Source organism: Tyto alba, unplaced genomic scaffold, assembly GCF_018691265.1.
Source record: "Tyto alba isolate M040663 unplaced genomic scaffold, T.alba_DEE_v4.0 Super-Scaffold_1000006, whole genome shotgun sequence".
NCBI lineage: Eukaryota > Metazoa > Chordata > Aves > Strigiformes > Tytonidae > Tyto > Tyto alba.
The window spans coordinates 9,050,989-9,339,346 of NW_024881272.1; the positions used below are offsets into that span (position 1 = coordinate 9,050,989).

Sequence of the window (288,358 nt, forward strand, 5' to 3'; positions counted from 1 at the left end):
ATATATGGTATTTTAAAATGAAATCTCATTAGAACTAACAGCTCCTGTTACTCCTACGGTGTACTGTATTCCTCAGAGGCTTGTCCACAGATGTGAAACTAACCTCTCAACTGCTTACTGTGTATGAATTAGAGTATTTGTCTGAAATAAATACACTGCAAATGAAGAATAATTCCATAATACATGGAAGAAATTGTCCTCACTTCTCCTGTAGCCAAAGCAAGCAGAAGATAATCAATACAGTGGGCATTAGTTATTCAGTGCATATTGGTATAAGACATGGCAGGGAATGATTTCCTTCGAGATAATTTTTGTTCTTTCCATTCCTCCTTGTAATTTATCTATGACTCCGATGGTTCCTGATACGTTCAAGTGTATCCCAGAGAGTTGATCTAAGTCATCTTGTCCCCTGATTTCTTTCTACATTCCAAACTTGCCGGGAATGTTGTCTCAGTCTTCGAATAACAGTTTTTGTTGGAAAGCTACCAAAAAAACCAAACTTATTTAAAACAAAGAGATTACATAAACAACTTGATTAAAAAAAAAAAAAAAAAAATCCACCATGACTAAACACTAGTTTTCTGTTAGCCATAAAATAAATTCACCATTCCAGAACTTGAACTGCAGCTCACGTCATACCTCAGAGCAACACGTATCAGAAAAAGTACTTAAGGTTCCTATTTCAAAGTGTATGTTTAGAAACTGCCACACAGTCAGTTTAATTTTTAAGAGTTCGGTGTTAAGAAAAGCTTACTGAAAGGATCAGGTAAAAACACAGAGCATGCACCTCATCTGCAGTAGCTGCTCACCTCTGAAAAGAAGCTACCAACCAGAAGAGAAATGCTGATCTGCAAGGTCACAGCCAAGGAAAGCAAAACAAGAGGCCACAGTCAGGCTCCGGCAACATTTGGCCACTCACATCCAACTGGGGAGACACGTTCTGGTTCTGCCTCCCTTCTCCTCTAGATGCATGCTGGAAGATCACTCTCTTCTCAGGACTTTATTAGTGTCTTTTATTCTAGCTTGGGGATAGTAGCAGTCAAGATTTATGGTGTCTTTTGAGGTTCCAAATGAGCCACCCAACATCCTTGGGTGGCTCCACAGCTTGCCAGCCTTTCTAGATCTTTACCAGAATTACAGATATGAGTCTGTTCCCAGGCATATTCAGCTCTCCTCTTTGACACCTCTGATTAACCTATACCATTTTTTAAGAACTGTCAAGACTTACTTTTTTGATTTTAAATTATTTATTTTGTACATTTTAGTTTTTATGATCAGTGAAGAAATGTTAAATTTTTGTTGATTCTTTTGTTAATTAAGGTTCCTTGCTCTTACTTCTCAGTGATGCTTCAAGCAATCCTTGAGGAGCATCTTCTTGCAAACAGAAAAATACTGAGCACACTGATGTAGAGATCTCATCACAGCTCCTAACAGAAGGCTGTGGCACAGTGTGGAACCAACTACTGTCAATTTAAAATAGAGCTTGCAAAAACCTAGTCAACGAGTTATATGCAGTCTCTTAGACTTCTAAGTACAAGCCACGGTAATGTACCGTTCCCCACTGCCATTTCCTAGCACTGTAAATATCCCATAAAATGTTTCTTTAATGCAAAATTACCCATCACCATTGTCTGCCATGACAGTAACTGCTCAGAGTAAGTCTAATGCTGAAGTAACAGCAGAGCGTATCTCTGCTAATTTCTGTGGCATTTTATCTGTTTAATATACATTCAAATAAAAGAAGTGACACTATCATTCTACCCACATTTCAGAAGTTTGGACCATTATTTTCCACAGGGAATGATTCACCTAAAGTCAGCTATGAATTGCTTTGCTCTGAAGTCTTATTTGAACACTGAACTAATACCGATGAGAACAATGGTCTAGGTGAACAATGTACCTGCCTACAACTAATGCATTTGGAGGACTGAGACATCATTTTGCAACTCTCGGCGTTATGGGAAGGACTAACCTATCAAGCTGCTTGGCTACCTGCAAGTCAGTCTGCACCCTCAGTCCAATCCTGACTACAGTCTGACCTCTTCAGTGTGTTCTTTAACCAACCAGAAAAGAATTTCTGCAGTTTGATGAAGCCAGACAAATATCACCCTATCCTTTATTTATCTCCCATCTTTCATTCTGGGAGTAGATGAGGGTGCCACTGGCTAAATGTGGGATTACTAATATTGCACAGGAAACCTTCGTTCTGGCCTTTTCTAACTCCAGAGAGCTTAACTTTACAAACTTTGGAATAGCTTTCGTCAATATGATAAGTAGAAGGGGTATAAGGCTGCCCTTACTCAGATGAAATGTCCTCTGACTTTAATAAGTGGATTTGCTCAGAGACTGCTTTCTCTCCACCCCATTACCATGCATCCTTTACCACACCTGAGAGACATTCATTACCTTTCTACTTTTCACAGAAAAGCCTATACTGCTACACTGAAAGTGATAAAATATCACCCTAAAATGGTTATAAGAAAATGAAAACGTTTCCACTGACAAATCTGACATTTTGCTAGCCTTTTTATTTTCCACTAAGAAAGTCTAATTAATCCTCTGCTAGTTCCATCCAGTGTGGAGATCAGGTTGTTCCAATAAATGGTTTTGTTTGAACTTTTCTGCCCATTGTGAGATAGGAAAGACTGACATTTTATCTCCATTTCAAAGGAAAGGCTTATTTTCAAAAAAATTTTGGGTGGTGCAAAAATTTTTATACTCCTCTCAAATCTTCAGCTTTCTCACTGTTGTGCTCCTGACAGTATTCCCTTGTAGGAGTTGTAAAAGGGATTGATTTTGTCAGCCACAAAGACTTTCTAGATCAATATCTGACTAATACCATTTAGGCATTTACAGAGAGTTTCATTAACATGGATTAAATAGTCATCAAAAGGACTGTGTGTTGACTGTGTTAATATGATAAAGACGGTGCCCACATCCAGATTTAACAAACATATTTGATTGTTTAATGTCCCTCTGCACACCCGGTTTAACAAATACAGGCTTTGGGGGTGGAAACAAAATAGACTGCAATTTGAACAGAACACGGAGCCAGTGTTCTGCATCACCTAGTTAACCTCAAACAAGATTAATCAGATCTCTTTACCTGAGATGGTGTAACCCAGCTTGTATCTGCTAAGAAAATTTCATTGTTCAAAATATACTGCTTCTTGCTAAGCTGTTTGCTTTCTGTATTGACAAAAGATGTAAGGAATATGAGAATGTCCTGTCCTTTAAAATGCAGACTATATTAACAGCTCTCCTTTCAGCTTGTCTTTGCAGAAGGGATAAAGCAGATCTTACAGGAGCAGGACAGCCATCCCAGGGCCCTCAGGGAACTCACTGTTCTGACTCCTGCCTGCCATTATTGAGTATCTCCCCTTTAAAAACTAACATTTCCAAATGTCTGCGGGCAGAGGTGGAATCACAGTCAACTGCTCAATGCCTAAGTTCATATTCTTTTTAGTGTCACAATAACAGACATGGACGCATCTGCGTAACAGCAACAGTGCAAGTAGACATATAGTCCCAGTCTATCCACTTTTTGATAAATTTCATCTCTATTTTTAGAACTTTTATAAACTGATGAGGCTGTTTATATAAAACAAGGTGGCTGAGGGCTGGGAATGATGAGTTCTCAGATTACTCTGTCTGGTTTATACATTACTCAGACAGAGGATTTTGCTGTTAAGCGAAACGAGATCCATTTGTAATGAGATCTATTTTATTTTCTATTTAGGAAGGACTGAACATTTAATTGTTCCAGTCTTAGCGTTAACCCACAGTAGTGCTAAATTTAGATCCAGAAACAGTTTCTTAAGATTTGCATATTTTCAGCCTTATGACTGGAAAGTAGTATTGAGGGAAGCACACCAGCCAGTCAGGCACAGCCTGCAGGGCTGAAGTCAGAGAATGCAACAACTTGACCTCTGCAAGCTTCAGGCAATTAAAAAAAAAAAAAACAAAACCACAACCCAAACCCCCATAAAAACAACACCCACACACAATACATGCCATTGAAATTGTAACGGGGACTAGAAAGGCAGGCTGCAGTGAACAGAATTAGAACCAGACTAGGGGCTTGAATAAACATCTTACACAAAAAATGTCAGAAAGAACGGCAATTATAATATCTAGAAAATAGTGCCCTACCATACATACCACGCCCGCCTGCTACTACTTAACAATGCACAGCACAGTCTCATCGCTTCCACCCATAGCCCGGCACCTCTGTGCTCCTTTGTACAAATACACATCAGTCCCCTGTGCCTCAGGGAAGGCGCAGTCTAAAGAGAGATAAGAACAGAGGCTTAGTCGACACTATCGTAAGCAGCGGCGTCCTTCACTGATCTCCTGTTGCGATGCTTACACAAACCATCTCACAGACACAGCACCAGGACTGTACAGCTGTAAATTAAAAAAGGACACTGTAAAAATACAAGAAAGTGCACCTGTGTAATTTATAATTTGTATTGCAAAACGAAAAGACATAGCTCAACATCTTATTTCTTCTTTTAAATATGATTTTTCAGCTAGTCAAAGACACAAAGGATTCAGTAAGGTGTCCCTCAAATAACTCTAAAGCATGGTTTTAACTACCATGCAAAAGCATATTCTCCCCTCTTGGATTTATGAAATTCAGCTCTAAAGTCTCTGGACCATTTTTCATATGTTCTTTCCTATCATCCAAGTCTTCTCTATAAAAAGAAGAAACTAGGACTGTCATTTCACAAAATGCAGACACAGATTTAAGTATTATGCAGTGAGAACAACTACTCATTGGGGAATTGGAAAAGATCAGCATAGCTATTGCGACATATAACGTAACTGAGATGGAAAAAGCCTCATCTTCCATCCTGGATGTTTATTGCATATGTTACAGTCCTCTGTACATCCAGCCATCACTGATGCTCCTAGGAACCGTATAAGCAGAAAAAGAACAGAACATTCTCAAGAAAGCCTCTGCAAAAAGAACTCTGATCTCCAGGGTGAGAGCTTGTGTCATTAAATGTCTGACATCAGATTTCATTGCAGGCGATAGCGAAATTCTCTCCGACTTCAACAGCAGTTTGGGCCATAGGCTCCCCCCCGCCATCACTTTCCACTGGCCTTGCTCCTTGACAATGAGATTAGCATTACAGAAATAGACTGAAGTTTTAAGAAGCACATAAAATAAAAGATTTGGTGTTATGTTTGCATTTGTCCTCAGCTACCAAGAGCTTCACTGTTTTGAAAGAGCGGAGCTCAGTGCACACACGGACAGATCTGGAGTGCTGGTCTGGACGCTGGTTTGAGTCACAGGGGCAGAGCTGCACCCCCCACGGCCCCGTTCCCCACGAGAGGCATCATGAGATGGAGGCTCTTACACATCAGCAGCGTTATGCACTGTGCTACACTAACACACCTGAACCTGTGCCACAATTGCCATCCAGGGCTCTTCCGAAAGCAGAAATACCAAATTTTCCTGAAATATTCCAAATCCTGGTGCAAGAGACAATGTAGGACAGGGCTGAGACGCCAAATCTCACTTTGCCAAGTCAGTGTGTGGCACCGTTGGTCTGAAACCAGACCCACCTTCAGGAAGGCGGGCTAGCGAACTGAGCCATTTTGCCATCCTCGCTTTGAAAAGCTCGAAATTGGTAAAACAAAGCAATACTTAAGGCTCGGTGTATCCAAAACTGCTCGGCGAGCCTGAACACCCTTGTGTGGCTACACACGCACAGATCCGGGGGGAGGTGGCTCCAGGGGAGCCAGCCGCCCCCCACCCAGTACATCCCCCCTGCCATCCCCGGCCTGACTGGGTCGTTGTGCAGCACACTGCTGACACTGGTTGAGGCCAGACGCTTTTTTGTTGTTTTTCAAACATAAATGAAAAATATGTTTTATCACGTAGATGTGTAATTGACCTCCTGGCAAAGGTTAGCATCCTAGCCAGAAAACAGACTGCACACCATGATGAAGCCAGAAAGTATTTTGTAAAGTTTCTCTTTTACTGGAAAAAACATTATATCCATGCTTTAAAAGTATAATAAAAATGTGAACTAAAAATATACCTTAATGCAGCCAATAAAATTCAATTTTAATCTAAATAGTTTTTAAACCAAATGTTACAGCAACTACGTTTTATAAGGCCATCTAACCCCACAAGTCCATGTTTGGTTTATTTTTTTACCCGGAACACTATTTATTTTTTCCACTCTTTAAAGATATTACAAGTGTTATAACTGCCTTCCTTAACTGGCACTTCCATTTTTATGGGTCTGAAAGAAGTAATTAAAAAGTTTAAAATAAAAAATATCAGACACGCACATGGTTCGTGCTGCAATTTTCCATATGCTGACTACTGCCAACTTTACAACTTGACAGATGCTGGGAATATCCCAACTCTACCCTCGCAAGTCTCCTCCAGGACCACCACGAAAACACTTTGTCAGACTTCAAACATCAGCACCATCTCTGGTGTGCTATGGATTAGCCCCCAAAATACAAATGCTTAACCCAAACTTACTGGAGCTTACTAAATTTTGAAGTTTTCCAAATTCCCATTATTCTTGGGCACATTTCCCCCCCAGTTAATTTTGATAATCGGGTGAAAGAAACCCGAAACCAGAGTCAAAAATGGGGAAATCTCCTACAAGTCAGGTGGAAGGTGAGGACGAACCGTTCTCCCTGCTGAGCATTTGCTGCTTTACAGAGGCTCTACTTTTTGGGGTAAGGCCCAGGGCTGTTTCGATCTGTAATTCGAAGGGAGGGCAGGTTGCCCCCCCAGCCAGGAGGCAGCGTGTTCCCGTCCCGGCGCGCGTTACAGGCTGCGCAGCAGCTCCTGCCCAAACCCCTCGTGGCTGCACAGCTCGGCCGGCCCCGGCACCCCAGCGAGGGACGACGGAACCGCCTGGAAGCGAGTCAGCACAGCTCCATCCATCACACAGGAGGCACCGCCTGCCCTGCTCTTTTCTTTGGCAAGTTCCCCCTGTAACGTTTCTGGAACTGATGCTTTTACAGCACTTACAGCCGTACCTCCATTAGTGTTTCCACATTTCCTCCCTCCCATGGTAATAATTTCCCATTAAAAAAATGTACGTACTGCATCTGAGACTAAGAGCTACCTGTTGCAAAAATCATTTAAAGTGACTTGGTAAAACTTAGAGGATTAAACTTCATTTTCCTATCAGACCATCAATATATACCGCAAAGGACTTACAACAGGCAACACTGAAAAGCATCCTTGTTCAAATGCTTTCGCAAATCAAATGGCATTCATTTTCTCCATACATCTCATGTAAAGCAAAATGCCTTTGCACAGCTTTGTGTGTGTTCGGCAAGCAGAGAGGCTGTACAACGGCGGTGATTACCTAAACGGAGCAGAGCAGACTTTTGATGCTATATGGTTGCATTGAAGTCAGCCAGTGTTTTGGAAAACAAACTCTCTGAACACTGCTTTTTATGGCAGAAAAACACATGCTGTAGAGTACTGTAGAAAGAAAACCACATGCACAGAAAAGAGCAGAAAAGCAGAGTAGGTCAAAGAGAAACTCAAATGATTCCTAAATTCAGATTTTTTGGACTCCTTCAGCTGGAGACTGCAAAGAAGGACCATGTGGCCTTTTCAACGAGCTTGGAGTAAGTCAGTGCAATTTCAGCTTCGTGGGCTGGGAGTAATTTACACAATTCACTGGTAGGTGGCAACACTGTACAGAGATAAAACACATGTGCAGACAGCTTATTAAAGTGATAAATAGCCTGGGTTAGCAGAGAGGTGGACCCCCAAAATACCATATACTCAAACTTATGGTTACTTAATTTTTTGAAGAAACATGGCTAAGTGCTTCCTTATCCTTTTTTTTTTTTTTTTTTTTTTTTTTATGTATGGGCCCCACTCAAAAGTCTGTCTTTCTGAAAAAAAAAAAAAAAACAAAACCCAAAACAACAAAAACCACGACAAAAAAAAAACAAGCAACCAACCAAAACTAAAACCCAAAACAACAAACCTGCAGAAATGCAGGCTGCATTTCTGATGGTCAGAACAGAAAGCAACAGCCACCCTTCTGCCAGCACCGCGGGGCCTGGCACCCTTCCCGAGGGGTGTCAGGGCGGCTGGCCAAGGGCTTTCCAACTAGGTGCTAGCAAGGGCTAGTTGGGAGTGGGGAAAAAAGGAAAAAATGGAAAAATAGAGGAAAGAATAATAATAATTAAAAAAGGAAAGGAAAGAATAATAATAAAAAAAGAAAGGAAAAAGAGGAAAAATAGAGGAAAAAATAATAATTTAAATAAGGCAAAAAAATAGCAGAAAGAATAATAATTTAAAAAAGGAAAAAATAGAGGAAAAATAGAGGAAAGAATAATAATTCAAAAAAAAAAAAAGGAAAAAATAGAGAAAAGAAGAATAATAATAAAAACATAAAGGAAAAAAATAGAGGAAAAAATAATAGTTAAGAAAAAATAAAGGAAAAAAAGAGACGTAATCCTGGGGGGAAGGCAAAACTCTGCCCTGGGGGCTTCCCAAGCAAAGCAGAGCAGCCTCCCGCCAGCAGCGCAGCCCGCGGGCCCGGCCCGGCGGGGCGGGGCCGGTGTGGGCGGGGCGGGGCCGTTGTGGGCGGGGCCGGGGCCGGTGTGGGGCCGGGCCCTCCCGGCGGCGGGGCGGTATAAGGGCGGGCGGGCGGCGGCGGCGGCCGAGGCGGCGCGATGCAGAGCGGCCCGGTGGCGGTGCCGGTGCCGGTGGCGGGGCTGGCGGCGCGGCGCGGAGGCGGGCGCATGGAGCGCGTGGAGCGCGTGGAGCGCGGCGGGCGGCGGCGCAGCGAGGCGGAGGAGGCGGAGAAGGGCCGCATGAAGAGAACGATGTGAGTCCCGTCCCGGGGAGCGGGCTGCGGGGCCGTGGCTGGCGTTAGCCACTGCTGGCGGGCCAGCCGCTCGGCTTCGGTGTGTGTGTGTCTGTTGGGGGGGGGAGATAGTTTTCTTGCCCCCAGACAGATGCTCTGGGTGACTCGCTAAGTGCGGAACTGGCAAAGCAGCGCCAGGAAAACATCTGCAGCTTTTGCCCGTAAAGGGGCTGGTGTCCAAAGCTTTTCGAGTTGGCATTTTTAACAGGCATATTCCTCTTCGCTCTTCCAGCATTAAAGATTGGAAGACGAGACTGAGCTACTTCCTGCAGAACTCTTCCAATGCCACTAAAATGAAATCCAAGCAAGTGGGGAAACACCGCACCTACTTCAGGTAAATGATGAGAAAGAAGCTTTGCTTCAGTAACTCAAGTGTTCTGCAAAAACAGTGAAGCTTGAGCAACGGAGTCTAATGTTCTCCATCTCTTTCTGCAGACCTTCCCCTGAAGAAGCCCAGCTGTGGTCAGAAGCCTTTGATGAACTTCTTGCTAATAAATGTAAGTTTGTCATCAGAAAGTAACCTTTAAGAGCAAAGGGATGGTGAAGTTTATGTCTGTAAGAAATGGCTTTCTTGCATGTCAGCATTTTACCTTTCTAATGTAAACAGCTTTGATTCTGGTCTTGAAATGTAAATGCTTTAAACTGTTTAAAGACAAAATTCATAGAAGCATTCTTTCAAAAAATTGTAGACTAGTATTAAAGCATCAAGAATACTTTATTGTAGTGGAATATTTTCTGCAACCCTTGTAGTTAAAACTGTACTTACCAGCTTGGCTTTGCCACATGTGAAAAGAGCATTTGCTCACTGAGCTCACTACTTAACCAAGACAAATGCATTCACATGACTTGGGAAGGATTCTGCAACACAAGTTCAGTGATCTCGGGGTTTTACTGTAGCTGTACAAAGAAAAGCACTCAACAGCAGAGTAAAAAGACCAAGTAGTAATATTACTATTTGCACTTTGAACTTCAGTTATCCTTTCGATTGCAAAGAGTATTCTAGAGCTTTGTAGCAGTCATAAATATTTACTCCAGTGTAAAGGTTAACACAGGAGAGCCCATCTAGAGAAAGGAGGTTTTTTTAAATATATATGCAGGCATCACAAAAGGGAACATACCAACTAGAAATGGCTTTCATTTTGTGTGCTTTCCTAAAAAATGACAAACTCAAACCGAAGCCTGCTGAGCTGTTAGAGTGTTAATTCATTTACATACACAAATGTGGATATTTTTTTATTTTTTTTTTTTACTGCTAAGATATCCCTGAAAGAACCAGAAGTACAGCAAAATGTTTTGGTAGAAACAGATGTGACCAGTGGGTAAATTCAAGATTCCTGAAATAGTTACTTGATGTTGTTGGGTTTTTTTTCTTTCCCTAGATGGTCTTGCTGCTTTCCGAGCTTTTCTGAAGTCTGAGTTCTGCGAAGAGAACATCGAGTTCTGGTTGGCCTGTGAGGACTTCAAGAAAACCAAGTCACCCCAGAAGCTGACATCGAAAGCAAAAAAAATCTACAATGACTTCATTGAGAAGGAAGCTCCCAAAGAGGTAAAGAAAGCCTATTTAAACATAAGTACCCTGTTCTAGAAGTTCTTACAGCCTTTCTTTATTTCTCTGAACTCACTTTAAGAAACAGATGCCAAGCTGCATTGTACGTACCTCGCTGTTAATAACTGTCTGAATGTAATTCTCTCCCTAACTGCCTCTTCACTAAGCTGGAAAATTGCACAAGCAGGAGTTCAAAGAGTTTCCATTTTAACTGAGAAAAGCCAACAGCTACATTTAACACCTGTAACATATTTGAGTTTAGCACTGAAAGATCTTATATCTGAGTTACTTTGGGTTTTGTATAAAAGGATTTTCTTAAAGCAAACTTCATTAACTTGACCCTGTAGTAATAGGGTCTTGCTTTTTTTAAGTCTTCAGAAATTTTATGGTGTATTATACTTACTTGAATTCTGTTCTCAGAAGTGAATGTGGGGGTTTTTGTTTTTTTTTTTTTAGATAAACATAGACTTCCAAACCAAGAACATGATTGCACAGAATATTCAAGAAGCCACACATACCTGCTTCAGTGCAGCACAGAAGAGAGTTTACAGCTTAATGGAGAATAACTCATACCCACGGTTTTTGGAATCTGAATTCTATCAGGAGCTGTGCAAGAAGACACCGATCACCAGAGCAGCCCAGGGGACATGAGCAATGCAGAAGAGCAAGACGAAGGCTCTTGGCTAGTGAGGAAGCAAGCTGCAGCCCATGGCAGCATCCTGACCTGAAAGACTGAGATAGAGAGCGCTCAGTCTGTTTGCCACAGTGCAAGGACAATTACTGACTTTGGTGTGAAGCTGAGGGCAAAGAGGGATGCTGCTGGAGGGCATATCGGAGGTGATGGCAGAAACGTGCCAGGCAGCTGCTGGCGCTGTGCTTCTGGGTGCTGCAGTGAAAGGTGACCCTGTGCCTGAGACCAAACCACACAGTATACGAGTCCTCCTGTCACGGCTGCGGTGGCGATGCAGCAGGTCAGAACAGAGCTTGCTTCTTATAAACAGAAGCTGCTCTGTACAGCTGCACAGTGCTGGGAACTTGAATAATTGGTTGTGTATTTATTTTTCCTAAACATCAGCCAGTGTTGCTGTCATCAGTCACTCTGTTCACAGTGGGTCTGTAAACTGCCTCTAGCTGCAAAGAGGTGTGTTAGGTTTCTGTGCAACCTCCAAGGAGGGAGGGATGGAGCTCTGCTCCCAGAAGAGCAGGTTCTGCAGCTAAAGCAGGCGGAGCTGGGCTGTGACAGCAGGGCTGCACCAGGCCAGACCAAGGGCAGAACTTGGCCAAGGCGAACAGAAGTTTATAGTATTATATTTATATGTGGATTATGATGGTGTTGAATGTCGCTATAATGTCATAATTCTGTCTTGAGGACAGCAAGCTTCAGTGAAGTCTCTTATTGTTTTTAATAAACTGTTTTGATACAAAGCTTCTTTTGTTGCTTAACTTGTTTTGCACCCACAGCTACGCTATCTGGCACCAAACTCCAGCGTATTGGGACCGCATGTCCTGGGTGTAATCTTAATAGGGCTGATTTTGAAGCAGTTAATTCTTAATCTACCCAGCCAGTGTTTTGTTTGGGGGTTTAAGAGACTAAAAAGCTTAACAGTGGAGATACATTCCATTGCATCTTCCACCTCCCCAGGAAGCCCCTCTCTAAGATGGTGCAAGGCACCTCCGTGCCTGCACTCGCCAGGTCGCCCGAAAGCAGCCGCGGGCCCCGGGGCCACCCCGGTGCTGCTGGAGGTCTCGGGCTTCTGTTGGGAACGCAGCACCAGCACTACACTTGCTCCTGCTCCAGATCTCGGCTTCAAACAAGGCTTGGGGGGGCTTTAATATCAGGCTGTAAAACCCATGCAGAGGTGATATTACAGTAATAAGCGTTTGACTCCCTGCTAGGTGCGCGCTGCTTAGGGGAAAAGTTACTGGTCACCATCATTCCATGTCAGTGTTCCTAACTGACAACATCTAAAACCAATAGTTCTAAAACACTCCCAAATTTATTAGTTTTGTGACTTGCCTGAACTCTAGCTCTGTTTAGGTTTTTATTCCACTCCTCAGGTTACAGCTTTAATTGCTCAGTTCACATATATCCACAGCAGTCACTCCAAGCATCAGGAAAATTCTAACTAGAGGATTTCCCACTTCAATCACATATCCAAAGACTGTTCAAAAGGAGCTACTTTCAGTATATGGATACTGTAGGGTATATAGCAGTGTGTGTATATATGTACACACAAATATGTGTATCTATTATACTGCCTCTATACATAGAAAGAAGCAAATGAAGCACAGCCCTCAATTATAGCCCTATTTCTGGGGCTGGGAGCATTAGCTCTCATACAGCTAAACTTGCTGATCATTAAAGTCCACCTAAATCAAGCACAAGGAAAAACTCATCCCAATAATTTACTGCAACAGAGAAAGGCTTTTTTTTTCCAACCAGGAAAAAAAATTAGGCTGATAATTGCTTTTGTAATCTAATAACATAATTTGAAAAGCATAAAAATAGCCAGAACTATACCTATTAATGACTCAGAGTTAGGGCAGGAAGAATTCCATGAAGCTTTATTAGCTTCAGTGAAGCTGCGTTAATCTCTGCCAATTTGGGATGTGGTAATTAACCACTGCTGGTGTCTGGTTTCAGGGAAAGAAACCTTTCTAGTTTCAGCAGGTGTCAGAACTACTTATAGCAGAGTATGTAGTTCAGAGGGGAGATTAGGTGGGGCCGTTAGGCAGGGCACCACTGCCTGAGGGCTGTTCTTGTATATTTTTAAGATTTGAATCATGAACACTGATTTTTTAGGAAGTATGTGCAGGCAGCTCTGTAGCTTCCACCGAGCTTGCCACCAGGGTAGTAAGCCAGCCAAGCCCTGCTAAGTCCCCAAAACGGTCTGCCCGCAGCCTCCAAGAGCCCTGGTTTCAGGGCTAAGCTTAGCAGCAACACGGTTTGGTGTATCAACAGAGGAAAAAAAAAAAAACCACAAACTTATTTTTAGTAAAATGCAACACATCTGTGCACACAACATTCCTTCCAGTTACTGCTTTTCTAGATTTTGATACTCTCCCTGTTTTCCCAACTCCCAGAGGGAAGCTCCACCAGAAAAAGAGAGCACTACTGGTACGCTGGGAGTGCCACAACCCCTGAAAGATGGCTATGAACATTTCCTGGAGAAGTCCAAACCCACCGATCAATTTAAGAGATGCTCCTTCCGTACTCTGGGCAGCCTTACAGCTGCAGTTAAACTCCGTACTCTGGTATCGGTACCCAATGGCAACCAGTAACGAACTGCTGGTCCCTGCACACCCAGCTGAGCCGCCCGCCCCACTCCCACTGGGCCACACGCAGCCAAAATCCCCACCGTGGTGGGGAAAAGTCCGGTCTGGGAATGACAACGGGAGGACAGCAGAGCTGGGGTCCCGCAGCCCAAGGGAAGGGTGCTGCTAGGCACCTGGCCAGAGCACCATCCTTCTTTTGGCTTCCATCAGGTTATAAAACTGCTCCATCCCGTACCCCTATTGAAAGCCACCCGGGCAGGAAAATAAGGAGAAGGGATCCCGACAGGTAACTGTGTTCCAGGAACCGCAGCCAGAAAGGATCACGGGTCCTGAACAAGTCTGTAAACAAGCTTAGCGTTTTTAAAGAAAGGACTTGCCTCAAAAATCTGAGGACAGAGAGAAGTGGATCTCTCCAGCGGGCAGGAAGGGACCCCAGCTCTGCTGGCACAGCCTTCGCCTGCACCGCGAGCCCTGGCTGAGCCCAAGGAAGCCAGTGCCAGTTCGTGCACTGCTAACATGGCTGGTGTTGGCTTGTAGAGTCTGAGGATCTAGAGGTGCTGAAAAACACCAGCAAATCTGGAATAAAGGTAACTTCTAACTAGGCATGTATCAGTTTTTAAACCAAACACAATATCTGGTGCTTTTCTTAGCTTCTAGAGGCAAGAGATATCCCTACTTTTGTAGGACAAAAAAATTACATTTCTCACCCTTATGATCATGAAAAAAAATTTGAAGTTGCAACTGGAGTAACTCTAGTAATTCCCCAAACCAGAACTTAATGTAAAGACTATGCATTCATTAAAAAAAAAAAACCAAAAAAACCAAAACAAACACCTAATTCTCTAAACCAATCTCATAATTTTGGGAAACTAGGTCATGAGTTTCAACTGTCTGGATCCAGCAACAGCTTGGGGTTTTTTAAGGGCTTCTGCTGACATTGCAGCATAGAGTAGTCTGATGGAGAATCCTCTATGCTATCAAGAAGACTACATGTAAAGTTATCTCCTAAAATACAAAACCAAAGCAGCTGACCCTCAGCAAGTGCCCTCTGGCCCAAAGGCTGGAGAGGACCTCTGAGAACAGGGCGAGCTCGACATCGATGCTGACTCACCACCCCAGCGGAATGGGAAAGCAATGCCACTCAGTAAACAGACGGCAACACAGTGCTCTTGCTCCATGTATTTATGTATTGCAGCTGCAAAATGTACCAGAACTATAAATAAAATCTGCATTTCCAGTTGAAATTCCAACTCTCCATTTGGAGAAGGGGACACTAATGACAATTTAAAGGGCTTTATAGGCATGCGTATATGTGTGTGGAAGGGTTTCTTGGATGGGACTTCATAACTTGGCAACTTGCATGGAGCAGAAAACTGACCTTTAGAAGTAGTTTTATGATTATTTCTTTTTTTTTTTTTTTTTTTTTTTTGACACATTTGACTTACTGTGATTCAAGCAGGAAAAACTGATCAGAACCTGGGACAGAATCCCAAATTAATCTTCCTTCAGGTGGCAAAATATTACCAAAGGCTCCTCCTCATCCGACTAGCACACCAATACCTTGTGCCACTACTGACTCCAGCATGCCAGGAACAATCAGGAGATGGGGACAGAACTGGCAGCAAGGCTACGAAACCAACCCAAGGTCCATCCCAGAGATGGGCCAGAAACAGGGCTAGTGACAGACCTACCTGCAATATAGGTCCTTGATCCATCCAGCAAGGCTCAGGAGAAGCCTAGGGCCCTCAAGGGTGAGCTTAAATGGAAACCACCCCCCCCCCCAGCAGATGGGCAGCAGGTGTGGGTGGGGGGCCCAGTGGGTCTGCTCAGGGCCATTAAAGCCATTAGTGCCCCCGAGGCCTTGACACAAATACAAAGGAGCCTTTTCTTGAGGGTTACTGTGCTGTCCATATGGGCCTGTCAGCTCGTGACCCCACAAGCTGTCTGAATTTTTGAGGAGGGTCTGCAGTCAGGCTTGTGGTAAACACCCTCAGCAATCAGCCTTGGGCAGTTCTGTAGATGTGCTAATTGGCATTACCCTGAGCACCCTAACTGGGAAATGATGGCTGGCCAGCACAGAAACCTGGGGAAAATACTCCCACTGTTATCCTATGTAGGAGTTTAAAACGCGAGTCCTTTGGCAAACTTTCATTAAAATAATCATCTAGATCAGACTTTCCAACAGCTACAAAGTACCCATGAGCAGCAATTAAATTATGTTCCATTAAAAACATTACGTATTCCATTCAAGATAATCTAATAGACAGAAATTAGTACTTATGTTCTCCAGACAGTTTTCCCACTTGGGATCTCATGGAATAAGTTGTGTTTCTGCATTACAGATTTAGACCAGAGAGCAGCTCCATTGGTTCTTGGATGGGAGCCTGAGTTAGGGCTTTCAGGGGATGTGGTATTAATCTAGTATTTATAGGGCTTGGAAAATCAGCTGTCCGGTATGGAAAAGGCACTCGGGAGCAGAGTGGGCTGTTTATTGCACTGGTGTGTTCCTTTGCCTTCGGGGATGTCCAAGGGAAATCAAAATAACAGGAGCGTGGCAGGGCACATGTACTGCAGAGGGGCAGCGAGGAGCTGTGCTAGCACCCTCCCGTTTCACCTATTGCTTTTAAAGGCCGACAGGATTAATTCTTTCACTGGGACCAGCCAGAGCTGATGGGGCTGAGCTTGGGATGAAAAGGGATGCTGGGGGGGGGGAGCCATCCCCACCATCCTGGTGCCGTCACAGCTGTGGCACATGCAGATGTTGGAGGCTTCCCCTGCTCTCAGCAGGCTTCGTACTGCGTCAGAGAGATTATCTGTCGTGTGTGGCTGCCCTCCCTGGCGTCCGCCCAGGCTGAGTACGTCTGTTTGCAAAGCTGAGCTGTCTCCTGACTTGGCTGCGGTTGGTTCCTGCTGTTTACTTTCCCTGATACCCTCTGGGGGCTGGGACCAGGTGTCCCAGCAAGGGGAGGACTGACAGCCAGGTAGGCCAGGACTCTCCCAGCCACCTTCCATGCCACTGGCAGACCGAAACCTCGGTTCTGCCACTCACCCTCCCTGCAGGCTGCTGGGTTTCGGAGCAGGGTCCTTTTGTTTTCAAAAGCAGAGGCCCTCTGAGGTGAAAATGCCAGATAAATATGCAGTGTAAATGGGTCACAGTTGAAAGCTGAGGAAAAGATCAGCCATGACCTTAGGATCAGATAGTCACAGAGCTTTACGGAGGGCAGGGTGGAGTGACATAGTTACATGATCCCACTGGTTGCATTTTTATGATGCTATGGAGATCACACTTGTTTTAACAGGCTAATGCCTGTATGAACACATACGTAGCTACTGAAAATGTAAAGAATTTAAAGCCTCTTTGCTTCGTGTTTTTAGAGGAAAAGCCAAGGTACTCTACAGAGCTGGCTGTGGGAAGGGGTTGGGTTAGCCTAACACAAAGGGACCAAATTAATTTTCATCTGGAATTCTGACAACTAGGCTATGTCTCTAGAGACACACTTACAAATTAGGGCCAAATCTGTCCTTTTGAGGAACTTACTAAACCAGGAGTCAGCTCAGCATCCATATAGCTGTTTCCATAAGTCAGCAAGGAAGGACCAGTGGATGTGTCTTTTTCTAGCACTATATCAACAATATACTACATTGTCCTCTCAAGTCACCTACAACTAAAATTTGCTAACTATTCACTGGGCCTGGACTCCTAATGCTGATAGAAGCTATCACACCTGCAGGGTGCTGTGAAAATGTTTCGGTTACCCCCTAGACTCACTGTTGTATGTATGCTTTATTAATAATGAGAAACTCAAATCCTTGGCAGCCACTTGCCATAATCTGGCAAGTGAAATATTCCCAACACCTGGAAGAGTTCATGTGGTGGACCTTTATTTCAGAGCAATTTCCCTAAGGTCCAGAGCCTCTGTGGGTCTCTCACTTAGTTAAGTGTGCTCTGTGCCTCGGAGCTGACTGGGGGGACTGCTGCTGCTGTAAAACACCACCATGGACTGAGATAATTAAGCTCTGGAGCAGCAGTCTGCCAGCAGGAGGATCTGGAAAGAGGTGGATAGAAGGGTGAGAGCAGTACTTGGCATGAGCCTTCATATCTCCTTTGAAAATTGGATCCTAGGACAGTTCCCAGATAAACTGAGCTTCACTTTGCCACAGAGACCGTTCTGACACCGGCAGTGGTCACCTAGGACTGGCCTTCACACTGTGCCTTAGAAAGTTCATGTCCACAATGGAGCAGTGGCATTTGGACATTTAATACCTAGGAAACAAACAGATCATCTTCCTGGAGATCAGTATTTAAGCTACGTGCTTAGATACAAAAGCTGAAAAGGCTTGAAGAGCATCAGTCCTCCCTTCTGGCCAACCTCTCTTCTGCTTTTCACTCCCCCCATCCACGTGTTTCTTCCCCACAGTCTAAAATGTTACACTTGCATAATAATATCTTGAAGCGGTTTGGCTCTGAGGACATATGAGAGTACACAAGTTTTATGAAGTGTGGTGTTCTGAAACACATACACACTTGTAAACCACTTCTCCTTTTGTATGTTCTCTTACAAAAACAAAAAGTTACATTGGCACAAAACCCACTGTGCTGTGGAACAAGCAGACTTTGCACACTGAAAGGTCACTTGTCTCTTGGTGTGCTCACGCACTACAACTTCTGGAGGAGTGAGCACATACAAGAACTTTAGTAAATCTCTTTGCATTTTTTTTGTCAAGGCTGATAATTATGAGGGAAGCTCCTGAAAGTGGCCCCTAACGGCCTTTGCTTTTCATGGCTAGAATCAGAAGAAATATGTTTCTTAATCCGCTCTACTGGCCACCATAAAACAGTTATTAGTTATTTCCTTCCAGTAATTTCACTTCTGTGAGAAAATCAAACATTTATCAGGGCAACAAACTAATGAGAGTGTCTAGTATCAAAAGGAGCACCAAGCAGCAATTATGCAGGCTCTACCCCACATCCCAGCTAACGCGCCTGCCGTGCAACGTTCCTGTCATATTTAACCCAAAGTGATCATTGCATACAGCCTAGCTGAGCAAAGTCCGTTTTTTACAGTGCCCATCAAGGGTTTGAGCAAGGTGTTGGGTCTGGTGTCAAATAATCCCAGCACACCACTGAGCTTGTGCCCTCTGCAGTGCTGTGAGTTTGCAGCGAGCTCACCAGCTGAGCGCAGCGCCAGCACTGCGGGGCTCAGCACCGGCACTGCAGCCGGGGACGCCTGCAGCCCTCCCCTGGCGTCTTCCGAGCAAAGAGCTTTACATCCAGCAGCAGGATAATCACCGCTGCTTCACTCTGTGACAGAGATGGGGAAAACAAATCACTCCCGAGTTAAGTGCCATATAGAAGAGGCAGAACGATATATTAGGAAATATTAAATAGAGATCCTCAGCTTTGTGCAGAGCAATTATACCAACCTAGAGCATCCAGAAGACCTCGGGTAATGTGGTGTAAATGGAACAGCAAAGCAGGGAGAGTGCCTATAATCTGGCTGTAATAGCCACCTCCCAAAAGTAGCTGCTAGAAACATAGCAACCTCAGACTAAGGTGAGTCTGTCTGAAACACCGTGCTAGCAGTCACCAGTATGCTTTTAGAATAGAAGTCTGACTCCAGCCCAGCAGTCCAGCGTAACGACAGGAGTACTGGGATTGAAGAGAAGTGCCCTTGGCACGGGAAGCGGCTTCCCTAGAGAAGAGAGAGCATTCCTGTCAGGGCAGACACGTGGCAGGCAGCATGCTCAAAGCAAGGTAGGGTGTTGTAGAGGGGCTGGCTGGCCACTAGTGTGGGGAACAAACCTGCCAGACATCTTCTTCAGCCCCAGGAATCACCATTAAGCAAAGGCTTCAGCGGCAGCCTCAGGAGAGGAGAGTCACCCCCTGTTCTCACTTGAGCAGGTAGAATCAGCACAGGCTCGGAGAGGCCTCCGTGTTGAACATATTTTCCACTAGGAAGTAGTAAGTGACTAACAGTGTTGACAGTCATTAACAAGGCAACAAGTTAGGAAATAACTGAAAGATAGCAGCAGCTCCTCTGAGTAAGGGTGGGCTGGTGGAGCATCGCCCTGCAGCTGCCCTGGGGGAAGGCTGGGCTTGACAACAGGTGTACCAGGAATCAATGACACCAGAAACAAACAAAGAAAAGGGGGACAAAATACTGTTTACAGGCAAAGGACATGTCAGCTTCAGGGTTTGCATGAGGTTTTAGTGCCATGAACAATAGAGGAGCGTGGATGAAATGTCACTAAGGAAGTGTGGGTGTAGTTGATAGCAGATTGCCAGCAGATAGGAAATATTCCCCCCCCTCAGATCAAGAGGAGCTGGCGGAAGCATCACTGCTTGCACTCCCCAAGGATAGAAATAATGCAGCTGCTTTGCTGCTTTACTGACAACACAGTGTAGCTTGTCTATGGGAGTTAATATGGCCCAAAATGACTTTTTCCTGGAACAAGCCACTTGTAGAACTGATACAACCACAAATGGATACACAGGGTTATCTTAATAGCAGTTTACCAAAGCCAGCCACATTTGGATAGCTTTTTTTAAATCTCAACATGCTGTTAACATGCATATCGAAGGACATTGAGCAACATTGCCAGCTGGGTGACAGCTGCTTGGTCACATCCTTCCCAGTCCCTGCCACATTGGGTGGCTGACAGGGCACAGGATATGCCTACGCTGGGACAGCATCAGCATTCCCCACTGAGCTTTCCATCGGGTGTTGCTAGCAGCACGGATTCAGGGAATTTTGCTCAAACGAAGGATATGATCTTCATGTTACACTTCAGCATGACGTACCAGCAGCAGCTGCTTTACCGGGAAGCAGGACAGTCGTGCTCCCCCGCTCGTCCCCCCCTCCCCAGTCCCTGCACGTCCCTCGCTGCCCTTGCATCTGATTTAGCAGCTGTGCAGCTGCTGGGGAGCTGGACAAGCAAGCTGATCGGGCAGGAAATTTTTCTTTTTTTGGTGGATTTATTTTCCATGGGACCAGATCGCTGATCCAACTTACTCTGCAGCCATCCAGATGCTAAATGAGTGTGATGGGGAAGAGAGGAACATGCTGGTGGGGGCTGATGGCCTGAGATACAGGAAACTAGAGCTGATCAACCTCAGGATTCAAGTCCCTCGTCACTGTTTTGTCATATTTTCCCCTTTGCACTCCTTCTCCATCTTCGTCTGGTGCATCACCAGCCTCTTCGCAAGGAATGCCATTCATCTGGAAACGTCACTGCTGATTTTCTGCCCCTCCTTCCTCGATAACCCAGCCAGGCTGACCAGAGAGCAGCACCTCAGGAGACGTACACAGACTGTGGGAGCAGTTCAAAGGGTCGATATCACCAGCAAAGCCGTGAACGTGGCGATGCCCAAGTAGGGAAGGGGCATCTCGGGTGAATCACTAGGAAAGAGAAGACCCCGCTGGCTGGTTTAATATCCAATAAATGGTTTCACGTTACAGATCACCTGAATACATACTGACGCTTAACTGCCTTGTTGGGAGGTCCAAGGTTCAATTATGGCCTGAAAATAATTTTAGCACATTGGCAACGTGACCTGATCTGAGTCACTGGCATAATTCAAATGGGCAAAAGGGTAAATGGACAAAGCTGCTCAGCACCATCTTTTTCCAAAAACAGCCTACCTGATTTCCAACCAGAGCTAGAAAAGCAGTGATGCAAATTCATATCTTCCAGCAGTACCTCTTCATGTATTTAGTGGCTTTTCAGTGACGAGTGCAGTTTCCAGAATAAATAAAACCCATGCTGTCACGGAATAGGGAACACTGTCTACAGTGTATCAATTTTTATAAGGCAAATATCAGACTGAATAATTCTTTACTACAAATCCACTGCCAGGAGCCAGTTTTACCAGTGATTAAGGTAGCCTGCTTAATTTGCTGCTCCCTACAGTATTTCAATACTGCCAAGCAGGGATATCTTCCCAAACTAGTTAGGACCATACTGACTTAATCAAGAATCCAGTATATTTGAGATGAGGGTTAGTTTTAACATAGTTTGTTGCTGCATCTTTTTTGCTGTGTAGTTTATAAATAATGTCCTCCTCTCATGCGCTACCTGAAACAGAGAAAATGTTTTACTGGAAACAGGCACAACTCAGCAGCAGCACCTGAAGCCGTTGTTACCGACTGCATGGCCTCTTCTGCAATTACCAAACTTACACTTTGGCTAAGACCAAGCAAACTAATTCCGATTAAAGCAAAGACTTTAACAGTTCTTGCTTGAACAGCTTCAACTTTCACCTAAGATTTGCTGAAGTTTCGCTGAAAATGTATTTAGAATACATATATGTTTCTAAATAACCCATACCTCCTAGTTTAAACTCTCCCAAAGAGGCAGGGGGTACATTACTCGCCAATAGGGATCAAGCGAGGAAGCGCTGTGATTGACCCCTGCTGCAGTTTCATAAATGTCAAAAGACTTGGATAAGTTGATATAGCAGGTTATTTCCCTTTCCCAGATCTTGATGTCTGATGCTAATTATTTCTATTCTTGCAATCTTCTCTGATTCCCCAACTACTGTTTCTATTTATTGCCATAGCTACAGTATTGCAAAACTCAGGGAATCCTTTTCACCCACATTTCCTCCTTGGCAGATATAAATGAAGTCAGCTATGTCAGAAAATAACTGAGAGGACCTTGGAGCCAGGTTTCTGATTTGAAATGCCTTCAAAATGTACCTTTACCATGTCACTGAATGATTGCCAGCTACTGATGGGCACCTCTTGAGCTGCATGCCACCAGCCCAACTTTCCTTCCATTGACCTCCGCAGCAGCCTCTCTCCTCCCGGGGGGAGTGTCTGATCTGTGTTTTCTAAAAAGATTCCTCACGCGGTCTGCATTCACATTTCCGATTAACCTTTCACAGGATGTGGGGTTTGTCTGAAACCAAGCTGGTGTTGGAAGCTCAGCCAACATCACTTCAGTCAAGTCACACCTGCAGGAACACCATCTTGCTTTCCTTCTGGGTGAGGATCAAGCCCCCCAAGGCCTACCGCTCTGCTTGAAAGTCTCAGCTTCAGAAATTGCCCTTATTTCTGCTGATACAAAAGGCTAACTGGTACAACTCTTGTTTTAGACCTCAAATAAAGCACAGTGAGTTACATTACAAGATACCTGTGCACTCTGTAGACTCTGTAGGCGGTGAAAAGCATTTTTCTTTCTGACTGGTGTTAGGCAATATATCCAAATTATTGATTAATAGACAGATCTGGTGTAAAGGGAGATCATCCCATTTACTTCAAGGACTGATCATACAGTTCTACTGATCAGTTAGTGCTAAGACAGGAGTTACCGTCTTCAAAGACTGTGTTTAAAATACAAACACTTGCTAATATTAAAAGAAGACATATATGAATAGCAACTGTTTTGAATAAATAGATATTCCCCTCGAGTCCAGCCTTCCAGAATAGCCTGAAATTGAAACCAAGTAATCAGCCACAGAAGGTTTAACTTCATCCTTTCTCATTGCTCCATCTGAGGCCTCATCTATACATGGATTTGGTAAGATTGCAGGAAAATAGGAGGGCTTTATTTATTTATTTTTTAAACTAAAACTGTTAGGACATGAAAATTGAAGAAATACAATATTGGATGTCAGGGAGGTCACAACAATAGGCACAAGAAACAAAAGCAAAAGAAAAATATACATTAAACTTGCTTACAATTGCTTGATCTTCAAGACTAACCAACACTGTTTTAGGAAAAATGTATTATCCTGAACATAAAAGGGAAGGGGTTTCTGTATCGAGCACCTTGGAGATAAGAAACCTCATTTTGTGAAATAGCCTAGATTTTTGAGGACACATTTAAAGAAATGTGGAAATACACCCTGGCTTAGACTTGGCTCTGTCATACAAGGCTGGCACACATCTGTTACGAAAACGGAAGTTATTGGTATATCTGTCTTGCTATATCTCAAAATAAAACGAGGCCTGTCACTCTAAAGATGATTCTGATCTAAACAGAATACAAGATTTTGCAAAAAAGAGATGGTTGGTATAAAGACTGATATGTATAAATGTCAACATAACAGAAATTTTGACTTTTCTGCCCAAAATATCCTTCTTGGTTCTTTAGTCTGGGAAATTATGAAGCAATTCAATGAGGTTAGCGATGCTTCAGTTTACTGGAAGAAAAAACCCACGTTTTTTTAATTCTTTCCACAGTTCCATTAAACACTTTCTTCACAGGAGAATTTGCTGGAATAGTTAATGTGAAATAAAATATTCCACAGTACCCTGCCGAGGACAGATGCTGGTACCCACTTGACTTTCCTTACTTAGTTATGCCCATTCAGGGAATTACATTAAGCTAAAATGGTCTTTCATTTGGAGTAAGGTTCCAGGAACAGAGACGTTCAGGAATCGCTTTAAATTTTAAACAAACCTGAGCTAACTCCAGAGCAATTTCCGAACACCAGATCTTATTTTATTGCCGTAAGTTACTGGGAGGAGATGGAAAATAGAGACGTACAAAATCCCCAGGCAACTTCAGAACAGCCTTCAAAAGCAATTTTGGCTCCCCGGGCTGCTGCTGCCTTCAGTAGCGAGTGCTTAAGAGAAATCCTGTTACTGCATTGGACAACTTTCCCTTTCAGAGATTCACTTCCCATGGAAAAACCCATGGGAACAAGACGACAAGCAGAAAGACCCGGATTGTGAAATCGGATCCACGTTCATCTCTTCTCCGGGCCGGGAGCTGGTGGAGGGTCAGTCCTCGGGAAGGACTTCACACCTTCTTCCCCGACAGCCAGTTCTGAGGGGGTTTAATACTTTAAGATGGGAAAATATGGTGGCAAAGGGGCCTGTTTATAATTTTGCAAATAGTGCAGGGAAGTTAAAAAAAAACAGAACAAAACAAAACAAACCCTCCTTGCTTCACACGATACGGGAAGCGTCTGGCACCCAACTGCATCTGCTAGGAGGCAGATCTAAAACAAACAAGTGGGAGCATGTCCTTGCACACTCTGTAATTACACTCTGCATCATTCAGAGGCCGAAAGTATCAACAGCTTTAATATATGCTTAGCTAGATTAAAACAGAACAAAACAAAACAGGGTTGAGTGATTATTAGAGCTGATGGTCTGCTTGCAAGAAATCTCCAAGAGGTGGTTTGCAGCCAGGGCACAAAAGGAGAGGGACCATCTCGTATTTGCCCCCTTCGACATGCTGAATGAGGCAACGAGCAGCGATTCGTACTGTTGTGCAGAGCACCCTCAAAAGTTTGGGGTTTCAGCCAATGTGCAGATGTAGGAATGGGAATGGGTTAAAGCAAAGCTGAAAAGCTTCCTGAGTCTTCCGCTGAGGTTGTAATTAGGACTTAGGAGCTGCATATTTTATTTATTCCTCCTGTATGCTCCTGTAAGCACACACTGCCAGTGCTGCCAGTTGCTGGATTGCGCAGCTAAGGAAGGGGCAAAAATGTAGCTGTTCACAAATGGTAAAAATCTGCCTGATTAAAAGTTCTCTTTCTGCACACTCACAGCAAAATCCCAGGACAAACTTCTTTAACATCACAGACAAGCACGTACAATCCAACATGAATGTACTTGCCTAGCTTTGTTAGGGAGGTGTTTCTATATTATGCCAAATTCGCTAGCACTCACAGGGCTTGAATAGCATAGTTCAAGGCCCTTGAGAAAGAGGTAAAACCAGCATTATGCTGCAAAAATGTGGTCTGAAAATCATGTGCTATTGTCAGTGCCTGGAATGTAGTCCCACAGCAGCGTAGCTGGGGACTTCCCATCTATATTTAGGGTGTTTCAATCCTACTCTCTCACCCACAGTCTCACCCTCAGCGGGATGCCAGCACTGGCATTTCTGGAGCAGAAAGTAAGCCGGCTCCCTCCGTCCCCTTCCATGTTGGTGTCGCAAGTATCTGCTCTTGGGTTGGGATCAGAGCGTGTGGCGAGGCAGGGTTTGGTGGCAAAACTCTTCATCACCTCCGACTACTGAGGTGACTGAGAGAAAGGTTAAGAAGTGACTCAGAGCTCTTAAATACTTGACAGCACATGGCATTAAACCTACGTGCGTAGTTCTCAGCAGACCTGTTTGCACTGCACCCGGCGTCTGGCCCGCAGAGTGGGCTTTGATAACCCCTCATGCTGCGAGCCACAACAGGGTTATTAACAACCCTGCAGCCAGTTATGCTTTTACGTGCACGTCCCAGGGAGCACGAAGGTGGTATTTACACTGCGGTGCCTGTGCGTGTTCCCACGCTTCCAGCCAACAGGAGTGGGGACTCACATCAACTCCCCATCATCCCACCTGCACTATAGGAAGGCGCACCCTTCACTGCTCACACATTATTCTCCACAAAACCAAAAGAAATGTTCAGTTTAAAAATAGAAACCCGATGCTCTCTGCCCCCTTGATTTGCTGTTGGCATAAGCCAGCCCAGAAAGCTTAGGTGCGCTCTTTTTGTTCTCACTCAGTAGATTTATTCGAAGAATTTCAGAGGGCGTGAGGCTTATTTTAGTGAAGCCCCACATGCACCCTGCTCTCCCGCATATGCTACTCATTATGTCGCTTCTTAATATTTTCCATATCAATCACTGCTGCACACCAGGATACACATCTTGAAATCTGCCCTTCCCTTTTGATTCATTCGGGGATGTCATCGTGCACAGCTGCGGATGTCAGTGCGGTGGCACTTGCGCGTCCTGGTGACACAGCTTCCTGAGCGGAGCAGTAAAAGTTGGGCGGTGAGGAAATAACCCCTCGCTGCTACCAGGGCAGTGGCAGAAAACAACCTTGGCACGTTAACTAAGTGGGTATTTAGTAACGCAGTACAGTGAGTTTATTTGGCAAAGATTGGGCAAGGGAAAACGGGAAGTGAAAGTTTAAGACTTAGAACCAGATGTAGATTAAAAGCACGTTGAGCTTGGGCAGCATTTCTAGCTTCTGGGATCTTTTCTGCCTTTATGAGAGCCCTCAGTTCTCAGAGTTGTGGTTTAACATGACAAATGCAATTTTCTCTTAAAAACATGTTTATAGCATTTGTGGTTGCAGAGCAAAGGCTGAAATATGACTTCCAAAAGCACAAAAGACTACAAAGCTAATAACCTCCTTAATCCACCCCCTCCGCCCCCAAATCCTTTTTTCCTTATTATTTAAAAGGTCTATACTTTTTAATTCTTATTATTTTGAGTGTTTAGGGCTAACATAAAACAGTGCAATGTCATTGCTTTTGCTTGAAGCCCCTACTGCTGCAGCACAGGGGGACTACTGGAAGGTGACAGACTCTTACCACTGTGGAACATTTAAAAATTATTATTTAGATGTTGTTGCAGAGGATCAGAGCCAGACTTTCAGCAGCAGCTTCTTAAAATAGCAACTGTTTTACTCAGTTTATAAATCTAAATACCATTTATGGACACAACCCCACAGATGGGGGTGGGACCCCCTTTTGATGCACGAACCTCGTGTTTCAGCCCGAGCGAATCAAACGAAACTGCCGAAATAGAGGCACATCATGGAAAAACCTGCAGACAGAGAGGAGAGGTGATGTACCAGCGCGGAGCTGCGTGCGCAGCCGGAGACGGGCAGCGCCCCGGCGTCCGTTTAACACGGACCAGTGCGGGAGCGCAAGGGGGAGGCAGCCCCCGGGTTTTGCTGCGGTCCCTGGGGGACGCCGGGCCCCAGCCCCTGCCGGCAGCGGCGGGGGCACGGGAGCCCACGGCAGCCTGCGGTCACAGCAGCGTCACGCACAAACCGCGAGGGGACTCGCACGGGGCACTGCAGGCGTAGGTAAGAGTTGCCTGCGTGAGGAGAAAGGAGGGGTTTCGCAATGAGTGCAGAAGCGAACGAGGCCGCCGTGCTCACCGCCTCCCCCGGCACCGGCCCCTCGCCCCCCCCGCAACACCTCCTGCTCCGCCCAGTGCAGCTAGCGGGAGGTGTCGCCGACCAGGGCTTCTTTTGTGCCATCCTAAAAATAATCAGCAGTGGTAGGAAAGGGCCTGAATATTTTTGGCGTTTTGCGGATGGTTTTTTTTTGTTGTTGTTGTTGTCACCACAAGCAGGATACAAACGGCATTAGTCACCTTTAGCAGCACGTTGCTCTGGCTTCCAGGGACAACCTGTGGAGTCGGGCAGGGAGCTGTTACAGATGCGGAGCCAAACCCGGGATAAAGGCAGGTTTATCCTCAAGAGCACTGTTCAGACCTCACACCTGTATCGGCATGGATTTGGGATCTGAGCACTTAGATGCAACTGGCCTAGATATGTTGGGTTTATGTCACTTTTTAATCACACAAAAGCTCTCCTCCATGTATATGACATTAAGAAGAAAAATTTAGAGAAAAAGAATACAAAGTGGAAGCAGAACCCACACCTCAAACATTTTACACAAAAGTCCCTGAAACTGCACATTTTTAAACAAGCGCTGTAATTTAGCTCTAAACTTTGTTGCATCTTTGTGCAAGACGCAGAAAATAAGTAAGCACAGTAAGATAAATTTGCATTTTCTACCTAAACATTTCAAGAGCCAGAAAGAGGATGGGGTAGGACTGAGTGCAGAAGAAGCTAATGTAAGACAACATTATTTACAAATAAATTCCCTGAGGAATGATACAAACAACTTTTCTAACACAAGACTTAAATTCTTGCCATACTTTCCTTAAAGAATTTGAGGGATTTTGATTGCTCTGTCAGAGAAACTGCTGGCGTCACATACAAATCCCTGAGATAGTTTAGCAAGGCGCTAGGAATTGAAGGTCTCCAATGCCAGTTTGTTCTTTGCTGCTGTCCTTGGGCTCTGCAGGAGAACTGGCTCACGGATAAATTTCAAAGAGAGCGAAGAGTTTGGCAAACCCCAGTATGGGAAAGTAGGAAGACATTTCCATTACTGGCCATCCCCTGCTGCAGGGAAACCCGGGTTTTCTTCTGGGTACTCAGGCTCTGACACCACCCTGCAACCACAGAACATTTCTCTGTGTGTTCAGTGAATATCTGAGTCCCACTGATCTGAGCCAAGTTTTGCGCATTTGCTTTCAAATACAAGGCAGAGCCCCGCACCTCCTCCTACCAGCAAGCCCGGATCGCTGACAGAGGTTGAGACTTCTTTCCTGCATCACTGGAGATAGATTGCTTGTACATCTGAGATTACTGCAAAGTCCAGACCAGACCATTCTTGTTTGGGGAGAAAATGAGAAAGCACAAAAGGTGACTGCGGGTTATGTTTATAGACGTACTGTGCACGGCAAAGCAGCACAGAAACTAGAGAATGCAGAAGGGCACCAAAAAATACCAGTTCCATGCAGATTTCGTATGTCACCTACCTGTGAATGACCTGCACAGAGATGGGGGTACGAGCTGGCTGCAGCCGTGTCCAAACTAGGACACCACTACCTCTTTAAAGTGTGCTTAGAAATCAAAGCAGTACTTGAATTCTAGATTTAAAGACCACGTCTTGATGCATATGCTCAGGGAAGACTAAGCAAAATTTTACAAGCAACCATAATTCAAGCATTTCTTTTGCATGTCCAATTTTTCACCCATGATGATGTTCTTTTGACACCGATATAGATGTATAATTTCTGCACTGATGCCATATCTGTTTGTGTAACACGGAGTGTAACACAGTGTTCTGTGACATTCACCAGAAATTCTCAGGGAGGAAATCCTGACTGCTTGGTGTTGCCTTCACGCAACCAACCTTCCCTTCCTTCCCCTCTCAGTACAGTGCAGAAAGTACAGGGAATGTCCTCTGCCATCAGCTGTACATCTAACAGCGCAAATGCCTTCTTATTTACTTTCCCATATGATGCACGTTCATTTACACTATTCGCATAAAATAGAAGTTACCTTATCTGTCTCTCTCTCTCTCCCTCTTGTTACGCTGTACCCCCTTCTTTTTCTGCTTAGCACACAAACAGTAAATATGTGCATTTAACATGGCATTTTGTTTCTGGTTTTGAGATAGCCTGCTCCTTCTAGCTAAGTAACTCTGAATGTTTGTGCCGGTTCTCTTGGAATAATTCATCTTGCATTAGGGTCAGTAGATTCTCACTATGAACTTCAAAGGAGTTTAACCCTAGCCAACAATTTTGAATCAAATACTTCTTATTTTTCTGATAGAAACAGTATATCTTGATATTCTTGCTAATGCTTAAATCACTCGTTGTGACTCTTGATACAGTCTGTGATTGGGATTACAAAGGCTTGGAAAATGCAGGGGAGGGAATGGAAAATTCCCTCCAAGGGTTCCTGGTTTGGGATCTATCCGAAATACATTGATGGATGCTGATAGCATGTAAGCTCTCAGTTGCAACAAAACACCCACTGCCACCGAGATGTCTATAAATAAAAGAATACTGAACTTTGCTCTTCCACATCAAGCTCATTTCAAAGGGGGCAAATTATAGTTTCATATAATATACTGGAGTTTCTACACTGAGTGTTATTCTCAAATAGTTTTTAAGATGAAAAGACAATTTTTTCTGTAGATGGAAGTGCCAATAACTTTGAAAGCAGGCTTCATTATCTACCTATCATCAGTTTTTCAAATACTATATGTTTGTATGGAGAGGTTTCCCTTTGCCAACATAAGCTAGCAGTGAGCCATTTGCAATCAATACCATCTGATTCTGAGCTATAACCCACATGCCATCGAGCATCTGCTGTCTGCCCACTTCTGCTGCATTTTGTAAACATTTAGTGGCTTCTGCAGCTGCTCTGTGTAGCTGGAAGATAACCTCATCAATACATATTCTGTAGAGATTTACACCTTCCCACCTGTCTATTAGTTTTTCTGACCTGTGCTGTACATTTCCCAAGTACTGGTGCAACTTGCTTCTTACTGAATGCAAGCATCTCTGACAAAATATAAAGTCTCTTCCTGACTGGAGGTCACATTGTTGTACAGCAAAAGCCTTGCGAATGCCAGGAGTGATTTATTATTGGCTGGAGATTTTGCTCTGATAACGTTATTTGTGTTGGTAGATTGCTCACATGTCAGGATTAGTGCAAGACACCGAACAAGGAACACAGTGTTCTGTTCCTATTTATGTTTCTTGCTATAGTTCCCTCAAAGACTAACGTTATTAACTTCCCCTGTCAGACAAATGACACTCAATTTATACCTGCCTCTTACACCTCAGGAGTTCTTAGATGAGTTTAAAATCTGATGAAAAGCTGAAGTATAAATGTAGCAATCTTCAATACACTTATTTACGTCAAAATAGACATCTGTGGATGGTTCATGCCACGATTTAGGACCTCAAGCCATCAGCAAAACACTAAGAGAAGCTACATGGATTTTGGTGGCATTAGTCACGTGCTTCAAGATGTAGGGTCTCAGTGCTTCCTTTCTGGAAGTTTTGGAGTGACACGCAGGACAGACCTGATCCTTGCCCGTGAGACTCTCTGGTAAAGGGACACCTACATTTCACAGGGCAGGGTGGCCTCTCGCACGCTCAGCAGCTCTGCAGTGCAGAGCCCCAGCTTCCAGCAAATGCCTGCGACAGGGACTCTGCTGGGACCAGTGGCACTGCAAGCAGCTGGAAGGATGAAGGAAGAGGAAATCTGCAGAGAAAAGTCTGCAAAGCAAGTGCTCCTCTGTACCTAAATTTTTGGGTTGTATACATAACATCTCCATCTATGCTTCCTTCTTTGAATTCAGGAACTGCAGCCTTCCCTTCACAGAGCAGTTCCACTTAGGGCCAGGGCTGGGGTAGCATCTACTTCATTCGCTGTTGGCTGTGAAGCGCCGAGCGACTGAAACACTGACGCCTGTCTATTGACTGCAGTGATTGCAACAACCTGCACGTGGGACATGAAACAGGGAGCAAGCTGAGGCTGATTATACACATAGAAAACAGACCTATTTAGTCAGAGGCTGACGTTTTTACATAGCTACTTTCCAGCACCCGAGCGCGCTCCAAACACAGAATAGTTTCCACTGTTTCCCTTTTCACACACGCTCAGAGTTTTCCAAACCATTCACCTTTGGCGAAAAGCTTCATGCCTGGCCCCTGCTAGAAGGTCAGCTTGTTTTGAAACATGAACAAAACTCCTTCAGTTGTAAAGACGTGGGGCAGCAAATGAATTCGCTTTTAGAGCTGGGGGTTTTTTACTTCATGTCACAAAATTTGCACATTTCCTTAAAAATTGATAGTTCATTTCTTGAATGAGACTTTTTCAGACTAGCAAACAGAATTATCCCCTAGTAATTTAAATATGTAACAGGGAAATTAGGTCTTCCATTGCTACATAAGATGATTTTTTTTTTTTTTAAGCAAACCCTATTTTAGTCCTGTACTTTTTGTGCTGTTGTCAGATTTTTTTTTACGTGCGCACGCTGACATTTGCATAATTTCCATGAGGGAGACTGAAAGGTTTCAGGGAAACACAATGCAAAATCCCAGGAAAGAAAACTTCTCCTACAGGGAGAAAGGAAATGACAGTGCTAAGGTTAACTGGGGAAGTATTTTCCATTGTGCCACGCAGGGATTGCTCCCCAGCTCTGGCTGCATTCATTCCGACATGTACACTCTGAACAATATATTTTCACCAAACTGGTGTGTTTTGGCCAAGTGTTTCTTCACAGATCTACAACTCCTTTGTATTCTGTCAGCAGAACAAGTACACACAGATGCGATGCCAGTAAGGCTTAACTCTCAGAAAATTACTGAAAAATCCCTCTGCACAGACCATTATGTTCCAGCCACCCCCTGTTCTCGGCCAGCTTGCCCAGGATCTGCTCCAGCACTTATCAGGCCCTTCCATTTTAACTCACTGAAATGGCAGAAAATGATCCAGAAAAAAAGTTTAATATGTTTTATATTATGTTAGAAGGATAAATTAGCTCAATTCTGGTTCAGAACTAGTTCAAGGATGGGGCAGGACTGCACAGCCAAGAGTGAGCAGAGGAAAGGGCAGAGGAAGGAAGAGGTAGGGCAGGGAAGAAGAAAAAGCAGCAAAACAAAGCTGTTGCATTAGCTAGACTGCCACGGTAAACAGCAATGAATACCTAAAAAATTTCATCCTGGCCATCAAAATATACCTTGGCTAGAACATGAAGAATAAGAAGTAGTGAGACTTGGTAGAATAACAAGAGTAATCTTAAAAGCCTGCAGATGTCTAATGATAAGGTACATAAGTTATCACGTTAACAAATGGAAAACAAAAAAAGTCTTCAGAGAGCCAGTGTCAGTTTTAAACTGCACTGGACTTATCTTCTACTTCCAACTTTCTTCTATTTCTGTGATTATACTTTGTTAGCTCTGATAATTTATTGCATGGCCTCTATAAACGTTATATATGTTAGATCATTTTGTCATGCAGCTTCCATTTCCCACAGAGACTCCATTTGCTATTTCTTACCAAATATTCTTTTCTAGAAGATTATTTGAATAATGACTGCAATGACAATGATATTTCATTGAGAGGAACCTCCACAGTTCACACCATTATGGTATTTCCAGTTGTCCCAGTTATACACAAATTCAAAGACAAGAGAGAAAAAAATAAGAAGGCTGAGTATTTTTAAATACAGTATCTTCATATGTGCAACCTGTGCCTCAGATAGCCTCCACTCATCTAAAGACAAACTTTCTTTACTCACATTATCAAGTTACCCACCATATCCAGTAGCTCAGAAATTTAGAGTTGGAGAAAGATCAGAAGCAGGGAGGCTGCCAGGAAAGATGTTTAGGGCAATGCTTTCTCTCGTATTACCGGCACAGCTGGTGAATTGCAGTTTGTTTTACAGTTATCTTACAGTTAAAAGTCACATGGAAATGTAGTACACAACAGAAAATGTTCATCTCCATATTGGGAAAAAAGTATTAGTAGAAATAGATAAAATAATTCTGACAAAATACGTAAGAGAAAGAATTATATTCATTACACACTTCAGAAAAATAACTAAGATAACATACATTGATGACACAAGAAGGCAAGGTCAGAGTTTAGAGCTGAACCTTTAACCCCTAGTGCCTAGCTGGTTATTGCCTGCTGTCCTTTCTCCACACTTCTGGTACAGAACACCAGAATTATGCAATGTTACTGTTTTTACCACTCCTTCCTTACAGCTATTCAACATGACTTAGGTGAGAAAGGTGACCAAGGACTCAAATACTTCAGTTCTGTTCTGTATGAAACTTTGGGATTTTAGACAACTCAGTGTTTCTATACCTTTTTATTTTCTCATTAGTGAATCATTCTTTTTTTTTTTTTTTTTTTTTTTTTTAACTTTTCTGGCCTGGTTTCTTGATTTCAGTTATAACCTCTGTATGGCAGGCGGGAGCTCAAATGAATCTCAGATGCAACAAAGCATTCAATCTCACTGCATTACAGTAGGAAAAAAAGTCCTTATGACCTTCCCAGGGACAGAGTCACTTCACATTTATTAGACTACTGTACAGTCTTAATTTACTTTTCATAGTTATTCCAGCTTTATTGCACATCTTGTAGATGAAAGCCTCATTTATTTTGTTTTAGAATGAACGATGCTTTTTTCACTATTACATTCCAAATGAATTCCCCATATGTAACCTTATCCCTTCATCTTTTGGTACAGGACAAAGACTTTCCTCATCTCAGGAATCGGGATTTGTTAAAAATAAAGAGCAATAGTGAAAAAAGAGGCAGAGAATAAAAAACTATACAAAACCACAGCCAGTCTAAAATTCTGATACTCACAGGAGAATATAGACTGCGCTTGCACCGTTGACTAAAATTAATGGGTATTGCACATTTCAGCCACCCAGCTCAGACAGCTGGCAAGTCCTTAGATGAACAGAATTTTGCTTCTCCACAAATTCTAACTCTAAGCAAAATCCTGAAATGTTTGTCTTCTTGCTTACAACAATGTTATTTCTTTTAAAAGAATAGCCTTCACCCTATAAACAAGGAACTCGAGCATTTATAATAATATAATTTAAATAGAACAGGAATGGATTAAAATTGGGTTAAAGAAGTCTGGCTTGTAGTACTTAATGGAAGATGGAAAATAACGCAGTCAACAGAGAAGCATTATACTTCACAAGAGAAATGTTCTAATCTATTCTTAACTCACTTTTATCAATAATCCCCATAGCTGGCTTCTGGCCATCCCAGATGAATAATTTAGAGCCAGGAAGAAAAAGCAATTTGGGCAGACATTATCCACATCTGTAATTCATCTGCCTTGCTATATTAAGTCATTCACCTATTAAAAACTAATTTACTAGTATATAGATGAATATGCTTAAAGGTTAAACTGCTAAAAATAATACTGCCTCCAGGATTTTCTATACTGTGAAATACATAAATTATCCTTGTCAGTATGCTGCTATAAAAAGGCATTGGCTTATGTTTCTAGAAGCAGACATTTCAAAGTTCAGTCAGGGGTTATGTTTTGCAAATACAGCTTAAATAGCTTTGCAGCATATATAAAGGTGTGCATTTTGTTTTTAAACACACTTTATTATTGTTGCTATTCAGCAGAAGAACTATCAGGCTCACCATATGTAAGTAGTAGTACACGCCTAAAACTAACAAAATTACGAGCTGGGCAGGATTTTTTCTTTTTCCTTTCTCCTTATATTAAGTTTTTCTGGGGGTAAATGTTCTATGGCTGATCTTACTTAAACCTGCAAATGTTCTTTCTGCAAAGTCACTGCCTAAACGTGTAACTTTCTTCCTCAAGAGGGGCGACTGGGCAGCTGCAGCTCCTCCTTCCCTCGCACCGCTGCTGACCCCCAGCTGGACCCCTCGCTCCTGACCAGGCTCCCGATCACTTGCAGGGAGTGCAACAGGAGGGAGCTGTTGCCATAGCCAGCCAGTGTCCTTCCCCACAACGAGTTTCCACTCCAAGCTCTCCTGGGCTAGAGGGGACGTGGCTTTATTCCATCTTGAGCATCATGAATAAAACCATTTGCAAAGCTCCACTTGTGCATCACAGCCTCTGTGTTGCTGTTGCTACAGCCCCAGTAGCGGCTAATAGAATATTTATTGTTTGTTCTTATAGACATGATGGAAAAAATTGCTCTTTGACTCTTAGGAGCCTGAGATGACTTTCACTGGCCTGACAGGGAGAAAAAAGAGTTTCCATCTCCAAACTGGATCTGGAAATCACTGAGATTTAGAGTTAACTCTACAGCTTACATCTCCAGTGGCCGGGACACCACCTTTTGGTGCCACTCAGCAAGGCCTTACTAGAAATGAGTGAAGTCGTCTACATACAGCCTCTGTCTTGCAGTTTCCTTCTGCTAACGAAAATGCAGCAGAAAAGCTGATGTGGCAGAATGCCAGTTACATTAAATAGAAAATATGCGGCTAGTAAGCTTTTGTCCATAAAAAGTTATCCGAGGGTCAAAACAACAATGGAAAATTGTAGTTCTAGTGTCAACACTGTGCCAAGTATTGTCAGAAATAGAAAGGGTTTCTGCTCCAACCAAACAGATGGAAATTATTCTATTGCATCGAGATAAAGCAGGGCTCCCACCTGGGAGCTGACTGCACTATATATCTCTGCCTCAGCCGAGCCTTTCAACCATCCCCCATGCGAAGCAGCTTTCAGGAAGAAGGTTTGATACTGCAGCTATTTTTACTGTGGTCCCTATTTCTTTTGTCCAGAGATGTAGACACAAAGATGACTCGTTCCATGGAAAAACAAGAGACTTCCTTTGATAAGCGGGATGCTGGGTTTTCTTTGGAGTCACACTCACACCTGTTCTCTTTACGGCTGCGTAAACATCCTCAATGCCCCACAGATCCTTTCACATACTGTACACATAACGCATCTTCCTCTTGCTATATTCATCCCTGGCCTTCAGTGGGAGCAATTGGCGTGTCACTCCCCAAGTGCTCGTGTTGTTAGCAGGGTACATTAATCACTCATCTCGTTTACGGCACTGCAGCAGAAAAGTGCAAGGACAAATACATGAATCCATTCACAAACATTACAAAGAAATACACAAGTTTTCCTTTTGGCAGAACAAATATTGAAAAGTGACCTGTCAGATCACAAGATCAGCTGGCATCCTGGACTACAGTATTACTTATATTTACTTTCACTTGACTTATCTAACTTGATTAACTTGCATTCAGGATATAAGCATACATTCATGTTTATCTTTCTGAATATAGTACCATGACTAGAGTAAACGTCTGCTAGAGTGAAATTCCACTCAAGTCAGTGCTATCCAGCCACGTTCCAACACGTGGGCTGGGTTATCTTTTGTTGTGTCTATTTAGATCACGTCCTTAAGCAGTGCCATAGCTACATTCAAGTCCAGCACTTTGGACGCAGGGTCTGGGCGCTCCAGCCTCTGCCAGGATGCTTTGGGACACCAACCTCCAGGTTTTTCTGAACAAACAAGCAGGGAGCAGCATTCACCTCTCCATTCTCACCTTTCCCCACTCTTGTGGGTCTGTGCCTTTCATCCACTTTTCTTCTTCATAGCTCCTTTCCTTTCTGTCTCCCCAGATTCGTATAGGCTTTCAGTTGCTCATATGACCCTTTTTCTCTTCCTTTGCACCCGAGTACTCTTCAGTTCTGCAGGATGAGCCTTGGCTGGCTTTCTCCAGAGAAATCTAACTGCAGCTCATCAGCAGAAGCAGACAGACATGAGACAGCGAGTTCTGATTTAAATACGAGGTTTATTGGTAGCAGTGAGGGCACTGCAACCTGAGGCGGGAGATGGCCCCAGCAGCAAAGGTATGCGAGTTCACACTAAGACTTGGCTCTAAACAAGCAAAAGTGCAAAACTATCAGAGGCAACATTCACTTTTAAATCAAAATGTTTAACAGTTTATCAGATTGAAGAAACCTAGGCTGGCTTAGGGTTCCAAGTAGGAAAACAAAACTTTGGTTTCATAAATTTACAGCTTTTAAACCCAAAGCAGCAGCAGCTCATGAACTGCAGTCAACTTCTGGCTTTGGATCTTTGAATTCTGAAGCTTGAATGGCCAAGAAATAGCATATTTACGGACCTGAAACTTTTAGGCTTTGCACGTATCAAATTTATGTGCTAAAGAAAATGAAAGAAGATTAACATCTTTATTTCTTTAGTTACAGCAACATCTTTTTAGAAGCATTTTGTCTGACATGTTTAGTGGGAGTTAGTTTCAGAGATGCAAATGCAAACCATCATATCATTGTTCCTGGAAAACAAATAGTCCTTTGTCACCAGCAACCTGGAAATGAAGTAATGAAACAAAGAACACAGAGGTGTTTGATGGCTCTTCTAGAGTTACTACACTTGTGTTTCAGCTCTTAAACGTGGAGCAGCAATTTTCTTTTAAGATCAATAAGAGATCCAATATATGTAATAAATGACAGACTTTATCTTAAAACATTTGTCTTCTTAATAAACAAAAGACAGGGAGAGAGACAGGAAATCAATACATTCATTTTAGAAATAACATCAAGAACAATGATCTGAGGAAGAATAATAAGAGGAAATGGAGAAGATAAAGCACACTAGAGTAATTTTAGACAGAAAGACAACAATAACATTATCCTAAACTACCAGGGGAGCTACAGTGAGGGCGACCTGGGTAGCTAAAGGTTATAAATAGTATGGAACAATAGAGAATAAGAAATATCAGAACTTTTCAAGCTGAGGAAGAGGAAAGAAATGCAACTTCACAGGCCCATAAAGTTTTTTGTGCAGTAACTAATACTCATGTGAGTGGGACACTACTTCTTCCCTCATCAGTGTTTATGAGTGTCCTTCTCACTACAGGTCAGAGTTAGAAAAATCAGGGCTGAAGAAAATCTTTAGCTAATACCAAGGCTATTGGCACAAAGCCACAGGGTAATATCAGAGAACTTGTAATTCAGCATTTCTAGTGAGACTGATGAGATAAAGATGCTGAAGAACTAACTCTGAGACAGTTTTCAAAATGACTGTACAATAGAGGGAGATCTCAAATATAACATTTGGAAAAAAAAAAATTAAAAATAACTTTAACTTCAATCCTAAGCAAAAGAAGAAGAAATCTCTATAACCATTACTCTCCGCAACTCTGGTTGCCCCGATGTTGTTAGAAATGACTGATGAGCTCCATGACTAGGTCATCTTTCAGAAGAACCAGTCCAGAGCCTAATCAGCTGTTGACCATTTAGGAACAAAGTTCATTTTATAGGGATTACTTTTTCTCTTCTTGAGAATATTTTACCAGATTATGAAAGCATTCCTCTGACTGCGCAGATTTCTCCCCCTCCATCTCACCCCACTCCTTTCTCATTTACTTCAATCAAGCATCAAGGTATAATAGTTGCAGGCATTTGCTACCACCCTGCAATGCACAAGGAAAGGCTACAAACAAGGCAACGTGAGAAAGGAGAGAGATGTTGGAGGGGCAATGGTAACGAAAGGACCACACTGTAATACTTGTGACTTAAGAATTCTTCTTTATTCCACTAGATCAAACTCAGGCAACCCCACCTCTTACCACATTTAATGACTTGCCCAAGTCAGCACCTGGATATTTCACTGAAATCCCCTATTTAGCTTATGGAAATCTCTTTATAGTAGTTACTGTAATCATCCGGTTTTCAGACCTTTCATGGACATTTCATGAAATTCTCTGTTTTCCAAAATGAGTCATTATTGCTTTAGTAATTTTTGAAGATGACAATACAATATGCAGAGATAATGTACTATTTTATCCCCTCCAGAAGTTTTCTCAATAATTTTCTTACTCCATTTCAGAGGGCATTATAAACATGTATAATGATATTTCTACTGTTCTTGGGTCATCAGCTGCTTTTAATCAGGTTAATTCCAGTTCAGTTACCAGTTCTAATGAATTCTTTCTCACTGAAATTAGTAGAATGATACAGATATACATTTGATTAAGATTTGGCCCAATTACATAAATAAGCTAAAGCCTGTAGCAATAAATTATTTATTTTTAAACAATTGAAGAAACAACAGGTCATTTAAATTTTTTAAAAAGTTTAAGGATAGTATAAATAGAACTGAAAAATAATTACATATGGAAATTTAATTTAAAGAGGTAAGCAGAAATCTTTTTGATCATCTAGAAAGTCTTATAAATGCTTGTGAATCACTAGGCAGTTTTCTCCCCCAAATCTCTGTTTTCCCACAGAGCAGTGGAGGACAGGACATACACCTTTTAGACCAGCATGGTCTAAATCTGAGAGTTTGGTAAAAATCAGTTTGAAATATTTTAATAAAGCAAGGTGTATATATTCTGGTAATTCCCCTTATATTAGACATAAAAGGGTAGAGAGGAGGTAAAGGGAGTAGATGCCAGTTTGCACTTCGGCCTTCTGTCCCCACTGAGTGCAGGACACCCCCAAGAAGCACTTGGGGTGGGACAATTTGATTTACTTGCCATTACAGCAGCTCTTCCAGCAGGTCCCCAGAGGACATAAATCAAGAGCCAAAAAGAGACCCTAAGTGCTGCAAAATTAACATTCCTACCTGGGCTCTGATGGACACAATAAGCGGAAAGGAGGCTCTATCAACAGACTCTTGAGTGGGAGGGGGTTTTGCTCAATTTCATACTCCCGAATAAAGAATTCTATGTTTGGACACCCTGTCTAGCTTTCTTTTAACATTAGTGAAGAAAAATAGACATTTCAAAGTTGTTTACACTGTTTTAAATGGAAAGATGTTTAAAATAGAGCAGGCAAATGACAGTCCAGATGAACTTACTTCCCTGCACTAAGTTAGTGCAGTGCTAGGTAAGCAGCTCAGTAACAGCACCTATAATCTAAAAGTGGGCAAGATAAATCCCACCCCTTTATTCTTCACTGTCAGGAGCTGTCTGAAGGCAAAGGACATAGCCCAACTTTAAGTTCTGTCACTACCACAACTGGCATTCATTTATATGCCCAAAAGAATGGTGGCCTCCTAGCTGTCCAGGAGGCATTCAGGAAAATTCATAAATCTGTCCCCACTGTGACCACCCAGACAGCACAGACCTGCAGGATGCTCAACACAGGTCACTGCCAGATCATAGTTTGCAAGTCTTGATTAAAGAGTGTTTGCAGCTATTTTTGAATCCTAGAAAACAGGCCTAACAAGGAAAGACAATTAAACTAGGATATATTTGGAGACATACTTCCTGACAATGCATTTGGCTTCCCTTGCATTTGCTCTTTTCCGACCCCAGTGATTCAATATTTTATCTTGATCTTCAAACTAAAAGACCAGGACCAGATGCATTGGATACAAATGTGATGTCTTCGACTATTTAAATATACTGACAAACCCTTGTCTTAGTTCTCCTTTGCTTTTCCTCCTCCCTCCACTCTCCCCCAGGCAAGAAATGAGAATATCTCAACCAGCTGAAATGTCTATTTGATCTCATCATATCAAGTCCAGTCAGAAACAATGTTTTGTCTGAGTAAAGATTTTGTAATACAGTCGTTTCTGCTGTGCTAGAGGATTAACTTTCACACTGATTTAATATAAATAATATGAGATCTGAAAACTGTAGAGGTTTGGGGTTTTTTCCTACTTTCTTTATCATCAGCTGGTATGTTATGTGACCAAGAGAAACAAAAAAACTGCGTTTTGTACAAACCCATGACATTTATGTTAGTTTCAGTGAAAAACAAACAGTCCCTGTTTTGTCCCCCAGAAATATATACAGGGTTTAGTTATTAGCTTTTAAGAGAACCCAGAGCTTCAATTTCTAAAGTAGTAACTTCAAAAGTGCTAAAACTATTGTAGGTCAAGAGGAGCTGATAGTCTCAGCAGCACCATCTTAAAATATCTGCTGACCAATAATCTGCAATAAACAAGTTAATAAATATCTTGCAATGTAGCAGAGAAATTTAGCAAAGAGATCATCAATAATCCTTCAGACTTATGTAGGAGATAGCATTGAGAAACTGTTGGTCATTTAACATCTGCTAGTTTTAGACCTGACAATTCAAGATTTCAGTATGTCCCACCACTGCATATATTTTTTATTTGCATAGCATTCATATGAACTTAATAGGTAAATATAAAAATTCTTACTTTCCCCTAATGGATCACAGAAGATTGTTCTGCATAGATACTGCAGATGAAAGAAATGTTAACTTTTTTCAGGTTTTCTGCACAAACCTAAGGATCTGGTTGGTCTAAAGCATAAGAACACAAGTTACCAGTTGGACATGAATAAAGAGGCCAAAATCAGCCCTTTGAGGGAAAAACTTGCTTGTTTAATATGAAAAGCCAATCAAGAAACAAAAATTAGGCACATTAACATTAGAAATGAGGTACATGTTTTCAATAATGAGTGCTAAGTCCCACTGGACAAAATATCGAGAAGAAACTGTGAGTGCTTTCTGCACAGATTCCTCCAAGTTAGGACCAAAAGAACATCTGTGGGCTGGGAACAGGCTGCACTTGGAGTCAGAAGAAAAGTGTCTGACTGGTACAGTGGTGAGACCCTGAAAGAACGTCTCAGAAGGAGAGGATTAGGACAAAAAGAAACTCCTAAAAAATTCCAAGAGGGAATTTGATTCATTTAAGCTGGTTACCTTCAGAGCTGTAAGGTATGTCTGTCCAACTGAGACTATCGGGAAGAGTTTTGGTAACAAGGCTGAAAACGCAGAAGTTTGCAAAGCTGTGCAGATCCGCTCTCCTAACAAGCAGAACAGAATAGAGTCCTAGACTCACAGACCAGTGGTATAGTCATGAGATCCAGCTTCCTCTACCTAATTATTCTTATTGAAGCTAAATTTGCACTGGATACACTGGGACACTAGCTAGGGAAAATTCAGTGGGAGCTGATCCACAGGGATCAGGTTGGTGTAACTCAAGGCATGATAATATTTACATTCATCTCCTGAGGTTAATCCGAATTTTCACAGCGGTTCCCAAAGAGCTGTGTTGGTCCCTTAGAGAAGGACAGATACAGAAAACTGACTCTCGTTACTTCATTTTGTCCTTAAGTAGCATCTCTGTGTTTGCTCTCAGCTACTCCAACCTGTTTTTTTTCAGGCTGAACCTGAAATGGTTTGGTTTGGATGAATGCCTGTGAAAGATATACAAAGTCAGCCTTTGTTTACTTGTTCTAGCATTGTTTTTAGTTGCTGTTTGTATCTTCTACCATGCAATAATAAAAAGCCTTGGATTTCTTGATGGTGGAAAATCATGATCCCTTGCATGGAAATGCTATTAGTACCCCATAACATAGTGAAAGCCCCCTATAAATATTGACATTTGTGTGTTAGGTGAGATACCAAGGAAGCAGTCACTTAAACAAGTAAACAAGATGAACATTGGAGAGGTCCATGCTTGAGTATCTTGCCGTTTCATGGAATTGACAGTACAGTTAAACAGAAAACCACCAACCCTAAAAGCAAATTTCCCATGCAGTCAAGTGTTTCCCTATAGTTTATTTGATATGCATTTATTTGATGTAGATATATATCAAGTACTTAAAGACAGTAAGAAGAATGTCACGGACAGATACTTCAAAAAGTTCTACAAAAGATGTTGCAAATTCTGTGAACGGGTCAGCAGAGGGGGAGAGGGTGCAAGAGCTGCTCCCTGTGGGCACAGAGGTGACAGCCCAGCACTCGGGGCTGGCTGCTGCGTGCAAACCACTGAACCCCACGCTGACCCTAACCTGCTACCCACGCAGCCCAGGGCAATATGACAACTCAATAAGAAAATTCTACAATAACTGAATCAATGCAAACGTTTCTTACCTCTAACCATGTGCAGGATTTATAAAAATTGCGTCTTCACATAAGCCAAAATGTCCTGTAGTAGAATGTAATTTGCAACCTGAAAAACTGCAGTTACTATCATTTACAGCAATTTATTCTCACACAGCATTTACTGTGTTTGACAGTTACTAGAAGATTGGTAGCTATGATCCCTCATCTCGGTGCTCTCATCTAGAAATCTCACCTTTCCTTATTGAATGTATCATATAGGAACAATTATTAGTTTTATAGGAGTCACCCCATGCCATAAAAATCAGATTAAAAATAAATCTTAAAAAATACTCCACAGCAATATAACATCATTTTCTCCAGTCACCAAACTGAAAAGAATGAGAGATTATCACGTTAGCAAAGCAGAAAATGGAAGCATAGAGGGGAGAAGAGACTTCTGCTCCAAAGTAGGGGACACATCAACAAACCCAAGTGTTTCCAAGAGAACCTCATTCTTGAAAGGCTGAAAAAAATTAAACTCAGAGTTTCATTTCAGCCTTCTGAGTTTGGGCAAAGCGTTTGAGGCAATCTGAATGCAATCTCTGCTGATACAAAGTTCATAGACGTGACTGTCTGCAGAAATGTATTACAAGTTCAGTTATATTTGGTTTTGCACACAAATGGAAATGATTCCCACGTGCATTTACTGGGCTCTTTGACAATGTTATGGAATAGATTTGGTCAGTCAGAAGATCATTCAGTGTGTTTCAGTGTATCATTAGCTTTCCTCAGTTCCATTGCAAAATAGATATTTCTGGATGAAATATCTGAAGACGCAGTGAATTTCTTCAAAGAACCTTACTCAATCACTTCCAGCAGCCCCTGGTGATCCCATTCTCACTGCAGCTCTGATGGCTTCTCTTTCCTGTCAGATAGCTATTGAAGATAAAACTGCGTCAAATCATGGAGTGTGGTTTATTATTTCAGCTGTTCAGACAAAATAAAAAACAGTGCCACTAACCTTCAGGCTAAGCAAGACCTGATTAAACCCCTAGATGCATCTACTGAACTTCACATTTTTTGCTGCTTACACAGGACAGTGCCTGCAGCACTGGAAGGATCAAGTGCTGCTTCTGGTTACTCAGAAAGGTACTTACCTGGAGAAGATATTCACATAGGCAAGGAATTTCACACCAAAAGCATTGTCTTTTCAGGTTTTGTTTTCATCATTTTACAAAAGATACAGTCTAACTGGAATTTCCACATTCAGTAATTCTCATACAAGAAGAACATTAAAATCTGTGACCAAAATGGCATGGAGCATCTTATCTTGTAATCTGCCTCAAAGTTTTCAATTATAACTAAGGCTGAATTCTTCTCTTTGTTGCCATGGTCTTCAACAGGATTAGAGAGGTGTAACAGAACAGAATTTGTGCCACTCACAATAAATTATGGCCAAGTGTTACTTTTGAGCAGGTTTAATTTCAAGTAAATAATTAAAAAAACCCAAACCCAAAACCAAACAAGCAACAAATTATCTTGGCAGTTACACATTAAAGCATTCAGTAAACATCTTTCCTCCAATGCACTGACTGATGACACCAAGCAAACTCGAGAAATTTCTGGATGAAGATTTTTCTTCATCTGACCCATAATGAGGTTTTCTATATAGTTCCTTTCCTCTGCTCAGATCTGAGAGCAACTTAGTTACCAAGGTGTTTCTTAAAGTAGGATAAGCTATTCACGTCAAAGTATTCTAAGAATCTCTCTTTAATTTACTGTTGGAAGAAGCAAGACTGTTGAACATTAAGGCTTTTGCATGTTGTGGGAACATGTAAGGCCTTGAAAGCTTTGCCCACAGACCCCACAGTAAGTATGACTCATGAAATGCTATTCTTTTCTCAGTATGCAATTAAAAAAAAAATAATTATTTATAGCATCATACAAACTATTAAGAAACTGTTTTTCTTTGAAGTTTAGGCATAGCAAGGGAATAATAATTTGGGTAAATTGTGGTATTTAGAGTTTGTTTGAAATGGGGCCACACATCATATCTTGGCAAAATATGTGGTTATCATGAAGGATCCCAATTCCCCAAAATAATTCTGACATCCGCAAGTTTTCTGATGTCTAATAACTGATTGCTTTTGGCTCAGAAGTGACTTGAGCAAAGTAATTTTAAGAACATGATTAATGGAACAGCTAACTTGCCTTAGGGCTCTTACTCCCATGTCTCATGCTGGGTCTTTACATATATCCTTAAAAAGGTCCTACAGTTCTCCAAAAATGCTCTGGCTACAGTTTGTGATAAGATTTCAGCACAGACTCAGCTGTTCCCAGTAAAGTTTGTTGCAAGAGCTTGGTAAAACTCTCTACAGCAGAGAGGGTTATCACAAGTTGTATGTTACATGACTGTTACTGCTGTTATCAGTTGTGCTCTGACAACTTCAGTTACACAAGAAATAGCTCATCAGCGTTCATTTTGACCCAGACTAAAGAGATAAAAAAAGTCTTTCAAAAGATGACATTTGAGGAACAATCAGTTGTAACAAAATGTTCTAGAATGACACTAGGTTTAAGACAGACAGTTTTTCTCTGTACAAAACACCCTTTTTCTGAAGCTGATTACAAGGAAGACTAGGAAGCAACATCTTACTGAAAATGAGAGGGAATTGCTTGTTTCACATGCAGCAATCAGAGAAGGAATGTTTGTACAGTTCCAAATAACATGGCACCTTGTAACTTGGGCTATAATATGCAGCCAAAAATTTGTCTGTGTTTAAAGCCAGGCTCAAACCTTTTAGTTTAAAACCTACACTAGGTTTAACCTACTTTAGGTTGAAGTCTGTTTCTCATGCCTGCAGCCCAGTAACATTTTCAAGTCTAGTAATAGTTACGTAAGACTCAGATAAGACAAAATGCTCAGTATGTGCAAAAAAACCCACCCGGTGTGAATTGGAACATGGTAAAGATCTATTCAGGAACAGACATGAGAAAATGGATGAGACATGACAACACAGAAGCGAAGAAGCTTGTACACCCTCTTTAGCACTGTCATCATCTCCCAAGCTCTTGTAGTTGGCATAAGGAGGCCCTCAACAGCAGTCCTGTTATACAAATAACACTAGTTACTGGTGCAGAAGTGTTGTGCAGCTGTTAATTCTGCAACACAACTTAAAGTAGTAAAAGAGTTTGGATGAAAGATTTAAAAATATGAGTAATTTCATTTTGTCTTCCTTGCCTTCCTGGCACCATGTGAATCCATACGACATTCATAGACCCTGACAACAGGTTACCTTCCCCCTTATAAACAGAATTTTGCCATAAGATTTCGTATTCCTGTGTTTTCATTCAGAACAACAATACAGGAATCAAATGCAATAAAAAGCTGTTGCTAAAACATACACTGAAACAAGATCTGGGCTGAAGGAACAACTGTCACCCTCTGCACACAATTCAGAAGGGCATTTGGGTTCCTGCTGTCACCAGAAATTGTATTTTAATCACTACAGAACATGATATGCCTGAGATAAGCATGCAAGAGCTGCACAACAGCCAGTATTTTTCCTCAGGTCATGTCAGGCAAAAAGTACCATAGTTTCTTTTCTCTCTATCTGATTTTATGCCAACACGTACTCGGAAAGCTGTCGTCTGGTCTTGCTGTCCCTGTGATGTATTGCATCAATCTCCCCATTCCCACAAATTCATTTTTAAAGAGCTTCTGTTCATTTATGTCTGCCTCATAAAAGATCTCTTGTGTTGTTTTTCTCCCCACCCCCTTCAAGATTAATAAACATTCTGCTAAGAAAAAGCTTTAGCATTCATCAGATTTCATAACTGATTAGACGGGAGATACTCTGGCTGCATTTGCAATGGGCCTCTTTCAACTGTTTTTGCTTCTAAAATTAGCTTAGCTATTTCCTGAGAGAAGTCTCAGGATAGAAGTAGAGACACCCACAACGCAGCACATGTGAGCTGTGTCAGAAAGCACTCTGAAAAGACGCTCAGACTGTCCAAAAAAACTGAGAAACTGCTCACTTTCCTCGCCATCAGCAGGGGCCACGGAAGCCCCGTGCCACAAAACCCAGCCTGGAGGTCTGTATTTGAAAGACAGTGTGTCTGAGGCAACCAGGAAAAGCCAGAAACCGATGTCGAGGACAAAACACCGGCCGTTATATAGGGGATGAAGTTAATCAGAGCTGCTGTTACTACTTATGCCAGGACTCGTTCTCACCGGGTTTGCTGCAGAGCAGCCAACACAGCCCCTCTGCCAGCAGCAAACCCTGTGTTTCCCGGAGATGCCCTAGGTGCAATACTGCAGCCACCTGAAAGAAAAAGGTAGCAATTAATAAAAATGTTTTCTGCCCTCATGCATAGAGAGATGCTCTGCCCAATTCTTCAGGAGTTGTTGAATTCAGCCAACTTATTCGGTTTTGTAAAATTCAGTAAACAGTGGAGCAAGGGACAAAAGTTCCGATATCCATGTTGTAAGTAATGTATCTATGTCAGAATCTATGCAGGCCCTATTTATACAGGTTTACATCCTTCTTACAGTAGGAAAAAGATTGGACCATGATAAAAATAGGTTACAGTTATTTTTGCAAGACACATACATCTTCTCCCTTTGCTCAGGTTTACTTTCTCCCACCAACCAGCCCATATTATGAAATACGAGACAAACATTTGCTTCAGGTCATGGTGTGGTGAGTCTCATGCAAGAGATTTAACAGGAGACATTTCCTTTTAAAATGAGGAACAGAACCATGTCCTGTTACAGACAGCTTGGAAAGGGCAGGCTGAGGACAGATATTTTTGAGTTAGATGCTAACAACAACTCATTAGAAAAACAAGAATAAGACACTGACGGTTTTTGAAGTTCTGTACTGAAAAAGAAAAGGTAATCAAGTTATAACAGAATGGGAGGTATGCCTAATATAAGCATATAGTTTCTTTATCTAACATGTACAGTATAAATAGAAAAGCTCCTCAGCAAATTAATGAAGTCGGCATAAAACAAAAAGAAAAAAAAAAATCAGGCACAGCCTACCTTCCTAGGGAACTAATACTATAAATCCTGAGCATCCCTTTGAAGTAGGATACCTTGGCAATAGTGCGAGTAGCACCTTCAGGTTTTTAGACAAGGTTTGAGATGAAAGGAAGAGGCATAAGGAGATCCCTTGTTCTTTTGTTTGTTTCTTCTTTCTGGACATCTTTATACCATCATTCAAAGATTTGAGTTTTAATTTCCAAGATTTTGGGGTTTTTTAAAGATCAAAACTAAGAATAGAAAAAGAAAAGAGCATCTCTTTGCAGTAGCCATCACTGTCTTTATGCATCTGGGGTTTAATTTATGCAAACTAACATTGATATGCAAGCACACGTAACAATCAAAACTGGTTAAAAAAAAAAGTTAAAAAAAAAAAAAAGAAATTACTCACTTATGCATATACATGTAGGAATATGCAATACTCCTGTTCATACCAGAACTGCTTCTGCTCTTCATCTGTCTGAATTTGCTGACCCAAAATGGCAGGGGCGGAAACAAAAACCAAAACCAAATACTAAAACGTTTTGCTTCCAGGAGCTTCATTAGACTTTATTTCCATAATTATATAAATACATGGGAACTAGCACTGCTGCAAACTGATTTTGCGTCACTGATTGCAGAGGCAATAAGCTAGCTAGTGCCATCTGAGATTCTTGCACTCTCTTGTCAACTTTTTTTGTTTTATACTGTATCTTTTTTACCATATCTATTATGCCATAACTGAAGCCTTTCAGAGGCTCCACTGCACTATCAGCTAGAGTCTAAGGTTTCCTTTTGAATGTACCTATCCAGATTAAACTTTAAAAATAATGCTTTTCCAGAATCTTCTTTTCAGAAAGGAGCTAACCGATACTTCCAAATCAAAATGTTTTATAAATCCATGACTCTAATAAAATTTTTTAGTGAAATTGAATAAAAATCACAAGTCATCACGACAGTTTTTTGGTAGATGCATTTAGGATAAAGTAGGCAAGAATCTCTATTTCAGCAACGACATCCGTACCTCAGGCTCTCATGGCTAAACTTTGCTTCCTATTAGTCAACAGCTCTAGGGTACATGTTAGTGTGAACTCCATGAATCACATCTGAAGATGTTCATCTCCAGAGCCATACTTTAAAAAAAGAATGTTATTTTGCACAGGAAACTGTAACAAAATATCCTGTGCGCTATGCGTACCAATACAAATAGGATATTACACACAATAGGAAATTTCACCAAAAGATGTTGTTCAGTTCAAAAGAGCTACGAAATAATGAAAGTTCTTCATGTTCGTTGGACATATATGTGGCCCAAAACTAGAAAGGATGTTGGGAAACTTAACGCAGTGACTAACAAGCAAGAATGTTTTTCTGTGACAGTGGTTATCTTAACTTCTTAGGAGACTACACACAATTCTTATTTTGTTCTTTTTTTTTTTTTTTTTTTTGGTGGGGAGAACAACTTTTCATAAGTGATAACTTATAAAAATCATGTCATTATTCATGTAGAATTTTGAACTCAAATAACAGGTTGTTGAGGAAAAAAATTACTTTGTCAAAGCGCTCACTAAGATACTGATTGACAACTTTAGGCCAGCTTCCTTCTATCTATGCAAAGACTAACATGATTACTTAAGAACGTAAAGTGCAACATGCCTGCTCATGAAGGTCATACATAATCCTACAAATAAAAAAAAAAAACAAAAACAAAACCACACAGTGAAAATGGCATTAAAAACCCAGACAAAACCAGGAAGTAATTAGTTGCAAGTCTTGAGGCAAAATAGGATGCTGCTATAGTTTTTTTCAGTTCTGTTCACTATTTAGTCAGTGTTTTAATTATAGGCATGACTGCTCTCTCTAGTAATTAGTAAGTGCCAAGTACTTGAAGAAAGATAAAGATGCAAACAAAATGGATTGTAAGAGAAATGACGCAACTGAACATAAGCACAAACTTCCTTATTTAATGAATTTCCAAAATACAGTACAATGGTGATTTCAGTCTAATTGAGTTAATATTAACTTCTAGGAGCTTGTGAATAATTTAATGTACACTCTTAGTCAGTTAAGATAAGAGTTAAGACTTCTCTACACCAGAAGGACTATTGCCAGCAACTACCTTATTATTTGCTTGAATTGTATTAAAAAGCTAACTTCTCTTTGTATGCTTAAAGCCGAATCATGTTAGACTCTGTAAATTATAATCCAATTATAAACACTGTTCAGCCTCATCTAGCCTACTCAGACCTCTTGCTAAAGGAGTCAGCCCAGAACAGGCAAATCCAACATGCTACAGCATGCTTTCTAGCAACTGGGTATGAAAACGTCAAGCCAAGAAGCCAGCAGAGACTGAGCAGTAATCGAGGGCAGTCCCTGTGTTACACACATCCAGTCATTTGTTGGCATGCTGTGCACGTTGGTTCTTCTATACAGAGATGCAGTTCCAAAAGTAGCATATCATGTAAAATATATATTGCCAGACGAGATATCCTAAGTGGCTGAGGGCTATGATTTTCACAGAAACTCTTGGCAAGAATCTGAGGATTTAAGTCTGTATTTTTCAGTCAGATGGTCTCTAAACTCCAGTAAAGTGCTGTTCACTACTACAACAATGCAGGGGAACTCAGTGTCCAAAACAGCAAGGAAGGTGGAGACTCCTACAAGTGACCTATAGCAAAGACCTGATGTAATTCCACTGTAAACCCTTACCCCCTGCTCCCCGCCAGCACAGGACAATAAGCTCTGGAGAACGTGAGGGTGATGTTGCATGCAGAGTCCAGCATGCACCTGATGAACATGTTCCCACAACTTTGCTTTCCAAAGAACAGGAACCACAATTTTCTTTTAAAGGCACGCCGAGGAAAAGAGCAGTGAGAGTACTTACCTCTTCTATAACCCCCTTGTGGTTAAGGCATTCCCCAAGGAAGAAAGGGGAAAACCTCTTCTTTTCCCACACTGAGGCCACTGGGTGTAGCATAACAGTAAGGGCAGATGTGCCTTAGTCTAGGTAATGTCAGAAAATAAGAATACAAGGAAAACCCAGGAACACTGTCCACTCTCCAATTAGCAAAAAGTTTTCTACACCAGTCTCTACTGGCTGCATTTTCACTCTAATTAACCATAGTAAATTACAGTCACATTGTAACCAACATAGGCTATGTAGATACAGCCTGAAAACAGGAAGAGCAAACAGCTAGAGAGGATTCCATGCTATCAGCTCTGTTCTCTCAGCATTTAGGACAAAATATTCATTGAGGACAGGGTATTTTGAAGGCACTTATAAACCAGAAGGGACTCCACTGCAGGAGGATATCCAGACTTGGTGCTCCCCCTGTCTGGCTTAGGCAGAAAGGAGAATCTCATCTTTACAGCAAGCTCATCCTCCCGAGTTCCTCCCCCATCAGTGCCACAACAAAATTAGAACTGTATTAATTAGCACTTCATGTAAAGCAGACTAGTTTAATATGCTGTAATTTTGAAGTAGTCTTTCCATCTATAAGTATTACTCAACTTTCTGTTTTTCTTCAACCTCCTTCTATCATGAACCTGTGAAATTTATATATTTTGCTTGACCATGTTGTAAAAGAAAAGGTCAGGAAAGCAATTACAAGAATAATAAAGAATAATAAGTTTAGGTAAAAATGAAGAACAGGAACAGTATGTAAAAGATTTTTTACTTTGATTGTTCAGTACATGGTTTAGCAGAAAGAAGTGGTGACCTCAAACACTGAGGACTTACCAAGTTTGTAAATACACAAGGGAACAGTAAAGCATAAAACCTCTTATAAATAATGGACTAAGAACAATATGGACTAAAGCCCAATCTAAATTAAACATCTCATTTTTAATTCATCACTCTCTCAGAGCTGTTCTGAACTTAGTTTTACTTACGCAGTAAAAAAAAAACCCAAAACATTGGAGATATTTCTTATCTGCTGCAGTTAGGCACTAGGTTCTCATATCTGAAAACTGTTTGGAAATACAGCAAGCAGTTACTCAAAGACAGTGGCGAATCAAGTAGATAAATTATATATGCAGGCATGAGCCTTCCTACATGTCTATAGGAATCATTTATGTAAGAAATATGACTTGAATAGGACACTTCATACATGCATAAACATTTGCAGAACTGGGAATCAGTCAAATGCTGTGAAAAAAAGTTCTCACCCACTTAAAAAGTTTCAGTAGGTTAACAGCACCTAAAAAACTTGTGAGGCACTTAAGCTCCGCTCTTGATCTAGACATCATCAGAAGGAAAAGAAGGATCGTTAAAAACTTCCTCGTGTGTGTAGGAGACGTAAATCCAAAATTAACTGAAACATATAAACAGTAACCTGTTAACATGGCTTATCTTTAAAAAAACGTTAGTTCACATGAGTTTTTCTCACCAGAGAAATGGCTGATGCGTTTGACATACTGTCTCATTTTTCTATGAAATATTTTTATATTTTGGGGTGTGGTATATGAATGTATGATTTCAAAATGAAGGATTTTATACAGACAAAGCAAGTCTTTATGCCAGAACAAAGATCTGGACTTTGGCTTCATCACAGTGAAGACTACTATCTTTAGAACTAGCCTTTTGCCATATAGCAAGGGATTATATTTAACAAGATAAGAGGACTGTAAATTCAGGCTATCTAAAATAGAACCTGAAGCATACAATGTACCCACTGTGTCTGCTGTGAGCACAGTCATTAAGATTTTACAGCAGCTGAAAACAATAAACTGGATATCCTGTACAGTGTGTTTGTGTATGCAATAAACCATGCGATAGATAGAAGTCACTGAATTTAGCTCTGCAGAGAAAGAGAAGCAATTGTCAACAGAAAGGCTGCATGAATGGCTTTGCATGCCCATGTATATCTCCAGCTGCCACCTACAGTAACGTATGTATACAGATAGAAGAGAAAGTTCAAGAACTCTGTATTCATAGCAGAATGCCAAAATGTATTTTCAAGTGTTTCTTCCATCTTCACTACAAATTTGACAATTCCTGCCCCACATTTCTGAGAACAAAAGTCTCAGGACATTTTCTCTGATGGTAATGTCTAACTTGCTTATTTCTTGTATCTCTTGTATATCTAGTTGTACTCGTTTGTTTTGGAAAGAACTATGGCAGAACATATTATGCAATTATCTTGATGCAAATACTGCATGAATATTACTACAATACAGCTCCATCTAGCATGAAAAACAGGTAGCTCTAGCATTATGTAAAGTCTTGCCCTTCTTATTATTTCTTTCTGAGTCCCTTCCACTTCTGCAGAAGATGCCAAACAGTTGTCTGTGTGACAGGAAAGGCCACTTTGCTTGTTTTTCCAGTCTGAGTACTTCTTCTTGGTATGGAGCTCCAATATTCAGGTCTGTTTTCAGTTTTCCATAAACTCTGAGTAGTTCCAATTCCAGCATCTCATATACAAGCATTGCTAACTTTTCCTCAAAACAGGACAGCATCCAATTTCTGCAGTGCACTAAGCCCTTCCAATTACACCTGGCTTCCTCTCGAGTGGTCACAACTTTTGCCATTTTCGGTATCCTGAGTCTACGTCAAGCTCTCGGCACATTTAGTCAGACATTTGTTAAGTAACTCAGACAATACTGTAATGGAGTTTTGGTGGCTTCAAACTGTTAGCAGATGGCACAGCATGCAGCTTTGAGTGACTCATGAAATATAAAGGATAACAATCTACTGGAAGTGTCTCATTCCACTTCAAAGAACTGAACCAAAATTCCAGCTGCACAGAATTTGGATACTGCTGCATCATTTCCAGGGAAAAAACCAAAATTTCCTCTTTTCTTGTCCTTGCCCTCACACAAACACTGTTAGGGGCCAGGCCTCCAAAACCAACCAAAGATTACAGTGTCCTATACTGAGTAAATCAAAAAATATTTCTAAAACTATCAGCCAAATATTCTCTTCTGGCTTTAACTTTTTTATTTCTATTTTAATGTAAAACTACATGTTCATAAACTATTTTATAAATATAACATCATTGGCAGTTCATATCCCATTTAGTAACTGACAAAGTAAGAAAGAAAACCATGGAATTAGACTTTCCCACATATTGAAGGGATTTGAGCATGTAAAGGAGATACACAAAGAAGGGACATCTATGTAACATACTACTACCATGGATTTATTAGAAATTTGACTTCAATATTTTGTTATTGGCACAGTTCCTTTATAAAAGGTACTGAGGATTGTTTTCACATTAAGAATATGTTACAGCATCTTGGGATTGCTAGCTAGGAAGAAGGCAGAAGCTAGAAAAAGCAGCATCTGCAGTACAGTGTGAGCACTGAACTGTCTCTGTAGGGTCACTGAATCTGAGTTGAAGCACAAGAAATATGGCACAAAGTGAAGGAAGAAGAGAAAAATCAAAATCTAGAAGCACATTAAGCTCCAGAGAGCCAGAATGACTATGGACTGATATGAAAAACAGCTAACACAGAAGCAGGAATCAAAATATGAAGCTAACAATCAGAGGACAGCGCTGTCAGAAGACAAAGCTAATATAATTATGCCTATACACCCCATAAACACATGACGATTCTTGGAGACCTTATTTGACAAGCACAGATTCGGGTTTTTTAAAAATATGATTTAAAGCCCACCAAATTCCAGACACAGCTGTGATTTTGATGGTATTCAGTATGTTTCAGCTTGATCCAGAACAATGCAGTAGGCTGTTGCGATCTGATCAATGCCCAGTCCAGAGCAGTGCACAGTCCAGTGAGGAGCAGTGGGGAGCAAACTGCTCCAGCTGGGAGGGCGAGCTGTGAACTGGGCTCACAGGGAGGCAGGCAGGGCAGTGCCTCACCGACAGCAGTGCAGTCCCACCGTACCTGGCAAAGGTGAGCAGAGCAGGTCCACGATGGGGGCCAGGCTCAGGCCCAGTCCAGGTCTTCAGACAGGGTATGAGGAAGGTTCAAGGTCAAGCCCATTAGTTGAACTCGCAGGTAAGGGTCAGGATCAGATCTGCAGGCAGTAACCAGGGTCAGGCACAAGCAGTGATCACCGGGGAAGTCCACAGCAGTAAGGCAGGTCTGAAGTCAAGCCAGAAAGTTAAGTCTGTGTGTCAGAGCCAGGACCCAGATTAACGGGGTGCACAGCCAGGCACCGGCACGGCTGCAATGCAGGGATCTTAAAGGTAGCAATCAGAGGGGGACAGAAAGGGAGGGTGCACTTAGATCTCTGGCAAGGTGTTTTTTCAAGCCAAAACCAGCCAGAGGCTTTATTCTGGATCATGCATTAAGTGCAAGAGGTTCAGGAATCTTCAAAACTTCAAGGCTACCATTAAAACAGAAATACAGGGGTGGGGTAGGAGAAAGGGAGGAATGTTTCCTTCAAGTATGGAACATAGACACAGTATTTTTCGTCTTCATTCGTCATGTTATTTTTCATGTTTGTTGCACAACAACAGCAAGTCAAATGCATTAATTTAAATGTATGTGGTGAAATGAACTCAAAGCAAAAACATATCCTTCTTAAGTTGAAGCATAAAGCAAGGGCTAAAATTCTACACTCAAACTTCATTACTTCGACTTTCTCCCTTGTAAGACTGCATTTTCAAATAACTTTGGTTATAAAGTTTGCATGTGCAGAACACATTCTTACCCAGAATGCTTCCTGTAATAATAAAAATTTTGAGAGGGAAAAGGAAGAATTTGTCACACAAGTAAATTAAACTTCAGTTGCATTCTTTATATCTTTCTTTTAAACTGCTTTCAACTATTTGCTTCAGTACTTTTCATTGCTTTAACTGATCATACTTGTGGATGACATTTCTGGTATCTGAAATATTAAACATTCATTCTCACCAGGAATTTATAATGACATTCTTATGGGAACTTTTGTGAACAACTGGAATACCTTCAGTTAAGCAACTGATGAACAGATACCCAGGCAGAACCAAATCTCCTGGTCATTTTGACTGGACATCTCTATGCTTTTTGCAATGGGAGAAAGATCATTTCATGTTTAATCAATGATTTATTATGAGTCACAAGAAGTGAATCAGGTTTAGCAGAACATGAATCACATACCACAGCATTATCTTCTGCTACTTCCTCAGGCTAAATTTCTTGATGCTTATGGAACTGATGTTTTTATTGTTGTGTCTGACTCTCACATGTTTCAAACATATTAAGAGGTTTAGATTCTTCATTACCTAACATCATGAACTTAACAGAAACAACTGCAGCAAATGCCAAGAGAACGAACTTCCTCAAACAAACTGCAAGTCATTCACGTAACAGCATACTTCAGAGAGGGAACAGTTTGACGTAAAACTAAAGAATGAATTTTTAAGAGTCAAAGTTAAAGGCCAGGTTCAACATTCCTTACACTCAAATCCATGTTATAAGGTGCTCAACATTGCAGAAAAAAAGCAAAGTAAGGTACTAAGAAGAGACCATATACATTGAAAAGCTACTCAAAGAAACAGGATAGTGGAATGTGAATAGGTCTAATTACATCCAAAAGACACGCTCAGGATTCTGTCCTCCTTAAGAAAAATGACCAAGTATCTCAAGGATTTGTAAATATTATTACAAATTAGTCAAATTTATTGCATAGATCTTCAATACTATGAACAAAAAGATTGTCTAAGCCAAATATTTGCCTCAAAAATATGTAAGGAAATTCAGACACAAGATCTCACATAAATGTATACACACGTGAAAAGGCTACATGGTTATTTCAATGTGCCATGTATTGAATTGAAGGGTCACCCCAGCAGCTCTAAAGAGCGGCCAACCTCCTTCGACCCAAACCACCCTACACACAGACCTCACTTGCAACTTCACACTTAAATTGCCACACAATTACTAATCATCTCCTGATCACTCAAGGAAGTACCTTTCATACAACTTTTTTGCATTCTTCCAGGAAAAAAAAGCCAAAAGAAGAAACAACTAATGATCTCTATATCTATTATTTCTTAGGCTTTCCCATTATTATCCCCAATTTTATTTTACCACCTTATTCCACATATCCCTCACTCTCCTTTGTCAGAGTCAAGAAATGCTATACAACTTTTTCATGTTTCTTCCTTCTATTCAAGGCAAACTGAGGTACAGAGAGTGAGATACATATTTCAAGATTCTTTGGCCAAGATACCACGTTATGAAGCTGGAGATTATGAGATCTAGCAAGACTACGCCACAGCCCAAGTACATGCTGAAGTCTGCTGTACTGGCATCTGGTGTACCAGCTGTTTCCACAAAGGGGAAATAGTTTCAGTGAGAATAATTCAACTTTCCAGAAACAGGAATTTCTCTGTTTTCATATGGGGGCATTTAAGTGCCCATACTCATCACTGCATGAACACTAATTCTGATTTATTTTCTCTTAGAAGTATTAAGCAACTTCATGCTTCAAGATATGACTGTTGAACTTCAAAAAGCTTTAATTACTGAACAGAATCCAAATTGTCTTAAAGGGACTAAAATCAGTCCTGTGCTTATTGTAAAATGAGTTCTTACAAAGTATGGATTATAAGCACACACGACAGCTTCAAGATCTTAACAATAAATACTTGAGCCTTCAAGGTGTGCAGAGAGTGGGAGAGATCTTTTCTTTAGCACGTAATGAAAATTTTCAAGCATCTCACGACATCCTTAGGTAACCACTACCTGCCTTCTGAAGACTAGCACTACAGAGAACTAATCCCTGGTCAGTAAGGCCACATTGGCAAAACCAGCCTTTTTTCTGACTTGTGAATACACAGAAAAGAACCTGGACAAGCGAAGTCAGTGTATTCGGTTGTTAGGTTTGTTTGCTTTCACAGGCTAAGCTGGATGATGCATCAGGGAAGAAGCTGCACAAATCTCCTTTCCCTCAGTGTTTTTTCCATGGCACATGTAATAGTGTACAGAGATATACAGATGAGTTCTGGATAATGAGTCTCAGGTAGCTGGGACAGCCTAATCCAACTGTCCTTATCTCTCCATTTCTCAGCATAGTGTGAAAACTCTCCTAAGACAAGCCCTCTCACTTTATCATGTCAGGCAGGCAGGCAGGAAGTTTTCTCGCTAGTATGTAGACAATGTTAAGTAATAGTCTCTACCAGTTCCTGTCGAGTGGGACACTAATGTCTGTCTTGCTTCCATGTATCAACACTTAATTCTAATGATTTTTTTTCCTTCCTGTAATCAAGCAGGTAAGGCAGTGAGACATATAAAAAACACAGTACATCCCTCACTCTCCTTTTACTTTTTCCCAGAGAATTGGAAATGAGTTTACGGGGAGGGGGTGGGAAGTCAAAGGCAGAACTGATACATCATTTTATGCTGGTAATTTCCAACAGTATAAATATTCTCTGAACTGAGAAAACAATGGATTGGAGGGAGACAGAAGTCACCGTAAAGGTATCACTTCTTCCCATACCACAGCTTCAATTTAAAGCATGAGACAAATGAACATAAATGCTTTTATCATCTTCAGGGCTATCGTAACAACCTACATTTCTCTTTTCCCTCTATCACAAGAGCATTTCCACGATGAAAGTCACAGTCTATTTGGCTAGTTATGCCTTTCTAGTAAAATAAATATCACTCACAGACATATACAGTTCCTAAAACACACAAACCCAATGATGCTTCATCACTTTAGACAGCAAATCCCTGCGCTCATATAATATGAGTGGGGATATGGAGCTGGAGGTCAGGGTGACATTTAAAAGATGGAACAGGGGAAAAATAAATGAAAGCAGCTGAAGAAGCTTCATTTCTAAGTCTTTTTCCCCTTAAAACCAAACTGCGTCTTCAACAGTAATCTAGGAATCCATAGTCATGTTTAGATCGCCTCTTAGTGCTACCACACTTAGACATCAAGCCAAATATTGAGTGCAAAACTTCCTCGAATGCTCTATAGATTTTTAAATGATTGAGAAATGAACAAAGGATTACTGGAAAAAGAAAAAGTGGAATGAGAAAGATGTGGTAGAAGGAAAAGCTCATAATATTCTCTTCTACTGCTGGAAAACAATTTTTCTGCTGAGAAACAAAATTTGTAAGCTATTTTAATTTTTGAAGAATACCACATAGTAACCACAATGAATCAGGTCAAACATGTCTGGACTGTTCAGAAAGTTACTTTAAATACTATCAGCAGAATTATGCATGTGTTTTATTTCCTCAAGACTTACTCTTTGCTTTTCCATCAACTGTAAAGTCACAATAGCTTAATAATATCTTAATAGACTCAACAGGGTACATTGAACCACAACCTGTTTGGTCTTGCATAGTACAATATTGTCCATTAAGGACAAGATAATCTGACTTGTTACTATAAAAAACATTTTTCAGCATTTGCTGTGAAGAAATGCTAATTCACATATACACTTGTGCACACATTCGCAGAAACTATTTAAAGAGGTGCCACTGAATGTTCAAGTCAGAAATTATGAGAAATACCTTAGTTATTTCATGTGTTCTTGTTTAAATTGGGATACAACAATTATCTTGGCACCAGACTGCCATCAATAGCATTAGCAGAAATTAATAAAAATATTTGCTTAAAAGCACACTTTATTTTTCATTCACTGAACTGTAAATATCAGATACTGATAAAGTGGCAGATGATTGCTTAGTTATTGTCAGAGACGTAACCCTAGTAATTAGCAATGTGTACAGTCAAAAAATTAAGTCAAATATTAACATAATCTCCAATTGAAGTAACTAAAGCATAAACAAACTTTACGAAATATGGAAAATACTTATCTTGGCAAAACATTTAACTAGACTTGCAAAGTGCCTTCAATATAACAAACTCTATTAGATCTCATTAATAGAGGGAAATGAGGTTATCCAGAACAGACAAAAAGGCTCCATAGCTAAATTGTTTTTCATAATATTTGTGGCTATTACACATAACAATGAAACCTACCTCAATTTCACATAACCTTGTAATTGTAACTCTGTGGGAACAACTCTGCATTATCACTACTTTCATCAGGTAAGGCATTTCTTGAACACGTAAGCTTGACAATGATAGCAGAACTTACTACGAGCTATGTTGCTATTTTTGATTTTAAGGGATAACACATTAAATGAAAAAAGCCAACTTCACTGCATACAGATGACTGACTTAAATATCCCTATTAAGTTTTCATCAAAAAAAGAGAACTATAACATATAAGCTTAACTATTTTCTCCATAGTCATTCTCCTAAGGACACATTTCTATTTATATTTTATTTCATAAAAATGCTCAGGGAGCTCAGAGAAAAATCTGTGTTTTATAATTTTGCATAGTTCCTATCTCAAAACCACATAAATTTTAAGAAAAAAATGTTTCATTAGCAAGGTACAGAAGGATGTATGGGCTTGATCCCTAACCATCTAATTTTGACTGACTTTTTTTAACATAAATAACTTTTTTGCTCCTCCTCTACAAAAAACTAATATCTGTAACATACTTCCACCATTAATAAAACTTTTGTTGCTACAATTATTCAAACTTTTCTGAGTTCTCTGTAAGGACTTACATTGGATACAGCATCTTAAGAGTAGCAAATCATATTAAAATGCTTTTGTGGGAACACCAGCATTCTTTCACAAATGTATTTAGTGAACACAGGCTATAAACTTGGCACTTCTTCACTGAACTTTCCTGTTGCGCTTCCGAGGTTGAAAACAAATAAAGATGATGAAGGAACCTCGATCAAGTACTCTTTGATGGGCACACTTATTTTACTCTACGAGTATTGTCAGTTTGATGCAGTTTAGCCATCCTACTGAAAGCCACTAATTTTGAAGGGACTTCTTCATATACAAGATTCAAGAGCAGTCTGACAGTATATGCTTCAGCATCAACTCTAACTCTTCCAGGGATCTCCTTGCCTTCAAGCTATTCAGGCTAATTATGCAAGCACTATTTTCACTGAGTAATGAAATGAAGACTTTCAGCTTTCTCAGGCTGAAGACAGGATTGAGGAAGTACTTCCAACTCTGAAGATGAACAAAATATTGTATGTGATGTTCAGAAGCCAGAACGTTCCATGTAGCTGCCTTACAAATCCAGTAAGGTTGGAAGCTACCACTGCCATACTAAAACATGCTTTAACTTTCAAAGAGGTTGATCAGCCACTTACTAGTAGAAATATACAACATGACTGAGTTTAAAATGAAACAAAGTCCACAAGACTTTTGCAACACCTAAACTGTAGAATTGTTTCCCTTCAAATCCAGTAGTAAGCCAACTTAAGGAAGCTGCAGGATAAACAACTGAAAAGATTACTTCTGTGATGGCAGAAATCTGAGGGATACATAAGGATTATTTAATTTCTTTATGTTCATCATGTCTAATCACTAAAACCACATAAGAGTTAACACAAAACTTTGATTTCCAGATATGATGTTGGGATAAAGGACAGAAAACTCAGCCCACATGGTAAGATCACACCTGAAGTCTGACAAATGTGACATGCACACTAACACACATGTGTCCTGAATTGGACAGGCAAATACTGTTATTCATCACACCAGGAAGTCCTATACCACTGGCTAAAAAGACAGGATTTTTGTTGTCTGGAAAGTGAGAACCACCTGTAAACAATATGTGATTCGGTATTCTGAAGTTTTTGTGCTAATGCTATCACTTGGTCAGGGAACAAGAGAGAATATCTCAAAGTTCACGGCCAGTGCTGCTGAGAACTGCTTCTTCTCAGCCAGTCATCTAGAAATAAATACAGGTCTGCAGTTTCTCTGGATGCACCACACAAACCACGGTAAATACTCTTAAAAGCTCAGGTTCATAGTCTAACTACTATGAACAACATGAGCTAACATTTTTTCATGTGTATTTTCCTTAACCTGTAACAAATGCAAAGCAACACACTTTTACAACTTTCCTTCACAACAAAGGCAACTATACCTAAAGATTTCATCACTGGCTGCAGGTAAAATACTGACTTGAATTTATCATCACATTGACAGTTGCACAAAACTTTTTACAACATTCCAAACAGCTTCTTCACTTGCTGATAATCATCTACTTAACGTAGTGCTATGACAAAACTGGCAAAGGCAAGAGAAGTTATTAAAAGAGAAATACTTTTACAAATCTTAAGGATAAAAAAAGTACTTCGATAAGTCCCATAGGGTTGAAATAAATACACACTATCTAGTCACCCTTTCTTTAGTGTTTTCCTACTTTTAGTCTCAATTTATGTAGCTTTCATAATGTCACAGCCTAACGGCCATATCTTTGGAATATGCACCACTATTGCAAGTAACCAATAACTCACTTTATCTGCTGCTCATTCACTCTTAAGAGTATACCAACACTGCAGATTTAACTAAGTCACCAGGACCAAGAGTCTTGCAAAGATAAGGACTTCTAGCACGTTAATCCTTGAAACTCAAGGATAAATCCACTATTAAATAAACAGTGACCTTCAATATTACCCTGCAAGGTAATAAGGTAACACACATCCAGCATAAGCTGTGGAAGGGAAAGATAGCTTCCTATAGGAACAGTTTTGAGGAAGTATAAAGATTATTTACATACGTTATCTTAAAATGTAGCTTAAAAAGAAGAATTTGTCAGTGAAATGTACAAATTTCAAATATAATTAAAGATATGTTGAAATTTTCTAAGTTAATATCACAAAGAACTCCAGAAGACATTCAAAAGGAGAATTTTGTGCAAATAAGTGAATACAACAGAAAAAATTTTCCATCTCCAAGGGTTTTGTTTTGTTTGGTTGTTGTGGTTTTTTTTTGTTTTGTTTTGTGTTTTTTTTTTGTTTTTTTTTTTTTTTTACACAGTTCTCTTTTGTATTTGTGTGTGTGAAGGGAATTATTTTTGTCTACCTCTTCATGGTTAAATAAAAATTTCTCTATTATAACAGTCAAGTCATATTTCTCTTTCATCTCTAAGAGATGGAAGTCATTAAGCATTCACTTTCTGGAGTGACCCTGTTTTTATTGATTACATTCAGATAACTTGTACAAAAGTACCCGTAAACTTCATGTCCTCCATTTATCTACCTCGACAGCATCATGAGAAAAATAAATCTGCAATTCAATCCAATATTTAAGAAGCTGATATGCATATGCACAGATAGCATGACCATTTTCCCTGCAGTATCTGTTTATTAAAAGTGATGTCATGAACTTTAAAGAAAATCCAGATAAGTCCATTTGCACTACTAAATGAAACAGCCTGTAAAGAATTATTCCTGTAGAAGTTTTAGAGGTTGCAGTTCAAATGGAAGAACTGCCAGTAACAGGTCATTGTCATGAGCAGATGTAAGCAAGTATAAACACAAACCACTGGGCCCTGTATATGCCTGCCAATTTATATATTTCAAAACTTCCCTGTGTCCTTTCACAGAGCAAAAGATTTTGTCACCAGTACCACAACCATCTGGATCCAATCCTTCCTCTAATACTCTGCCCTGTTCAGGGGTAACAAACTCTTTTGGTGCAAGTTCATTCTGTCTGACTTTTCTGCAATAAAAATAAATTTTATTTGGAGTAATATACTGGGGGAAAAAAAGAATACATTATCTGAAACAAGCACTTAATGAGTCTAGTGGTATGTCTTACTTCTTTCTTCTGACCTTCTTAGACAAAAACCAGAGTACTGCATTTTCATGTGTCTTTGGTCAGATATTCTCTCATAAATCGAAACACCTTTGAACATGAGAACTTGTATTTTACATTTGTATCTGCATACCAAATTTGTATTTTAAAATAGTTCATGTACAAAATATGTTACTCTGTGAAGGAAGAAATCAGGCTACAGCAAGATTCTTAAATTTTTATGTACTATGTTAAGACTGGCAGCTAAAGAACAACAGTGTGAGATCACATGGTTTCGCATCGGTATTTTATGATGACAAACTCTCAGCAAACTGGAGACACACTGACCTCTTTTGGGCTAGAGGAAACGGCAGCTGTACGGCAGAATTCTTCACAGGAATGGAACTTATTGTTCATTTTCATTATACCCAAAATTCATTTCTGACAGCTACATCACACCCTATGTTTTATACCAGCAGAAAGCAGTAGCCCTTGAAATAAATCAGAAAACAAGCCTTTCACCATTCTGTATATAGCAAAATACAGTACCTTAAAACTGTAAGATGCATTAAGGTCCAAATGTCTATTTTGATTTTTCAGCACCTTTAGTTTGGTAATTCATCAACTTCATATACAGCATTACATTCATGTGACAGTCCTAAAAGTAGGCAACATACAAATAAATTGCCTTTAAAACCAAGTTACACATCATGAAAAATGGTTTTACAAACTTGGTGAAAATGGTAAAAAATTACCATAAGGGTTTTGATCAGGAAAAAAAAAAAGAAGATTCTATTATATAACAAATTACACTAGTTCTGAGTGGTTCTACCTCTGCATTAAACGTCATTTTTTTAAAAAAAAAAAAACAACAAACCACATTTTTCATTTTAAATTTATCAGTCCAATATGTAAGTTTGATCTTCACATCCGTCTTCTTTTCATTCCACAAATCCAGAAAGTTTTCTTGCAATGTTATTCTAATTTCTAAAAAGATTACTATTAGAAGTTGTTGACAATTGCAAAAATAATTTACTGCTCTAGCAAAATTCATTTTCTTCTTGTACGTGTGCAAGCATGCAAATAAAAGGAGAATGGAACTACAGTAGAATTTAAGTTGACATCCATTATGGAACAGCAAAATTTCACTGCAGATAATATCAAAATTCTCCAAGAATGTCAGGGTGCAACAGGAATCATCAAGCTGCCACTTAGAAAGACAAACAAACCTTTTCAACAGGTTGAAATGGAATTTAGAGAACAATTTTAAGATCAGAAACGCCTCTTACAGAGGAAGTCTTCCCCTTTCCCTAAACAATACTGCTGCAATGAACTACTCCCGTAGGGAACTCACACACACAGTTTACGTTCTCATCAACCTGATCGATTTTGTACAAAACACAGGCATGGATCTCACCTTTTCTGAAACAGATCTTACCCTTCCAGCCACAGCAACGACTCAAGTGAATCCTTTCAGTAGTAGGAGAACACAGTATATGTGCTGCTTCTTTGGCCAAAGTTTTATCCTGTTGATATCTGTGCAACATATATGAAGCGCCAACAGATAGCAGAACTTGTTTCATATCAGGGCTTCAAAAAGTATCTAAATATAGTATATTATCATACAAGCCTACAAGACCAAAGGACCTCTCAGTTCACTGAAGTATGCCTATAGGCAAAGTAAGCAAATCAAACATCTTTTACTGTTTTTTAAAACGTCTTCCAAACAATCCAGGTTCTTTTACTTGTTTCTCTTCCTATTTCTTGTCTGAGTCTTTTAGGAATAAATTAGAAGTTTTCACAACAAACTTATATACAATATACACTAACAGTGTTTCAGCAATTCAAGTATTACATATTACTGCAATGGCCTGCAACTACCCTTACCAGAACAACTTGCCTTATTCGTAGTTCACACACAAGTGGCACTAAGAAGGTAGGACACCCTGTGAGCTCCATTCGCCAGACAGTCCCTTTGGTCCATGGAAGACAGTTCAAGCACGTTGTTATCAACAAGAATCTTCCATACATGTTACTCCCTGTATTAAATTACCTCTCAAGATCAATTAAAAGCATTGTTTTAAAGACTTCAACATACTCTAGAACATTACCTCGTATCCAAAAATATTAACTCCCCAAAAGAAGTGTGACTTCTTTCTAACCCAAATGTAGAACACAAATACTCAAAGTCACAAGGCCGATGACCTCCAGTACATATCTTAATCATATTATCCAGTAATAAAACACCACAGAAGAAAGTTTGCCAAAATAAAAATGGGAATATTTATTATCTCTTCTACTAAAGCAATGCAGATCTTTTGAGATTATACATTGGTCTTTGCAAATGTTTCTACAGCTAAATTCATAGTTTCAATTTTGTAAAAAAATTAGACACATACTTCATAGAAACAAAGACACAAGGTATGTCACTGAACAACTGGATAGTATTGTGATTGTTAGTAGGGATGAGCAAAGAAAGCTCATGCTTATACTTAAAACTCTGGCATCTGTATCATTATCATATATTCAAGTGGGACAAAATGGGTACATTTTCCTTGCACATTTTTAGGTCCACTTCTGAAGTTTTCAGAAATCAGACACACTGTTAAATACTGAATTTGACCAAGAGAACCTAAACATACTTAGCAGTACTACATGCACAAGATGCAGGGGAAGGAAGAAAATTAGACCCGTGCATACAGTACGAGACAAACTGTTACAATTGTCAAACGTGCGCTGGACAAAATTTAAAGTTTATGAAAAGTTTTATTTGTTGTCATGAAAATAGTTTCAGAAGCACATAATAGTATGTATTTTGCAAAGTCATCTTCACTTGGCCTCCTGAACTTTCTTGGCATTCTGTTTTTCTTTTGCCTAGAAAACAAAGGGAGATGATGTTAAGCTCTGATGAGACAAAGATCTTCTATCTGGAGCTTTGAATGACTACTTATTACTTTTTTGCACATTCAATGAAATATGCTGTACAAAGAGACATTTTAAATGTAAATTTAGACCCTTCGGAAGAATCCTACTACTATTTTACTCGGTTCATAAATAAAGCCTGGTAAGAATACATATAGGCTTTAATGTACAATACAAAATAAACTATAAGCTTAAATAACTTCCATAGGGGAAAAAGAGAGGTGGAAAAAAAAGCACTATTTTTAAAACATAATTTAACCTTCAGTTTTCATACCTCCATATTCATTTAATTTAACATAGAAGTAACTCTTCCTAATGAAAACATTTTATGTCACAAGAAAACACTGCACTCGGATATACTTTTTATCATAAATTAAACTCTAAAGCAACCAAGATCTTAGGTTTTTAGACCTTTCAAAAGAGCAAAGTGGAAAAAAAAAAAAAAGCCACAAGGGTTTCTATCAAGATATTTGCGAACAGATTCAATATAACTCGTATCAACTGATAGATGGCTCAAACGGACTGGGAACTAGCATTTTCTTTTTTATCAATTTAGTGAAAAGAGATTAGGCAAGAAGCGGGAACAACTCAGATGCAATATTAGCCATCTTTCTGTCAAAACATTTGCTAATTCTGTGTCAGACTGCTGCTTGTTACCACTTATTATTGAACAGAACTGGATCTAATTCATGGATTTAGAATTAAGATCTGTTATCACCAGTCACTCAGGTCCACTGGAAATTTACTTGTAAGAGAATCTTGATGATGTCATAACTCCTATTAACATGAAACTAGATTAAAACTCCACAAGCCACTCAAAGAACTGAAAGATTAAAAACTGAATCCAAAAGTTACTGTATTATATACTACTGGCCTGCAAACATACTTTCCTAAATAAATTCAGATAATGAATGTACTCTAAATAACATTCAGCTCTTTTTTCATTATAATGAGATCCTTTTTCCATGCGAGTTCAAAATTAGGGATACTGTCTATGGCACACGAGTAGATATGCAAGCCAGTGCTGGTCTTATTACAATTCAAGTATTGGACTAGTCATACAATTTAATAACCTTGCCAAAGTGACAGACACTTTAATAAACAATCCTTAATACAAACTTTAATAGTAAACCAATGTTAATAGCTAGACACCTTAAAAAGGGGAAAACAGTGAGCCAATACAAGTTTAAGAACAGAGAAAATGAAAACAAATGTCGAGCTACCCAAATTACCAGAACCTCTGTGTAAAGGTTGCCATCTAGTGTTAACAACTAGATAAATCAACAAAACTGAGTATTAAGAGTCTAGGTTGGCAAAGGGGATCAATCTTGTCTATACGTGTCTGTGATAGTATACATTTAAATAATCTGCAGTTCAAAGAGGGATATCAAGATAGTACGAGGAACTCTACCACATACTAACTGGAGCTACAAATCACAATTTTAACAGAACTTTTAATTCTCTGTGTAGAAAAGCCCAAATCATGTGCTTCTTATAGCATCTTAGGCCCTGCAATGTGATCATTTAGCTGATATTGAATTGCCTCTTCCTATATCACCATTAGAAAAATTTGTTCAGGTTATCAAAGGAGAGATACAGTTTGCCTTTGCATAATACTGCAAAGTTGGTTGGTCTCACAGTCTTGAATCTTCATTGGAATTGTGCCCCATAAGAACTGCAAGAGACTATCAGGTAAACTAGCAATATATCTGAATGTAGTGGTTTAAATACACCCAGGCCATTTAGGCTTCCAAGATATTTGACTGCTTTTTAATTTTAAGTAAAAGGTATGAAGAATTATAATAACATACTGTTTCTTAGAAGCATGATAGGAAATACTCACTTTTTCTACTAATGGTATTAACTGTTGGTGCTCTGCTAGAGTCTTTAATAATTCCATAATGAAAGGCAGGTAGTTATGTTTTCTTCTAATATTTTCAATCTAAAAATAAATTAAAAGCATTAACAGAATTATTATATGGCTAAACAGAGAATTTTCCCACCCCCGTCATTGTCTACCCCACCCCCCATTAAGAGAGATTTCTTTTTTTAAGTTTCAGCCATCTAAAAATCAAGTCAAAGCAATAAAATTCTAAGCACATGGATAGAAAGCATATGCCAGATGAATTTACTGCTTAATGCACAAATTCTCCTTATGGTCTCTTGTCATACTAGCTGAGAAACCCTCAACGATTAAGTAGGCTATATGGTTCAGCCACTGTTGTAACACGGACAAGTACTCTTGTCCAAACTACTCTTCCCCCCTGCCCCCCCTCAAATTAAATTGCAGTTCAACCAATGTATTTTTCCAGTCCCTTGTGTAGTTGTGGTCTCAGCCTAGGCTGAGGACCTAAACATTTCTGTAATGCAAAAGCAGAACTATTTTTGTTATACTGAAACACTTTACAGCTTCTACAATGGTTCAATCCTTCAGAAAGGTAAGAGATTGTTTGGGGGTTATTCGTCTCAGCTGAAAAAGCACAGACCCCAAGTAGATGCCCTAACATAAAAAAAAAAGTGGACTTTTAAGCAGTTTCCAGAGTATTTCCACATACAATTAGGAACCTAAAGGTTTTTTGATCCCAGTTTCATTTGTTTGCTTACTCTCATGCTCGGTAAAGCACATACTTTGTTTTTGTTTTGAATACTTTTCTGAATTGCATCCTGATGCCATGGAACAGAATGTAGTGACACTGCTTTAGAGACAGGTAACAATAACATTTTACAGCTTAATATATGTACTGTAGAAATAAATTTGAAATTATCATTAGAACTATTGAATTTTTAGTCTGAACCATCTAGAAACTAGTGAAAACATTACATTTATTTTTAGCGAAACCCCACAAAATCTAGTGAAAATATTTCTTTATTCTTCGATATATACAACTTTTATTTTAAAACTTAATTTAATCTAGCCACTTTCAATACCCCACCAAAAATAGGTTGATGGACTAAAAAAAAATAAAATCTGGTTAGCCAGCTTTCCCCCCCCACCCTCAAAACATTTCTTTAAAAGCATTAGGGAATTATCAAAAAAGTTGCAAGTGGTGATCTCAGAGAAACTTGACAATATCTCATTTTCATTAATACCATGTCATTTCAAAGAATAATACGCTTTCAGTGCACACACACGAAGTACTTATTTTGGAAAATGCAGAACATGACAACTGTGACTTCACTGCTTCCCATGGAGGAAAAGAGAGCAGGTAAACTATAATAAAAGAACAATTCAAGTACCTTAGGAGAATTTCTTCACTAAAAGCTGTGCAAGTACCTATATGTCAGATTAGGAGATATATGTGCAAACACTGAATGAACCTAACAAAGTTCACAGAATCTCCTGATTGGCCTTCATCATCATCAACTGATGCATCAAGATTCCTTGTTACGGACCATGAGAGCTGGCAAAGCTTATCTGAACGCACTCTGTAGAAAGACTTACAGCTAACACATAGGCCTTCTAGTAAAAACAAACAAAAATACCATATTTTGTAAGAGACCAACATAATTAGCAACTCCAGCAAAAAAAGAATGATCAGCCTTTTAGTGCACACAGAGCAAATTCTCTGTAGGAGTTCTAGAGGTCACTGCTTCAGAAAATATTTTCAGGTGAGAAAGATATAAACAAGTGGCAAAACAAAGGGAGCTACAGAGACCATTACAAACTGACTTGTAAGCCTTATGCTAAGAGGAAGCAAACTGGTAATTAACCTGTAAATTTAGGAATACAACATGAATTTACATAACATTGTCCTTCTAGTACCCATCCAATTCCTTCAGATTAATTGTAACAGCCTCCCAAAGATATAAAAGTTGGCTTTTTCTTACAACTTCTCCAATAGTTTCATAAGAATAGAAAAGACTACATACCTTATATCTTTTTAGTTTTTGGTTCTCTTCTTCAATTAACATCTGGTATTTTGCAACTTCTGATTGTATAGAACTTAACATATTACTACTTTGATCTGTATCCATAGGCTCCTCCTTCCACAAAACAGAAAAAGTTAAACGGATGACATCACTGCTTTCAAAAAAACCAAACTTCTCATAAAAAAATTAAATCAAGTCTTAAGAGTATTTCTATCACAGAAAGATTCAGTTTTGCTTACAATTACTGGAACATTCAAGGAATTTCCACAGTTATTTATATAAGCAGATTAGCTCAGGTATTAGGAAAATAATAATTCCACTCCCACAGCAAATTAGTCAAGAAGGAGCCACAATGACATGGTCAGCCTGTACCAAGTACACAAATCAGCTCACTCAGAACTAACTAGAGCTGAATCAGCACACTCACACAGCACTGCACTGTACTGGACAGGTATGTCATAATACTTCCCTGCTTTTTTTAGTGATACTTCTTTTGGAGTGAGGAAAGACAGAGGTGAACAATAAAATGAGGACACAGATCTATCATCAGAGAACTACTCCAGTAACTTAAACACTATGGCCTACCTCTGCAAGCTGCTGCTGTAATTCTGCAATCCTCTGCTCATATATCATCTTTCTGTCAGATACAATAGCCATCAAGTTGAACCTTATCTCACCTTCACTGTATCTAAATGAGGAACAGAAAAAAAACAAAATACACACCAGAAAGATCCACTTTCAAAATTAATCATTAACATGACAACTCAAAAACCTCCTCCAGGATTTCATTATAAGGGAATAAATTTTGTGGAAAAAAAATAATTTAAATGGATCTATTAATTTCAGTTGTGCTACAGATCCAATCTTGCCACAAAATAAAGTCAGACCTCAGATGAACACTATCCAGTAACAGTAACTCCTTCCTCTCCCAAGATATTACTATTCCTGTCTGTGGTCACAAAAAATAAATATTGAAACTGCCCAGAAAATAAAACAAACTTGTACAAGGCTGCTGCATGCCATAGTTTTTACTTTCTCATTACTGCTACTAGTTAGAAAATGCTGGGAGTCTTCTTCATACAATGTGAAAAGTACATTCAACAATTAGGCTAGCTGGCCTTTCAGTTTAAATTCTCCAAAGGTGATTTGGTAGTAATGTTTCACTTAGCAAAAAAAAAAAAAAAAGAAGTCTTAAAGACTTTGAGAATTATTTAAAAAAAATGGCATAAAATCAACTATTTAACACATCTGGGGCTGCAGTTTGGCATTAGAACTAAGTAGGAAAACCTCTATTGCGTTTTTCTAGCTTAAATTTCTAAAACAAGCCACATACCTAACTACACCTCGTTCTCTGTAAATACCAGCTGTATGGATATAGTTATTATCTGGTATTTTTAATTCTAAGTGCACACCCAAACTTTATCCATAGTAATGGGATTCTTAGTTTTCACTTGCAAAGACCCACAGCTGTCTAACAAAGTTAATAATCTTGCTCTTCATTTTTCAGAGTACTAGTAGGATCTCTCTTCACTACACAGATACCTACTTTGATCAATCATACAGGAACACAGCGTATTTGAGACTTATCTATCATCACATTTGGTTCATGTTGGGCAATAGGTTCTGAAGTCACAGTGATATGCACATAAAAATGATGCATAAGCGTCATTCCTTAGAAATTCAGTTGAAAGCCTTTAATTGAAGGAAATTAAGAATAAGGAATTTTTAAACATATATAAGGTGCTGTATTTTAAAACCATCATGACCATTTACTTTTGTATACGTTTCTCTATGACAGGCCGTACAGCACTTATCCAGTCATCTTGATTGCATGCACCTAGAAAAAATAAAAAATAAATTAATCTTCTTTGCAAAACTTATTGCAAATTAAAGACTTGTGTAATTCAGATTTATGCAGCAACTTCAGAGTATGTAACAAGTTTTTCCTTGGCAACTGCAGTCTCAAATTACTCAGGTGATTTATGTTTTTTTTAGAAGGTGGAAGACATTTTTAAATAATATTTAGGAAACAGTGGCCAAAGCAATGCACCAAAACTAAATTTTAAGGGCATAAGCATCTAGTGTTTATTTTGTTGATAACAAGAAACGGGGAAAAAAAAAAAGTATGTTATGTAAAAGTTTTATGACAAAATAAATTAAAACTTCATTTTAAGATAAGTGAGAAAATAACTAAAGGTGATTTCATAAATTGATAATGCTGCTTTAATAATTTCAAGTAAATGAAGAGACTCAATTTTGTCACCAAAGAAGTTATGTTACTGGTAGGTCTGCAGACTGTATAGTCTCTCTAGCCAGACTAAAGAGGAGATTTAGCAGCAAGCCATTACTCAGCCTAAAAATAAATACAACTGTCAAGAAAATTGTGGAAACACTATGGAAATGGAGTGTGGAATGTATTTAGATTATATCACACTCAAAAGAAGACATGATAGGCACTGTAGAGCTTTTCAAGACATTGGATGACACACATACAGCAAGTCAAGAAAGATTACAAGATACAAAACAGGAACAAGTCTTACAAAGAATAAAACTTATCCTAGAAGTAGCTACTGTTTTTTAAACCATTGGGAAAATATTTGCTATCTAAGAAGAAAGAGGGCAGTGTGTAAACACCAGCCCTATCATGTACAAAAAGTGTATGGAGTCTGCTGTATACATGCTTCCACAGAAGAAACAAACGTTAACGTAAATGGACTGTTTATAACCAACCTGGAAAACAAACAAAAGCTTTGAAAACATGACATAGGAATTGTCTTGAGTGACAATATCACAAAAAGGAAGATAAGGGGAAAAATAGTAGCAAAAGGAATTACACCCTATAGGTAAGGAAAGACTGAAAGATTACATAGTTTTACCAGGTTTTGTTAGACAGCTCAGACAATAACATATTTCCTCAAGTAAGGAAAGCAAACATCCACAAGCAGGTCATGTAAACTCCTCTCTTGAAACAAAACTATTATGGTCTTAGAAGCCCACTGGATTGCATGGCCTGTTCATTTGATTACTGAGTGAAAGGAGAGATAAACAGAAGTGCGGAGGAAGCAGGAAGAAAATTGCATGTTCAGACCAACAACAATAAAACAATATAAATGACTGCAAAGAAGCACAAGCCTGAACAGCACATTAAGAAAACTTTAAAGCTATGCTTTATTTTAATAAAATAACTTGGTTTGATCCTGTAACATACAACCAATTTGTCACAGTAAGCTTTTGTTAAAGTGAAAAAAGTTCAGGAAAAAAAATATAAACTCTTACCCAAATCAATTGGCCCTTCCCTTAAGCCATCTAGTTCATATAGCCGTCCATTAACAGGAACATAGCTTACAAAGTGAAATGCATCTTCTTCTTTTGCTGAAGACTTAGCATCAAATTCAAACATCTGTTGTCTGCAAAGAAAATCACAAATAAAAGAAAAAAAAAAAATCTGAGATTAAAAAGAACTTGCTCAAATTTTGCCTAGATTTAAAACATATGTTACCTGGCAAAACTGTTGTGAACTTGTCGAATTACTTCTGAGTTGCTTAGTGCCAAACCTTTCATCTGAAAGTAAGTAACAAAATTAAATTGTAAGCCAGCATAGATATAACACTATAACAACTAAAAATACAGAAAATAGTAGGCACTCACCGCAGCATCAAAACTTTGTGAAAATTCTTTAAATTCTGACAAAGTCTCTCCTAGATGGATATCCTGATGAGCACAATTTAATAGCACACTTACTATGGCTTGAGTAGCACAAGCATTGTTAATTACCTAGAAAGAAAGTGTTGAGAATTTGTTCAGTACTGGTGATAAAAATTTAATTAAAGTTGGACAACATTTTTCATAACAAACAGATTCACTTTAGAGCTTCACAGATTCATAACAAACTGATTCACTTTAGAGCTTCACTCAAACAGGCAGCAAATCTAGTCTGAGTAGCTACAGAAAAGCCTTTTCTGTAGGAGACTAATGAAATGAACCCTGGATGGCCGTTGTGTATAATTCATTGATAAACTGGTATCTCACACCTCTGCTTAGAAAGTCTGTCATTCTACTGCCTTACCACCTCCTTAAAGTGATCAATAAAGGACACAGAAGAAATACAGAAACCCTCTGATCTCAGCAGAAAAACAAATAAGGTACTATTCAAAGCAAGCTGCCTAAATTATGTTATTGTATCTATGGTTTTGAAAAACCCTCGGTTCTCCCAAAGAGAATGACCTTCAAATAATCAGAATTCCTACCAGGAGTAGCAGCTCAAAAACCCATTGATTAGGGCAATAAAACACATTGTGGAACCTAGAGTTTTTATAAAAAGGTTGCATTGCACAAAAAAATTTCAAATATCCTAGGGCTAAACCAATAGAATTAAGGTGTTCTAAAATGTACAGATTTTTTTAAAAGATGGTTTGCTGAATAATAAGCCATATAAAACTTCAGATTTTTCACTTGCTTCTTAATTTACAATACACCTATCCTCTTCAACCTAGCCTTTAAGTTACTAGTTTGTGTGACGCTTCCTTAGACTTAAGCATTAAATATTCCATGTTTTAGAAAATACAAACTCTTTCATATAACAGCCATGTCTTTAATGTTGCTTAGTAATACCCAAACTAAAATATAGTATTTAAAGAGAGACTGCAAGTATTATTAAATATAATCTGAGATTTAATTAAAAACACAGTATTCAAATGGTGTAAGGCCACAATACTAAAAAGACTTCATATTGGCTGGTTTTTTTAAGGTGAGCTATAGGAAAAAATAATGTATCTTCAGTCTATAAGAGTATTTGGCAATTGAAAATGCTACTTAAACCTTAGAACTGGGAGAGAAGCTATTGATTTTGTATTAAAAAAAACTAGTTCAGTGCTGTGAATGCGAAACCACTTCCAACAAGAAGAAAAAAAGGAGAAAAACCAAGCAACCTGGTTTATAGGTTAAAGCTAGTCCTTAAAAAAGAAAAACCTACTACATTAATACTATAAGCTGCATGATGTATTCATTTGTTATTGGTACTGTCAATTCAGATTACGTCTGTATAGTACATATGATAAAGAAATAATAAAGCACTTAATGTAAGCAAAATACAGCCTGGTTGGCTTAAATGGTAATTGAGGGAGTCAACTATACATGCAGAACAGATTACAGCAACTGAAACTCAAACAAACTGCAGGTACACAAGCTAAAAGCTAGAGTTCACACAACTACAAAATAAAGGACATAGAAGGAAAATCCATCAAGGGCAATAAAATAATGAACAGCAGCAGAAATATTAAAACCCACAGACTCCTAGAACGACATAATTCAAGAGAATACCATAACACAGAAAAAGGAACCTGAGATATGACTAGAGAATGCTGTCAGAGACAGCTGTAAAAGTAGTACTAGGATGAAAGCAGGAAGATCCTAAGTGGATTAGAGTGGGCTAACCTGAAGCAGTGGATACAAACATTGTAATTAAGCTGATAGGGAAAGCAGAAAGAAGGTATAGACACACCTGTGGTGAAGAACTATTAGAGCCATGCTATTACAATGAAGGGAGGGTCACTACAGCAAACTGCACTTGTTAAATGATAACTATTATAGGACATTATAGGGAGAGACAGCACTACGTGGTAACTATTTTTACTCAAAAATCAAGATGGAACAATCAGTTGCTCTGGCAGACTGCAAACCCAGTAATGGCTTCAAAAAAGGGAAGGGAAATGAAGATAGATTTTGTGCCCAGAGGCAAGATCAACACAGCAACTGTGTTGGACCAGCTGGATACAGGAACTTTAAACAACAGCAAAAATAGAAGGAAAAATCAAACTCAGCAGGGAATTTGTGGTCTCATTACATATGTGCCTTTCAGCATAAATATATTTTTGTATTCCAACTACAGTATGAGGGGAGTCTGTTTAAGTATATAAGGACCAAGCTAAACAATGTTGTTTTACTGCTAGAAAAAAAATAAGCAACAGATGCAGATCTTCGACCAGTGGCCCCCAGTTGCTGAAATGGATGTATGTTATAGAACTACAAATACCATTCAGAAAGCGAGAGGCAGGAAGTAAGGAAAAGGCAGCAAGAATAAACCTGTAGCAGAGGAGCAGAAGCAAGTATAGGTGATATGCTTAAAAAGACAGTGCGTTCCCGGATTTAGATGACATGAAAGAACTACCAGGACAGAAGGAGGGGGTAACCTAGCTAGTGGTAGCTAGTTCATGGGTAGGGTGAAGAGCACAGAGCGAGGAGGAGGTGATTGCAGTACCAAACATAGACGAGTGCAAGGTCTATTTGTCACACAGGCACAGCATCCTCTCAATGCACACAGCCAGTCCAGCACTGCTATACACACAAGCTAGTAAGTCCTTCAAGAGCGAAACTGGTCAGGACACCCATCCACCCTAATTTCCAATATATCTCTTACTTAAGGTGTTTCAGTGTTGGCAGAAAACATTTTCTGCTTTTAGATAGCATGACAATATATGCAGGTTGTCCTAGAAAGATTTTTATTTTTACCTGAGGAAACTCAAGAGAATTTTCTGCATTTGTCCAGAAACCCCAACATCTATCCAGAAAGTCCTGGTGAGATATGTGATTTATCAATATTCAGGACTCCAACTTCAAGCAGATACCCATATTTGAAAGATTTTGCTAGCAAAGCTGCAAAGTGTATTTAATAATATTTGAAATAAAAATATATATATACACATGCACATTAGCGAGATTATCTCAAAAAAACTGAGAAGACTGCCATATCACCAAGTGAAGCATAGCTTAAAACAAAGGAACCACTTCAATAAGCTACTCTGGCACACTCTTCAATTAAGGTGTGTAAGCTCATAAGCACGCACCCTTCCTTAAGAATTCAAGTTGAGTTTCTGGATCAACATAAGGCCTGCAGCACATTAAGTTTTTGACTAACATGCTCCATCTGATGGATTATGTATTTTGTTTTTTTAAAAAGCTGTGGACAGCCCTGTGCTGCAATTGGTAGTATAACCAGCAAATCCGTGGGGTTCACTTACTGTGCATCCCAATGCTACAAAACAGTTGGCTTTATAAAGCTCAGTGTGAAAAAAATCAGCACTGGGACAAAGCTCCGAAACTTATTATTGTTTAGAAACCCCATCTGATTTTATTTATTTGTTTTTATTCCTTTGGATAAAAAGCTACGATCTTCCTATAGTTACATTAATTTACTGAAAATCTCTTTCTGACTTTTATTAGAAGTGTTGGGAGTTCATTTTTCTTCTTATAAGGTTATCTGTTATCCCAAGTTTAGCTTTAACACAGATAACTGGTCTATCTTAAGATTACCAAACCTGAAAATGTCAAAAATTTTGAGTTGGAAGTCAACTGAAGCATTGGAGATGTTAAAAAAACATACATAATGCTTCCATTAGTGGCATAAAGATAAGACCTATGTTTTGCTATTAACAGCACCATTTAGAAGACCCTCCTTCTGAAGGTATATAGATTTTATTCCCAATTAATAAAGTTAATGTTTTATTATCACAATTGTAATGTTCTATCATCACAATGCAGCATAAAATAAATACATGGCACAAAACAAAGGCATGATACCAATGCTTCAGTAATTAAACTCTGAAGAGATTATCAAAATAAAAAATTTTAGTACGTAACTCTGCAACAACAGCATTATTTTTTGTCAGGAGACACTTCCACTTCTGCAGTGATCAGCACAGAATACAGCTATTCAAAACAGTGCTTAAGATAGCCAAATACATTGAGTGGTACAATCATGTAGCCACTTTGTATAAAAATAACAGCAAGGGCCTACTTAAGCAAGACAGAAATCAGGAAATTCAGAGTTAAGGCTGAAATTGTATCCTTAACTCACCTCATTGTGCCTAGGTATCCTAGCTCAAAGGGTATGTAAGATCATCCAGAGTTCTGTGGCCTCAAATAGAGGACCAAATCATACCTAGGCATAACAGGGAGGCCAAATTTAACATGAGTGCACATAAAAGTGACCATTTAAAAAAAAAAAAAATCCTTTAATATGCATGCATATTAGACACACTTTAAAATTCAACCCCCCCCAACATACTCAGGATTAAACTTTGAATAAGAGCTGTCATTTTGAACTCAACTACAACATTGCTACGAAAGTGGTTATGAGTAGAATGTGAGCATGCATAAGATTCTTATCAAACTTGTTTCCTAATGCAATTTTAAAGACATTTTGCTAGACACAGCTTGAGAGCTGTAGCCTTTTACATCTAACTAAACTTTCCCCCCCCAAAGAAACAATTTTTAAGATGGAACATTTAATTAAAATTGAACAGAAATGGAGCCATACTGTAACAGCATCACTTATTTCCCACACTAAACTGTTGTTACATATTAACAGTTAGTCTTGCTCACACAGGATTCAGAATTAAACTTTAAAACTTCCCTATAGTGAAACGGATTGTACTGGATCTCTTTAGATGGTAATATTTAAAAGAATAAAATGTATGGGAAAGGAAAGAGAGACAAACACTTGTTGAGATTTTTAGGGCTCCAGCGTCATATCAGTTTTGAAGATACAGAGCAAGAGACCAATAATCTTAAACGTCATAAAAATTTTTCTAACCCAGAAAACAAATCTATTTGTTCTGGGGTTCCGACCTACAAATGAACATACAGTTATTTTACTCATCCCTTTTGTAATTAAGAAAATAAAAAGTCTTGACATCTGAAAAAGATTCTTGAAAGATAACAAACCCCATTCTCAAAGCCACAACAGAATTGGACTTAAACTGTGCATAAATAAAAAAGGCACATAAGCCCAGCTGCATGATAGCTGGGAGGAGCTGCTATTTTACAATAGAAATATTTAATATTAATGCTTGTCTTCTCTTGTGCTCTTGGGTGACTTGGAAGGATTCAGACTGCAGTTTCAAGAAATGCAATAACCTCAGCACTACAATAAAGGAACTCCTGTTCTCTCTCACTTACCTTTTACCAGCTTTGGCCTGTACAGACTCACTGAACAAATATCTCTCGTCATGTGGCAGGAGACCAGCCCAGAGATAATGCACAGAGAATCTACAGAAAACTGCTGGCTGATGAGCTACACTGGCTCATGGAAGTTCAATGAGAAGCTAAGCCATTGGAGGAGAGGAACAGAACCATGAAGTCAAAAGGAGACCGGTTGGGAGGACCGAGACATTCTGCTCTCATCACCACCAAGTCATCAGATCAGCCATTTGCTTGAGCAAATGCTATCAGTCCTCAAAACATAGCTTGTCAAGTTGGATCTTTAAGGCTAACTTCCTCCAAAGTGAAAGCCACCAGAGCTAAATTGGTGTTACAAATCCTCTCAAAATACCACAACCAGTTTCTTTCATTTATCTGTTGACCTTTAACTTTAATTTCTTTGTGGCTATTTCACTAGTTCCTCAGTCAAAATACCTCAGTCCAGGCAAAACTGAACTGACATAAACCAAGCATATATGTGTCTACAAGACACGTTTGGATTTTGCTAAGCCACAGCACTTGAGTAACAGACAATACTAAAACATTAAAAAGATATTCTAATTTTAAACTATTTGCAGGTTACTTCTGAAACATATATCCCACACCATCAAGTGGCGTAACTAGGTACTACTATTTGAAAAGAGTGAATACTTCTGGAAATTGCTTTCCATGCTGAAATGAATTAAATCTTAGAGTGACTCCAGTACATCCTCCTTAAAGGCAGCAGGTGAAGGAGGAGGAAGATGAAAAAGTTCCTACACATCCACAGAGGTTTCAGGCTTAAGAAAACAATAAAATATGAATGCTTCAAAACAAGCTACAAAATAAAGACTTTTCATCAGTAGCCTTTAATTTTCTGTTTTCGTTACCAAGTCTAACACTATCCAAATTTTCTGATGTATATTCTGCAATCTCAACATAAAGCTCAATGAAGCTCCACTTGGTTTTTAAACAGTGTCATGCTTCAAAAAGGGAAATGGAGAATACAGAGAAGAAAAGGCAAAAGTAGAGCAAGCAGACAAATGCTTTGAAACTTTTCAGAATCCACAAGAACAATTCTGTGAAAACCTCATCTACTTGAAACAAGAAAGATGAAATCCTTTGAATGAGGGTAAACCTGCCTCCATCTTATAAAAACATCTTATCAGTAATTTACTCCTGCCACGTAACTACCCTCTGAGAGTTATATCAGGGCTTTTCCCTGAAATTCTTTGCATGGAGCCTATTCTGTAGCCACAGCCTACTGATCACTAACAGTGTGTTTGATCAGGCAGAAATCACAACCTAAACCAGTGTCTATCGACCTAGGAAGACATTTGATAAAAACTACTGTTGATCATTGTATCACAAGAACGGTGGGTGCTGCTTGGCAGGGCTTAAGAGCTGCAGCAGATGAAGAATTAATAAAACAGTATCAAAAAAGACCAAGGAATAAAGTCATCCACAACAGTATGGAACAACAAGGTGATTGTAAAAGAAACAAACTGAATATGATTATCTGCACAAAGAAGCACACGTACAAAGTAGCCATGAGAGCTACAGATACACCTAATGTTTCCATTATTTTCCCTATTTCTACACTTTTAGCTGAAAGTGTGTGGAGACTTCTTTATGTCCTGAAATTTACATAGAAAACACTTCTGCATTTGGGGGGAAAAAAAAAAAAAAAAACAACAAACCACCAACAAAAACAACACACAAAAAACACAACAAAACCAAACCATAAAACAAACAAACAAAAAACCAAATTAACAAGCAGTCTGTGTGTCGGTATCCATAGGAAGCCTAATAATTTGCCCATTGTTATAAATGCTTTGTAATTAACACATGCAGGGTTACACTTCTTTTCTGCACTGTTACATTTATCATTGTTTGAGAAGCAGGTCTTGGAAAAGAGCTTAAAACATTTATTAAACACTTCTACTTCCATTCTGTTTACTTTCTCTTGCATTTCTTGCTTGCAAACAATACTCCCAGCAGCCTGTCAAAGCTAACACAAGCTTTCAGTACTACCTGATATTTAATAAAACACAATTGATTACATTAGTAAAACCAATTTTTCCTATAATTTCTAATTTAAACTCATGTTTCTGATTTAAGTACTTGAAACTTCCATGCCAAAATGGTCTGCAAACTCTTAAAGGGAAGTATTATCCTAAAGTTATACTGCCCTGGCTGCAGAGCATTTGAGACACTCAAGAAACAAAAACTGGACCAAAATTAACATTTCTTCCTATAATTTGTTGAAAGTGGTTTCAAAAAAATAATTGCTCATTCCACTGAAGCATTTAACAAGTAATTATTTATTGAACAGAAGACTGAGTTACTTTTATAGGAGAGGGCTGACAAATAACTAAGAGCTTTACTCTTCCATACCTGGTGATGTTTTTGTCTGACTTGACAGATCAATCTGATTGGCTTTGTTAATCATCTTTTAATACACGGTTCTTACTCACACATAATTTGTTAAAATTATTTCAACTTGTAAAACATTAATTTTTGTGTACAAAAAGATAGCTTCTCATAACAAGAAATAGATATGTCATGAAACATAGATTAAGAAAAATACTGAACTTGTTGTACCTGTTTAGCAAAAAATATTGTATCCAGTCTGGAATCCTGAACAACAGAACCTGCTGGTTCCTCCCCAGGCTGCCACTTGAAGAGGAAAATCAGCCCGTGTACTGGCCTAAAAAATAAAATTGATAGGGGGAAAAAAAAAAAAAAAAAAAAAAAAATCACATTTACAGATGAAAAATATCAAAGCCAGAAATCTCTACTATAGTTTCACTGTATGCTGGTACAGTAATTATGTTAATTCTGTCTTTCTAAACAAAGGGAAGTTGCACTAAAATTTTCAGATGTGGCTTTTTAATCAGACAGAACATACCTCAGGTTTCTTTCCATACATGCTAAACAATCCCAATCTGAATTAGCATGCAGTCAGTAATTTTCCTAATTCAGGACCAGTTTTCCTGGTTCATGTAACTATTACAGTTGTACAACACTCATGTGAATTTGTCAGTCATAAATCGGTATCAAAACATTTGTCAATCATATACAAGAGCTAGAACTAAAGTTTTAGTAATCTTTTAAGGCACAAATAAAATATACAAAGAGAAGCCCTTGTGAAACTTCATGACGTTAACTCTCAGATAACAGAAATCCATTTTTCTTTTCTACTAAAACTGTGTTTCGCTTTTGAGACTGCATGTCTTGCATAGTAAATAGTTTTTTCTTCATGTCACACTGTATTTAGTATTCCTGTAACCCAAAAATTTATTAAAGGAAACAAGCCTTACAAAATCTACAGCTACGTTAATACGAAAACTTATTCATCATATTGAAGAGGTAAGACATATGGAGAAACCTGAATTTAAGGTCACTGCCAGAAAGATGCCATAAAAGGTTTATCTACAGAAGGTAAACACAGTACCGTAATACTGCATAACAAACTCTTCCTAAGCTCTGACCAGAAAAGTCAGAGATGTCTTTTTAAACAATGGGTCCACTGGGGGAACTTGAAAAATGCTACATGTTATTATATACTTTAATTTTTAGTGTTCAAGTTGAAATACTACACCTGTGCGTGGGAAGGAAGCTGGTCATCACTCAAGACTAGAAAGATATACATCTGACACTTCAAGCAAGCAAAGCTGTTACTTTATGAACAAAATAGGTAACGTTCTGATGAAGTATCATATGAATTACATAGTGCAAACAGTAAATAAACCACTTCTCAAGTAACATTTCTACCATTTAGGTGTCACTTGTCAAATATCTTCACTCAGACAAAAATTCTAAAATTGTATCTTCTGTATTAACCCCTACATCTTCTGAAGGATTAATTATACAAGCATAGTATATCCACACAGGAATAGAGTAAAGTCTAGGATAGATGACATTTTCCTCTTAAAATTTTGTATGTGAGCACAGATAACAGCAGATCATGAGCAAAATGGTAAAAGAATCAATATTGCCTAATGAGGGCAGAACTGTTCCCTATGATATCAGTCATTGTCAAGACCATTTGCCTTCACATACATATGGAAGTGGTTCTGCAGGAAAAACAAGTTACAAAAGTATGTAAGTACAGTACATTAACTTATTCAAGGCAACAGATGCAGTATCAGGTATGTGAGAAAGAAGGGAGATAAAACAAGGAACAGAAGTTTGTCAAAGTATTCGTCAAAGGATGTAATATAAACCAATGACAAAATAATTAAAAATCAATTTTCACACTCTAGCTGCTATTAGCATCTCTTTCCAAAACCAGAAAAGCGGGATTAAGTATGAAGGTGTTAATAGAAAGTAGTTTAATTGCTAGATATTCGATGAAATCCAAATACTAATCAGCTTCTGCAGAAACTGAAGGGGAAAAAAAAAAAGCAAACAAAATAATGCCACCAAAAAAACACCTGAGTTTAGTTCATATTCTTTCAGCGACTTCAGACAAATGTGACTAGAACCCATGTAGATTAGAAAAGTGCCTTACTTCAATTTTTCAAAGTTCTCCGGTTCCAAACTCCATATCTCTTCAACTTGTGCTCCTCTACAGCCTGAAACAAGAAGAGATACAGGCTTCTTCAACTATCCCATTTAAAAGGGATGCAGTCAGTAAAGACAAACACATGAAAGAACTATGGTAACATTATGACTTGTACGTCCAAATTATGGAAAAGTCTATTTACAGGCTTTAATACCTATTCATTTAAAAAACCCAAACAAGACAGGTCAAGAGACATTATTTCAGGAATCTCTCCTGTACGGTGATGTTATCTTTATAACACAGCTGCATTTAAAAAATAAGCAGATAAGATAAACGTATCTTGGGTCACCTTATGCCCTTTGCTCAACTGAAAATGCTACTGTTTTAAAAGTCATTGTCAGCTAGTCCACATAGGAGCTTAAAATATCTCCAGAGAAAGACCCGTAGTAGCAGGCTGAAAATACTGTAAATGAGACACTCCGCAAGATGCTTGCTTAAGAGAAAGCCCCAAAAGTTCAAATACTTAGTATATGGAATATTAATCTATTAACTAAATAGGAACACAAACAGAGAAGCAAGCCTGGATTTCACTTATGAGGAAACAACATGACAACATACATCAATATAACCTAGCATAAAGTAATTTTGCTTCTTTAGCCAAAACCCTGCGTAGACTTCTATGTCGCTATAACCGTAGAGCCGCAGTATTGCCAACAATATTAAAAGCGGTTCAACATAAAACTTAGCACTCGGCGAGCCAAAGCAGCCCCTCGCAGGCTACGCAGCCCCCTGCCAAGCACCCAGCCCGGCTCGGCCGCAGCCCCTGCCCGTACGGCCCCTTCCCCGGGAAGCTCCGCAGCCGCGGCAGCCAGCAAACGCCCCCACCGCGCCCCCGGCAGACCCGGGCCTCCCGCCCCGCGCCGCGGCTGCTCCCGAGCTCTCCGGCAGACGCGGACAGACGCCCGGGGCGGCCGGCCGGGCCCCGCCGCTCCCGGTCGCCGGGCAGGGGCTGCGCGGCTGCCCCCGGCCGATGGCGGACCGCTGCCCGCGGGGAACGGGCGGCGCGGGCCGCCGGGGGAAGCTCCGGGCGCTGCGAGCGCGGCCCGGGCCCGGGCGAGCCGCGTTGGCGCCGTCCCGCACTCGCGCGGGGAGAGCTGCGGCTACCGGCGGGGCCGCGGCCTCAGAGAACACACACCCCCCCCCCCCCCCCGCCTGCCCTGCGGCGCCGCTCCCGCTTCTCCCTGACCGAAGCCCTTGATGAGCTCCGTGAAGACGCCCGGGTCGCTCTCCATGAGGCACCACTCGCCGGCGCTGCTGCCCCCCGACATGGCGGCGGCCGGGCCGCTCCCTCAGGCTGGGCGCCGCCGCCGGCCGGCTGAGAGGCGAGGCCGAGGCCGAGGCCGAGGCGCGCCGCTCCCTTCCCGGCAGGCCCCGCGCCCCGCGCCGCGCCTGTCATCGCTGCGGTGAGGCGGGGCGGGGGCAGGAAGCGGCGGCGTGGACTGGATCCGGGGCAGACACCGGCACCGCCGCGGAGGGGCCGCCCGCGGCTGCGCGCCCGTGGCGGCAGGCGGAAAAAGAGAAAAAAGAAAAAACACACACACACACAAAAAAAAAAACCCAAACAAAAAAAACCAACCAAAAGAAAGCAAACCCCGCGCCGCGGCTGAAAAGCGGTTGCGGCTCCACTGCGGGGCTCCATCCGGGCACTGGGGGTGCGGCCGCGGGGGGCGGTGGGCGCGGCCCCATCCGGGTCCCGGGGATGCTGTCAGGGCGCCGGCGGGGCGGGGCGGGGCGGGGCGGGGCTGCGGGAGACGCGGAGCCGCCGGAGCGGCACCGGGAGCGGCACCGGGGCCCGCCCTGCCTTGTCCCGCCCGCCCTCGCGCCCGGAGCCGGCTCCGCCACCGCTCCGCCGTTCCAGGTGCTCTGCCCGCCCCGTCGCTCGGCCGCCGCCGCCGCTCCTTGGGGCTGCGCCACTGCTCGGCGTCGGAGGCCGGGCGGGCCCCTCCCCGGCCGCGGCCTCGCAGGCAAGTCGCGGTTCCCGGGGGGCTGCTGAGGGCGGGGGGAGCGGGCCGGCCCCGGCCGGGCAGCGGCGCGGCGGGGTGTGCGGGGGGGTGGGCCGCCCCCCACCCGTGTCAGCCGCGGCGGGGAGCGGGCGGCCTCGCCGGCGGGGCTGGCACGGGCGGTGAGGGGAGCCGGCGAGGCCAGCTGTGTCCGTGAGCACCTCCCGCTTGGCACCTGGGCGCGGGCACCCCCGCGAGAGGGGCAATGGCGGGTCTGGCGCTCCCCGTCTGCTTCGCCGGCGCCTCTGCCAGCGGTGTGCAAACCGCCGAACTCGCAGGTTTTCGCGTAGCAACTGGACGTGCTTTTTCCTCGTAATTTTCTTCTACGTCAGCTAAGCTACCTTTTCTCTCCAGACGACGACATTTTTAAGCAAATTCTGTAGTAAATTTTTCTTGAGCTAGTATGTGGTTCGTACAGTCCGGTATCTCCTGTACAGTGTCACCGTACCATTTGTGATTTGGGAAACGTTCTCCTAGCGTTCCCGTTTGCATCGAGATGCTTATTTTCTGAAGTACGAGGACTCGCGTTGTGTTCAGAACTCTGCTGTATTGCAGGTGTGCTTCGCTACAGTTTTAGCTCAGTGTGGTGGTTATAGTCTCTGCTCAATAAACTAGAGGACATTTATAAGCTTCAGTTTGGTGCTTATACAAAATTTTGAGAGCGGAGTGGGAGAATGCAGTTTTTTATAGAATTACATGTGTATAGTGTTGAAGTATTTGAAGTGTTGTCTGTAAAATATTAATGCATTTTTTTTTTTCATAAAAGAACTTAGTCAAACCTGTAGTTCTACCTAAAGCTTTGTGGTTTGGTTTGTTTGGGTTTTTTTGTTGTTGTTTTGAGGTTTTTGTTTTGTTTCGTTTTGTTTTGGTTTTTTAATATGTACCTGAAACTTGTACTGCTAGACATTTTATTTCTTAGGAAAAGTAGGGGTCAATTATGAAAGTCATTGAACATAAACAGAGGTTAACTTTGCAAAACTCAATCATGTTATGGTACAGCAACATAAATATATTGACTTACACCAATCAAGATGTAAGTGCTGAGCAGGCTCTTTCAGACCAGAAAAAGACATATTTTACTTACAGATTAATTGATATGGTGTTTGGAATATAAAAAAATTTCCCTCAATGTTTTTCTCTTTGATTAGTAATGGTGAACAACCATGACTTTTAGTTCACTTTGCTTTATAAAGTATCTAGTCTATGACTTTCAAGGCTTTTCGCATTGCTTTTTGCATTCAGGTAGCTCAGAAGTTGGAAATGTTTATGGAACCAGAATATCATTGATAAATCCTCTGTGACTGTTTGAAAGTCAAGTTCACTGCTGCACCTCAGCAGACTTAAGAGTAGGCTTATGATAGAGCATACATGAAATGCGTATTTGCATTTATCCATCTGAGAGGGTGGAAGTTGTCTGTGTTGTACAGGTGTTAAAGGAGGAAATAAGCTTGAGGTCTGGGCGGAGGAGAGGGACTGGTTAGAGGGAGGGTATAGTTTTGGAAATTTTGATGTTGAAATATAAAACGGAAGCTAGAATTGGCCAGTATGATTTAAATAGTTCAACACTAAGTGCTTTTCCAGTAGTTTAAAATGATGAAGTTTAAAATTGATACTTCTTGTGCGGCTGTTCAGTAGTGAAACTACTGGTTTGCATCAGCTATTGAGGACTTCAAGGGTAATTTTTAAAACATATATTTGTGTTAAAGAATTTACAATTCATATTAGGATCCAAAAGACTCCGTTGGTTTGAAGCTCTTTTTAAATCCCTGGGAAAGCAACAAGCCATTTGAGATAAGTCTGGTTTGTGTCCTAGATTGCTTATCAGAAGGCATGAAAAACTTTATTAAAGGTTTCAGAAGACTTGTAGGCATTTTTATTAGGGTAAGTACTGCAGGTGATTAATTCCACTGTGAAATACTGTTTTTCGTCTGAGAGGACTTTGAGGGCTGACTGAAAATGAAGCTTTACAAAAGGTGGAAATCGTAACAGCATCAGTTTCTGTAGCACATAGTATATTCCTAAGAAGGCAAAGTAAAGAGCTAACTTTCAGAAAAAACTCAAAGCGTACATTTGCAACTATCTTAAAATATGGGTGTTTGTGTCAGAAGCCTATGATGCTAGCACATACCTCTTTTCAGTGCTGTGAGTCCATACAAGAGTAAACATAAAAATTATCCATTTTGCACGTGTGTAAGTTAGATTCGTTATATGGTGTAATACAGAAGTGAAGCAGGAGAATTTTTTTTCCTCTGGTGGTTGGCTCTAAAGTTCTTCAATACAATACAGTTAACAGCACATTGCATATTCTCAGCTACCAACGAAGTAGTGAACTGTTTGGCTTTCAGGATGATACCTTTGGTGGAAATACTGATCTTGTGTTACAGTATTTTATAGATAAATCTCGATTGCAAGGCAGATAAATTTTACTTGTAATTTTAGAAATGTTATAATTATTTCATTTAGGTTTTGTTCTCATTCTTAAGGTGGTGATGACAATGATAGCTAATTCGTATTACTGACTATAATAATGAGCATGTGAGGACAGGTGAGGATCTCCAAGTGAGAATTAAAATAAAATAGAGATATCGGATGGAACCTGTGCAAATGGAAAAATATAGGAAAAAAATCTCTAAAATATTAAAAGTAGGCCTGGTATTTCTTAATATAATTAGCAAAGCATGATCATAAAATGTTTTGTTAAGCAAAGCCATGGTCCTCCCAATTCAGTTCATGTCTTGGCAATGCATAGGTGGCTGAAAAGAGTTTTCCCATTACTCATTTCAGTGTAGTAATATTTATTATAGCAGGGTTATGAAAGATGCATCAAGAAATTATTCTCAAGATTTTACATATATAAAGATCTCGTTACTCATGCATGTTCCTTTATGCTTTCCATTCTTATTTTTGCTTCAAGATAATGGTGTTTCTCAGTATCTCTTCGTGTACCTTTTTTTTCTGGTAAATATACTAATGGTTGCTGACTGTGATTTCAGATTTTTTTGTTTGGGTGTTGTATGGTTATTATGAAACATAACCTACTCTTTAATGAAACCAGCTAATTGAAATGTATTGAAATAAAATGTATTTAGATATTGAAAAACACCGATATGGTATTCATGCATTGTGAATTACCACCCTTGTCATTTTCAGTGTATTTGCATGCTTCAGATGTCAGTGAAAAAGTCGGTTCAACCATGATGTGTATTTAAATTGGTTTGGCGGGAAACATGATTAGAATATTTAAGCACTAAGGAAAATAGCTGAGCATTGGTGCTCTGAATAATAAAATGGAAGATACTTCTTAGTTAATTTTTAACAGAAACCTGAATTTTTAAACTAGGTATCAGTATATGGCTTTTATTTTTATGATTTTAGCAGCATATAGAATATAATGGGAACACTGATGCTTATTTGTTATTTAATTCAGGATTCAGACAACACATCACTACAAATCGGCAAGAATGAAGGGTACATTTCTAATCGCTTGCAGAGAAATGAAAATTCTGAGTCAACTAGAAACTAGGGAAGTTGTTTATAAATTAGTATGCTGCTTAACTAAACTAGGAAAAAAAATCTGTGTCTACATTGGTGACATTTATTTGTGCTAGTTTATCCTGGTAGATGAAGCAAAATGGCTTGTATCTTGAGTATCCAAACAAGCATGTCAAAAGTAGATATCCCCAATACTTAAAAACAGTCAGGTGGATTTCTCTGAAATGTCATTTGTGTGTGCTCAGACTTCAGTGTATACATATTTTAAGATCTAGATGCAATTTGATGGAATGGATTATTGGTCCTTTTTTTTTTAATAGGACCTCTTGGTGCTATTTATTGTCTTTTTGTTGTTTGGTAAGAAGTAAGAAAAACTGAATTTATCATTGTTACATAAGTGTTTTGAAGACAGTGACAATGATGAGTTTTCTTCCCCTTACCCTGGTGATTTCATTTCACCTACATGTCTTTCAGTTTAAGTGTTATGGCTTGATTTTTAACATGCTAGGTGTTCTCCAAGTAAGAGCAATGTTGTCGCTTACAAATATAACAGCTGAACTCTCTTGCAACTCAAGAATGTATAAAGACCTGAAGGATTGTGAATTATTTTGCTGTTTTTTGCTTCTTAACCTCAAATGTAAAGCAGTACAGAATTAGTTATGTGTGCATGTTTTCTTGGATCTCACTTGAAACAGCAGACTATTTGAGCCTGTAGTAAAGATAATATTTTCTTGAACTACTGTTGGTTGTTAAAAAGCTGTTGTCTAAGCCTCACTGAAACCCACTAAACAGTTTTTCAGTATTTTAGTTCTTTATTTTAAGAACGTGCTGCTTCAGTTGGTCAGTATTACCAGTTCTTCAGCAAAATAGCGTAGGGCAAGACCTGAGTTTTGCGCAATGTAGTATGCAATCCAAAAATGCACCTAAGGAAGTGGTATAGCGTATTAGTGGCAAAAGGGCATAACACCAACCACTTTTTCTGTGTGCCGCTTACTGGTTGCTAAGTTCATTTAAAGGAAATAAATTTGTCACCATTGTAACTCAAAGAGGTTTTTTGTTTATTTCCGCTTAACTGGTATGTATCATGGCACACAGTGTATACTATTATCTATACCCTTGTAATTTTTCCTTCATAAATTTAATAAGATGTATGTACTTTGCTAAGAGTAGAGTCATCACGTTTTCACAATAGTCTGTAATAAACTTTATTATTCTTTCAACAGACCTCTTGGAAGCGTAAATAATGGAGGACGAGGAAAACCAAGTGCAGCTCCTGAATGAAAAGCAGGTGCCGAACTCTGAAAGTGGTTATGTGTGGCACATCACTGATATGAATCGACTGCAACGTTTCTTGTGTTTTGGTTCAGAAGGTGGTACTTATTACATCAAGGAGCAGAAGCTGGGCTTTGAAAATGCAGAAGCTTTAATGAGACTGATTGAAGAGGGTAGAGGTTGTGAAGTTGTTCAAGAAATAAAGACTTTTAGTCAAGAAGGCAGAGCAGCAAAACAGGAGCCCCTGCTTTTTGCTCTTGCAGTTTGTTCACAGTGTTCTGATGCAAAAACGAAACAAGCAGCATTTAAAGCTGTTGCTGAGGTGTGTTGCATACCAACCCATCTCTTTACTTTCATCCAATTTAAAAAAGATCTGAAGGAGGGCATGAAATGTGGCATGTGGGGCCGTGCACTGAGGAAAGCTGTTGCAGATTGGTACAATGGAAAGAATGGCATGGCTGTTGCTTTAGCAGTTACAAAATATAAGCAAAGAAGTGGTTGGTCTCATAAAGATCTTCTGAGGTTATCCCACCTAAAACCTGCCAGTGAAGGTAATAAATTTTTATTTACCTGAAAATACTGTGTTTTAAACCTTCTATATTTACTGTGGAACTATTTTGGAAACCCAGGTACCACTGTGGACTGATGATTTTGCAGTGATGGTATCCTGAGAACTGCACCTTAAAAACATGAGTGGTCCGATCAGAAATTGACATGTTTATCTTTAGGGTAGACAGTTTGTTCCTTCTTTTTCTTCCTTACCTCAAGAGAAGATAAAATAATACAATTCCCTCAATTTGTTCCTATTTGTTTATCAATGATGAAAGAATACTTATTTGGGAAGATCAGTTGGTTTCAAATGCGTTAGGCTCCTTACTTCTAAGGAGAGTAATACAGCAATTAAAGCTACTGCTCTCAGTTGTGTGTGGCTGACCTTTTTTTATAGCTGGTTGGCAGGTCTGAGAATGAAACCTGCTAACTCATTTGCTTGCTAGAATGATAAATGCCAGTATAAAGACAGTAATCCTGCTGGGAAAATATTTTCTTTTCAATAGGAATTGCTGTGGTCACTAAATATATTACCAAAGGGTGGAAAGATGTCCAGGAGGCTTATAAAGACAAAGCAGTTTCTGATGACACTGAAAAGCTCTTAAAGTATCTGGAGGCTGTGGAGAAAGTAAAACACACAAAAGATGAATTGGAAGTTACTCATTTAATAGAGGAGTATGGTCTAGTTAGAGAGCATCTCCTGACAAACCACCTGAAATCTAAAGAGGTAGGTAAACTTCATTAACTTTGTATTTTCTTTAGAGTTGCACTTTTCAGAGTCTGAACACTAGATTTCAATAAAAAATAGCCCTTTTGCTGTTTTTCAAGTTATTTACCCAAGTAGTTAATTTTAAATAATGAAGATCTTCATATAACTTGTACGTTTATTTTAAAATACACTAATATATGGATGTCAATTCTTGTAGTTTGGGAATCTTTTTTTTTTTTTAACCTCCTCTGGTCATAGGTTTGGAAGGCATTGCTGAAGGAGATGTCCATTTCTGTATTGCTGAGAAATTTAGGAAAGCTGACAGCAAACTCAGTGCTTGAACCACGTGGTTCAGAAGTGGCAGTAGTATGTGAAAGACTGAGAAATGAGAAACTGCTGAAAAAGGTACAAACTTTTTCGTAATCAGTGCCAGCTTTTGTGTTTTTTAGTCTCTTCCTAAATTGTATTTCTTCAGGCAACCTCTTTACAGCGTAGAAGGGGGATGTACTTTGGAGGAAAACTGTAGTTTATTCCTTTAAAAAAACAGCAGTGCAATAACTACACCTTTATTTAAAACTTGTATTTATCATTACTCATTTGATTTTTTTTTTTTTTTTTTTTCTTTTTCTCCCATCTATTTCTGAAACTTTTCTACAAATTAAGTATACTGACAGTTAGGATCTTTTCTTATATTAGGGCTATAGCAAGCTTCGCTTGTTGGGTTCATCCATTGCTCCTGAGTCTTGTAATCTAGAATCAGCGATGCAAGCTTAAAAAGTGAGTGGAAGTCACTTGTCTAGGATCCTAGTAAGTGAATGAAGAAACTAGCGTAACAGCTGAGGGGAAAAAGACAGAACAAGGAGATTTTCTCCTTTCAGGTTGCTTTACTATCCATCAAAGAGGTAAGAAGACAATAGGGAAGAGAGGGTTCCCCAAAGGGAGAACAACATTTTCAGGAATTTAATGGGAGATAGAGGGCTTTTTTCTAATGGTTTTCTGAGTTGGGGAGATTAAAATCAAGACACTTAACTTCTTCAAGACCATAGCTGAATTGAGAAGAAATACAGTAGGTCTTGGTTTTCCCATCCTGCTGCTCTTCTCTTTCTCTGGTTTATTCTTCAATCATACGTAGTTACTGAAGCACTGGAGAAGGGAGAACAAAGGTGGTGGTGCAGTACCTTGATGGAAGAAAGACAGTGGACAGGCATTCAGATTTGCTAAGGTTTGCTGCTCGTAGTTGTTAATGACTGAAACTCCCCTTGAGGAAAAAGATAACAAAACATTGATAAATCAATAAAGCAAAGATATGGTTTAGAGTACTTAGCATGCAGTAGGAAAGCAAAACCAAAGAAAATGTTTGGACCGTCCTCTCACAGTAAGAGGAAAATGAATGCTGTATTCTGAAAATAGTTTCTTTGTCCAGGTTTACTGTATCTGATACTAAAACTAGATCTAAAAGTGTTCTCTTCCTAGCTCAACTCCTTTTCCCTCATCAGGACAGGGACTTTCTCTTATCTGTGATAGAAAATAAGACTGGACAATCGTAGACAGAACTGTGAAATTTCACCAAAATTCCAGTGAGGGCATAAGATGACATTTGGAATTCACCGGAGGATTCTGGAAAGGGAATGAGGTCCATTATCAGTAACTGACAACTTTCAGTTCACACAACAGCTGTGTAAAGACTGCATGAACTCTTCAAATTTAACAAGTTTGAAGTAACAACATACTAAGCCAGAGATTTTTGTAGTATGATCTTAGTTTTAGTTTGAACTCCTTAAAAAACAAATAACAGATTTTCAAAAACTTAGTATTGATTTCTTTTGCATGTAGGGTAGAATACATCCATTCCATATTTTGGTTGCAGTAGAAACGTATAAAGCTGGACATGGAAGCAAAGGGAAGCTTTGGTGGCATCCTGATGAAGACATTTTAGAAGCTTTAGATGCCTCATTTTATAAAACTTTCAAGGTAATACAGTTCTTTAATTTGTTAAGCTTTTTAAGAATTCTCTCTTTTGTGAAAGCTTATCAAATGATTGAGAAAAGTTTGTTGGGTGGATGACAATTTTGAAACTCTATAACAAAAATCTTGGGAACTGGGATTTCATTAAACAAAGAATCAAAACTTCATGATATATTAATCTTTTGGCAAAATTCTTATCCTAACATTACTCCAGAAAGAATGAAAAAAGCCCCACTTCTAGGGTTGAAAGCAGAAGAAGGAAGAAGAAATTAATATATTAATTATGTATACCTATTTTCGTTTTTTTCTTTTTTCCTTTTAGACAATTGAACCAACAGGAAAACGTTTCTTACTTGCAGTTGATGTCAGTGCATCAATGACACAAAAAGTTTTGGGCAGCGTGCTCAATGCTAGCACAGTTGCAGCAGCAATGTGTATGGTGAGGCATTAAATTTATTTATAACTATTTGCAGCTTGAGCTGTTCTTTTGATACAAAGGTGCTCTAAAGCTGGTTAGAAATCAGAAGGAAACATATATAATATTTTTGGGGTATAGAAGATGTGACCTTGTGCCTTACTAGGAGACCAGATACTTAAAGCTACTTGCAACCAAATTCAGAAAGATCAATTCAAAGAAATTGGTTTCCAGTATAAATCAATGTGGTCAAGGCTGCTTTGTCACTTAGCTGCAAATATTTTTTTTTTTTTTTTTCAGAAAATAGAATAATACGGATTGGATTAAGAAATTTGGGGATAATTCTTGTGTGCATTTGAGTTATCAATATGGTCTTTTTATCACGATTACTTTCCCCTCAATTTGATATTCTAAAGCTTCTTGTATATTTATATAGAGAGGAGTCAAACGTGTGTTGTTGTTTAAGAATGTTTAGTGTTTTATATCAGAGGGGAGAGAAGAAATGCGGAAGTATCTGTAGTTACAGTAATTAGAGCAGTTCTTTAGCTCTGATTTTTGCCATGTTTATTTGCAGTAATATTACAGAACATTTAAAGTGAAGAGTGAAGTGTTAGTGCATAGGAAGAGACATCCTGACTTAAATACGAAAGGATATGTCATGTTGTCCGTTGGGTAGGGAATGTCTTGATTCAGACATGAGAAATTCTGACCACATTATTTTTTTTTCTTTATTCTGACTGAATTATTTTTGTCTTCTTTTTCAGGTTGTAGCACGTACTGAGAAGGATTCCCATATTGTTGCCTTTTCACATGAAATCATCCCTTGCCCACTGACAGCTGATATGACTTTACCTCAAGTATTAGTGAAAATGTATGAAGTATGTAAAAAAAAAAAAAAAAAAAAAAAAAAAAAATTACATTTAAGAAATAGGTGTTGATAGCATCAGAGCTTAGAAGTCTCAGCAGTTATGCTATACTTCCTTTGTAATCAGTTCTAGTACTATGTTTAGTCTGTATCTGTATAGTAAAATACTGTTTTTTTTTTTTTTTTCCTTTTTTTCAGAGGAAGTCCATCAAATGTCATTATTTCAACTGCCAGATATTAAACATTGCGATTTAGAATGGCAGTGTTAGGTTACCATGAGTTAGTTTGAAAAGAATATTTAAAAAATCAAACAAAAAAACCCCTGGACAAAACTGAAATTAGATTTATAAGTGAACTGTTGTTTAACAAAGAAGCCTCTCTGTGTGGTAAAGCATGAAGCTTACATAAAAAGTAATTTTTCCATGGACTACTAATTTCTGGATTAATGTGTTTTCATGTATACTTTTTTTTTTAAGATTCCAATGGGAACCACTGATTGTTCCCTTCCAATGATATGGGCTCAAAAAACTCAAACAGCTGCTGATGTCTTCATTGTATTTACTGATAATGAGACCTTCGCTGGAAATACTCATCCTGCAGCAGCTCTTAGAGAGTACAGAGAGGTAAATGTACTTCTGACTGTTTATAATTGATGAATGCAGTAAAAAATAAATACCATTTCTAAAAATGTTTTAGACACTGAACTAGATGTGACTTTTTTCAGTAAATAATTGTATATTGTTAAAAACTGATATGTTCTGCAGTTAGGCAGAATTAGTGCACAGATTGCACTAACTGTCCTTATTTAAAACCACTGAATTGCTAAAAGGATCTGTGATTATCTTACTCTGCTCAGTGTACTGCAGTATCAATGAAAATTTGTTTGGTATTCAGGGAATATATGAATTGTTGCATTCTACATATAATTGCTTGAATACAGAATAAAATTCAGGTCACAGAATTAAATTTAACTTTGATGTCTGTAGTAGATACCACAGTTCAAATGAAGTAATGAAGATAAGCCTGTAGGGAAGGTGTCAATAGGATGAGGTAACAGTATCTGGTGAAGAAAGCTCATTATGTTTAAAGGAGGTACTCAGAGCTGTGCAGCTTCATAATTTTAAAATAGAAAAATACCTTCTGGAAGCACATTGCTATTAGAAGCTCTTTTTTAATCAGCAAACAATCTTTTATGCTTTAAAGGAACTATTTTTTAAACTGCAAAAAGTACTTTTTGGCAAGCACATACGTATGGAAATGAATCTTCAGAACGTGTCCACCGTGTTGAAATTAGTACCAAAATATCTTTAAGTTGCCCAGTGCATTTTAGTTTTCTTAGTTGAGATTAGCTCTTGTTCCTAGATTTGTTCTTTAAACAAAGTGTTCCTGTACTCTGGCTTTCAAGCCACTTGCTTTCTTTTACCTTACAGCTTGCTAACCTTCACATTCAGTTCATTCATCAGAATTGTCCAGGCCGCAGTAGTTGTATTTGCTGGGCTGACATTTGGAAATACTTGCCTTAGACAAGAATACACTCTTGGACTCCTATTAGATGATTTGATAATTATTATTGAAAGTTTTCTTCCAGAATGAACTGCAGAATAGGAAATGCAATGTTTGCATTTGAAATAATCTATGAATCTTAGTATTGCAAGAAAGTGGTGTTAATATACCTCACTGTAATTATTTCCATTTATTTAAATATATCTACTGCAATTTAAGTACCATGTTAACAGGCAGATTGCAATTCTGGTTATGGCATATCTAGTTTCTGTCAGTATGCCAATTCAGACAGTGGTTTATGCAGGCAAGATAGCAAGATTTGGCCTTTTGGCATGTTTAAGTTACTGTGTATGTGTGTTCTGATTTTTATTTTTTTTTTTTGTCTTTTCTCTAGAAAATGGGTATTCCTGCTAAACTGATTGTTTGCGGAATGACCTCAAATGGTTTTACGATCGCAGATCCGGATGACAGAGGCATGTTGGATATATGTGGCTTTGATACAGGAGCTTTGGATGTTATTCGAAACTTCAGTTTGGATTTGATTTAATTTTCTACGCATCTGCTCTTCCCAGTGGGTCCTTTGCTGGCAACAGACTTCACCATGGGAACTCCCAGCCAAATACACTTTATTAGAATATGGCACATTATATACATATCAGAATGTTACCTTTTTGTGAAGGGAAAACAAGAAAAGCAGATGAGAAATCTCTTTTCTATTTTTTTCCTGATGCACACAATTTAAAATAACAGTGGGAAGTTTGCTAAAAGTAACTACAGGGTTACATAATACGTAATTTAATTTCATTTATAATAGATTATAAATACTGAGAGATTTTTAATTTCCCCCTCCAAGTCCTCCACCCCACTCCATTGCTGTGGAGTGCTTGTTTGCAAGAATAAATTGATGAATGACTCTTAGAATGGGGGAGGAAGAAAAAGTGGGTTTAATATTTTTAATAATGTCAGCTTTTAACAGCAACTTTGTTGAGAGGGATTTTTCTTTGGGCCTTTTTTAATCTTTGTATTTAAAAAAAATTACTAAGGTTCAACAGTTTCCATTGTTACAGTTCAAATCTACAAAAGAAGTATTTTCTGGCACATATAGGACCATGTGACTGTGATGCAGTACAAAAGTTACCCAGTGAAATTTTATACTGATAAAACTGAAAGTGGAAGAGCTCATCATAATCTTCTTCTATTTAGATTTTTGTCTGCATTTTCAGGAGTAAAGTGTAATTCTCTTTAGATAAATTAGGGGGCAGTTTCTGTACAAGGCAGTTTTGGAAACACTGTTTTCAAATTAACGTGTTTTATAGGAAGTTCTAAAACTGTTTTTAGTAGAAAAAGACCTTGGAAGTGTCTGGGAAGGCACATTCAGTCCATGCTATAACTTCAGGAAGCATCAACACACTTGGTGAGGACGATCAACACGTGCATGTGTCTTGGCCTGTTCTTGAAAGCTGAGTGATAACAACCAGAAACAAAAAGCTACATTTTCTTCAAAAGAATGTATTCAGTGATACAGAAACAATCTTCCTAACAGAAGTATTTAATTTTAAAATATTTTTTGTAGATTGACGTTACTTCTGATTTCATAAATTAATTCAAGCTAACATTTTTCAAAACTACCTCCAGTTTATAGTGACCAATTCTTAAAAAGTTTTATGAAATGTACAGTTGCCTCCTTCATGTTATCAAAATCTTGTTTAGGAAGTGATTGAAACTGGATTTTTTTTTTTTCTTTTTTTTTTTAGTCCGAAACTAAGAGTGTGAGTAAATAAGGAGAAAGCTAGTGAATCTCTTACCACTTTGGGACAGGAATTGATAGCAATTGATGTGTATATGTATTTAATTCTGTGTGTGTGTTTTTATATATGTGTGTATAGGGGGAAGTTAAAAGATCTCTTTAGTAGATCACAATCTTAGAAGATGGGAAAGGTCTTGTTTTGGGGTTTTTTTTTGTGATGTTTTTACAACTTGCCCCAAGACGTAGGTATGTCAGCCTCTTATGCTAATTCTGGCTGTTTGAAACAGTGAATTTGATGTTAATTTGAAAAGAATTACCATTTATAAAAATAACCCAGTTGTGGTAAATGACATGTAAGACTGTATTTTTCTGCCTAAAACTCAAGCTTTTAAATGTAAAATTCAAGTTCATATTATACTTTTGATATTTGTAACACTTTTCATTATGGCTCGTACGTATTGGTGAGAAATTCAAAGCTCGCATACTGTAGGCTGGATATCTCTTTTGGTGCTAAAATGTGAGATTCCATGTTACTAAAGGTATTCTGCTACACGCTTATACTCTACCTTAATGAATAAATCAAAACAGCGAGGGAAGCCTTTTCTGACATTAAAACCGTGGCTTAAAGAACTGATAGTAGGAATGATACCTTTCAGTGGACATGAATGTATTTACTTCTGAATTATCACTGCTTTTACGACACAGCTCTGGAATGCTTGAAGAACACAGGACTGCCACCAGCTTGTCAGGTGATGTGTAGAAAAAACAAGTGTTCCTACAAAAGCTCAGACATAGCACTTGGAGTTTGAAAAAGAAAATTATCCATGAAAAATTATCCTATGAAAAATTTCTTACCACTTTTAGTCTCCTTTCTAAATAAACACCATGAATATGGGGAGTAAACTCATTTGCTCAATACATGTTAGTATTTCAAGTAAATGCACTGATGTTTTGGGGTTGGTTTTGGTAGTAACGTGTTTTAAATTACACAGTAGTCAAACATCTGATTAGGTGTTTCCTGCTAAGCTAGAGATGTTGAAAATAACTGATAGATAAGTATCTTTTGCAAGTACTTTTTCTTATTTGGAGTAGTATTTGTGGAGTTCATAGGAAATACTTTGGACTAAATATAAAATGAAAAACAAGTATTTCAAGTAACTTTGTGCAGTTAATTGCATAAATTTACTGCAAATAAAAGATTAGACTAGTTACTAACAGATTGAATGAACAGTTAGAGTAGTGTTGTATCTTTGAAAGCAGTCCAGTTTAAAATACGGTTGCTTGAACTAGAGTATAAGTGAAGATGAACTTTTCAGTAGAACTTACAGAAAATGTAGCGCCCTGTATCTGTTGACACTGGATAGCTATGCACCATGTTAAAGATAATCATCCATGCTGGAGTATGTAATATGCTCCTAAATATTTACCGTATCTCTGTAGTAAAAAATCTTGTTAGAAATTGAATATTCTGAGTAGTTGGTTATCTGATGTAAAACCAGGACCAATGAGATCATGTTGTCATCTGTTCCTCCTTTAAGATTTTCGGAGAGGGGAAACTGAAGCAAATGCTGACAGCTGGAACTTTACAGTGTGTTGACCTTTGTTTCTACCGTTTTCTGTTTTTTTTTTTTTTTTTTTTTTTATTATTATCTTGCAGTAAGGGACATAGAAGAATGGTGCGGCTTATTCCTTTTCCATAGACTTGATCTTTTTTGTCTGCCCATATACAGAATTTTAGGGGACAGTATGACTCATTTGCTATAACAGAAATTTTCCTGACTTTAGTTTTTAGTTATTAAATTGATAATTTCCAAAATGATATCTGGACATGTAAAGAGGGAATAATTGATGTAATGTTTTTAAAAAATTAGTGAGCTAAGACAAAGTTGCTAAGCTTAAGCATTAGTTCAGTATACAATAAATAACCTACCCTTTCACCAAAGAGGACACGCTGACTCTTTCAAGTTAACAGTGGTGTTTGCATTGGAGGAACACTTTGACTAACAAAACAAAAATGGGGCTATCATTGTGCACTGCAGTTTACCAGTAAAAATTGAACAGGGACGCATTTAAAGATAATGAATGGTTTGGATAAAATTAACTGAAAAAAAAAAAAAGTCTAAATGCAGAGTGCAACTGTGGACTGGGTGAATGCAGGTTTCGTGATATCTAACAGAATTAATAGGCTTTTGGTTTGACTGCCATTTCACTGTGAACCCCTTAACAATTCTTAAATATTAGACTTACATCTAAGACGATAATGTTCAGGCACTTTAAGAAAGAAGGGAAGGATGTAATGGTTGGAAGCACAGCAGCGGTAAAACATTCTTCTGTAATGAAGGGCTGTAAGGAGCAAACATCAGAAGCCAGGTTTCTTCATGGAAGGGATACAGTCAAGAATGTGGAGAGAGCAGAAGGCACTCAAGATTTCTGAAAAAACATGCAACGCATACATTAGCTTTGTGTAATAAATTCAATAAAGACGGTAATAATTTTGCCAAGAAACAGAATTTTGTGTCAGGAATTTTAGACCTGTAGCAAGGAGGAGGAGGGTTTGGGATGCTTGTAGAATTACATTGCAGGCAAAATATATGGATCTTTACCTACAATGCTGTGTGTCTAAAAAGGAGAAGCCTAAAAATAGGTGTAGATCTGAAGTCAGCAGGGCCAGTCTAAGTGCCCACTATGTAAGTGCCACTAATAACTGGCCCTAAAATATTTTGCTGCTTAAAACCACTGTTAAACCTGTCTGTTACGCAAATCATTAAGGGGGTTGTGTTGTTCTTTGTTGTTTAATTGAGTAAGGCATTCAAAGGCTATTCAACAAAGTATATGTTCTTGGCTTAAAAAATACACCAGCAGTTTTGGAAATGTATTTTAATAATGGCTCTATCTGTAAAAACACTAGGAAGATATTTTTCTCCATTGCAAAATGCCGTGCTGCTTAATCCCTTTTCTAACGCGTAGCCACCCTACCAGAAGCATTAGTATTGGTTCCACTTAGTTTCTTTCTTGTATTACCTTTTTGCTTTGCCCTTCCTTTTTGACGTTAATGCTTTTTCTCTGTTCCCATCTCCTTGTCACCTCAGACCTTGTACTTGAATCTCTTTTCACGTAAAAGCTCTCATCCGTTCCTTTTTTTTTGCCTCTCCTGCCTTCTTGCTGTCATTGAGCCTGCTAGCTTAGCTAAATAACTAGTATCAGAACTGATGTCATAGTATCTCTTAATTTTAAAAACTGGACACATTTTTTTTTTAATTTGATTATATAAATCTCTTATAAAACATTTAATTTGCTCTGTCTATTAGATTTTTGGTAAAACTTTGCTTTTATCACTGATCTTAACACATACTTTGTTTAATTACAAAAATCAAACATCTGCCTGTGAATAAAACTTAAAATAGGCTTTTCAAATATAAAGCTTTTCTCTGGAATGAGTTCAGTGGGTTGGAGCTTTCCATTCTTTAAATATTACCAAGATCCTGGTACATGCAGAATTAGAGAAACATTTAAATTAATATTCTGGATAAATGGGCAGTTGCTTTGCAGTATTGATTAGAGAAAATACTCAAAGAATAGGATGTACAAGTAAACCTAAGTGAAGAATCATTTGTCTTGCTTGTGCTTTGAATTTTCCTTTTTTTTTTTTTTTTTTTGAGCTTTTAAGTAGTTTATAGGTTTATTGTGCTATTTGCAGTGGGTCACAGTGGACAAATGCTGTGAGTAAGCTGTTTTAATAACTTGATTGCTGGCATGGTAGAGATACCATCTTACCGTGATACAGTACAGTGTACGACATTGCTGAGTAAGAGTTATGGGGGGAGGATTAAAGCACTAGGACAGTGTATTATGTATGTGCTGCTCTGAGAGCTAAGATTTTAAATTAGCTAATTTCAGCAGAAGGTATGGTGTCTTTAAATATGTGTGCTTTCACTTGGAATTAAAATTTTCATACTGTAAAGTGTGGTTTCTTTAGGTATTTCTGCATTCTGATTTTAAGGTTAAATATATATATATTTGCATATATATATATGTGGTATGTTCAGAACTTTTACAAATGCTTCATTAACAAATAATGAACATAAATAGCTGTTTTCCTATTGTTACCAGCTTCTTAGACTTAAGCACAACTAGTTACAAAGAAAATGTAGTTTCTATTACATTCTCCTATAAAAGTGCAGTTCTACTCTTTAGAAATAATTCTGTATATGGAAGCAAGAGATGGGTGCATTCTCAGCTCTACCTACTTACTTAAATAACTTGACATTTGTTTCCAGCTTCTCATGCTTCTTAGGGGCATGGTATTTAAGTGGAGTGAGCAGGTTTGTCTTAAGTACAGACTCTAGTAGATATTTTTCAACATTAAGGTCCCAGGGCAAGCATTATTTTAAGATAACCAGCTTTGTCCTGGAGACAATACCAAGCAAAAACTACAGAAATTTTTAATGACTGTTTCTGAGTCCCTCTACTTTAATTTTCTAGAGTAGAACCACACTTTACTGCCATATCATGTTTAAATAACTTAAACATAACATGGCTTTGTGCCGTCCAGTGATTAAAGGCACCGTCTTGCTGCTACTTTCTATGAAATGATACAAAATTAACGAGAAACTATTTGGATAGGGAGCCTTAATATGGTTAAAAAGAAACACAATTAACCCTTTGGGTGCCTTAAGACATATCTTCTTTAATAAATGGGCATTCACTTGGATCTGAAGGCATACAGCATATTTTCTCAACAGCTGGAATAGAATATTGCCTTAAGTGACAATGCCCTGGGATTTCTGAAACTTAGAACTCAAAGGGTTATTTTAGACTACTATTTTTTTTTTTAAAAAAAGGGGAACAAAATGAAAAGGTCTTTGAAAAATTTCTTTGCATACTATTAGTTATTTTTACATGATGGATGCAAAATTGCTGTTAACCTTGTGAGAAAATGTAACTGGCCTAAGAGTTCTACACAGAAAAAGAATACTTGATTAACACTGTATGTGCAAAATAAACTGCTTTATTAAGTATAAATTTAGGGAGTAATGCACATTTATGTGTGTTTACCATGATGAGTGTGTCCTTGTAAACAAAATTTTAATAAGGCAGTGATGAAACTAGCAAAATACACTAAATGGCAATAATAAAAAATGTAACGAGGTCAGTGTGTTTAATTAGCTCATTACACATTAAAGATGCACAGTGCAGGCAACTGTATACTAAAAACTTTCCAGAAACTTATTTCAAACCCACATCACAAAAATGAAGCAGTCAAATTTAAATGATACTCTTACAGTCCTTGTTATCTGGAGTTGGAAGATAAATGTGATGCTTTTTTCCCTTGAAGGGGGGAAAAAGTAATTTAGGTGCACGCAGCGCTGAAAGCAATGGAAATAACAGGAGTCTTATTCACAAGTGAGTAAAAAATCAGTGACTTAATGTTTTTTTTTCCTAAACTGTGCACCTTCAGTAGTGTAATGGTCTCTTTTACTGAAGAATGGGATATAATTTTCTACTTGCATATGATCGGTCTTGAAATAACCAAGAGTTCTGGCATTGTCTGGTCTGACTTTGGGTGTACATTGTACTGAAACTATTGAGTTTTAGACATTTTTTCTGACATTTAACTGCAAGTTAAAATTGCTAGTAAACTGCATTCCAACTGTAGAATTTAAGTACTAAATAAACTCTATGCATATTAGATTCATTTTACTTTGTCTTAAGTTTCATAATAGTGTTCGATTGATCATAACGTAATTTGCAGTTGCACAGTTCAGTGACAGGACATTCCTGAACGACACTATATAGACTGATACTTCATAGTGCAGCATAAAGATGAAAGCTGCAAGAATCTTTATTCCCTTTTTGGTAGCAACTTGGATGTGCAGTTCGGTAGCTAGGTGATCAGACACCAAGATGCAAGAGAGGCAGACATGCAGACAGCAATATCGCTACAGACGCGTTGTGCTTCACGTTTTCTTCATGATTACAATTTGACATTCAGAAAATAATTAAAGGAATCATTACATTAAACTGACCATTTACTGTAACTATTGGAACAAAGCGAGCAAGCAAACTAATTTGCAGCAGAAAAACAGACAGGATTCTTGTACAGTCTTACTTCTCTGAAGTGTAGGATCAGGATGTAGTAGCAATACAATGACATCACTATCGCACACTTTGAGCCGCAAGTTACATGTGTTTTATCACCATTTTGGTTGTAAAGCTGAGGCAGGGACTCAAGATCATTTGCTGAGTCCTAGAGTCTGTGTCAGTGAACAATCTCTGATTCAGGAATCCGTGGCTTGAAGCTGTCGAGTCCTGCTGATGCAGTGTATCTCCGTGATGATCTAACTTGTCTGAAATTCCATTTATAGAAAGGAAGACTAAGCTAAGCTAGATAGCTGTTCAGGATTTTCTTTTCACTTGACATTGATGAACTAATGGAAGCAGTTTGCCTTCCTCATGAAGCCTTTGAGTATCTGTAGCACCTCCAACAAAAGTCCCATTGACAAACACTCTTGGGACCTATCAGGAAATGAAAATTGCGTTAGTTACTTATTCGAAAAAAGATAAAAATTTAAGCCAGCCTACGTGGTCTTGAGTATGCACACAATAATGATGTCCTTACATAAGCATATTTAATAGTACTGTACAACTCATGTTTTCACAGTATTTACAGAGATGGGAAACTTCATGTGCCCCTCAAAAGTGGGTAAAGATCATTGTATGGGAGATTGTAATGAATTCAAATAATTAAGTGAATATATAAATCAAGAAATCACAAGTGTTAAACATAATGGATCAAATATACCTACACAAATTAAAACTTTCAATACTTAAGTTATCTTAGTGTCTGTATGGAAAAGATCACCTCAGAGAGACAGGCAGAAGGACTCAAGATGAAGAGATGGTACAGAACTTAGGACCTTCTATCCTGAGTTTACTTATCTCAAAAAAAAAAATGAACTTGATATGGTCATAACCCATGAGGAACGTACATGGTTTAAGTTCTTGCTTTGATTGTTACATACAAGAAAATATACTTACTGTTCTGCCGCCAGTCATCTGTTCAAGAATGTCTTGGAACTGACTTCCATTTGCATTCATGTCCAGTTCTACAGCTGTATAATTTACATTCATACCCTCAAAAAGATTTTTTGCCATTTTGCAGTAGCCACATGTTGTTTTAGAGAAAATCACCACACAGTTGTCTGAAATAATCTCCTGTACATTCAAAAGAATGTTCAAGTCAGCCTGCTTTGTTTTTAAGCTGGTGCATTTCAGCAGTATCAAAAGTCACGAAAACAAATACAGAAATTAAAAATTGCTATTATAGTAATAAATAGAGGAAAATCACTCTGTAAAAGGCTTTCTGAGGTATTTTTAACAGGAATAACAATGGAGTTGCCAGCCATGCTACAGCGCTGGCTGGCTACTTCTGAAGAATCTTCTGAAACACTGTACGTTATTCTTGGTTTTAAAGGTAAAGTGAAAAGCTAATTTAGCTTTTAAATTTTCTCCACTTCTAACCTAGAGCCACAAGAATCTTAAGGGGAAGAACGAGCTACTGTTTTTTTAAAAACAAGGAGCAGAACAGTGACTTCTATGCAGGCACCTGTCAAGAAGGTATCATGACCTGTATGGTGGGTGCAAAACATATCCACCCCACATTTGTCCTGAAGACCTCTATGGTGACCTAGCACCTCCTGTAGGGATGCGTCCCATACATCAGAATAAAAACTGCTTGCTACCTGCCTGCTAAGGAAGTCACTCTCGTCCTCAAAAAGTGCAGCTGCACTTGGCCAGATCCCAAAGAACATCTGCGCATGAGTGCAGTAGGCAGTGAGGCACAGCTTCAGCAGTTTGCAGACCTCCGTGAAGATAAAGTGACTTCTGCTCCGCTTAAGCTTTTTGGTAAGAGGTGTGCTCTATACTTTGAGTAGAATACCTGGAATCAGGTAAAACTGAGCAGTATCTAACTTTCAGGAATGCTGTGATCTTCTCATGGGAGTGGAGAAATAGAGTTGGCATTAAGGATCTCTGCCAGAAGCACTGCTGGCACTTCTGAAGCTGTGTAGGACCTGCACTTGACTCTGAAATGGAGAAGGATTGTGGAGCACATGGTATGACTGCCCTGGAATGGTGCCAACCTTCAACCCTCTTCTGCTCTGCAGTCACACACCTACAGTCTGCCAAACAAGCTGCATCTCCTTGAATTATTTAGTGCAGCTCTCCCTGTTTGTAAGGCAAACAGTATACGCTGGTGGCAAGCAGAGTGACAAAACGGGTTCTGAATGGGAGAAGGAAATACCCCTATTACTTTACTGTAAAGTGAAGGTGATTTCAGGCTTTGATTTAGTATCAGCAAGTCAACTTCAAAAAACAACTTTTTAAATATTTACATCAGTCTTTTTACAAGGTTTAATCCCCAGTGTTGATAGCAGTACTGAATTTGAGTATAAGTCTGAAAAAACGTAAAATGGCTACAGCCTAGGAAGATCAGGATCCAGGGCTGTGGATAAACAGCGCTGTCAGTATTACTTAATAAACATAAGAATTGGGTTCAACATGGAAAAATAATTACATAATGTATCTGTATAAATCAGAAGAGCTTTGAAGTAACTATGGCTTTTACAAATGTTGCAAATAACAATCGCATAAATAATGTTACCTGTATTTGATTCACAGCAGCATCATTAGACAATCTTACAGAAGTAGGCAGACTGTTCCCCATTCTAAAACTAAAAAAGAAATCGAAGTCAGATACTTGAGCTTTCAAACAAACGATACATTTTATAGTTCACAAATTAAAGGCTAATGTCATAGTGTTTTCTTTAAACATGCAACCCGGTTTCTCCATTACACGTAAGTTTACTTTAGCTGCAACACCTTGCAGCCACGCTGATTCTTACGTGCCTGCAGGAAGATGCGAATAAAGATACGGACGGCGCAGACTATAAGACTAATCAAACCGGCTGCCTCTACAAAACGGATTTCCCCCCCCCCCCCCCCCCCCCCCCCACCTTCACGCTAACACAGATACAAGGGTCTAATCTCACGCCGCGGCCCGACTCCCACAGCAGCGACCCCGCTCGGCCCGGGCCCCGGCCAGCCGGCCTGCCCCCAACGAGCAGCAAGCAGCCCCGGCGCCACCCGAGCGCACCCACCCCTCCGTGGGGTTCCCACCCGCGGGCCCCGGACCCCCCCGCGGGGCTCCCACCCACCCCCGGGCCGCCGCCGCCGCCCGGCGCAGCGCCCCCTGCAGGGCCATGGCCGCCAAGAGGAAGGGGCGGGGCTCCCCCGCAGTCCTCCCGGCGGTCCGATCCCCCGCTCCCAGGCCGGCCCCCGCCCCTCGGCTGAGCGCGGGGCTGCCCGCCGCGTGCCGGTGCCCCGAGCCCGCGGCGCGCCGCCCCGCCCCGCCATGGCGGGGGGTCCCCTCAGCTCTGAGTCTTGTTTTGTCAGTCCCGGTACGTGCTACTTACAGGTAGAAAGGTGGTGCAGTTTCGCCTTTTGTAGATTTAAAGCGGGATAATGTTTTTTGACAGAGGTGAGAAGTGTTGAGAAAATTCCGAGCATCAAAGATTAGGTCAGGCCGTCACGAGAGCTTCCTTCCAGGCCTAAAATCCCCGAATCGGTGCCCCCCGGGGGGTGCTGGTCGGGCTCTGCTGGGCAGCGCCACGCAGCCCCTTTCTGTGGGCTGGAGCCGAGGAAGTGACGGCGGAAGGCTGAGGGGCAGCGCCGGGCCTGGCTCCGGGGAGCAGAGACGCTGCCGGGGCTCCCCCGCCACCCCGGCTCCGCGCCGCCAAGCAGCGCTCGCTCCTGGCGTTACCGGGTTTCCTTCTTCAGGTACACAGGCCGTAAATGTTTTCATAACTCCTTTTTTTTGCGATAGTCTTTCGACGGCTTATTCTTGTCAGAATTAAATCACGTTTTTGTGGGGGTAAAGAAGAGATTTTTCTTTTATTTTTCTTTTATTTTCTTTCTTTTTTCTTTTTTTTTCTTTTTTTTTTTTTTTTTCCGCCTCCATACCGCCACGGGACACGACCCCGACCGGCGTGCCTTCCCGCCGCCCGGCGCGATTGGCTGCGCTGCCCGTGGCCCCGCCCCCCCACCGCTGCCGTCAGTCACGTCCCGCCCGGCCGGGGGGAGGTGCCTTCGAAGTGGCGGGGGCGGGGCCGCGTCGCTCCCATGGCAACGGGTTCGGCGTCGCGCTCCCTGCCTGCGCTTGCAGGAGGCCGTGGCAGCAGCGTGGCGCAGGCGTTCGCGACGGGCAGCCCCGGGCCTGGCGGCGGGGTCCTCGCGCGGCTGGCAGAGGGGCCGGGCCGGAGCGCGGCGGCGGCGGCCGGCGGCTCCTGAGGGAAGATGGCGGACGTGCTGAGCGTGCTGCGGCAGTACAACACGCAGAAGAAGGAGATCGTGGTGAAGGGCGACGAGGTGATCTTCGGCGAGTTCTCCTGGCCCAAAAACGTCAAGACCAACTATGTCATCTGGGGGTGAGCGGCAGGGCCGGTGCGGGCGGCCGCTCGCACGGGGAAGGGACGGGACGGGACGGGCGGGGGGAAGAAGTTGCCCCGAAGTTGCGGGGGGAGCGCCCGGGCTGCGGGGCTCCCGCCGCGCGTCGCCTCCCGCCGCGCTGCGGGCGGCCTGGCTGGCGCCTCCCGGCCCGGCCCGGCCCCTCGGGAGCGCCCCGGGGCCGGCCGCGCTGTCCCGGCGGAGGCGCTGCCCGGGCGCCCGCGCCCCTTGGCCGGCGGGCGGGGGGGCGATACCCGCCTCCCCTGCGCTGCCGGCAGCCCGGGCGGGCAGGGAGCTCTCGCCGCTCCCTTCGGGAAGGTTCCCAGGGTCCCGCCCGGCGCCCCTGCCCTGGGCTGGGAGGGCAGCGTGGTTCCCGGCGAGGCCCTGCCCGGCTCTCGGCCTGTCCGTGCGGCCCGGAGCGGTCGGAGGGTCGCAGCGGCGCCGGGGGTTGCAGTCTCATGCGATGAGATCGCGTGGGACGAGATCCTGGGTGGAAGACGGGCGTTACGTACTTGCTGTCTTAGTTTATTCGGCCAGCTTTGCTTCTCCCGGAGCCTTGTCCGGGTGTAGGAAAGTCAGTGAAGCCCAAATCGACGCACTCTGGGGCCATCTGCGAGCCCTGCTGATCTCTGCCGGCACCTCGCTCTTAGCTGGGGCCTCTTCCTGGGCTGGACCGAGCACAGACTGTTGCCTGCTTGATCTTACCATAATAAACAAGTAGAGAGAGTTTTTCTGTTGCTTAGATGATTCCATTAGATAAGAGGCTTATTTTTAGAGAACCTTGCAAAAATGAGGTTTTGTACCTATTGAATTTTCTAGTGTGGTATGTATTGTGTACAATGCAAGGGAATTCTTCATTCCTCTTTCCTCAGAATCTAGCAGCTGCTTGCTCTTAATGTCTTAACTAGAAGGATTTCAATGAATCTCTTTTAAACTTGAAAGAAAAAAATGCTTATTTTTAAACATTGGATAACAAATATTTCAGGTACTGATCAAAGAGAGTACGTTATCCCGTGAAGCTTGATGGAAAGACAGAAGAACTTGCAGATTTCTCAAGAAAACCCTTGTAGTTCAGTCCTTGTGACCAGGGATTATTTTTTTTTCAGTTCTCATGATCATGATATGAATGGTAGTATTGATCCAATATCCTGACTTTTAGTTTGAGAGAGAAAGGAAAGAAATGTCTGTATGTTAATTTGAAGACAGAAGGCTTAAAACAGATTTTACTTTGCACTCTATTTAAAACTAGAAATACGCTGTTTCATTACGTATTTCAAGCTTTCAGAAACTCATTTGAAATTTATTTGTACTTCCTGGGTGGCTGGGGAGGATACTGACAGCTAGACTGAAGAGGAAGAAAAATATTTGCATAAGGAGTTAAGCTTTAAAATTCTTGAAAAGTCTTAGTTCTGTTTTTGTTGAGCGCCTGTATAGACCATTGTGGTGGTTTCCTTACTACAAGTTGCTTTTCCCAAGCAGTAACAAGTAATGTTTAACTAGACAGACAAGTTTCATTGCTCTTCTGTAGGGAGCAGAGAAACTGATATGCCAGCCTAACTCTACTACTGCTAAGGAGAGCTTGAATTAGGCCCAGAAATTCTTTACAAAAGACAGAAAGACAGCAGCTGGAGAGAAAAACTTTATTATGTACATTCAGGCAGCTTTGCCTTCACGGTCAGGAAGGAACTGTGGGTGAACAGAGGGTAGTATGAGCAGAACAGCAGTAACCTCGTAGTAGCTGTTTGTGTCCTTGCCTCTTGTGATAGACACGTTGTGGAGTTTGGAGCTTTTTTGTTGGTTTATTCGTCTGAAGTTCGTAAGGAAGTCTTGGTTTAGATCACTGGTTTCTGAACTTTTGGTAGGATCAGACTGCTACGAATTTGCAACATTTCTTGTGAACCACCATGGAATTATGTGTGTCTAATCTTTAAATTGAAGACACTGTAAAAATGAGACCAGTTCTGCAAGCCATACTCGACAGCTTTGACACCACAGTTTAGGAGCTGTTAATTTACGTAATTGCCAGACTTATGCAGGGACTTATGAGGAACACTTTCAAAAACTTTTAAGATTCAAAACTTCTTATATTCAGGTCACTTGACAGGATCCAAACTATGCTTGCATTGAGCAGTTGTTAGTGGCTTAGTTTTTTGTGAAGCAGATCTTGATTTCTGTTTTCGGTGTCAACAGCACATTTGCTGTAATTGCATCTCTGCTGCCAATCTGGAGAGAGTAATACAAGTCCCAGCAGTGGTGGTGGCATACTGTCCCTGCTAGAATTAGAAGTAGTCCCACTAGACATTTAACACTGTGGCTCCTTGAGCAGCCAAGCTGGCAGAAGTTGGCAGTGCTGCCCTGTGCTGCTTCCTCTCTGTGCTAGTGCAAGTGTCAGCCAAACAGTGAATTGGTCTGAAGAACTAAGCCAAGTTAAAACTAACCCGGGGTGGGGGGGAACAAGGCAGAAATTTATTTTAATCCAGGTTAGTTTCCAGATAATAATTATATGAATACTCCTGCTGAGATATGTAGTAGGCTAGATGGTCTAAGATAAGTGGTTTGTGTGTTTTGATCTAATGGCTAATCTGTGGCCCCTGAAGAATGATTATAGAATCTGCTTTAAAACCAAAGGAAGGAATCAATCTAGTGGAGAAACTTGTTTGCTTTGTTTACGTACCAGAGGGGCTTGTATGTACAGCTGAGTTTTTAAACAGTGAGCAGCTGGTCATGGGTATTGTAATGTGTGTGATACTCTGCATGCCTAGTCTTGTATTCTTAAAGATTGATGCTTTCTTTAGTGAATGAGACACAGGCCTTTAGTATCTCTGTAAAAATTCATGCTTTGAAACATGGAAGAGGAAATAAAGCAGTTAAATGAATTAACTCCTGCTGCCCACAGTTTGAGGGTGAATGGATGAGCAGGAAATAAGTTTCTGGTGTTAAAAACAAGCAGGTGAAACTTTGTCTCTTGCATTATGTAAACACTTTCTGCGTGGGTTTTTTTTTTTTTTTTTTAAGCTGGAGTGTTTTTTTTTTTTTTTTTTTAAGAGGTGCAATTCTTAATAGCCATTAAAGCAAAAATATAAGTACTGGACCTTTTGAGGTCTGAATGTTAAGTTTTAACTGTTAAGTAACTGATGCCATTACTAAATATGGGAAATAAGAGAATTAATTTATTTTGCTACTTTGGATGTTTGTAAATTGTCTTAAATAAGCTACTTTCAGATAAGCTTGCTTTTAGTTCTCAGTTTATTGGGCAGGTTCCTTCTGTCTGGAAAATTTGAAAGGAACGCAAACTGATGCTGAAATGTCAGTTTAGACTTGTATTTTCTCCTTGTGTACAACTGTTTGTCTTTCTGCTTTCCCTTTAATGTGTGATATCTTGTCCTCCTACTAAAATATCCTCTTAGAACCATAATGAGCATAGGGATTTCTTGTGTGTGTAGTTCAAGTGATGAAGTACCAGCTGTGCCCTGCTGAGCTTTGACAATGCCTGGGGCTTTTTAATACTGTATTTTCAAATTAATAGATAACTGTTCAGTACTTGTTTTATAAATTATGCTGTTTATTGCTAAATATTGTTAAGAACTTGAGTAGATAACCAGCTGGACTTTATATATCGTGTTCCGTGGATGTGTCACACTTCAAATAATGAGTTGTTCTGAAGTGAGATAATCTAAAATGTTTGTTTTAAAATTAAGTGACAATTGCATCAGGTGACATACACTTCAGATCCAAGTCTGTGTGGAGAAAGCTTTTGTTTCTGCCAGTGCTATCAAAGATAGCAGTGAAAGAGTAAAATACTCAAATGATTCCTTGCGGAGGAATCCAGTTCTGTTGACTGTAATTGTAAAGCTGACTTTTAGCTTCTTAGCAGTTGAAAGATACTGTGTCTCCTCCCTTTCTTCTTCAACAATAAAATGTAGGTGCACACTCGTGCCCCTCCCTGCCCTTCTCTCTCCCCCAACCCACCCCCCACCCCCTCCCCCCAGCAAATTAAGTTTTTGGAAGGAAGGAACAGTGATAGAAATATCCTCTACTCTGCTATTCACATGGTATTTCAAATCACTTATATCTCCATGTTATTTATTTATTGGTTTTCTCAGGCATGGTTATGAAAGTTTCTGCTAGTGAGTCTGGAATGGGTTATTGGACACTTTCAATCTAGATAATTAAGGGAAAGTAATTGCTTTCTTGCAGTAGTGGAATTTTATCTACAGTATGGAGAAAACAGACTTACACTTCTGTTGCATTTAGTAGATGCTTGTGTAGCTCTTTCAGGTTCAGTAAAGTTATAGTTGAATATTTTTAATTGCTTCCCCTTTCCCTCAGTGAGGTTGGCACTTCTGTGGTGAGTGTTTCGATGCTGATGGTGAGCCACCAGTAAAGCCACTCTACTTGGAGGGAAAACTCCTCCTTATGGTTTCAACAGAAATCTCTGGTTTCATCCAAATTCTGTGCCAGTCTTAAATTTTACAGTTTTGGCTTGGTATTCTGGTGGGTCCATCTTCATCGGGCATTGAGGTGAGCCAGCTAGTTGGGGATGGGGACTGGGCAGTGTGGAGGAGCCCTGTCCTGCTTGAAGCTGGGGTCTGGCAGGTCCCAGGTCTGGGCGGGAGAATCCTGAGTCGTACTGGGGGCTGTGAAACTGAAGGAAAGGTCCATTCCTCAGAGCACTGCAAGTATTTAGGGAGCAGGTTTTGTTTTGAAACTGGAAGAGACATTGCTTCCCCAACAAAATCTTCTAGTAACAGCATAAAGGGGTGAACATGTGTGTGAGGAGGGAATTATGTTTGATGCTCATGAAGCCAAGCTGAAACTATGATTTTTGTTTAGCCTTGCTTCAGGGATTTTTTTTTTTTTCCCCAAATTGTTACATAGAACAGCTTCATTTTCAGATTTAAAAGGCATCTCTTTCAAACAAGCTTTTTTGAAGCTGAGGTTAAACTTGATGCTTTTATGTTGCTCTGGAGTGGTCTGACTTCACTGTGGGAGTTCATTGTGACTTCTCTAGTGGTGAAAATTCTGTCCCATTGTAGCTGAAGAGCATGTAATACTATTTTTTTTTTTTTTTTTTTTCATTTGCAGTTCAGTTACATTCCTCTAGCTGTCCCAAATAAGCCAGACTGTTTCTTTGATAATCAGAATAAATAAGTTTGAGATGTGGGTGAATGTGTTCTTACGGTTTCCCAAGTCTTGCTGCTAGTATATTTTACAACTCATCCAGCTCAAATTTGGGATTATTTTGGACAGTTTTTATAACTGGTTTAGCAAAGAGGCTGCAAGAACATGTGTTCCTTGCTCGTATTTATTAACACAATTGGTAGTTTACTAGTTGGGCAAACCTTGCTCTTTGAAGTGTCATCTGGAAAAAAGAGAACTTGGCTAAAAAATTGTGTGTATGAGACAGTGATGGAGATGTTAAGCGTTAAAATCTTTGTTTTATGATTTCACAGGACAGGGAAAGAGGGCCAACCCAGGGAATACTACACTTTGGATTCTATCTTGTTCCTGCTCAATAATGTGCACCTTTCACATCCTGTTTATGTCCGCCGTGCTGCAGTAAGTAAACCACAGAAAATTTCATTTTGTCTTGTTTGTGATAAGTAATAAGGGCACAGTGATTTTCAGGGAATGATAGTAGCATTTAAGTGTATCACTTTGGCTGGGGAAATCAAAGAAGGTACACAACAAAATGTGTGTTTAAAAAAGAGCCCCTCTACACAGGGATCAAACTAAAGTCTGTATCAAGGTGGAGTATTTTCTTGATAATTCACTTCCCAACAGATCATCCCTTCAAGCTACCAAGCTGCATTTACAACAAGCGTCTATCACCCAAGTATTAACAGTAATTGCAGCATTTCTCTTGATATTCTACAGTCACTGTTGTCTCCGGCATGAACTACTTCAAAAGTACTTTTGTCCATCTGCTCTCTGTTGTGCAGTCCCAATCTAGATAATATTTTAGTGCCTGAGATTGTAAAGATCTACAAAACAGAAAAGAGTATAGTTAAATAGCTTTGAAGTGGACTCGGAAGTATGCAATCTAATTAAAGAAATTATTGGATAAGCTCTACAATTAAAGATAGGGGAACTCTGAAAGAGAAATTCCTTTTGATTTCCATTTGACTGCTTTCTATGAGCTCATGCTTCATCTTCCCCTGTGCCATGTGGTTACCTGATGCAACAGTGCTGTGTGTACAAAATTGAAATACTTGATTTCTGCCTACCAACATTGATTCCTGGCAGAGAAGAGAGAGAGAGAGTGTGAGTGTGTGTGTGTGTGTGTGTGTGTGTTAAAAGCCAGTTCCAAATCTTAGTTTCTAGTTTGAAGTGAGGGAGGAAAAAAAGGGGTCCTCTCTTTCAGTTTTATGGCAGACAGCACATTTCATTTAGTGTAACTGAACATCCTCTAGGAAGTAGTTGTGTTTTTAAGCTTGATAGTTATGCTTTCTTGGGAGGCAGGACACTTATTTCTTTCTTCATGTGAATGAGTAGTTTTTCAATAAAAGTGAAAAATCTTCAGCCAAGGCTTTGTGAGGAAATAACAGTTTAATATCAAGTCTGCTGTCTTTTCAGACTGAAAACATTCCTGTGGTGAGAAGACCTGATAGGAAAGACTTGCTTGCATACCTAAATGGTGAAACATGTGAGTGATGCTTTCTTTTTGCTTAGACACAACTGTGTGCTTTACAGCTCCATAGTTATGGCACAAGTGAGGGGTGGGAAGGGAAGGATGATTAACGATGGTCAGTTTGCAGCTTAACTGAACATGTTCAAACTTCTAAAAATAAGTTAGGTTTTCCTTTGTGTTTTGTTCTGAATTTATTTTTTATGGTGCTTAGATAGGAGCTGCATTCCTATGTGCACGTTTAGAAGTGAGCTACTTTTTCATTATTAATAACATTCTTTGGTTAATAGTTACATGTTGGAATGCTTAGTGTTTATACTTTTTCCTTCTGTAGACTGGGAAACTTTCAGTAGTGCATTGATTTTGATACAATAAGTGTGTGGGATAAAATCTTCAGTATAGTAAAAAAAATACCAAAACACTGCTTTGCCAGTCTAGCAGATTTGCCTAGTATTCCATCATCTTAATGATTATTAGCAATAGTAAGAGAAAAGAGGTTTTTTTGGAGAGAAGGATAAATATGGTTTGCTTTTGTAAGTTGCTCTGTTTTGTAGGTGGTCTTAGAATTGTAAGTATACTGGAATATGATATGACTGTAGTATGAGAAGTGAACTATTTTTTGTATAAATTTTTAAAGGGACCAGCAGGTTGTCTCTATTCCAAAAACCTAGATGAACTAGTAGATCTTAACTCTAGGTTATAAAGTGATTACCTTTGTGACTGTTTAATTTTATGTGGCATGTACAGGCCATAGACTCGCTGACTAATTTATGTTGGAAGGGACCACATGAGGTCATCTGGTTCGATCCCCTTCTCAAAGAAGGGCTAAATGAGCAACCTGCTTTAACTTCATATTCAGTCAGGTTCTGAATATTTCCAGTTCCAGTGTTTGACCATCTTTGCTACCTAATACGTAGTTAGAATTTCTGTTGTTGAAATTTATCTGTTATCCTTCTTCCTTCTGTGCTTTTGCAAATATTTTGTACTTAAATGAAATGTTGTGTTTGGTTACAGCAACCTCATCAAGCATAGACAGAAGTGCTCCACTTGAAATTGGTCTTCAACGGTCCACTCAAGGTACAGCTTAACTGAAAAATAACTTTGAGGTTTATTTTATGGAAGTGTACTACAACCTTGCATTTTTAATGTCCTCTTTTTCTTGTAGTTAAAAGAGCAGCAGATGAAATATTAGCAGAAGCAAAGAAACCAAGAATAGAGGTAATGACAGTAACTGTCATCAGTACAAATTGGGGGTGGTGGTAAATTACAGTACTTGTCTTTTTTTTGTAGCAGTTCATTTGGGCTACATGTCCTCTATGTGCACACTGTACTTCTATTAGTGTGAACATGAACTGAAAGGAGTTAGTATTCAAGTATCTGATTTAAACTTGGAATTTTGGTTGCTGGGTATTTGTTGTAGTATGGAGGGAGAAAGCTTGGCCACATATCTGTAAGGACCTGTTGCGTTATAACCTGTTTGCTAAGAGCTGTGGGATTGGAATAAAAGTGATATTTAATGACTGATTATGGTTATTTGCCATCCGTGAATTGGCTTTATAACTTAAATGCCAATCTTACCCTCTCTCAATGGATACTTATTTGTTTTACTTGCTATTTTAGTCCCTTTATAGCAGTACATGAAACTAGCCCTGTGATTACTATTCTCGGAAGCTGTGTCTTAGGTAATTAATTTAACAGTGTATTTTTGCAAGTGCCTCTTGAATAGAAGCAATGTGTTTAGTAGTTACACCCATTGTATTACTTAACTCTGCCTGGTTTTGAAAACTGACTTGCTGTTTTGTTTTTTTTTTTTTTTTTTTTTTTTTAAAAGATGTTCATGCAGCTGTCTACTCTGTGAGCTATTATAAATCTGGCTGTATATATTTTCAGAGTACTGAGGCTTTAGTTTTCTTCTTAAAAGAAGAGTTATAGAAATATATAAATTCCCTTATTCAAGAACTGGATTTGAACACTGGTTGTGCTTACCTATAACTGCATAAGAACCATAAAAACTTATTCATTCTTAATGGCACATGAGCGGATTATTGCTGTGAGATGACCTATTGGTGATCTATAGAATTTTATTCTACGTTCCCCTCTGTGGCTATATGCTTTGAAACTGTAGATCTCTACCATAATAATTTGGAGAATCAGGAGTTCTGCATATGAGCCTAATGAGTTTATGTCCATTTTCTTTTTGTTTGTTTTTTTCCTGCTCCGGCAACTCTGAGTCTGTAAAGTCTGTTTTAAATTATTTGGAGATCATTTCTGTGTAGAGATTCCACTTCTCGCCTGATACATGGGCATGACTGATGTTACTGTGCTTCAGTCTTTCCAGTTAGCCTTTTAGAATAGGACAGACTTGCTGATGATTTAAGTTTTGTGGGGAAATAAGACATATTGAACACAAGCTATCAAATACTACCAGCATTTAATAGCTGAAAAAATGGCATAAAATTACATCTCTCTGTTGCTTTTTGAAATTGTACATCTGTCTCAAACCTGGCTTGAGTAAGCAAAGGCTCCGTTACTCTGGACTTGTTTTTTGTATTTACTAGGAATGCCATTTGTTGAAGTTCTGTGTCAAGATGTAACAGTTCTGAGCAACTTTTTTTTTCCTTTAAAAATGTAACTGATTAAATACCTGGGCAAATTTTAGTGTCTGATAAATTTACCTTAAATATATACGTGTGTGTATGTATTGTCCTACTTGGATGCCAGCTTTAATTTCTCTGACTGATTTTTCTATTGCTTTCAATTGCTGTCTAAGCAAGACTCTTTGAGGGAATCATAATTTCCTTTTCATTATTCTAATTATACTTTGTAGTTCTTGAGAGGAAATTTCCAGTAGCTGTACAGTTAATGCTAGTACACAGATGAAGAATAATTAGAAATAACGATTGTCTTTGGAAATGTGAAAAAAAAAATCTGAATAGCTTTAATTCTAGTTGTATTTATTTTTTTAAGGAGAATGTACAAAAAATTAAATACTACAATTAAACCTTACTGCTAGGATGAAGAGTGTGTGCGCCTTGACAAGGAGCGGTTGGCAGCTCGGTTGGAAGGACATAAAGAAGGTATCGTGCAAACGGAGCAGATCAGGTAGGAATACTTTTTCGTATGGATAATGCTTAAAGGACTGATAACCATTCTTGTGCTTTTTAAAGCAGCCAGTTTTACTGCTGTCCAACAGCTGTCAGTGGAAGTCTCCCTCCCTTAGGTGCTATCATTAATAATGTCTGAGGAGGCAGAATTTCATGCCTGGTCACACTGCTGTTCTTGAGTGGATGTTCAGATGTCATGGCATGAGATTTGGTTTGTCTTCAGAAGTGAGCAAACAGTTGTCTCTCCTTCCTACCGAATCTGACATTTCTGCTTTTTTCTGCCATGGTGTCTATCTAAGCAGTCGAATACAATGAGCAAAACTGCAAGGGGTAGCTTATTATCTCTCTATTTCAAAGAAGAACGTCCTGTATTGATCAGTGTCTTGTAATGGAGGAAGACATTGTGAGAACAGATTAAAGGGAAACACAACCTCTGTTTGATTGCCTATAGAGGTGAGTTTCTTGCCTCTGGAGAGGCAGCAGGCTACCAGAGGATAATGCACGCTCATTGTCATAAGCAGTAACCACTGTTCAACTGCTAAAAAACTTGCCCATCACCTTTCCTCTTCTGTTGTATCAATACAGAATTTAGCAAAGAATGACAGCTAGTTTTGAGTCTTACACCATATCTTCCCAAAGCCAAGCAGAGAGGAAGTGAAATTTTTGCAAGATCTTGTTGATGCTAAGAATCTTGGGCTTAGCAGGATACCGGACTCTAGTAGTTAATTTTCAGATATCTGAGTTCAGAAGTCTTAAAGCAAACGTAGTGGCTTATTTTTTTTTTTTTGTTTATGAGCTCCAGTAATGTGAAATGGGAGTCATTCTTCCCACAGTTAAAGTGTATGAGTATGAATTAATGTACTGCTTTGTCTGCACCCAATTTTGCAGATAAGTAGTTTCACTTGGTAAGCCAACTGCAATCTCGAGAATTTTATCTCTTGAGCATAAACAATACTGGGAATTCTTGTCTGTCTTTTTCTGGGATGAAATTTAACAGCCTTGCAACAATTAATATAGCAGAGTTGAGGTATTTATAGAATCTGTTACACCTAAACATATACCTATTTTGAATGTAGTCTTTCTCTGTCTCTTTTATAGATATATTTAAAAGGAAACTGTAGGGAAAAAAAAAATACCTGATTGTTATACCAGACTTAAAATCAGAAAGTACACACATTGCTTTATATAAACTAATAATTTGAATACTAGCTTGAGTGTATCACAACTTTTGTTCTGGAGTTGTGAGACAGTGCTGCAGTGAGGATTACTGAGTATTATTCATAATTACTTTGTATTTACAGATTTTTTTTTAATGCTGAATGTAAAAGACTGCCCCTTTTAAAAAAGTGCGAATAACATTTCCTGGCAGTGAGTTGCAACTCTGTGCTTGTCACTGTTGTTACTTTAACACCAACACATAAATGATCCCTTTCCAATAGCTTAGTTGTAGAAGGAGAATACATAAATAGTTATAGAAGGAAAATCACATAAATTTGAATTGGCTATGGGCAGGTAGGATTGTGCAATTCAGTCCTTGTCTGTTCTTCAGTTCACCTGCAAACAGTGGGGCTTGCTGTCTGGCAACCGAATTCTGTGTTCACAATTAAAAGCAAATAGATAGACGTTGCATTCCTGGACTGAACTGAGCTACCTCAAACACAAATTAATGTGGACAAAGTTCCTACCATCTGTTGTTTGTTTGGCCTACATGCTCTGAAAGGTTAACACACCTTCCAAGTGTCCAAGTCCATGTAACAGCACCTCAGCTGAAATTTAGATAAATCCTTTGAAAGCCTCAGATCAGCCAGGGATTGATTGACTCATGCAAAATTGTAATCCACTAAAAATCATGTGGAGCTGAAATTCAGATGACATTGTAAATGGAAGTGTTAGTCTTGGTGCTTTATGTAGCAATCTTTGCTTCTGCTTGTTACAGTTGAGATTATTTCATGGGTTTTGTGGTATTACCAGAATGGAGTCTTTTGTGTAAAGTTTGATTCTCATCCCTAGAACAGGAATGCCAAGCTCTGTAGTCTTCAAGTATATGTAAGGTGACTATTTTATGATTTATAGCACATTCATAAACTTTAAGCACATCAGGTTCCCAAATTCTTTCAGAAGAATTGTTTGTGCGATTATTCAGTCTTTTCTGTTATTTCTGCTCATTTAGGTCCTTGTCTGAAGCCATGTCAGTGGAAAAAATTGCTGCTATCAAAGCAAAAATCATGGCAAAGAAAAGATCCACTATCAAAACTGATCTGGATGATGACATAACTGCTCTTAAACAGAGAAGTTTTGTTGATGCTGAAGTGGATGTAACCAGAGATATTGTCAGCAGGGAGAGAGTATGGAGGACAAGAACTACAATCCTGCAAAGCACAGGCAAGGTAATGCTCTGGATACCAAGCTATTTTTACGATCCAAATGACAAACTGCATTTTCTGTTTTCTGTATCTCTAGCTTCTTGGCTATAGATGACCAGGGGGATTATGCTTAGTGTTCTAGGTAAAGATAGGCATGAAGGGCTGTTGGCGCAGTGACGGAAATATCCATTCTTACGCCTAAAATGTATCTCAGAATACTTGCTTCAGCCATTTAAAAAGATACCAAGTAATCGCCTAATTCCTCTTAAACAAAGCTGGCTTGAGCCATAGCATTGAGAGGGCTGTATGGAAGTACCTGCGGGTTTGAAGCTGGCAGAAGTGGCAACCACTGGTGGAAGTAGCAACGTGTACTTTGAAAATCCAGAGACTGCTAAGCTGTGGAATGCGCCAATGAAGTAAGGAGAAAATATGCTAAAATGAACATGACTGGAAAGTGTTACAGTGAGGAGGCTTTTCTGTATATTTGTTCCTTCGTGCTTTTTTAATCAGTGTTGTTAGCTGCACTTGGTTATATGCTGTCTCAAACATGCATGCAAGCTTGACAGCTTGCTCTCTTTGGACAGCTAGGCTTTCTTTATTGCAGTTATACTTGGCATAGAATTTCTTAAGGAAGCATTAAATCAGTTTCTAAAAGATTGCAAATGTCTGTTTTCCTGATGTGGTTGTCATTGAATTGCATCCTTTGCCTTCACTTCTTCTTTAAATACTGTCACAGGAAAATAATGTTTAGAAGTAAATGAGGTCCCAGTTTTCATTTCTGTTATCTTTAACAGTGTTTTACACAGTGTTCATTTTCACAACCTGGTCTTGTGGCATTAGCAGTAGAATATTTCCATTCATGAGTTACAGGGTAATCACTGGGTATGTGGCAAGCACCTGCATGCTACATACAGAGTGAGTGTTGCTTCCTTAAGTCTGAGATTTGTAGCAATCTCACTGCTGAACAGTTGATAAATGGATAAAAGCCTTTAATGTTTTAGTCATCAGCAATGTTTATACTGAAGGCATCTGCGTAGCTTTTCTTCCTTTATCAAATATTTCATGGCATTCATGTTTTTACATGTCTTCCAAGGGAAGCTTGCAAAGATACTAGGGAAAGAGTTGAATGTTTTATTTTAGTATCCTTATAACAATAGTGAGGTGAGGTAGTGATTTTAAGCAAAACCTAACACAGGGAGAAAGACAAGAAACAAGAGATTGTTTGTTCTTGGACCTCCAGCCTGCAGTTAGTTTGGCTAGCCTGATGAATATAACCGGCATAATAGCAAGTCTTTATTTCTATTTGTGCAGGATTGCAGGAGCATTCCTGATAGTATGGACAGAAATCATCGCATGTTAATGTTTATATTTTTGTACAAGTAACGGTGAGAGTAAGTAGATGGGGCAACATCACTTGTTATACAGGGCTGTGATTTATCAGCTCAGGGGTTTTTGTTTGTAGGTTGGTTGGGAGGGTTGTGGGCTTATATTGTTTTGCTTGGGGCTTTTTTTGGTGTGTGTGGGTTTGTTTTTTGTTTTTTGTTTTTTTTTGGGGGGGAGGGTGTATGTCGTGTTTTTTTTTTTTATTTTTTTTTTTTTTTTAAAGAGCCATTGTGAAGGCCTTCTCAAAAGTTGTTATGAAACTCAGATATGTTCTCTCAGGCACATTGTTCCTTATCTACTTGCCTGTTTATTTAAAGAATTTTGATGAGGGAAGCATGATACCCCTCTGCAAATACCGTTTTGACTTTTCTGTATGATACTTAAATTGCTAATATGCCTGATAATTCCTTTTATTATAAACTTTCACTATCTGCTTGGCATAGATTTATCTGCAGTCCTTTGAAACCTTCTAGAATGTTTAAAAGTAAAATTGTTCAACAGCAGTTCACATACCATATAGTGTCTGACTTGGTAATATCTGGTTCACTTTAGAACTCCTGGGTGAAGAGTAAGCATCCCAAAATGTCAATTTTATTGTTTGTTTCCAAAAATGGCTTCAGTCTGAGGCAGCTCTTTAAGCTCACTTCTCCACAGAGGAAAAACACCTGTGTGTGAACTTTCCCAGTGTTCTCTGTAGTTAAACAAAGATGCAGAGATAGCTTAAGGTGCAGAAAGAAAACACCAGGAAGATCAGGCCATAGCAAAAAGAAAAAATCTATTGTCCTTACCAGCTCTCACAGTTTTCCTCTGTTTCTCATGTGCTTGAAAAAAGTACTGATTCCTCCAGCAAGATGCTTCTCAAAATTCTATGTAGATGGCAATAATCTTAATTACATTTATGGAATATTTACTGTTTTTCCTTTTGGACACATGTTCCGATTCTGGTTTGCTTTTTACTTGAAACAGCCTTTTTTGCTTTATAGAACTGTTGCAGGATTTTTTTTTAAAGCCTCCAGTGAGGTAGTACTCTTTTTTTAACATCTTAAAAAGTTGTCATGATAGCTGCATTCTGCCCTTTTAGATGCTGCTTTTAATTATCTTTTGATAGCATATTCATTGTTACATAGCCCCCCTTCCTGAGGTTAGTGGTGGATATTTTTCCTGGCTGTAGGGTTTTTTTTCCATTTACAAGAATGTTGAACTTGAGTGCATTGCTGCTTCTGTTGTAGAATATTATTGAGCAGCTACTTCTCTAAAGTAGGTACTATGGACTAAATCAAGAGATGCTTTTCCTTTTGTGATTGCTTTGGCCAATTGCTCCAAGAAGCAATTATTTATGATAGCATCACTTCCCTTCTTGACTGTTATCCAACCTACGAAGTAGCTGCAATCTCACATAATTACTATTTCCTTCATTGGCAGTTTCTGTACTGCCCCATGCATACTGGCAGTGCAGCCCAAATGCTCTCTTGATTCAGGAGAGGTTCTCATTCATTGGCTGTTGTTCATAGTTTATTTGACTCTAAGCTTTCTAGAATGCATCACACAGGTCCTTTGTCTGTATGACCTGCCTCTGTTACCCTCTTTTGATCAGATGTTGCATTGATCCCTGTCTGTCTTTCTGTTGATTTTTGTGAGGTTCCTATCACTTGTAAAATTGGACGTTTTAGTTCATCTGTCCTCTTATGTGTTAAAGATTTCTAGAATTTGCGTTTCTCTGCTTGCTTATATTAACATTTTGCTTAGAGCCTTTTGCTGAGGTATTTTCCCATAGTCTTCTGCCTGACTATTATGCAGTTCTACTTTCTTTTGGAAAGATTAATTCCTAGTGGATGAGTCACCCGGCACTGTCTGTTTTAAATATCTGTTGGCCTTCCCAAGTCTGTAGTGTAGTCTTGTAGATTTTATGAATAATGTGACATTTTTATGTAATCACTTCTCAGAGCCAAACTGCATCTGTTTGGTCTGAGTTTTTTTTCCTCTCATAGTATCTTAATTTTAGAACTATTTGAGAGGATACATTGCTTAAAGCAATTTAATTTCAGGTTTGGCTAAAGGTGGGCAACAACATTGCTGTTCTGGTGAGTCAACTGACAGTCTAACCAACTGAAAATTTAGTCAAATGTCAAAAACAATAGAAGTAATTGATGCTGGAGCTGAACTCATTTACCATTCTTTTCACAGCCACAATTGTTGGGGGCTTTAAGAAATTAAACTCTTCTATTTGTCCTCACTCTTCATGCAGTCTAATTATCAATCTTCACAAACACACACAAAAATCAGGGTAAGGGAATTGCTATCTTCAGACCTGATGCAGCTGGATATGCTGGGGGATAGAAACAGTACAGATACAGGGCAAGAAGTTTAAAGAAGAAAAAGTGAACTTTCTTTTAATTTGTCAATGGATATTTGGACAAGGTGTGGTGTTGCTGTGTGTCACTTCTTTGTTTTCTGGTGTATTTTTTTTTTGGTGGTCTCTTTCATATAAAGCAGACACAGTAATTTCAGATGCTTGCTTACATCATATTAGAAAGGTATGAGTACGCTTTTGATAATGTGGTCATGCCACTGACTATGGAACCTGTTTCAGGAGAACAGCTTAAATTTGTTAAATTTTTATACATGTTACATCAGTTTGAAATATTGTCTGGTGAAGATATGCTAGAATTAATATTGACACTTTCAAAACTGCAAATCTTAAGGCAAAATAGTGACGATACTACTTTTGTAACCTCTTTGAGAGAACCTTTGTATATAGAACTGGGTATGTTCTCTGGTAGCTAAATTTTTGAACCCATACATAGAACATTAACTATCATACGTGTTTGGAGTGTTAAGTTGTGAATTACTGCTTCGCAGAGGTTTCAGTTCTGTTGTGTACGTGTTTTTAGATCAATGGTTTATTTTACAAAACAGGCAGACATACAACATCTAGAAAAAACTGTTTAAACTGAAATTGATTCCTTCATGTCCTTCCTCGATCTTTCCTTCCTGAATAATCATTTGATTTTTATAATCTCCTGTAGCAGGCTTCAGTGATCTTTTCTGAAGGAAAAACCTCCTCATTCCATCTCCACTCTAAATGTGTTTGTGGCACATGAATTCTTCCTATAGGAACAGATTAAAGTAGCCTAAGCAGGAGTTATCATTCACGGGTGTATTTGGAGGGTGTATTTTCGTTGGTGACTGCTGATGTACTTGATTTTTAGTAAAAAATTGTTTTTTCTAATCTCACAGATTGCTCAGAAATATTTCTTAGATAAGCAACATGGTAACTGGGTGGGCTGGCTTGAACATCCTCTGCTTGTATGTAGAGAAATCTTAAAACTGGAATCTTGGAAATGCACTAACACTGGCCTTGTGAATTTTATAACTTCTTAAAATGAACTGGTGTTCTTAAAGGAATAGTGAGCTCTAAGCATTTCTGATGTTTAAAAAAAAAAAAAAAATCTTTCATCCTTTTCTTTGTAGGGAGTGGTGGGTTGACCTTGGCTGGACACCAGGTGCCCACCAAGCTGCTCTGTCACTCCCTTCCTCAGCAGGACCTGGGTCAGGGGGAAGAAAATAAAACGGAAATAAACTTATGGGTCAAGATAATGACAGTTTAATAAAGGCAAAGGTTGCGCATGGAAGCAAAGGAAAGCAAAAGATTTGCTACTGTGTACTTGCCATCAGCAGGTGATGTCGAGCCACTTCCCAGGGAGGAGGGCTTCAGTATGCATAGTGGTTGCTCCGGAAGACAAACATTGGAATAATGAATGCCCCCCCCCTTCTCTCCTCCTTTCTCTTGGCTTGTAATGCTGAGCAGACATGATATGGTATGGAATATCCCTTTGGCCAGTTTGGGCCAGCTGTCTTGGCTGTGTCCCCTCCCAAGATCTTGCCCACCGCCAGCCTGGTGATGAGGGGGGAGTGTTGGGGAGACAGCCCTGATGCTGGGGAGCACTGCTCAGCAGCAGCCAAAACATGGATCTCTCATCAACAGCCTTGTAGCTGCCAATACAGAGCACAGTGCTGTGAGGGATGCTGTAGGAAAAATAACTCCATCTCAGCCAGACCCAGTATATAGGGATATGCTAGAGATTATTGCTAAAACTTTTAAATTTTGGGTAGCACTCTTCAGTCATAGTTTATTAAAGTTACGAGTATATTAGAATTACCTTTTCTCACGTGAACTCTAGGCCTTAGTACAGGAGAAATAACATAATACATCCTATCAAACACGCGGGAGGTCTTAAAGCTTATGCCATGTAGCCTTTCTAAATCTCCAAGTAAAAAGCTGAAACAGTGGTTATACACGCTTCATGTAGGTGCATCCATACACAGGCACACATTTATGTATCTGGGTGCAACAACTGCATGGGACTTGTCCAGCAGGTGGTTTTGTGGATTTCTCAGCCTTTTTTAATGGATCTCCAAACCCCTTCTTTACTGTCTTCCTTGAACCTTGTGTAAGTCTCCTGAAGGCATTGCAAGGCACTAGGAGTCTCGAGTGACCTGTATGGCGTATTTGTGTTACTGTGTGCCTGGATACGTTCCAGGGAAAAGCACCGAAGTAGAATCATATAAGTTTGACATTAGAAAAATGTTTACCCCAAATTCAGATTTCTTATGGAATTAGCTGTCTGTAAAATCAAAGAATGATCAGATGTGGGCTCCTTACGCAGGATTCCATTAATAACATAAAAACTATCTAGAAGGTTAAAACTTGGTATGGGATCAGTTATGTGAAATTCAGTCCCTCTAGCTTCATAACTTCTGTATCTTGAAATTGTATCTTTCTGTCAATATAAGATTATTTATTTATGTGCCTATTACTTGCTAGTTCTAGGTTGAAATGTTGAAGCACAGGTCTTATTACTTGCTGTGGCCCCACTGCTGCAGACTGATCAGTTTGAGGTAGTTAATCTCTGCTTAGTATTTACCAAAAAAATAAGATAATATTCTGAATCATGGCTTTTTTTATATATAAACAAACATTCTTGGTTTTCCTTTCTAATACATTAGGAAGTAAGACTGATTCAAATAAGATGTTGTTCTGCCTTGTATAACAAGTGATTTGTTAAAATAAAAAACTTTTTTAAAAAAACCTTCATAGTTTTAAAGATTTTATACCTTCAGTTATTGTAGTCCTGTTGTAATGTATGAGTTATCTGTGCTTTGAAAAAAAGGTTGGTGATGCCCAGTGTATTGTACATCCATAAAAAAATACAGTAATACAGAATGGAATGGACTCAGCTCTAACTTCATTTATAGAGCATGACTGAGTTGTATGTATTAAATAGAATAATCTTGATTATATTTCCCTACCACTCTGCCCCCAGCTTCTGGATGTTTGTGTGCATGGTGATGAGAAGTCCAGAACTAAGTAAGATGATAGGAGTTTATAGCTGACCTAGCTAGAAGGATTAGCACTTTCCTGCTATGTGGCATTTGCCCTGGATATAACCCACAATTGCAAATTTATCTAATACGTCTTGCTCTGAACTATTTCAGAATGTTATTCCTTCGTGGTTTTCAGTATTCCTGTACATAAATATTAAGTAGCGGGACTTTTGATTTTCCCAAAATGAATTTCATTTTTATGATGGTCAATATTTTTAGTTGTGTTATTATCTGCAAAATATTACCTCTGCAGTTAGTATTTGCATACTTGTTAACATTAATGTCTTTTAATCACAGGGTTGATGCTTTTAACAGTAACTATCATATTTGAAGTAAATGCAGTGAGAACTCTTTTTCCAGTTATTTGCAGTTTTCATATTTTTGTTCTGCTATCTGTTAGGCATTATTATTGGTAAAGTCACCTGTGAGGGGATTAATAGTACAGTTATAATCACAATTTCAATAAATTCTTTTATGTGAACTTGTAACTGGAAAATATATAATATAAATACTTTATAGCAAGATTTATGTAGTGTTTTAATGACTTGACAGCTAAAAGGTCTGAATAAAATTTTTGCATATTTTAAAAGATAGGGTTTGATTGTAAAAGCAACTTTATGTGTGGGCTCTAGGTGGCAGAATTGTTCTATGTTCCTGAAATTCACAGTAGTGGTGAATTTAATAGCAACATCGAAAAGGCGAAGGTGTGCCAGGTTAATAGCAACTGGTATCCTCATTAGTGCTTTCAAATGGAGCGAGCGTATGGTTTTAGAATGGCTGTGCACAAGTGTAATGGCATGCTATAGCTTCAGTTCCCAGACTTCACTTTATCCTCTATTAGCTTACTTAGTAAAACTAGGAAGACCATTATGTTGCTGCTAGGCTGTAGTGCAGATGTTCTGAATACAGCACTTAAAGGAAAAAGGGGACAGTTTATAAGAATTGTATTTCTGTTGAGCGATAATGGATCTTGTTTTGAAAGTAGGTACCTCGAATTTGTCAGAAAAATCTGCTGAATAAAGCATTCTGTTTCCTGAAAGAAAATGTAGGTCAGTTATAAAGTAACTTTACCATTCTTAAACACTACTTCTATAACTATTAAAAAAATGTATTTTCATATACTACATTCATAAGAAAATAAACTCAGATTATGTATGAGGGGGATTTTTGAGCAGATTTTATGCTGTGTGGTATCTTCAGGACATAATAGTGTTGCTGCTCTTTCATACTTCTGAAATAATCTTCGTGCTATTTCAAATTAAATGTTTCAGTTGTCTTTCATATAATACTCCTGGTATAGAAATTTAGTGAAGATAATACAGGAAAAGTGAGGAGTAGAACTCTACTGAAAACGTAGTCCACAAATATGCAGGGCTAATAGCTATGTTTTCAATTCAGTGCAGTAGCCTATAGTAATACTTAAATGAACCTTTTGACTGGAACATAACGAAATGTTGTTTGATTACCAGAGTAACTTTTTGTGAAAGGCAGTGTATGTGTGGGTTTTTTTTTTTTAAGTCCAGTAATAAGTAACAAGTTCTGGTTTATGACTAGTTTTTTTTTTATAGGTTCCCTAATCTGACAGTTTAAAAAAAATTAAGTCATGTACTCTGTTTCAGTTGGTTAGCTACATAATTTCCAGTACTTCATTGTGAATTTCTTAAACTACTATTGTCCTGAAAGCACAACTAAGGTGACCTATTTATATAGGTGGTTCTATTTAAAATTGTCTGCGTGGTAGTATACTTGTCATATGACTTACTGTAGTATGATGGGTACAGTTAATAGTTTGAAAGGTACTGTGAGCTCTTTGTGAACATGCTTGTTAGTGCAGTTGAGCATCTTATGCATTTTACCTATTATTTAAATGAAAGCAAATAAGGAAAATGGAGAGGTGTATGTTTGCAATTCAAAAAGGAGAATTTACTTCATCACAACTATGTAATTCAAGATTATGTTTCTAGATGTGGCCTTTATCTGATGGGTTCTTGTGTGAGGAGAGGACAGATGCTGGGTCAGAAATGATGGAAATTTTTATGGTCTGAGTAAGCACAGTGCAGAGAATACCAACAGCTTGCGTAGTCGTTCTACCAATATATTTGCATGCTTGCAGTTGCTTGCAACTGTCCCGGAATATCAATCTTGCATATGTCTAACCTTTGATTCTGAGGTCAACCTAGCACACAATATAAAGTGCTTTAGGACTATTTTGAAATTAGAAGAGCAAGGATCTAAGATCAACTTCAAAGTTGGTGAGCAGTTTACAAGTTGAAGATACAGATTCTTAGGCACAGGAGAGTGATGCCTCAAATGAAGGACTCCAGATTTAAATATGTGCTTTAAATGTAAATATGTAAAATATTTTCTTTTAAACATGATGTTCATCAGTCATGTACCATATGAACTTTTTTCAAATTTCTGCTGTACTTTAACAAGACTACCTGCGTACTGTATACATTTTTCATGTCATCCAGTACATAGGAATTGCTGAAAATGTGTGATGGGAGTATTGCATTTCTGGTACTGCATCATGCCTTTCAGTCTGTCAGTGGCTGCAAAAGGCTTAGCAGTTTGTCTGAGCGTATCAAGCAAATGTGTAAAGAAGGGTGCAACGGGCTTGATTCTTCCTTCTCCAGCCCTACTATAAGTTTGAAGAACATTTATAGCATTCTGCAGCTCTTGATCATCCTGGGACGCAAGTCCAACAATAAATCCTTATTGTCAGTTCAGATAAGAGTTTATTTTAATTTATAAGGTTGTTCGTAGCGTTTTCTCTCTCTGCAGTGAAATGCCAGAATGTAAAGTGATTAAAAATTGGTTACAGCTTAGCTATAGGAAGGTTTTGAAGCCTTATAAGCCATGCTGTGTAACAGTGTATATGCTTCTAGTTTTATATTAGGTTTAATCTTTCATTTTTGTTCAGATGATTGAGATGAAGTGTACTTTGCCTTAATTTTTTTTGCCTCCAGTTGTTTTCTGTGAAGTTGAAATCAATATTTCTCCTTCATCATTAATTTGCTTTTTTCTTGATAGCATGATAAAGCTGCTATTGTGACTAGAAGTCTTTGTTAATAAGTGTTAGTTATGGCTAGTTACAGAAGTTAAAGGTAGGTTGCAGAATGAAGGTTATAATTTTTTAGAATAAATTGTGATATGTTTAAATGGAAGTATTTTTATTATGAAAGGAGTATTGTTAGTGATGTAACTTCATTAAGTTTTGCCCAGCAGAGCAGGCTGATCTTACTTGCTCTGGTATTTCTCCTCAAACAGCCTGGTGTTAAATGAACGCTGGTGATAGTAACTTGACTTGGTGTATGTTAGTCACTATGTTGGCAAGGTATAGAGCATCTGTGCCAGTATATTTTGAGAATTTACATACTGTTACAGTCTTTCCTAAAGAACCTATGTGACACTCTCTCTGTAAGTTGAACTATGTTTATCTGACCACAGCTGCTGTTATTGATTGTCTTTTGATTAGCATTGTTTTCCCTTCCAGTTTACATCTAGTGCATGGATCTTCTTAGAGGCATAAGTGAGGATGGGTGGAAAAATCTATTACGATAGGGTTTTATTAAGACAACATCAGAAGCCTGATTTGGTAGTTGCTGAAACATTTTGCCTCTTTTTTTTCCCCTCCACCGGTGTGATGAATTATTACTAGGTGTAGACATGGTTGGAATGAACAAAGAGAGCTTCCATGGGAGTAGCAGTGCTCTAGGCAGTTAACAACAAGGATCGAAGGAATGGTCCTTTTACATACTAAGGGTTTTCTTAAGTATTAGTTTTAAAGCTTGTTCAGATCTTTTTTTAAGGTGTATTTCTTTTTTTTTTTTTTTTTTTATCTTTCCTTGCTCTGTCCCCCAGATCAGAAGTTTTTGGTAATAAAAATGTTGCCCTTGGTATTAGGTTTAACGAAATCTGGGGCAGAAGCTAGGGGATTTTCATATTCTGATCTCTGAAGGGATGAACAATGAAAATTTAGCAGTCTTGCAACTCTGCAGGGCTTTGCAAATCAGTTGGTACCTGCAGTGGACTTCCTGCTTGATCGTTTTTCTGTCACAGTAATGTAATCCCACATTCCCAGCCAAGCCAATGAACAGCAAGATGATGATATTAGTTTGAGTGCTTGTGAAAACACTGCTGTTTTTTCCCCTTCCAAGCAGGTATTAGTTGTGGCCTTGGGAGACATGCATTTTCATGCTGTGGAAAAAAGACATCAGGAAGAACACTTTGTAATTCCATGCTTATTAGTGACTTCTTTTCAGCAGATGGGAGAAAATCCTGTGGCTTTTTTTTACATGACAGAATTGAAAATTTTGTCCAGGACATGCAGTTTCAGGCTATTAAAATCTGAGATGTTAAAATGCCACTGAAAAATTCGTAATTTGCAGTTTAAGCTCGCTTTAAGACTATGCTAACTGTAGGTTTTATGAATGAAATATGGATGTGAAAGCTAATCCTATCTTCCTTGTGACTGAAAGAAGACTTGACTTCTACAGGGGCAAGCACAAAATTTCTCCTCTGGTTATTTAATTAGTTCTCCTCCTGAATTTCAGAAGACTGAGCAGCTTGTTGTTTCCAAGAGAGTATGTGATAAAGCACAGCAATGACTAGAACTGTGATTGATACATTGCCCAGTCCACAGTTTGGGAGAAATCTCTGAATATCCAGTAAAAGCATGTAGTTTAGACTTATTTTCTGAACAGAGCTGATTTTGAGTATCCTTACATAATTGATATGTGCATGATTCACAGCTCTTCAAAGGTTTTTTTGTTGTGTGTTTCTTTTTTTTTTTCTTGTTTGGTTTTGTTTCTTTCCCCAGGATTTTTCTGACTGAAAAGAACTTCAAATACAGTTTTATGAGAGTTCTTTCAGTCTTTGTGAGAAGAAATAGGTTTGCTCGAGGAATGGCTTTGCCTTCATGAGTGGTTTCTGGTGGTCTTCCAGTTCCTGCACCTCTGGCTTGGAGCAGACTGCCAACATGCTGACTGAGGTCAAGTGAACAAGCTTAGAGAAGCTTTGCATTACAGCTCTCTCTAAATGATTTCTACAAAATTCACCGCAGAAGTCTCTTGTGTAATTCGTGCATTAGTTTTGTAATGCCAGTGGCGTTAATTAACACTTCAGTGTTAGTATACAATGCTCTAGAAGAATCTAAGCGTTTTGTGTTTACTTTATACTGTTCTGAACCACTAAAAAATTGATCCTTAATTGATAAAAGGTTCCTTTCACTGATGAACCATTACTGAAAATTGACAGTAACAGCAGGCATTGTGTACATGTATCTCCAAAGCTTAAAATGTCTATTGGGTGGTAACATAATAAGCACATGCCTTTCAAAAGCTTAATTAGCTTTTACGTTTTTGTTTAGAATAAAGCAGTCCTACTAATATTACCAGGAGGAATGTGTTCTAAAAACCTTGATTGATATAATTAATTCCGTTGTGCCTCTCACTTGGTTATCTGACAAAACACTGCATGAAGTTATTAGAATTATCCTGGATCACCCTTGAATCAAGGATTAGTGAATGTGATTTCTATACTTGCTTCCTCCAATTTAAAATGAAAGGTTTTACTGCTTAAATTACTTGCTGCCAAATGGAGTGAAGTTGTAATTCAAGATAAATATTAAAAGAACTGCACCACAACGTGATGGGGCTGTGCCTGTGAACCATTAACAACCAGTTGAAGCGTGTTCTGCTCTGCTCTGCTCAGAAGCCTTGCTGGAAAGCGCAGGAGGTGGCTGCCTGTCTGCCTTGCCTCAGCTGTTCCATGTGGGATGAGGGAAAGCCTCCCAAGGGTTCATAACGGCTCTTCCCTAAGAGCAGCGGAGCATGCTTGGGTGGAGGAAGGCTTCTTGTAGCACAGGGTTAGGCAGACAGGGGCTGTGCCTGAGACATCATGTCAGGAGGGCAGAAGTGAGCAAGCAGGCTCTCATTGGATACGTACCTGGGCCTCTGAGATAAGACTTACCTTGGAAACCTTGAGTAAAAGTTTTTCCTTCTTACTACAGCCCGAAGAGTGACAAAGAGACTGTAAAGACATGGTAGGCAAGAGGGGAGAAGGAGATTATGGTGGTTTTGTGAAGAGTTTAGTTTACCTTGCGGTATAATGAAGCCACTTGGATTTTACAAGTTTGGGCCTTAAAGAATAATGAGTAACAATGATGCCTTAAAACTGTTTATATTTGGATCTCGTCACAGCAAAGTAATCAGAAAACATATATTTAGGAAACTGGCGCACTAGTTTTGTTTTTCTGTGAAGCACAGGTTAACCAAATGGTGTCTTCTACCTGTGGTGTTGTTGCATGAAATGCAGATAGTCAGCAAGGTTCACAGGTATCTGATATTTTTTTCAGAACTTTGCCAAGAATATTTTTGCAATTCTTCAATCAGTAAAAGCCAGAGAAGAAGGCCGAGCACCTGAGCAAAGACCTGCACCAAATACAGCACCAACGGTAAGAGCAGCACTTTGTGTGAAGGCTGTGACACCAAAAGTAAGAATAGTGTGTCTTGTCATTATTAAATATGAAATTTGTTTTCACTTCGTTCCAATGAATGCACAACTTTCAAGCATAACTTCACAGATATTCTTTGACTTAAATTACATTTATTGGTATTTAGAGAGTTGAATATATTAGTTTAATTTGTTCAGTATGTTCTTGTTACATAGCAATTAAACTGCTAGTGCCAGCTTCTGCATCTATCAAACACTAGCAACATCCTGCATCTATTTGCAAAAAATGGATTAGATGAGACTACTGCCATTTCAAACAAAATGTTTTGCTACTTTTCTGACAGATAGGGTAGCAAATGCTTAAGAATCTGGAACATGACTCATGAGTGAGAACAGCTTGAACCAGCTTTCTTTTGCCTTTAATAAATCAGGAGGGCACACTCAGAGCTTTATTGTTTAAGTCTATCTAGGTATTAGAGAGGCTTTGTTTTGTATTGCAGTGTTTACTATTGAGTTTTATTAAACCTAATATGTTCTTGAACTCAGTGGCAGTCTACTATAAAAGCTATTTAATTATACTTGGATTTGTTTTTGCTGCTACTGCATTTAAGAAATAACTAAATTTAAATAGCAAGATGAATTCCAACATTTAAATATTTGCTTTATGTTGAATTTAGTAAATATGTGCATGGGACTACTCAGATGTCCCATTCAGAGTAGTTGTGAATACGTAACTAAGCCATCCACGAAGTGATTGAGTTGGTATTTAGTAGGCCAGTAGATTGGTGCTTTTTAAAACTTCTTTCTCAGAAGGTCTTTTTTCCCTCCTGTTTTATTCTGTAAGTTGAGCAGAATTTTAGCTTCATCAGGCTGGCAAGGAACATTTTGTGTGTGTGGCTGAAGGCTTAATCATGAGCTGTCAGTTGACAGGTTTTTTCCCCCGCTAATTCTTGAGATATTACAAAAACTCAGTGATTTCATAAAATTTAGAGATTTTAGCTCACGTAGTTTGTTACTGCTATTTTAGTTTTTGCCTCAGGTTGTCATTGCTTTCAGTACATACTTCTAAACTCCGTTTCTGTAAGACAGTAAGTGGATGTTGAAGGGAAACATATCAGAAGTTTTCAAATGCATTGAAACTCCTACAAAAGTGAACTAATTTTATTCTCTTGAGCAGTTTTATGTAGTATTTTATAAAGTTCAAAAACCATCAAATACCTTTTCACATGTTTTACAAATCATATTTAACCTTTTTCAGGATCCGACTTTACGAAATAAGCAACCTATTCCAGCTGCCTACAACAGATATGATCAGGAAAGATTCAAAGGCAAAGAGGGTAAGTTGATTGTAATGCTTCTTTTAAAAGAAAAAAAAAAAAAAGGGAAATGAAACTGAGTTCTAAAGTTTCGGTTAAGAGATTCTCTGCGTTAGTACTTTTCAAACCTAAGAAAAGGCAAAAAAAAAAGCTGTAACTACGCCTAAAGATAGCTTTTCGAAGTAATAAAATCTAAAAATATTATTTAATAAAAATGATTTCTACATGTCAGGAAACAAATTTGAAAGCTTAAAACCAGAACTTCATTAGAGTGAAAAACAATTATTTGTTTGGGGAATGTCATATGCAAGTAATAGAAAAAACAGAGTTGCAAATATGATGTCAGGTGCATAAAATTAAAAAAGATTGCCTGTCCTCCCAACAACCACAATTACTTCACAGGTTGCTTCCAGAAATTGTAAGTAAATATTATTAGCTTGTTATGTCTCTGCACATTACAAAAGCAAGCAGTAACACCAGTGGAAAATACTAGCTCCCTTCTGGAGAGAAGATTAAAATAATTACAATATTTAAGATTTCTCTTACTTTAAAATGGGGTAGAAGGTTGAGCTGGGTGAATTTTTCTTCTGTCCCCCTTGCTTTTTTTTTATCTTCTGTTTTAATACAAGTTCTAGGTATTTCATGTTCATGTCTTGCTCTGCTTTTACTTTGCAAATCTTGTGTTTGTTGTGGTTGAAAGTTTTTGTGTTTCTTGCAGAGGGCAAGGCAATTTTGTACAGTTTTTAGTTGCCTCTTCCTTCTAGTTCTGAAACAAAATCATTCTGTTCTTTAATTAAACTTCCTATGCATGGAGGACTTCCGTTCCTGGCTGCAAGAACTTACATCCTGCTAAATGCCATTTTAAACTTTATGAGCAATTTGGCTTGCATCTTTCAAAGTATTTGGCTTTGTCCAAGTTAGTACCTTTTTTTGTTCAGGGAAACTGAATGATGTTCAAATGCTGTTGACGTGAATGCTCAGATATTGTGGAAATGCTGTACTGTAGCTCATGGTGTTTAACTTTTATATTGAAACAACATGATCATTTTTACTATCTAAGTAAATGAAAAGCAAGAGCGTATTACAGTACTCCTTGGATATTCAGTTTTGATTGTAACTAAACAAAGAAAGCATAAAATACAACATCAGGGGAATTTTATGCCTTAAACTTGTGAAGGTTGTATTTTCCATGTACCTGATACTGGATATAATATACAAGGATTTCAGAATATGACTGCAGCCATCTCTGAATTTATTTAAAAAAAAAAAACTTTTCAGAAATATGCAGTTAGACGTGAATACATCCTTTAGGTTTGTGAGGGGTTTTTTGTGTGTGAAACTTGTTTGAAATTTGGTCAGATACTCTGTTATATACTCTTGAAGTCTATTCCCTGTTGGCCTCAATATACTTCTGTTTCAGTGCCGTGGTTTTTATTACTTATTGACAATTGCGTGGGGGGCAGGGGGTGGGAGAAAAAAAGCTGAAGCAGGATATTTGCTAGCTTTTTCAGTATTGAAAAATAATCTACAAATAGCATCCACAAAGAATTAATTATTATAATAAGAGCCAAGGGAATTTGGGAATGAAAGGAAGAAAAATAAACCCCAACAAAACCCATCCATGAGTATTTTTACGAATACTTATTCAGTTTGCTTCTGATAATATTTTAAATCTTAAAGGCTCACTGCTGTTCGTTGTTTAAGCCCAGCCAGCAGCCAAGCACCGAGCAGCCGCTTGCTCACCCTCCCCCACGCCCAGGGGGTGGGGGAGAGAACGGGGTGGGTAAGGGTAGAGACGTGTAAGTTGAGATAAAAAAAGTTTAATAATTGAAATAAAGTAATAATAACAATAGAAAATACAAACGGATAACACGCAGTGTTATTGCTCGGCACTTGCTGACCAATGCCCAGCACGTTCCCGCTAGCGATCCCAGACAAGAGAAGATCCTGAAACCACAGTCCTAGAAGTGAGAGCCCCAGCTGCCCAGCTGACAATCCTCTATATACTAAGCATGACGTTATATGAAATGCAGTACTTCATTGGCCAGTTCGGGTCTGGTGCTCTGGCTCTGCTCCCTCCCAGCTTCTTGTACACCTGCGCAAGGGCAGGACATGGGCAGTTGAGAAGTCCGTTGAAGAAGTTCCTCTCTTCAACAATTGAAAATGTCAGTGTGTTATCAGCATGCTTCTCATACCAAATCCCATACTTAATCCAAAACACAACACTATTCTATCTGCTAAGGAGAAAAAATAACTCCATTTCAGCCAAAACCAGAACACTCATGTATTTGCCAACTAGTTTTCCTTTTACTACCATTTCCTATTAATAGTTAAAAATAGTAAATATCTGTACTGGACAATATGAAATAAAAGGTGGAGAAAGAAATAAATGGACAAGTGTAAAAGTTCAAATGTATCCATGTGTATAATTCATTGTGGATTCTCACAACAAGAAACTTAGGTAAAGGAATGGTCTGTGTCATTCTAGATGACAAATTGCATAGTTGTACTAAGCAACCCATGGACACAACATCCATACTGAACAAGTGAATGTATTTTATGCTTTTACTGGGTATGTGCAGTTCAAGAGGGAACAGAAACCAAGTTTTGCGTGGCAGGAAAAAAGAACCCAGAAGTTTGTCAAGCAGCTCACCCATGCGGGTTTAACGTACAAATTTCTGAGCAAAAATCAAAAGATTAAATGATTGCAAGGGTAAAAAACAAAGTAAGTTTCTGCTTGTAATTAATTATGTGAAAAATCCTTTTGTAAGTTATGTGCTTCTGAGAATGTGGTCTTGGGGTTTCTGTCAGTGCTGAAATGGATTGGGCTGGACTGCAGCTCTTGTTCTAGTTGAAAGGTGTGATGTGGTAGTTATGCCTGAAATAGTCATGTTCTACTTGTGTATTTATCACTATCGCTCTCCTTCTTTCTAGGACATATTCATGTGCCTTAATGTTCTGATTTCTTATGTTTGGCTTAGTCACATATGGAATTTGTATTTAATTTTTCTAGGTGTGCTTAAAGAAATATGTAGTTTAAGAATAGCACTAGTGTAATAGCAAGATAGATAAGTGGAGGTGAGCACTGAAAATGCCAGTTAGGTATTCGAAAGAATGCATTTCGAATACAAGATTGACTTATGAAAGATACTGATACATTCATGGAAGTTGCGTAGAATTAGTAATTAACACCTGGATTTCTCAGGAGAGGACCCAGAGATATACAAGATACCTTCCTCAGCTACAAATTAACTTAAGAAAGCAGCAGATGATCTTACTTCTGGAGTATTCTATTGTAAAAGTGTAACTTTAAAATTTTAGTCTAACTGAAACTCACAATGCAGATAGTTTTCAAAAGCCTTAATTAGGTAGTAAAATTTTCTTATTCCATTCAGCATTGATAATGTGATTTGCTTAAAACTGAAAGATACACGTTATTTGCAACCATATCACAAGCGAACTCATTCCTTAAAGGATTTTTAATTTAATTGCCCTCAAAATTAAGTTGTGGTCCCCAAATATTCAGTGCAGAAGTGAGATGCAAGCAGAAATAATCATCAATAAAAGTAACTAGGGCATATTTTTGTTCCCTAAAGACTATTTTTTTTACAGGTAATCTGGTAAGAACTTGGAATGATGTGTTTATGGGAAGCTTGCAACATTGGGCATTTTGGGACAGAAGTCTGAAGGAAAAGAGGGATGATTATTTAAATCCTATGTATAATAACTTGCAGTATTTATGCCATTGTATCCATGTTTATTAGTAATGATGGATAAGACCTGGGAAAGTTGAACCCTATAGATTTATGTCACTCTGAAGGGTCTCACTGTATGACCATATGTGCGGTTGGCTAGAGGGTGGAAGCGAGGACTGTATGATGCCTGTAACAAGGTGCATAGTATTGATTTTGGCTAAAGATTTAAACAAAGCCATGAGAGGCAGTGTCTCTAAGCCTTTGTCTCACCTGTTTGCTCTTTCCTCAGAGGTATTGAAACTATAGGAAGGATTCACAGTAGTCCTCTTCAAGTTGCATTATGACTGTGGTTTACTGTCTATCTGCAGTTTTATATACTACATTATTCATGAAGATTTAAAGTTTAGGCAGCAAAGAGATAACTGTTTTTTTTCTCTGAGTGTTTATGTGGTTTAATACAGAATTGTTCCATTAACGGTCTTGTTCTTAGCATAAACAATTCGAAGGTCTTAGAGCTAAGATAGTAAATTTAGGAATTTTAACATGAGATGCATCAAGTAAACTGCCGAGTTGCAGCCAAATTTCTCTGCTTGTGATGGATTATTATTTCTGGTGTGGTGTATCAGGATGCCTCTCTGGTTGGCTTACTTAAAATTTTCATGCCAGATGGGACAGAGTTTGTTGCTAGAATGGTTTAGATTGCTTTAATAGCAAATGTGAGGGGGTTGGTAATTTTAAAGTACTATTCTTGAAGAGCAAATAATCAGTTACACTTGTGGTCAACAGAATTGCTTACGCAGCCCTGAGTCATTAGTTAGTAGCTTGCTCTCAAATGGGTGTCTTGTTACTGCTGCTTCGGTTAAGCAGGAGAGAGAAATCTTTCCTCTGATATTGCTAAAGTTCTGTGACACATGCAATAGGAAATGTATTCAAATGTCTCTTGCAGTAGGACTTGCATGCCCTACATATTTCCACAGGGGAAAAACTTGTTACTTGGCAGTGCACCCATCATGCTGAACTGTTCAGGTGGTTTTGAGGTGAGGAGGTTAGCTCCTTGCAATTACTTTCCTTGACCGCTGTTTCCTTCCTGTTGGTTTTTTTTCATGCTAGCAGTCAGTGATGGTATCCTCTCTTCAACAGCTTAGAGCTCCATTCTGTCCTAAACTTACTCTACTTTTCCGTTTGTAGTTTAATTCCTTCATAGTATTCCCTTTAGCTTTTTTTTCTCACACTTACTAATGTGCACCTTTATGAGTGGTATTTTATTCATGCCACAGACCATCTTGTTCAAACTACAGTTTGTCATATCTTCTTGAGCAACGTTATGTTTAAATCCTTTTCAGGATGTGCCCAAATGTCATTTAATGTTTAGGAAGGTATCTCGTGTCCTTTCCTGTGTGCCTCAGTGTTTGACCCCTAAGTACATAATTATGGATGTGTATGGTTTGTAGCTCAGCCAGTGGTATACCGAAACTTGGAGCGGATGTGATTGTTCTGTGGGATGTTCTAGGTACTAAACTGTTTTGGATGCTACACCTTGTTTTTTGCCCCAGTTTATTGGGTGGCTTTATCTGAGATCCTCTTTTTCACATGCTTGTTCCTTCAGTAATTGCAGAGTGTGAAATAGTGCTGGGATTATGATCTTGATGATTTAACATTTTTGTGACCCGTTGAGCGCATCTCTCAGTATAGATGACAAAGTATAGTGTTAGGTCACTAAGGTGTGTTCCAGGAGCGTTGTTCTTGTTTGCCTGCTGTTGTTGTTGTCAAGGTTTCAACATAGCAGAAGCCAATTGTTATTTAAAAAAAAAAAAATACTTTTAGTTCTATTTACTGTAAATTGGAGAGGGTCTTGCTGTACAGCCACATGATTTCAGTTTGTAATGGTGAAAAGAATATTGTTTACCACATCCAAGTGTTTCCTTGAGGAAAGCTTGCTGTCAACTTCTACTATTGTCATTTTATGTTTGAATTACTCTTGTAATTGTGTTGGATTTTCAAACATAGCTGCAGTTTTTCAGATGTATGCCTAGCTTTCAATCAGTTGTAGGTGTTAAGGCTAGGCAACAGAGGACTATGAAATTTTTAAACTTGAGGTGATTCAGGACCACAAAAAATGATTTTTCTCCTATGCATTGTTAAGAAAGTTCCTTTACAAAGTATTTCTCATTATAAGCATGTTCTTTTAAATTGTGTGATTTCTATTTACACAAGGAGAATAGAACTGGTAGCAGGAGATCCAGAGTTCTGGAACTTGACTGGCTTGTTAGACTTTTATTTATTGCATTCATTTTCAAAGGTTACAGGGTTCTGCCTTTTTTTTTTTTTCCTAGCAGAGAATATGTGCAAGAAGTTCCCATTTGGAAAGAGATTGTAGTCTGTCTCTTTTTTCTGGCTTGGTGCGACCAAGTATTTTGATAACTTTCAGTACTGTGCATTCATTTCAGTGCTAGACAACCCACACAGATTCATACCGTAATTTTTTTATTAGTACTGTGAGAAACTTTTAAGAACTTGATGTTAATTACTTGTAAGATGATTATTAAACTGTTATATACAAACTTTTCAGAGAATTTTGTAAACTAATTAGTGAAGCTTGGAAATTTAGACATGAAAATTTTATCTTCTATTTATTTGTGTATAGTACCGATAAGAAGTGTTCAGTAAACTCTTATGTAGATTGAAATTTGATGTCAGTGATTTAATTACCATAGGTGTGGTGTGGGGTAGTGAATCATTTCCAGCAGTCTGCAGAGTTGTTGCTATCTGGGGTTTGAAGAATATGCAGCTGAAAAAATAAGTGGTTATTTAATCTTATTCATCCACGATTCAAACAAAGTCTTTAACTTGAGCTCTTCAGAGTATCAGAGATATGCTCCTTTGTTCTGTTTCTATTTGTCTAGACTTCCTTCCAGAAATTCAGATTGAGTCTTTTTAAAGCTGTTATTCTTTTGGTAATGTATCAGTGCTCAAGTTTGCACTCAGATTGGATGGCTAGAGCTGCAGCAGGTGCAAAATCAAAATGCAGTGTGACCTAGATGGATGTAGAGCTTTAAGCAAATGGAAGGCACTTTGAACATTAATACTTGTATGCAAGGAAATGGAATGTATGCCCAAATGGTGATGGAGAATGTCATCAGTCCAATAAGCTGATGCACTAGGGTGCATATTTTCATTTCCAGGCCTAATTCTTTTAAATGAGAGAAGGCACTTAGATTGACATATGGTCATGCTAGGAAGGTAACTAGTGATGAACCACACCAGAAAAGTATATGCTTCTTTTGGGTCATTGAACTGTGAAACTATGATCATAATACATGTGGTGGCTGGAGAAGAAAAGGTAGCATTAATGTTAACTGATGATAGTTTATGTTTTTGAAGCATTAGAACTGATTTATTCGCTACCAGTTACTGTGTATAGTCTCTCAAGATGTAGTTTTTAAGGCATTAGTTGATGTTGGTGTTTTTAACAATGCTTATGTGTTTATAAAAATGATTATATTTGTGAAACAAAAAGTTGCAATACAGTTCATCACAATACATTAATGTTGTGATTTGCTTGTTTAGTGCTAGACCTGTCTTTAAAGTATTTAATATGGACTGCTTTTTGCCTAGAGGAAATGTCTATGATAACTTTGGTATAATTTTATTGAAAAATCCCAATACATCGAAGACTCTGAAGTCAGGGTTTTTTTAACACTTGTTCAGCATTTAATTCCAAGATTAAAAAAACAGGTCCAAAGTCTTGCCATCACAATACTTTTATTTAAAGGGCTCTCTATCGCTTAAATACAGTCTCCTTAGTAGATGGTTTAAAATTTTAAATGTTTTCTCTACTGCCCTCAGTGAAGCTGTGATTTTGAAACTGGAGTTACAAACGAGTTCATGACCAGGCATTAATATTTCATCTCTATGCTGGTGCATGACTCAGCAGCACAGGTTTGAGCTGGTTTGGGAGGGACAAGAGAAATGTAGTGCTTTTGTTGTCTTAGTCAGGGGGTATGGTCCGGCATTTCGGCTGATGTATGCTGGGGGCATGTTCCTTGGTGCTCCAGGTTGCTCTGTGTTCTGCTTCTCTTTACTGTGGCCTATGGTTCCTCTTGTATCCTAAGTCTGCTTTTGAGCAGCTGCATCAGGGTCAGCCGCTGCCCTCCAAGATTGCTCTGGAAGAAGTGCTTCTCTGCTTACTAGCCTGGTCCTTGAATGTCCTTTACAACCAGCTGCATTAACCTGGCTAACACCCTCAATGATCTTTGAAGTGGAAATGCAGCTATAGCTGTGGAGGCCCTAGCTTGGAAGCATTTGTTTTGTTTTGCACAGGCTGTATACAGTGAGTGGAGCTGAAGGTACTACTGTGTGTGGCCAAGGGTACAAACTGTTGAGAATTTACGAAAAGGTACAAAAGTGCAAGTGGCCCAGCTATCACTTGTAACGGTGTTTATTTCAGTAAGAAAAGCAAGTGGCTGACTGGTAGAAATTCTCGTGGTGAATATGAGAGGATCAGGTCAAAAAAGCTATATTCTGAGAAAAGTGTCCGTGCTGGTACCAGTTAAAGGAGGGTTTATGTGCTTGTCTGGAAGGTGGCAATGCTTAGCTCTCATTCACCAGTTGCTTGAGAGTTTGAGGCAGAAAATTTGAGAGCTGGTGGGCACTTTAGGAGGTGATTTCTTCTACTCATCCCACCCTATCAGCACATAGCAGGCCCTGGGGTCTGCAGTAGACCTTCTAGTGGCTGCAGGAATGTAAGTGGGTACCTACGTTCTACTTTGACCCTTTAGTATCTCTTGGATTTTCATGAAGAAGGAAAAGTACTATGCCATTATTTACAGATTATCAGAACTGTTTTATTTACTACTTGAGTAGCTGTTAAATAGCATTGGAAGGTCTGTGTAGATGCTGGAAACGTTCAGCGGGCAAGAGGGCCCGCTACCGTGCTTGAGGCAACTAGTGGCTCTGTAGGATCCTGGTGGTTTGCTTCTCCTGCCGGGAGGAAGGATCAGCACGAGGCTGGGAGCAGGAAGCTGGCGAGAGCCAGAGCTCTGGTTAGTGGCTCTTGTGGCTCATTAAATGAACAAGGACAGATTTTAGGAGAGGCTTGGGGAGATTTTTGCAAAATCACTGGCCATTGAGCAGAGGCTTGTTCTCTGCCAGGTGCCTCTCTGCTTTGATTTACTTTCTAACTGTGCTGCTGGCTCTGTGGGCCTTTATTCCCTTTTCAGTGCTGATGGAGAGTTAGGTTAGGGTTTTTTAATTAATTGAGAAGGAATCATAGAATTAAAAGTTTTACTAGGGGAAAAAGCAGAAAAAGAGTCCAGTGGAAAGAAATAACTGTAATGGGGAACAAGCACGTAGAACTAATTATAGAACCAGGATTTGTGCTGAGAGGAAAGAAACAGTGTCAGGCCTGACACAGAGGGGGATGCTGCTGTTTTGTTTTTGTTAAGGGGTGTCTGTATTCTTTGGAGTTTGGGAAGAGTATCTGGTTGAAATAGTTGGAAAATCTCCATGTCACAGGCAAGGGGAACCCCACAGTGAGTCAGTTCGGAAAGAGAAAATGTTCCTCTGCTGATGACCTGCTGAAGCTCACAAACAACTGTCAGCCTAGATTATACACCTCTGAATTATGTCACTCCAGGTCAGCAAAAGCATCTCTTCAGTTTAGGGGAGCTCCACCAAGTGCCTGGAGCCTTGCAGAATATCACCTGAAATATTAAAATGCTGCTTGCCCAGAAACAGTCACCTTCTATAGTCAGAGAGAAAACAGCTATCCTTGGAAGTCTTGGTCAGGTGCAACTTCACTATCTCTAGCTCAAGTGCAGCTGTATGAGCCCTGAGCTAAGAATCAATGCATAATTACATCTTTAGATGAGGGGGAAAGGCACTAAGGCAATACCAACTTACAAAGGGAAGCCAAGCTTCTTTTTTTTTCCAGTAGAAAAGGCTGCATTTGTGTCTGTCTACCTGCATTTTGTGTTCTCAGAATCAACTCTGTAGTTCAGAAATGTTAAATCCTAGAAGGAGGGGTGGCCTTCAGAAGCCAAGATGAAGAAGGGCTGGAGCTGAGGTGACTTTGTGTAAAACAAAACGTGGTCAATTACACTATCTCTCTTTGCTTGGTAGGTGGTGGTAGGTCTGGTAGCATAATCCAGGGGGGAAAGCTAAAACCGCATTGTTCAGAAAGCAGATACTGATCTGCATTGTTTTCAAGGTTGTCTGGGTTTCAGTTAATGTCAATTTACTCAGAAGATCAGGAAGATGTAAGTCTTGAAAATCTTAATATTTTTCATGGGACTTTTTGTAGGTTCAGATGTGCACATTACTTTGATTCTGCATTTTTTTGGTCTGTTATGGTTTTGTGCTGATGCATTGTATGAAGGTGGTGTAATAAATGGCAAAAGTCTTACAATTCCAAATAGTTGTTTCTGCTAATACCAGTTACCTTTACACAAGTCTAGTTGAAATAGCCCAAAAGTTGCTTAGATGTGGACAGATGTTTGCTTATCATGGTTTGATTGGTGATTATTATGCCATTTTAAGTATGAATTAATTAGGTGGTTGGTGTTAGCTGACAGTAGAGGCTAGGGAATTTTACAAAAGGAAAAAATGTTTTCTTGCAAGTCCTCTTGGCACTACTCAGGAGCTGACTTTGATCTTAAAGAGCTGAGAATAGAAGGACAGAGGAGGAGTATTCAAAGGCAAACAGGCTGGTGGCAGCAGGTTTAGTCACTGAGCACTTGCAGGCTTCTGGCACTTACTTAGCATAAATTCAGTCTGATTAAAACTACTAAAAAAAACACCCCCAAACCCCAAAACAACCCTTTTTATCACCTTTCATCTGGTAGTGTTAATTTATGCAGATTCTATTCTCTGTATCATATGTCAATGACACTGTTGCTCTTTTACACTCCAGAAGTGAATTTATCATGTTAAGTGGCCACAGTTTTATAGTCAACATGTAAACTGGTTTCTTATTAATTATATTTTTCCTTTAATACAACTGTTGAGTATGTTGCATTATAATGCATTCTGGGAATGTGAGGTACTTCTCCGTTTTGTAGTGAAGAGAATTTCTGAGACTGCATTCATGTTGTAACATACTCTCACAAAGATTTAAATTTATATCCTTTCTTGGGAGTGATTTGAATGATTCCGTGCAGCAGGAAAAGCTTTTTCTGGTTACAGAAAGCAGAAACACCAAATGGACCTCTATCAAAAGAAAACAGATTTCCTAATTACTAACCAGGTTTTGTATTATGAGCAGAACCTAAACCACTGTCAATACCAAGATGTGTTCTTTGTAAAAATAATTTCCAAGGTATTTCCAGTGTTGTCTATTAGACATGAAGGCCTATGTTCCTAATGATTTACAACAGACTTCTTCCCTTTGCAGAAACGGAAGGCTTTAAAATTGACACCATGGGTACCTATCACGGAATGACTCTGAAGTCTGTAACGGTAAGCTAAAAGTCTTTTCTTAAATATGCTTTATAGAAACTATAGTGTGCCTGTATCTATCTATCTATACATCTCTTGTCAGCCTGGCCTAGGCTCTGGAAGGTCTCTTTGGTTGATTAACAGAATTGATGAAAGTTGTTCTCTGTGAAAAGATAAAACGTGTTTTGATTTGGTGTGCATGTTTTCGAGATCCTTCCTCAAGGGATTTGTCTGCAGTAAGAGGGTGTGCTGAGAAGGCTTTGCTGGCAGGTTCTTCTGGTGGAGCTGCAGCTTTTTTGTGCTTGACTGTACTAAGGTACCCAGATTTTTGCCTGCTTTATGTATGTCTATGAAGGACATCTTTCATAATCATAAGTGGTAAATCTGTACTCACAAAACCAAAGTAATAAAAGTAGGTTTTGGACTATTGTTCTGTTTCCTAGTCTGCATTTAATAACAGTAAATTTGTTTAGCAGTGGAAGAATTTGATCTCTGCATTATCGTTGATGCTTTCTAGCCTAGTGAGATAGACTTCTGTATGATTCACAATGCTGTCAGTGGAGATTGTTATACACACACGAGAGAGACCCTCAGACAGATTTCCTTTTTTTTGGCCAATATTTGTGTCCTTTTGTGGAAGGGGGTTGAATGCTCTCAAACAACTGCTGTTTTGATCTTCTGGTAAGTAGGACAGATGCTACAAAACGAATGTAGAGCCCTCATTAAGGTTTTTGCCATCTGCATACCTATATAAATCTGATGAATAGACAGCACTAAACACTCTCTTAAATCCATGCACTACTTCTAGTTTGCACTACTAATTTGAACATAAAATAGTCTCTTAAATGTAAATTTTTTTATAAACATTTAGAGCTTTTTCTTATTTGATAGAAGTTCTTGCCCAAATATTTCATTCCCAACCTTCTCTGGACTTAAAATACTATTAAAAAAAAAAAAAATGGAAGGGATTGTTTTAAGGAATAAATCTACTTAGTTCTAAATGGTGTTGGGTTTGGATTAATTCGGAACTTGATTGGGTGAAGGAAGAAAATAACCCATTATGTCTGAAGGTTTGTCCTCGAGCCTTGCGTGAATTTAGGGCAGCTTTATGAGGGATCAAGCAGTGTTGTTATACCAGGCCTAGGTTTCTGTGGTATCGTGTATCTGTTACAAATAGTAGTGACTTGAAATGATTTGGTAAATAGGTCCTGTTTAAATTGCCCTGTAGGGAGGAAAAAGGAAGGAGGAAGGAAAAAAGAAAAGAAAAAAAAGGCAAGATTACTGTAAACTAGAAATGTTGAAATGTTTTAAATTTGTCAGTGTAAAAAAGGTAAAAGTGAAGGGATGCACAGTAACTCCAAAATTTATTTTTTTAAGTTCATTAAAAAATAATTAATTTTTTCCTATTCTAGGAATCCTAGCTCACATATTCAGTATACTACCTAGAGCTTTCAGATAGAGCTATTAAACTGTCCTTGCTGGTTTTCTCCATTAAGAAAGAAAATATAACTGATATTAAATGACTAGTAAATCTTTTTGCAACATAAACTAGTACCTTTTTGAAATAACTATTTAAGAGGTATTGCATGACTGCACATAAAGCATCATCTGGTGTCATGAGAAATATTAAAACTCCATCTGTCATTTAGTGTTTTTCTAAGAAAGAACTTGTAAGGGATTTTTTGGAGCCTTATTTTCCAGACTATTAAAAAGGTGCCCTAAATGTTTAGCTCATTCATAAATTGTGGTGGCATAGTGATTTTGTGTTTCAGATGGGGAAGAAATAAATCTGTTAATTCGGTGGCACAGAAATGGTCATTTGTTTTTGTCTGAGCTACTTCATAGTGATGGACTGTATAGTTCTAACCCATAATCTTCAGACTGTTGTTTTGTATAGAATACTTAATGTCCCACCAGTTACAAATTTATTTTATGCTTTTACTCATTTTTTTCGTTTTGGTTTGTTGTGGTTTGGGTTTTTTTTTTTATTTGTGGTTTGTTCCTGTGTTTTATGCTAGACAAAACAAGAGAGGAAATGGGAAAGTAATTTCTTCCTCTAAGAAGTTTAATGGAGAAATACATTATACTCATTGACTAAACCATAAGAATGCAGAGGATAGCACTGGAATTGCATTTTACCTACATGAAGTCGTCTGCTATCCTCATAGTATTGGTATAATCCCTTTTGTGAACTCAAATGGAGTGAACTTGAAGGACTTGAAGTGTTAGGTAGCTCTTCATTAGAGGCTGTCTTCAAACTTCAGACCTTGTTTCCAGATGAATGGTGAAATTTGGAAGGTTCATTTTTATGCCGTTGTTCTCCTTGACTTAGGTAGCTCCTCTGTTTCTTCTATGGTGTTTGTTTCCATTAATGTATTTATAGAGAGCAGTTATATTCTTTTAGAACTTACTGTTTTGCTTGGCTAAACAAGTCTTATTGTGCAATAAGCTTTCAATTCTTATGGGAGTTTTCTTTTGCTAGCTATTCCAGTTAGAATTTATCTTTGTTTTTGAGCATGGAGAAGTAAAATATCATGATGGCTTCTAAGTGAGATCTCTCCAATGGTTTGTAGAAAGGCCTTAAGAATTTCTTACTGCTTATGAAATTGTAAATATTGCCACGAGAGGCATGAATTACGTATTTTACTTTATCTTCGTTCCTTATCACTTTTTCGTATCTTCTTACTTTGCTTTAGTTTTCACTTTGGTTATGAGTTGCATGTTGGGAGAGATGGTTTTTCCTCATGTGGTGGTTCATTTGAATGTTTAACGTGACTGGTAATGCTGCCTAGCTCAACTTCTGTTCTCTTTGTCACATTGATTCCTTTGGCTTCCATGTCACACATTGTCCTTTATGTTCTTTGTCTGAGGGGAACAGTTTATGGTTAGTCTTCTCTTTAAAAGGTTGATGGGGCCATTAGCTTCTAAAAGTTTTGATCCTGTTAGCAATTGAAAAAAAACTTTGTAGATGTATGCTTATTGCCTGGAGTGTAAACTGTGACCCCCTGTCTGGAGTTGTCCACCTGCTTCTCATGTAAAATTTGTAAGAACCTTTTATTTGTTTCATGTTGCATTCCCAACATGTTTCCCACTTGTACTCTGCCCTATTGCAGTTCTCTGTAATGGTTTTTCTGAAATGTGCAAAATGACTAGTATTTTTTTGTTCTTGCTGAAATGTGAGTTGTCCTAGATGCTTGTTCTTTTTAACAACAAAACAAAAACTTCTGCATCTTGACTGCTTTCTTTTCATCAGTGATGTTGGAAACTTTCTTAGCATTCAAAATTTGTGCCAGAACAGATGGTGAATGGTGGGCTTTTTCTGAAGTAATGTCAGCTAAAATAACTTGTGCTGCTGGCAGTTCTTCCCTGTAACAGGGTTTTTGCTTAATTGGCATACTTACTTTCTCTTAGGAAGAACTGACTTATTTAATGAGTTTTTATTGTGAAGGCATGATTTCATTATTCTGGACCTGGAATTGTATATAACAGGACATCTTCCTCGGCTGTTTTAAATACCTGTGACACCTTTTATTTGCCTGGGTTGGTCATATTTTAGAAACAAGTAAGCTAGTGGTGGTAGTTCTTGCTGTCTAGTTACCCAGCAGTTCCTGTTGCAAGTTGTGCAGCGGAACTTTCAGAAACCTGCAGGTACTACCTTCAGATTTCACTTCATAATCGCCTGTGTAGCAGGGCATCTTTTTTAGGTAGGAAAGTTTACTGTTTGAGATGGATCACATTAGAGTTAGGAAAGGTCTTAGATTATTGTACCATGCAGGGTGTGAGGGAATTCTGAGAAAGAATCCTAAGCTGGTATTTTTGACATGTTCTTTCTTACTTGTGTAAATTGGACATGTTCAGGGCATTAGCCTTCTGCTTGTCTAAAGAGAAATGTTAACTTGGACTGTAAGCCAGTGTCCTCTAGTGGAAGCCTAGACAGTGCATCTGACCTTTTATATAAAATGAAATTGAATTTTGGACTACTGGTTTCTGTAACTAAAATGTGTGAAGTATTTAACTGTTACTGTAGGTTGAGATGTTAAGATCAGAACAAACTAGCTATCTGCACCTATGTCAGGATACAGGAGAAGCAGCTTGTTCCGTGACGGTCTGATAAAGCTGACTTTTATAGGTTTGTGCTTAAGTGTATCCTCTTCCAAGCTGAGTGCATGCTTTGTATTGACTGTGTGCACTCACAAGTAATATCTGTTTCTCCATGGTACTAATAGTCACAGTGATGCTAGCTTTACTCATCTCTGTGGTTTTTTTCTTGACTTTATCATACTAAAGTTTTCATGACTTCAATATGAAAGAAAGGAATAGAGTGATAGCTTGTGGTGTTCTGTGGAATGATTTCCTCGAACTTCTGAGTGTCCTGACTGGTTATGAGCTGTGATTCAGTGTGGTTATAACCTTGGGTACAAGCAAATAAGATCTGCATAGTACGGCAGTAGGCCCTTGTAGAAGTAATTTTGTTGCCTTCGCTAATAGCTAGAAAGCTCTCCTGATTATAGCTTCTGGTGTCTTTCAGTGTTCATGGCTGCTGAAGCTTAGAAGCTTCGTCTTTTGTTATTGATGCTAGTAATGGAATCTGTCATTGATCATCTGCACTCATAAGCAGCCAGAGCTACTGTTGGCATTATTCCTACTGTTCAGTAAACAGTTGGATAGAACATCTCTTAGGTATTGAGATGATACCCTTACCAGATAGTTTGGGGGTTTCCTGGAAGAGTCAATATAGTTAGTGAGGGTTGCAGTTGAGGCACTTCACTTGTAGCACACTCAAATGCAAATTTCTGCGGTATATTCAAACATGTAAGTTTTATCTCTAGTAAGAAATTCTATTTAAGTTTTCAGTGTTTCTGAGTTCAGTGGTAATGTTTTTCCTACAAATTAACAAAAGTAACATCCATCTTTCCAGTGTAAACTGCCAGGCTTTACAACAATCTTGCAGTTGTAAAATTACACTGAGTAAACATATGAGACTGAGTAATTAAAGAAAATACATGACATTTCAGTTGAAACAAATACATTCCATACTCCTGACATAAAACGACTAATGAAAAAAGGGGTTCTCTGTGTAAGCCACAGTACACGCAGGCTTTATTTCAGAAGAATAGGAGGACTGGTTCAGGACCAGTAAGATCAGCAGTGTTTTTCACCAGTTTGTGTTCTGTATCAGATTTTGAGCATTAATAATAATCAACCAGCAGTGCTGCTATTGCCCTCCAAATCTTTTGAGTAAGGTATAGTCTTGGTGATGTTATTTTGACTGAGGTGGCTTAACCTCTGGTGTATTTTGCAAAGATAAGTGTATAGTAGCATGAATGGAAATGCTAGGTTTCTGGCACCTTAAAGACTGGGCCTTTGAACAGGAAGCATGCTTGGGCAGAAACAATCAACATCGTCTATGTGCATATTTTATATAAAAGACTTCAGATAATTCAGACTTCTGTGTAAGTAGGTAAATCCACGAGATCTTTTTGTAGTTTATCATGAGGAATTAAGATTGTGATTCAGTGCCAAAACTTGAAACGACTTTTCAGAAGTATATGGGGAATTGGACATTGTCTCTCAATATACAGAAAAATAGCACTAACCTTTAATAAATAAATAATCTTAAATATTAGATAGGAGAGAGATAACTACTTATCCACATGTCACCAGTTTTCTGTGTCGTGTCCTCATCTCATTAAAATACTTGAGAGCAGTGGCATTGAGGGAGGAGTCAACAAAACAACAAACTCTTTGAAAGCATTTGAAACGGGCTCTGAAGCAGAGTGTAATTTTCGTGTAGTCTGGGCATAAACTGGTCATTATTCTCAATGCAAGTGTAACACCAGCTTGCCTGCACCCCCGCTCCCCTCCGCAGGCTGAGCCGCCTTCTGTGAACTCTGTGTGTACATACTGCTCAGTTTTTAACCATCAAGAGGAGTTGAAGAAACCTGTAATAATTGTCTATTAGGAGAGTGTTCCATAGATGCTGAAGGTAGAGACTTTTGTTTTCATCGGATTTTTAAAGTTTTTTCATGTTAAGTGTATTTATCTGTAAGTAATTCAGGCATAACAGTGATGCTCTTGGTCCATGAGGGTTAAGGGCTAGGACATGATCACTAGCTCAAAAAATCCTTGAGCTGTAGAAATGGGTGTTTCCCCAGAACAGTCTGCCAGCAACCTTACATTGCTCTGGGGTGACAGATTAGAAAGCTTTGTGTGTTTACATTATTCTAATGAGAGTGGATGAAATTCAACCAAGTTCCCCAAGAACTATTACTGTTTTTTATATTTAGGGTCAACACAACAATTTCAGTGGATGGCATTTCATTGCCTCAGTCATTTTTCAACAGTAAATAAATTACTCTTCCTTAAAGAGTTTTAGGGTAAATAGTCAAGCTGATAGAGACCAATGAAAATCACATAAAAATGCTGCTTTCCAGAAAATGTGTTAGGTTGAACAATGCTGCACTCATTTCCTCAGCGATTGCAAATCATGTACATCTGTGCCAAGATATCTTGCCATTGTACTGCATTATACAATGGGACTGCCTGTTTTGTTCCTCATAGTAGGTTTTATTTTGAGACTAAGAACTGCAAATTCAAGAAAAGAAGTGTATGTTGTATAACCAGTCACACAGCTAGAAGTTAGGTGTTGCTATGTTGCCCAGAATGCTACTGAACAAAAGAGGGAGCAAGACCTGGAGCCATCTAGTTTTGTTACTGAATGAACGTGTCTGAAGTCACTGTTCTGTGTAAAACTTGATTGTGTCAGTGTGCTAAGTGTGCCTGTGGCATGCCTGTCAGGTCCTTGAGTGCTTTAAATGGAGGAGTGCCAAGCATGAGAATCTGAAGTATTTCTGAGTATACAAGTAGAGCTATAGACATCCACGGAGTGTTACTTGGAAAAGCTTGATATTAAAATTATTGATATGAATTTTAATATGACTTGGTAGTCCTGTATTGACCAAAACCTGAATGATGAAAGTTCATTTGCTAACCCTATGGGTGTCCCTTGAGAAACTAATCTGCTGTGTACACTCTGTGCTAGGACTTAGATCCTTTACGAGTGGTTTAGGAGTTACTCTCATTTGGCAAAATGATCCCAAATAAAAAAGTCTAGGGAGCTTCATTTGTGTTCTTCAAATTGGATGTCTACTTTCTGCTTGAATTGTGGATAGCTGCCTAGATTCATTTATGTTTCTTAGGTCTTAACATTTGCGTGTGATGTCTAATAATTAAAGTTTTTATAGGGCATTGCCCTGATACCAGATGAACTTGAGCTACAGGGGTTTTTTATACTTTGTCCTAATTGTTCTGATGAATCAAACATCACGTGTTTCACACAACTCACGTTAAACAATGTTGTCAACATATTTCCCTTTATAAATTATCTCCAAACATCTAGTGAATATGTAATAGCTGCATCTTCAATTTAGCAGTTTGTCATCAAATTTCTTCTAATGGGAAAAGAACATCTTAGCTCTTATCATAGAGTCATAGACCGGTTTGGGTTGGAAGGGACCTTAAAGCTCATTCATCTAGTTCCACTCCCCTGCCCTGGGCAGGGCCCCCTTCCCCCAGCCCAGGGTGCTCCCAGCCCCGTCCAACCTGGCCTGGAACCCTGCCAGGGAGGGGGCAGCCACAGCTGCTCTGGGCACCCTGGGCCAGCACCTCACCACTCTCACAGGGAAGAATTTCTTCCTCATATCTAATCTAAATCTACCTTCTTTCAGTTTAAAACCATTACCCCTTGTCCTATTACTACATGACCTTACAAAAAGTCCCTCCCCACCTTTCCTGTCCCCCCTTTAAGCCCTGGGAGGCCGCTATAAGGTCTCCCCAGAGCCTTCTCTTCTCCAGGCTGAACCCCCCCAACTCTCTCAGCCCGGCCTCCCAGGGGAGCTGCTCCAGCCCCCTCAGCATCCTCTTGGCCTCCTCTGGACCCGCTCGAGCAGCTCCGTGTCCTTCTGATGGGGGTCCCAGAGCTGGGCACAGCACTGCAGGGGGGTGTCACAAGAGTGGAGTAGAGGGGGACAACCACCTCCCTTAATATTATGTAGTGTTGTAATTTATTCACAAATTTGTAAGGTGGTATAAAGGTCTTATGGACCCAGAAGAAATGAGCATGACAGATGGGGGACCAGACGGGGTAGTTCACTTCAGTGTCCCTTCTTCTCCCTGCAACTTCATCCACATTTGCCAAAATAATCACATGGGTAGCCATCCCATTGTCTTTGAGTAAGTTTTAAGAAAGTTTTGAAGGTTTCGAATAGGCTTTGCAGTTCATGGTATAGTAACTAAATCGAAGTTACAATTCAAGTAGTTAATGATTACCTGAGTCATTTATGTAACTAATCTGAGATGACTGAGTCAAGATTTCCTTCTCTGTTCAGTTCTTGAGATTATACCATTGTCATTAGGCCATGTGACACTTTAGTGCTTGGTTATTTGGTCTTAATGGAGTAAGATACAATTCATTATTTGTGGAAACAGGTTTTCTGCTTGGTGTACTTGCTTGTGTGTAACTTAGCATCATAATCATACCTTTTTATGAGCTTGGAAAGTAGGATGGCTTGGTTGTTACCCTACCAACATCCATATGAACATGTCTAAAAGCCCAGTCTCACACGTCTCACTCATGCTACTTACTACTACTTAGTTAAGCCAAAGCAAATTCTCCTTTATGTGTGTGTCTATTTTTGTAAGTTCTGTATTTTGTCCTCATTATCAAGGCCGCCTTTGAACATTATTGAGGACTGCTGTTTCAATTTGTGGACTTTATTCTCGTGTTGCTATTTGAAATGTCCACCTCCTTTCCTTCTTGCAGTTGTGGGTTTCTTCTAGTGTTTTTTTTCCCTTATATTGAACTCTCTTTCAGTATGTGACTGTTAGTGTTTGAATCCAGCCAGAAGGTATCGCAGTGTGACAGACTTTCTTCACAGGTGTACAGTTATTACAAGAGTGTGTTATATGCAGGTGTTCTTTAGTTCTTGCATCAGAATATGTAGAGCAAAGATAGTATCTTCTAAGCACATCAAACTTGCGGAGCTCAAACTGAGGCAGATCTTTGGAGGCAAATGTTATTGAAATACTACAGTAAGAACCCTGTTTCTCAGTCTTTTAGGGATTGGATGTCATTCAGCACTATTTCAACATAGTGCACCATCACTAATGAGAAGGTCCAGTTGAAATAGCAAAATAAGTGAAACTTTTAAGTCAATTCCTTCTTGCACCATTTAAGAAGGTACTTGATTGAAGCTGCCTATATTTAGGTGTCTAACTTTATGTGATTTTATTGTTCCATCTAAATCCAGGTGGTAATCTGTGTTTTTTATGCAGCCACATGCTGTTGCTGTTGAATCTATGTCCTCGCCTTCAGGATGTTGAAATGCGTTTTATTCATCTTCACTAGGACAATCTATAGGCAAAGTCCTGGTTTAATCGGGTTTGCTACTGGTGGTCCTGGATATGGTCTGTTTCAGCATAGGCTTTCTCGTTAGGTAAATGACTGTAAAGACTATATAATGATCTCGGAATTAGTTAAAACTCACTCAACTAACATTTAGGCAATACTGATCATACCTTCCGGAATATACCTTCAATTGCAATCTGGTGAGCTTCTATCCGGAGCTGTATTTATGTTTTCAGTGAGTGAGATGCCATTGTGGAAACTACTTGTATCATTGCTACTGAAAGGGTAGTTCTTTGGTCTTTACTCATCTAAAACTCTTAAAGACACTGCTCAGCTGAGCAAGTTAAGGGGAAACCTGTGTGTGTTTGAAAGTGCATGTAGGTAACTGTTGAAAGATCTATTGTCTGGTTTAATTCTCATTTGCCACTTTGTATTTTGCCCCTCTTTATTCCCAAATGGATTGTGAGATTTTCTGGAGATTTGTGGTTTGGGGATTTTTTAACTCACAGGATCTTTGTATGTATAGAACTTCAGACTTAACCCTGAAAATACCGATCAGGTGAAAAAAACACCATGTGGCTTCTAATCTTTGTAGGCTGATAAATGCATGGTGTGTATGTGAATTTATTTGAGATAAACCAAAATCAGAATGTTTTAAGTTGTAAAAGCGACTCTCAGATTTTTGTTTGCTACTATATGAACATACTTACTATTTCAAGTAATTAAGGTTTGTCCAATGTACTTAAAATGTCAAATTTATCTAATACAGTTGGTAAATTGAAATAAATTGAACAATAACTGAGAACTGAGTTTTTACAGATATATATTTTGAGTAGCTATGGTATAAAACTTTTGGTTAGACTTCATGCAACATAATGATTAACATGTTTTTATTTCGCTTACATTACTATTGCATTTGCCAGACTAAGTTTTAGGAAGTTGAACTGTTTGGTTGGCTTGATGCTTTAGGAGACTTGGGTTGTATTAGTAGAATTAAAATATCTTGCTTTTTTGGCTCTTTGAGGTTAAAAGCAGGTGATGCTTTCCCTCCATAAAGGTGTATGAGTGGGTTTTGTGCATAAGCAACGTATATGCTTTTAAAATTCAGTTAAAGTGTGAAGCAAAACTTTGGATGACTAAGCAAAGTGATGTAGTGATGTGATAAGATTGTAGTTAACTGTCAGTCTAGTTGCTGTAAATTCATAGTACTTTTAATTTAGAATGCTTTTTTCTATTCTAGGTTTCTTAATCCATATGAGAAGTAATGTGTTCCTTTCTCTATAATCATCTAAGTCTCTCTTCTTACCTAAGTAAAGTGGGTACCTCCTCATAACTTCCCTTGACCTGGAAGGATGTGCAGTTAATGAGTTATAAAAGTTTGCTTTCAGGAGGCTTGGTGTTGCCATTTTGAGAGATGGAGAAAAGAGCACTGCCTGCCTTTCCCTCCTTGGGAGTGATTAGTTGAGGGTTTCATTTCCCTGGCTAGCAATTTTCATAAAAATTGATAAAGGCAATAACTTTTCCTGCAGATTTTATTGAGAATGAAAAGTAGTTTCAGAATATACTGTGGAAGAAGGGAGGGAATGTTACTGAAGTAGGGTGCTAACAAATCTGTGTTGGGGGCAGGGGGAGTGCCTCTCCTTTTACTTTGGAATAAGGAGTCTTGAGGGTGCATCTGCAGCAGTGTTCATCAGTCCTACTTACTAGTTACCTTTGGAGCAGTTGTAAATCAGGCAAACAGATTGCAATATTACCGAAATTAAAATGCAACTCAGTTGTCATTGAAGAAGATAACCTGGATGATAAGTTGCGTTTTATTATGGTTACTAAGTAAAACAAAAGACTTCTGAGTGGAGGGGGTTTTGTAAGGCCTGAAGCGAAATATTTTGTAGCTAATAATATATACAATGTATTATAATATACACAATATATACAGCTACCTCATATGGGTCTATAAAATCAGTTCTTTTTTAGGGTGCCATTGTATGCTGTAACAAACCACCGATTATATAGTAGGCTTCACATGTATAATTAGGTCTGGAAAATAATGTCATGAAAAAGCTTCCAAAAATATCTGGACATGAACATCAGGTGAAATGCAGATTAAAGTAGCAAAATACATAGAATACTAAATGGGTCATAATGCTACCTTAGAAATTAAAATCTAGAGGGACTCTAGACTACCTGGTGTAATGTTATGTCTAGCTTTATAGGGTAGCTTTAGAGTAGGCACAAATTTCATCTGTGAAATTTGAACATGTAAATCAACTTCCTTGTTTGTACCTGAAATATTTTTAAAATTGTATTTACTTGTTTGTTATAGTTGCCATTCAGACGAATGGAAGAATAGCTTAATCAGGCAGTTTGCTCACCTTTATTTGGATGTACTAAATATTTAATAAAGGTAACTTTCATATGCATGTTATTGTACTGTGCAGCAAAACCACATATTCAATATCTTCCTTATGTTCCTTTCCCTAGCAGTTCTCAGCAAGACTCGTAATGTTCTTTTTTATTGTTCTCTGGAAAGCTGCCTGTAGTTGGCTTGTATTATCAAATAGTGTGAACTGTAGTTCTTTGAAACATCAATGTAGGTATTAGATCCTTTTAAGTAATGAGTACCATAACAGTAATCCATATGCAGGCAACATTGTATAGATGGAAATCTACAATACACAGAAAGTATTTTCAAGTATTATTTTATCACTCCTTTATATGGAGGTGAGAGGAAAATAATATAAAAGGTAATAAGTATTCAACATCTTCCAGGTTAAGATCAAGAATGTATTAAATTGAAACAGGAGTCACTAGTATACTAATATTTGTGAAAGTTCTCCATTATGAATAAAAGTCATACCTTTAAGGAAATAATGTAACTTTTTCTGATGCCTCTCATAAGTGGAATGAAAATGATTGATAAACCTGACGTTTAATATTTGGCAGACTTCAAGGAGTTTCTGCCTTATGTTCAGTAAAGTGATGTTTCTTTAGTGAAGCCATATTTAAACTCTATTAAAATGCATAGAGATATATTGATACTTCATAAACGTGGCATAACTAAAGAATGTTCACAGCTTTGAGAAATGTTACGATTATTTTTTTGCCCCACCCACCTCTTTTTTTTTTTAACAAAAGACCCACTTTGGCTCAAGTAGGCTTGGCCCGTTTCCTCTCCTACCACATTCCCCACAAGGAAGCTAAATTAATTCTGTCCATAAGAAGATTAAAAGCTGATGGGGTAGGCAGATGTTTTCTTTTCTCGAGGGTGAAAGCAGTAGAGTAAGGCTTTCTGGCAAGTCTGAAGGTGATGGGGGAGAAATGTTTTGCTTCTAGTTAAATTACAGAAAGGCATTTATCCCTTTTTGTAATACACTTTGGGTTGTTATTTGGTGGGAAGGGAGGGCTCTCAGTCATTTTTAAATTTCTTGTGGTTTGTGACATCTTGCTGGAGGAAAGAGATGTATTCTGCTTTTATTTATTAATAGTTCACTCTAACACTGATCTGTAGTGAATTTTTTATACTTCAGTGTAAATTAAGGTCTTACTGTGAATTGTATTTCACTTTAATTCTTTGCTTTTCACTCTAAAATATTTAGAAGAAAGTTATACTTTTATCTAAATCTGGGTTCAGTTAGTTTTCAGTTATTTTGATGAATATGTTAGTATTTTTTTTTTTCCATTGGTAAAGCCCTGGCTGAAGTCATGCTTACTCCTTATTACCAAGCTGCTGTAGGAGAGACTTAGGAAGGACCCTCTGTGTGTTCTAGCAGTATTCAAAGGTGTTATCTCTTTGATATAAACTGATTTTTAACCACTGTAGCCTGTTATCCAACTGTTGTAGCCTCCGTCCTGACCTGGAAGCTATTTAATAGTTTAAGTTCTCAAGGTATATGCCTTCCTCAGCATTAGATCTTCCTGGATTCCCATCTTGTTTAGGGATTTTGTGACAAATAGGCTTCTGGAAGTGGCTTTGGGTTCATGCAAATGGCAATCAAATAATAATACCTATGTGTAGCTTTGCGGGGGGAAAAAAAACCCTCCCCAGCTTTGGGGGGGAAAAAAATCCCTCCCCTGTCTCTGAAATGAGACCTTTCTTATTCTTCCTGGTAGCCTTTCAGTCTCAGTCAGTGCCCTTCAGGGACTTGAGGATCTTCTGAAACTACCTCCCAGCCTTCTCTTGTGGCTGCTGAGCTTCCCAATACAGGATTTGTTTTAAAGGTTTAAAACCTTAAGTTTTTTAATTTGTAATTTCACACCTCAAGTCTTCGTAGGGTGAAGTTGTTGCCTCCCAAGCGTGGCTAGGAGTCATTAGGAAGTTAAGAATCTTAAACAGTCATCTACATTTTCCTGTTAAAGCAAGTGCTTCATGGTTTAGCCATTCAGAAATAATCTTTTCTCCTTTGTATTAAGGATGATGCTATCTAATATGGCAATATACAAGTATTCCTTAAGGCTATATCTAGATCAAGGCACTCAAGGAAATTAAAGCAAATTACCAAAGTGTACAACATCAACATTCATAAGTTATAATGCATTAAATTGCCATTGGCTGGTGTTGTCTTTAGGAATAAAATTACTTTAGTTGGCTGTAGTTTAATTTCCTTGGTTTACAGTGAATGAAGACCAATTTACTCCTGCATGAGGAAGTTCATCAGGGAATTTAATGCATTTAAATTAATATGCTTTGACTTCTCACCTTTATTTGAATCTTTATAAACCTTTAGATCATTGGTTAGCCCACTAAGTTTGGGAGCAGCTTTCCCTGCTTCTCTTGTTGCTAAGGTACCACATCTTCATCCTGTGTGCATGTTCACTACTAGCTCCCATAGAATTACAGATTTAATCTGAATTGGAGCCACAAATAAAATTAAACTATTGCTCTTAAGTCCAGGTAGTAATTGCTAGCTTATGTAGAACTACAATGATATTTATTAACTAGCCTGTAAAGACTGCAGATCTTGCAGCATGCACTGTTCAAAATCGTCTGGATTTCATGTAAATTCAGTACCTTCTAAAATTTTCATAATACGGTTGTTCTGTGCATATTAAAAAAAAAAAAAAAAAGTAGCAGACATCTTTCTAACTTCTGATTTTGTGTTGGTTAGCAAGCCCCAAGGTAGTTGGTTTTGCTTTTAGCTTTACATAGCATGTTTGGTGTCTTTAAGGCAAGAAGGGAATAGGAAATTAAATTGCTGTGAATGTTTAATAGAGTGATTATTTTAGGGCATAGTCACTCCTTTCACACTTCTACTTCAGTTGTCATTACACAAGTAAAAAACCTCATTTCCAGTACTTAAGCAGATCAATTGAAGCCTACCACTTAAAATTCGTCCTCTCATTTACTTACATAAGTTGCTTAGGACAGAATATTTTCTCTTACAGTTCTTTGGTGCTTGCCCTGCCTACGTATTTTCCCCAGAAATGTGACTTTTCTTGGTTTTGCATCTTTTACCTCTCTTCAATAGAAAGAGATGTACTATGTAACACTTACTGTAGTGTCTCAATTTTTAAAGTTTGGAATAATGGATGGTAATTACAAAGTATTTCTACTGATTTTTTGGATATTTTTTCATTTAATGTAGTTAGCAGCACAGTAAATTTATTGATAATTTCTACTTCCATACTGAATATATGGAGGATGGTGTAGTCTCAGATGAAAACATCCCTACAGTTGAATATTTATAGGTGAATTTCTGTGTTCTATCCTTAGATTTTTTTTTTTTTTTTTTTTTTCCCAGTAAATGGGGTGATTCGGGTAACACTTCCATAAATTCTTAGATAAGGTTTATCAACTGCTTAGGGAGGGAGTACTGGTAATAACATGTCCTAATCAACATTTATTTGTACTTACTGGATTTTTTGCAAATCTGTATTGATACCTTGCAAACCATTGAAACAAGTCAATTTGATTTGGCCTAATATCATCTGATGCCACTGTTAAGCAAAGTGTTGGTCTGAAATGTATGACCAATTATCTGGTGACTTATAAAGGACTCAAGCATATTAGTAAGCTTTGAAAATGTTGTGTGGAAAATTGAGAAACTATGGCTTGATATTTATCAGAACCAGACAGGTTTGTGTCATCTCTTCTAACTGGGGTCTTAAAGTGATGTTTAGGGAGTTAATGTTCACTTTAAAACAAGACCAGTTAGAAATTTCACTGAGAGAGAATGTTTCATCATTAGCATGTTCTGGAGTTGTTTGGGTGGGGATGGAGATTGTTATCTGTTTGTTTATAAAAATACTTAGTTTTTCATATTGCATCTTGCCAAGATTCACTTCTAGTGGCTTACCATCTATCTTTTTGATAACTTGAGAAAAAGTGTTGCTGTGAAGAGGTAGTTGTCAAAGGGAAGTAAGACAGCAATAGAAGAAAGCTTTATTGGTTTTTATTTTAAAACAAATTCCATTTTTGTTGACTTCCCAAAGGCCAGGGACCAACTATGAACATGGATTCTTGTGTCTGTGTTGACTACTGAAACCAGTGAAATGCCAATTTCTGTAGTTGGCCGTGGTGGGAGGCAGTCTTTTTTTTTTTTTTCCCTATGGCAACTCATCTCATTGTAATCATTTTTCACTTCAAGTAACTGACAAAGCCAGACTAAAATGTGTTCAGCAAATATGTAAAGCTATTTTTGCCCAAGAGTCTTTAAGTGTCACAGAAAAAGTGGAAATTATCCAGCACCTTACATTATACATCTGGATATGATAAATAGTGTGAAGGCCAGCTACTCAACCTTCTGGCATGGTTGAAATAGTCCGTGCTTTCAGAGCACGAGTGCCGTCTAACTCTGCAATTTATCTTAACTTTAAACTGGATCATAGTTGTATGTGCTGAAATGACTGTACCAGTGAATATTTTCTTTTCAGCACTTTAAAGTGATGCAGAAGTACTTTGCTATATCCTAGCTAGAATATGATAGCATGTACTGCTTTCTGCACTTCAACTGTACACTGGTGGTTAGAAAAAAGAAAAGGCACTCAATGCTCATATTGATCAGTTGTCACGAGCATTCTAGGATTCATTAGTTCTATGAGTAAATCAAGATATTATGAATCCAAGTATTCCATTAGTATTTCAGGTGATAATACTCACAAGTCCAAGAGAATGTGGTGATAAGAAATAGGGGGGAAAAAACCACTTTATTCCACATAAAATCTATTACAATGAAAAATTTTTAATACAAGATTCATAGATTGTTTTTTCTCTTACGTAAATGGAAAAGGTAAAATATTAATATTTGACTGGTTGTCATAAGTTGTCTTGCATCAAAGGAAAGTAGTGTTTCTCAAAAGTCATCGATTTATAGAATTGTGCAGAAGATGTTAGAGATAGCACGTGTACACGTGTATAAAGTTTCTAGATGAATAGGAGTAGGGGTAAGGAAGAAATGTAATTGTGTACTTCATTCTAGTTTTTCGATTCCACTCTGCTAGCCTGAAATTTGGACAATAAATCATTTCAACTGTTAACTTCTAGTAGGAAATGGAAAATGGTGGAAGGGAGAAAAATTAAAAAAAGGTAGAGGGACCCAGACAGTGCAATTTTTAATGAATATGGCAGCATTATATTTTACTCAGGCTTAAAGCCCCCAAGATATTGGCAGAGGGCTGTTGTTCCTTGATTAACTTTAATGGAAGTTGGATATCTGAAGTTATTTGCAACATCCATTTCTTAACTGAGTTTTGATTAAAAGGGGAATCATACCTTTGTTGGATGTAACAAGCAAACTTGCCAACTTCTGAAAAGGGGCTAATTCGCAGCTGAATAGGATGAAGTAGTAGCTGGCTTTAAATCTGAATAAATAATAATTTTTGTGAACTAAGAGTTGTGTGTGTTATTCTTCTTCGATTTTTTTTTTTTTAATCATTTTGAGAATTTAGGAAAAAGATTAGCTTTAAGTTATGTGGTTGACTTCCAAAATAAATAAACCATCTCAAATTTCTAAAAGTCATTTCAGATTTTAAAGAATTTCCTCATGTTAGTAGAGGTATTGTTGAAAGTACTTTTTCTGTTGAAGATATATTTTATGTAAGAACAATGTGGGTTTGCCTTTTTTGTGGTTTTTTTTTTACCTTTGGTATTCCTCAGTGTGCTTACAGCGTAAGCTTTGTAATTTGCTTTTGGAGGAACAGATGTTAGTTGTCCCCTCAGGTGTGTATGTGATATTAACTTTTATTTTAGAGTCTTAAGTAATGTTAAGAGTACCTCTCAATTGTAATCTTATTCTTTAAATTATTGGGACATAAAAATTTTACCCTTTTCTACATTAAAAAAACAATCAATGAAATACAATACTTTGAATTATTCAAAGATGATACAATGGGAAATTGGTTATTCTCTTGATTCAGAAGGCTGGATAATTGAGTTGGATTTTTATGTCTACAAAAATCAATGCCTAGGTGGACTTTGGAGGAATGCCTATAAAAAGACTGGCATTTGCATTAAGTGGCAATACTAAATTTTTGACTGCGTCACAGATGGTGTTTTCCAGTGCTTCATTTTTGTTTTATCATCTTGCATCAACCTATATGTTATGGCACAGCGGGCTGAAATAATGACGTAGGGGTTTGTGTTGTTTTTTGGTTGTTTTTTTTTTTTTTTTTTTTTACCAAATTCATGCTTCTTTTGGAAGTGATGACAGTGACATAGAAATCCTGAATGAAGCCTGGAGTCTTTTTCTCAAAATGTTTCTTAGACCTCAGCTTGTTTAAATGCAGGATATGCTAAATAATTATTAGAGGCAGTAAGCATAGTTTTTGTTTTCCTTTGTGACTTGTTTGGTATTTTACTAACAAAGGATTTCTTGTGACAGTTGTTTTTTCTTGTTTGCTTACTAAGACATGAAGACACTTGGCTTTCCACAAGAAAAGATGTGGTGAGGTTGTGATTTTTCAAGAGAGGAGGGATTTGGTGTTTTTATGATGACATGGATGTTTTTAATTTAATACAAAACTGTAAAAAGTGGTAAGAGGGAAATAACTGGAAATACTTAACTTTTTGAGGACATTTTTATGTTGAAAAGATTAATGTTAGATACTTGCAAGCACAGCTATTTACTCTAGTCTGATTTTTGTTATCCTGGGAAATTTTAAACCTTTAAGGATTTCACACTGTTCTCAGTTTCTTCATCTTTTGCAGCTGAATTAATTGCAAGACAGTATTAAAGTTGGTATCCTTAAAAAGTTAAAACGAGAAATGTGTTTCACATGCTTTGCTTTCTAATGAGGTAAAGAAAAAGAGACTTGTTCATTATGCCCACACTGAGTATCTGGAAGATCAGTGTGAGTGGTTCACCAGATACTAGTATTAAACCGGTTGAAATGTCAGTTAATATTAAATAAACCTAAATGGGCTAAAAGGAAATGGATGCACTTGTTCTGATGCTCTTGTCCTCAGAAGCATACTTGTATATTCTTCAGTACACCTTGCCCTCCAGTGAGGTAAAGCAGGTTGCAGTGTTTTACTTTTAAAAAGCGTATATTGGTTACAAACTGATAAAGATTTTAGAAAAACACTGGTTTTCTCCTCCTCCTCACTCGGGCAAATGATACCTGGAAGATATCAGCAGCAATTCCATTCATTCTTTAGAAAGCATTTTCTTTTCTTAAGCATTCACAGGTGAATGAAAGCCCTTTGAGAAAAATCCTGCCAAAGATTTTAGCAGCGTTGACTTCTCAGCCCTGTACACCAACTGTGCACAGCTTAAGCATTCAGATGGAAACCTCTGAGAGTACATAAAGCTTCAACCCATGAGTACTCCCTATGCTGGAGGGACTTCTTTTTTTGAGAGTAGTAATTCAAGGTTACTGTCTCGGTCAGAACGTTTTGACCACAAACATCATCTTGAGAAAAGCAAAGGGAATGGTTGTACCCTGTGGTTTCAGTTATAGAGCAGTTAGCTCATGAGCCAAAATGCATCATTACTATCATCCAGTTAGTGTTATCATGAAAGCTGTCAGATTTAAATGCTTAAGAGAGCTCTTGTAACTGTTGCCATGGTAATATCAGAATGGCTATGTGGTAGTTTTCATCCATATCCCATGTTCTGCTAAATTCCTTTGCAGTCATTTAACTGGGAAAGGGAGGTACCATATTGTACCAGGCTAGATTTCTTTTGAGTTAACCAGGGACAGATGAAGACTGAAATTAATTCTTTCTTTGACAGTTAAATGTATAGTCCTAGATACAAGTGATCTAGTTCCCTTTGCTTTTGGTTTGACTGCATGTCAACAATCCTATATAAAAAAAACTCTCTGAAGTTACTGACCTGCTATTCATGCCATCATGTCACGTCTTGTAATTACTTGGGTTCAGGCTATAATAAAATACAAGCAAGCGTTAAAATCACAAACTAAAAACTTGGTTAGCAGCATGGATTTATGTGACAGAAGTTTAATTTTCTCCAAAAGGGGTGAAGTGCAAACACTTGCCACTAGAGATTCAGATCCTGCTTTCTAGTTTGGCCTTACTTTTAATGCTTTCCCTTATCACTGAGCCTGCCGTATTTTTTTTTTTTTTTAATCTGTGTGATGTTGATCAGCTGCTGCATTTTTAGTTTCACTCTTCTGTTCTCTGACATTCAAGAGCTTTTTTAACTCACCTACTCTAAGAGGTTCTTCTCCACAGCCCTCCTTCAGCCTCCTGCCCTGGAAAGCCTTTGACTTCACTCTTGCTGTGGGTACAAAGCAAAGACAATGTTCTCTCCTTTCTGACCTACATTTTCACAGTGCAGCATGGCATGGCTGGCGGTGCAGCTTCCCTGCCTCCCTCCTTCCCCCCGTGCTCCCCTCGCAGCAGGGCTGGGTCTTGTGGAGCAGAACTGGAGAAGGGAGGCGGGACTGGATGGGCTAGAGTGTAATCTGTAGTAATACAGCGAATGCCATGGCTATTGGGTATGATCTGCAATCTGAAATTATTGTGGTCAGCAAGGGTGAGATTGTGTGCCATCTGAATCACATGCTGTTTTGGAAGAATAATCTGAAATGAAAAGGATGATAATGCTCTTAAAATTTGATAGGTGCAGTTACCGTAGTATAATTAAGTAATTGTCCAGTATTTATTTATTTATGTTATTTGACAGCATAAAATAGGGATTGAGAAATGGGGTTTAAAATTGGAAAAGTATGTTAACTCCTGCTGCTTTTGCAAATCAGTTAGAAGCATGTTCTTGCTAATAGCACAAATGTGAGAAGTAGTAGCTTCTCTATTAGCATCTTCCCTCTCCCTTTCATATCTTCATAGGAAGTTTTCACACATTGCAATGAGTATTCATTCAAGAGATAAGATTTTCTTTCACTGTGGGATTATGTAGGTATTTTAGGTTGAAGTATGATTGGCAACTCTGTTAACATATCAGGAAAATTAGTAAGGGATGGTGGGGCAGTTTAATGTCTTCTATGTGCCTTCCTCCCCTCCGGTGCCTGGATTTAGCATGGATTTTGAGGCAGTAAATGAAAGGCTTAACATGTTAATATATTCTGAAAATATTTTGTAAATATGGACTGACACATTTTATATTACTGCGCTGCAAAGAAAAGCAAACTTTAAATTACTGTTCTAGCAAGGTTAATGTGAAAGCCAGTCTGTCTCATCTCTTTTAGATCACTGCCATCATACACTTTTAGATTTACAGGACATAAAAATAATTTACAACATTTAAGTGAAAACCTTAATGGACACTGAATTTTCCCTTAGACCAACCACTGAGACTTGGAAATACCTTTACCTGTAATCTTTTCGAGACTGGAATAGGTTGTGAAGTTTACCTGTGAAAAATCTGTCAATGGCTGGGGATAGGATCAGTTGTATTACACCAAAACCTGTAGTTGTGTATTTTCTGTGCTCAAATCTATTGATGTGTGATCTGCAAGCAGCCCACATCACTGATTTAATTGGAGATTTGAAAGGAACAGTTCTGGTTTTGGTTCATAACAGTTTTTTGTGGGACCTCATTATTTTGGTCATCTATAATCAATGTGCAAGTCTTTATTTAATTGAAAGTTAAATAAATAGGGAAAAATGATGGAATTCGAATTTCTGGTTTTTGTTACCGTGCTGCACTTTTCTAAGGCTTTTCTTTGTCATAATGATGGTATTGGTGACATGGCATTTTATTTTTTTTTCCTGTAGTAAATTTTGAGTCATTATGACTTCCTGTATTTGTTTTCAACCTGAAGTAGGCACACAGAGAGGTAAAAACATTCAAAGCAATTATTGAGGTGTATAAGTTTGTATAATGAGTAAACTAGTTAGATACTTTTTGTTACTGCATTGCAGACATGTTAGACTCTTGATACAAGCCTGTATCCTGTTGCTAATGAAAATGCAGTTTTTTGTCTTGCTTTGAGAAAAGGAAGTGAGAGAACTTGTCAAAGATTTTAATGATATAATTATTGCACTATTTTTAACAGAAAATGGTTTTATATTCTAGTAGAGTGAGCAAATAGCTTAAACACAAGCTATAAAACAGTAAAAACATTCAGAGAATGGAATGTAGATCTTTCATTCTGTAATTGCATATTTCATCATACAAGCTGTTCCTCCTGCTTCTGAAAGCTTTGTAACAAACTGGAAGAAAACAGTACTTGGATACAAGTGATGTAAGTAGCCTTTGGCTGTCTTGGTAATGATTCAAATATATTTATAGAATAGCTTCAATTCACACCCAAACATTAATACAAATTTTTTAAAATTATGTTGGATCCTCAAAAGGTCATTAAAAAATGGCTTTTATTTTACATACTCCTCACTAGTGTTTTAACTAGGAAGAAGTTTGATATACTGAACTCGTAGGCATTGAACTGTAATTCTGCCAAGTTCGGGCAGACCTGCATCATGCATGAGCTCCCAAGTGGAGTACCCAAGAGGTGGTTTGGCTGCCAAACTTTATGATTCAAGTGCCAGACTATTTAAGGTTTAGTTATTAACCTCTTGGACTATACCCAGAAGCCAGTAGCAGCATTTTGAACTATCCAGAGTTGGTAAAATCTAAGTAGAATACACTACAGTCCAGCTTGAAAGTACTGAAGGCAGGGAGCAGTGTTGAAGTCCCTTCCAAGAGGATGGATTGTGTTCTTGGCCAGCATTACTCAGGGAGAGGCCACTAACAGGACTGTACATCTTCCAGAACCGAATACCCTTGAGTAGTAGCTGGCTTCCAACACTGACACCGGTTGTCTAAAACTTACACTATTGTGTAAAGCTTGTATATAGTTAACTTAAGCCCCAGGTAGCGTTCAGCTGGGATATTACTGTGGCCTGGGTTAGCTGGAAGGGAGGCAGGTAGGCTGAGCATGAAGAAAACTACAAATGGGTGTTGAAAGAACAGTTCCAAAGAAGATTTCTAATGCAGCTTGCATCTCTGTGTCGCGTGAATGCCAATAGTCTTCACATGAACTAAAGGAATGCACTTTCAATCTAGTTGGAGAAATCTCTTCTGCAGAGAGTTACTATTTTTACACGTTTGCTTTCCCCAGACATGGACATTTCTACTATTTGAGGTATCTCAGAAATGCACAAATGTATAATTATCATACCTCAATTACAGCAGATCACAAAATTTAGTGGAGGATCACAGAAAAGTTGTGACGAGCAAATTCACATACACATCTTCAATAGGAACTCCTAGAATGCCTTCAGAGGACTAGTCCCATGCAATATTGTCTGCTCGTGTGTAAGTTCTTGCATACAGACAGCCTTATGGCTGCTGAGAGTACTCGGTAATATGATTTCATTACAAAGGAAAAAAACCTGCTGTGATCTCTGTATTGTGCATGGTATGAAAACTAGGCTTTAAGAACTAGGGAACACTAGGAAAGTCAAGTAGTGCTAAAGCTAGAAATCAATTTTTTCCTGAGCAGCTTTCCCATAAAAAGTGAAGTCTGAAGACCATAAATATCAATTTTATTAAATAATAAAAGTACATCAAATATTTGTATTTTATCCAATTAAAAAGTCCCAGTCAAATGGAAATCTAATCACAGTTCCATCATTTGCTGTGAAATCAGAGGTGGGTATTGCTTACCCTGGCACTGTGACAAACAGTAATAACCTGAATCTGATACAACTCTGCTGTAACTGTGTTGGAAAATAAGCTTTAAAAGTTCTATTAGTTAGAAAACTGGAAGCCTGTGAATAGATTTAACCTACTTCTCACAATTGATTTTCAGTGGTACATGTTGTGGCTTTAATTTTTAAAATTGTTCAGATTTTGTTCTTGCCCATATTGCTAACTGGAACTCTCAATCTTAGTATGACCTAGTCTTCCCCACCTACAATATAAGGTATGTGGCTTAATTTTCTCTAGCAGACCTATTTTCACTTGGCTGATCCTTCTTTTTTTGGCAGGTAGGAAAGAGCAAAATCAACAAAGATGTGGTTGTTTTTCTCCCTCTTTCCACAAAATGGAACGTGTTCCAGACTACGATTAAAGACTTGAAGTTCTGTTTTGCATTTCTGATCAGGCTTTGAGTTACCATGATGTAAGGAAATTCAGAGCAGATTGAATGAATTTGCATGAAGATGCCAAGAGGCATGTTACTTGGCACCAGATTTGAGGATCTCTCACCTTATGACTTCTAGGGAATTAAGTAACTTTTAGTCAGCTCTTTGAGGAGAATCTGGTTGAATCTAGAACATCACTTGCGTTTCTGAAGGTGATGTACAAAGCATCAGTCTTCTGAACTTTGATTTCGTTTATCCCTCCTTTGTAACCAAAATAAGCAACCTTCCCTAAACTGGACCTGCTTTAAGAGAGTACTTTCTTTAGTGTTTTAGAGTTCATTGGTAGTGTCTTACTAAATTGTAAATGTGACATTGCTAAATGTATTGTACATTAAAGAAGCATATAACAATTTTAGTGTGGTATTTAAAGGTGAAACTGATCTGCCCTTTGTGCACTTCCTTAGTTCTTAATTTCTTGTTTTACAGAAATCCTAGATAACAAAAAATCATTACATTGAAGAGAACTAGAGCTATGAATGCATATTTTAAAATAAAGTTTTAGTGTGGAAAATATGCTCAATTATATTTTATTGGCACATAAATCAGCAATTGTACCACCAAAGTGTGCATGCTTATTATTGCACATTAACACAAAAATCCATATATGCCATCTGCTTGTTTTCCTCAAATTTGCTGGGAGAACCTTTTGGTTATAGTTTCATAATATTAGTGTTATCAAGAGCTATACTTTTTTTTAACTTAAAAAAATAATTTTCAGACTCCACTATGTGATGGGGATCAACTAAAGGCTGTCCCATTAAGCTCATCCATTTTCACTGTTCATGCGTTCAGCGGTATTTACAAATTGCACATGGAGTACATTTGACAGAGGGAGTGTTGTCCTAGTGCAGTTTACGATGGCGATACCTGCCTGCCTTTTCTTTCGCTGCATTGGCACAGGCATTGTGCTTATTTTGTTGTAAGTGGTTCCAGTATTTGATCAGTTCACTAGGCTGGAACTGATGGGAGGTAATTAGGTGGCTATATTTACAGCTGGAGTAAGAAACTCGCCAGTGATTGAAGACAAACTCGTTGGGTGGAGGCATAGGGTCAATTCGCAGCTTGGCAAGACAGATCCCCACATACACATCCTCTAAATGTAAACGTCTGATGCTCAAGGAGACTTTAAAGATTTTTTCCGCTAAATCTCCAGAAAAAACATAACCAGTTCCAGAGCAGAATACAGGATAACGTTCACTTGGATACAAATCAGGTGGCATATACCACTTACTATCCTTGTTCCTATTAGGTGCATAACCTCTCATTAAATAACCTGTAAAATACTTGTGCCTTGGAGGAAGTTCTGGTTTCAGGAGCTTATGTATTAAATATTCAGTATTGACAAACATATCACTGTCAGTTTTCATAACATATGGAACATGTGGACAGTAAGATGCAACCCAGTTCATTCCCATCAGTGTTTTAATGGTTAAATTATAGTAGGTATCTAGGTATTCTTGTTGAATGATGTCATGGTACTGTCTGCTTTCCTCTAGTATGGTACGCTGGAGGTACCCATTTATCTTGATGCTTAACCCCAGCAAAAAAATACGAATAATTTGGATGCCAGGTGTCAGGCTTTCGTTACCCCAAGTTTGTCGAATAGCTTGTCTAGCTTCCACCTGGCCTGGCTCTGCAGCTATGAGCAGTATTAGAAAAGGAGTCTTCTCCTGGCACTTCTCGGGCTCATTGATGATATATTTGAAATGATACGAAGCTGGGTGCCCAGTACCTTTCTTGTTGTAAATACTTCCATTGGCACTGAGGGTGTTTTCCAGACCAGTTACTCCTTGTGGTGATAAATCCGTGTTGTTGGAGTTGGTGACTGTTTGAGGCCTGAGTGTCTGAGGTACGGCGTCTTTCCACACGTTTCTTAGAGAGCTGTGGTTTGTCTCGCTTTTTGTAGATCTAAATCCTCGTATAGTGTAAGCCATGGGATTTTCTTTGAATCCAGCCCTGCCTGGCAGCCAGTCATGATGATTAAAGAACAGAAACATAGCAAAAAGAAATACAAGAGAGACCAGGCCAATGAGATGGGTGCGAAACAGAGACCTTTTGGTATTCCAGGTCATCTTTGCAAAGCAGCAGTGTCGTCTTCTCCACTGAAGCATGTTGTAAGAATCCTATGATGGGATATGAGACAATGGCCAAGCAAAATGCTCTTCTGATCGTTTTTGAATCCACTGCTATTCTTTGGTATTCATTTTGAGCATGTTGAGTAATTCTCTGCAAATGGCTCACACTGCAAAGATTTAAGAAAGGAAAGTCAGATATCTTGAATTTTATGTACTCATATTATAAAAGGTTACAATGAGAAACTAGATATAAATATAAAATTGAGTTCAGTTTTTTTGAAAAACACACCCATGTTAATATAAACAAGGTTTGATTTATGCTAAAAGCCAACGTTGCCCTGTGATTAAACTTGACTTGATTTGTTAGCTGTTAGAAATACTTTTTTTTTTTTTCATGGTAAAAGTTTTGACAAACATCTTGGCTACCAAAGATAAAAAGGAAATTAAATTGATCATGTTAGAAGGAAAAGTGTGAAGTAGATGTAAATAGCTTGAGGTATACTGACTGTGAAATCCTTGTACAGTGTTTGAGGAGGACTGAATGAAAAGGCCTTGGTACCAGATGGAAGGTTTATTGGCATTAATTAAAATTGATTTGACATGCAGAGGCTAGTACGGCTCACAGTTTAAAAACCCTTTTTGTAAAATGGTCATGTATTGGTGGTGGGACAGACGGCGCAAGGTTGATTATGGCAGAGTTGTGTTAGTCACAGTACACTGCTTGGCGTGTTTCCACTGGCCCCGACTGTGCTCAGAAAGTCAATGAGAAGATGCACCTGTCAAAATTAATTTTCAGGGTCCAGTAACCTCACTGCACAGCCCTCAGATGGTAACGCAGGATAACATTTTCGGTCACCTTCCAGGCACCTTTAACCTTCTACTCCACACTGAAGGAAAACGCTGAATGGAGCGCTTGGCTGTTGTGCCAGGCTCATATTGCAGCTGAAATAAAATTAAGCTGTTGATTTTTAGTAGGCAAAGATCTTGGGTTCATATTAACTAGAAGTAAAATGGCACAACATGAAGTTTCTGGAAAACTGTCAAATGTGATTTTTACTCTTTTTTTTTTTTTTTTTTTTTTTTTTTTCTCTCTATAAATGTATATGTAAGTACTGTACTTCTGGTATCACAAGGAAATTTCAAGTATTGTCAGCAGCAGCTGTAACTGTAGGAAAAAGTGCCAAAGTAGTCTGTGCTTCATGTTCTCTTAAATTTTTTTCATATTCAAGAGCAGAGTCAATATGGCAGCTTCATGATGCTGCATATTAAAAGCTGATCACATCATCTCGTAAATGAACCTTTCACTGCACAGTAGCAATTCGTTTGTGATTTTCAATTTGCTCTAATTTATTTCTGGGCCCTAGGGTTTTGTATAGGAAAAAGGATGACAGTTGAACAAGAATCCATAGAAAATGCTATTTCTAATATAAATGTGTAATTTATTAATTGCTTTGCTATCTTCTAAAACCAATATTTGGATTAATTTCTGCATTTAAAAACTAAGTGACATGTTATTTGGGAAATTAGAGGCTTTTTTATTGTAAGGAAATAATTTAAGATGAGATGGCAGTTGAATAATGTATTATTAAATTGTATGTGTGTGACTTAACATTTAATCTGCCTGGTTCATGCAAAGTAAAATTTGTATTTCAAAAGGGTAGGGAGAGATATATAACTGAGGTTTATTTTAATTACTGTATGTCAGTTTATATATAAACAAAATAACGTGTATGCAGAAGATGCCATATTCACAGTGTTGGGAAGCAAGCAGGAGGTAGTACTGCACGGAGTTGGAACTGTCTCTCTTACCAACCTCCGCTAGGAGGAGCAAGTAAGTGGGGATTTTACCTGTGGTTTGTGACAATGTTGTAAACGTGTCTGAAAAGGGGACACTGCTCCTTGATTTGCTGTCTGAGATAGTGAAATATTTGCCTAGTGGTCTATTAAGCTCTTCCTTGTCGTTGTGCTGTTACACAGCGTTCACAGATTTTGTTTTCAACTCACTGAAAGTATTTCTGGTTGGTTTTGTGGGTTTTTTTTAAACTGCTTGGGACTAATGCCACTTTACCACAGACTGAGCTATCTTTCTGAAAATTCTCTTCTAATCTACAGATGTTGAACTTGTGTATCTTAGAGTATGTAGCTTGAGAATTAACCTGCAATTCCACACTGTTCATTTTATGTTATTTTAACTCAGACATTATCTTTCTGTAAAAGAAAATAAGACCCAAATGTAGAAGACTTAGGTTTATCTGGCCACTCACACCTGCTTTTGCATAAATAAAATAAAAACCTGCCCTCAAAACTAAGAATTTTTAGTTCCTCTGCAGTTGTATAGTGAGTTTTAAATGAACACTCAGCTATTTGGGAAGAATTCCTCTGCATAAGCAAACATAAATGTCACTTCTAAGGGTACCCTAGATCTCAGGGAAATTAATTGTTTGATACCAATTCAGAGGGCAACAGTGGGAATATTTGATTAATTATCATTCTATTACATGTGTATGCAGTTTAGGAAGAAAGTCAGAATGAGAATTTCACAACTGTGGCTTAGCAGCTAGAATTCATATTTTGTCATACTGAATTGTTCCACTTCTAAAACTGCAGTTATTAGATGCAAATACTTAAGTAAATCAGTACTGCACTACTATTCTGTGTTTTAATTTTTAACTGAGGTAATGTTTTGTTGTGCACCTACTTTCATAGGTAAAAAATGAGAATTTTAAGTTGCATAAATATTTGTGCAAACTGAAAACTGTTCAGGTGCTGTCTTTCAGTGATGCACTGAGGAAGTGTCCCAGAAAAGACAGTGGTAATGGCTGGAACATTTTTTTACTTTTTTTTTATAAGGCTGTGTGCTCACATTCTACACATTAAAATAAGTTTTACAGTGAGGGATGGAACTAGAATTGTAAGAAACTTAGAGAGTGATTTCTCACATATTTCCCTGATTTTTCAAGGTGGTAGTTTCCTAGAAAATCTTCAGTGTCGGTTTGCCCTTTAAAAAGGCATTGTATGGATATGGGAAAGACCCACATATATTTCTCAGCTTCATAAAACTATTGACTGAAAAAAGTAAGTAACTTCGTCTCATTTTCTTTGCAATTCAGATGTAGAACATTTGAAAATATGCAGTGGATATTAAGCATTTGAAATACAGCAATACAATATAGCAATTGTACCTTTGAAAAAATACTACATGTTGGGATGCACTATCAAAAAATAATCTAAACAACTGCCAATTTATAGTAAAACCACCATCAAATAGTATCATAAAAATATTAATTTTTTCTTCACTTGAATTAGGTTTCGAGCATTACTGCTTTTGCCCAAATAATAAAAAATTCATTTCGCATAAAGCTTATGAACAGGCACCAATTGTTGGCAGTAGATAAGAAAACCTAAGCGTAGCAAAAGGTCTCTATACAATCACCTTGTCCTCTGAAAGTGTGTTGTTGCATGTCGCTCTGCATTTTGAAGATATGATTTATAATAGTTCTGCTTCATTTTTGACACTTGACTGTGCAGTCACTGATGCATTATCAAATGCCAAATATATAAACTGTGAATGCCTCTCGAATTTTTATTTGTGGTCTGTGCTCTGCTGGTGTTTCGGTTCCTTGTACTTTCAGTTCTGCTCTGTAATTACAGCTTTGCAGATTGAAGCATTCAACTTCCCATTCACACGTCCTGGATTTTCATATTTTGATTAGCTGTGTGGGCAAACTCTTTAATTAGAGGGAAGAGTTCAAAAGGCAGCCGGAGTCAGTATTCTGATAAACAGCAGCAGCAGTTGAATATTAGGCCTCACAATGTGCCTGAGTTCACTTGCAAACTGCATTAATCTTTTGCACTAAACGGTACTCGGGATGAGGTTTGATCTGCAAGTTTTTAAATGTCAGATACAAAAGTTGCACCACTAGTCAGGCATACTCCTCCAGGAGTGTTGCCTGAGGGTAGTTTTTTTTTTTTTTTGTTGGTTTTAAAAGTTTTGGAAAGTGACTTTATTTTCTGAATGTCTTAAAAGTGATCTGAAATCAGTGACTGTTGTATGCTGCGTCCTTAGTTATGTGTACTCTTTTCAGTTGCGATTGTTTCATTGCATGTTAGCATTGCCTTGGGCAAAGAAAGCACACTTATATTGACATTTAAGGATTTTAGCTTACTGGTAGATTCTGCAGATAAGCACTTTCTTTCTGTGGTGTAATAAATTGCTGTAGATTTAGGTCTTAGATTTGTATTGCAAATATTCATCTTGTTTGTTTGCCACTAGTGATGAAGTATTAAATTTCAACTATAAATAGGAATGAATGGCAATTAGATGGAATGTCATTTTACAATCCAAGTTAAACAGTCAGTATTTTCATATTAAATAGAAATTGTAATGATGGCATGACAAGTTACATGCTCACCATTTTGAGTGAATAGTGTTTGAAGGTTTCCTTTTGGGATGTCAGAGAAGCCTGATGTTACTTGGAAAACGTAGTGCCTGATTGCACTGCTGATGGTTTAAATCACGTCCAATCTTTTGCATGCTCCCAGTTTCTGCCTGATGACATTTTGCTTGTGTTTTGGGAGGGGACACAAGCAAGTGTAAAAAGGTCTGAAGGTACTTTTAAGATAATGTAATTTGACTGTGTGGTCTGTTTTGATGGTTTAGTGCTCCCAGTGTGTCCTATCATGGACATTTTACCAGTGCTTTAAGATTACTTCAGATAAGGATTAATTCTGACCTAGTTTGAGAGGATTTCTAGCTGTTTTTTCTGTATTGTGAAGGGGGTTGAGTTTTTAATTTCTCAGTTAAAAGCAATCATTACAGCAGCTACATTATCCCTTTAATCCCTTCTCTCTAGCCACACCAACCTTGTGCAGACTGTAAGCAATGCATTTAGCAAGTGTAGGGTAGTGACATTGTGCTGTGAGAGAGGAAAACCTGCTAGAATTTGTTCTCCCCATTCAGATACGTGATATCTCAGGGCTCTGCGAATTAGGAACGATCATTATCTGTAATGGCTGAAAAGGTAACAGACAATTGAATGAATATCACACACAAGGATTTGACATACCTTCCTTGATCAGGCCATTTATGGTGCGAGGATTATACCCACAGAAAATAGTTTTGGCACGCCATCACTTCAGCAAAAAAGATGCTATCGAACATGCGCACATCCCCCAACAGTCTGCTTCCTGCGATTGCTTTTCACAGTATCCAATCTGTCCATCTGTCTTCTCGTTGCTGTGTTACCTTCCTCACTCATAAGTGTTGTCCTTGTCTTGGGGCTTTTTGTTCATCCTTCAAACAAAAGGACAGTAGTTTTCATTTCTGTTCTGATCGGGGCTGTCTGGCGTTCACAGCCGATGTATTGGAGCTTTTACATCTGGTGTTTCCCTTGTCGGACAATGCAGTGCTGTGTTCTCTTCTCCTCAGTATCCATATTTCTAATGGTAATGTTAGCAGGGAGTGCTAGCGCGTAGTGGTTCAGTTGCCTTCAGTAATAGGATTTCCCTCTATTCCTTTCTTCATTGTTGCTAGGCAGTAATAGAAATGGGTTTGAGCTGTTTTAACCAAGGATTCTGGTCTATAAAATCCATTCCGTAGTTCTTCAGCTGCTGCACAGGCAGGCAGCAGTTTAAATGTGGGCTTTGACAGATGCTGTCTTCTGACAGAGCAGAATTTAACGTCATTGCTTGGCTGAATCCCACGTGATTGTTTGCATTCATTTTGACTAAATCGAAAGGCAGCCAGAAAGCTGTACAGGCTCTTGCTCCTATTTGATAAATGATACATACTCAGTTCAAGCACAGTGATAGGTGAATAGTATAAAAATTGTATGATTATTAAATGAATGATTGAGGGTTTCTACAAATTGTTTTCACTTCTGCTTGAAGCTGTTACTTGTGATTCTCTAGGGGATTTTTTCATGCTAGACGTTCTATTCCTGTATTCCAAAAGTGGTTCTGCAGTGCAAAGGAATTATAAGCATTTAAGTACCGAAGCCTGATTTAACCCATGTGGCTTTCTTCGAGTATAAATCTTTTGTGTCTTCATGCCAAAGAAAAAATAAAAATTTATTTCTTTACTCATACTTCCTTTACACATGCTTACTTTATAAAAGCTGCTTTTTGTAATCTTAGGTTTATCAATTAAGCTGGGCGACACTAATGTATAAGCACATGCTGTTAAGCTGCCTTTCTGCTGTTAATGGCTTTCTTCCTTTGTAAAGGTTGAAGTCTGGTATTGCAGAATCGGGAGCACTTGATTTCAATTATTGATGTATCTAAAATGTCTTTTGTCTGTTATAGGTATACCTATATTATAGAATTTGTCCTTCTGATCCTAATGAAACTTGTGTTCCTTTCATTTCTGTCTTTTCAAATGACTGACCCTTTTATGCTGAACCATCTTATTATATTTATGACATGTTATAAATAAAATATCAGAATAGATAGCTCAGGAAATAGAAAGCTACCAGTATAGTTATCCAAGTATTTATTAGTCACTGTGTTTGTCCACTCTATTTCGAAAAGTTAATGACTAGCTCTTCAGACTGTTTGGTGTTCTTCTAGGGTTTTTTGTTCTTTGTTTGGTGGTTTGTGGTTGTTTTTTTTTTGTTTCAGGGTTGGAGAGTGGTTGTGTTGTTTGTTTTTTTGGTTTTGTGTTTGTTTGTTTGTTTTAGCCAAAGGATAAAGAAAATACAGTTGTTCTGTCCTGTGGTATCTCTGAGTAGGACTGCAGGGTACGTATGTCTGTTCCTGGCAAATGAGTCTTCCCCAGGCAGTCATTGTGTTTTACGATTCTGGATGCATATTCTGAAAATTTACTAGAAACATAGTCAGATTTATATCCTACTAAATCATCTGTGTACACTAACGTTTTCTGTTAATCTAGTCTTCTTTTTAGTGTATGCATTTCCTATCCTAATGACAATTTCCACAAATCCTATGATCCTATTTGAGGACATTTTAGGAGGATGAGCATATTCCCTAAATATTAATTATACATACTACGTGCATATCAGTGAAGACTTTTATCTCTTCCACTCTCAGAATTTTGTATTTAAAAAATAGAGAGGGGGGGTCAACAGAGCAGTGGAGCAAGAGGGGAGACACCTATGTCCAGCACCACTTACTGTTCTGGGTTGTTTATGAATAATTGAGAATCAATGCATAGAAAGGTTGCATGTGTGCTCAGTCTACTGAATTTTCCATTTAAACAACAAAGCTTTCTTATCGTTATCCTGAATAGTATACAGAACTTTATGATCTGTTGCTGTATGTATACAAATGTGTGACAGGGTTTGGCTAGGAGTATTGTCAATTTGCTGCATTCTGGGCTACGAGTAGGAAATCCAGTGAGATATGCATGCAGTTAATTGACGCATGTAATGGTTTTTCAAATACCAGCACGTAAATCTGCCTCTGACCTTTGAATTTTCAGAGAAGACACATAACATTGTGTTTGGGAGACAAATCTAAATCCCAGCAGGGTGGTTATTGAAATCCACAGTGTTTCCACTTTATTTACTACTGCTTTACTATACCTGAAGTCTATCTCTGAAGGTTTGTGAGTTATATGTAGTATGTTTGCATATTGGGATTGGCAGAGATGTTTTTCTTTTTCTGTATATATTCATTGGTAATTACAAAAGGTACAAAAATCCCAAGGGCCGTTTTTTTCTGAATAAAATCTGGTTTCAAGTAAATTTCAAGGGAATAGACATCAGCTTTGGCTTTTAATTATATGACCATATCAGTTGTGCATAGCTTGTAAAGTTCGTGCAGAGCTCTTTCCTGTTGACACATGTAAAATCTGTCATCTTGCCATGTGAACAAACTGAATATTGAATTCATAAATCTTAATGAACAATTTCTTTTGCTCACTCATTCTTTGCTTTTAAAGGATGAGCAGGTCTTTGCTCATCTCACAGAAAAGTAAGGAAAAGGTTTGATTTTTCTACAACTTTCTATCTGGGTGTGACTACTGTAGATTGAGACAGTCAAAGTTTCAGAAAGAAAATCCTTTTCTTCTATAGCACTTTCTTCTTTAGTACTTTTAATGATACTGTATGTTTCTGGGCATTTCAGGAGGGTAGAGCTTGCTTTGTATTGGAAATGTGACCTGAAGGTTTGAGTAATCTTGCTGGGCTGGAGGTTGCAATGAGCTTTATTTTGGCTTAATCTCACTCTGAAGGGTCAGTGGACTGCTTGTTCTTGATCCAAAGAGTAATATGTTCTGTAATGTTACTATGGTTACGTCTTAAATTAGAAGCTGCAAAGTTAGTGTTTGAAATGCTGCCATCTATTAAGACTACGAAGGAGTTCCTCGGATGTGAAGATGTGCAGTGTGTGTGTAAGGAACACTACAGAGTTACTGTGACCAGTGAAGGCTTGACTGTTCAGTGAGTTCTGCAAAGCCAGAAGCAGATGCAGGGAGTTGGAAAAGATGCGTGCTTAGAATAACCTGTGTGTGTAACAACTGTGCACTGTGCAAAATGTCCTCATGCATAACAGATGTGTGTAAGTTTGGAATGTTCTTCGAGAAACTTAAATTTTCTACATGTCGTTTTTAGAGGGTATCAGTAGAATCTTGTCTTAACTGGTTTTAAAGTAAATCAGACCCTAAGGTTGAGCCATTAAATAAGATTCTCTATTGACACCATTAACATTAGTTTCTCAAATCAATTTAGAGTGGTTGCAGCAGTCAGGTGTGTACTGCAGTGGTCATGAGTCCCATGAAAATTAAAATACGTACATCATAGCTGACCTGTCAACTGGGTGTTCTCGTATGGACTGTGCTTTCTGGATACTCTCTGAATACTCTGCAAAGATTATTCCATTTTATCATAGTAAAATGTAGCATTATTTCAGCTGTAATGTCTTGAAAATGTTTCAAGTGACAGTTCAAAATGATTAATGGCAACATTTCCAAGGTTGGTTATTTTTGCTTTTAAACTTCTGGAAATGTGATAATACAGTATGTCATAAACACATAGTTTTAATTTTCTGTGGTAAGAATTATTCTGTATATGGCCAGTGGCCATTCTGCTCTTTAGTTCAAAAAGAATACTTCCGTGAGTCATTTAGAATAGAGAGGAGAGGGTTATATAATATTGGTAATTTGCTTGGCTACTTTGTGATCCCAGCATGTTTCTTAACTATCACAAGCATGTTTGGAACTAGCAATCTAGGAATGACCACAAGTGTCAGTATTGCCTGCCTTATTTTCCTTAGAACATTTTTACCATTGCTTAGGTAGTTGAGAAACCCAGCCTACACGTGCTACATTTTTTATAAATGGTCATGATTTTGCACTCCAACAACACCCAAGCCATAAACTTAGTGATTTCATTAACCTTTGAATGTCTTAAATTTCAATCAGAAATGTGGCAATACAGGTCAGCCTGAAATGGTGATAGAGCAAGCAAAGGTTTCCAGTTATTCTGAAACATGCATGCTTTTGTTTGCTAATTAGTAGTTGATAATTGTTACAGCATTTAATAAGGAATATAAGAAAATCCCCTGATTTAGCAAAGTTGTGAGAGAGAAAAGACTCAAGTGATCTTTTCAAGTCAGGAGGGTGCTTCTTATTCCTTCTGCCTTAGGAAACATTTCAAGGGGTTATTTCATAATTCTAAAGCTTGTGGTTTTTTATGAAGCAAACTGATGTTCTAGGTATCCAAATGGAATTCAATCCACTCTCCTGTCACAGCTTCCTGTGAAGAGCACAGATTTGGAGTGTTTCAAAATTCACATGACAAGCCAAAATACGAAATGGTTTCTAGTCTGCTTTATTTCTCTTCTGGTTTTCTGTGTAACACAAATTTTATATGTTGGTCCACTGTCCAGACACATGTTTACCTCAATAATATGTTGTTTGCTTTATTACATCATCTTTCTTTTCTGTATTCTGATTTTTCATGTGTTCCTCCAGGCTTTGCATCCATTTATTGCTGATCTCAAGCACTAAATGCAGATTTTTTTTTTTTTTTTTTTTTTGAAGGGATGGACAACATAATTCAATTGGTATTGTGCAGTATTTGTGTTTGTGTGGTTCTTCCCTGATAAACTGAAATCCAGTGCCAGCAGTAATACTTTTCTGCCTGTCACAAGTGTTACTTTTGCATTCTGAGGAGAGCAGGGACTTCATGAAGCTTTGATTCAGCACAGCAGGGGAGAGAAAGCCAACCAGCAGAAGTATCAACCGTTTGCAGGCAGTTTAAAGAACAACTGTGGAAAATAGACCTCTGTTTTTTTCTTTAGCTTATGACTTACCCCTAACACCCACCCTCACACCCCCAGCATGTGAATTTGAAATGAAAATTTGAGTTTTTACAGAAAGTGAGACTTCAGGGGAAGAACGGATACTACATATCAAATCTCCTGAGGCAGAAAGATGACATCCTATGGGAGTTAATAGGCCACTAGCTCTTATGCCTAAGGAAAAAAAATGTGTTGTTGCAGCTGGTACCACCTATCCAGACCCCCCTTTCTGCCCAGTTCCTTCCTGCAACAGGCACAGAAAGACCTTTTTCCCTTAAGCTTTCATCAGGCTCTTGAGGCATCCAGCACTTCTCTCCCAATTATTTGAAGACTCTTGGCCCATCAGGTTCATCACCAGGATGCAGATCTCCTGGCCAGCACTCTTCCTAGGACAGCTGTGTGAGCTACATAGATTTTTTTTTTTTTTTTTTTTTTTTTTTTTTTGGTGAGACTTGATTAAGAGATTAGCAGCTCCAACTGTTCATCTGCTCACCATGTGTTTTTTGTTTTGTTTTCTTTTCTTTTATTTTCTTTTTCCCCAATGTATATGATTTGTATGTGAATACTTTGTCAGCCTCAAAAATTCCTGGTTTTGAAGAGGAAATGGGTGATGCAAATGTTTAGTTAATATTAAATAATGTGGAATTGAAAAGCTGGACTTACAGAGCTGTCAATTTTATGTGTCTTGGGGTTGAGACCCGTATTGACTCTTTCCATCTGTCACGTTTCCTTAGTAGCTTTATTACATTAATTCCTACAGCTCTGTACTGTAGGTGTCCTCATTTGCAGCTAATTCTATGGGACATGCAGGATTTACAACAGGAATAACAAATGTTTAGTAAGTGTCTTAAATGTCTGAAGCCCATTCTTCAAGCACAGGTTATTAAACTAGGAAAAAGAACAAAATATGTGGAAAAATCCTTTATTCAGTGATCCAAGAGGTTCTCCTTGTAATAAATTTAAGCAATGTTTGTTCATATCTAACAGAAAATCTGGATCATAAAATGGAGAATAAGTCCCCTTTTAAGAGCAGTTCTCTGCTGCCCTTCCTTTGACATGTTGGGGGGAACCAAAAGTGTGTGAAACACCCTGCACACTGCCTAGTTTAATAGAACTCCTTCAATTTGGTCAGCCAGTTCCATTAATTTAACTTAAAATCAAAGATTATCTTTTTCTGCAATATAGAGGTATTACAGAAAAATTACAAGAGATACACAGTCTTGTCACTATTAATAAGCATCTGCAAATCTTTCTATCACTGATCTGTTTTACTGAAGTAGAGTAAATTTATAGGAGCATCTGTCATCTAAAAAAACCCCAACTCCTAAAAACACAGAAAAAACTGTCATCATCTTAAACTCCACAAATCTCATGATGGGTGATGGGTTGCACATTACAGATCCTGTTAATTCTTTGCCTCTCAATGATTTGCATAACTAAGTGTTGAGAGTTTAAGAAATCTTTTTCTGTTATTTTTGGTTAATGCATGTTTTGTGTTTTACTCATGCATGAGTATTATGGTTTACATTGCTGAAGAGAAGAAAGACTTTCTGAGAGACCAAACCTGACTTCCCCCTCACCCCCACTCTCTACCTTTGCATCTCCATCTTAGTGTTTTCCTTGGAGTTATTTATTTTGCCAAATATGTAAAGCCCTGTAATTCTATTGATATCAGTAAGAAGCATAATAGTGTAAAAAAGACAACAGTCATTTTCCACTTGTACTGCATTTCTAGGCAAGCAAGCAAAGAAATAAAATAGGATTAAAATTCCATCTTAATTTAAAGAGATCTGAATACAACACAAAAAGAGAATACGACTTTTTTTTTTTGAGAATCCGGGTCACTTCATATGGAGAAGGTTTCTTTGCTGTGAAAAAAAACTTTCTCTTTTTTTTAAACTTTTTCCTTTTTTAGTACAGTTGACCCTACACAGCACTGTCTGGAACTATGCACCACTGTGTAATTCTATGCTGGTTTTGCCTTGTGACAAGAAGAGGTTTTTTGTTATGTGTAATTAACTTTCACTTACCTGAGGTGTGCCTGGGGGAAGGGAATGAGCAAGGCGATATGTCAGAAATGTGGGAAACACTGAATGCAGTGGGGAGAGTTAGAGCAGGTCTCTTGAATCTCTGTATTTCTCTTGCAGACAGGTTGGTTGGGACCAGTGCCAGATGAAAACTGGATCTATGCATTCACATGATAATGCACACAATCTAATAAGCCTTGTGGAATGTCGACCATTAGGGAGTAGATGCATCAGCCTACTCTGAATGGTCTGGTGGAGTTGGTTCAGGTCCCGTGTGGCTGGAGCTAATAAGCTCTGATGACTGTGTAGAATTACTTGCTTGTTCTTGAAACAATGCTGCAGCATACATGAGATGCTTGCAAGATTTATAAATAGTAGCACCATGCTGTGTGGCAGTGCTGTTTTTGAAGCCCTGCTGGCCTGGGAAGTAAACTAGCTGTTTCTACAAAGCTGTCCTGAGCTAATGAAATCGCTAAATTTCAGGCACCTCTGTCATCCTGAATGGAAAATGTGCTTCCAAGAATATCTGATCCCAGTTGATTGAGATCTGATGGCAATAATAAGTTGAGGTCTGGTTTGTGGTTTGTTTGTTGGTTTGGTTTTTGTTTGTGTGTTTTTTTTTTTTTTTTAATAGCTTTTGTAGTGCTAGTGCTTTGTCATTATTTTTATCTAATTTTCATATGTTTTCCTTCAAACTAGGCATTAGTCAGTAACAAAAGTGTCTGTTGGAGAAGATAAGGGGTTTTGCTTTTCCTTCAAAATTGTCGTATTCTTGGGTAAATTAATATATATCTATGTAGAAGCTGAGAAATAAGGAAGAAATATGTAGTCTGGCATTATCTCTTGAACAGTTGCTTTTTCTTACATTTCCAAAATGTCTTTTTAGAAAACCAGGAATAAATAGAAATGTGTGAGGTTTTCTGTACTTACTACCAGCCTTCTGAGCTACACATAAAATTACTATGCCACCCTTTCTTAAAAGGTGACGCTGCTATTTTGTTTTGGTGTTTTTCTCATAAAAGCAGAGCACCACCAGATTAAGACAAGGAAGTTATTGGATAAATCTCTATGAAATTGAATCTGTTTGTGATGGGTGAAGCCCTCATAAATACGTACAGAAAGTTCCAGGGTGTCATAACAGAGGAATCTTGTTACACTTCGGTGTTTTTTTTTCTCATTGAGATCTTGGCATTGACAGCCTAACTATTCCAAAACATTGTCTGCTCTTAGTGGCTTACTCATTCTTATTTCCTGCCACCTAAGTGCTCAGTTTTCCAGTGAGGGGATCTTACTTCACAACAGATTGCTGTAGAAAAAAAAAATCTTATTTATTTTTTATCACTGACAGTAAACTTTTCAAAGGCGAAAAGAGCTATTTGAAGTAACAGGACAGATGTGAGGGCTGAAGGAAAGCTGAAGAGGTCTTGCTGCTTAAGGCAGATTTCCTTCAGATAAACTGTGAAATCCACAGGATGGTTATGGATGACTGATACTTGCTAACATGTGAGTAGCAGAAATAATAGTTGCAGTGAACCTCACCTGTGTCTGTGCTGACTGACATAGTCTCCTCTCAGATGTTTATTCACAGTGAGAAGTTCTTAAAAATGAATTGTGTGTTTATGTGTACGTACACACAGGGTAAACAGAGAGAGAGGGGTAGCCATTTGAAAACTTTTAAAACCTGTTTTAAAACACACTTCTGAGTTTGCTCATTTAGTCAGGGTGTTATTTCTTCTGCAGTGATGAAGGCTGTGTAAAAGTCATAGCATAAGAGGAAGATCCTAAAATCTGTAGAGTTCTTGTACGGCCCTTATGCTGTCTTCACCTTGGAATAGAATCGCTGTGGACTGTATAAACAAGACCTTGTCAGTTGACCTTCATTTAAGGGGAGTGCATTTCTGCACTACCAAGAACACAGCTGTGCCCTAGCCATTTCAGAGTAGAGTAGTATTATAAACTAGATCTCATAATGCATAGATAGAAGCTTGGAGATAGTCTGTCTAGCGTATGGATTGTGTATAAAATGAAAAAATAAAAGTTGAATGCTGTCATCTTACTGCTTTGAGAAGGGCTTAATTTAATCTTCTCTTCTAAAGAGAGAAGAATAATGGGGAATTTAGATATAATGCCAAAGGAAGCTCAAAGTAGAGGCAGAAGGCCAAATGGAAAAATTCCTCTTGTGTGATACAGCCAGAATCCTTCCTGTATTTTAACTTAATGCATGATTTCTTGCCATTATAGTTAGTTTTTGATATAGGCATATAACATCATCAGCTTTTATATTCTACAGTAGAGTGGTGTGCATATGTTTATTAAGGATACAAATACCAATACCAGTTTGCACAGTCTATTTGGTATATAATATCGTATCCATAATACACAAGTTCTGTTGCATGCATGCTAGTTAAAAAAATTTGAAGGCAATTCTTTCAAGCTGAACATTTGACAAGAAGCATACAAGTAGAAAACATTGTTGCTATGATGAAAATATGGTATATATTCTTCTATTGTTTGTCGTCGATATATGAATCTGTGATGTGTGACTAAAATACTTTTGTGTCCCAGTTGACTTCATTATGTGATGATTAATATTGTGATTCTGTTGCTTGGTTCACATAGGTGATTTCTTTATGAAGCAAAACAGCCCTATAGAAAGGCTGTGTAACTGTTGTCAAAGAGCCAGGCTTTTAGAACACACTTAAATTTAAGACAATTGAAAGTGTAACAGTACATTGTCTATTTGCTCTTTGGGTACAAATCAGAAGGTTTTAATTTGTTGTAGTGTTTGGGGGATTATTAAGTTTTTTTTTAGCTTGGAATCTCTTAGATATAGGAAATACGGAAATGTGGGTTCAGGCAGCTTCCTGGCTGTTTCAGCTAGTGTGATTTAGTGCTGTGTAATAGTGATCCCTGTAAAATACTGTAATTTTTTAATCTGTTTACGTCTGTACCGAGGGAGGGGAATTTTGGGCCTTTTGGAGTTACCCAGTTGCACTGCATGGTAATTTCTTGGAGAAGGGAGGTGGGGGGAGGGACATAATGTTTTGGACTAATTTTGAGTGTTCCTTCATAATTGTAAATAAAATAGTATTTTAATTAAAACAGAATTCTGGAACGAGAGTTCTACAGTGGAAAGTAAGTAGTGCAGTGGATCTCACTGGGAAAGCTGGAGAGAGTGGGAATTGGAGAACAGGAACATAAATGGCATATAACAGTCCAAAACTATTGCATTTTTATTCTAGGGGTTTAATTCTGATGGCGTGTATGAAACTCCTACATACTGCAGTCCAAGGAAAAGATCTAGATAGTCTAGAAGACAGTTTGTCAGAGCTGCTGTGACTGATACAAGAGGGATGCTGCTATTGTGAATTTTGGAAATGCTCAGACTTCAGTATATGGTACTGAGAATGCTATGTTAATGATTTCTACTAGTGGTGGGAGCAGCCATTGGATACTGAAGAATGCAACTTTTTTGCCGTGATGGTTTACTGTGTTAAATATATAAAGCATTGGAAGCTAGAGACGGTCAAATTCCTGAAGTTTAACATTAAGATTGAGGTACTATTCACACAGTGCTCATGAACTTCATAGGTTTGTTTCTTGAAGTTTGTACGTATATTCTTGTGAATCCCGAATTGCCTCTATGCCCTGTCTTAAAATGTAGGCAAATGTTTCCAAGGATCTGTTTATTTTGTTGAAAGCTGAAAGTAAACATTTTGATCCAGTAATAGATGTGTTTTCTTTGAAGTTAAACCCACTGAAATCTTTGGTTTTACTTGATACAAGTGTATGAAATCACTAGGCAGAAAGAAACATTGCAATCAAATGTCAGCTTTAGTCATAATAGTTTTCCAAATAGTGCTTTTGAGTTTGGCACCATCTAGCAAGCCTATGCATGGAAAATGTAAGGTATTGTGTGTGTGCGTGCAAAATACTTGGCTTCTCTCGGTTTTAGATTTTTAGTGAAATAAAGGTTTATTCACAATGACAAATTGTGTTAAGGGGCAGATCGTTATGTGTCGGATTTCCCAGATTCTTGGGGTAAAAAAAATGAGTGCAGGTCGGTTCCTCTGAACACATTATCAACCTGTTGACAAAGATCGTTATGTTGTTGCATATGAGGAAAGGAGATGGGGAACAGAATCTGGGCTCTAGCAGTAATGCGAGTACGTCCCATCCCATCCCCCCAGCTCGATGTGCATTTACTGCAGAAAGCTTTGTCTGAAGTTTTTATTGCTGTTCCCCTGTGTTTTAACCTTGAATACTGCTGTGTTTATGCGTAGTGCTTGGCAAACATTTCACAGGGGCTTTTCTGATTGTACGAAGGGTAAACGTAAGGCTTAAATTAGGCATTTGAGAAAGGGGGAAACGACTGAATTTGCATCCTTGCCATGGAGAAGTGATACGTTTTGCTGCCATAATGATCAAAGGTGCTTAGCCACTGTGTTAAACAAAGTTGTTTACCCGTCATCCTCCCACCACCATCCACCAAGAAACTCTGCTCGCATGTTGATTTGATACACTTCCCACCTTCATGGTACACAACATATTTCCTTATGTTCAGTCTCTTTATGAACTAGTTGAATAACCAGTAAGACCTGTGAACAAGAGCAGGATAAAATCCTGGGGGGAGGGGAGGTAGGCAGGTGCTTGGTGAATATGGTGTTTCTTTGGTTAATTTTCATTTTTGGGTTATTTTTTAAATAAAACAATTGGAAACAAACCTGTGAACTTACACAGCTGGGGCAGGACAAATGTTTAGAGACAGTATTATAGTTACCTTACAAGCATATTAAAAGGTGCAGTCTTCCTGGTTTGGGGGAACTGCAGTGTGTGGATAACTGCAGCAGATACAAGTCCAGAAATCCTGAAACTTTCGTGCTGGATTAAACTCCAAAATTTTTGCCATAAATTACTATTCTGTTTCTAACTTGCTCGTTTGATGTTGTACAGGTATTTCTTGTGTTTCAGTACTTTGTCAATATTTTCATCACCAGCACCCAAGATAGTGTATCTATAGCTCTGCCTCAACGGACAGTTTGTTGATATGAGGGCTTGAACAGATGTTATGCTGGAGGTTTACCACTCTGTTTGCAAATGGCACAGATAACTGGTATAAATGCCTTTCCCCCACCCCCTCCTTTGTACAGAACATTACTTCGCTGTAGCCATTGAAGCAAGGGGTTGTTCAACAGGACACTCTTGGAATGTCTTAGTGTTCAACTAGCAAAGTAAAGAAATACAAAAAGTTAAGAAATATGTGAGATACCATAAATTTCATTGCCAGTATTACTTGACTGACTGCACGGATTTAGTATTATTAGCAGCCTGTTCCAGTTATAACAGGCCTCAAGATTATCACCTTTTGTGGTTTAAAAAAAAAACACCTACTTTTTTGCAGCGGAACTTCATAGCAGGTTAGCTGTTATTCATAAAGGAGGAAGCCTTGGATGTAAGAGAATATGCAATTAGAACATATTTCTAGACTTTTTCCCTGGCCTGTGACAGTTGAAAATAGCCCTTTCCATGTCAAACTGGTTATAGTCCATTGTATTCTTATAATCATCCCTGTCACCAGTCAAGCCCTCTTATCTCTTGGCTTGTTTATTACAATTTATTATAGCTGCAAGTAAAGCTTTTGATCCTGAAAAAGCTCATGCTGGTTTTGAACTCAGCAGTTACTTTTCTAGGCAACACAAACAACTAAGAGTTCAGTGCTCCACTGTTCAGCTTTGTGCATTGACTCCTCAAGGAATACAGTTTCGGGATTTTCTCCTGATATTTTAAGTCTTCCAAGGTGATTACTTGGAAAATTGCTTTCATTTCCCTGGCCATGACTACCCATGATAATTATGTTTTCTTGTAACATAATGTAATGTGTAACCGTAGTGCTGGGATTGCAAAAGCTGGTAAGGTGCTGCTGCGATTTAAGGCAGTTGAACACCACACGGCCATTTGCTCACTCCCCTCTAGTGGGATGGGGGGGGGGGGAATGGAAAAAAGGTAAAACTTGTGGGTTGAGATGAAGACAGTTTAATAGGACAAAAAATGAAGAGAAAATAATAATACTGATAAATATACACATGATGCACAATGCAGTTGCTCACCACCTGCTGACCGTTTCCCAGTTAGTCCCCCAGCAGTGAACCGCAACCCCCCAGGGCAACTCCCCCCAGCTCCCTCCGCTGCGCACGATGCTGTACGGTGTGGGATGTCCCTGGGGTCAGCTGGGGTCGGCTGTCCCGGCTGTGTCCCCTCCCAGCTCCTTGTGCCCCCCAGCCCCTCGCTGGTGGGGTGGGGTGAGAGGCAGAAAAGGCCTTGGCTGGCTCTGTGTGAGCCCTGCTCGGCAGTAACTAAAGACATCCCTGTGTTATCAACATTGTACTCCTCCTAAATCTGAAACGCACCACTATACCAGCTACTAGGAAGAAAATAAACCCTGTCTCAGCCGAAACCAGGACAGATATGGAAGAAAAATATTAAAACTTCTTTCCAGTGAATAGAAAGAAGATCACATCAAGATGAAATACAACTGAGAAAAAGTGGTGCTGGATAATTTGTTGAACAAGCAATCATGAAAAAACCTAAGGTTTTTAATAGCTGTCTAAGTATACAGAATTCTAATAATACAGCATCCCCTGTTTTAGCAGCAGGATTCAGTATAACCAAGAGGAGTCTGGAAAGAGCCTCACCAGTTTCCATTGCATTGAGATGTTGAACAGCATCACATCAAGTTCATCAATTGCTTGGGTCTTGGTTCAGTTTGGTTTTTTTGGAAAATTTTCATGCAGAAGTTAAAGGATCCATCTGTATTCATTTAAGCACCTGCAGAGCTTTTAAAGGTGATATTCTCACACAGAGCATTTCACAAGTCTTTCCAGAAGTTGCAAAGGAACCTTTCTGAGGTCTCAAGCATTTTTCTCTACAAATTTATTACTCATTGAATGCAAGTGTAAGTGGGATCTTGCTGTTGCTCTGTCCTGAGCAACATTTTCTTTGTTGTATGTATGACTGGTCCCTTGAATACCATTTGCAAAGCAAGATCTGAATAGAAAAATAAGTGCTTTTCTGTGTGTGCTTAGAGTTTGTGTGTATGCAGTGCTTTGATGCAAATTTATTTTGCACCTCATTCTGTAATGTTTTCTGGTGAAAACCACTTTGTATGAGTGACTAATACTTGCATTTACAGGTAGTATTTGAAGTAGAGATTCATGAATTCGTGAAGCTGACAGTTGGAGACTAAAACATTAGCAAATTGTAGTAAATTCAGCATTATGCAAATTCCAGTTCTGTTGAATCGATGCAGCATGTTCTGATCTTGGTATAGAGAAAACCAGTAGTGTATAAACCTTTGCACCCGACTTGAGAAAGATGAGACAGTCCTTTTATTATCAGTCTGTGTTTCTCAAAAATATTGCCATTTGCCAAGTAATATGTGTGAGGCTGGCTCAGATAATTAACCCAAAGGAAAAGAATTCTAAGCAAAAATAATGTTTTAGTGATATCTACTTTTGTCTTTTCACTCAGTTCAAGGCAATGAGTCTTTTAAATAAACATAGGTAGGTATATTATAGGGAGGTCTTTATTTTTAAAACAAACAAACAAACACAACCTTGGGAGTTGTCAGGATTAAGAGTTGTTGTTTTTGATGAAAACAGTTGATCCTGAGGACAGTGGAAGTAGTTACATGTTTAATCTGGCTTTGTCACCGTTCCTTTTCTGCTCAGAATTGCTATTTCGATAGCAACAGTTTGAAATTACATGACTGACGTAAATTCAAGATGCAGATCTTAATTTCACTGATATACCACTGCAAGGATAAAGATGGGAGGAGCTCTAGCACACTTCATTGAAGACTGTTCAGGAATGTTTTGGCATCTTACCTTTGGGGGTAATGCTTAAGTTTTAAGGCATCTCAGTGATTGTTGCTTTCATTAACTCTTTCCAAAAGCACCTCCAATAATTTTTATTACAACTAATTTAGAATATTTATATGGTTTTGTCTCTAGTTGATCACTAGTCACTACAGTATTAATTTAGTTTCAGTTGTGATTTGTGTTGCTTAGAACTATTTTCTTTGCAGAACCAGAATATTGTCTAAGCTATCTATAAGCAGTCCAGTTAATTCAGTCATATTTTTCCATGTTCAAACCAAACTTCTTTTAACCTAGTTGTAATGAACAAGAAATTGCAGTGAGTAGTTTTCATGTTTCTCATGATCTCCAGGCCTAACCTGATACTGAAAAAAAACATCAGCCCTGTTTTATTATGTTTTACAGGGTCAGTGTTCCAGAATTTGAGTAATCTTGTCAGTTTTAATTCTATAAAGAATTAATATTAGTAAACAACCAGATTTGCAAAGTAATTTAATTTGAACCCTATGGAACAACCAGTATTAGTATTTATAAGTTTCCGTTAGTTGCTTGGTGACATCAGCATAGTTTTATTTTTGCCACCCTCCCTTGCTTCTCCTTGCTCCCTCTCCTCCATCATTGTAATGCTATACTCATTCAGAAGAGACTGTCTACATCTGATTTCCTTACACTTGCTGAATTTGTTATATGTACTAAGTTTAACATTATTTTGAAAACTATAATGAAATTTGCCTTATCTTTGTAAGAAGATGGGCATCAAGTTTTCTTTCTTGCAACTGAATTTGAGGATTGGCAGTCTTCCCTTGGTGTTTTTCTTGAAACTATACTTGATAAGACATGATCTTCAGAATAATCAGTTTCGTATTTTGAAATAAATATTATTTATTTATTTTTTACTAATCCTCTTCTCTTGTCACATCAGTTTTTTTAGTTGTCAAAGCAGGAAATAGTGAAGCTATGGTGTTTTTTTCCTTAGGCAGTTGGTATCAGAAGCCTTTGAATAGTGGTCTTTTCCCCTTTTAAAATTCATTCTATAAAAATATCATTATTTCTGCTTAAACTCCCACTCTCTTTTTCTAGACTATAAGGAAGTTGAAACAATGTAAACAGTAGAGATTTCCTTTTTATTAATACCAGGAATAATGGAAGTTAAAATGACTGTGATATTAGCAGTATTCGCACAATAGTTAAGATCTTGTTATCAAATTCTATTTTTTTTACAGCATAGTTTAAAATTAGGAAGGCAGTTAAAAGCTTGCAATTTATTATTTAAATAGCTGTCTTGGGGGACTGCATATGCAGATTTGTGTGCATAGAAGTATGCAAATAAGCTATACCAGTTTCATGTGTAAATAAAATGATGATGTGAAACACTAGTTAAACTTAGAATCTTAATAAAATTTGCTTGATATGAACACAAGTCAGAAAATTATTAGGAAGACTGCAGAGGCAGAGCAACTCAGTTGGATTGTTTTGCTTGATTCTTTGGAATATTTTTTTTTTTTTCCAAGGCTTTTAAGGGCTTTAAATTTTTAGAACAAAGCTCTGTGTTTTCAGAATCCAAGCTCTTCATATGAAATAGATGGAAGTTTATCAAGCTTAAAGTAGGGAACTGGGACCAGTTGCTAGATACCTGCTTTTGAAATCATCCTATTGTTTGTCATACATTAATGTATACCAGATTTAATTTCTAGAAAAAGAATATTAATTTTCACTATTCAGTTGCTTTTGATTTTGCTTTAGTTCTTTAGAGTGGCTTCACTAGGATTTTCAAAGGTTCAGTACTTCAAATCACTCAGGCAATGCTAGTAGAGTTTCTGGTAATTAAAATGAGTTCCTTTCTGCCCTAAATTGAGTAAATAAATCGAAGTCTGTTCTTAAAGATCATTTTACAAGCTTACCATCCACTGCCATTTATTTTCTTTCTCATGTTTTATGGGTTTACTGTAGTTGTCTTCATGAACAGTGATATTTGGTTGAGTTGTCTTGTGTTGTGTATGGTGAAGCTGAAAGCTGCTTTATGTTTTATATGCAATCAGTTGGTAATACTTCTTGCTGAATCAAATGTTACTTTTTACTTGTACTATTCTGTGCAAGGGCATGCAAGTTACCTAATAATTTAAAATTTTTGGGGTAAAGATCTTGTACTAATTTAAATGTTATAAAGGAAAAGATAGAAATTAATTTTCCTAAATGAAAAATGCCACAAGATGGCATCAAATTGTCAGTTGTATCTGTTGCTCCTAACATTTTTTTAAAGGTCAAAATACTACAGGCTGTATGGGTTTCTACATAGAAACCAGTTGGGATAGTGAATGTGCAATGAAACAGTTAAGAGTTTTTTCTTCCCATTATTTGTACTTTGCAAAGCCAGACTAAGAAACTTTTCATAGCTTTTTTTTTTTTTTTTTTTTTTGCTTCAAGGGAGTACACTTACTTGAGTATAAGTGAAATGTGCCTCTGAGAAAAAAATATCTACCAATATAACATGTTTTATTGCTTAAAACATGAGGGTTCATTTCCTAAAATGTCGCATGAGTTATGTTTAGGCAATTTCTCATTCCAGTTGAAGAAATGAGTGAAAGTAACTTAACTGTGAAAGGTAGAGCTCATTCAGACTTCAAAAAAGTAATAGGTATCTAAAATACAGAATTATTTTTAGAACATAGAAAATCACTAGTTGGATCCTGGTATCAGATGAATATTGGTAATTGGTGAGTTATGCAAATTAACCCAAAGAATGACAGATAATTTTTTTTAATTTAGAAGGTCAACAAACACTGCAAAAAGTTTTAAAAGCTGTTAAAACAACAACGACCAAAACAACACACACTGTTGGGTAACTAAATACAACTCTAGATTGATCATAGTTTACTTTGTTTCCTTAGATAATTTTTGATATCTGTGTAAATGGAATATCTCAGATTTACTATTGCAAGAAATAGATACTTCAAAAGTTGTTGAATGTTTTCCATTAAAATGGATTGAGGAAGCTATGTATTGAAGGACAGATGAGTATAGTAAGATCCTGTACTATGAAGGTGCAAATTGTTTTGGACATTGCAACTGTGTAATGAAGAAGCAAGGCAGGGAAAATGAATGCACATGTGAAAGGAAAGGTGTGAGTAAGCTGTATACAAAATGAACAAATTCAAGGGACGTTAAGCAATAAACCCAAAGCTTCTTGTTCTTGTAAATATAATTTACACTCAGAAAACTCATCAGAGCGTATAGCGGTGTTTGAATTTGTGAGACAAACTTAGAAATCGTATGAAGGAATGAGAGAAGAAAAGAACACACTAAAAGCATAGTTACCAGGGTTTGCAGTAATAGTCGAAGTCTGTTGTCCTTCAGGGTGCAAGGTTTTTTCTTTGTTTGAATGTAAGTGGGAATATGGCTTTTTCACATGGACTAACTGTTTTTCTATTCATGCATTGGTTTGCAAACCCAGTATTTTTAGGTTTTTAGGTAGGACAGTGCTAAGTACCAGAAGGTGTACACTAAACCAAGAACAGTTATTGAGGAGACGTTTTGTAGATGTCTAATATGATAGGAAACATTAGGACAGAAAGGGAATGAGTTCCACTGAGAAGTTCATACAGCAGTGTATCTGTAAATCATGCAGTGAAATCCAGGAAAGCATGAAGCTTTCAGTATCTGTTTTCCTGATTTCATTCTATGTCAGGTGGTTGCTTCTGAATGGCTAAATACTCGTGTATTTAATGTAAATCATAAGTAAACTATATATAACCTTCTATGGTAAATTAGCACAACTAAAACAAGTAATATGTTTGTGATTAAAATATGATGTTAAGTGGTCGTCTTAAAGAAGATTTGTATTTTTCAAATTACGTGGTTTTGTTACTAAATTAGTTTCAACTTATGAATATTCATAAATACTCCTTAACAGTCACAAATGGCTTATGAATAAGAATTAGGTATGTCATCTTCAAGCAAAACTGTTAAGTGTTCAGAAACTTTGAGGAAATGAATGTTCTTTAAATAGCTAAACGGTGATTGCTGCTGCTTCTGATGCAGGGTACAGCTGCACAAACAAAAGCTCCCCTAACTGGAGTTGGAATTCGCAGTGTGCTAGTTACTTACGGGTAACTTTTACATTAAAAACGTCACATTAGAAGACTTTAAATATCTTACTGTGCATTCCCTGAGAAAGAAGTTATTGTCTTTACAAGGCGTTAAAGCATGTTGCGAGAAGTTGCTTCCAAGTAGCTAACAGGCCATAAATTACCAGCAGCACTTATCTTGTGTTGTTGAACGAACCAACTATGAAGTTTATTCTGTCAACTTAACTTTCTTCTCCTCTGGGAGAAATCCTAGTACGTAGTTTTCTGTGGTTTCACCTGCCTTGTGAACAGAGCTTGTATCATAAATCAGTGTGTTGTCATAGGAAAAACTTAGACCCCTATAGAATCACATTTATATTGAAAAGTATTAAGTTTAGATCTAAACTTAGCATATTTGTTTTTCAGGACAATGTGAAATGTTAGCAAAATTATCCTATTAATGACTTGCTTATTGAAAGCAGGTGTTCTTCTCCGCTTGGTGTTTCTTGTCAACCATCACTGCTCTGAACTTGGGTTTTTTCTTCATCTTAATAGTATACTTTTCTCCTTACAAACCATTTTAGGAAATGTGGAGTTGAAATATTGATCAGAGCTGCTTTTGCTACATTGCCTGCAGTTTTTACATAATAGGAGGTGGTGATTAGATCACTGATAATCATAGAGAGAAGAGATGTAAATCAGTTACAAAACATAGATATTATGCCTTTAGGTGGCAACTGAGCTTCTGTGCCAAGATGTTGGAATATCAGTTGTTGTGAGCTGAGGTTTATGCATGAAATTATCACCATCTAAGGCAGTGATTTACAGAACTAAAAGCTGTGACCTCCATCATTTATTAATTTGCAGAAGTTGTTCTTACAAATAGAAAGGTCATAGGCATCGAAGTAGTACCATCTTTTGTATCTACTCAATTTATTTCCTACTATGAATTCAGTATTTTACTATGATATTTTTTAATGTTTTTTGTTGTTGTTTTTTTGGTGTTTTTTTTTGTTGGTTTCATTTGCAGTGTTCTCAAAGCCCTGCCTTTTTGGTTTATGCTTCTGCACTAAGTTTCCCATTAATCACGGTAGATAAGACAATTCAGAGGAAAGCATGAAAACCTCCCAGATAGATAATTTACCAGTTGTTTTATTAGACTTGCTTCTATATATATTTTCTGGTGCTTTATGTACATTGTGGTGAAGAGAAATCAGAAGCAAAAGTCATATGGAAATGAAAGTAAGGCTTTGGTTTTAATTTGATTATAATTCTTTCTGAGAACTTACAAAAACTCTAAAATCTCTGAAATTCTGGTTCCTTCCCGTTGTTGCAGCTACTGTAGGACCTGCAGGGTCTGTCTGAGACATTGTACGCACTGAGTAAGTGGGAAGGGGAGGCAGAAAAGTTGCATTACCAATTCTGTAGGGGAGGAAAGAGGAATGGACGTGTGGGACTGCAGGCAGTAATAGTTAAGCATCCAAGCAACCTGAATTGGATTTAGAAACTTGAAACTTAGCATCACAGGAAGTGACATTTCTTTAGTTTGATGTTTTTCCTTCCATTCCATAAAGTGCTATGAATGTAAGGAAGTATTATGGGAGAAATTCTTGGTATTTCTTCAAAATGTATAATTAGTGCACCACGGGAACAGGCTTCACACAGAAAATTGCATTTATCTATAGAAGCAGATGCAGAATATTTTATTTCCTCTTCCTTGGTTAAAAGAAAGGTGATGTTGTTTCACAAAGCTGCTGTTTCTTGGTCACAAGGCTTTCCTTAAAGGTAGTCAGCTTTTCCTGCTGCTCTTCCTTTAGAGTGTGATATTTTGATTTTTATCATTTTCTGAGTAATTATCGTGAAAGGACATTGGCAAAAATACCTTTTCTCAGATGCTAAAAAAGTAAGTCTTAAAATAACAGTTACTGACTCAAGTGCCCTACATAGATGTTGGTATTTTAATAATCAGAGGAGAGTACAGCAAAAATGGGGATTAATCCATTTCTTGCAATGCAGGGTTAAATCCTTATGGTGAAGATTAATAGGAGGTTGCTGACTGTAAAAGTTACAAAAGCTGCGCGCTGTACCAAATGTCAGCTCTAGCCTGTTGTAACTAATCATGGGTGGCTTTGACTTAAAGCTCAGGGAAGAGACATTTCGAATAAATCTGTGTTTTCTAAGGGCTTGTCAAGTGATCTTTGTTTTCATCTCAAGAACTGTGAAGTACAAATAGAAGAGTTCTAACTTTCATGGTGGAAACTTAAAAGCAGTTTATTTGAGTGTTATTTAAATCATGGAACATGAGAATGCTTGCATGTAGTCCCCTGCTCATCACCGTTTTTTATTTTGAATTACAAAACATATCGTTATTTATACATGTACATACAAATGTGATAATGCTATATTGAAGTCCTTTCCAACAGGTTTTTCCCAGAGTGGGATTTCTGACCTTTCTGAGTGTCTCACAGTTGTACTATATGCTTCACATAGCATTTAAGTAATTTTCAGATAAAAATCATGGCTTCGTGTTAAAAGGTTTTCTGTCAGCCTTGCAAATCGAAGTGGCTGGAATAAATAACATTTTTTTACAGTGTTAATAGTATTGTTAGTAATATATGTTTTGTTCAGTGAGGTTTCACAGCAGTAAGTGAGAAGAAAATTTGTTCTTGCAGGAATTCAGTGTTGCTCTGGAACCAGTCATGTGTGTCCTCCCTATTCTCTTACTTGATGTGTTGACTCTGTAGAGTTAATAAGAATAAACAGTAGTGCAGGTCTTTTGTTTGTTACATTAAGGTAATTGGATAAGGCATGAGCAGAACTAATTTTCTCAGGAGTGCTGTTTTTGGGCACTAAAATTCTTAAAGGCAGGAATGCATTGCAATTTTTTGGTCCTAGTTTTCCATCCAGAGCACAAGCAGATCTTGTTTTGAAATTTCTCTAGCCAATTGGTTGCATTTACATTACTTATTCTTGGTGAAAGTGATCCTAGGTAAAATGAAACAATACTATAAATAGAAAAGGATTCTTTGAATATAGAAAATTCTCATTGGCATTTGATGGTTAAAATGTAAACCTGTAAGAGTCTGAGGTTGTCTGTCGTCCTGAAGTCTAAAACAGAATCTGTAAAGAGTTTTGAATATTCTCACTATTTTCTTTTCTTTAATTGAAATGTATTGCTTTCATTTTTGTGATACCCTCTGTAGCTCTGCGTTCATTTAAAAAACCTATGTACCTGACAAGAAGGCCAGCTGTTAATGTTACCTCTTATGTCTTTTAAAAGGAAGGTGCTTCAGCTCGAAAAACGCAAACTCCAGCAGCGCAGCCTGTACCACGACCAGGTAAAGTAGCCTACTGTCATTTGTGCTTCTGTTCCAAATAAATGTGACTTTCAAAGAAGTACTATTTAAAACTTCAGTTAGCTGAAGAATGAAGTGGGGAGGTCATTTATTTGTGGCCTTTAACTGCATATGTATTGGAAATAACACGTAACTTTTTACTTAATATTATACCATGGGGCTTGGGTTCATTCTCTTCAGTGTGTTGCCCAGTGAGCCCGTTGAAAGGCTGTGCTAGTGAAATGAAAAACCAACAAACTTCTTGGTTGTTGGCTTGGTAATTCACAAATGCCAGCTCAAATATATAATAAGAACTGGTTAATATTCCAAGGAGAAACAACCTAAATAGAAAAGTTAATCTCAAAAAAGATATTATTAATTCTTTTATTAATAGTATCAGAAAGAAGTCTTTCTCTGAATGCGTTATCATTATTTCTTCACATTTCTTAGCACATAAGGTATTTATAATGGGGCCAGAATCCTCAACTGGCTCTTTAATTCCCAGTTTCTGATATACAAAATAGACTTTAGCTATCAAGTCTATTTTGTATATCAGATTGAATCTCAGATATGGATTCAAAGATAGAAAGGTATAGGTACTTCATTTTCTTTTAGAGTTTTTAAAAGTGTGTAACAGTAAAGGAAGTCTATGAGAAGATCAGCGTTTCCAAACACCTATGTGCATAACTGCACCTCGTTTACGTACTATGAGAATTTCTGGTTAGGTGGAAGAAAGCCTCAAATGAGAGGTGTTATTTAACAACATGATGGTGGCTCTTAATATTATGCAGATGTTGGAAAGGGGGCATTTGGGGTTTTTTTGGAAACAGAGCTACCTTTTGAAATTAATGTGCTTTTCTAAAAGTACTGCTGGAGTACTGTACACTCTTGTTGAGACTACTAACTGCTTTCAGTGTGTCCCTTGCTAATTCCTTGAGAATTATTAGTAGGATTTAATGCTAAGACTTAGTATTGTAAAAGTGATTCTTCCCCGAAAATCTATTCTAATACTGAATATTCTCAGCATACCTAAATGCTGTTGTGCACAGATTCTTATGTTTGGTTATTTTGGTACTAGAAAGGTCAAGCTGCCTGTCATACTTATCTTACTAGCCCCGTTAAGCATAATAATGCAAATGGAGTTGACAGACAGCAGTATGAAAAGGGTAGAAATGGCAAGAACAGAAATCTGACTGAGTTGTCACAGGTCCCTACTGCTAGCTCTGACTTCATGGGCATTAACTGGCTGAAGTGTATTTTTTGTACATTGTATAGGTTATACTGATACTGCCCTTCTCTAAGGGCAATCTAATGCATTACCTTGCCTCTATATTGTAAGTTGAAGAGAGAATAAAGAGAGGTACAGTCTGAAGAAAGTGTATACTGCTTCATTTACCAAAAAAAAAAAAAAAATTCTGATTGTTCTAGGATATTTTGGGTTTGGAACTTCTAAAAAAAGCAGTTGTTCTGATATATCTGAGACGTGCTTTTAATTTCAGTTGTTTTTTTTTTTCCTGCACCTTTCTGCAATACCGACTTTTCTACTAACCTGTCTTGGTACAGCTATCAAATTTCTTTAGAGATGCTTTCTACTCCTGCCCTCCCCCTCCTATTTTTTTTTTTTTTTTAATTTTATTTTTATTTAAGGGCAGCTCATGCTTCCCATATATTTCAGGAACTTTTTTACATTAGGAAGATAGCTAGATTTAAAAAGTCATTGGGTAGGTAAAGTTCACGTAGTTCAGTATAGTGTTGCCAATTATATCTGTGCACTTGACAGTGTCAGGAAAAGATAATTAAGGATATGGTCTCAATATTTCAACAATGGCAACTGTGTGTTGTGAATATTTATACTGTTCTAGGAAGTTTCTGAAACAGTTGGTCATAAATAAACATGAGCAAGTTGGTGCTATGAAATTGGAAGTCAATTAATGAAATTCATCATGCATAGTAGCAGTTGAGATTTGAGTTAGTCTGTATCAATCTTTCTACTACTCACCATTTTTTGATTTTGTGCATTAGGATAAACACGGATGATGATAATTATCAAGCACAACAGTTCTGTCGTTAAGACTCCTGAAAACTGAACTACAGAATGTTTATTTGGAGGAAGCCAGGTTATTCAGTAATAGCACCAAAGTAAAGAGACATATATGCTTTTCCGCCTTTGAACTGAAGTACCTCCCATACTAGGGAGGTCACAGCTTAGAAGACTGAAATGAAAACATTTTATTGGGGAGTGGGAGGGAAGTTCTTCGGTTTCTATCTGGATAGTATTGTATATTTGTGTGGTTTTGTTTGGTGGTTTGGGGTTTTTTGTTTGTTTTGTGAAAGTTTTTTGTTGCTGTGGGGTGTTTTGTTCGCTTGAGTGCTATCATATCTGTCAAGTTGCAGTGTTTCTGGCTCTCAAAGAGCTCACGTGACTCAAACTGCAATCCAAAATGAACTTGAGTAAGCCTGAAATTTAGATTTTGATCATTGAACGTTGTTTGTGTTAAGGATAGCTAAATCCTACATTATCGTGTACAATAATAACTACTAATGAAAAGGTGAGGGTCTGTAAAGATTAGTGTCTGGAACCAATAGGAAGACTGTTTCATAGCGCTATTGCACTTAAGATCTACAAGGAGCTTTTTTCAAGATTGCTGGCAATTTTTATCTATGTATAGTGGCCCAATCTTTTGAGGAGGATGGAAAGGGATGACTAATTTCAGTAAAATTAGGAGAGATTGACTCAACTATCCTAACATCTGTTTCAGACAGTCAAAAGCTGTTTGTCTTCTGAATACTGAGACCCAAATTATAAATCCTTTCTTCAACTTCATGTATTACATCTGTGAAAATGATCTAATGATTGTAGTGTGCCTCTTCTCTGTTCACTCCTGCAACTAAAAGCATTGAAATGTTGCCTTACAATGACATTTGTATTTATATGTTAGTCATTCTGCCATATTTTCTGGGTTTTTTTCTCAGTTTCTCAAGCAAGACCACCTCCAAACCAGAAAAAAGGTGAGTCAATTTCAATTACACGTTCTTTTTAATTTTTGTGTGAATTGTGCCTACTCTCTTCTGCTGGATCGCAAGCAGTGGTATAAATAAGCAGTGCAACGCAGACAGCATTCTGTTTTGCTAAATATGGGTCTTACCCATGTTTACAGACTACTGATACAGGAGTACACTTCTTTTGGTGAATGAAAGCCTTCAGTTTTGAAAACATTTACTAGAATTTTCCTTGAATAGTTTTTCGTTATTTTAATGTCTTAAGCAAGAGATTTGTTTCTATGTGCAGTTCCTTTAATGAAAAAAAAGAGGGGGGCAGGGGGAACAACAGAAAAAAAACACAACCACCAAAATAAAAAAAAAAAAAAAAAAAAAACAAAAACCAAACAAACAAAGAAAACAGGCAAATACAACTTTATTATCTCTACAGGGTCTCGAACTCCCATAATCATTATTCCAGCAGCCACGACCTCTTTAATAACGATGCTTAATGCAAAGGACCTTCTGCAAGATCTGAAGTAAGTAGCTGATTAGAACGTACTGTATTAAAAAAAAAAACTATTCTCATATATAAACGTATACTAGTACCAAGTTAATAATTAAGCAAGAAGGAGTATCTACTGTCTCATGACAAACTAATTTTACAGACCAGAGTATGGAAGATATTAATGCCTCTTGAATAGTAGGAAAAAAGCAAAAACTTATTTCCAGAGTTTTTGCTTAGTTATGACCTGTGGGCAGAATGAGCAGATTGAGAAGAAAGTCTTACAGGACTACTTCTAATGTCTGTAATGGTTTTCTTTGATGTAATACATATGCACACATGTGCAGCTGATCAACGAACCCTTACAATGTAGGAAGGCTTAGAGAAGATGAGCAAGGGCAGTGTGCTCATGGAGCTCAGAAAAGATTTTTGGGAAATGACCTCAGTTACTGTGAAGAAGGCAGCCAGAGGGTGGCCTTGGGTTCAGATAAATGTCTGTATCAGCTACGCAGCTCTGCTGATTGTGTAAATAAAGAATTTTTTTTAAAGTTCACATACAAGAAAAGTAAGAATACAGCCTTGTTAACTGTTGATGCAAATTCATTCGGGAATTATTAATGAGTATCTAGAATTTGTTTATTGCATCACACATCTGATTCTAAGATTTAATTCATTATGGCTGAGTGCAATCAACACTGCAGATTAATTTCTTCATGGTAAGGTAAAATGCACTATTATGGTAAAAAAACAAACTTACAAAATGCCCATCTTTCTGCTTGTCTGACAGATCACGGTAGAGTTGCCTGTCAGTTAATACCAATTAATTTTTCGGAAACAGTCATTTTCACAGAGAAATAAATACACTGTATAGAATGTCTGCAATGGTATGTTCAAAAAAAACGGAGGGCTCTTCTCTCTTCCACCTTCAGCACTTTGCTTGTTCTTTATGAGGCTATACACTGCATTTCTTCAAAAATGGATTGTCCTTATTGTGGTGCTATACCTTTCACTGGAGTTGCTTTAGAATTTTTTTTAAACTGTGCTGTGAGATACCAGGTGCCTTCTGATCTCCAGCTATTTCGAGTTCCTAGATTACTGCCACATATAATCAAAGATCCGACAAGCATACTGGATTCTTCATACCTCTTCAGAAATATTTAATTGGAGAGAAGGCTGACTTTTTAACATCATAGTTTAGTGTGCAAGCAGTTAACTGGAGTGATAGAATCATGTTGACAGATGATGTTGGTTGTTTAAGAAGAAATTTCACAAGTACAAGCTCTGGATTTTGCATCTGTGTAATTTGTGACTTTCTGGTACAGGAATACCTATAATGGAATAAAGAACCCGTATGTCTTGTCTAAGTATATCTGTGCTAGGAGGCTTGCACTATATTCAGCTCCACTGGGGTAGAGCTACAGATAACTTCTCAAGACCTGCCCCAAGAGGAGGCTGATCGTTAGACTGCAAAGAATGTGATCCAGAAAAAAAATGAAATGGTGTTTAAGGGTTCAGAGGAGGACACCAATATAGTTAACAAGTATGAAAGACAAAGTGAAGAAGAAAGGTATGCAAATGAATCAGAAGTGCAATAGCAGAATTCAGAAGAGCAAAATATTAACTTAGCCATGACAGTTCTAGCATTCTTCTAGAAAATATGCTATCTGGCCTGTATTTTTTTTTTTTTACATTCAAATTTATTGAAGTAGTTTGTTTAAGAATGGCTGCAGGGTTTGTTTTTACTGTTCAGGTATGTGGGGTGTAGAACCAGCCTTGATGTAGAGTGTGACTGATAGATATGTGATGGTTTTCCAAGGAAAGAAGACTTACCTAATTTCTACCTGTAAGTCACCAGCTTCCTTAACTCATTCCCCACTTCCAGCTAAATTTTACAGAAGAGTAGAGATTTGGAAGACATATGTCATTGCCACAAGGGAAATATTGTCCAGATAGAGAAGACGCATCTAAATTAATACTCCCTCCCTTAGCCCCACTGAGGAAGATGCATGTAGATGTGAATTGCTTGTATTTCTAGAGGTAATGAGTCTGCTTGTATTTGCCAGCAGAGGAGCTGGGTGATATAGCACAAGGAGAAGGGATTTTTGCAGCTGAAAGGGTAAGAGGTATTGTGGGGAAGACTACTAAGAATTACAGGGGAACTCTGGGAGGCAGAGGCCCCCAGGATTGATAGGGTATGGATAGGTCATTACATGTGACACGGGCTGTTTACAGGGCAACTTTTTCTTCCATGCCTGATAACCTGAAGCAGCACAGTTCTGTGAATTGTATGATAATAAAGAAAGAGTATTTGGGTTTCATTAAAAAAACCCAACATTTGTGATTCCCTCCATTTAAATGTTTGCTAAAACAAAATAAGGAACAAAGCTGAGGTTATAATTAGAGATCAAACCATTTAAAACTTAGTCATAGCTGGGAATCCCTGTCTTTCAGGATAGTTTTTGTTTAGGATGCTGGATTTTTCTTATAAGTGACTGGACTTCAATGCATTGTCACTTTGGATATAAGAAAAAGTAATTGAGGTATCATTGGCAGATATTTTAGGTTGTTTGTAAAATAAACAGGACAGTCCTCATCCAGTACTATGGTAGGCATTGAATTCAATTGTCAAGGACTGAAAGAAACTTACTAATTATACCAACCTTTTTAGTAAGCCTTTTCATAGCTCTGTAGTATGTTGGGGCCTTTTCCTTGCCAAATTTGGCTGACATTTGTATGATGCTTATTATATTGAATTGATCACTAATGTTATGCTGTCTTTTGAGGTAGAGAATATGGAAAGCAGGAAAGCTATCATGAGTAGAATGAAATATACATAATGATAAACCAGAAACACGTTATGATTTATTTAAGGTATCTGATTTGTCTGTTGGATATATTTGTTGCAACTTAGATTTTGTAGGGGGACATTTCTATGTATAATTGTAATATATTATGCAGCATGTCGATTGTATATACAACTATTACAGATAACCTTTTTTTTTGAAAGGTTATTTTCCTAAAGAGACAAGTACAAGATAAAAATGAGGAGTTTCTAAAATATTAAAAATATATAATGTCATTTAAAATCAGATCTGTTACACTTTATGCTATATTGTGAAGCTTCTTAAAAAAATGTTATATAGTACACTGTATTCTTATTCACTATCTGAATGCAACACTGGATATCATAATTATTGTGTGAAATCTGGCTTTCCAGACTAAGTATTTGAGAATGTCTGAAGTTAGGCTTTTCGGAGGCAATGCTTCTGCTTTACATGGAACAAAAGCAAGGCGTGAGTTATATCAGGCAGATGTAAATGATTCAATGATGATTATGTATTTTTATTATGACCATGCTTTTACTCATGATATGTTTCACCATATGTGGTCAGGCAACTCACTGAGATTTGTCCTGCTTTGATATTGAGCAAACTCTCTGAAACATTCAGAGATGATGTATTACCATAAAAAAAGCTTTGTTCTCTTGCAAAAATAGGTATATTTTGATACTGTAATATAGCAAAAATATGGAGAGGGTTGTGAAAATAAGTCTCCAGTTCTAAACACAATCAAATGTATATTTTGATAATCTCAGCCACTGTCCAGCATTGGAGTTGCTTTATTCTCTGTTCATGCATTTTTCAGTATGTCTGAATGGGGGGCCAGAAAGTGCTGACCTGACCTCAGTGAAAGTGTTTTAAAGTTAATGCTACAATTGATGCGAGTTTAGAGCCTAGGCATGGGCAGCTCTGGCAGTTCAGTGGATAGTATTGTACCAGTTATGTCCCGTACTTTGATCTTGTTCAATTGCTTGCCTGTTACCTTAGGAGAGAGACTGGCTGGCTTTGTGAAGTGAGGGTGCGCACCAGTTTTCATGTGGATAATGATTTTGGCAATTAACAGCAAGAGAATTGAGCGCTATTCATTTCCCAGTAGGGGTATAAAAATTGGATTGTAAGTAGATATGGAATTTTGGGTTTTTTGCTAGGGATTAGTAATCTGAAGCAGCAATACAAAAATTTAAGTTCCTGCACACTCAGGTTACACAACACGTTTCTAGTGTGTTGGATGATTGAAAAGGTGTCAAGTACAAACGTGTAGTTAAGCCACCAGCTATAGTATTGTGGCAAATAATTCCCAAGAGAAGATGGGGTTTTTTGGTGTTTTCTTTAATACTCAGATTTCTTAAGTTTGTCTTTTATATCCAGGTAGTGATGGAGTGAGCCATGAGTGTATTTATAATCATACAGTAATTTCTATTGATTTTCAATTCTTGAGCACATGGCTTTTAGTATATTTACTGAATCAATGGTTCCTGGAAATGCAAGAATATATTTCATAAATTTTTCTGTAAGCTTTACGCACACAGAATACAGGAATAAGTGACATACATGTAAGCAATTCCTTCAATGCTTCCCTTACAAAAAGGAAAGTCATCGTAGAGAAGATGACTGTACCTTCTTTACTGTTCCATGTGCATTTGCTCATTGATATTTTTTTCTTCAGAAAATTCAGATAACAATGCTTTTTGTTCTGTCCTGGAGAAATGTGTTCAAAAACACTCAGACTTTTACAGTAAATAAAACTGAAGCTATTTTCTAGAAGATACATATGTGAGGTAAAACCTAATTGTGCTTTAATGGCTGTAACAAAATTTCTAGCTGAGATGCAGAGAAACTGTCAATGAACTACTGTTGACATTAATTCTTAAACACAGAAACATTTGAAGCCAGAAGCAGAGAATTGGGAATCCCATTTTCAGTGAAATTTGAGGGGTCTCAGAGTGGTGAAATTGTTAGACTCTGTAGAATACCAATATGTTTCTTGTCTAATTTGGCAGGGATGGCTAGGTTTCCTGTTTCCATTTAAAATGTGTTTGCTTCCTCACATTTACAAATTAAATTAAATATGTGACCTTTTAGATAGCTGTTCATATGAAAATTTGATTATCACGGTAATGTATGTATGGCTGTTTGGTTTTTGTTTACATATCCTGTAAGAGTTTGTTCTCATTTAGTGCATGGGACAGGTAATAAAGAACAAAATTCTTCTCAAGCTCTCCACTGTTTTAGGTGGTCCTGGCTTTTCATATACACCTTGCCCTTTGGGTAAAAGGTGTTTGAGTGGTTGTTTTTTGTAATTAAAAAAAAAAAACCAAACCACAACAACAAAACAAAAAAATAATTAAAAAACAAAACAAAACAAAACACATATATCTCCATCTTTCCAACCCAAGTTCCTTAGTTCTGATGGGTGAAGAGAGCCTCATGAATGGTTTTCTTAAAAGCTCAAGACTACCAAGCAAATCTTCATTGTAAGTTATAAAATAGTTTCCTATCAGTTAGTATTGGCAAAGCAAAGCCTGCAACATGATGGCAGGACAGGCCATTAGGTATGCTCATGATTGGAGTTGCACTTCACTTTTGAGTTTTTAACTAGCAACTTGACTAGAAATACTTCATTCTGATGTCACGTTGGGTAGCTTTTTCCAAAGTAGAACTGTGTTGAACGCTTCTGTGTGAAGCATGCAATTGTATGTATCAGTCAGTTGTGATAGAAACAATATATGTAAATATTAACTGTGTTCTAATTACTTCAATTATTGGTGAAATTACTGTCTTAACATTTACTTTATAGTATTCTAGGTGGCCGAAGCATACTTTTTCCCAGTGTGTTCTGTATAGTTCTCTTGTCTGGATTTTCTTTAGAATGGTGTTGTTTCACATGTACTAGACAGATAAGGATAATTTAATGTGTCACTTATCACTTAAGTTCTGTAATGCTTTTTCTGTAGTTGCAATACTAGTCAGCCTTAACACACAATTCATAGTCACTTGCAGTTGAGTTTTTTCTTAGTTTTCCAGTGCAGTTGTATATCTTTGCTCACTTCAGAAACTGATTGTGACTTTCTGGTTTTGAAACAGTGTTAAATCATGAAGAGTATCAGGGGGCTTCATCTGTATATTCACATTAGGAAACTAAAATAGTTTTGCCTGCAAGTTTATTGACATTTTCCATGTGCTACCTTAAAACATGTTTAAGTTTTTTCCCCCAAAATGCCATTTTCTTACTGAATATAGGATGTTGGCAAAACCTGGTATTTTCAAGTTGACTGAATAATGAACTTCTCTTCATATTTCATCATTCATTCCTTTTTTCTATTTTTCCAGCAATAGGATGTGCAGTCTGCCTGTTTAAGCACATTCAAATTAGTTTTTAGTATTCAAATAAGAATAGGTTGAAGAGAACAAATAGAAATGTTACAAACAACTTACCCGAAAAAGGTAGTAAATTTTTAAAAAGCACCATCTGTCCTATAATGAAGAGAAATCTTACCAATTATGTAGAGTACTGTGTTTTTAAAATGTAGCACCAGTACTCATGATAACTTTTGCAGTTAAGTGAAACATAGTGTTTCTTTATGTCAGAAGTTTTGGAAATTAAATGTCAGCAGCAGAGAGTGTTAGTAGTGCAGAGTGTTAGTAGTGCAGCTGGGTGGATTGGAATAGAACATTAGGAGAGGGTCTGAGCTCTGCTTTTGCTGGCCCTGGTAGGTGATACTGGTCACATCAGGTGACCTTTCTGTGACATACAGTTCTATAAAATACATGATTTCATTATCTTTCCTTTTGACAAAATTCACTGAAATTAATCAATAAAAAGGCTTACACTACTCTCACATTTATGATGCCAGTTTTTAGAACTGTTCTGTGTATTTTATTTTATCACCACCATAAAGAGGAGACTCTCGAAATGTAGTTGCCTTTTTTTTAAGGTGGGGGGCTGAAAAATAAAAGATCTGCAATTCATTTGCAGGGGTTGCATCTTAAGCTTTTATTTTTCTGTTGTACAGAGATTACATAAGACATGGAAAAAAAAAAAAAAAAAAAAAAAGCAAAACAACAACAACAAAAAAACCCACAACCAACCAAAACAAAACCCACACCAAAAAAACAGAATTGTAGTATTGCACATCATAGTAACCAGATGACTCATTAATAATGTAAAATCACCATCATCCAAAAAAATAAAACCTCACTCAAAAACCTTTTTGACCAAAAATCCCAGCTCTCTTAAAAAAACGTAATTCTGATGGCTCCAAGAGCAAGGGCTTTAAAATTTGCTCCAGGCAGCAATTGTTTCTTGGTGCTCAAGCTTCCCTATGTTACCCTTGATCACTAAAAAGAATGAGTTCTAGCCATTTAGCAGGATGTGATCTTGCTCCTTACCTGCCAAGTGTGTTGGGTAAGGTCAGCAAGGAGTGCCACGAATATATGAGAACAGGTCAGGCTGTAGTTTTGAGGTGCAGAGAACCTTTTAGTACAACTGTTTTTTATCATAAGGGTTTATGAAATATTATTCTTACGTTTTTTGCTGCTCAGAATGAGTAGTGATGGAGGCTTGGTATAGTGTAAATGAGATGTCTTCAGTGACTGTTGCCAGTAATACAAAGTTCTGCTGAAGTTGTTACTTTTCCTGCTGATTACATCAAATAAATTGCTTTTGTCTACTGAATGTTTCTTTATTCCCCAAGGTTTGTACCCTCAGATGAAAAGAAGAAACAAGGCTGTCAACGAGAGAATGAAACTCTAATACAGAGAAGGAAGGACCAGATGCAGCCTGGGGGAACTACAGTCAGCGTTACTGTACCTTATCGAGTAGTAGACCAACCTCTGAAACTTATGCCACAAGACTGGTAAAACATGTTTCCCCTTTGTAAAATTTCTTAAGCAGGAGAATGCAAAATTTGGAGGGGACCAATAAAATGCTGCTAAAATCTATAAAAAGTGAAGATACAGAAATAAGAATGGATTTGACTGTTAACTGTATAGAAGTCTTCTCTTAAGGTGAAAATAGTATGAAACAAAACTTATTTAGAAGGTCTTAAGGAATTGAAACACTCTACATTTTAACAGTATGAGCAGCACAACTAATTTTTTAGGTTTGCCTGAACTGTTCCAGAATACTAGTTTTTTCTGGTTCATGATGATGTAGTGTGCAAGTCACTGAAACATGATTTGAGAGAAAAAACTTTTCTTGTCTGCTTTCTGAATGAGAGTCTGTTGTGAAAATACATTTGCAGGCTTTCAGCATCTGACATGAATTTTTTAATACTTTGAAAAGGAAAGAAAGAAAACACATCAGACAGTAAAGACGGAACTGTAATTTTGGTATTGAATCAGATTCATTGAATTGGAATCAGTGCTGGAAGCTTACTTCTGAAGGGAGAGCCCCAGCTGAGAAAAAGGAATCATAGGTAGCTTCTAAGAAGAAACCGGAAACAGGTGTTATTTTGTCTGTAGCCTGTTCTTCAACGCTATGAAAACATACTTCTCATTAAGCAGGAAAATTCTGGAAAAGCATCTTATTGTTATTTGATATATTGAATTAGGCAACATTTTTACTACTTCCTCACAAGTGTGAAAATTCTAGACACACACAATGATGTTTTTGGTGGGTTTGTAACATCCAAAGTAGATCTTAAGAGAGGTATACTTCAAAAGGTCCTATTCCTAAATTTATTCTTCTCTGTATTGAGAACTTGAACTAATCAGAAATCGGTGGGTTTGAAATTCTAAATATCAAATAACACTTAAAATGCTTTATGGTCAAACCTTTACGAACCATCTAAAATGGTTCCTGAAGTACTTCTGACCAAAGAGGTGAAGTGGTGTGGGGTTTGCAGCTTGTTTTTATCCAAGGGAGAATCAGATATTAGTATATAGAAATTAATATGTTGCCACTGTTTTCTGTTAGCCATGACAAAACCTGCAACATCATTTTAAATGGCAAAGCTTTAGTCTGTATTAAAAAAACAAACAACAGAAACAAACAAGAAGAACCCTAAACTCCACCTCAGTTATTCTTTTCCATTTGGTATTTGATAGACTGAATGATGGATTAAATTGAGGGATTAGATTAAGGAGGTAATTATTTGTCCTAGCAGGTAGAAACCATGGTTGGATGATGTAAATGTTCAAGAAAAAGATAGAACATATGTGGGAGGCCGTTTGTTCTCAAAGGTGTTCTTTCAAATTTTATTAATGTAAAAGCTTCATCTTACCTGCCATCTAAAAAAAATAAGTCTGCAATTAATGGTCCCATACCCTTACAATAAATTATGCCCTTTGCAGAAATTCAGAAGCTGTCTCCTCTATTAAATTTTTAGAATTTAAGTTAACAATATTCAGAATAAAGCCTTTTAAATTGATACATATCACTTTACTGTTTTGTTCATAGAAGATTATCTCTAAAATGTTTGAGCACTTTTTATAAATGAGCAGAAATAAACACTGGCTTCTTATAAATGTAGCATGAGAAATTGAGTATTCTGCAAAGGGACGGAACTAAAAGTCCAGAAGAATCGCATGAATTTGGGGTTTTTTTGCTTCACAGAAAAAAAAGCAGTTGTGCTGTAAATGTAGTTGTAAATGTGCTATTCTGCTGTTACTAAAATAAGAAATTATGCTAAGGTATATTGCCTGTTTAAGAAAGCATGTAATTTAAATGTTCTAGGCCATGAACATGTCCGTCTCTTTCTGTGTTGGTAGGGATCGTGTGGTGGCAGTGTTCGTACAGGGTCCTGCCTGGCAGTTCAAAGGCTGGCCTTGGCTCTTACCTGACGGATCACCTGTTGATATCTTTGCAAAAAGTAAGGGTGTTATTTGTTTTGAAGTGTTCACGGGGTTCTTATTCTGTTTGGTGTTTTTTTGTGAGGTGTCTGTGCTTATGGCCAAGTACTGCCAAAGTGCTGTTGGACTGGGGTGGTTGAAAAGACAGGGGCTTAGATCTTTCCACAGGTGGCAAGTATTAATGTGCCCTCTGCAATTCTTCTGTTCTGACCTGTGGAAGCCTATGGAAATCTTCTCAGAGCTGTCATCTTTACAAGAGGATCAGAAATAGCTGGTGTATGCATTTTCTTTCCAAGCTTCTTAAAAAAAAAAAAAAAAAAAAGTGAAAAGACAATGTATGTTGTAATGTTTCATAGATAATAGGTTTACGGGCTGTCTTCAGATTTCATTACTGCTTTGAACAGAGGATTAATCACCTAGCATTTCACTCTAAGCTTTACAAATATGATTTGCTGTCTGACAAAAACTTGAAAGTTTAATAAGCTAGAAATACTATTAAGTTGTGAGCTAGATGTTACCACTGTATAGATCTGAACAGTTTTTTTTTTAAGTTACCACAATTATGTCCAGTATACCTTGAGTCACTGTACTTTACTTGCACTGTTCACTCTTCTCACTATAAGGTGTGTGATAATATCTAAAGAAATTGTCAGCTTCTGTTCTCTGTTGCTTAATTATGAGGCTGCCCTAGAAAATAGACTTTCTTACAGTATTCGGTGGTTTCTGAGCTACAAATTTATTAATTAAAAAAAAAAAAAAAAAAAAAAACACACAAAAAGGGAAAACCAAAACATCCACCACCACTAAACCAATGCATACACACGAGGAAAAAAAAACCAAACCAAAGAACACTTTAGCTCAGTCTTGATATCTGTCAATGTGATGAGGAAACAAGCTTGATCAGGTTTTGTGCACAAATTTTTGATATGTAAAGTAGAAGCCAGAAAGAGAATGCTAGTTTGGTAAGGAGCAAAAAAAGAAAACAGTCAGACAGAATGCTGTCTATGAACAGAGAATTAGAATGAGTTTCTTAAAGGGGGATGGAGAATGAACATGAGGAGAGTGAAAGAGCCTTGAAAGTCCATGTAAAAGAAAAAATACACCACAGGAGAGAGCTTAACAAAAGAGACTAATGAAAGAAGAAAATAACACTTCAGAATGAAGATAGAGAGAAAATGGGAATTGTGAAAAGCAAAACCAAGAAAAATGCTGTTAAATATTTAAAGTCTAGCCAGTAGTTGCATGCTAGTTCTTATTATTTTTAACATTATGTATATATAAATGTATAGAGGGTCATAGGGATTGTTATAGCATGCTTCAGCATTTTTGAAGTCTTCACTATGACAAAAGATCAAAATCATAGCCTGCGTAGTTCAGTCTGAAGGTGTACTAATTCCATTTTTGAAGTGAAAGAAGGATATCTTCTCTTACTTGACTCTTGTGAAGATACACTGAAATGGACCTCTTTTTAATTTTAGAAATGCATTCTGTTGTTTCCAAGTGAGGTATTTTTAAAATACTTGATAAGAGTATTTCCCGGGCTTTACCCAATTACTTTACTCACTCCTCAAAACAACAGCAGTGTAAATGGAGAGAGCACAGACAACATCAGTCTGGTTGTACATGTTTACCTGTTCCTGAAGCTGTCGCTTTGCCCATATTTATAGTCCTCAACAGTCTTCAAAAATGTGGTTTCTGGGATCTGCAACAGTTTATTGTTTCATCTGCAGTTTGCATTTCTTCATATAAGTCGCTGGGTCTGTAGTGATAAATCTTCAAAGCTTATCACGTCATCTGGAAAACAAGCAGGTAGCTTACCGTAAAGAATTCTTCAATAAAATTTGTATCGGACCAGAGCCTGTCAAACTGGTTTTATTTGTTCAACTGCTAGGTCATGTAGCATTTTGTTAGTTGAGTCTCTAAAATTGTTTTCCTTCGCTGCCTTTACATGTGGTCTGAGGGTTTAATGTTCATTTAGCAAACAAGCTTATTTTTGCATCTGGAAGTGAATGTTTGAGATGAAATTTTGAATGATGTCACTTCAATTAACAAATACTTAATTTTCAATACCATTTTAAAAGTCTTGACTCTAGAGCACATTAGTGGGCTTTAATACTGATTTTCCTCAGATGCAGAAGTGGATTGTCTTCTGCTAAATATCATTTAACCTTAATGCAGGATTAAGTTTTCTGTAAATGCATAGCCCTGGTATATCTTTATTTGCTTTCTCTGGAGTTATTTTAAAACATGTAACATTGTGTATCAAAGATAATGTATATATATTCTTAATTTTCATTCACAAAGCTTGGAAATTTATCTGGCAATGTTACAAGCCAGATGATCACTTAGTTGGTTTATCGGGGGGGAAAAAAAAAAAAAGCTCATTTCAGATATCAATATTCTAGAAAGTTCCTAGATATATCATTTTATAGATTGACTTGTATATGGAAAAGGGGACTGGTTTTATTGTATGTATTTATTTATTTTAGCCAGTTGGCTGAAATTGTAGGTGGATTTTGTAGAAGGAAAAATAGAGTGTATGGTACCAGAAAAGATATGACCATGGCATTAAATATAACTAGTTTCCACAAGTCTAGTTAAATGTTCCTGCTTTACTTCTCCAGAAATATACAAAATCGAAAATATATCAGATAGGAGTTGTATAAGACTTAAATACTTCACACTGGATTATGTCAAAATTATGACTGGGCTAAGGAAATCAAGAAGAATTGCAACATTTTAATACTCACTGTGTTAATGCTTTGGCTTTACGTAATTCACATGTGACTATACTTCCCAAGAACAAAATAACTTAATATTTTGCCATTTTTAACTGAGTACTAGATCAGGGGAAGTTGGCAGTTACTAAATTTCTCAGAACGCTTCATGTATAGTGTTTGGGGGTTACACTGGCATTCTGCTATCAGTCTGCTACACAGACTTTCCGTCAGTAGCCAGACTGCTTTCTCAGCAGTCTCAGACATGCTGCTTTTTTTTAAAAAAAAAAAAAATTCTTGGAAAGTTCAGAGATTTTCAGAAAGAACACTTTTGTGTCCCAAAGAAAATGTGTTTCACTTGGCAGTGAGTTTCTGCTGTTCTCTTGGAATCTGTGCATCTAAAAATAGGGGCTGCCCTTTTCGCTTAAGCCTGCAATAGCCTGAGAGCCCGGTAGTGGCCACCAACCACAATGTTTAGTTCAGTGCCCTTTATTAACTATTTGACTTGGAGAGATGGGCTCATTAATTTTGTTTTCAGGCTCTATTCTGAAATAAAGAGGGGTGGGGTGGGAATTCTCTCTGATTAATAATTAAACACTGTAAAGTCACCATGTTTGTACACTGACTGTTTTCCTGTTTCCTGTAGTTAAAGCATTTCATCTCAAATACGATGAAGTACGTCTGGATCCAAATGTACAAAAGTGGGATGTAACAGTGTTAGAACTAAGCTACCACAAAAGACACTTGGACAGGCCAGTATTTCTACGCTTCTGGGAAACTTTGGACAGGTATGTTTCATGTTAAAAAACTTTTATGCTTATGCTTTTATGATGTTTGGTGGGAATGAAATGTTATGACAACAAGGGAATTGTATGCAACCTAAACAACTAAACTGTGTTTTAGCTTGAAAATACTGCTTGTTTAGATTTTCCCTGATGATGCAGTTAAATATATACTACTGTATTTTATTACAGACTATAATAATAATATTCAAAGTATAATATGCATGGATTTAAGGGATGGATAGTTGCTATTATCCATCAATTAGTACCATGATTCCCCACCTCCCATTAGGCAGAAGGGAAAGAATGGAGAACAAGCTAGGTAGTGTAGAGTTTTCCTTTGTACCCCCAGCCCTCCCCTGGGACTGCAGTTCTGAGCTTACAAGCTCTCCTCCGTTCTCTCTCCACATCACTAGATGACAGACTAGAAAAGGCAAGGAACCACCTTAAGTTGAAGAGCCAGAAAGCATTATCTTACCCTCATGCCCCTGAGTCCACATCACTGGGTAGAAGAGGAAGGAAGTAAAAAAGATATGGCACATAATTAGTTTGGGACTGCTGATGCTTCTGTGTCTTTGGGGCCTTCCAAGTACTTAGCCCTGCCTTTAGTGAGAAGTGAGGGATGGAGAAGCACCAGCAGCTCTCTGAAGAGCAGCATTGCTTCTGACTCTGCTTCTCTGTGGTTCAGAACACTCTCTGAATAGGAAGTTCATTGCAATGCCTTTTTCATGTTGTAGAGAAGGAACTTTATTATCATGAAGCAGTTGAAGAAATATTGAGGGAAGGGAGAAGCCCATGCATTTCATGAATGTTTAATATTTTCATGTTGATTGCACAGCAAACTGCTTGAATGATTGAGTGAACTTCAAAAATAAAAATCTTATGGGAATTGTCAAAATAATTCCAAGCATCACACTTTCTATGGCTTCTTATTTAAAAGTCTCAGCTAAACTGTATATCTGAATTCCCAGGATAAACTAGAGTTACCTTTAACAACAGAGTTAGAAGTCATGTGATGTCTTGGAAAACATACATTTTCTTCTAAGCAAAGGTTTTAGCTGGCTGTCTTTTAGTGGGACAAATATTGTGTATAATATAGAGCTGTATGTCATATAAGACATTGCATCTCTTTGGCAACTTGCTAATTCTCTAAGAATTTTGTTTTAACAAAGCCTATGCATACTATGCTCGAGAGTAAAATTTCTATAAATATTAAAAGAGTATTAATGCTATCTTCTGTTATTTTTTTTTTTTCAGGTATATGGTAAAGCACAAATCTCACTTGAGATTCTGAATCCTTCAGCTGCCATTTATTTCCTGAAGTATGGATTGAGAAAAATGAAAGGGGCTCCAGTCTGGAGACCAGAGCTCGCACTGTATGATACGTCAAGAACTTTACAAATGAAGAAGGGTCACAGTTTAAACTTTTTATAAAATCTTGTTTGGATGCTTCATGCTATGGCAGGTTGATACCTGTTGTTATTCAGAAGCAAAGGGGTTTTGCTTAAAACTATTTTTTTAATGTTGTTAGCCTTCTAGTCTGCAATCCAAATTGTATATTTTGATAGCAGCAGTTTCTTCTCTGTTTTGTTAAATTAGCCACATTTTTAAATAATGTGTTTTGTTCCTTATTAGAAAATAGAATGATCTTCACTGCAGGTTACAAATGTATGTGTGTGCGTGTGCGCATGTGCGCACGTGTGTGTGTGTATATATGTGTGTGTGTGTCTATATATATAATGTATAAAAAAAAAAAAAATAGACACACTTATGCACACATAGGTGTTACCGGGCTTTTTAAACCACTTAGCTTCTGAGCTTTGTTTTGGTTTTATTTGCTTATTGTTTCACTTACTGAAAATATTTTGTTGTGAATGATACTACATTTTAGTCAATAGAATTTGCAAACTGAGCAAAGTGAAACTTGTTTTGGATAAATCAAAATGTCAACCTGTATATGTATATTCTGTCAGTCTTTGTTGAAAAAGGGAAGATGAAAAATCTAGAAACATTTTTTTGGATTTGTAATGTCCCAGTTTACTAAATCTTTAAACTTTATTATAGGAATACCTTCAAGTCATGTTAACTTTAAATTGCCATTCTCCACACAGGTCTCTTTATTTAAACTGAAAGTGTGCTTGTGTACATCCCCATCTATCAAAATACCTTTACATATGAGTCTAAATGTTAACCTAGATTAAACAGTGAATAGAGAAGGAGAGACTTTGGATTTTTTTTTTTTTTCCTGAAACAGTCACCAGAAGGAATGAATAAATATAACTTCTTTGCATTTATACCTCTAATACCACCTCTAATATTATTTTATTGTGTCAGAAATAGCCCAGGAGTTCTAATTTTCTGAGATGAGTGGTTAATATGGCCTCATAACAGTCCTGCATTGGAACGGAAAATGAGCCTACTCCAATTACCAAAGAACAGATTTGCTTGATCTACAGTATAACTGAGGCCAGAAGACCCTGGTATTTGTATGAACTTATGGTATCTCTGTATCTATTTAATAATGTTAAGTTGATGTTGCATACCAGTGAATGTAGAGAATGATCAAACACTGTAACACGTGCATGGATTTTTTTCTGGGATAGAAAATACACATTTATATTGCTGTTCTTGAAATTCCAGACCATGTGTTTTTTAACATACTTTACATTTAAAGTTTGACAGAAGTAAAATGTTCGACCTAATCTTTAGTTTTGCTTTTTGTTTGATGTTACCTTCACTTGTAATAAAACCAGAAGGCACATCTCCTTAAGAGGTTTTTAAAACTATGCCTTAAATTTACGAGGACTGTAAGGTCTAACTTCTAATTACATTTCCATCCTTGCTATATTGAGACTGCTATTATTAAATGGTCTTAATGGAAACATAAAAACAAACAAACAAACAAAACAAAACAAAACACCAAACAAAAAAACCCAGTGACTCCAAGATTAGAAGTTGACACTGGATTTCTGAATAGATCCTATGAAGTGTCTGAGAAGAGCAGGCAATACAGAACTACTAGAAGGTCTCCTGTTTGTATGGGCATTTCATCAGTAACAAATGACTGTTTTTTCCCAATATTTAGGCTTATTTTGAATGTACTCATGTCATACATGAGTGAGCTAAAACATTCAGTGTTTTGTTTTAACCTGTAGTATAAATAGAAAAGCTGTAATGGCTATCAACACAGCAATTGCCACCATGAGGAAGTGGTTCAGTTTAGGGTTCATTACTGCTTTGAGTAGTGGGATATCATGTATTGGTTTTCTAATTCTCAAGCATTTCCAGTTAGAAATGTAATTTTTTTCGGACTTAATCGGTACTTCATGGTCCATGCAGTTTTAAAGAGACTTCTACAATGGGCAGCAAACTTAAAAAGCAAATTCTGAAGAAATGTGTGCTTCATTTGCACACTGATATAGAGACTATATAGTGGTCTTGAAATAGGCAAGGTCCAGTTATCTTCTCTCTGTCCTGTATTTCACTCGTGTCTTAAACGCATGTGTAACCCCAGATCCAATATTCTATACAGGAGATAACTTGATTTAGATGTAAATTTATGTATATAGTGGGAGTAACTCCTCTGAAACTAGTGAAGTTACATGGAAGTGAAACTGGCGGAAGAGCAAAATCCATGAAATATTTGTATGAACTGTGCCATTTTTTTATGGATTGAGCATAGACCTTTAACATCTTAGAATTTTGTACTTGCAAGCAATTTACAACACAAGTTGTAAAATACATATTTGTGAAGGAGTTGGCACCTGATCATGCATATTTTTGTCAGTCATAAAAGTAGTGATGTTTATAAAATGAGCCATTTTGCAATCAGATTCCTGCTGACATTATTGGAAGTTTAATTAGGTTGTCAGAATAGCATTCCTGCTGCTTTCATAAATAACTGCACATAGATTATGAAACTACTTGGACTTAAAAATTTAGCCTTACAGCAGCATTTTGCAACACAGCTGGAATTTTAGACACTTATGTTATGCTTAATTTATCTGCAAGTTAATGTAGAGTAATAAAGAAAACTGATACTAAGAAGTGGGGAAGCTGGAGGATCAGACATCTGTTTTAGTGAGCTGCATTCTTATTGTTGAGCAAATTTGATGCACTACTTAGAGGTATATAAAGTGTAAATTGTACTCAATTAAAATGTATAACTAAAACTGAGCTACTTCACTGACTGTAGTTTATTGAACAGTAGAACGGTACTAGCATGGGAATCGGATATCAAATTGGCTGTTTCTATTAAACATCTTAAGTGTCATAACTGTACCCTGTTTCAGAAGTACAAGATGAATGAGATGAAGCAAGATAAAACAGGTTGAAAACTTGTTTGAAGTCTGCTATTGGGCTCCCATACTGTCAGCAGGTGATTATTTCTTTTAGTAGCAAGGTTATAGGGGCCAGTAGATATATCTGAAGTCATTACTTTATATCAAAAACTAAAATACCAGTGATTTATATGATTTGAGCTTTCTGAATGCTACCCTGAACAAAGCAGACAAAAGGGGGATTTTTTGCAAGTAAAGTAGGGCAGCTGCAAGGACTTGCATACCTGGAGAAATTGCAGATCAGCATCCTCAGTTGAGTAGGCTCAGCTGTTTAGTTATTACCAGGAAATTTTTGTAGCAAGGTAGTCTCACAAATAGGTACTAAAGTCAGTGCTTGAGCTAGCCTATTTATAGAACTGTTCTGCAATGCTGTAAACCTTTTTATTTCTGAATACAGAAGAAAATGTAGATAGCGGATTGTGTGTTAAGTTGCCCTTGATCATAACTTGAACTATTATGTGATATTTGACAGATAGGCCTTTATCAGAACAGCAAATTTGGTTTTGGCTTTCATTTGATATGCAGACAGTGTATAAAATATTACCATTCTTTGCAGGGACCTGCAAAAGTAAGTTTTATTAGTACAGCTTTCATTCTTTTGCTGGTGAAATATGCACTTAGTTGCTAATTCTTGCAAACACTATACGAAAAAAAAAGCCGGTCAAAATTAATGGCTTAGTGATTTTAAAATTTAATGTCATGAATGCATTTTAATTCAAAAGCCATAACTAATGCCAAGTACTTTATTAGAGCAATGCGTTCATGAAAAATTAAAATCCCTGCCTGAAGAAACGGTTGGCCAAGTAGGTTACAGTTCAACACATCTGTGGAAAAATGTGCCACAAACTGGAATCTGTGAGTGTCATAATCTGAGTTGCTCATTTGTTACTTAACTGATTTTTTTGAAGAGAGATGGCAGTTCTGCTTTCATTTTCTGAACAGTTCCATACTTCAATAGCAATTGTGTAGTTTACCTTCCTTGGTTTGGTTTTATCGTAAGGCTGTTAACATGATACAGCAATTCTGAGGCAGTGATTGAAAACAGATCTCTTCAAGTATGAAGTTGTTCAAGTGAAGCTCATGCACTTGACAAAGATAAAGATGGTTTCTTAATGGAACTGTGATCCGGTGGGTAACATCGAGTCCATTGTTCAGCCGTCATTGACTTGTCTGTAGATTATTATTCTCAGTGGTGATGCTATCATAGAGGGCAACTTTGAGAATAATGAGATTTAATCAAGCAAAAGTCATTAGTAGGTAGTACACAGTGACAGGCCACGTATCCAGACTGATTTACTATGTTAATTTTTCTTTAAACAAAAATTTTATAACTTTTTATTAAGAATGCAAATGCAAAGAACAATCTCAAATGTTTGAAACTTTATTGCAGAGACTAGTTCACATGTAAAACTGAAAGATTTGAGGTGGTACATAAAATCTGTAAGAAAAATATCTTGGTTTATGGTTTTTTATTTCCATCTGTAAATTCTTTTGCTCTAGTTTGTTTTATTTCAAATTCAGAAAAAAATGGTTACTTGCTTCACAAGGTTCTTCCGTGTATCACTGAAAACTGTCAGAGTAAATCTTTAGCTGCAGTTGCTTGAAGGTTTGGTTAAATGAGTTTGCAGATTATAAATTCTGGCCTAACTGTGTGAGTGGACCCGAATTTTAACAGGGGTTTTGAAGGTTCTAGTTAAAATGAAATCAGATAACAATCTGATGGGGACAGTCACTATTGAATGAAAGGAGAATAAAATCTCCTCATGAGGTTAAGTCTTTAAACTCTCACTTAACTGCCATAAACTTGTGTTTAATGACTGCTTTGATAAATCTTACATGTTTTTATGTGCCTCACCGCTTGACCTATTATTTAAGATCTGGACTATATTATCGATGGTTCTGTGGAGTTAATAGTTTAGTATCAGCTCAAGTCCAACTTGTGATAATTCTTAGCAAAAATACCTTGAGGACTTACAAAGGTGAGATGTCTTTCTAAATGCAGTGGTCAACCATAAAGGAAGCAGCAAAAAACACCTTTCTCTTGTTCCTATCAGTCAATACCAACCCTGTAGTTCCATAATACTGAATGGATCTTTAATGCCAAAACAAGATGTAAAAAATACCTTAAAGAAACTGCTTCTGATTTTTCACTTGTTCCTGCCGTCTTGAAATCCGAACCAGCAGACCCATCCAGCCCCTCATCTTCTTCCTTGACTCACTTCTGCTTGTATCTCCCAAACCTGCAAGCTTCCCAAGGACCTCAGCTCGGTGCACATCCATGAATTATTCCTCTGTCCCACCATCATCAGTGCCCGAACAGGGCAGTGGAAACACGAGAAGCATAAGCTCCTCCATATTGCATATCACAGATTTGTTTAGAAACTTGAAAAAATATGTATTTTTTGGAAAAGGCAATTATGACCTACTGAATACTTCTCCATGCTTCTTTCTAGTTTAGTTTTGGCCCGTAATAATGAAGCTTTGAAGGTTGTGAACATAAAAATATTGAAGGCATACTAGTTATTTCCTTGATTATTTTTATGTCTCTAGTTATTCTCCAAGGAACTTAAACTGTAGATTTCTCCCTGATACTGCAGTTATGTATTAGGAGCGTAATGGTGAACAATTATCCTGAGCTCCACTGAGTTGAGTCGATCTTAACCTGAGACTGAATGAAATCTAAACACGAAATTACCTGTCAACCTTGGTTCAGCAGCTGGAGGAGGAGCACCACATTACTTTTCTTGGTTATTGATTTTGTGAGAGACAGATCTAATTTAACAAAATTATGAGCAGTGAAGAAAATAAAAAAATTATACTTGTTTCTTGTTTTTCAGATGCTATTCAACACTTGTAATAGTCAGAGCTATTTACAATTTCATAGGAGTTGTGAGTTGTCCACAGCAACTAATACTAATCCCAAGAGCAGAAAGCGTAGATTTGATTGTTTTCTAGGGCTGTTACTGATGAATTCTGCAGCTTGCTCTTAAAAAGTTCACATGGTCACAGAAAAAAATAGTGTAACTGAATGCTACTTTCACCAGCTGCCTCCTTGTATGTAGTGGAAAATCTTGGCTGACCCCTTCCTCAATTCCGGTGTTGCGATTCACGATCACTGCAGTGAAGGAGATGATCTTTTTACATACTCTATTGTGGAGCTTGTTTTTGTTGTCTACCAGGCATTCTTCATTCTAGTATTCTTGAGAACAGCTGTCATGTGTGAAACTTAGATTGCATTTTCCACTGGAGAGAGATCTTTTTATTCCGTAATAAAACTTGTATGAAAGACCCTGTGTTTTATGCATGATGGAAGCAATTAGTCTGGTTGCTGAAAAGTTGCTAAAAAGGGAATAATGGGATTAAAGATGGTGGGGAAAAAAGAACCACCCCAAACAAACCCAAACGTAGAAAAGCTTCCTAAAGTGCGAGTACTAAACTGAAATACGTTTACAACAGTTGATTGTGAAGTCTGTGTACAACAAATTTATTTGTGTTCAGTGGATTAATGCTCTAAATTACCTTCCCAGTAATCTTGTTTTAACTTTATCAAATTGAATGATGCACAAATTGACTCGATATAAAGTCTCTCTTAAATTTTATTATTTTTCACTTTTAATCTTGATTTTTCTGGCTTTAGTGAGTACTATTGCTCTGTTCATTTAGCCTTTTCCCAGATACCAAGGCAGCTGGATGATCTTGTAAGTATAGAATTAAGGAAATACAAAATTACAGGTAATTTTGTGTTTATATGCAGGTACAGTCATGCTATTAGTCCATTGAGAATAAATGTGCATCTCTCATGATGCACGTTGTAATTTTTTACATCATTACTTTTGTAATGTATCAAAATTCAGTGCTCTCCATATGTTGAAATTTTTTCAGAACATATTTGACATTTGGCTGTACAACGTGAGACAATCAATATGGTACCTAAGCTACATAAGAAATTATGGGTAAGGAGAACTCTGCATTTAATAATTTGTCTCTTGGGAGGTTTATTTTTACACCGATGCAGACTGAAGAAGGCTGTGTTCTCTAGCCATTCCAAAAGCAAGAAATAGCCTTTGAGAACTTTAGCAGAACAAAATCTGCCAAAAATCTGTTAAATGCACTGAATATGTCAAGGATTTATCCATTTAATACGTGATGGTCCTCAAATGTCACACAGGTATCTTCAAAATATTCTCATCTTTCACAGAGTTTGCAAGTCAAAACAGTAATAAATTTGCCATTGCTAGCCCAACAGTTCTTTGTACGTATCGTGCAACATTTTTAAAACTGTTTCTCTTATACTCTGGAATCGTGATTTATACTGTTATTTCTGGGATTAATGCCTTCAGATGTGTTACCAGTCACATCAGGGGAGGGGGTGGGTGTAAATATTTTATAATTTTTAGCTCCTCGAATATACAGTATCTCTTGCAGCAGGAAATAATGTCCATTGCATGTGGTAGTGTATCTGGGAAGAGATACATCATAGAAAAATGGAAAAATAAGTGAATTGTGGCCATTGCTTAATAATAGGATTTGGGGGGCAAAACAGTACAAATGCATAAGTCGTCATTCCCAGGCTATCTCAAGCTGTTGCAAAGCTTTCTTGCATACTGTCCATTGTTTCTTTCACAGCATTTTCTTCCAGTGGTTTTCTCAGTCTTCCGTCTTTTCTGTTGTATTGCAGTACCTGCCCACTTACTGTTTCTGTAAAAATAATTCAGCTGATGAGTACTATATTGCTAACCTTTGACCATATTATATGCACGTCAAATATCTTTGTTTATAGCAGTAAAACAGGACATAAAGTTTATATTTGAAATACAGAGATAAATGTCTGGTTTTCTTTAATGCAGCCCTTAATGTTTCTTACATTAAGCGTGTTCCTACACATTTAGCAATGCAGTGTATGGCACTGTCTGCAGACTAAAAGACTCCTTAAAAACCAGCAATAACCTTGAAGCTTGTAGCAACAGGACAGAGAAACAGGGGTTCTGCTGTGTCGTAAAATGATGGTAAGATGAGGAGGTTCAGGACCATCAAAGGACTCACATTTCTACAATGGCTACAGGCAATCATGATTTAGCTTAGCTTAACTTTTTGTTTATTTTGCTGTGGTTTTAGGCTCTGGAGGAAGTGATACGTAGTTTCTATATTACTTGAAATGTCAGAAAAAGTCTATATGGGAACTTTCAGGTTAAGATTTACATGCTAAAAATGATAGCTTTTTCATCATGCCATTTCCTTTATTACAATGTGCAACTGAAACACTTAATGAAGTAGTCGTCTGACTTGGCTAACTTGTATCTTTCTCCCTGGGTAAGCTAGCTGATCCTGCAAAACACTGATTTAGGTCACAAGGTAAATTGACATAGCTTTTACATTTGCTGAGTATGTAGCTAATAACTGCAACAGACAGCAGGTTTTCTACTATTGGAAATTGATCACAATGTAAGGAAAATTTATTAAGTATTTTAAAGTTAGGAAAAAGCTATAAGTCCACACCTGTGTCTGAGGAAACAGCTGCTTGCATAGGGCCAGATTCATTTTTACAGCAACAGTGCCATAACGTGATTGATAAATTGTAAAGTATTGATTTTTGAGATGGATTACTCTGAATCTTTAATTTTTCTAGAAATTCATTGCTTTTACCCAATGACACCAGTGTTTGGTAAGTTCCTTGCCTTCCTGTGAAGGTAGCAAGTCCAAACATATCATATGTGCCTGGAAGGCAAAAATTCTGTCGTCTGGAGAGTGTGAATGATTGCTGTTGACTTAACACTTCTAAATGGCATGCCTTGTGCACCTCACAAAGAAAATCTGTGCTATTAACTTATACCTTCCTGTTACAACCCTTTTAACTCCAATTTTTTGAAGTAATATGTGCATCTTTCAACAGGATGATAAATCAGATTTACCAAAGTTACAGGATAAAGTGCAAACCCTAATACCATTATTTGTGTCATGCAGAGCTAATACGATTTTCCTATAATTTTCCACAGATGTCTAACTATTACACTTGCAAACGAGGACAGAAAAGGAAAATTAATGATTTTTAGATCAAGTATTTCCAGTATTATAGTAAATTTATCTAACTAAATTAGATGTGGAAAGTCTACATAGCATGCAACAACAGAGAGTGCAAGCAAAGTAAGTGGGGAACGTTTGGGTTTTCTGTGGGAGCATGTTCCTCATCCAAACTGCAGCACTAGTGTAGGTGCACCCTTTGAAGCTCACTCTGGGTTCCGCATAAAGTGGCCAAGAATGACCAGCATGTATTTAATGAAAAAAATCCATGAAAGTTAGGGCCTTGCTACTGTTAGTTCAGTTGCTGCCGCAAGGATCTTCTAAGCCTGTAGGGTAAAAGAAAGGCCTGTAGTCTTAGCCTAAAATTTGTATTCATCTAGTAACCTTCATCTTGAGTTGGATCCTAAGGGTGGGGGGTCACTCTGTGGCTAATGTAAGCCCTGCTGAATAGTCTTTCAGGGGTCTTCCTTGTTATATAAAACATTATTTTTAAAATGGAGGTTGTATTTAGATGGTTCAATGTGAACAGATTACTTAATTTTCACTTTTATGGGGTACAGATATATTTTGTCAGTATTATTTTTTTCTAAGAAGAATGCAATTAGTTTGGGATTTTTTGTTTATTTTTCTTTCATTTATGTAGTATGTTTCTCCTGTGTTGACTTCACTGTCCATCAGACTTCAGTGTTGGTTATTTCATCACTGGAAAAGAAATTAACAGGGTTTCATTGAAGGCTCAGGGAAGATCTGTGTTTTCCCATACCTCAAAAGTAGTTGTAGAGGAGACAGCAGTTTGTTCTTCACAAGGATGCACAGTGACAGGACAAAAGGCAACTGGGACAAGCTGCTTCAGAGGAAACTCTGTCTGGACAAAAGAAAAGGAAAATAAGAAAAAAAAAAATATCTTTAGCATAGGAATCAGTTGCCTAGGAAATGATGGGAACTTATTTCCTCACTGGAAGTACTCTAGACTTGGCTTCATTGGACTCTGGATAACATCATCTATGACCCTGCTTTTAAAAGGAGGTTGGACCTGGGATCTCTAAGACTTGGACTTTTCCTTGAGCCCATGCATCCCGAGTTGTCTCCTTACTGTCTCATGGTGTTTTGAGGCCACTGATCATTCTCATATCTGTTAGAGATGTGCAATGTGGTGTTCAGTGTTAGGACCCAGTTAATTATACATCTATCTTCAAATAGAAGTGCCTGAAGTTAGTCATATGCTGATGTTCCTCGCTGACCTGAGGGCTTCCGTGACAGCGGACGTACTGGTGCTTTCTAGGGAAAGTGAACAATAACCACGGCTGCAAAGCGGCACCAGCACTCTCACACGCTGGTAGTGGCAGCAGAGTGATCTCCTCTCAGGGCCGGGAGGGCACCCCTGCCTGTGGGGGGGGCTGCTGGGTGGCACCCCCTCGCCGGCCTCAGGCACCCTCTGGGCCTCAGGCCCTGCCCAGGAGTTGTGGCCCAGCCCGGTGCCCAGAGGCCTGCCAGGCCTTCCCAGCCCATCCCCAGCTTGTACCCCCTCACAAGCTGACAACCCTCCTGCCTCCCAGCAGTTTTAACAAAACCAAAGTTATTTTCCACCCCCTCTCTCCTATCGCCAAGTCAGTGAGATACCTGACTGGGGGAGCAGCTGGCTCCAGGACTCAGAGAAAGGCAGTAAGTTTGGGCCTTCATGGCTGTTACTGTGTTTCAGTTGTCTCCTCAGTTTAATCAGTCAGTTTATAATTAGCAGAAGATGGTGCTATTTAAATGTTGTTCTGAGTAATCTTCTAATAATGGCCAGGATGATTTTGCTATGTAAATATTAACAATCAAGTTTATTTGCTGATTGTTTCCCCTGCCAATTAGTGTTGCTTAATTCACACCTATCTCAGCTTAAGCAGAGAAGCACTTGTAAGAGTTGCTTTGTGTTTTTTCAGATCCAGATTGAGAAAATTAGTTTTTGTAATGTACTTCACTATTATGGGTACAGCCTTCTATTTATTTTTTTTTTCATGGAAAAATATATTGCTACGTTTCTTCAAGTGTTAGCTATGATTTTTTTTCCTCCATTATCGAGACAACCGCAGGCCTTTTTTTTAACTGATATCCAAACATTTTAAGAATAATCACAATGGGTTCAGTCATGTCTAAATCAATATTTCTGTAAACCTTCCCTCAAACTTGCATGGTACATTTTTATCTGTGGAAGTAAAAACTCACTTTTTAATAAGACTTGTATAGAAATTTTAATGTATTTTCAGAGCTGCCAAGATGATTTAGATGGGCAGCTTCCAATATAATTGGTCCTCATTTATTCTCCTAACTCTTACATCTAAAGCACTTCATAAGCAACTTGCTAATAGACTAAAATGATAATTTCTCACAAAAAATGGTGAAACTGAACCAGGTATTACTGCAAATTGTTGCGCTACTGGCAGTAGGTGTGGAAGATACGTGTCCTTCATAAACATTTATGTATTTATATTCACAGGGAAAGTAACTTTCCACAACCAATAGACTGGACACAGAAGTGAAGTAAATTCAACTTTTTAACTTGAAGTCCAGAATAATGCCGAATGCTTTTTCATGAATAATGTACTCATGAAAAAATGGCACGTGATGAGAGAATGAAGCTAGTTGTGAATCAGGGTTGAATCTTGAGAACTGAGGTGAAAAGAAAGATTGGAGGGGTGAACAGTTTGCAACAGAGGTGAAAGATTTTGTCTTCCAGTCCCTCCCCAAATCCATGTATATCAACTCCAAATGAAATAACTTTTTTTTGCTTAAAAAACAACTTACAAACTGCACACACACATGTATTGTGGACCTGTATGCTCTGTACAGTACCAAACTTGCTGGTGAGAGGACCAGGAGGCCCCGCTGCCAGAACCTAAGGCTCCTTCACCAAGTTCCCAGCTGTTGTAGTAGCTCACTGTAGTGAGAATGGGGTAACTCTGTTTCTGCAGCTGCCTGGGCAGTTTGACTGAAAAGCAATAGAAAAGGAGCAGGCCCTTTGAAATCCTTGGTTTCACATACTCCTCAGTACCTTTTCATCCTCATTCAGTCTTTTAGCTTTTTTTTTTTTTTTGTCACATAGCTCCCCGTGTCTGCAAAGTCCTCCCTATCTCCCAACCACTTGTAAGCCTTGACATGTTATTTCACAGTTTTGATATTCATTAAAATAGCGATCTGTCCAAGATGCCTTGTTTCTTACTAGCTACTGTTCAGAGTGTTAGATGCTTCTTTGTCACACGGGTGGGACATATCCAGAGCTGGCATCTTTTCATCACCCTTCCTTCTCCAAATCTGTTTCCATGGCCTCTTCTGTCCTGGCATGTGATCAACAGTGTGCAGGACATTGCAGAGTTCGGGGATTTCTAGGTGAAATCCAAACAAATTGGCCTGAAATCTTTAATTCCATCAGAAAGTAACTGAGCTCTGAGACTAGTGCACAAAGAATCATACCCATCTGCCTATCAGTTTACCTCCTCGATTCTCTAGCAATGAATGAGTTGAGTCAGTCTATGCTTTTTCATAAGTGGGGGATTCTACTATCCTGAGGATGTGTTGTTTTTTCAGGTTATTCTGAGAGACTTCTGTTTGATAGGATATCAGGGTAATCAGATTTTTTTAAAATGTGAAGCCAGGTAGTTGGTAGCCTCTGCCTGTTATCTTCCTAGTTTAATTTAGGTGATATACTTTCTTCCCCTCCAGCTGAAGATATTGACTGATGAAAGACAGAAGGTGGCTTTGATGGTTAAGGTGAGACATGAGGCAAATATTGGTTATCCAGATAGTTTTATGCATCTTATCAACATTCTGAGATCTTACTTTCTGCTCCCAAATCTCACAGAGGCCTTGAAGTTTCACTGATCTGGTCTCACTGTGGTTTGTCTCTCAGAATCAATATTCTTCTCGGTGTTATTGCTTCTCATCAGTAGCAGTGCTTTTCACTAAGAGATCTCTGAGGTGAATGTACCTCACAAAGTGAACCAGGCTTTCCACATTTCTCTTACTGGAAATGAGTACTGAACGTTTTGGATTGATTAAGTTTAGAGATCTCAAATTTCTCTCTTGTATGCCAGGTGAAATTTAATAGAACTCTTCTACCTATCAGCCTACCAATTTCAAGAAGCATCTGTTTTTTCACCCTATTGTTTTATAGTTCCCAAGAAGGTTAACAATGAATAACCTCTACCCAGGATGTCTTGTGAGAGAACTCAATATGATTATACCTGTTGGGTATTCGTTTTAGCCACTGGTAACTTGCTTTCCTTGCTACTACACTTGTCTAGAATTATATCTTTCCCCATAGCTATCTCTTCTTCCTAGATATTGGAGGTGATTTAATTCCTTCTGATGAAATACCTTCATACAAATAAAGGGGGGTTATTTGCGCTTTGGTATCCCTCTGCTTTTCCTCATTACTCAAGAAAATAATTTGTCTTCTTTTTCACAGAGTATGTCTTTGTTACTTAGTTCTCGTGAGATGGTGGAGGGAGGAGGTGTCAGGAAGGCTTTGTCTTACAGAAGTAGGTCTTTCAGAGAACTCTATATGTCGTTGGCTAATAAATCCAAAACTATAGCCGTGTCACAAGCATGTTTCAAGTGCACAGCAGAGTTTACTGGCTTGCAACAAGGCTGCCAAATGGAACCTTCTCTGGTCTTTGTGGCATGTTCCATCTGAACTCAGGCAAGGTCATGAACTTCCTGAGAAGCATCCCCATTCCCAGCATAAAAGGAACTATTCAGGATGAACTCAAGGCTTTTGAGAGGCTTTCTGCTATTGTTGAGGCACCAAGGACTAATTCAATGCTTAGTAAAGCAGTCTTTCAGCTCTTGTTTGTATGAAGTACATCAAGATGCCCTGTCAGATAAATATGAGGGTGTAGGATTCTTGCTTGCAATGATCCATAAAATAAATGGATACGTAAACTATTACTCAAAGTCAAAAGAAAAGCTCTAGATGGTTGTTTGTTAGAGACAGAGATTGTTGAATATGCACATGGAATAATGAAATTTAGAGATGTTAGATGTAGGAATTACAGGATGAAATTCTCTGATTTGTTCTGTGGAAAGCTGGGTGATCATTATAGTCTCTTCTAGCCTTAAAATGAAGTGATTTTGAGTGGCTTGCTTTACAGAAAAAAATTGGAGAGATTTGCTTTACTGTACCAGAAAATACAATCTGTTGTAACTGTCACAAGAATGTCATTTGCTATCAAAGTAGCTCAAAAAAAGAAAAAGCAGAACATACGAAACATTTACATAATCAGTCAGGTTTATTTGGACAATGCTAGAATGAAATTTAGTAGAACAGGTTCATACATGTTAAAAATAACAATTGCTGAAGATGTCTTGCCCCTGAAAGATGTTGAACTGGTTCCAGAGTTCGCTCATTTGATTAAGACAATCTGTTCTCTTTATAGGGAAATGAAGTTGAAATGAGGAAGTGAACTCCTGTGTGGGAAGGTGGTGTAAGGTAGGTACCCACTGCAAATGAAGGGGCCGTTATCTTTCCAGAGCACATTACAAGCTAAAGAGTGGTTTATCTTGGCACACTGGTTTTGATTCTGGGCACTAGCTTTTAGGTTAGAGCTGGTACCTTAATATGATTTGCTTAGTTCTTGAATTAGAGGTGTTAGAGGTGAAAAGCATGTGTGCTATCTTTCCAGTGGTTATAGATGTCATCAATATATTTGCATTAATTTACACTCTAATGGTTTTTATATAATATTTAAAAATATCCTCTCTGACCTTTGTAGAAGTGTTTTGTTACATATTTCCAATTGTTCAAAAGTAATAGTCAAGGAAGTTTTAGTGCTCTGGAATTCTGTAGTTATTATAATGCAGATAAACAGCCAAGCTGTAAAAATCAAATTGTAGCACAGAGTAGATGAAATAATCATACTTAGAACACTGCCAATTATTTCTGACCAGACTGAGGACTTTGTAAAGTGACATGATCCTGATGTGTGCTACACTTCTGAGACACCAAGAAATTATGACTAATGTTTAACCTCTTACTGGTGTTGAATATGATTAGCCATTAGTTTTAAGCATCAGGGTTCTTTACATGTGTATACGTTACCTTGTAATTGCTCCATTATTTTTTACTTCCAAATTATTAAAGGACATGCCCACACAATCTGCTCTATTTTGTTGATACAGTAGCATCATGTGTGAAAGAAGATTTCTATGAATAAGAACGAAGCAGAAGTGCAAGGTTTTTTTACTGTAAAAATTTCCTCTTTTTCCCAAATATTCTGTTACAATAGAGAGTTTAGAAAAGGAGTGCAAGTCAAATTCTTCGAAACATTTGATAAATGCAGCTGCTGAAAGCTCTCAGATCCAACGGTTCCTCTTTTGTTAGACCCTGAAGGCTGCTTCTGGTTATTCAGTGCGTTTCTGTGTTGCACATGATCACTGAGCAAGTCAAAGGAGGCAGGACAGGCATAGAAATATGTGATGGAGATATGTAACATCTGGAAGGGCCATTTTGAAGATAAGGAATGACACAGGAGTTCTTTAATAATATCTAATTGCAAGAGTAAAATACTCCTCTGCTGCCTTCTCTGGAGGAGATGTTTTGTTGTTGATTTGTAACCAGGAAGATATTTTCTAGCTAGGTCTCCCCCCTTCCCAGGATGGTTTCTACCTTATTACTCATCAGGGGAGGTTTGCATCTGAATAGAGATGAAAGAGCTTTATTGGCAGCTAAGGCCAAAGATGGGTTGCAGCTGATTCATGAGGTAAATGAGCTTTTGTGCTGGAAAGTAGTTCATGCTTTTATAGTAATAGGATCTAGCAGTCATCGGTTGAGATAGCAGCGGTTGGTGCTATTGTACTTCATTTAGGAGATTGAAAGCAGTTTTTCCTTCAGAAGTAAAAGGCAGCTTTCAGAACCAAATCTTTAGCATATGCATATGGCAATATTGGTAGTTCTTTGTGCAGTGTGGACTGCTTCAGATTGATCCCTTCCTAAAATAAAACCAGCACTTTATGGTAGCAACATATGTTTTAAATATAATTTCTGCCAGAGACTAGTGAGTTGATGTGACTCAGTTTTCTCAAGAAGTGTCAGACTCTGTATGGTATCCTAACATGAGCACCCCAAATCAACTTTATAAATATTTTGCTATCTTGATAGCTGGAAACAGCTCAACTGAAATCTCAGGCTGATCTCAAATTGAAGAAGGGGAGTGGAGAGGGGGCTGTGCCTTGCTGTGTCTGCACAGATTTTTCCCTGTCTGGGATAACTTCTATCTTTTGATCCCTAGGACTGTCAATCCAGGACTGTAGAGCTTTTCTTCTGGCACAGTATTCTCATGGGAAGTCTGAAAAAGGGGCATATAGACAGCAGAAAACACCTTTTAAAATGACAGCTGTTTGTCTCATGTGCATTCCTCTGTGGAATTAAAGGCTGACAAAGCTTGGCTGTTGCTGGAGTCTGAGTACATTTAAAAACACAAAAACAAAACAAACAAAAAAAACCAAACAAAACAAAAACCAAAACACAAAAAATGTCAAGCCCACAACTTTGTGATTCAGTCTGTGTCCCAGTTACATCTCAGCTTTGGAAGCATTTGCAGAACTTGCCAGTACCCTGAAGTTCTTCTATCTTTACTTGTGAGCTATTTCTATACTGTAGGAATAGTTTCCCTCATTTCTAGCTTCAACAGCCGTTAAATGTCAAGTCTTCACCTTCATCTGACCACTTTCTTTTCTCAGTGTAGACTTTTTGTGCTTTGCATTAATACATAGTCTTTGACCTAAAAGAGTTCATGTTGAGATGATGGTTGGCTTCTGGAAGTTTCAGCTCACAGACAGGATCATAGAAAAATTCTGTTTAGAAGAAAGAAGAATTAATAGTTTTATAGGTTATTTCTCCCTGTACCCCCAAAAGAATTAGAACAAATGATTTTCTAACTTATTAGCTGCTTCTTCACACAGATTCCTAACAGGCGATTTGCAGTGGCATCAATTTTGGTGTGAAAATGATAGAGCACAAGCTAAACATCAGGAATTAAGAAGAGGGGACACAGTAGAAATCTAGGGAGGAAAAATAAGGAAGCAGGGGAAAATACAGAAATAATTTTGCAAGGCGTTTGGAACTTAGTCATCAATAATTTAGTATAAGCAATGTTACTTTTCATATTTGTTGACCAATCTAATACAAGATATTTCTTAAGATTTGAAGATCTGTAATAAGACAAACTGATTAACTTGACATAATGTATTGATTATGACTACATAGATCATAAGTTGATGTGTCCAAGAAAGGACAGGAGATATTATGTATATGTTGGTTTGCAGATGCAGGGCTTCTGGAAATAGTCATGAATCTGAAAAAGCAATACAAATTTGCAGACTAGGTTGCCAGTTTCTTAGCAATTGTCATAACAGAACAAGATACAGTTGTTTACTGCCTGCCCAAAAGAAGTCGTCTGATGCAACACAGTGATGGGACGGAGCCAGCACAACAAACTCTACTGATCCACATATAAACTGCAATTAAGAGCTAAGAAGTCCAACCCATCCTGTGTTTACAGAACATGCTTTTAAGCTCTTTGTAGTGACAGGCGCAGCTGTAGCTGGCAAAAGTCAGGAAACAGACCATAGGGTCCAGCACTGTCTAAACTTATTTGTCTCCCCAGCCTTGCTTAGCAGTGGGGCAAGTTCAGCTAGCACTATTAAGGTCCACAGGGTTAAGAGCAGCTCTGTCAGGCACAGGTGGGTTTTGTTGCTTTACCTTTGTAAACTGAGGTCACTTTGTGTTCAGCATAATACAGTGCTCTTCATTACACCTTTATTGGATACACCTGTATTTAACACCACTCATTTCTGCGACAGTTAAGAAATTATTTTTTATCAAAGAAGCATGATTGTTTCAGAACAGTGGAAAATAGTCTATTTGAACAGTTTATTTTCATAAGCTGAAGTTCTCAGGTGGTCTCCAGAGAGGAAAAAAAAAAAAAGAGAGGATTTTCTTATCCAGTTTCTACTCGTAAAACAAAATTTTGCCTTCCTTTCACTTCCCTCTTGCCACGTACACTGGAGCTGTGACTTTTTCCATACCCTTTTCATCTGGAGCAAAAACTGAGCACATCAATTTTCAGTCACATATAAATATGTTTTGTCTTGTGATTATGAACTTGAAGTGCTAGAATGTGTCAAACTTTTCATCAGCATAGAAATTAGCATATACAAACAATAGGATAAATTAAGGACATATCTAGTTTGAAAATAAATTTCACCTTGAGGTTTGGGAAGAGAAAAGTGCATGTTTTTTTAATAGCTTTATAGTCCTTTAAGGTATAATAAAACTCCCAGTATTCAGACAAAAATGTTCTCTAAATGTTCTCTAAAACCTAAGGAAATGTAAAGAAAGAAGCAGTACATAAAAAAAAAAAAAAAAAAAAACAACAAAAAACAAACAAACAAAAAACACAAAAAAAACCCAAACAAACAAAAAAACCAACAAACTGAGAGGGGAAAAAAGACAAAACTGTCATCTTAATAAAATCAGACATAGACACTAAGCTAACTGGATTTGGGGAGGTTTTTCTGTTTTTTTGTAGGGGTCGTGTATAAAACCTTTACTATTACAGTGTATATGCCAGGTGCTTCTCTGACGGACCTTCTAATGAGTTGCTATTTCCATTTTTCCAGTGCTAAGGACTAAAAAACCAACAGCCCACAACATTTTAAATATGCAGTAAGTTCAGCAAGGAAGTTTCTTTATTTGCCTTCTTCTTTGAGGTTTTTAAATGGAATTCTGAAACACGTTTCAACATAAACAGAATTTCTTTTTATGTTCAAATCTTTGAAGCTATGGGAATAGCAGTAAAATTAATTAATATAACAATTCAGAAGTGTTGACTGAAATGTTAATCTAAAATGGTTGAGCTAACACTGGTATAGATATGTAAAATGTTTACAATATTTGGAAAGAATGCCTTTCTGTTAGAAAACACTGCACCCTTAAAATTATGATGTTCCCTAGGAATGCCTTGGTTTTGTCTGACCTTCCAGCAGAAATCAGGCAGGGAATTTGGGTAACTTTGAAAAAACAGCGTTTTGGAGGCTTAGATAGAAGGCCTTTGATTTGAAAGAGATTTTGGTGTAGGGGAAAGAAAAAGAAACAGGTTTGGTTTTGTTTGTTTTCTGTTTTCTTTTTTCTGAGTTCTTATCACTCCTTCTTCTTATGCTCAACTTTGACTTTTTCTTTAGGAGTGGTATTCCCACACCCACTCCAACAAAACTGGAAAATTCTTCTGATGGGACCTTAAGATTTTTTTTCTCTACCTTCATCTCTTCAAATGAAATTGTGCATTATCAATTCCCAAAGTATAAAATTGCATAAACTTCAGCTCAGCTTCAGCTCAGCTTCCTAGTTATGCTAATGGAAACCAATTACATGGCATTTCTTCCAAACTTCTTTTACTTGCAATACAGACTCTTCACCTCCAGATCTAGAAAGTCACTATAGAGACTTTCCCATAAGTTTTGTGGGTTGTTTTGTTTTTTTTTGTTTGTTTGTTTGTTTTTTTTTGTTTGTTTGTTTGTTTTTGTTTGTTTTTTGTTTTTAAAGGAAAACACTCTAAAGTATTTCCCATAAGCTTTTTTTTTTTTTTTTTAAGGGGAAAAAACTGTAATGATTTTACTGTTCTATTAAAGAATTGCAGAGAAATCTATGAGCTAAAACATTAAACAAGGAAATGAAAAAACAGCTTTGAGGGCACTGGAAGGAGCATGAGAAACTTAAAATCTTCAAAGGGATTTCAAAAGGAAATGCAGTGGTATGACACATGCTACACAGTGGTCAAGGTTACAGCCCAAGTCCTAGAGAAAAACAAATTAATGGGATCCCTGCCTACTTTTTTCCCATGCCTGTTCATCATGCTGCAGACTTGTGCTTCTTAGAAAGTTAATCCTAATGATTTTGATATGGGCGTCTTTGTATTTTAAGAACCCTTAAATTCCCAAAGGACATGCGTGAGAATTTTTAACCATTATAACTGTGAGGATAGTCTTACAGATATGACCTAAGCATACTTTATAGGATCACAAGCTACACAGGCAGAAAAATCAAAACAAACTCACTCAGTTCCAGTTTTCAGATAATCTTAATCTTTGTTAGTCTCACTCCTATTTGAACTATTTGGAGGTGACAAACATTTTGACTGCTTAAAGTTAAAGAGCATATGCTTGAATATTTGCACACTTACTCAGGATTTCTGTAGCCAATGTGGATTTGGAATTTAATCTTTCATTTGTGAAAGTATAAAACATTTTTGTCCTTGCATGATAACAGACTGCTTCAGATATTATTTAGCTGGGTTTCTGGAAATGTAATTTGTATCCTAATGGATTTATATAAAAAAAGGGAAAGTTGGATATTAATAGAAAAAAGATGCAACCAAACCAGATATACTGATGCTCTTTAGAGTAAGCCTGGTACATGGAGCAGAAATAACAGCTGAATCTTACCTAAACTCCTAATATTAAACTGTAAAGCAATAGGGAATTGATAGCAAGTTTATGGAATAAAGCAAAGTTCTGTTATCACTGAATGAAACTGTATTGGGCAACAATGTCTTGTTATAGATCTGCACATCTACCCAGGAAAGTAGAGGTGTGTGAATCTTTTGACTATGATGGATGTGTTTGTATGATCTGTGGCATAGTCTTGTAGTCCAATAAACATGGAGTTGCTGTTGTGGATTACTGGTCACAACATTGTGTTAAACTAATAGAGTAGGTTTATATATCTGTCAGGCTTTCTGTGGGCTTGCCTTGGCCAGTCTGGAGATTGCCCGTGGTCAGATACTGATCAGCGAAGGATTGCAGACTTGGGAGCTGTGTAAAACCAGTTTTAGGGGTAGTAAAGAGACTTATGATACATATTTATGTAAACCACAACATATATAGTAAATTCAGTTGTAATATGGACGTACAGCCCAATGAAAATAGACCAAGGTGTAGAGCATGTTAGCCAACATACAAAACTTGCTTGTGACAAATTGGTAGCAGTAGGGAAATTCAAAAAGGAACAGAAAAGCCAATCTTGAGGTGACATTTAAAATAAATAATTAGTGACCTAGGCATACTTTACACAAAAGTAAATTACATAGTTATAATTTTTTTCTTTTTAAAGTGCCATATTACCAAATTATTAATAAAAAATACCTGCTAGCCTTTAAGATATTGAAATAATACTGAATTTGGACACCCTTATAAAACTCAGGCTTGAACTAAGAACTATGGAGGAGTTGGGCTGAGATAAATTTCGTTTTGGAGTGTACAGTGTTAAATATTGACTTAGGCAAGTCTGATTTTTCAACTCAAGTAAAGGTTTTCCCTATGAAGTTAGATAATTGCTTGCTTAGATATATTCTTGTATTGAATGAGTGGATTGGATTATGTGGAAGCAAGCAAAGCAGGAACCTTTGGACTTGCAGTATCTTTCCTGGGCTCTGACTAGATGTCCTCTGTTTTGTGACATTTGATCACATTATCCTTTCTTTCTCTCCCACTTTCCCAGTCTATGATTACTTTTCATATCGGTATCCACAATTGCCCTTCGTACTTTCTCTCTCATTGCCTTCAGTATCAATGTCCTCTTTTTCCTCATTTCTCTTTGTTTAGCTTATCCCTAGTTTACGAATCTATTCTTTCTTCCAGTGATCACTCTGCTTTGTGTTTGTATTTTTCTCTCCACGTTTTATCTGTTTTGTCTGTTCAGGCTGCATGGTCTTTGCTGTAATGTACTAATCTTTTCCAGTGTTACCTAAAGTGAGTCCTCATTCTGGCCCTTAAACATTAGATTTTGGTTACACTTTAAAATAATTAGAGAGCAATTGCTTAAGGCTATATGTAAATGCTAAGTGCTTAAGTGTCAGTTTTGACTTTGAAGAAATAATTTGAATACATTAATATTCTTTAGAATTTGAATTGACGTAATGAATTGATCACATACTCTGTGCCTTAATAATGAATGCTGTGATTTTGAAAAAGTGATTTTAGATGCCAAACTTGGAAGTGGGAGCCCTGCTAATCAGAAGTCAGATGTTCCATATCCCCTGAAAAACACCTTTTGGGGTTCTTAATGTGCCCAGAATCGAATGCTATCAAAATTGCATTTCTTGGCAAAGTATTGGCATACAAAATTGGACATCCTTCAACTTCTCAAAACTTAAAAATAACAATGACAACAGGGTGTGATTTATTTGCCCATTTCCCCCAATTCCTTCTTTAGGAATTCCAAGTTTCTTCCTTCCTTGCTCCACTGATTGAATTTCTGCCTTTTCTGTTGTTGACTTATTGTTTCTCTAGCTGCAGAGCTATATCTATTGCAAAGCTGAAGGAATTTGCTACGTGGGCCTTGTTTATCTAGATACTTACTGAATGGACACTTACTGCAGGAATTATTGGTGACCAGGGTGGTCCCTTCTTGATTCTAGGCTGAATTGGACCACAGCATACCATTTCAAAGAGAGGGGAGACAGTGATGCTTCCTGCTCAGAACAAGGTCAAGCACAGCAGCATAGTGCTGGAGTACTCTTAAAAAAATGATCATTTTATGGCAAAACTGGTGCTTCTGCTAGAGCTCTGTTGTATATTTCTACCCACTGTAAGAGCAATTGCTAATGCATCTCTTCTCTGGCAGGTGTTTCTGCAGTGTAAATGAATCACATTGTGTTTTGGTGTTGCAGGAAATTGGAAAGCTGAGAAACGGGACTGACTGAACTGGTGTGTGATCTGAGGAGATTAGAGCAATAGGTGATATATGCAACAGGGTTTTAATTTGACAACTCCTTCTGGAATTGGCTCAGCCCTGTGTGACTGCATTAGCCATGTGCAAATATCTCAAAACATAAAAACATAGTTATTTATATCAGCATTAAAGAGTCTTTGACAATTTTGATTAAAAAATTATGCTTTATTCACTTTTCTGTGTAATTTATTCTATTAGAGGAATCTTGTGATCCCAGGAAGTAGAATCCTGTGTGCCTTTCTGATTTCTCAGTGAGAGATGAAGTGATTAATGGTAGCAAAGAATTGAATCCAGAGTGCATGAGTTAAACTAATGGGAGCTCAGCTGTTACACCACTAGGAAATGGGAAGGGAAACTTCATCTTCCTGATGCTGAAGAGCCCTGCTTCATCATCCTCTTTTCTCTGGTTCTTTTCACTGCAGAATTCTCATTACAAGAAGTAGGAGCTGACATCTGCTGGAGAGAGTTCTTATGGATGACTATTTTCCTGTTAACAGCATAAACCTGATGGAGGAGAAGGGAGGGACAATATATTAAGATACTGTTTTTCTTGGACTTGAGGAGGGGGACACCAACAATATAAATGAAAAGACTTATTTTATCCTTTGGTTGAGGATAAATAATTTAAAAAATTCTGGTAGCTCCACCCCTACCCAAGGGAAAGTCAGATCTGCTTCAATTTCATAAATCATCTAGTTTTTATCTGAGTATCCATCTTCAGGGTTGAAGAGATCAGAATGAAGATGGTTGGGACAAGCAGTTGGAAGGATAGGCAGGTTTAGAGGAAGGGAAAACTAAAGGTGTAGAGAGGTGTGAGAAGGAGTGGCAGCAGAAATGAGTGAAGGTGTGTGCTAGAGGGAGGAATAGTCAGATTTCAGAAATGATTAAAGGGGAATAACATGAGATATATCCACACTTCCCAGATAATTTCAAGGGGGGCCTTTTGGGAAAGGAAATCTTGCAAAGCTAACAGTACCTACATAGCCATATCAGTAATACCATATAAAATTGAGATGAGCTTGGTAATGAGATCAGAAATACCAACTTTGGGTACAGACAGTGGCTGTGAGCTTAGTTGGATTTCATAGGTGATTAATGGTGGAGTTAGGTGAGAGATAGTGAACTTCACAGATAATTGGAGGGCAGCATTGGAAGACTTTGGGGGAGTGAAATCTTGCAGTACCAACACAACTTAGTTAACTCTGTCTCAGTATATGGTAGAAAGCTTAGATGACCTAGATAATGGGATCAGAAACACCAAACGTGGGCATGGATGTAGCAAAACTGGGACCAATGGGAAAAGGTTTGTACGAGTGAGTTGTTCATCTAGGGGGAGATGAGGTCAGATCAAAATGAATGGGGAAAGAAAGAGCAAGGAAAAATAGAGAGGAGGGGGGATAAAAGGGGCTGGTTAAGTGCAAGTAGGCTTACCCTATCTTCTTACTAAGCTCTATTCCTGACTATTTTCTGTATGACTGTGTTCTCTTCTGTGTATCTGTGCTTGTGGTGTACGTGCTCAGCCCTGCATCAGCCACCTGTGACTGACTGGGGTGGGAGGAGTCCTGCGTCTGAGCCCACTAAGCTAGGGCAAGGAACTTCCCTGCATCCCCAAGCCCTCCAGATGCACCTGCACTTTGCAGTGGGGAAAATGTAACCCGCTGTGTGGAGAGGGTAGGATTAAATGTGAATAACTATCCCCCAGTAAATTTCCTGTCTCCTTGGACAGTGTGCTGCATGCATCAGCAGTGATTGCCATGGCGGTTACAGAAATAGCTCCCCTCCCTCCCTTCCAAGAACTTAAATTCTTGCAGCTGGGTGCACAGGTGTGGCAAACGAGCCTCAGCTCAGCTCCTGGGGGCAGCCAGCCACAGGCAGACTCATTTCTCACCTCTGCTGACTGAACTGCTAGTCAGAAGGGCCTTGGAAGAGCTCCTGTTAGAGCCAGATTGCCTCGGGACCTCTTCTCTCAACAGTGTGGCACAGGTGCAAGTCTGTGCTATCCCTAGATATGCTCTGACAGAAACATCTTGGTGTGCTGGAGGTGATAGAAGCATATGAAAGAATTAGCAGTTGCCAGAACTGAGTGGGGAGGGCAGGTAGGTGTGTCATGGTGAGTACTGTGTAGGCGGAGAGAGGAGGACTCCTCAGCAGAAAGGAAACTGGAGTTGAAAAAATGCAGCAGTTTGGGGGAGGATGCCATGCACAAACAGCAGAAACAGGATCTGGAGATTTGGAAGGCAGGCGAATTAGAGCAGTGAGATCTTGGCAATGCCAAATATTTTATATCATAATTCTTTGTGCTCTAAATGTCAAAATTTTTCATTAATCCTCTGCATGATTAAGATCTCCTTCAACCTTTTTTCTTAATAAAGGTCTGAAGCTTGTTCCAAATGCACACACTAAACCTCAGATCAAAGACTACTACATTAATTGCATTTCCTCTCCTTGTTTCCTGTGTTTAATCCATCTGAAGATGTTACATGATGTGTTTGTTACTCAAATATCATGAGGAACTAAGGATTTGTTAAAAGTGCCCCAGTATCCTAGTTGGAGGAATGAAGTAATAGGCTTCTTTTGCAGCGAGGGGATTTAATAGATGTAAGATCTATTCTTGACTTCGTCAAAGACTTATTTTGAGACTTAAAGCAAAATATTTGGATATGTTACTGGCTAAAGACTTTCATCTGTGAACTAGAAGATAATGGGGAAGAAGGCGAATGCTTTCTAATTGTGTTTGGGATATTGGGTGAATATGAACCATAAAGGCGTTATTACCTTATATGTGATGATGCACATTTATTTTTTGTAGTATTTCACTACTAAAGTAATATATTTCTGTAAGTCACCAGCAGCAATACTTGATGGTGTTACAATATCTTTATATTAATTTCTGTTACTAATATCCCTCTTGGGGCAGTGGCCTGTTACCTCTTCAGGATTACTCCATCTATCCTAAAACATATGGAACAATAGTTTTAGCTCATTCACTGATACAGTGCAACTTGTTAAATGCACAAAAGATGTGGTGATATGCAGGCTTTCTAATCATGATGTCAGTAACATGAGAAGAGGTCCTTTATGACACTATAAATAAAAATGACAGTCCACTTAGATTCTTTGCATGGTTTGTCAGTTCCAATTCTCATCCGTGTTTCCAAGTACTCTCAAGCATGTTGGGATCACAACATGCTTTGAATAACTTAAGAAGTATGATTTAAAATCTAATAGAGATCCGTAGTCTTACTGCATGTTGTGCTTTAAGTATCAGCTATGCAGAAAAAACTCCTAACTATTCATGGACCTGTATTTTTTCCTCACTGATTTGTACACATACAATGTTGATATAAAACTATTTAAAAACCTGTCACCAGAGTGTTTCCACATGTCTTGTATTAACTTCATAAATATTAGTATAGCTGCAGCATAGTTGAAAAGTAGGACATTTTCTCCATGTCCTTGAATTTTGACCACATTATTACCATTAGTAACAATAAGATGTTTTGTTTCTGCTGTTAAAGTCTTTATATAAAACTGTCATTGTTATCTGAGTTAATCCATGAGGCAACATATGCCATAGACTTTCCCTTCAACTGGTCTGGGGGGATAAACTGGAACATATTTTTCAGAAAGAGACCCAGACTTGATTTATGAAGTCTGAATAATGGAGGTGCCAGCACATGCCCTGGTATGGTGTTTCAGCAGCTGTTTTATTCTCCGGGGTAAAGAAAGTGTGACCTTCTTGTCATTAATTTTGCTGATGCTAGATGTTGTGGTATCTGAACATGCTGATTGTTGCAATGATGCTGAATGTCTTCTATTACATTAAATAAGCCTTCTCATTAGCAAAACTCAGTGTTTTACTTCTTTAAATCTGTAAAAGCTTTACCAGCTCCTACAAAGCTTTCCTATTCTTTTTTATTCACTCTTAATAAGTTAAGAAATTAGAGTAAATTTGGTATATTTTAGCTGAATCAGGGTTTTCATTTGACTTTGCAAAACCATCTAGAATTTGTCTTTAGACTGTCAGATACTTATGCTTTGCGTAAAGAAGGTCCTTACACTGAAAAGGTGCTGTGCTTGCTTATTCTTTATTTTTTTTCTTGCTGCAAAATCATATTTTCAGGAAAAAAATATAAAGGGAGAAGAGAATTTTTAAAATGTCTGTAACTATTAATCCTTTCTACTTCAGGGTAGTTTTAGCTACATTTTAATACAGTTAGTTTCATTTCTTGCAACTGTCCGTAAAATGCACTAAGTTCAGAAAATGTAAAGGTAAGTGTACCTTTAAAATAAACATTAATTTATTGAAGTAGGCATTATTATGGCACCCAAGCAATCTTATTTTTCAGCTCACTAATAATTTAATAACCAGAGTGTTCATTTTCTTAATGTTTCTAAGATGGCTTGTATGAGATTAACTACAGTTAAATATTGCGTTTCCCTTCCCTACCACTCATAGGAGTGAAGTCAAGCTGTCTTTGGGGAAGACGAAGGTTGGGTTACAAAGAGGAGAGAGAGACAGAAACAGGTAAAAAGGGATTAAAGCGATAAGTTTTCAGGTTTCTTTTAGTAGGAGACAGTAAAAGCTGGTAGCTGTTTCTAAACAAGTTTTCTTCAATTTCATTGCTGCCGCTGCTAATTCTGTTGTAGCAAGTGGTCATGAGAAAATATCAGTTAATCCAAATACACCATATGCAAGAGATATAGCGAGTTCTAATTACACACAGGCTTTCCTGAAAAATGAAATATTTTAATATTAAGATTTGAAGAAGATATTGAACTTGAGTAGCCTGCTTCCGTATTTTAAAAATAAATACATTATTTTACAAGTCACTTTTAGATTTCTCCTTGAGGTAGGGAGACCACTGAATTTTTATGCTAAAAAGAAGACTGAAGCATTGTCCTTAGTGCAAAACTCAACTCGGTCTCGGTTGTAAATTTCCAGATGACAACTTGCCTGTTCTAGAAAGGAAAATGAGATTTGAACATCATCCACATCTTAATTGAATGGGATTCAGTGCAATCTGTATTGACTGATGATGTTCCAGTTCTGCTTACCCCCCTGAAGAGGTTACCAGATGACATTCATGTCCAGCATAACTTACTGGAAACATTTATCTTTCCTCAGTTGTAGTTTTTCTTTTGACAACTTGAACCCATGCAGCAGAACTAAATAGGAACAAACCAGTGTGAAGGCACAGGAGGACTCTCCCAGAACCGGATAGCAGATAGGGCTGGAGAAGCCAGGCAGCTGAGTTAGAGGCCAGCATGCCAAACCGGCCAGGTTGTGCATACGAGTGTCTTAAAATTAACTGCCTGGGTAGAATCAAATGATGGTATCCAAGCAATAGCATTGTAGCAGCTAGCTATTTTGGCAAATGGATAATTAGATCAAGTATTAATTTATTAGTGTCAGTGAATGGACTAGTTCTGATTGTGCTTGCTCATTGTTACGTATCAAAAGTTCTTCTGTTGAGTGAATGACAAAGTATTAGGAGACATACAGATGAGGGGTTGGAATCTCCTTGGTAATGGATGTTTATTTTTAGTCAGTGAGGTTTTTTTCATTAATGAACTTTGGTATAGCTCTTTCTGCTTTTGAATAAGTACTCTGCTTTAACTTCTGAAGACAGAGCATACTAGAGTTTATGCTAACAGTAACACCGAAATGTAATGTGAAAGTTAATTCTGTGAAAATTAGCTTTATGACATAAATGAAGCGTTCATAATGGCAAAAATGGTCTCACTGTGCTGTGTGATGGTAGGCTGCCTGATGACTTCAGGCTGAAACTGAGAACTGTGTGCTCTAAAATACAATTATATTATTAGTATTTAGAGACATTTGCTTTCAATCCTAAATGTAAAAAAAAAAAAAAAAAAAAAAAAAAGTGTATAACCATCACATTTTTCTTCATTTAGATGCAATTTCAAGCAGGCCTCTGTAACCTCCTCACTCAGCAACCCAGCTGTAAGCATGCCCTCAAACTCCTTTGGGATTTGCTGCCTTTGTGCTTAGGCATAGACACTAACAGTTTTTGCTATATGTTTTTATTTCAAAAGTAGCGTAGCTGTAGAGAAGCAAGCAATACAACAACAGTATCTTGTAAAGGAAATTGATCTTTTATAATATTCTGTCTCAATTTGATTCAAAGAAACTGATAATCAGGTCTTTTACAAGTGCTAGAGCAGCACTGAGTAACTAAGAAGTATCCTTCGGCTAAAAGAAAATCATTACAATGTGAATAATAATTCCAGTAAAACAGAATTTTTAAAAATGCAACATTACACACTTGACTGTAGCTTTTAAATGCACCTGTGTTCTTGTGATTTACAAATAAGATCTTGTACATGCTCCACATTAAGTTTTAAAACTGATACTATACTTGATATTGGAAACTACAGTTCAAAACTGTAGCACGGTGAGCATAAGTTGCTTTTCTTGTTCAGGAATATTCTGTGACATCACTATGTTCAAACATTACATAGTTAAATGTTTCTAATTTAATTTAGGTTCTAAACATGCTCATTTTAGACTAGTTGTCTCTTCCTGTCTGCATGTGATTGATTTGTGTGGCACAAAGATCTTATACCATCTTTAAAAGTTCTTGAAAAAGAACTGCTCTAAGGGTTACTGTTATCTTTTTTCAGAATTAATTTAAGTGTGAACATGAAATATTTACATGTAGATACACCCTCTTTTGTTTTCGGCATTTCTGTGCTATATGAGCTGGACATCTGCTGTCACTTAGCAGAAAGTTAATGCTGGTGTTAAAGACATAAGAGTGACATTCTACCATTCATCTGGGCAACATGTTTGTGCATTAATGCAACAAGACAATAATATTCCAAGGTGTCTATATAGCTTGTTCAATTATCTCAATTTAATAAATTTTACAAGTAGAATGTGTGTGTCAGAGAAAAAGCTCTGGATGAAACGGCTGATAGGTAGCTAACTTCCAAGAAGTAGATCATTCTGAGCAACCAATATTTTTAATAGATGTCTTTTTGATCATAAAAAAAAAAATTATATTTCCATACTACTTTGACTTTTCATTCTCATTTTCTTATTAAAAAAGGTTTATTTTATCTCTTTGACTAAACTGAAGAACAAAAAAACTAACAGCAAAGAAAGGACATATGTGTTGCATGGATAGACATGATAGACCTTTAAGTACTGCAGAAATTTCTATCGAGTATTCATCGCCATTGATTTTCACAAGTTTCAGAGAGGTATTTTCCAGTAATCATGTCCCTGGTAGTAAAATCTGGACTTCTGAATTGTATGCTTACACTGTTATTATCTTCTCTTGCTAAAAAGGGTTTTCTTCTGTGGATAGTTTGACTGAGTTTCCCACTGATTGTAGTCCCTTCTGATCATAGTCAACATGATCTTAATATATTCAAGCTACTTCCCGACACTTGTAAGCTTTTGTTTTAGTTCAGGCAGGCATTACTGTGTGGAGACTACTGTTGCATTTTTCAAGCTGCTTTTCAAATGGCTAATACAAAGATGAATAAAGGAAATTTTAAAGAAAAATGTGAGAATACTTTTCATTCTGTAGGTTTTTACAAAAATGGTTTTCAGCTGTTTGATTCTTTTTTTTCTTTTCCCCTCACAAGCTTGTATGATAGAGCATCATACCTCCACAATAAATATCTACTCTGTGCATGTGCTCATTTGTAACTTCTGCCATTTTTCCTCCTCCATTTTTCCACAAGAAGATAGAGCATGATACAAAAATAAAGAGGTAGAAGATTCCTTAGGGGAGCTTCTGTTTTCAAGGAAAGATTGCCTTCTAATAAATTGTACTTGTCAGTGATGTGAATTAAGTTTGTTTTCTTAAAAATGGAAGGGTTTGATCCATTTTGATGAAAATTGGAGCTTTATGATCCCTTTTGGGGATCTTCACTTTCGTCAGTTTATGTAATGTGTTGGGCTGATGCTGCTAAACTGTTTCTACAACTTGAGCTTGGCATCAATTTGGAACAGTTTTCATGGTATGTTGCCATGCGGACTTCAGACTAATTGCTTTTGACTTGATCTGCTTCCAGAAGTGCTTTGTAGCCATAACCAGTGGAGTTACTAGTACATACAGAGGAATTGGTGACTATTGCTGTACTGATCATTCTCGGATATCTGATCCTAAATATTACCTGATACCTTATCAGAGATGTCATCGCTGTGGTTTTTCAAGGGAAGTCATTGGAAAGAAGGGTCGTGTATTGTAGGAAAAATAATTCTGCAGGTGAGGCCCAAGCAATGTGCTCTATCTGAACTAAGCAGCATCTATATCTTCTGCACATTTTCTTGCTTTATTTGTGCTGTCTTTTGCTTAGCAGCTACCATTTGACTTTTCTTCTAAGGACTTCTCATCTTTTACATCTTCATTGTAATGATCAGTAGTTTTCTGACTTAAGAAATCAACAATCAGAAATATTTTTTTTTTACAGGAAAAGTAACAGTTTATCAGTGAGAATTAATTTAGCATTTTTTTCCAGCCTTTGAAGAGAACAGTAATCCTATATCCCTATACAGAAGAGAGACTTTTTATGCCACTTGGGGAAAAAAAAAATCTTTAATGCCTTAAGTCAGAAAGTAATGCTGTATGTAGGTATATGTATTAGCTATCAGTTTGCATTCTTAGGTAATCCCCAGGGAGATCGTTGCAAGTAAAAAAAGAAATGTGAGGGTTTGATTTGCTCTCTGACAGGTTCCATGAGGTGCTACAGACGGGTGTCTCCAGCAGGATGTCAGCTGCTCGTGGCTTAGACCTCCCCCTTTGTCTCCTCTGGCATGGATGGCTGCTTACACTCTCAGTGGGCTACACCAGATAGCCATTTAGAAATTGCAGTGACTGCAGATTGAAGCAGCTGTCTGCTTAATGTGTTCTCTCCAGAAAATACCACTTAGGCCTGCATTTCCAGGAATTGTGCCAATTTAGTATTGATTTGTAGGTGAAGTTCATGGTGTTAGCTGGTTCTCATTCCTCATGACAGTTGTGAGCACATGGTGCTGGAAGGAAGAGTGGGTCAGAGCATGGTTCTTCACTCTGGAATACACTGTCTACACAGCCCACTATCTCTGTCTTTTGAGGAATGCTTTCTGAATGAGTCAAGTGACGGTTTTATATTATTTTGTTTCCAATTTGGGATACACCGAAGAGTAAAAATTCTTGAGCGCTTGTCCAAAATTGTACATATTTGTATTAATACTTTCTGCAATACCATTGTGTTCACCAGCACACATGGAATAATTAGTTACACACTACAAGCATGTGTGATCCGGAACTATGCAAAGCTTTAGTGGTAATGCCAAAGTTACCTGTTGCCTTCTTACCTTAGGTTGTGACATCTTCAGGTCTCAGAAATGGCAGGTGTATCAAGCATGAAAACTATATAAGCAGGAAAGTCCAGGGTGTGATGAAGTGGTATCAGACAACGTTTTGCTTCCTGAGGCCATTAAAACAAAACAGAAATCATAACACCTCTCTGACGTCAGAAGTGCCTGTGTTCCCAAAGATACTGTTTTCATATTTTTTTTTTCAAATTATTAGGTTTTGACTAGATGAAATCAGTCAATATCTGATTGCACCTGAGAGGAGTCAGTTATGAGCCCACTTTATTTTTCCATGCTGCTTTTTCTGTTTCAGCTGACCACAGTGTTTTTAATTTCCTGGCCTGAACTGGCACTTAGTGTTGCTGAGTGCTAATAACTCTCAAACCAGTCTTTCACTTCCTAATTTAATTTCTGACTTTTAATACCATAATTATCCTGAGGATATCTGAGTGACTAATTTACAGAGACAAACAGGTTTATTTTTTGAATGAAATCAGTGAGGTTTTTCAACGCATTGGAATCTTCAGAATGCAACTCAAAGATAGTAATGCATTTTGTAAGCAGTGTCATTTAATTGAAAATTGGAGGATGTATTTAGTAAAAATCAATTTTTCTTATGTGACTTGAGTACTTTGCTAATACAGTCAAAAAGGCCAATACAATGTTAGAAATTATTTGGAAGTAATGGAGAAGAAAACAGAAAATAGTTGTCATGTTATTGTATAAATCTGTGGATGTCTGCTTAATCTACTAGCTCAAAATGTTGACAATATTGACAATGTGTAGTAGAGAACTGTAAAGTGTAGAGAGAGGGACAATAAAGCAGTGGAATGTGTGGAATAGTTTCTCTGCTAGAAGACATTAAACATTTGCAGAATTTCCAGCTTGGGGAGAAAAGAAAATTACCAGAGGGCAAATAATGCAATGTTATGAGTTGCCTGGAGAGAGTGAATAGAGAACAATTATTTACTATTTCTAACCATACAAGATCTAAAGAAGATAAAATAAATTGATATAGCAGACTGATGAAAACTGGCAAAATACAGTGGTGAAACATGTTCTTTAAACATCTGTTTCTGCTATGGTCACAGTCAGGATTCAGGGCTTTGGTATGGCTGTTCTAATATTATGCTCCCACTGTGAGGCAGAGAAGTGATACAATACTCAATTTATACAAGCCCTGAGGAGCTGAATGCCCAAGATCATGATGGGAATTTGAGACAGTGCAGTACTTTTAATCTAGGTCTTTCTAAATCCTGGGTTAGAGCCTTAGTTACTGTATTATTTCTTTCTTTGTGTTTTGAAGAAACAAAAAACCCCAAAAATCCTTTGGGGGAAATAAAAAAAAAAAAAAAAAAAAAAAAAAGAAAGATTGGGTGGATCTGACCACAGAGCTGAGCCTTTCAGCCATGTGGTTTTAAGTCCTCAGTTCAAGGATGTTCAAACACTGTGCTTTTTGCAGAAGGTAGAAACTAACCCCTATTCCTACCGTTCAGGGCCAGTCACAAACATCTGTGAACGTGCTACTTGTATTAATCTGGTCTCAGCTCTGTTAGCAACTTGTTTGCCTAGGTTGTTGGGCTGCTCTGGCTATTACTATCTGAGTATTATGAAAGCAAGGGGTTTAATAATTAATTGCCTTTAACTACAGAAGTACATGAATGGTATAGACTCTATTGCTGGAATTGGTAAAACCCATGTTCCAGGTGATATCATGACACACATGACTGAACATTTGAAATGAGGCTAGAGCTCTGAAATTGGATTTTAAATAGGAGAGAAAAGATGAAAACTGTGTTTCTTGCCAGCTATTTAAGCCAAGGAATATACTTATACTTGTATTTATATGTCCTATTTGTGTCCTATGGGGAATGAATTAGTTTGTAGTGTCATTTTTCGTCTCGGTGTTACCAGGCATCTTTTCCAGGAGTACTTTCTTATAGGTTACCTATTCAGAGTATTTGAAACTTGTCTGCTACAGTTTGGAGAAGCTTTGTGTTTATTTTATTTTCACATGACAGTGTCTATTATCTTAAGGAAGGTATGAGGAAAAATTACTGATTGTTGTTTACTGGTATAATCTCAGTTTCACCTGAATTAATCTTGAGGGACCTTTGCGTTTGTGCAGAATCTCTGCCCAGGCATTCTAGAGGAAGAATCTCTAAGGGTAAAGAGGAATCTGACTTCTGCTAGTGAAAACATGTGTAAACCCTTATAACTTCAAAAGTCAGGAAATCATCGAGAGAGGCTAATTTTGCTGACAGAGCTTAAGGCAAGTAATATTTTAAGCATGATCAGCATAATGCATTACCATTTGATGTTTGATTGTCCATAGGGATCTCACTTCTTTGTACAGGAATGTGAGAGAGAATGATTATACAATGATACTAACAACATTTAGAAAGCCTGACAGATCTTTTTTCTAAGATTTTAATTCCTTTTTTTTAAGTTGAATTGTGGAGGAGGACAGTAATCTTCTGGATATTTAAAAAGAAACCAATTTCCATCTTAATGTAAATATTTGGTGCCAAGTATAAATCAAAAATCTGAATTGGGAAATGGAGCTATGACTGCATGAATATAACAGGAAAGTAGGAAAAAGGTCATGGAAAAGAGAAAATAATATACATCACTGATAATACTCTGTATTGATAATATTGATAATTGACATATATAGATGTGTGTACTGATAATTATTGATATTCTGAAGTATGTATGCACACACTGATAATTATTGATATATACTGATAATTATTATCAAAGTAGTAGTTAAATACATGCAAACATTGGGCCTGACTGGGTCATTGACAGCAAAGACTCAATTACTTGAAAGTATAAACCTTTGTTGTTTGAGCTAAGAAATGTAATTCTGCTAATTATGAAAAAAATATGTCAAACATGCAATTTTTTAATTATAGAGAGGATATAACTTCAAGTAGATATAGATCTGTTATATTGCATTGATGGTGCTTCCCAAGCTGTTGGCAACACATTGCTTATAAGATCATATGATATTATTTGCATCCACACAAACCACAGTTTAGAGTGGAGAATCCTATAGCTTGCCCAGAAAAATCTAAGCATTATGTTACTATCCAAACACGTTATTCTCACTCTGTGGACCAAGAGATGTTATGAACTGTTGTAGTAGATCTTGTTACAGACAAGATCTAATTTACAAACAAATTCTCTGACCCAGCAAAGGACTGAAGTATACACTTTAAGCGCGTGAATAGTTTCATCCTGAAATTCAAATTTAAGGAAGACAATCATAGTGATTTTGTCCCTTGCTCTATTTCTTATATTTGCGTTGTTGCTTCATTTACACTGTAGATATAGTGTCTTGTTGACCAAAATTTGACATTAAACCTTCTTTCCTCCCTCTTCTTTTCTAGCTTTTCTGCCTCAAATCAGTGTGTTGAGTGTGTCTGTGGCTTTTGACAAGCAAGGCAGTTTTATTCAAGAGATTATTATTATTATTATAAGAACAAAGAAAGAGAAGGGAGGAGGGGTGGGGAAAGGAAAGAAAATCTCCAGGATATAACACCACTCTCTACTTAATTCTGTATTTTGTTTGCTATCTCTGACCCTTGTATAAAAATCTTCCTCTGAAGTTTGTAGTCATGCTGCCTTCATTTTCACATTAAAGCAATCCTCTAACAGTCACCATAACAATAACAGTCTCCATGAAAAATGTTGCTATATTGAGAAAAAATTAATTACTGCATTCTTTGAGATAAATAAAAAGAATACAACAACATTTTTATTGCCTGTTTCCCCCAGGAATTCAGAAATTGAACACTATACAGCTGAGAAGGATGTCTCTCATAATCATAGATTTTTTTTTTTTTTTTTTTTGGCTGAAGAGAATGGCTTGAAGTCCATACAGTACGGACTTTGCCTTGTGTTTTGATAAGTGTAGTCTCATTTGAGGAAGAGTTTATAAAACAGATTGCCAGACAGTTATAGAGGAAGGTAAGAAATGACATTATAATAATTGAAAACAGGAAGCTGTTCTTATATAGCCCACATAACTGTCTTGCATCAAGCTTTTGTAATCCTACACTTCAAGTGGAATTTGCAAGGATAACCTTTTTATAATTGTGCATGGATGTAAGGCTGTCTCTGCATAACAGGAACAAATGGCAGAAGGAATCTGTACTTTCTTCTGAAAATTCGAAATATTTGATATGGCATGACAGAAGTAAATGTGTGGATGAGGAGAGGAAATTGCTATATTTCAGAATTAATTTTAGTTGCTGGAAATAACTGACCATTGAAGCATAATAACTGGTTTATTAAAAAACATGAAAAATATATACCAATTTCCCCTTGTCCTATTGTAGAAATGAACACAGAATCTGTTGCAGTATCAGTAAACTCAATGGTATTTGTAGCATATAGACTCTTTTATTCAAGACAATTTTTATGTAGTTTATATGTTCATTGCTTCAATGAAAAGAGTAGACAGAGGCTGAAAACCAATGTGCAGTGATGTATAGGTTTCATATTTGTGTAAAAAAAAAAAAAAAAAAAAAAAAGAGTGATCCACTTTGCACTGAATAGGTAATTTTACCCACGTCCTTACTGCCATGCCACTGTTTGACCCTGTACTTCTGAATAGCATTATTAATCATATCATAATAAAACCTTCATTCAGGCAAGTCCACCACAAGTTTGGGGAAAGTTATCCTGGCAGATTAATTTTTACCCATCTGTGTTTTTTTGTGTGGGCTGTAAATATTGTCATTGTCAAAAGGCTTTGCAAAAAAAAAAAATGTTGAACTGCTCTTTCATTTTCTTTCATTTAAGATTGCTTTATGGACCATTAAAACAGATTGCTACTTGCTACTGAAATCTGCTACTGCAGTCTTGGTTTACCAGGTTGAACTATAGCTTGTTTATAGATGCTGTGGTTTGTGAGACTGTCTTGCTACATATATTAATCCAGGCTAGGATTTCTCAAGGACCCAGAGGTGGCTAAATCTTATTTGTGTTATCTTTATAATTGATGATCTAAGGCTCTCAGTCTTTGAAGAGTGGCACAGTGAGATTTTAAATTTCAGGACTGCCCTACAAGAACTATTTCTGGTTTTGTTTGTGTGGGTGAGGTATTTTTTGTGGGTTCTGCCCCCCGCCCCCTTTTTTTTTTAAGCTAGATGAGTGAGGTTTTCCTGCATGAGTAACAACCTAAAAAAAAAAAAAAAAGAGCATAAATGAGCATATGGATGTGGCTCATGGTCAATACTTGTTTTGCAGAAGCATTTTAGTTGGTCTGCACTCCATACTATGCCATTTATCGTTTCTGGGGGGAAATTCCATTATAGGTCATATTAGTTAACCTAAGAGTAGCCTGTAAAGACATTACAATCAGGGCTTGAAAAATATCTCAGATAATGATGAGATCTTTTGCACAGGTGACTCAAATTCAAGACTTTCCAGCAATGTGTTTATAGTAATATCCTGTAGTGAAAATCAGCCTGAGATCAGCAAAGGCAAGTAAGCGTTAGTGAAACACTGTTGCATGTCAAAGTTCTTTGTAAAGCAGGCATGCAGATGGTCCTTTTAAAGTGGATGTATGCTTAATGCTAAAGTTGGACATGACTGAATTTACTGTGCCTTAGATATAGGAATATTACTGATTTTAAGAGTTGGAGAATATTGTATAGTTTTAAAGTCATCAGGAGTTATTAGCAGTTGGAGTAAAAGGACTTTCATTATGAAGTAACTAGTGAAACTTGTCAGAAAGGATGTAATGAAGGTGGTACTTGCTGAAATACTTTGTATCATCTTGCTGCTGGCTGATTCATTGCAAGTACCACAACATATCACATTTTATCTGTTTATTATCCATATGTGCTGCTGCTGGCTGGGCTAGAGTTAATTTTCTTCACAGCAGCTCTTATGGGGCCGTGTTTTGGATTTGTGCTGGAAACAGTGTTGGTAGCACAGGGCTGTTTTCCTCACTGCCGAGCAGGGCTCACACAGAGCCAGCCAAGGCCTTTTCTGCCTCTCACCCCACCCCACCAGCGAGGGGCTGGGGGGCACAAGGAGCTGGGAGGGGACACAGCCGGGACAGCCGACCCCAACTGACCCCAGGGACATCCCACACCGTACGGCATCGTGCGCAGCGGAGGGAGCTGGGGGGAGGAGGAGCGAGGGGGGGACGTTCGCAGCGATGGTGTTTGTCTTTCCAAGTCACCGTTACGTGTGAGGGAGCCCGGCTGTCCTGGGCATGGCTGAGCCCCTGCCCGCCCCTGGGGAGTGGGGGATGAATTCCTTGTTTTGCTTTGCTTGTGTGCATGGCTTTTGCTCTGGCTGTTAAAGTGTCTTTATCTCAACCCACAAGTTTTCTCACTTTTACCTTTCTGATTCTCTCCCCCATCCCAGCGGGGAGGGAGTGAGCGAGCAGCTCTGTGGGGCTGAGTTGCCAGTACCACAACACTATGACAGTAACCGTTTCTTGCATGGCTTTCTAACTGCTATGTTTTGTGATAATTCATGCTGAGTTACATCAGTTTTACTGTGTTACTTCATTCAGTGAGATATGAACAGACACCATCCTTTGTAAGAGAAGCTGGAAATTTTAGGATAAAGTAATTTTCTATATGAGCCTAATGATTTGAAGAAGGAAAGGTTTTCTTTTTTTTTCCAGTAACTTCTGAGCTTTGTGTTTGAGATTAATTTGGAGATCGCTTTATTTGGAGATCAAGTACGTCTGAAGTATAGGAGCAAAACCCAAGCTTGATATCTGTTTATGTAATTAAGTGTATTTCCAACTGACAGGATGTCTGAATGTAAATGACACAAATATGTACCAGGATTTGGAGAGAGGTGTAACAAGTTTTGTGTTGAAATGTTACAATAGAGGTGAAATGGAATTTTCTCTTCACTTATAGCTTGCCTTCCTGCTAATTTTTGCTCTTTGTGCCTAAGTTTGATTGCAAATTGCATATAAGCTGTTGCTTTATAAAGCAACTATTGCAAGTTTAGCTTGATTTACAGTTGCAGTGGACACATTTGGAAAGGTTTTGTATCCATACGATGGAAAGGAACATGAAAAAAGTTTTATACAGTAACTAGAGTAATTAGTGTTGTATTTGTCAGGTGTTAATTCTGCTGTTAAATGTTAATGTTTCTGGACTCACTGTTTTTCTTTCTTGGAGGTAGGCTATTCTGTAACCAAAAGTGAATGCAGAAAAATCCGTGTCTTGGTAGTATTGATGACAACATAGCACAATCTCCCCTGGCCATTCCACTGGCTACTGCTCTTTGTAGCTTTCATTATACAGAAGAAGCCAGGGCTAAATGAGAATTAATCTTAGGTTTTAGAGACAGGGTAAAGAAGGTAAATGCTACTAAATATATTTTAAACTCAGTGTCTTGTTCTGCTAGGAAGTTTCAGGCTATCCCCCTGTGAGGAAGGGAGAGATGTGAAAGAAATTTAGATTGGATGCTCATATTGGGTTTTATTTCAGTAACTGGATGTATTTAAACTTTGAAAATACTGGAGTACAAGTAAATAAAAAAATTATGTTGAATTTATAACACTCTCCTGAGTCTATGCAATTCTACACCTTTGTTTTATTCCTTCTAGGAATACATAATATGAATAAAAATATCCCTTGTTCTTTATTATAAACATTCTTGATAGAGAAGAAAAGGAAGAAGCTTCTCTTTCATTATTGACAGCGAAGTAGAAAGTACGTTACTGCTGCTTTAGAAACACCAAGAGGTGTGAAAGGCTCTTATGAATATTCCCTTGTCTTGGAGAGATAGTAAACCTCTATCCATATTTCTTCTCCTCCCTTCTCATATTCAGGATGACAGCCTCATCATAATGTGGATGGGAAATTTGTCATAATCAGAGAAACTCATCTCATGGCTCAAACGCTTTCATGAATATTTATTTACTTTCCAGTGGAAATTTCTGTTTCTCGTCAAAAAGAGAGTTAACAATCTTAAATATCCTTTTCTGACATCTTGATATCTCTGTTCCCTTCTTATTGTAAACTGTATTTTGTTAGCATACTAATGTTATCCTGGGCTGACCTCTTAAGGCCGGTATCTTGAAATTTTATTATGCTACCTGGGGTTTAGTCTGTCAGTCTGAGATCGACCTTCATGCAAATCTGAGAAAAAAATTAGCCTCTAACCAATGCTAGATTATTTTCGTAAAAAGAATTTTTAAGGTCAATCTTTTTCCAGAGCTGTCTTTGTTCCTATGAAAGGTTCAATTAGGAACAGATTTTTGTATTGGTCATGTTGATTTAGTGCTTCACTTCAGTTCTACTTCTTTTTTAACATATTTTCTTTCACTTACATCTTAATTTTTACTTTGAACTAATAAAATTCAGGTTTTCATCTTGTCACCATTCCTTTTTTTTCTCTGACAATCAAACTTCACCATAATTTGTCAAATCATTTGCAATGTATGTTGGTAACCAAAAAGGATGAGCAGGCTGACATCATGGGCAATCATTTAATCATTGGTTAGCAGGAGATGAAAATATAGCTTAGATTGCTATAGTGAGAGGATGACTTACATCACTTCTATTGCCAGGCACCCAGTTTGTGACTTTGAACCATGTCTAGTTAAATTGGGAATCTACCTGTTACTTCAAGGTGCATAACAGCACAAGGAATTTTCAATGTACTTAATTAATTTATCCATTCTTCATTACTAAATTAGTAGATTCTTACAATTAATTTTCCTCTTAAAAAACAAAAACAAAAAAAACCCCCAACTTAATTCTTTTCAGTAGAAATTAGACGGGTAGATCTGCTACCTTATGTCATTCCGAAACAGGTTGCTCAACACCCCTGATGCAGGACTGCTCATTGGATTGCAGTTCCCTTAAGTTTCCTAGCACTGGGCTGAGATTCTGATTTATGGAGCTAAGTGAAAAAATTCAGCACAGTCCAACATTTTATCTGTTTCTAGGAAGTTTCAGAAAAAATGGAACATAGGTTTAATGGGAGTTTACTCTGTTTTCAGAGTATAATCGTCATTTAAAACAGGAACCATTATCATGTTTTGCTCAAACTTAGTTTTAATAACAAAATATATTGAAGTTTTATTGAAATAATTTAATTATCATCAGTTGAATTTACAGTCATTGTTTTAAAACCATATTACTAAATCTACTTGTATCTTTTATGTTTTCTTTCCTTACTGAGTTAATTTACACAAAATTTGTATGTGGCTATCATAGAAGTGGTTCACATGCTAAATGTGACCTTATTCAACATAGAAGTGTTATAGACTATCCATGAAAGAGCATTACGAAGAGCAAATTTCATCATGATCATTAGAGGTCCATGAAGCTTCATGAAGTAAGCCTACTAACATTTTACTTAGAACTTGCCAGAGATGGAATAGAACTCAAGGAAGACTTGTAAATTAATATTTATTAATGTCAAACTTCCATATTTTATTCATGTTTTATTCTACAAATGTAGAAATATGATTGGTATTCTGCAGGGAAATTTGAATCAGCCAACAACACAGCAAAAGCTGTCATAAAGTTCACCAAATGTGACTTTTGATGTTAGTTCAATTTCCATATAACCTTTTCAGAATTATCAGTACTGTTATGCCAGTAATTTATATAAAATCTATTTCTGTGACAACTGAAAGGAAAAAAGAAAGAAACAACCAAACCTGGAAATTAACTTTTTTTCATAAGTTATTTTACTTCCTCAAAATATCATGGAAGAAGCAGAGCTGATATTCTTCCTGGTGTAGTAAGTTCTATTACCTTACCTCCCAGGTTTGCTGATGGCTTGGAAAAGGATCTAAATGAGCTGACTTTAGGAAGAAAAATTCTTGCTAATGTAAGTTATTGTTTATAAATATCTTTTTTTCAGAAAGAACATACATCAAATGCTATTCGCAAAGATAAGTAAATTTACCTAATGGCAAGTTAAAAAGAAAAAAGTGATCTTCCATAAGGTTTGCATATTCCATTATGTATTTATAATATACCAGTACACATTAGATAGAATTTTATTAATAGAAATTTTAATGCTAGGTGAATTGCTATTAGAGGGCTTTCAGCTGAAAGAAACATAGAATAAAAGTAAGATGAAATAGAAAAATTGTAATGATGCTAAGTTAAAAAAACCTCTTCTGCTTTAGGATGCTAATTTGCACCTTACAAATGAACTGCAGGTTACCTATCTGCTTGTACACATGCACATGTCTTTTATAATAGTTGACATGGATTCCAATCCCTCTAAGGTTTGTATAGCATTTTGAATAAGATGTCTCAATGTCCCAAGAGGTCCTAATTTTCATGACTGTAAAAATAATTGTAGTTTAAAGTGCTTACAGTGAGATGAGGCAGGTGATGAAATTAGTAACTCCTCTGTTTACTGTCTTTTATTTAAGGAAGCTCAAATTTTGGCAACTGAGTAAACACTGGAGTTATATGCAGACTGTTGATGCTCAACCTGAAATACAAGACTGCGCTCAGAGGAAAATTAAAATGCAATGAGTTTGTATCAGCAGCTCAGACAGCAAAATTCCCTTTAATCCTTGAAGCATTTCTCTTAAACTGGAGACTTGTGCTTCTTAGCAATTAGTACAGATGGTATTTGCAATGCCTACTAATTTATATTGGTATGTTTGATGGTAAATCCCTCTCTTGTGCGAGTTCTAAATAACAAGCATTCTTAAGGAAAAAGGGCTTCTGCCTTCTCTGAATCTTTCAAAAATCACTTTTCCTAAGAATTTTTGAAGAACTAAATTTCTTTAAAGAATGAAAATTCATTGGTTTCTGAAATAAGGAGGAGATATTATCTTAATTTAATGCTTTAGGAGATCCATTGAATCTGTAGGGGAGACTTCGAAAATTCAGACATAGGGCTTCCTATCAGAATAGGGAAAATATCAGCTTTTCCACAGTATACTCTCATGAGTTACTTACCTGGAAAGATCAGCTCTCAGAAGTTGTGTTACTTTTTTAAAGTCTTTCAGAAATCCAGTTGGACTCTATCATCTTGATCTGCCTTTTATACCTATAGACTCATTTAGACAACTCCAATATATTTGTGAGACAAGATTTTGCCAGTAACTTGTTCCTTTCAGTGTATCACCTTTGCCCATATATCCGTGGGCAATGTATTATGTATTTTATTTTCTAGCACTTTTCCCAGTAAGGCTGCCAGTCTTTCTGGCTGATCCATTCTTTGTAACAGTCATAGTCCCTTCTCAAAATTTGGCATTACATTTGCTGTGACTCAGAGGCAGTTTTAATGAAAAGGTTATTGTCAATTGTTCAAACATTTCATCTTTGAGTTCCTTTAGATGTCTTGGATGAATATCATATGGTTCAAACAACTTACTAAACTCGTTTTCTGTTAGAAAGCTTGTCACAGAGAAAAGAAATATTGGATTAAAATGTATTACTCTGATATAGATTATATTTTCAGGTGACCACTATATTCTATAAATCTATCACATAGAACATATAACTAGGCAATAGAGCTGATCACTTGTGTTTTAATTATACATTTTCATGTATTTTTGATGACAGAATACAAAATTTCCCCATGGATTTTTTTTCTACTGCAAGGAAGCTGATTGTTTCAACACTTTTTTTTTTTTTTTTTTTTCAAGTTTTCACTTTTCCTTCTTACTAATAGTTTTTTGGATTCTGACTTGAACTGCACTCATGTTTATATTTAAGAACTACTTTTGAGGTAGGTAGAACTATCTGGGAGAGAATTAGTCTGTCTTTGTACTATCACTCCTTCCTGATGGATAGAAGCTTGGGTCACCCACACAAACTAGTGAATCTAAATGCCTAATTTCCTATTTGTTGAGCTTAAGGTCTGTGTCCAATAGTTCAAAACCAGTATTAGTCAGGTTCTAGCAGCAGTATTTTGAGCACATTACTGGATAACTTGTACTTTTTAATGTATTTATGAAGTAATGTAAACAATATATTTGAGTGTTGATAATTGTCTCAGGGCTGGAATGGGGTAATTTCTTGTGGAAACCTTCCTAAAGGAAGCTTCTAAATGAAATATTTTTAAACACTGAGAAAGAAATGTTCATTTTTTTCTTTTTAAATCCAGAAAATACCAAACAAACAAGCAAAACAAACCCAGGCTGCTTACACCATAATTCCCTTTTTAGCATGTTCAACATTGTGGTAAGACTTAGGAGATGTATTTCTAATGCCAAGATGAGATGGTCAGACACTCTCTAGGAACCTTCAACAAAACAATGGCTGGTTTTCTGGCTTCATTAAAATCCTACATGTTCCTCTTTTGCAAGCAGATCAGTCCAGACAATTACAGAGTCCTGAATTTAGGCTGCCTCCAAACTTATAAAGGCATCTTCCTGTGGTTGTTATAATAGGTATAATTGGAACCTCTTTGTTTATCTGTCATTACAAGAGAAAGTTTACTTGGAGGAGTGCAGAATTAAAGGACAGCTTGGTACAGTTATTGCTGTTAGAGGCAGCTTAGTAAGAAGCAGTGACAGATAAACAGGAAAAGGATGATGTACTAACACAACAATATTAGGTGCCATAATTATTTCACAGTGAGCAAAAGAGTATAATGATGATGGGACACTTATGTCTAGAAGATAGTGAAATTCCACCTAGTGTAATGAGCCATTCACCTTCCCTGTAAAGAGTAATTACCAGGTACTAGTAGGATTTCAGAGTTTAACAGTAATGTCAAATTTACCATCTTTCTATAGAAAGACTATTTTAGTTGTATTGCATGGCATATTCTCCAGCTAATTGCTGTCATGCATTCCCCATAAATTACTCCACAGTATGAAACAAAAATCCCATAGACAACTGGCCATTACTTTTTGAATATATATTACGCTTGAGAGGTGAAAATTGTTGATATAGTAAGGTCAAATCTTTTTTTCAGAAATGCACTATTTTGGTAAAGGTTTTACTGGAGAGATTTCTTAAATTCAGGAAGGAAGCAATGATAATTCAAAGTCAGACTAATTCACTGTGGAAAGGATCTGTAGTAAAAAGAACACATTGCTGGGGTATAGATCCTGGTTCTGTCTAATTTAGAATAGAGACTTCAATCTCGCTCTCTGCACACTGTATTTTCCTCAGGGTGGTATAGTTAAGGTGAAGGTTCAAGAGATGGCTGATAGTCCATGAGTTAAGGATAGAGCTGGGTTTCTTTTCTCTCCTGCTTCTGTGAACCTAATCTGTTATGTGAGCTCTGGTGCTCACCCGACTCCTTGGAGAGCCTGCTTGTCTTCCTAAGCTAGAAGAAAAAGACATTTAAAAAAATATATGTTTAGCTGAATGGGCTTACTGAGAAGCCAGGCAAGTACCAGAGATGTTGGAAAGAAGAAGGAGGCAGTTTGGGCCTGGGAGGATTGGGAAAGTGGATTTCTCCTTTGGTACCATCAAATCATTGGTCTAGAAGTGAGATATCATAAGAAAATCTGCTGATTTGCTTTTGTGCAGTATTTCCTCTGTTAGCATGGCCCTATTTTATATACATAAACAATTATTTGGTTAGAAAGCTTGTCTAACTCTAAAAAGGGCTTGGTTATGACATTAACCAGCCAGAGAACTTGATTGCTAGACTTTGTTTTTATTACTTTTTTTAAATGATCTCAGTTTGGGTCCAATAAAAGAAACACTTATGTGTATTTCAGATGTATTCTTCCTTAATCGTCCCAGTGATGGGGCCAATCTAGTGCAGGGAAATACCATTTTCTGAGCTAGCTGAATGTTTTTGGCCTAAAAATAGGTTCTGAATCTCTGTGAAATACCATAACACTGGCATATAAAATGGCATCGATTTCTCTCATTCCTTCTCTCAAATCTTGCAACTTTATACCTGTCTGAAATTTTGATTTTCTCTCTTAAGGAAAAACTATGGGTTTTTCTGTCACCTTTCTGCTTTTCAGTATATCCTTTCTGGATATATTTTAGCATTTGCACTTGTGTCTTTTTTGACCCAAAAGAATTTGAAATTCATTTATGCTAACATCTAGAATGGCAATTGTTTACATGAGGCTGCTGACTGACATTGCTTTTTCTGATTCCTCTTAAATGTAGCCTAAGAAATGGGATTTTTCCTTTCATTTATACCATCCTTTTCAATGCTGTCACAGGAGAATTTTGGTAGGGTGGCCACACGAGCAGAACCACACCACTGAAGGACTAGAATGACAGAGGACTTAAAACTGAGGTATTTGATGAGGAATAAGCTGTTGAAATAAAATGACACTACTGAGTCTAACTGCATCTGCTGGAGAGTTTTTAAGTCTACATATTTAGATGGTGATAGTGTGAATGAATCATACCACAGCCCAGTACTGTAGATAGTATATCAAGATATTTAAGTCTAAATGAGATGCTGAGGCCAGCTGACAGCAGAGGTTGCTGAGTGAGATCAAGTCTAACTCTATTGCGGAGGGATGGGCTTTTTCACTTATCACCCACAAAAGAATTTGTACTGATCCTTGCTGCACTGTCTGAGGTGAATTAGATACTGCAAAGATTGTATTTTACTAATTTGTTTTTGGTTTAATATTTATGAGCTGTATTGTGCTCTGAAATGCATGACCATTTATTTCACTGAAACCAATACAGAGGTAGAAAATGTTTTGGGGCAAGAGTGATGTAAAGTGTTTGAGCTCAGAACTTGCCATATCAGACAGGTTTTCTTTACTTTGCACTGTCTAATTTTCTGATTTGGTGATGGCTTTATATGCAGGTCACAGTGGTATGTGTGACCTGAGAAACATAAGGTAGTTGGAGTATTTGGCTCCAAGAGATTTCTTGGAATGAGGATTGAATGATTTGGGCTATTTCTTTTTAGACAGTAATCTCTATATTTGATGGGGGGGGGGGGGGGGGGGGGGGGTGGAAATTAAAAAAATCCATCTTTGCATACTGTATGTATGAGGTTATCATAAAGCATAATGGAAAACATGTAAGAGAAATGGTGAAACAGTATAGTGTTTGTATTGATAGGAAATCAATGGTCAGTTGATGAAGAGACACCAATTTCTCAGCAGCCACAGAATCAACATACTTAAGCACATTATGGCTGTTGCAAACTAGTGTTAACACAGATTATAACAGATCTAATCTTCTTGGAGCCTGATTTTAATACATAAAATAATTTTTTAATGTGCACTGCCTTCTGGTCAGGTAATTAAAATAAATAAACCAGTAGTTTATTGTCCATAGTGTCCACTAATGGAGAGATTTCTACTTCAGTTATTAATTACGTGCTCTTTGCTTGTCATCCTGGATATTTCCTCCTTCCTGCTTTTTCTTCATCCCACTTGCTGCCTTAATTTTTCTACATTTTTGATAGAGAGCACAAATTGTCAAATGAAGTAAGAGACTAGTGACATTATCTCCATACTATAGTGCTACAGCTTGTCTACCTCTTCCAGTGGAACAATTGCTATTGCTGCCTTTTCTTTGTATTCACTGATAGTTGTCACAACTTTTTCTGGCAGGTAGTTATCATAGATATGTCACTGGATATCTCTTATGCTTTTCCAGTGTTGTGTTTTTTAGAGTTCTGCATTATCAAAATCTTCATTTGTAGACTTCACTGGGTCCTATAACAGACCTCCAGGACTCTGATTCACAGCCTGTGTGCTGGAAATTTCCACTGGGCTGTTCTTAGCCTTCTCTACAAAGCCAGAGGGTTGAGACAAGGGAATAAAAATTATAACAAAATTAAATGGTCATTTTCACTAATTTAACCCGGGAGTGTTAAGTGCTGTGTTTACAAGTGCAGACCACCGTGGAAGTGATTGCACCAGACAGGGTGGAGGAAGACAAAAAACTTTCCCTCTATTTTTATAAATTACAAATCAGTTCATTGATTCCGTATTTTTTGTTTCTGAATTTCCCCTAGCTTTTTATGCCTACCTCTAGTAAGCCATGTGTATGCTGACCATGGAAGACAAAAAGCTTTTATAACCTTTGTGGCACCAAGTGAGTCTTGGAGGGTGTTCTGTTTGGTTTTGTTCGTTTCTTGAAGTTTTCTTTGTTATAGGTTGCTGATGGTTCACATCCTTGGAAACTATTAAAGATTAGAGGTGTAAGGAAGACACTTGTTATGCTTTCTTTATCTGGTGTGAAGAAAGTGAAGAGGCTCAAAGCTTCCTTGACACTGGTTACCCAATGACCTTTCTAGTGGCCTGGAATATCAAGGCTATAAAGGGATCCTTAATGTGAACCATTTCTCATGGCTGTGTCATCTAATGAGCATATCTTTCTATAGGAGTGCCAGCTGAAGCAGAATTTGCATCTGCATGCATGTTTCGACCTTCTGAGCTGTGCTAGTACAATTGTTTGTGCAGCTGTATTTGAAAACAGATATGGGGAAAATTGGGGGTTAATGGAAAACAAGCCAGAGAAAAAGGTTATCCCAGATCTATTGCATACCTGTTTTCATTGCACAACTACAGAAATTGTACTTTGCAGGACAGGGATTGAAGTAATTTTCACAGGTGTTGCAGCGAAAACAAAAGCTGGTAAAACTGCAATTTTCAGGCATTAAGAAAAGGTGTTGCAGTATGTACTCTGATGATTGTATATGCCCTTTGGATTACTTCTGGTGGAGTTCTGTCCCTCTGTCCACAGCCAGTATGTCTGAGTAGCTTTGAAGAGTCATTGTGAAAAAGACACAGGTAAAAGTTTGTTATTTCTTTTAAATATTCAATAATTTCTACCTGTGGTCTTGGTGCTACAGATCATTCCTGCTACAACACTTCTGTGCCAGCACCCTTCATTTACTCTAGAATAAAAAAACCCCAAGCATTTATCAGTTATTTATGTTACTGGTTAAACTGCAGAAAAGAACGGAGAGAGAAAAAGAAAGCTTTTACCTACAAGATTTTGGACTATTAAACACAAGGACTTTTGTCATCCTTTTATTTAATAAAACCCTCAATTTTTCACAAATGATTCTTGTAATTAGACTTTACTTCTCTGATCTGAAACCCGATCTTCTGAAAGGAGATGTAGCTGTGTTATCAATTGACAGGTTCAAACATGAAAAATAAGATAATGAACGTTGCAAAAAGTAAATGAAGCATATATAATACACCCAAGATTATATATAATTTTGTTAAATTAATACACCGTGTCTTAAAGGTAGCAGAAATACTGTGAAATGTCTTGATGAAATGGAAAAAGAAAATGTTTCATATTAATGCTATTCTGATGGAAAACCACTTAGAGCAAATAACTGTAATTTGCATTCTGATCCCTGTTCTGTGAAGTGGCTTATCAAAAAGAAATACTCCATTACTTCTCTATAAAAGTTCTAATTTTGAATTAAAAAGTACTTTTCAGGTGGATCATTAGAACAAATTCTATCCTTTAAAAGCCCGTCTCCCTTACCAGAGTGCGACTTGCAAAAATGCATTTTAAACAATTTCATTCTGTACATGACAGGCTAATTTTTGTGTTCCGGGTTAATTATTTAAACTTGTAAGATTCCTGTCCGCTTTTTTCCTTTTTTGCACACACAGACATTGAATTACTTCAGCAACAAACTTGTTCTGTTCAGAGATTTCTGTAAGAGAGACTTTTATTCAAATCTGGCCACGAAAGTATGTTATTCAAAAAAAGTGTGTGGAAACATATTAGTGGAGACAATATTTTATCTGATAAGAATGTAATAATTAACTATTTTTCTTTTATGAGCACATCAGAAATTTATGCAGTTCAGTTCTTATATAGGCTGTTTAAGTCATGGAGTTCCCACTCATTTTGGTCCTGGGAAACGATTTAGTGCTTATTTGTTTCTCCTTCCCTTCCACACCCTTTTTTTTTTTTTTTTTGTTTTTTTGTTTTTAATGACTAGTGTTTTTTTACAAGAGACTCAAATTCTGAGCGGGAAGGAGGTGACAATTTGGATGGGTCTGATTTGGAGAAGGGAGATAATTAGCAAATTATGCTGGCCTTATGAAAACTGCAGGTGAACACCCAAAAATGTTCAGAATGACAGTACATCTGAAACTTAATGAAGCATGTATAATTCATTACGGATTGGCTGTGACATGGAATGCTTTAAGATTTTTGTACCATACTGCATGAACAACCACAAGTAGTCTTTATTGCAACTGCTTTTATTTTTAAGGAGCTGCAAACCTGCTGTGCTCATCTGAGGGCAATGGCTTGTTATTACCATCTCTTGTTCTGACTGACATTATGGCTTAAGCAAGTTTTTACATTTGGAACTAATGAAATGGTGGATAATCACTAAAAATAAAAGTGAGAAAATCAAGCTGTTTAATTTCACTAAGTATTGGTAGGCAGCAGTGGAATGTTGCAATCGATATTTGCTTTGATCTTACAGCATAGAATAATGTTGTTGATTTGTTTACTTTAATGTCTAGCCTATTTGTGATGAAACAAATCTTACCTGCTCTTTCTAAACTAAAATATGGTTCAGGCAATGCATAAAACATTTTAAATGCTTGGCTTCTCTTGATAGCACTGTAATGAGGTTGGAAATGTACTTATCTGTAGGCATTGTATAAAGCCTAAGTATAGCTGTCAGGGTACCAGCAATTGCTTTGGAAAACAGATTTCTGAAACATTTAGGGCTCTGCTGACTGCTGAATCATTTCTACTTTCTCTGTGAATGATTGCTAGAGACTTCACTAGAGCAGCCAAGTGGCCTGTTTTATAACAGGAGGGACCTGTGGCTCAGCATAGTATGAACTTTTCTGTACCAAATTAATGACTTGTGTACAGCATGCTCATCTGGAAGAAGCTGTATAGTGTGGACTACGCAAATGCAGGGAACCAAAACATGTTCTAAATTAATAACCATATCCTAAATTAATAGCCATGCATCAGTTTGACTTGGAAGAAGAGAGGGAAGAGAAACAGTGGATAGATGATTTAGAAACTCTTCAACACAACAGTTTGGAATAGTTTCTTAGAGAAGACACATTTAGATGCACCTCACGTAGTGTTCTCAGTTGAGGGTCACAAAATTTACCAGAGCCCTTGTCAGCAGCCAGGAAGGAAACAGTCATGTGGTTTGAAAGACAATTCACACTGCAATGACAGCTTCTTGCAAAAATGACTGACGTTATTTAAAATACACAGTCAGGAATGGATGTCACCAGGGCTAAAATGCATGTGTCTCCTTCAACCAACCTGTTATCATTAAATATGTGAGTATTTGTGTGGAAGGATAATTTGGAACCTTCGTGACTGATTTAATAAGTGCCTGGGTTTTGGTAAGTAATACTTTTACTTACTCTATAATTCATTAAAGACTTTGCAGTTCCCTATATGGATTTTGTTATAACAGTCACCACCGTTTTTTATCTCATCTTCAGCGGTGAAGATGCAATTAATCAAAGGTTTGACCTTGCATAACATTGACTATCACAATAAATAAATAAACTACCAATTAAATTAAATGCTACTTAGAAGACTTGAAATAAATTAATGGAATATTAATTGACAATTGGAACATCACTTTGCTTGAGGGACCAATCTTTTCTTCTGAGAATGGTTATACTGAAGTTAGTAAAGAAATCCATGAACTTGAGTAAATACAGTAAAACATTTATTAAAAGAATTAGCTGAATTACCTCTTTACAGATAAAATAAACCTTTTCTTGTGATGCTTATTACTCTCTTATGGGAGACTTTTGGAGGGGTGACTTATTCCTAGGTTGTTCTGAGGATAAGCGTTAAAACTCTATTTTTCATATTTACTTTTACACTTGGTATAGTTGAATGTATAGGCTTTGGAAAAAATGGATTGGACTGAGCCCTATTCACTTTTAAGTACCAGCCCACTAGTGACATTTCAGTAATACAGGATGTTTCTCTGCTGCTGCGTACAATCCAGGCTACGAATAGCATCCTTCTTTCCCCTTGGCCCAGGAAGCGTCTCGCATTTGTAACCTCTGCTTTCAGATGTCTTAGATCACTCTTCCCACTTGGATTCCAGGTCTTTATAATCAGCTGAATTCATTAGTATATCACATCAGGCTGAATTCATTAGTACCTCATATCAGGCATGCTGGCCAAATACGATAGCATTTTCAACACTGGAGAGGTGGATTGAAGGATCCATTTTAAAGAGAAGGATTGTTTTTGATTTCCCCTTTCTGTCTAGTTTTGGAAGTGCTTCCCTATTATTTTGTCTGTCAAAACCAATATTTCAAATGCCTTCTTAGTTTGGCCTAAAACTCATTTGGCAGAAAGGACTAAGGTGACTGGATCCTGAGTAGTGTGCTTTGAATTGCTCTTGGCTGGAGATGCCAGGGTTTAGTAAAACTCTACCATATAATATATGTCAATACTGTTGCTTTCAAGACAGACTCTTGCTAAAAGTTATGCGGTGAAGCAGTATGAATTATTGACAGACTAAACCCTTGTCTGCCACATGCTACCTGCTCTAGGTGCCTGTATCTGCGGATGTAGTCGTCTGGATCGATTCCTCTTTTTGCTCCCTCTGTCTGTCTTCATCTCCTAATGCAATTGATCACTGCCCAGGCACTGTCTTCACAGTGTGTCCCTCCAGCAGCCACCTCGTGCTCTGTTTGTCACCTTTAGCTGACACTGTTGATTGCTATTTTTCTCAGTCTCTCTTTTAAAAGCTTGAACAGTATACAAACCCACGGAGAGCTTACATAAGTCAAAAGGAAAGAACCCCTTTCTTTCATTCTCCACCCTCAAAAAGCACTTAAATGTGTGTGTGTGTTCTTGCCTCAGACAGATGTTATTTCTCCTTGACTTACCTCATTTCCTGGGAAAAAAAAACAACAGAATCTCAAATATTAACACTGGCAGCTTGCAGTCTTGTGTTTCTTCTCTGAGCCTACAGGGCATGCCTTAGGGAGTTTGTGTTCTCTTCCAAGCGAGGCTTAGTTTGGTGCTTATTCCCTAGAGCCTGAATTGCTATTTAGTGAACAACCTCACTGCAGCTGTAAAAAGGAAAAAAGTCTTGTATTGAGGAAGGCTGGGGATTTTTTTAGCTTGTAACTTTCTTGAATCTCACCCACTGTTCTGAAAGTAACAGAGATGATTAGCAAATCTGGAAGGAAAGGTGATGTCTTGGATTTTGTCATATCCACTCATCAGTGCTTTATTCTCTTTCATGCTATCTAGAGGCTGACATCAAAATGGCAACTAATTAAAAGTAAAAACGTTAGCATCTTTTGACTTGAGGGATTTTTCAGAGATGAGAGAGGTAGCCATCATCAATATCTTCATAGCTGCTTACTTTTAACTCTTAAGCCTGCTTGAAGTATGTTTGTATTATAAGTTATTATTGTTGGCAGATTTATTCTGAAACAAAGTGCATCCTCTAATTAGCTCACCTGCACTGTTAAGTAAGGTATGTTTTTTTTTTTTTTTTTTCCCTTCCAGAACCTATAATTTTTCCTTCTTTCCTAGAAATTATGTCAAGGTTCACCTCATAGGAACAGTAAGAAACAACCCCAAGCCCTACCTGGATTCTGATTCCCAGTTAGCGTGGATTCTGGTGGCTTCACTGAGATGAACAGAGGTTTTATTTTGGGTTTTCATTTACAAGCTGATCATGAATATCCCTGTACTATTTTGATATAAGATACCAAATTGTAACTATTCTTGTTTATAAGAGGAAAAATGTGTCAAATATGAAATTAAGACAAAAAGCCCTCTTTATTATAGTTGACACAGAAGTTGAGATACTGCTCTTTGTTTCTTTAAGACCATTTTTTCATTTAGTGGTATTTGTTTGGAATAGATCATCTGTTTCCCACAATATACATTCCTGTCACATGAACAGTGATGTTTTTTTCTTATATTTTTTATTTATTGATTGATTTATTTTATTTTCAGTGTGTATATGGCTCTGTTGCTACTGGCCTAATCATACACAGAGGTTTATTCACTACTTTCCTTTTCAGGTGACTTCTACCCAATACAAACTCCAGTCCTCATAGGAGTCAGTGGTGAAGCAGTTCTGTACAGGCACTCTTGGTAGCACACATTATTTACCACTATATATTTTCATAGTATTTCTCCAGGGTAGTTTTGATTAAAAGGGATTGATTAAGTGTATTGTGGAACTTTTCAAAAACTGAAGAGAATTCCTGTTTAAATGTTTCATGATATCTATCACAACTGTATTCTCCTTTACTCCTTATGGCTCTTAATTACTTCCCTGGTGCTTTAAAATATTTGTAAACTGTCCTCTTCCTCTCTCACTTCCCTGTTCTCCTTATAAGTATGTTGCCATGCTGTATGTGTGTGTATATTGCTTCTTTAAATTTCCATTATAATTAAGTCTAAGTTGCATATCTATAAATTTTGCTGTTTTTCTCTGACTTCTCTGATTTACCAATTTCTTTGCACTAATGAGATACACAGAATATAATTAAGTTCAGAGTGCATTCGTTCACACTGGCAAAATGTAGAGAAAACCAGTACTTTTATGTTTCTTACTCTGCGCTCTACCTTTACAGTCTAAAATTGCCTCTCATGTTTTTGGAGCTTTATTTTTTCTGACTATTTTGCTATTTTGCACATGTATCCTTACAAATGATTCTCATCTTGTTGATCCAGACATATTTTAAATCTAGTTTCTGTTATTTCAGCATTGATCTTTCATCATTCTTGAACCTTAAACCTCCTAGGTGCATCATGGCCAGTCCAAGCACTCAAGCATCATGAAATAAAAGGAACCCAAACTATTATCCTTTAATCTGCTCTTATATTGGGTTGTCATCTGAGCTACAGATTCAGGTTTTCCTCCCACAGCCATAACAGTAAGAAACTTTGCATTACTTTTAGATAAAAGCTGGCTTGGCCTAGAATCAAATTCCACAGCTAGTGGCTTAGTTATTGAACCACTGTGATGGACACACCGATGGATTTAATGTAACAGTGATACATTTCTAAGCTAGTCAAAAGCCTTTAGAGTATATTCTTCTTGTGGTGGTTAACTAGAAATGGTTTGAAATCCTAGCATTGGAAAGTACAGCACTACTTACCCTGGTTACAGTTTCAATAAAGAAAAGAATGCCTTCTGTAAACTAGCAATTATCCTGTATATTTTGTTTTTAAAAAATAATCCTATTTAGTGTATGTTGACTCTGAGCAGCAAGTAGTCAAGCCCAGATAGTTCAAATTATAGAGCAAAATGTGTAAATCCCAATTCAGTTGCTATGGCTTAGAAGCAGCTTATCTGTACTGGAAAGAAAGAGCAGCAAATGAAAATGCTTTTATTAGAAAACGATGTTTAAGAAATATATTGATCCTAGTAATCTGCTAGATATCCTTTGTTTTAAGGTTTCTGGTAAATACAACTACTTTTTAATGAAAAGGAAAATAGAAAAGCTTTTTGGATGTACAATTAAACAATAGATTACGATTTTAAGGAAAAAAAAAATCTTCTATATAGTAGTTGGCTTTTAAATAGAAAACTGGAATCACTGTGATTTATAAACAGGAACATGGGAGAGAAGCCCTTTGTAAAGGAGAGGGCAGATTGCTTCATTCCTTTACCGATTTTGGAATTATTCTGTTGAGATCCCTTGGTATTGAGGGTTCTTTGGGTTTGTTTGTTTGGTTAGTTTTTGTTGGTGGTGTTTGTTTTTTGTTTGGTTTTTGTTTTTTTTTTTTTTTTTCCTATTATTATTTTCTTTTTAATTTATTCCCATTTCCTCCTTCGTTCCTTAATACCTCCTTCTCACACATGCCTTGCTTATTTTGTTCCTCACTGTATCTCTCTAATCATGGTGGGGGCACTCCACATCAGTTCTGAGGGATGATAGCGGGTTGGAATAGAATTTAGACTTTTTCTCTGAAGGAGGGATTACAGTATGATATCTCAAGTAAGATGGTTGTGCTATAGATGGAGATACTGTCTGTGTCTGGGAAACTTTCTTCTGTGCAAGGTCCAGGGAAATCCTATGGCTCCCATATTATTATGAGTGATGTGTACCAACTGCTAGTGTCCCACTGGATGATCTCAAGGTCCTTTGCAAATCTATATTTCTTTCTTCAATGAGCTTTGGGGTTTTACTTTAGTTTTCTCAGGAAGGAAAGGTAGAAGCAAGAGCTCAAGCATATGTTAGATAGTAGAGAATCTGCAAAGAGGAAAACCACAGGAAATCAGGGTTCAAAAATTCTGCTGCTGAAGAAATTTTGATTCTTTGTTGTGTTTGATTCCTTATTTTAGTCAGTTGGCTGGAACATTGTGAACTGACAGTACGATTTTCAGCACCTACCTGGACATGCTGAACACCTAATAAGAAGTTAGTGGCTATGAGAATATGGAGATGTAGTGCTGTCTCTACATGTAAAGAGCAGAATGGTAAGACCAGAAGAACAGATGTACAGAAGAGAAAGTAACTGGTGAATATCTGGTTTTGTGAAGAAGTGCAAATCATTTCAATCCACACTCTAATATACTTTAACTGATAAAGAAGGAAGAGTATTTATTTTAGAACTGGCCTCTAATCTCAGTTCCTTCCATCACCAGCAAATCTCATTTTAAAATAAGAGGGTGGGTTTTATGAATTAGTAGTTCTTGTCCTTTCATGGTTTTAGCTCTTGTAAGGATGCACAGGTCAAAAGGCTCAGTAGTGTTTTGTTTTTCACTATGGGGTGAAATATTGAATGAAAGATGATTTTGTTATCTTCAATAATTCAAAATGATGAATAATTTCAAACTTCTTTATTCTTTGTGTTGAATTGTACAATAATTCAGCACTTGTGGATTTGAATAAAAGTATGTGGATTTATGAGCATATATAATATTAAGGTGTTGTATCCTCCTGTTATTTCTTCCCAGCTGTCTGGAATGAAACTGAAGCTTGCACCCTTTTCATGCCATCTGGCATTGTAGCGTCTCCTGTTTGTCCTTTATTAGGCTATTTTCCGATTTGTGTTTGGTGTATTAAGGCTCAGATAAAGTAAGCAAACAAAGTATTCAGAAATGTCTATAATAGTGATCCTACAATACTTCTGGGTTTTATTTGTCACTGCTACATGACGAATATATGGAAATTTTCAAAGTCGTATACTGAAAGATTTTTAGATATGTCAGTCTGAGAGTGAATAAGAATTTTACCCAATGTGAATAGTGCATTTTTATTCAGTTGAGTGTAACTTTGTGTTCTCTTAGAAAATTTTACAACTTATTTAGGTTAGTTTTGATCAATCCAAGTTTTTAAAATCAGAATATTTGGTTGACCATTAACCAGTATTCCAGATTATAATTTAAAATATTTTCATTCAATACAGAAAGAACTGTAAATCAAACTTAAGGCTCCAGCTACAGTTTTTAGTTATATTAAATCTGAAATTTATCTTTACATTTGCTTTAAATAAGCATTTGGAATAAAATAAAATTTTTTTCTTATTAAGGATAGAGCTGAATGATTTTTCCTGTTCTGTGAACATTTCTGAGATTTAAAAACTTTTTCAGATCTATATGGTGGTGAACCTGACTAGGTTCCAAATTTTCTACACCCACACCCCCTGCCCGAGATGGGAATGCTTGGGACCAGGTTACTCATTCTGTGAGGTAGGTAGCATTGATTCTGCCAGAGCCATTTCATAGCTGGCTGAACATTGTGCCACAGAGGATTTCTCTCTCTAGTTGGCTCTACACATATGCTGTAAGGAACTGGAGTTCAAGTCCTGAGCCTAAACAGGACAGCATTTGATGCTAGACCTTCTCCATCTGTTAAGATTCTCTTTAAAACTGATCTCCTTCCTGTTATGCATTTAGTATTTCTTCTTGACCAGACATTCCATTCTGGATCCAAGGAACAATTTTCAATAAAAATGTCATCAAAACTACTTCTATTAAATGAATTCTTCTATTAAAAATTATTTTATTGGAAATTAGATGACCATTACTGTTGCCCACGGAGGTTAATTTTGGCATATGGTAAATGTCAGATAGCATTAAGCATATAGTGTAAACTCCCCCCTGCCTAATTATCTCAAAAATTGGATTTTTTTTTTTTTTTCAAACTTCTATATTTTGGTGGTTGTTCTTCCACACTGCTGTCCATATGGAATATTCAGGTACAGTGAGTCTGTATCCACTGAAGTGCAGATCATCTCACCCTGGGGCTTAATCTGCAGCCTTGCAATCTGCCTAGTGGGGAGGTGTGACAGCAGATAATTACAGTTACTCAGGTGAAAACCACAGAACAAGTTATGGCTCAGTCATGACTATTCTCTTGATCCTTTTTATAGCAGAAGCAGAAAAAAAACAAAGCAAGATAATTCACATCAGTTGGCTTGTCTCCTATTGTCTCTGGATGTTTACGTGAGAGCTTCTCCTACTATTCCCCTTAGTCCAATCTTTTACTTCGTGCTTGTTAATTCTAGTGATTAATATACTCTTTCTTCCTTCCAAAGTCAAAAACCAAAGTGTAGAGCTCAGCTATTCCTGTTCCCTGATACTGCAACACAAGGTCTGTGGCATTCCAAATCTTCATTCACTTACTGTTAAAAAAATGCCTAGAGGAAAACAAAACAAAAAAATAAACAAACCAAAAAACAAACCCAATAAACCAACCACCCCAGCCTTTCTTTGTTAACGAGGATAATTAGTAGGGTGAAGTATTATATGGACAAAATTGCTGAAGACACTGTAGGTGTATGACAATGAGAAATGTAGCTAAATTGCAGAGTATAGAAGTTTAGATTGAACTTGGCGTAATGCAACAGGTTAATAAGGTACAAAAATTATAGCAAATATGCACAGAGTGTGCGTACTTAAACTCAGTTGCTTCTAACTTTTTAAAACTAAGAGTGGCAGCATTAAAATCATCGTCTTGACTGACAGCTAGACTATGTTTCTATTTTTATATTTTCCCTGGAAACAGTACAAACCTGCAGTTTAATAAGTATCCCTTGATTAAACACTCACTGAATGCCTGTCTGCTGTAATGTGGGGCTAGACTGAGCAGAGAGCAGACATACTCCTGATAATGGCTTCTCATGTTTGAAATGATTTAATTTGATTCAAGCATGGGATTCAGTGAGGCTGAACCTGCCAGTGTAAATGTATTTGTAAGGGACATGTTTTAGAATAGTAAGCGGGATTGGTTGACCTCCTTGTCAGAGTTTCCAAGAAGCAATCCACTCAGGAATATGCTTTTACAATGCAAGGACAAAGTCACAAGGACGTCCTGCAGTGTACTGGCATGTTATGCTATGCTTGCACTTATTACAACTCTGTACATACTCATTTAATTCATTGGTTCCAACCCCTCTCTCTGTAAGTGGAGTAGTTCGAAGATTCTGAATGAAAATCTTTTGTGCAGTGTTATTTAAACAGTTCCTCTTTCAACAGAGACTCAACCATTGTCAGTGATGTTAAAACTATTGTAATTCTTGGTGCCAGGGATGTGCAAAAGGGAGCTGTGTTGCTGTTTTAGAATCGTACAAGAGCTTAATGCATTTTCACATAGCTGTTCTATACCTCTGACAAATTCACGTCTGGCCCTAGAGAAGTAAAGGAAGATATGAAATTCTTGCATTGCTGTAAAAAAACTCCCAGAAGCACATACTCCTAAAAAATATTGAAGCAAAGGCAAAAAGAAATATTACAAAGCTGTAAATTTTGAAGGTACCCTTTTTAAAAGTAAGCCTCATATAAAATTTAGTCCAGATTCTGGATACCTTATTCAGACCGCTGAGTATTTATTCATTCCAGTAATCCTGTTGTTTTAAATATGTACTCCATCATGAAATGAGATTGTGAAGGTTATTTAAATTGTAGCTGATAGAAAGTATTCACCTTCTGAAATACTTGAAAGTCTGGTCACTTGAGTAACTAGGGGCAGAGGTAAAGAAGTCTACTCTGCTTCTCCGTGGAATTAAATATTCTGCTGGGTCTGAGCTGGGGAGCGGCAGGGGGAAGATGGTAACCTAAATTAATTTGAGTAAGATAGAATCCTGTTCACACTTTTCACATAAGTTATCTGTCTGAGCTGCAGAGGACATTTGACTGCAGCTGAATTTTTGCTGGAAAAAAAGTTTGTCAGCCTACCTTTGTTCTACTACTGGCAAATGAACTTCAGTTAAATTGGCAAAGCTTTTTTCCTTGTTTAGACAATGTCAGTATTACAATCTGCTTGCGTGACCAGAAGTTAGGCTGAATACCTTACACAATTGCTTGAATAACTGGAAAATTACTAAGCGAGACAAAATCCTTGTTGATGATACTTACTTTTCATTATATATTTTTGTATTATATCTGACTAGATAAATTTTTGCTGGAAATATTTTCACTATTTAATTTTGAGTAGTCTTGCAACCATGATGAGAGTACTGAGTGAAATCTACATGTGAAGACATGCATGGGAGCACTATCCTTTCTCAACTGCTCTTGAGAATAATGCTGCCTTTCTGTTCTGACAAGCTGGGTGAGGTTCTGCTACTCCCAGGCAGAATGAGACAACTCTGAGTCAACTCTGAAAGTATTGGGTCCAAATGAGGCTGCAGCAAAGGCACCTGGAGACTGATGGTAAAATGGAGTTTTATTAATTTTTATTGCTTTCCCTTTTTTCTGTGGTAACATCTTCAAAATAATCTTGCCCTCAAGATGTACCATATATACTCTTGATTCTACCTTACCTACAAGCTTCATATGAGAAAAATCCATTCTCTTTCTCTACTATCTTATTGCATGTAAATATTTCTGCTTCCAGATAATATTGGATTACTTAGTTCTATACTTCCAAGTCCAGTCTGCTGACAAACATATGCCCATAATCCTGGGGCTCTAAGTATTCTCTTGGGCTTCTTTGAATTGCACACAGTTAATTACACCATTGGCCTATATTAGTTTTAAAAAAGCAATGACCCAGGAGCAATTACAACATTAACTTTTAACAGGATAATAAACTTGCAACAGCACAGTCAATAACTGCACTTTTACATAGTATATAATGTATTATGTGATTTAAGAATGTTTTTCAGTTAATAAAAGTTGCATACAGCAAGCTTTTATCCATTAATCTTAAATGACCAACTAAATCTCAGAGTAAAACCTACTGGATGCTGCAAAAGAAGTAATAAACAAAAATGTTGTTTTTAACTTCAATTTGGTTAAATCTTTACTTAAAGGAACATTTAATTGCTCTTGGAATAATACTTTTCTAAAAGGGTAACAAGCTCCTTTCATCCTGCCACAATAGGAGTATTTAGGACTCACTTTTTATTTATGTCTAGATAAGTTAAATTCACTAAACTATTAAGATGAAATGCGTGATCTGATGATATTACAATAGCATTTGTAGTTTCATAAAGCTACCTTGTCAAAGAACAAAAGAACTATTCTATGAGACTAAAAAGAAATTACATCTTTTTTGAAACCCTATATTTAAAATAGCTAAACCCAGATATCTTAAAGGAAGCTGAAGCCTCCTGTTTCTAGTCCCCAGACTATGCTAAACTGGACATGTCTTTAGACTGGACATGTCTTTAATATTTTCCAGAGCATTGTCCTTTGTAATTCTAACCAAGTTAACCCACATTCTAGTCTGCATGATTCATTACATGCAGTATACACACACGTTAACGTGTAGCTATATATTCCCCTACAATATAACTGTGGACCTTTCACCACAAAACTGGACCAGAAAAGGGCAGTGGCAAAGGTGCTGGTAATTCTCTTCTGTCTATGAAGCCAGATACTGCAACCCACTGTATACATCCTGCAGTTACTGTGAACCTCAGAGTGCACCGCATGTGTTAGAATATTCTTTCCATGAGGCAAATGGAATTTGCAAACTTCATGGGTTTTCTTTTTTCCTCCCTGAGGCCAAGGAAAAGAGATGTGATTATTTCATAATCCCTCATGGAGTGTAGAATGATCAAATTTATGTGCAATTAGACATGAATGCTCTGTTTAATTCTGTAATAGCAAGCTAGCTTTGGAGATTGGATGTTTTAGATTACATTTAGTCCAGAAGACTGTCAGATGGGAAAGTAGCATGACAATGGAGGCAATCACCATAAGTGTGCTGACTGATCAAAGTCAGGTATGTCAAAATGAATTCTGTAAAGCCTCACTTTGTAAAATGTTTTGAGGTTTCATGAAATTACATTTTAAAAATTCAGGCTTATAAGCAGGATAAACTGGTATTCAATCCTTTTTGAATATAGTATTTTTCCAATAACAATTTATTTGACAGCGATATTTATAGCAGGCTTGACTTGGACACTGTAGTAAAATACCAACATTCTCGTTTCCTCTTTTTAAAGAATTTTATGCTGGGTGCACACTGCATGATTGTTTCTTGATCGCTAATGGATCTGGGGGCCTGACTCTTTGCAGTTGCATTAAAATAAATCTATATTCACCTTATTGAAGGCAAAAGGGCATAGTGGATTGTTGCTGGACAGCACTTCCCTGTGTCTGAGGACGAAGGTGTGACTAGTTTGCTCTGAAGCACTTCTACGTTTAATCCCCAGGGAAAGTGGATGACCCTGGGTGAGGAGATGGTGAAGACATCATTTTCCCCAATATCCTACTGAATTGATTCAATTTCAGGCAAGTTCTAAGCATATACACATAAAGGATCCTGCACATAGTTACCTGGGGAAAAGGGCAACAAAAGTTGGCTGTTGTGAGGAAAGCAGTTGAAAGGCAAAGTTAGAGCTGGTCTCATTCTTATGCCACGTGTGCTGCGTTATCACATTTCCCATCAACTGCATACGTGAAAAGAGGCTAGAACCAGAATCATTCACTGACTTGGAAACCTAGTAAGGTTTGATAAGTATTGTCAATACTTTGTATGATCTGTTCATTTGTTTCTGTAAATGGAATAACATTAGCTTTTGTTATACAAGCATTCTGAACATTACACAATTTTTATTATTGATTTTGCCCTTCTTTGCACACAGTAGAAAGAACAGTGTTAAGCTAGGAATGCCTTCGTTATCTTTGCAGTGCACATTAATATGCATATATTTGTTTTGGTGTGGAGACACACAGAAGATAGTGACAAAGCCCAGGGCTCATAGGTTCTGGTGTATTATGTTGGTGGTAAATGTATTCCATAAAAACTTTTAATGCAGATTCCTTCTGACTGAACCTCTACGAAAGGATTTTCTACAGAAGGGGTTAGTTTATACCAGGTTAGTTATACCATTTAAAACCAGTAATATATTGTATATTATGGAACAGTGGAATGAAGATTAAAAGATAATTTGAAGTTGTGTTTTGTTGGTTTGGTTTTGTTTTTTTTTAAAAAAACCTAGGGTAACCTTTCCTTTTATTTGGTAGGTATGTAGAGAAATTCTCTACTGCAGAGCAGCAGCAAAATTTACCTCTATGGTATCACAGTTATATTTATTTAGTTTGTAAGACTGGACACATTCCCTGTCTCTCATCCTGCCTCAGATAGGTCAGCTGTGGTATTTTTCTTCTGAAAACAGGTTATTGTTTTCTTTACTTTGTAATTGTAGTTTTCAAAAGCAAAAATGTTTGCTAATAGAGTTAACACCAATCTGTTATAGCATTAAACTCATTGGCCTTTTTCTCTTGACATTTAACCGTCAAACAAGTAATTAACTATTATTGATTATTTAGTAATGGCTTAGAAATTGTGATCCGATTTACAGTGTGTCAACAGCTTCCCATTTGATTTTCCCTAAGTAAACTATAAAACAAACAAATCACCTGTTTTAAAAATTTTGCTTATTAAATTTGTATATAAAGCATTTTCACTGAAACTGTTGTGTCAGTGAATCTAGGGAGAGAAATCAAAGTTGCAGGAGGGTCAACAGATGATGTAATTCAGCCACCGCAGGCAGCCAAGTCCAGTTTGGTTTTTTTACAGAGCAGGACAGTGCTATGAGGGTTAATTTCGAGGATGGTATGTGTTAGCTTTCAGTTGTGTCTGAAATGGCTTGTAATTACAGCACAGTTAAACTCCATTTTAGGGGAGGACTGCAGGAAACTTCTTGTTTGATAATACACGAATCAATCTCTTTTCTACTACTGTGCTCAGATGTAAAAATGAAGGCAATAATGTGATGTGTTTCCCATTACTGTGCGGCATTGTCATGTTGTGTGGCTTTTTCATGTTGTACAGCTCTAGTTGTTTTCTAGTGTGTGTTTACACATGCATTTAGTGCAACGCTGTTCTGTTTCATGCGGGCGGAGTTCTGGAGCAAAAAAGAATTACCCTTAAATGTAATTATCATTTAGATATTGTCAGGGTGTCTGATGAAAAATAATAATGGTTGTCTATATTTTAACTTCGCCCAGTTAATATGAGGTAAGATTTCTCCAGTGGTCTTTCTGCTATTGATAATCAACTTCCTGATTATAATCACATGAAGGATGAATGCATTTATCAGTCATACTAAAATGTGCTATGATTGCCATTAACCCTCTACAGCAGGGTGATTGTATTTGTGTGGCAGGGGGATGTGACCCACTGGCTCTTTCTAGCGTGGTGAAAAGATAGGCAATAAATATCAGCTCCGAGGGGACTGATGAAAATTCTGAAGAATTTGCGAAACCCTTTCATCAGACATTTTGCTGAATTGCGTTGGTATTTTCTGGCACAAATATACCTTGTAAGAAAGTATTTCATATTACACTAGTTATCTAGTCCAGCTACTAAACTAGAATATCTGCAAATATAGGAATTATTGTCATGATAGCACAGTTATTCTGCCTTACATATTCTATTTATGTTCTTATGATGGGATGAAACAAGCCTTTTCCACAGGATATAAAAATAACCAAGAAGGAAATCTACATACTTAAAGAGCATAGAAAGTAGAACCTTTGGGTACTTCTTTTAGGAATGACATTTCACGTGTTGCTACGGTAGTTCTCAGTGTGAAAATCAACAATGAATGAATGAAAGAATGAATGTAGCCATAGTCTCTTTTTGTAACATTGAAAAGAAACAGTCACTGGAAACAACAGCACCTGTATTTCTTCAATAAGTTCAGCAGACTTCAGAAGCAAATACGATTTTTTTTTTTTTTCTTCCTAAACTAGAGCTTCTAATGCTATTGGAAGAAGCTCACTTCCATTTTGGGACTTTCTCAGTTACAGGGCCATTATTATTTAAACCTTGTACTGCACATGAAGATAAAGACTGTACAAAATCAGGTCCAGGTGATAAGCCAGCTACTGTCTTTGATACCAGTGAACTCCTAAATCACCCTGTATAAAAGGCATGTAATGTTTTCTGGACTTGGTATCCTGTTTACCTAGGAAATCTGTGTAGGACAGCTGCTTTGGCTGTTTCTTGAGAGGTGATTGGTGTCCTGGTGCTTAGATATACACCAGGAATGTCAGCAGATTTGCAGGAGCAATCGTTAGCAGGGGGAGCGGAAAGTAAGAAGAAAGAGAAGAGGGAGATGCCTAGGGAGGAGAATGAGAAATCAGCAGAACATGAATGGGTGTCAGGTATTAGATGGAGCTTTTTGTCAGGGATAATTTGATAGGGAGAAAAATGACAGAAAGGGAGGTGAATGTATGTAAAAGGTGTGCAGCATCATTCACAACTTGAGGGCTGAAACAAATGATTAAGTCACATTTCTTGTTTTACTTAAGAAATCTATTCATCATTGCCTTGTTTGTGTGTGCTTAAGAAAATACTACTATATCGTCAGCCACAATAAATGAAGTAACATAAGTATATCCTTGAATATCCTAAATTAAAAATTATTGAACCAAACTCTGGGACTTAAAGCAGTTTTTGGAACATGTTTAAATCAGGTGAAGCTGCCAAAAAAACCCAAACCAAACCAAAACAAAAAATACAAGTGCAAATTATTGTGATGTGTATTCCTCTGAGGCTATATCAAGTGTTTTGATATTTATTCAGTAGCATTTTGTTGTATGATTTCTGGCTTTTCTGTGAGTCTTATCTTCAAAATTCCATTTATTCAAGGGTTCTGTTTGTTGTTATCAGGCTGTTCTGTGAGAGTTTATCCTATTGCTCCCTAAAGATCAAATTTAAGCATGAAAAGAATTGCTTGCTGTTTCTGGAGTGTTAAGGTTTTATACAAAATTCTTGTAATTTGTTTGCTTTCCTATGCTTAAGAACACCACAATCCGCCTGACAGATGTGCTAAGAATAAAGTTGATGTAAAAGTAGGAAAATATTTGCTAGGACTATGTGAGTTTAATAAAGTGAAACTTATTTGTCCACTTTTTCTCACGACCATAAGTTCTTACTGATCACTCATAAGCCACCAGGCTTGGTGGTCTAAAATTGCCTTTCCTCCACTTCAGTAAAGCAGGGTCTTCCAGTTCAGTATGCATCTCTCTCACATAACAAGATACATACAATTCACTGTAGTCTCTCAAAAGGCATTAAATTCATTAGTAAAATATACAAAGTGTGTATTTGACAAAATAAACATAATTTTGGAGTTTGTTTCAGTAATCAGCCAGTAACATAAATGTAGCATACAGGAACTGCACTGTACAATTTTACATAGTCTTTCACATTTTGAAAACAACCTGAACCCTCCCAGAGAAGCAAGATGTAAACTAAATATGCATGGTGCATGTAATTAATAATGGCAAATGCTCTGCTAGCCACATCGCCATTGGTATCCCATGCAGGAGCTCTGGGTTGCACCCTGCAAGCTGTTTATCCCACTCAGCATACCTCCAGCATGGCACTTAGCTCATAGACTTTCAGATCATTGCCTGCCCTTGGCCTGTCTACACCATGCAGAGCTCAACAGAGAGAGCAATATCTAATTTCACTATTGTCTGTAGATGCCTCCTAAGGAACGGGCATCTGGGCCTCTGGAGGAGCAGGTGGCTCTTTGCATATGTCTTTCCATCATATTATGTATGTATTCAAAGAGGAAAAGTTCAAATACTTCCATATACCTTCTAATTTTTTTATCACTGCCTTATTTGATCCCTTTTAGGTATATTCACAAGGTGCAATAGGGTGTCGTGTGTATCTTTAGTATAGCTATAGTCCAGTATGTACTTCTACACAATATAGCAGTGTCACTTAGTTACAAGCTCAGATTTTGCAAATATAACCACATTAGTATTGCTATTTAGTGTATTGTGTCTCTTGATAAGGCTTAGTAGCAATGACATGCTGATGTCTGTCTGCTGCTCCAGTGTCTATCTCATTTGGCTCTGTCTTAGGGCTGTCTGCACCATGCAGTGTAGCACAGTGTTTTTATATCAGTACTGCACAGTAATTGTATTACTAGCTGATGAAGCCATCCATCAGTAAAAACGCAAGCTTTCTTATTTTTATTTAGGGAACAAACTTCACCTCACAAAATGTTATACAGCTTCATTTTATAAAGTTTTCAATACCCTGTTGTATGAGATATGTGGTATAAGAACTTCTACTCCCAAAGCCAAAAAATCCTCCCCACAATTTCTAAAATGTATTCCAAAATGACCAGTACTTTTGCAGACTTTCATGAAAAAGAAACCACTAACACTGTATGATAGGTCAATATCCATCCCATCAGCATATTTTCTGAATTTCACTTCAGCACACTTTAGAGAGCAATTTACTAGTAATTTCAATTAAATTTTAGCTAGAAAATAATTTGCCCCTTTTTTATGTTACAGAAATAAAAAAAGCAAAGAGGATCATTGTAGTACTATATTGCAAATAATGCTCTTGCTTTACAGGGCCTCCTACTTTTCTTCTCAATGCCCTTTCTGCTGTTTCGTGCTAGTTAGCTTTCAGCTCCAGTAATAAAAGATGATGAATTAATTAGTGCAAATGTATGATAATTATTGTCAGATGAAATAGACATAAAACACAAATGGTTTATAACTAATCAATAATTATGTACTATGCTCAATCTTCAATATGCAGGGCATGTCTAAATAGCATCATTGTAATGAAAATCAAATTATTGCACAGCTGTGTTGATTATGGAGCACCATTATAACTTTCATCCTCTTCATTTGGTTCCTGCTTAAGTCATGCTTTTGTGCTCACTTCTTAATACTGGAAAATGTCTCTCATCTGTGCATTGATTTATAGTTAATATTGAGGCATAAAATTTCCTATTATTGTGGCTTTCTCAAGGTCTTTCACAGGTATTATACAGACAGGCTCCAAATTCTTTCACTGCAATAATATGGAAGTATGGAAGCAATATGGAAGATTAAAGACAAACTTAAATGATATATATCCCTGTGTTTGATTTTAATCTGTGCCTGAAGATATTTTGACCTAAATTACCAAATATATTGCAGTTTCAGAAGAGGCAGCTGCAGCTAGCTCATTCTGAGCTACTCAGATTTAACTTCATGGAATATGGAACAGGTAAAATTATTTATGACCCATTCAGTCTCCCATTGTTGCTTTGGATTGAATAGAAGTCTATACATTTGTATTCGTATGTCATTTGATTATTTTCTTGCTTTGCCTAAAGAATGAGAGGGGAAAAAACAAAAGGTGATTAATATTTGACAAGTCTCCAAAACCTAAATACCATAGGAGCGAAATATATGTGATAAGTTCTTTTTGGCATACGTTTAAGTTTGTATATAAGGTTTAAGACGTTTTTTGATGAAAACACTACCAATATATGCTACCATTTGAAATCCAAGCCTTGTTCTGGACCTGAAGCTTGCTTGCAAATGGTCTCTTTATAATGAGGAGTCTACACTATAGCACTGCAATAAAAAACTCTTAAGACCAGAATGAATTTCCGTGTGCATATACCTTTATTGTTTCCAGTGCAAAGACAAGAAATAACATTATTCTTCTAGGCATTTATTTTAAATTACTTTGAATGAAAATACTGAACTTGTTATTTCAAAGGTGTGTAGAATAATTACAGTACAGGATGCCAAAAGATCTTATGTTTTGCTGAGAGCGAACCACTGAAAAAGACAGTTAATACTTTCTGTGAGGCAGGCAACATTAATCATTTGGGCTAAAAGGAATCCACAAAATCAACAGTTTGGCTCCCGTTCTGCCCAGCACATTTGCCTTGGGACATAGTAATCTTAACCTCCCTTAAAAATTATGGCTAAGGTGGTGGTTGTTTACCTAATAGGTGACTTTTCATAAAGCTTAATGAATGAGGCTGTTTCCCACTCAGTATCTGCTTGTAGGCTGTGCTGTCTCTGACTAGAATTGAGATTCATCAGTACCAATTTAGGTGGTAAAAATATTAGGAAACAGTATGTTACTAAAGAGATTTCCAGATATACAAACTCTAGAATTGTTATTGACAAATGTTGATAACACTTTTCAGACACAAAAGTGATTCTTCTACTGTTTTCAAGTGGAAGAAAAAGAAAAATTAAAAGCCCAAATCCAGACTTTTGCTCTTCCTTAGGTTAAATATTTGCAGCGAACTTCCCTGCTTTGCTTATTTTGTAACACAAATACTGTTTCTTCCCCTTGGCCTTACTCTGCTGCTTTGTAGTGAATAAAAACTGTTGAAGTTGATGCTATTTATCTGGCTCCTCTACAATTAAAATATCTCAGAAGTGTGACTGTGGAAAGGCCTCTGATGAAAAAGTTGAAAACTGAATTTTCTTCCAAGGTAAATTTTAGTTTTATTCAGTTATCTGAAATATCTGCTGGGGGCAAATACAGAGACCGGGATCAGATTAATCTATGGAGGACTCCAACGATGAAGGCTGTGGATTTTCTCTATACTATATCCACTGACTTTCAGTGGATATTTTGCCCAGAATTCTCTTTCTGTCATCTTTGTTCAGATTTTGGTTGAGACTTTCTGCCTTTATGTGTTTTCCTTGTTTAACGTTCTGCTCCTGTGATTGTCTGGAAACAAACATTGGTACAAGTCTGAA

General features: G+C 37.8%; 6 protein-coding genes across 13 annotated transcripts; 3 read left to right on the top strand and 3 right to left on the bottom strand.

Annotated features, from left to right (window-relative positions):
• Positions 1-8,730: 8,730 nt before the first annotated feature.
• Positions 8,731-11,847, top strand: RGS2 (regulator of G protein signaling 2). The gene is made up of 5 exons (XM_042786351.1): positions 8,731-8,837; positions 9,109-9,210; positions 9,312-9,373; positions 10,256-10,422; positions 10,879-11,847. The coding sequence occupies exons 1-5, from the start codon at positions 8,752-8,754 to the stop codon at positions 11,071-11,073; spliced, it is 612 nt and encodes a 203-aa protein (XP_042642285.1). The 5' UTR covers positions 8,731-8,751; the 3' UTR covers positions 11,074-11,847.
• A 54,259-nt stretch (positions 11,848-66,106) lies between these two features.
• Positions 66,107-85,840, bottom strand: UCHL5 (ubiquitin C-terminal hydrolase L5). Of its 3 annotated transcripts, none has more exons than XM_042803460.1 (11): positions 85,741-85,840; positions 84,111-84,174; positions 82,199-82,304; positions 74,288-74,413; positions 74,139-74,200; positions 73,916-74,046; positions 72,413-72,476; positions 71,225-71,327; positions 70,640-70,753; positions 68,613-68,711; positions 66,107-66,721 (listed from the first exon to the last, which is right to left on the bottom strand). In XM_042803460.1, exons 5-11 carry the CDS (start codon positions 74,198-74,200, stop codon positions 66,677-66,679), a joined length of 618 nt encoding a protein of 205 aa, XP_042659394.1. In that variant the 5' UTR covers positions 74,288-74,413; positions 82,199-82,304; positions 84,111-84,174; positions 85,741-85,840; the 3' UTR covers positions 66,107-66,676. The 3 variants fall into 3 exon arrangements, with proteins under 3 accessions (XP_042659394.1, XP_042659389.1, XP_032854564.1); XM_042803455.1 differs by lacking the exon at positions 85,741-85,840 and adding an exon at positions 85,351-85,565; XM_032998673.1 differs by lacking the exons at positions 84,111-84,174; positions 85,741-85,840 and adding an exon at positions 78,492-78,575 and having other exon boundaries at positions 82,199-82,297.
• Positions 85,841-86,021: 181 nt separating this feature from the next.
• Positions 86,022-100,345, top strand: RO60 (Ro60, Y RNA binding protein). Of its 3 annotated transcripts, XM_042803444.1 has the most exons (9): positions 86,022-86,128; positions 90,880-91,479; positions 91,984-92,204; positions 92,445-92,591; positions 94,020-94,157; positions 94,474-94,590; positions 95,331-95,444; positions 95,908-96,054; positions 97,329-100,345. In XM_042803444.1, the coding sequence occupies exons 2-9, from the start codon at positions 90,900-90,902 to the stop codon at positions 97,479-97,481; spliced, it is 1,617 nt and encodes a 538-aa protein (XP_042659378.1). In that variant the 5' UTR covers positions 86,022-86,128; positions 90,880-90,899; the 3' UTR covers positions 97,482-100,345. The 3 variants fall into 3 exon arrangements, with proteins under 3 accessions (XP_042659378.1, XP_042659380.1, XP_042659384.1); XM_042803446.1 differs by lacking the exon at positions 97,329-100,345 and having other exon boundaries at positions 95,331-95,437; positions 95,908-96,048; XM_042803450.1 differs by lacking the exon at positions 86,022-86,128 and having other exon boundaries at positions 90,880-90,944.
• A 4,140-nt stretch (positions 100,346-104,485) lies between these two features.
• On the bottom strand, positions 104,486-108,735 carry GLRX2 (glutaredoxin 2). 4 transcript variants are annotated; one of them, XM_032998633.2, is made up of 4 exons: positions 108,155-108,735; positions 107,344-107,413; positions 105,720-105,896; positions 104,486-105,197 (listed from the first exon to the last, which is right to left on the bottom strand). In XM_032998633.2, exons 2-4 carry the CDS (start codon positions 107,404-107,406, stop codon positions 105,078-105,080), a joined length of 360 nt encoding a protein of 119 aa, XP_032854524.1. In that variant the 5' UTR covers positions 107,407-107,413; positions 108,155-108,735; the 3' UTR covers positions 104,486-105,077. The 4 variants fall into 4 exon arrangements, with proteins under 4 accessions (XP_032854524.1, XP_042659405.1, XP_042659420.1 ...); XM_042803471.1 differs by lacking the exon at positions 108,155-108,735 and adding an exon at positions 107,897-107,962; XM_042803486.1 differs by lacking the exon at positions 108,155-108,735 and adding an exon at positions 107,840-107,873.
• A 222-nt stretch (positions 108,736-108,957) lies between these two features.
• Positions 108,958-222,902, top strand: CDC73 (cell division cycle 73). Its single transcript, XM_032998543.2, has 17 exons — positions 108,958-109,165; positions 114,638-114,743; positions 115,761-115,830; positions 116,827-116,889; positions 116,978-117,030; positions 118,826-118,914; positions 121,087-121,303; positions 134,406-134,504; positions 135,762-135,840; positions 146,905-146,969; positions 200,441-200,498; positions 203,469-203,504; positions 203,926-204,013; positions 211,514-211,675; positions 213,531-213,631; positions 216,975-217,116; positions 218,368-222,902. The coding sequence occupies exons 1-17, from the start codon at positions 109,035-109,037 to the stop codon at positions 218,402-218,404; spliced, it is 1,596 nt and encodes a 531-aa protein (XP_032854434.2). The 5' UTR covers positions 108,958-109,034; the 3' UTR covers positions 218,405-222,902.
• Positions 168,741-178,585, bottom strand: B3GALT2 (beta-1,3-galactosyltransferase 2). Its single transcript, XM_032998542.2, has 2 exons — positions 178,002-178,585; positions 168,741-173,102 (listed from the first exon to the last, which is right to left on the bottom strand). Exon 2 carries the CDS (start codon positions 172,969-172,971, stop codon positions 171,703-171,705), a length of 1,269 nt encoding a protein of 422 aa, XP_032854433.1. The 5' UTR covers positions 172,972-173,102; positions 178,002-178,585; the 3' UTR covers positions 168,741-171,702.
• Positions 222,903-288,358: the final 65,456 nt, after the last annotated feature.

Coding starts and splice junctions, on each gene's coding strand:
- RGS2 (XM_042786351.1), top strand. CDS start 8,752: ATGGAGCGCGTGGAGCGCGTGGAGCGCGGCGGGCGGCGGCGCAGCGAG. Junction 8,838..9,108: donor GGCCGCATGAAGAGAACGAT/GTGAGTCCCGTC, acceptor TCGCTCTTCCAG/CATTAAAGATTGGAAGACGA. Junction 9,211..9,311: donor AAACACCGCACCTACTTCAG/GTAAATGATGAG, acceptor CTCTTTCTGCAG/ACCTTCCCCTGAAGAAGCCC.
- UCHL5 (XM_042803455.1), bottom strand. CDS start 85,432: ATGTCGGGGGGCAGCAGCGCCGGCGAGTGGTGCCTCATGGAGAGCGAC. Junction 74,414..82,198: donor CAATATTTTTTGCTAAACAG/GTACAACAAGTT, acceptor CTTTCTTTCTAG/GTAATTAACAATGCTTGTGC. Junction 72,477..73,915: donor GGAAGGGCCAATTGATTTGG/GTAAGAGTTTAT, acceptor TATTTTTTCTAG/GTGCATGCAATCAAGATGAC.
- RO60 (XM_042803444.1), top strand. CDS start 90,900: ATGGAGGACGAGGAAAACCAAGTGCAGCTCCTGAATGAAAAGCAGGTG. Junction 91,480..91,983: donor CCTAAAACCTGCCAGTGAAG/GTAATAAATTTT, acceptor TCTTTTCAATAG/GAATTGCTGTGGTCACTAAA. Junction 95,445..95,907: donor TATTAGTGAAAATGTATGAA/GTATGTAAAAAA, acceptor TTTTTTTTTAAG/ATTCCAATGGGAACCACTGA.
- GLRX2 (XM_042803471.1), bottom strand. CDS start 107,943: ATGGCCCTGCAGGGGGCGCTGCGCCGGGCGGCGGCGGCGGCCCGGGG. Junction 105,897..107,343: donor CTGCTGTGAATCAAATACAG/GTAACATTATTT, acceptor TTGAATGTACAG/GAGATTATTTCAGACAACTG. Junction 105,198..105,719: donor AGATGACTGGCGGCAGAACA/GTAAGTATATTT, acceptor ATTTCCTGATAG/GTCCCAAGAGTGTTTGTCAA.
- CDC73 (XM_032998543.2), top strand. CDS start 109,035: ATGGCGGACGTGCTGAGCGTGCTGCGGCAGTACAACACGCAGAAGAAG. Junction 109,166..114,637: donor ACCAACTATGTCATCTGGGG/GTGAGCGGCAGG, acceptor ATGATTTCACAG/GACAGGGAAAGAGGGCCAAC. Junction 117,031..118,825: donor CAAAGAAACCAAGAATAGAG/GTAATGACAGTA, acceptor CCTTACTGCTAG/GATGAAGAGTGTGTGCGCCT.
- B3GALT2 (XM_032998542.2), bottom strand. CDS start 172,971: ATGCTTCAGTGGAGAAGACGACACTGCTGCTTTGCAAAGATGACCTGG.